The sequence below is a fragment of the Molossus molossus genome, unplaced genomic scaffold (assembly GCF_014108415.1).
Source record: "Molossus molossus isolate mMolMol1 unplaced genomic scaffold, mMolMol1.p scaffold_m16_p_21, whole genome shotgun sequence".
Classification (NCBI taxonomy): Eukaryota; Metazoa; Chordata; class Mammalia; order Chiroptera; family Molossidae; genus Molossus; species Molossus molossus.
Window position 1 is genome coordinate 14,758,236 of NW_023425357.1, and position 245,934 is coordinate 15,004,169.

Sequence of the window (245,934 nt, forward strand, 5' to 3'; positions counted from 1 at the left end):
GGTTGCCACCCACACGACTCCGACAGGGGCCAGGGACAAACTGCAACTGAGGTACGTGCCCTTAGCGGAACTGAACCCAGGACTCTCTGGTCCACAGGCCTACACTCTAACCGCTGAGCCAAACTGGCCAGGGCTAAAGGTCTTTCTATATTAATAACTTTCATGTGTTCATGACTAACAACATTCTCACAATTATGACATCATAAGGATTTGTTTTTAATAGGAATTATCCAGTTGAATGATTGCTAAAGACTTTTCTCCACACTGATTACAATCGGAGCTGTTACTCTCCAGAGTGAATCATTTCATGATGAGAAAGGTCAGAGATGTTTGGCAGTATCTAGCATAAGCTGGAAAAGGTTATCTACACCCTTGGGTGGAGTAATTCCAGTCTTAGTATAAAATCGACAGAAAGCCCTGGCCAGTTTGACTCAGTGATTAGAGTGTCGGCCTGAGGTTTAGAGACGGGGTTCAGTTTCCGCTAGGGGCATGTATCTCAGTTGCAGTCTGTCCCCGGCCCTAGTTGGTTATGTGGGTGGCAGCCACTCCATGTGTCCCTTTCACGTCGATATTTCTCTCTTTCTCTTCCTCTCACTCTATCTGAACAAAAAAATGGAAAAATGTCCTTAGGTGACAATAAAAAAAAAAAAATCAACAGAAATACATACACAAATGCACAAAGAAATATACCAGAATATTTATAGCAATATCTTTATTACAACACAAAATTATAAAAAATACAAATAACCATCAAGAGGATAAACAGCAATATATTCTTAAAAATTGAATACCATACAAAGCGAATATGAAAACACTACCACCACATACAATAATATATGAATTTTCAGAATGCTGACTGAAAAAAGAAAAGAATTCATGAGGTGTGATAAAAATATATAAAGACATGCAAAAACTGCATGATATTACAAGCCAAGGATGTGATAATCTTTGGGGAAGTAACAACTATTTTATTTCACTGAATGCAATGAGAAATACAGTTCATATTTCATTTCTTTTATGGAGACTAATGCTTGTAATCATTTTAAAATCTTGCCTCTCCATGTATGCTTCTAAAAAAGAAACTGTCAACAGAACTTGAAAACAAAAAATTAGATTCACTGCTGATAGAGTTCAGTAACAATGACCACATCCATTTTTATGTGAGCAAACAGTAAAACAGTTATGCTGTATGGTGTTTTAAATTAATAACTATTATTACATTTGTGATTAAAATTACCTTATTAACATGCTTTTAAAAAAAACTAAAGTTTTACAATAACTTGGGAAGGTTGGTTTCCCAAAGAAATCATATCTTACTGCATTTCCATTTTTTCTCCCTTGTGAGTTCTCTGATGGACAATGAGGTTTCTCTTATAACTGAAGGATTTACCACACTCATTACAAATATAAGGTTTCTCCCCTGTATGAGTTCTCTGATGTACAATGAGATTTGTCTTTTGGCGGAAGCACTTCCCACATTCATTACATTTGTATGGTTTCTCTCCTGTATGAGTTCTTTGATGATGAATGAGATATGACTTCCTGCTAAAGGCTTTTCCACATTGAGAACATTCATAGGATTTCTGACCTGTATGTATTTTCTGATGTACAGTGAGGGTTGCTTTCTGGCGAAAGGACTTCCCACATTCATTACAAATATAGGGTTTTTCCCCGGTATGAATTCTCTGATGTAGATTGAGATTTGTCTTCTGACTGAAGGATTTTCCACATTCATTACATTCATATGGTTTCTCTCCCGTGTGAGTTCTGTGATGATCAATGAGGTATGACTTCATTCTAAAGGCCTTCCCACAGTGAGGACATTCGTAAGATTTTTCCCCAGTATGTGTCCTCTGATGTGCTACAAGGGTTGTCTTCTGGCGGAAGGACTTTCCACATTCATTACAAATATAGGGTTTCTCCTTATTGTGAGTTTTCTCATGAAGAGCAAGGGTTGTCTTCTGGGAGAAGGATTTCCCACATTCATTACAAATATAAGGCTTTTCCCCTGTATGAGTTCTCTGATGTACAGTAAGGTTTGCCTTCTGGTGAAAGGACTTCCCACATTCTATACAAATGTAGGGCTTCTCTCCAGTATGAATTCTCTGATGTAGAGAAAGTGTTGTCTTCTGGCGGAAAGACTTCCCACAGTCATTACACTCATATGGTTTCTCTCCTGTATGAGTTCTTTGATGACGAATGAGGTGTGATTTCAATCTGAAGGCATTCCTACACTGTGGACACTCATATGATTTCTCCCCTGTATGTGTTCTCTGATGATCAGTGAGGGCTGTCTTTAGGCGGAAGGACTTACCACATTCATTACAAACAAAGGGTTTTTCTCCTGTGTGTGTTCTCTGATGATCAATGAGATAGGACTTTCTTCTAAATGAATTTCCACACTGATGACATTGATAGGGTTTTTCCTCTGTGTGAATTCCCTGATGCAGAATCAATACTGACTTCCTGCAGAAGGACTTCCCACATTCAGTGCATATATGTTTTTTTTCAATATTGGTTGTTGTTCTCCTTTTATTATATTCAGATGGGTTTTCATTTCTGTAAGCCCTATGATATGTAAGTAAGCCTCCTTTTTTAAGCAGTAATTTCTCACAGTCATTATATCCAAATGACTGTGCTGGTGTTTCCATCTTATGACACTGCATAAGCATTTCATTATGACTGATAGCCCTACCATGTTGATTATGGGATTTGACTCCATGGTGAGCTGTCTCTGGTTTAGCACTGAAGAGTGATTTCTCATATCCATTATACTCACTATGCCTCTTTCTTGTAGGATTCAGATTACTGATGATTAATTCTGATACATTTTTAAAAATCTTTCCATGATGGTCATATTCAGAAATTAGATTTTTTGAATGTATCGGGGTTTTGCTTAAAGTACATGTCTTGTCGTATGCATTATTATTCTCCTTAATCAGTTTTTTATGACTTATGAATACAACTGATCTAGAATATTTATCTTGGTGTTCTTTGAATTTCACTAAAAAGTCTTCAGTTTTCCAGTTTTTTTCTAGAAGATATAATTAATAAAAACTTGTGAATGTTCACACATTTTCTATGAAAAGGAACTGAACTAGGGTTCATTATATGAGATAAAAAAGACCCCAGATAAATTACTCCTGCATGGGACAAAAAAGTTAAATAAAATACTTGCTTCAGTGTGGGGAAAAAAAAGTAATGAATGCTAATAACTTTTTCTCTTTGCACCAGAACTTCATATACCAAAGTTGACTGAACACAAGAACAGTGAAGAGAAGACAAAAATTGTAGAAGAGGTATTCATGTTTGGATAGGTAGATTTAGAGGCAATAAAGTAAAACTATCAAGGGCTTTTAAGCTTTAAGTAGGATGGACAAGACTAGTAAAAAAGCTTACTCAGGGAAAATATTAGAGAAGGGATTACTTCTGGAGGACACAGATCAGAGTCTATACTTTTATTTATCATTCCTAGATTGTAAGGTAAAACACTTCCAGTTGTTCCACCACTCCCATCCACGTAGCCATTAATGGTTAATTAATTATTCCAAGCATGAATTCCTTAGTGTTTAGAAAAATTATCCTATAGTCTAGGTCTAATTCTCCATATAGCTGGGAATCATTTTCTCTTCTGACAAAAAACACAACAGAAAATTTAAAACAGACTAGGGGTACATTCACTGGTGTATCCAGATTGCTGTTACTATCAATTCTTTCAGAATTGTGTTCAATACAGAAAAACACTCATGACCATCAATTGTAACTATTCCTCTTTTCAATTGATGACTTATTTTTTCAGGTTTAAAGACTGTTCAAGAGTTCCCCCAATGCAGTAATGTTCTCCAATTCCATGAGATGGTTCATTCTAGTTCTAGATTATTCCTTAACTTTAACCTTCATTTCCCTTACAAGTTTATAGCTATATTTGACCTGTTACTTTGCAACCACCCAAATCTAGTGGAACAGTGCTAAATCTAGGCTCAAAAATATTTTTCTGCCTAGAAGTCCATTACCACCAATACTAACATATAAGGAATTTATCCTGTAAACAAAACTTTACCTCCCCTAGAATCACTCTTTATATTCAAACAAATTTTAAGGGTTGTTCCCATATCTGACAAATGTAAGCCATAAAAAGTTTACATTAGCCCTGGCCGGTTTGGCTCAGCGGTTAGAGCGTTGGCCTGCGGTCCGGAGAGACCCGGGTTCGGTTCCCGCTAAGGGCACGTACTTCGGTTGCAGTTTGTCCCCGGCCCTGGTTGGTCGTGCGGGTGGCAGCCACTCGATGTGTCCCTTCACGTCGATGTTTCTCACTCTCTCTCCCTTCCTCTCTCTCCCTCCCATTCTATCTGTACAAAAAATGGAAAAATATCCTCGGGTGAGGATTAAAAAAAAAAAAGTTTACATTAATACTGTGAATCATATGTAGTATCTGGTAGAAACCAAACATTTCAATTAGAATGTATACTGACATGGCCTAAACAGGTATATCTGAAAGGAACTTATAAGTACATGCTTTCTGAATGAGGGAAATGAGATATATCTCCCCTGTATAGCTTCACAAACATTTCAGGAAGCAACTACTAAATACCTAACAAGTTATATACTACAGCAAAGACTGAAACAGGGGATCTTATCTTTGAGGCAAAGAATCCTTAAGCATAAACCATGTACAATCAGGCATTACTTTAGATAATCATATCCAAGTACTGTGTATGTTACAATTCGTAAGTAGCAAAGGAATTCACAGAAAAAACAAACAAAAAACAGTGTATATAATGAGGAGTGGTCAAGCAGTAAGTAGTTCACTGACAGGAAATCTCAAGACTCAACCATAAGATACACAGTTTGTGGAAGGAAGAACACAATGAAAAATATATGACAAATCCTACATCTTTGGAGAAAAGTTAGTAGACTGGATCAAGTGGAAATTAGCAAGAGTTTCCCACAAGAGAGAGAAATAAATTTGAAAAGACTAGATTAAAACTTAGTATGTTAGTCCTTAAATAATAAAGAATTTCAATTTCATATAAAAAATAAGTAACAGGCAACAAGTAACAGATATATCTTGACAGAAAAGTAAAAATGTAAATTTTAAAACGTAGAAAAAATTATAGCAAAGCTGAACTGCAACAACAATAATCAACACATGAAATAAGATAGTTGTTATTTTGTATAAAGTCAGTAAGAAATGTAAATATGGAAAGAAGTAAATATATTTTACAGGCTGATAAGCATAACACAAATTGTGAAGAGAACCATAAGAGATGATGACAGAAACAGAAGAATCAAGCTAGTATGAGGTGGGAAAAAATAAGTTAGAAATAGATAAAAGAATTTAAGAGCTAGGAGTATTAGTGATTTTCATGTCCAACACATTATCATGAAATAGGTAAGACATAAGATTGTAGAATTCCTAAAGGACTAGAGAGAAGGTGAGAGAAATATGCTGAGTATATCTGCTTAGAGGCATTGACAAAGAACAAAGAGCTTAAGTCCTGAGAATGGATGAAATTATAATCCAAAGGCTTATCCCTTGAGGACAAATCAGACAAATAAGAAACAATATATGTTAAAAATAAATAAATCTGTGTGACTACTACATGCCAGGCACTGTTTCAGGCGATATGGCCACAGTAGTGAAATAAACAGACCAAGCTGGAAATAGTAACTCAGAAAATCATAAGAATGAGTTAGTGTTTTACTCAAACAAAGGATTAACTTAAAGAATGATGATCAGCCCTGGCCGGTTTGGCTCAGCGGTTAGAGCATCGGCCTGCAGTCCGGAGAGACCTGGGTTCGGTTCCTGCTAAGGGCATGTGCCTCGGTTGTAGTTTGTCCCCGGCCCTGGTTGGTCGTGCGGGTGGCAGCCACTCGATGTGTCCCTTTCACATTGATGTTTCTCTCTCTCTCTCTTCCTCTCTCTCCCTCCCACTCTATCTGTGCAAAAAATGGAAAAAAACGTCCTCGGGTGAGGATAGAAAAAAAAAAGAATGATGATCAGCCATATAAAATGAATCACAACATTTAGTGGAAGAAAATGCTAGCTATGAAATATTCAGCCTGGACCAAGCCATGGAAGTTTTCAAATTAAGTTATGTTTATGGTGAGAATGGGAACTTAGACTTAGCATAAAAAATATGAGGTAACGCCCTGGCCTGTTTGGCTCAGCAGTTGGAGCGTCGGCCTGCGGTACAGAGAGACCCGGGTTCGGTTCCCGCTAAGGGCACGTACCACGGTTGCAGTTTGTCCCCGGCCCTGGTTGGACGTGCGGGTGGCAGCCACTCGATGTGTCCCTTCACGTCGATGTTTCTCTCTCTCTCTTTTCCTCTCTCTCCCTCCCGCTCTATCTGAACAAAAAATGGAAAAAATGTCCTCGGGTGAGGATAAAAAAAAAATATATGAGGTAAGAAAGGGAAAGAAAATAGTAAGCAAATGAGAAGAAAAACATTAACCAAGAATTTTTTTCCTTTTTAAAGACAGATTTAAGAATTCCTAAAAGGAAGAAATCTATAAAAGAAAGAAAAAGGGCAATGAGAGAAGGGACTTAGAATGCTAGAAAAAGGCAAAAAAAAAAAAAGATCTAGCCCTGGCCAGTTGGGCTCAGCGGTTAAAGCATTGGCCCTCAGACTAAAAGGTCTCAAGGGCACATACCTGGGTTGCAGATCTGATCCCTAGCCCCAGTCAAGATCGTGTGGGAGGCAACCAGTTGAAATGTCTCTTTCACATTGATGTGTGTTGTTTTTTTTTTTGTTTCCCTCCATCCCTTCTACTCTATCTAAAAAATCAATGGAAAAATGTCCTTGGGTGGGAATTAACCAAAAACAAAAAAAGCTCTAAAAGAAGGAAGACTTATAGTACATTTTGATTAGGTTAGGTCAAGAGTGGCAACTATCTTTGATAACACCAAACTAGGAAAGAATATTATATAGGGACAGTAATATTAGAAAGTTTGCAGGTACATGGTCATTCCAAAGGTTAAGAGCCTTTAAAAAGAAACTCCCAAAATATTTCAAAGTTGTCGCCAACCTCATAACCACTTAAAATTTTATTTTCTACTAGTTTCATCTGCCTGAAAGTCAGAAACTCACCATAGCAGGTGTGACCTGTCAATGATGTCCATGGCTCTTCTCCTCGTTCCAACTTCAGGATCACATCAGGTTTGGTCATGTGACACCCTGATAAGGCAAGATTTGGATTAAGTTGCTTAGGGTTCAATATACTCGAAAAAATTAATAAGGTACATTTTCAGTACGGCATAGTAAGATACACCTTTGCATAACAGTAAACTTAACATGCTGTACTGGGCAAGTGAAAGTTGCAGTCATTCATTCTGATAACCAAAAAGAATGCATCACCTCTTTTTCCTGAAATTCAAGATCACACATACTTTAGGTACTTTGAAGGAAAATACATGCTACTGAAAGTTTCAAACAGGTTTTCTTACCCACAGAAATGAGGTGGCAATAGTTTTCCAACATCACATCCATGTATAGAGTCTTCTGAGCAGGATCCAGGTGCTGCCATTCCTCCCGTGTGAAGTCCACAGTCACATCATTGAATGACACTGATCCCTGCAATGGATAGGAACTGTGATCACAGCAAGCTGACTAGATATTAGGGACAAGTTTTTATCCTGTTTCTTTGTGGCATTCATAAGAAAAAACGTGTAAAGAAAGCCTATCATTTTTCTTGTTTTGTGATTTACATTATGAGGAAAACAAAATCAAAATACAAGTATCTGCCACCAAATTTATTTAATAACTCATTCTAAAACTACTTACTGGGACGTCACTTTGTACCCCAATACTGCATTCATTCACTGGGATACCACACTGCACACTGTCCCTGCTCACAAGAAGTTACAGCCTCAAAACCTGTAACACATACCTTCAATAAAGTATGTGTAAACACAAACTGGCAAAGTGTTACAGGTAGCACAACAGAAATATGAACAAGATGCAGTATATCACAACACAGCAATTTTCTCAGCCTTCACTAAAGAGGTTAACTTTTTCCTCTTCAAGATTATTGTGATGTGCAAGTAGAATATGGTTTTAAAATGCATGGGAGTGATTTTTCCCATGAAAAGTGATCATAGAGTGAACTGGCCAGGAAAACAACCTATCAGATAATAATTATAAAATCTGAATACAATATATAATAACCAACTAATAGATGGCACTGACAAGCACCCAAAACAAGCAGAAATATCCTTACCCAACTGCAGTGGGTAAGACTGTTAAGTTTGTGGCTTTTTTGCATGAAATACTGTACCCCAAACCCCATAGTTCTTAAGGTAGGAAACCACAGCATACTTCGTCAAACATGGTATAGAACAGAAATGAATGGTAGACGAGCTGGAGATTTAGGGATAAATTCTGAAAGTGAGAACTACAGAACAGATGAGACCTAAAATCTGAGTATAAACTGCCAGAACTCCAGACTGAGAGTTAAACTAAGCAGTTGTTAAAGAGATCACAGAGGGCTTAGGAAAAAGCAGACAGAAAAATATCAGAAAAGAGTTTTGAAAAACAGAAGTGCTCCTAGTGAGATTGAAGTTTCTGCATTGCTGATTATAATCCACAACCTGCTGATAGCTCAAGCAGAAGAAAACAAAAGCAAACCTGAAAAAAATAAAAGATGGGGAGGTCAGGAAACAGATCTATAATGTTGTAAGATTGATGTATATTCTTTAAATAATTCAGTATTATCTCTTAAGTAAATCATAGTAAGTTAAAGATGAGTGTTGTAATCCCTAAAGCAACCACAAAATAATACAGAGATCACTAAAATGTCAATGAAGTAATAAAGATATATTATCAAAGTGTATTTGATGGACACAAATAAAACAGGATTAGGAAGAAACAAAAACCTGGTAGAAGGAACCTTAATGAATATTACGAAGTGTTAGCTGCCAATCATACATACTTTATGATCCCAACTATACAACATTCTGGAAAAGACAAATTTATGGAGATGGTAAAAAGATCAGAAGATGCCAGAAATTAGAGAAGAAGGGATGAAAAGGTAGACCACAGATTTTTAGAACAGTAAAACTATTTTGTATAATACTATAATGGTGGATATATATCATTATACATTTCTCAACATCCATAGAACACACAACACCAAGAATGAACACTAATGTAAACTATGAACTTTGAGTGATAATGAAGTGTTAATGTAGGTTCCTTGACTGCAACAAATGTACCACTCTGGTGTGCAAGATGTTGATAGTGGGGGAGGATATGCATGTGTGGGGTAGGGGGTAAACTGAGACTCTGTACTTTCAACTCAATTGTCCTGTGAACCTAAAACTGCCCTATAATATAAAGCCAATTTAAATGGATTAAAAGAAAACAGATTAGGCATACAAAAAACAAATACCAAAATAGCAACCCTAACTCCAACTCTACCTTTAATTGTATTAGATGTAAATGGACTAAACACTGCAATAAAAAGTCCAAAATTATTACAATGTATAAAAAGCAACATTCAAATATGTTCAATCTACAAAGAAATATTTTAAATAACAAGGACACCAATATGCTAAAAGAAAAAGAATGGAAAAAACATATAAATACTAACTGTAGTAAAGCTGATTTGGCTATAGTAAAAGCAAAAAACGTTTGTCAAATGGAAGAGTATTACTACTACAAAGAACATTTCATAATGATAAGAGTAAATACACAGACAACTAACTGTGAGGTGATGGCCAGGGGGGAGGGGTAGTAGGGGCAGGGTGAGGGTGGGCCAAGGGGGCTAAGTGGGGGACTTCTGTTATAGCATCAATAATAAAAATAAAGTAAAAAAGTAAATAAATAATAAACTTAATATAGAGGTATTCACCAAAAAAAAGTCCCAAATCAGGGTTGATGTTAATGTTTGTCAGTAACCAAAAGAAGTAGACCAAAAGAATGGATGGGGCAGACACCTGTAAAGATTCAGAATCTCAAAGAATACTGACAAACAACTAACTCACATATTTATAGAACACCATTTCAATAATTTCACAATACATTTATTTTTTCAAGAGAAAACAGACTATGCATAGACAAATCTTACAGAGCATGTCCTCTTACCACAAAGGAACTAAATTAAGTATCAATAAAAATAACGTATCTAGACAAGCCCCAAGTGTTTAAAAATTAGACAATATATTTCCATGTAACCAATTTTGGATCAAAGAATAATAAAAAAGAAAATGTTCATAAAATATATTGAACTAAATAAGAATAGATCAAAATCTGAACATGCAATCAAAGGAGGCTAAGAGAGAAACTTGTAAGCTTAAATGCTTATATTAGAAAATAAGAAAGATCTAATATTAATAATTTAAACCATTATCTTAAAGAAAGAGCAAAGTAAACACACAGCAAGTAGAAGAAAATTTTAAAGATAAAAACAAAATCAGTAGACTCGAAAATGAATAATTGGGAAAAAACAAATTAATGAAACCTGAAGCCAAATTCTTGAAAATATCTATAAAATTAACAAACCTCCAGTTAGGTGGATTAAGCTCTAAAGAGGGATGTCACATATAGCTACTAGCAGATAATATCCTACAGATATTAAATAGGTAACAAGAGTAAATTACAAATAAATTCAAGGCAATAAATTAGACAATGTATATGAAAGGACAAATATTTTCCCTTAAAAATATGTTACCAAAAGAAAAATAAAATCTAAAAAACCTAACCTATTAAAGATACTGATTATGCAATTTAGAAGGTTCTTAAAAACATTTTTCCAGGACTAAGAGTATTATGCTCAGTGAAATAAGCCAGCCAGAGAAAGACATATGATTTTACTTATATGTGGAATCGAATACACAAAATAAACTAACAAAGTGGAGATGGACCCATGGATACAGAGAACAGATTGACAGAGGGGAGGGTATTGGGAGCCAGATGAGATGGGTGAAGAGATTAAGCAGAGAAAACAAAAGCTCATGGACACAAACAACAGTATTGATTGCCAGAGAGAAGGGGAAAGTGGGGGGAGGTAGAAGAGGGTAAAGGGGGGATAAATGGTGATGGAAGGAGATTTGACTCCGGGTAGTAAACACATAATAGAATATACAGATGAGGTACTGTAGAACTGTATACCTGAAACTTATTTTATTAACCAAGGTCACCCCAATAAATTTAATTTAAAAATACAATAAAAATAAAAAAACAAACAAAAGTTCCTAAGCCTCTTGCTTCATAAGACACCTGGAAAGCTTTGTGAAAAAAGAAAATTTTTTTCAAGCCCAGACGATTCAAGGTAAATTTTATCAAACTTTTAAGAGTTAATGAACACATGCACCAACTTCTTCTTTTCCTGCTGGAACCATGGAGGCTGCAGAAGAAAAGAAGAAGGTTCCTGCTATGCCAGAAACCCTTAAGAAAAAGTGAAGGAATTTCGTAGAGCTGAAGATCAAGCGCCTGAGAGAGAAGTTTGCCCAAAAGATGCTTTGAAAGGTAAGGAGAAAGTTTATCTATAAAAATGTGTTAATAGACAGATGTACAGAACTGAGATTCAAATAGCTAGGATGACAATAAAAGCTGGTAACTTCTATGTACCTGCGGAACTCAAATTGGCATTTGTCCTCAGGATCAGAGGTATCAATGGTGTGAGCCCCAATGTCCAAAAGGTGCTGCAGCTTCTTTGCCATCGCCAGACCTTCAATGGCACCTCTGTTAAGCTCAACAAGGCTTCGATTAACTTGCTGAGGATGTAGAACCAAATATTACATGAGGTACCCAAACCTGAAGTTAGGAAATGAATTTATCTACAAGCATGGTTTATGGCAAAATCAATAAAAAACAAATTGCCCTGCTCCACAGTGATTGCTCCATCTCTTGGTAAATATGTCATCAACTGCATGGAGAATCTGAATCACGAGATCTTTACTGTTGGAAAACGCTTCAAAAAAGCAAACAACTTCCTGTGGCCCTTCAAATTATCTTCTCCATGAGGTGAACTGAAGGAAAAGACCATCCATTTTGTAGAAGGTGGAGATGCTTGCTGGTAACAGGGAAGACCAGATCAACAGGCTTAGTAGAAGGATGAATTAAGGTATGTACTATGGTTATTTTTGTAATCTGTTCAGTTAAAAAACAGCGACTCCTTTAAAATTGAAAAAAAAAAAAGAGTTAATGAGAGCTCTTTTGCTCAGGCCTGTTGCATTGGCAGGATGGGCATGTGCTGTGGTCTTCATACTGCCAACAAGCTCCAGAGCTACTGACAAGATCAGAAGTGACATGATAAACAGTACCAGAAAGCCCATTTGGGCACAGCCCTAAAGCCCAACCATTTTGGAGGTGCTTCCCATGCAAAAGAAATTGTGCTGGAAAAAGTAGGAGGTTTACACCAAACAGCTAACAGCTGACATCAGGAAGTGGGTCAGGATCTAGCTGATCAAGAATGGCAAAAAAGAAAATCACAGCCTTTATACTCAATGATGGTTGTTTGAATTTTATTAAGGAAAATGATGAAGTTCGGGTTGCTGAATCCAGTTTTTAAGTTTGTTAAAATAGTCAATGTCTCTCTTTTGGCTTATACAAAGGCAAAAAGAAAAGATCAAGATCATAAGATTTGATGGTGAAAACACAGTAATAAAAAATGTTAATTTGCCAAAAATAAAAAAGGTTTAATGAGAATATTTTACTAAATCTTTATAAAAATCAGAGTACTTTCTAATTTATTTTATAAAGTGACTAATACACTCTTACCAAAACCAGAAAAATACATTAAAAGAATATTACACAGAGCAGTATCCTTGGTAAAATCTGATTTAGAAAAAATTAACAGAATATTAGCAAATTGAGTAAAATGATATATAAAAAGCATTACACATTATGACCAAGTGGTGCTTATCCCTGGAATGCAAAGTTGGTATAACATCTGAAAACCAATAACATAATCATTATAATATCAGAATAAAGTAAGAAAACCATAGATTATTTCAAATGAAGAAAAATAATTAGATAAAATTTAAAATCTACATATATTTGCTCTCACCAATTCTATCAATGTTATAGATATTGCATAATGAATGAGAAAAAAATATGAGGCATACAAGACTGAAGAGAGAGAAGACAAACTGTTTACAGATTACATGATCAGGTATGCAGAAAGGACTAAAGAATCTACAAAAAAGGGTACTAGAAATAAGTAAATTTAGCAAGGTCACAGGATACAAATATCAAAATACATAAATCAATTCTGTATTTATATACTAACAATAATTGAAAATGAATTAAAGAATAAAATTAACAAAACATCTGTAAGACCTGTACACTGAAAACTATAAAAAACTGCTGAAACTTTAAAAAACCTAAATAGCCCGGCCAGTGTGGCTCACTGGTTGAGCATTGTCCCATGTACCAAGAGGTCGCCAGTTCAATTCTTGGTCAGGGTACATGCCCAGGTTGTGGGCCCAATCCCTAGTGGGGGACATGCAGGAGGCAGCCAATCGATGTTTCTCTCTCCCTCTCCCTTTCTCTCTAAAAAATCAATAAAGAAAAATAAATAAATAAATAGACCTAAATAAACATGCAGATACAAAAGATGCATGGATTAGAAGATGTTATCATGCCAATTACATCTCCAACCAATCCACAATGTCTTCAAAAAACACAATCATAGTCAAAGTAGACTGTTTATAGAGATCAGTAAGTTGAGTCTAAAATTTACATGGAAATGTAAAACTCCTAGCATATCTAAAACAAATTTTTAAAAAGTAGAGATGGAAGATTCACATTACCTGATTTCAGGACTTAATACGGCTGTGTTACACTGGCAAAAGAATACATATATAAATCAATGAAATACACTACAGAAGCACACCTACACACATATATATATGGTCAAATGACTGTCAACAAAGGTTCCAGGATAATTTAGAAGAAAAAGGGTGTGTTTCCACGGACTCTGGAAAAACATGATATCCATTCAAATTAAAAAAAAAAAAAGAGGAACTTCAATTCTACCTTACAGTATACAAAAGAATTAAGTTGAAATGGATTATTCACTTAAAAACCATACGTGAAAATCTCAAACAAAGAATAAAATATGCACAGCCCCGGAGTATGCAAAAACTTCTGAGATAGGACACAAAAGTCATGGATCATAAAATTTAAAAACCTGATAAGCCAGATTTCCTTAAAATTTTAAAAAGTCAGCTCTGAAAGACATCATTAAAAAAATAAAAAATCAAGGCATAGACTAAGAAAAGATATTTATTGTACTTTTATCAGACAAAAGACCAGTATAAAGAACTCTAATAACATCAGAATAAGAAAACAACCAGTCCTCTCAAAAGTTGGCAAAAGGACTAAACTCAGAAGATTATATAAATGACAAATAGCAAAAGGAAAAATGCCCACCATTTTTCATATCAGGGAAATGAAAGTTAAAACAATAATGAAATACCATTACACACTTGCAAGAATGACTAAAATTATAAAGCACCCATACCAAGTGCTGGTGAGGCTATGAAGCTATTGTAAATGTCAATATTACTGATGGAAATGTAAAATGGCATAACTTTGCATAACAATTTGGAAGTTCCTTATAAAGATAAACATACATTTTTCATACAACTCACTGATTCCACAACTAGGTATTTATCCAAAAGAAATGAAAATATAGTTCATGCAGATATTTCATCTGCAAAAGTCCACAGAAGTGTTATTCATTATAGTAAAAAGTGGGGAAGAAATGTCTATCAAAAAGTAAGTGGATAAACAAACTGAGGTATATTATTCATTCATATACTAGAATTCAACACTACAAGGAATGCTCTCATATATACAACAACATGAATGAATTTCAAAAACATAATGTTGAGTTAAATAGGCAAATCCCTCGAAAAACACATATGCTATTATCCCATTTATATGAAATTCTAGAAAAGTCAAAACTAATTTATGACAGAAGCAGATATGATTACTGAAGCCTTGGGGTGGCAGTGGAGCAACTGGATGTATTGGGGCATGAGGGAACCTCTTAGAGTAATGGAAATTTTGTAATCTTGATTGTTGTAATGATTACAGAGACCTATGTAATTATTTAATTTTTTTTATCCTCACCTGAGGACATTTTTCCATTTTTTGTTCAGATAGAGTGGGAGGGAGAGAGAGAGAGAGAGAGAGAGGGAGAGAGAAATATCGACATGAAAGGGACACATCGAGTGGTTGCCACCTGCACAACCCAACCAGGGCCGGGGACAAACTGCAACCAAGGTATGTGCCCTTAGTAGGAACCGAACCCAGGTCTCTCTGGACCGCAGGCCCATGATCCAACCGCTGAGCCAAACCAGCCAGGACCTACATACTTATTTCAAAGTTCATGAACTCTACACTTAAAATGGTGCTTTCTATTGTATGTAAAGTATACCTCAATAAAGTTGATTTAAAAAATAAGGGTGGGTGTCCAGTTCTGCTTGAAAAAGTGCAGAACAGCTCTCATTTGACTGTTACTGTAGATAAACTATAAACTCCAGTTAAAATATGAAAACATTTAACATCCGATTGACATCAATAAATAGATCTTCCAGACAATCAACAAGGAAACAGATGGCCTTAAATGACACAATAGATAACATAGATTTGACATTTTTATTATTATTTAATTCATTTATTTATTTATTTTTCAGAGTCCTTCCCTGAGTCAGGAGGAAGGAAGCTTTCTTTTTCTTTTTTTCTTTTAAATCTTTATTGTTGAATGTATTACAGATGTTCCTCATTTTTCCCCATTGACCCCCACCTCCCCACACCCGCCCCCTCCCACCTTTTCCCACACTGTTGTCTGTGTCCACTGGTTATGCCTATAAGTTCTTTGGCTTATTTCTTCCCATCCCCCAACCCCTTTCCCTTTGAGGTTTGTCAGTCTAGCCATGAATTTGTAATTTTTAATTCCTTCACCTTTTTCACCCATTTCCCCAACCCCCCTCCCATCTAGCAACCAACAAAATGTTCTCTGTATCTATGAGAATGTTTCTGTTCTGCCCGTTCATTTTGTTTGTAGATTCCATTGTCGATAGATATGTATTCATTGCCATTTTGTTTGTTCATATATTTTATGTTTTTCTTCAAAAAGACCCTTCAGCATTTCATATAATAATGGTTTGGTGGTGATGAACTCCTTTAACTTTTTCTTGTCTGGGAAAGTCTTTATATGGCCATCGATTCTAAATGACAGCTTTGCAGGATAGAGTAATCTTGGTTGTAGGTTCTTGCTTTTCATCACTCTGAGTATTTCTTGCCACTCCCTTCTGGCCTGCAAAGTTTCTTTTGAGAAATCAGCTGACAGCCTTATGGGAACTCCCTTGTAGATAACTAACTGCTTTTCTCTTGCTGCTTTTAAGATTCTGTCTTTGTCTTGAACCTTTTGCATTTTGATGATGTGTCTTAGTGTGGGCCTCTTGGGGTTCATCTGGTTTGGGACTCTCTGTGCTTCCTGGACTTGTATGTCTGTTTCCTTCACCAAGTTAGGAAGTTTTCTACCATTATTGTTTCAAAGAGGTTTTCAATTTCTTGTTCTCTCTCTTCTCCTTCTGGCACCCCCAAGATGCGAATGTTGGCACGCATGAAGTCGTCCCAGAGGCTCCTTACACTCTCATTTTTTTGGATTCTTTTTTCTTTTTGCTCTTCTGATTGGGTGTTTTTTGCTTCCTAATATTCCAAATCAATGTTTTGCTTCTTGGATTTACGTACTCTACTATTGAATCTGTGTACATTATTTATTTCAGTTAATGCCTCCTTCATTTCTGACTGTGCACCCATCATTTCTGACTGGTCCTTTTTTATGCTCTTGAGGCCCTCACTAAGTTCACTGAGGTTCTCACTAAGTTCATTGAGCATCCTTATAAGCAGTATATTGAACTCAGCATCTGTTAGGTTGCTTATCTCCATTTCACTTAGTTCTTTTCTTGGGGTTTTGTTCTGTTCATTATTTGGGACCTGTTTCTTTGTCTCCTCATTTGGGCTGCCTCCCTGTGTTTGTTTCTATGTATTACTTAACGAGAGGTATGGGGCTATCTGAGACCAGATGCTGCTTGTTTGAAAGAATTTAGGAAAACCTGAAGCAGGATCCAAGACAGGCCAATCCTATGGTTAAGCAAGTGGCAACAGCTTGTGTGGGCCTGAAAGTGGGATGGGGCGGGGCCTCAGGGAATCACCAGGGCGGGGCTACCAATGTGAGCCAGGCTGCTGGAATCCCAGATATGGCAGCTGTCTGCGGGCCCAAGGAATGGCTCACCAAAGGAACAAAGGCCTCTTACAGCACGTTTGTCCCAGAGAAAGCCCCCTCTCCAGCCCTCACTCCAGTGCCAAACAGCTCAGTTCTTCCCTGTATGTCTCTGGTGCCCCTCGAGCTGCCTCCCCTCCAAGCTTAAAGGGAGTGAGTCCGATAAGTCTGTGCGCCGGCCCTTTAAGGAGCTGCCTGGGGATCCAGCCGCGTCAGCTTCCCTGAGACGCAGTTACCGCTGGTTTTTCCAGCCAGAAGTTATGGGGACTTCTCTTCCTGACACTGGAACTCTGAGCGGGACGCCTGGTGAGAGACGGGGACCCCTCAGTCCTCAGGGAGGACCTTCCCAGCCAAGGTATCCTCCTGATTTTTATCCCCTACACGTGGGTATGGGACCAGCCCGACGCACCACCACCCCTCCTACCAGTCTGGATGTGGCTGCTGCTTTAATTCCATAGTTGTAGGACTTCCATTCAGCTTGATTTCAGGCAGTTTTGAATGATGGTTGTTCTGTAGTTTAGTTGTAACTTTGATGTGGTTGTGGGAGGACGCGATACCGCGTTAACTATGCCGCCATCTTGACCGGAAGTCCCCAGATTTGACATTTTTAGAGCATTTCACCCCAAAGCAGCAGAATGCACATTCTTTTCAAGTGAACATGGAACATTTTCCAGCATAGACCACATACTAGGCCACAAAACAAGTATCAATAGATTTAAGAACACTGAAATCATATAAAGTATCCTCTCTGACTACAGTGGTATTAAACTAGCAATCAACTATAACAAAAACAAAAAGCACACTAACACATGGAGGCTAAATAACATGCTACTAAACAACAAATGGGTTAACAATGAGATCAAGGAAGAAATTAAAAGATACCTTGAGACAACTGTAAATGAAAACACAAACACCCCAAACCTCTGTGACACTGGTAAAGCAATCCTATGAGGGAAATTCATAGCAATACAGTGATACCTCGGTTCTCGAACATAATTCGTTCCAGGAGGACGGTCGAGAACCAAATTGTTCGAGAACCGAAGCAATGAAACCCAATAGGAAATAATGGAAACTGGATTAATTCGTTCCAAGCCCCAGAAAATGCCTATTTACTGGCCTAATTTGTATATAATATGTAGAAAAACATAAGTCTCAACAAGAAATAAAAGTGTACAGTATGTCTAAGGGTTAAATTCAGTGTAAAGCGTGACTCTCTCCACAAAGCGTGACTCTCTCCACAAAGTGTGACTCTCTCTCTGCACTCACACTGATGACGCAAGCAAGGCGCGCTGGGCCGAATGAACGCCATTCGGCTCAACTCGGCTCATCTCGGAAGTTCGAGTTCCAAATATTTGTTCGGATTCCAAGACAAAAGTTTCTCGAATCTCCTGGTCGAATACCGATTTGGTCGAAATCCGAGGCGTTCGAGAACCAAGGTATCACTGTACAGGCCTATCTCAAGAAACATGAAACATCTCAAATAAATAATCTAACCTTACACCTAAAAGAAATAGAAAAAGAACAACAAACAAGGTCCAGCGTATAAGGAAGGAAATAATAAAGATCAGAGTGGAAATAAAATAATTATAAATAAAATACAAAAGATCAATGAAAACAATAGCTGGTTCTTTGAAAAGATCAACAAGACTAATAAACCTTTAACCAGACTCATCAAGACAAAAAGAAGAGTCTTGCATTTATAACCCAATGCATAAAATCAAAGATGAAAGAGGAGAAGTGACAACCGAAACACAGAAATACAAAGGATTGTAAGAAAATACTATGAACAATTAATTATATGCCAGCAAACTATACAATCTGGAAGAAATGGGTAAGTTCCTAGAAACATACAATCTTTCAAGACTGAAGAAACAGATAATCTGAACAGACTGATTCTGACCAACAAAATTGAATCAGCAATCAAAAAAATCCCAAACATTCAAAGGAGAAGTAATACTTACCATTCTCAAGGTATTCCAAAAAATTCATAAAGAGAAAAAGTTCCCAAGCTCATTTTATGAGGCTAGTGTTACCCTGATTCCAAAACCAGACAAAGACATAACAAGGAAAAAAAAGACAGAAAAGATAATTACAGGCCAATATCCCTGATGAACATAAATGCAAAAATCCTCAAAATATCAGCAATACATTAAAAAGATCACAGAGCATGATCAATTGATATTTATTCTGGGGATTCAAGGATGGTTCAAAATCTGCAAATCAGTTAATGTGATAAACCACATGAATAGAATAAAGGATAAAAATCATGATCCTATCAATAGATGCAGAAAAATAATTTGATAAAACCCAGCATCCATTTCTGATAAAAACTCTCAGCAAAGTGGGAAGAGTTAACATATCTCAAAATAATAAATGCCACATATGACAAATCCACAGCTAACATTATACTCAACAGGGAAATTAGAGCTAAAAGCATTTCCCTTAAGATCAAGAACAAGACAGGGATATCCACTTTCACCACTCTTATTCAACATAGTATTAGAAGTCCCAACTACAGCAGTGAGGCCAAAAAAATAAGAAATAAAAACATCCAAATTAGAAAAGACATAAAACTATCATCATTTGCAGATAACAAGATATTATAGAGAGAAAACCCTACAGATTCCACTATAAAACTACTAGAACTGATAAATGAATTCAGTAAAGTATCAGGATACAAAATTAATACTCAGAAATCAATTGCATTTTTATATACCAATTATAAACTACCAGAAAGAGAAATTCAGAAAACAATCCCATTTACACTTGCATCAAAAAAATAAAATACCTAGGAATAAATTTAACAAGGAGGTAAAAGACCTGAATTTGGAAAATTATAAGACATTGACAAAAGAAAATGCAGAAGATACACATAAATGGAAGCATCTACTGTGTTCATGGATAGGAAAAAGTAACATGGGTAAAATGTCCATACTACCCAAAGCAACCTATAGATTCAATGCAATCCCTATGAAAATACCCATGCATTTTTCACAGAACTAGAACAAATAGTCCTAAAATTCATATGGAACCAAAAAAGACCCCTCAGCAATCTTGAGAAACAAGAACAAAGCTGGAGGTATCATGCTACCTGACGCAAACTATACAACAAGGCTATAGTGATAAAAATGGCATGGTACTGGCATAAAACCAGACACATAAATCAATGGAACAGAATACAGAGTTCAGAAATAAACCCACACCTATATGGTCAATTAAGCTATGACAAAAAAGTTTAGAGTATACAATTGGAGTCAAGACAGTCCCTTCAATAAGTGATTTATAATAATTATGTAGGGTGCCAAATGGTTACTTGAATTATTAGGGAGATCACTTCACAAATTGTATAATTGCCTAAGCATTACACTGTACACTTGGAACTAATATAAAATAATAGTGAATGTCAACTGTAATTGGCAAAATTATATTTTAAAAAAAGTTCTGGAAATAGTGATGCTGGTTATACATCAATGTGAATGTACTTAATGGCACTGAATTATACACTTAAGAATGATTAAAATGGTAAATTTTTGTTATGTATATTTTACCACAATTTTTTTAAGTTAAAAAGTGTGAGAAACACAGAGATTCACGAGTACTGGGATGAGTGCGTAAAGGATGGGAAAAGAAGTAAATGTGTTAAATGGGAAGACAAGTGACTGCTATAAAAAAAGACACCCAAACAAAGATGATGTCAGTGGTGATGAAGGGATCTGTGGTATAAGGAGTAAGATTCAACACTAAATGGTTGTGCAGTGGAAGAGAGACATCTAACTCAAGTCAGCTGTATTAGCAGGTGGGCTGGGGCCACAAGCAGACTGGGGAAAAAAAAAAGAATAGGACTGGCAGGTGTTGATGAGGTAAGTCAGTCTAGGCATGTGCCTGCAGTATCTATGGAACATACAGGTGATGCTGATATCTATTTGGAAGTTGGATATGGTTTTGACACAGAATAGCAGTTTACGATTTAAATTATTTGAGCATCTTTTTAAAAAATTTACCTTTATTGAAAGTATTAGATGCTCCCCTTTTATCCCCCATTGACCCTCCCCAGCCTGTTGCCACAACCCCCCTACCCAGGCCTTCACAGCCCTATTGGCTGAATAAAATAATTTGAGCATCATTAGAATAACAGTGGTAGATTGTGAATAAGAACAGAAGACTGGCCCTGGCCGGTGTAGCTCAGCGGTTAGAGCGTTGGCCTGCGGTCCAGAGAGACCCGAGTTCGGTTCCCGCTAAGGGCACGTACCTCAGTTGCAGTTTGTCCCTGGCCCTGGTTGGGTTGTGCAGGTGGCAACCACTTGATGTGTCCCTTTCACGTCAATGTTTCTCTCTCTCTCTTTCTCTCTCCCACTCTATCTCAACAAAAAAATGGAAAAATGTCCTCAGATGAGGATTAAAAAAAAAAAAAAGAACAGAAGACTGTAAAGAGAAGAGAACCAATACAAAAATCTGGATAACACCAGTATTTACCAGCTCCACATAAAGATAAATGTTCTGAAAGAAAACACCAAGAAAAATAGCTTTGAAACCAAGAGCAGAATATTTCAAGAGTTACAATCCTCGTTCAGTGGTTTACCTAAGCATATACAATTACTTCTCCTGCATCTGCATATAAAATTAGAGAAAAAATTTATTTATTTATTTTAATATATATATTTTTTCTTTATTGATTTCTGGAGAGAGAGGAGAGGGAGAGATAAAAACATCAATGAGAGAGAACATCCACTGGCTACCTCCTGCATGCACCCCCACTGGGGATCAGGCCCACAATCTGGGCATGTGCCCCCGACCGGGAATCGAACCAGCGACCTCTTGGTGCATGGGTCAACGCTCAACCACTGAACCATACCAGCCGGGAGAGAAAAGTTTTAAATAGAAATAAATCTATAACACCATCAGCATACTGGTGAAGTGTTCTTAGCAAGCCACAGAGTTTAGGAATTGTTAGCTGCCGCGAGCAAAATTTAAGAATCAAACACGACAAATACAGGAGTCTCAGTTCTGTGTATAATCTGTCAAGCACAGTTCTAGTCTCAAAGCCTCAAGATAGGACTTCCTGTCACTTAATAATCAGTCAATTCCATCTCCACCTTGACTGTTTTTATCTATGCAAGACAAGTTCATGCAGTAATATATATTCTCATTTAATTTGAGGAAATGCATTTTTGTTCTAGCATTGCTTCTGGGAGCAGACAGAGAAAGATGATGAATGATATACCCACTTACTGTGTAAACAGTGATTAAAATTAGGAGCATTTGTGGAAGATAAAGGCTTAACTGGCCAATGTGGGAAGAAATGCGGACCACTTCTCTGAAGGGAAAGATAGAAGGATTTAAAACAAAGAACACAAAGGCTCAAGTATCCTGTAAAATAAAATGAGAGAGAAACCATCACCTCACCTGAGCCATGGTTTTGAGATTTGCAAGAGATGACCAGTCTTCCTTTGGGATCCTCTTTGCAAGGGGTTCCTAAGAAGGCAAAGCCAAGATGAAAAGATGCCATAGAACACCACACACATGCCTTGCAGGTCTCTTATGATTCAAATTAAATTGCCTCCATTTCCCTTGTTTTGGCCCTTGTCAACTCAGAACATCCCACCTAAATAATATAGGGGGGAGAATGAAGCTAAACAAATCTTATTTTATTCCCAAAATCAGAGACACAGGCTCTTGGGGCAACAGGTTAAATTTTGGGAAAGCGCCCCTCCTGTCTAGCACCATCTTTTCTTGCCTAAGCAGCCTACCGATATTAACTACTTCCAAGCTGCTCTCCATTAAGGCTCTACCATTTATACTTTCACCAGCAATATATGAGAATAGCTATCACCCTTGATGAGTACTGCTGATATGAACTTCTTGATGCTTGCCTAACTAATGGGTATAAATTGTTTCTAGTTTTTATTTTTCTTATTATGAGAGAAGAGAAGATTCTTTTTGTAAGTTTAAAAACCATCTTTAGTTCCTTGTCTCTTACAATTCTTTCACTTTTCTATTAGGTTATTTTTATTTTCTAGATTGATATTAGATCTTTTTTAAAGGAAGGAAATTAATAATTTGCTTTAAATAATTTTTGATACTTTCTCACTTGACTGTGTGTTTTTCCCACACAAAAATAACTTTAAAAAAGACTATGAACCATCTGGTTATACAATAATCTATTTCCTCCACTCACCAAAACTGCCATCTTTATCATATATTTTATTGCCTTTGTTATTTGACTAGATCTGGACTTTTTATTTAGTTCCACTGATGTGTTCATAATTGCCAAGATCACTCTAATTATTACAGTTTTAAAACACATTTTAATATCAGGTAGGGCTACTTCTCCCTTCATTACTTTTCTCTCAGAATATCTGCCTTGTTCATTTTCTCCTAAGAACTTTAGAAAGTTCAAAAATTTTACTGAAATTTTAATGGAACTGCATGAAATGTTTGAGAGTTTGGGCATTTTATCATGCGTCTTCTTGTTCTTTTGTCTTACTTTTGAATCATTTAGGAATATTTTTTAAAAATTTGAACACATCATGCAATCCTTTGTATCATATATATAATTTTTTTTTTTTTAGGGAGAGTGGAAGGGAGGGAGGAAGGGGGAGGAGGAGGGAAAGGGGGGGGGGGAGAGGGAGAGAGAGAGAGAGGGAGGGGGAGAGAGAGAGAGAGAGAAACATCAATGTGAGATACACTGATCGGCTGCCTCCTGCACACCCCCCAGTGGAGATCCAGCCCACAACCTAGGCATGTGCCCTGACTGGGAATCAAACTGGGATCTCTAAGTGCATGGGACAACGCTCAATCCACTGAGTCACACCAGCCAGGCTATATATCATATATTTTAATATACTTTTATTGGTTTTAGAGAGAGAGGGAGAGGGAGAGAGAGAGAGAGAAACATCAATGAGAGAGAAACATCAACATCGATTAGCTGCCCTCCTGCATACCCTCTGCTGGGGATGGAGCACACAACCTGGGCAGTGCCCTGACCAGGAATCGAACCAACAACCTCTTGGTCCATGGGTTGATGCTCATCCACTGAGCCACACTGGCTGGGTAGTATATCATATTTTTGATGGCTACTGGTCATTTTCATGTTTTCTGAGATATATATATATACCCATATTGATATCTGTATGTAGATTTATAAACTCACATACAGACACATCTGTGCCTTGCTAATTTCCCCCCCCAGAAACCTCTGAGTTTTCTAATTGTTATCATTGTTCTTTTTTTTTTTATCCTCACCCAGGGACATTTTTGCTTTTTGCATTTATCTTCAGGTAGAGCAGGAGGGAGAGAGGGGGGAAGAGAGAGAGAGAAACATCAACGTGAGAGAGACACAATGGCTGGTTGCCACCCACACAACCCCAACTGGGACTGGAGACAAACTGCAACCGAGGTACGTGCCTTTAGCGGAAACCGAACCCAGGATTCTGGTCCGCAGGCTGACGCTCCAACCGCTGAGCCAAACCGGCCAGGGCTATCATTGTTCATTTTTAACAGGATGGTACTTAGGAATCTTTCTGCCTCAGTCTCAGCAGATGTCCCAAAGATGGTAAGCGAAACAAGCTTCTAAGTATCCCTCATTCAAAAATACAGTCTTGTAAAACAGCTGACTGTAAAGTTTTTCTACAGTTAATTTAACTCCTACTTCAAGAGGCTGGAGAGGCTGGGAGAAGGGAGTGTCTCTTTAAGGGAGTAAATTATTTTTTGAACAATGTTTTCCAGGGGGAAGAAAAGTGAGTGTTTCTCCCTTACTTATAACATACAGGGGGCCCCTCACACCCTAATGCCACTAGAAACCAAAGTGATGAGAAAAATTTGTGGGACAATTGTACATGTTTTAAGGACTTGGGAGGGCAAAATGACTAAAATAGCTAATTCACACCTGGGCGCTAGATGGGGAACCCATGTACAGAGCCTCCTGTCCAAGAAGACTAACTGAGACAACACAGGCCATCAGACCAGAGGGGCCACTGCATATCTAGAGGAAGTACTGGGGAGGCAGCTGAAGAAGTAAGTGGCTGTGTCATGAGAAGAAAAGTGTATCTAGAAGTTCCCAGCAGTGGTTCTCTTAGAAGGTGAGATGACTTACACTAAATTATAATGGTACCAGTCATGTTAGCCTCTTCCTGTCCCTGACTTCTGACTTCTCTTCCCTTTTTCAGCTCCCAATCCATTCTAGCTGGAGGCTACCCACCTAGAGGGAGTAAAGAGAAGACAAAATAGAGGTTGAGGAATTAGAGAAGAAATTGGAGGCTTCCAGCAGAAGGGAGACTTTTTCTGCTTTTAAAACAAGTTTGAAGTACTGGTTTCTACAATGAATATTTTATTTAACTAAATGACTATTATAAGATGGGATTTATCTTGTGTTTAAATGTCCAACAGATTTTTTTTTATTGTCTTCAGAACGACTGAAGAAATTATTAAATCTGCCCAGGAATTCATCCAGCAGCAGCAAAAGCAGCTGCAACAAGGGGGTAGGGGCGGGGGCGATAACCCAAATAGAAATTTTGAGAATTTCAACTTTGGGTTCTACTCATTTCAAAATATTGGTCATTAGCCGATATGAGGTCTCCCAATATAAATATTATTTTAATTTTACCTAATCCTCTCCATTTTAAAAATCTCTCTCGCTCTTTATTTTTTTACTTGAGTCAAATTCTACAAGCATATAAAATAACCAATATTCGGATAACTTAATACATATTTAACTAATCAATTCTCAACCTCAATTACACAATGAGCCACATTCACAGTTGTCACGACCTGTGCAAACAAAAATACTTCAAAAATTAGACATATGTACAGTTACAGCACCCACTACACAATCACAATCCCACAGGCACACGTCATGCATAATCTCACGGAGCCCATCACAATACTTCTTCACAAAGTAGCAAAATCTCACTCACCCTTTACTGTTGCCTCCCCAAAGTTGCATACAGTCTCAAACGCAAATCGACTCGCACCTATTTCAAAATACACACAGAAACCCTATCAGTTTCACAACCAATCGGTGTCACAACGTCACACGGAGTAACACGTGCGCAAACACACACAAGGACAGGCACAAAAAACTACACAAACGGAACGCCGTGTGTTCTGTTCAGACAGCTGGGGTTTCCCTGTGGGCGGAGGGCAAACGAAATCCCTGCCCAAGCCGAGCTCAGACCCGCCTCGGGCTTCCAGGTCCCTCTGCGGTTCCCTCCAGCCTGGACCGCCGCCGGCCGGGCTCCCTGTTCCCTCCTCGGCGTTGCCGGCCTTGGCTCCCGGTTCCCGGCTCCTTCATCTGCCTAGGTTCTCGCTCATATCGTCGCTTTCTTTAGGGCCAGGACTCGCGCTTTCCTCCCCGGCCTTCTCAGCCTAGGTTCCCTCTTCCTTTCTCGCTTTCCCCAGCCCAGGTTCCGGCCCCCGTCCTCAGCATTACCCCTGGGTCTGGCCATCAGCCGCCGCCTCCTAGCTCGCAAGACACGCCAGCCTCCCCTCCGACCACTAGCCAGCCGTCTGCGCCTGCGTACTCCGCGCCGGCTCAACCGCCCAAGAGTCTCCGCGGCTCCGTCGCCGCGGCCTCGGCACGCCTCCCGCACTTCGGGTCTTTGTGGCTTTGAACTACAGTTCCCACCGTTCTTCCCCCTTCCCCCCCTCCCCGGATGCTTTGGAAAAGAACTTTGATCTCTGTTCATTTCAGGTCCCCCTCCACCCAGTAATCTTCAAATTGCTCAGGCCCTAGTGGTAACCTAGGAGTCTGGGCCCGGCAGGCGCTCACGGTGAGGAAGCCCGCAGCCAGCCCTGCGGGCGCAGACAGGGCTGTGGACCCGGAGCTCAGGCCTGGGTGCTGTGTATAAGAGAGTGTAAGCATTTGTGTGTGTGCGCGCCAGGAAAGCTGCGTGATTGTTTTTTGTCTCTGCTCCCATGCCGGACTTTTTGAATGACCGTGGTTGGCTGTCACGTGGAGTATGCGCCCCGTGGGGTTTGAGACCGCCTATCACAAGACAGTGCTGTCGCTACCTAGTGCCATGCAAGAAGTTTTTAACTAATCGGTTAGGAGTTTTGGTTGTCACCAGGGTGGAGCTTCATTTCTGCAGTTCTAGGGTTTAGCAGTTGGGACTGAGGTTCAGCTAAAGATCGCCCTGAGAGTATATCTGCGCCTGAAAATGAGGATGCCTGGGTTAAACAGAGTTGTCCTGCACTGAAGCCTGGCTTGAGCTGCCTTCGTCATGGCATCCCCACCTCCGGTGCCCAGCCTCCTGCTTAAGGCAGAGGAGTGTGTCAATAGAGTGTCCCCTCCCAGGGACCAATTTTAGGTCCTCTCCTTTGTTAGGATCTGTATTCCGGGGTTTCCTGCTGCTTCCTTTTCTCCCACTTTTCCCAGCATATTGAGTTAATTAATGCTTTTTGTTTTAAGCCACAAACTTTTGGGATGGTTACACATCAATCGATAACTGAAATCGCTGTTTAACTCTCTAATCTTTTTTCTATCACATTATATTGATATAGTTATATTGGTCAACCTGTTTTGTAAAATGATTTCTCTGCTGATATTACATCTTAAAAGTATTTCATAAGCTTTATTATTTTCTACAACTTTACATTTGTCTTAGTATTGTATTACAAGGATATTTTGTAATTTATTTAACCAATAACTTTCCTGGGCAACTCCTCTTTGCTGTCCAGCTTCAATGTATTCACCAAACTTTACATTCCCTTCCAGGACTTTATGGGGGGGGGGGGTATGGGTTCCTGTCATTTAAGGGGTCAGTAAACTCCAGAGTGTGGCATTGACTTCTGCTGAGTGGAGTATAAATGACTCACCCCACTCAGATGAATTTGTTCAAGAGTGTGTAATATAGGACCTATACACATCTTTTTAAAAACTAATCCATTGGATCGCTTCTTGACCTTTTGGCTAAGATCAAGTGTAGTATCTGTTCCTATCAGTTTAAAAACTAATCCATTGGGTCTTAGATTTAATTTGCATTCCCATGACCAATGATGCTGCAAACATCAGTTCCTATGAACAGTGGAATAATTCCTTTGGCCACAGAGCTGGAATGAACAAAATTGAAATAAATGATGTTTCACAAAAAAAGTAAGTGCAATGCTTGCCATAAAACCCAGAAACTGTAGTCTTGGCCATTTATCCCAGAGAAATGAAAACTTATGTTTACACAAATGCCTGTAGACGAATGTTCATTGCAGCTTTATTTGTAATAACCAAAAACTGGTAATAACCTATCCTTTAACAGGTAAATGGTTAAATGAAGTAGGATATATTACACGATGGAAAAATACTCAGCAATAAAAAGGAATGAACCATTGAAACACAACAACTTACGTGGATCTCAAGGGAATTATGCTGAGTGAGAAAAAGCAAAATTCATAAAGTGAGAAACTGTGTGATTCCATTTATATAACGTTCTTTTTTTTTTTTTTTTAATCCTCACCCGAGGACATTTTTTTTTTTTTGCATTTTTTCTTCAGACAGAGCGGGAGGGAGAGAGAGAGAAAAACATCGATGTGAAGGGACACATCGAGTGGTTGCCACCCGCACGACCAACCAGGGCCGGGGACAAACTGCAACCGAGGTACGTGCCCTTAGCGGGAACCGAACCCGGGTCTCTCTGTACCGCAGGCCGACGCTTTAACCACTGAGCCAAACTGGCCAGGGCGCATTTATATAACGTTCTTAAAATGACAAAAACAGAGCCTGGCCAGTGTGGCTCAGTGGTTGAGTGTTGACCCATGCACCAAGAGGTCGCTAGTTCAATTCCTGGTCAGGGCACATGCCCAGGTTGTGGGCCAAGTCCCCAGAATGCGGCATGCAGAAGATGGCCAATTGATGTTCTCATTATGTTTCTATGTCTCCCTCCCTCTCGTTTCCTCTCTCTCTAAAATCAATAAAGAAAAAAAATTTTTTTAAATGACAAAAACAGAGATGGAGAACAGATTAGGGGCTGCCAGGCATTGGTGGAGAGGGGGTGGAGAGGCGGTGTGACTATAAAAGGGTAGCACAAGGGATCTTTGTGACTCATGTTCATGGCAGAGACAGATATAACAAAGGAAAAGAAGTGATGGAGGTGGTCACATGACTACACATGTGATAAAACTTTAGAACTAAATATACACAGATATACACAAATGGGTGCATATAAAAGTGGCAAAATGTGAATAAGTTCTGTGGATTGTATCAATATCAATGTCTTAGGTCATAATATTGTACTATAATTTTACAAGAAGTTACCATTGAGGGAAACTGGATGAAGGTGATATGGGAATCTCACTATACTATTTCTTTCAATGGCATAGATATTTACAATGACCTCAAAATAAAAAGTGAAAATATAAGCATTTAGATGGCAAAAGTGGTTTGGTATTTGGAAGAAAATAAAATTATATCCAGAACTCATCACACCACAAGAGTAAACTCCAAATTGATCATAGATATAAACACAAAAAATGAAACTATATAGAAAGTCATGGAAGGATTTCTGTTTAAGCTCAGTATAAGGAAGAACTTTCTAACTATGACTCAGAAAACAGATGCCATAAAAGAAAATATGGAAAAATCTGATATATTCAAAGATTTGACTACATTAATAAAAGAAAGTAAAAGACAACTTACAAATTGGGAGAAAATATTTGCAAGATATATCACAGATAAAGGGCTAATATTCCTGTATTAGTTTGCTAGGACTGCTATAACAAAAATACCATAGACTGGGTGGTTTAAACAACAGAAATTAATTTTCTCACAGCTCTCAGAAGCTAGAAGTCCAAGATCAAGGCACTGGCAGGTGTGTCTCTCCCTGTAGGTCCTAATCTCCTTTAATAAGGACAAGAACTTAGATTGAAAAAGGCCCACCTTAACAACCTCATTTTAACTTAATTACCCCTTTAAAGGGCCTATCTCCAAATATAGTCATTCTAAGGTACTGAGCTTTAACATGTGAATTTGGGGAGTGGGGGGACATAATTCAGCTCATAGAATTTCTAATATTAAAAAGGACCTTTTCGCCCTGGCCGGTTTGGCTCAGCGGTTAGAGCGTCGGCCTGCGGTACAGAGAGACCCGGGTTCGGTTCCCGCTAAGGGCACGTACCTCAGTTGCAGTTTGTCCCCGGCCCTGGTTGGTCGTGCGGGTGGCAACCACTCGATGTGTCCCTTCACATCGATGTTTCTCTCTCTCTCTCTTCCTCTCTCTCCCTCCCACTCTGTCTGAACAAAAAATGCAAAAATGTCCTCGGGTGAGGATAAAATAAAAAAATAAAAAAAATAAAAAGGACCTTTTCATTTCATCATATATACAAATATTCAATCACTATGTTGTACTTCTGAAACTCATATAATGTTATATTTCAATTACACCTCAATTAAAATAAAAAACTCTCTTAAAATTGACAGAAAGACCAAAAGAACCTTGACAGAGCCCTGGCCGGTTTGGCTCAGCGGTTAGAGCGTCAGCCTGCGGTCCCGAGAGAACCTGGTTCGGTTCCCGCTAAGGGCATGTACCTCAGTTGCAGTGTGTCCCCGGCCCTGGTTGGGTTGTGTGGGTGGCAGTTACTCGATGTGTCCCTTTCACGTCGATGTTTCTCTCTCTCTCTCCCTCCCACTCTATCTGAACAAAATATCAAAAAATGTCCTCGGGTGAGGATACAAAAAAAAAAAAAAGAACCTTGACAGAAAAACATGGATAAAAGAAATGAACAGTGTTGTCTGGTTTGGCTCAGCAGTTATAGTGTCGGCCCGTGGACTGGAGAGTCCTAGGTTCAGTTCCCACTGAGGGCACGTACTTGGTTATGGTTTGTCCCCGGCCCCAGTTGGGGTCATGTGGGTGGCGACCACTCGGTGTGTCTCTCTCACATCAATGTTTCTCTCTTTCTCTTTCTTCCTCTCTCCCTCCCACTCTATCTGAAGATAAATGCAAAAATGTCCTCGGGTGAGGATTAAAAATAAATAATAATAAAAGAACAGACGAGTCAAAAAAATATGTAAAAGTAACCCTTAAATGTATGAAAAGAGAAATGCAAATTTAAATGATTCTGAGACTGTTTTCACCTATCAGAATGGCAAAAATTTTAAAGTACAACATTCTGTTGGTAAGACAGAGTGCAATGGGCAGGATGGTAACATCCAAAAAGATATGTATGCATCCTAATCTCTGGAAATTGTGAATGGTACTTTGTGAAAACAGTCTTTGTTAATATAATTAAGGATCCAGAGGTGAGGAGTTCATCCTGGATTGTCTGGGTGGGCTCTAAATCCAATGACAGGTGTCCTTATAAGAGTGAGACAGAGAGAGATTTGACTAAGGAAAAAGAGGCAATGTCACCATGGAGGCAGAAATTGGAGTCATGGGACCTGGCTGGGTAGCTCAGTTGGTTAGGGCATTGTCCCAAACCACCAAAGTTTCAGGTTCGATCCCTGGTCCAGGGCACATACAAGAATCAACCAATGAATGCACGAGTGGGTGGAATAACAAGTTGATGTCTTTGTCCGTCTGTCTCTCTCTCTCTAAAAATCAATTTTTAAAAAATTTCATGCTAAATCATGATATTAAAAAAAAAGAATTGGTATCATGGGGGCCACCGTTCAAGGAATACCTATAGTCACGAGGAGCTGGAAGAGAGTCTCCCCTAGAGTCAGGGAAGTCTGGCCCTGCTGACACCTTGATTTTGGACTTCTGGCCCCAGAACTGTGAAAGAGAATAAATATCTATTGTTTTAAACATCCCAGTTTCAGGGGAAGACCTGAAATGTGCTCTGGGAAGATGAAGAAAGCTCGAGTTTATAAAGGCAAAACCCAAATTTTCCTGTTGTTTATCCAGCTAAGTGTGATGACTAATTCAAAAAGGATTAGTTAGGTCCCTGTGGTGAGACTCTGAGGTAAGCCTCTGCATGACAGGGAGGCAAGTTCCTGGATGGACGTCTACAGCAAGCACAAAAGTCCAGTCCTCATCTGAGTGTGGATGTGCCTAAGCCTGACTTTCCTAATGGTGTCCTGACTCCAAGTTAGAGTCCCTTGATGCTGTTGACTCCATTTTCAAATGATTTTGTTCAGAATGGGGACAAGTCTTTGGGAACTCAGACTCAGGGGACCTCAGTTCTCTCCTCTGGCCTCTGAGAAGAACGCTTCTCAAACATCTTAAACTTGTGACTCTCCACACCAGCTGAACTGCAATGGCTTTCCTCTTCTTGGAGCTTGTTTAGTCATTGTTCTCTCCATTATTCAGAGCGGTCTCCTTTCCTGCAATGAGGAAATCACATGTGGCTTAGAGACATAAAGTCCTGTATATAGGTGAAATTGTCACTGGGCTAACTTCGAGAAAACCCTACTCTTCCTGAATATCTAAACTATGTTGCAAGCTATGCTTGCTTACAGGAACTAAGGTGAACTGGTGACTGTTAACCACAGCACCTACAGACAATTCAGCTGCAGAACTAGCTGAAACCAGATCATCTGAAGATGGTGTTCAAGAACCCACCCCACACCTTCAGTGACCTCCAGTGACCTCCAGTGAACTTGTCTTATTAACATACTAAAAATAACACCTAGGGGTAAGAAATGCACAAGGGAACCATGGGGAGTGTACATACCCCAGCTCTCCTGATCCTGACTACTCAACCAGTTAATCCCCCCAAACCCTAACTATAGAGAGAAGGTACCTTTCCAACAAGAGCTCATCCTGCTTCATTCTTTGACCAAAGAAAAAAGTTTCTGCTCTGCTTTACTGAACTCGGTCTTCTTCTATTAGCATGAATGGCATTTGGCATAAGGACCTTGGTTTGGGGTCCTGACCCAAAAGGGTCGGCAAAAAATGAGATTGGGATCTGCTGTGGTGATGTCAATCAGGGAAGAGGAATAAAAGGGCCAGAGGAAGATAAGGTCACCTATAAATGTCAAGCAAATGAAGCCTAAGTAATGTCAACCAATGGTCTTTGGCGCCAATTCAAAGCCAACAAGAATCTCCAATTTGGGGTGCAGCAAAGAAGGAAACTTTATTCAGTGCAAAACAGCTCAATTGTGATACAGCATGGCTGTGAAAAATGCACCACCGTAGAATAGCTCTGGGGGCAGGTCCCTTTGGCTAGACAGCTCAGATCTGCTCCATGCTGGTCTGCTGTGTTAGTCTGCTTTGTTTGTGACAGTCAGTTTTGCTCTGCTCCACTCAGTTCTGATGAGACATCTTGGTGTTTCAGCTCAGCCAGGGGGATGCAGTCTTTATTCTTGAGTGGAAAGGGAAAGTGTGCTCCCCAGCCAGAGTGGAGCTGGCTTGAAAGAAGTTCCTGCCCCTGGTCCCTGACTGGTTTGTTCTCATTCAAATGAGGACTCCAAATTCTCAGTTTGATTGGTCCAAAGGCACTGTCCTGGTTAGTCAGAATAGGGCTGTTGTAATTGGTAGGAGCTGCTCAGCTTTGATCAGATGGGGAAACCCTCAGTCCTATTGGTCGAAATAGGGTTCCAGGAACTCCTTTATACAGGCTGGCTCAGATGGCAGGAACACAGTGCAAGCAGGCAGTCCAGCAGCAGGTGCAGGTAGTTTAGTGCAGGGACTTCTCCTTGAAGTGCAGTTTGCGACAGAGGCCCCTGGGCAGAAATGGCTGCTAGACTCTGTTTTTAAAAAATTGATGCCAAGGCACAGGTAACCAAAGCAAAAATAAGCAAATGGGAGTATATGAAACTTAGTAACTTCTTTTCATTAAAGGATACAATCAACACAAACTGCCCTGCGAGGTGAAGGGAATACATTTTTTAAATGTTATAAAGATATTTTTAATCTAATATTAGATCAAGAACAGATGAATAGATGTTCTAATAGAATAGTTAAGATTGAGTAGAAATTGGGTAAATTAAAGCAAATTACTACATTGAGGAGGTAGAGATGGCAGAGGCTGGGAAGAAAGGAGGTCGTCTAGGAAAGTGTAGGGTCCTGGAGATCCATTCTATAGGTTAGAAGTCTTTGATGGGTCTGTGACTCATCATAATGCTCCAGAATTTCGAGAAAGTGTATTTCTGTGGTTTTAAGCCACCTAATTTATGATACTTTGTTACATTGACTCCAAAAATAAAAAATTATACTCTTAATTATGGTCTTTTCATTTAGAGATGTGATTCTTTTATCATTTTTTGATGCTTGCTGCCTTTCCTTTTGTATGGGTGTGGTGGTTTCTTTTTAAAAACTTTTTATTTAGGCTCCCCAAGATGGCTGCAGCTTGACCAGAAGCTGAGGGCCCTTCCTCTCAGCCAGGGACCAGATTTATAGCTAAAATACCTCATAATCAACTTGAAAAACCAGGTGAAATGCAGCTGATTGGACATATTATAACTAAGGGGCACTGAAGAAACCACAAAGAGACTGGTAAGAGGAGGGAAGTTGGGGAAAAGAGGAGCTCACCTGGAGCAGCCCCAGTGATATCATCTGTAAAGCTCCCTCCCCTTGGGAATGTGGGGTCTCAGCTCCACCCAGGGACCCCAAACCCAGAGAAGCAGAGATGGGAAGAAGAGTCCACATAGTATCCGGCAGAGGTAACCAGGGGAAATCTGCCTGCCTGGGAGACTGGGACTGTACCTTTCCAGTGAAGGAGCGCTTCTATTGTTAGCAGCCCCAGCCAGAGAAGTTTGCGCAGATTCTGACTGTTGGAAAGGCTGTGCACTGTGGTGTTTGGGTCCAGGGGAGAGGCCCTTGGGCTACACCCAGCAGTAACTTTAAGGGACCCTCTTCTTCTTGTAAAGCATCGGGCAGAACCCCCGGAAGTGACTAAACTGTCTGGTGTGGGGAAAGGGGAAAGGGGAAAGGACCCACCTTGAGTGCGGGGTCAGAACCCCTTCCCCCACCTGTGGAGCCTCCCAGACTGATCCCTTCCCCTGGTAGGCAGCAGCACAGGGTAGCAGCACAGGTCGGGTATATTTGGCAAGTGGAGCTGGGAATTTCGGCCCCTGCTTAGTTGAGACCAGCTGCATAGACAGAACACAATCCTGGGCCAAGCTAATTTTTTAACCACTCCCACTTGGGATGTGTGAGGGCTTCAGTTCTGCGCAGTGCTTGGATTGTTGGACTGTATCTCCTGGGGAGGCTTCTATCAGGGAGACTGCCAGGAGAGTGCTGGGCTCTGATTGCATGGTGGGGAGGCTAAACAGACCTCACTGTGAGTTCTGCTCCGCAGCCCGGAGGAGAGGTGGAGCCTGTCTCCCACTTCTGCAGGCAGTAAATACACCCCCAGCAAAAGACTGATTGGTTCAGCTGTGAAGTCTTGGCTATCCCTGCTAGGTGCAGTTCTTTGGGGAACCAAAGAGCCGCTCAGAGCAGGGCATTCCAAGCTTTGAGAGCCTTATTGTCTTGTGTTTGTTTGTTTTAGTTTTTGGTGTCAAGTCTAGGAACCCTCCACCTAGTCCTAGGTCCCAAAGATTTTCTCTTATGTTTATTTTCTAGAAGATTTGCAGTTTTACATTATTCATTTAAGCCTGTGATTTCATTTCTGTAGAAGATGTGAAACTTTAAGTCTAGGTTCTTTTTTTTTTTTTTTATGCATGTCCAGTTGCTCCATCACCATTTATTTCAAATGTTATCCCTCCATCACTGAATGGCTTTTTCACCCTTGTCAGAAATTAGTTGGGCACATTTGTCTGGCTGTATTTCTGAGTTTTCTATTCTATCCATTGATCTTTATTACTATCCCTGCCAGTACCATACTTACTGCAGTTATATAGTAAGCCTTAATATTGGAGTAATGCTTTCCACTTCATTATTTTTCTTTCTTTTTTTTTCTTGGCTATCCTTGGGGCCCTTTTTTTGAACATAAATTTTAGAACAAGATTGTTTGTGTCTACAAAATGCTTGCTGAGATTTTAATAGGAATTATATTAAACCTATAGATGAAGTTAGAGAATATACATCTTTAAACAGAGCATGTTCCTCCAGGTATTTTTCTTTGTTTTATTAGCATTTTATAATTTTCATCATATAGAATCTGTGTTTTGTTAATTTTTTAACTAAGTATTTCTTTGGGGGAGAGGCATTTATAAATAATATTTCATTTTTATTTTGGTTTCCACTTGCCTGTTGTCAGTATATAGAAATTCAGTTGACTTCGTATGTTGATCTTGTATTCTGTGACCTTACTCAACTCACTTAAAGACTTAAATATAAGACCTGAAACCATAAAACTCCAAGAAGAAAACATAGGCAGTAAGCTCTCTGACATCACTCTTAGTAGTGCTTTTTTAAAAATATGTCTCCCTGGGCAAGAGAAAAAAGAAAGGAAGGAAAGGAATAGGACTACATCAAACTCAAAAGTTTTGCACAGCAAAATGAAAGGACAACCTAGTGAATGTGAGAAGATATTCCCAATGATACATTTGAATAGGGGTTAATATCCAAAGAATATAAAGAACTCTTACAACTGAACACCAAAAACAAAACAAAAACAAAAAACAACAAGATTAAAAATGGGCAGAAGAACTTTATAGGACCTTTGGACATTTTTCCAAAGAGGACATACAGATGGCCAATAGACATATGAAAAGATGTTCAACATCACTAATCATCAGAGAAATGCAAATTAAAAGCACAATGAGATATCAGTTCACACCTGTCAGAATGGCTATCATGAATACAAACCAACAAGTGTGGGAGAAGATGTAGATGGAGAAAAGGGAAGCCTCATGCATTGTTGGTGGGAATGCAAATTGGAAGTGCTATGGAAAACATTATGGAGGTTCCACAAAAAGTTAAAAATAGAACTTTCATATTACCCAGCAATTCCAATTTTGGGTATTTATCTGAAGAAATCCAAAACATTAATTTAAAAAATATATGCATCCCTTGTTCACTGTAGTATCATTTACAATAGCCAAGAAATGGAAGCATTCCAAGTGTTCACCAACAGACGAATAGATAAAGAAGATGTTATATATGTATATATATATACACACAACGTAATATTACTTGGCTTTTAAAAGAGACTGAAATCTTACTATTTGTGACAACATGGATGGACCTAGAGGGTGTTAGGCTTAGTGAAATAAGTCAGACAGAGAAAAACAAATACCACATGATTTCATATGTGCAATCTAAAAAACAAAAAATTAACAAACAAAACAGAAACAAACTCAGATACAAAGACTCAGATACAAAGAACAAACTGATGGTTGCCAGATGTGAGGAGGTTAAAGGGCTGGGTGAAAAAGGTGAAGGGATTATGAAGTACAAATTGGTAATTACAAAATAGTCATATGGATGGAAGTACAGCATAGGGAATATAGTCAGTAATTTTATATTAACTATGTATGGTGTCAGGTAGGCATTACACTTAATTGGGGTAATTGCTTTGTGGTGTATTTATTTTATTTTAACTATATTATTAATTAATTAATTTTTGTTGTTGTTGTACATACCCTTAGCGGGAACCAAACCCTGGATTCTCTGGTCCGCAGGCCAACACTCCAACCACTAAGTCAAACCGGCCAGGGCTGGGGTAATTGCTTTGTAATTTATATAAATGTCTAATCACTATGTTGTATACCTGAAACTAATATGGAATGTCAACTGTAATTAAATAATTTTTTTTTTTTTTCCATTTTTTGTTCAGGTAGAGTGAGGGAGAGAGAGAGGAACAGAGAGAGAGAGAGAAACATCGATGTGAAAGGGACACATTGAGTGGCTGCCACCCGCACAACCGACCAGGGCCGGGGACAAACTGCAACCTAGGTACATGCCCTTAGCGGGAACCGAACCCGGGTCTCTCAGGACCGCAGGCCGATGCTCTAACCGCTGAGCCAAACCGGCCAGGGCTTAAATAATTTTTTTTAAACTGATACTGCCAAATCTTCAATAAGAACTGTTGGTGCAACATAAACCTCCTAATGTATACCCTCAGAAATAAATTCCTACCCTCTTGACAGAGGTACTCTATACCCAAAATACTCTTACTCCTAAAGGACTCCAAAACAGAAGACTTCTTTACTGAAATCAATCAAACCATCTCCTGCCTTGCCATTTTTCCATTCATGGCTCTGAAGAATACCTACGGTATCTAATATATAATTCTATCTAAGCACTGGTCTCTTCCCTAACAAATTACCAGGTAAGAGTATTACTTCTGCATCATGAGAATGCTTAGACCAAAAGAGCACAAGGGGAGGTGTTGCCAAGTGATTATATGAACATTAAATGTAGGAAGGGCATTTGATGAAGCACTGGGAAAGAAGGGGATCCATCCTCATTGTACCATCATTAACTGGGATGAGAAGGCCAGGGTAAATGGGTAAGTCACTATGTGGCAGAGCATTTCAGATGAAGTTATGTTATATCCTAAAAAACAAAAATTAATTTCATAAAACAAAGAAAAAGCTCAAAATGAACTCTAGCTTGGCTTTCAGAAGAGCAACTGTAACACTTTTCCCCTCTCATGGCTCATCTTTTTTTTTTTTTAATCCTCACCCGAAGACATTTTTCCATTTTTTGTTCAGATAAAGTGGGAGAGAGAGAGAGAGAAACATCGATGTGAAAGGGACACGTCGAGTGGTTGCCACCCACAGGACCAACCAGGGCCGGGGACAAACTACAACCAAGGCATGCGCCCCTAGCAGAACCAAACCTGAGTCTCTCTGGACCGCAGGCCGACACTCTAAGCAGGCTGACGCTCTAACCGCTGAGCCAAACTGGCCAGGGCATGGCTCATCTTTTGTAGTACAGCAAAACTTGTAAGGGAAAGGGAACCATGACATTCGGGCCTTTCTTAAGAGGCCAGACAGACTAAAATTAAGAACACATTCTTCATTACTAGTGCAAACAATAATAAAACGGAGACAGTTTAAAATGGAAGCTGCCATGCCAGAGGAACTGCCTTGTAAGCCTTATTTCTCAAACCTTGGAATGTTAAAACAGGGCAAAATAACTTTTGGACTAGAGCATAAGGCAACATTGTGTCCCAAACAACTGTTTGCAAAGATAACAGTAAAGCAGTTATTATTATGACTACTGGACTGAAAATTAAAACTACTGTATAGTGCCCTCGCCAGTTTGGCTCAGCGGTTGGAGTGTCAGCCCACAGACCAAAGGGTCGTGGGTTCAATTCTGGTCAAGGGCATGAATGTGCAGTTCGATACCAGCCCTAGTAGGGGTTGTACGGCAGGCAACCAAGCAGTGTGTTTCTCTCTCACATCAATGTCTCTTTTTCTCTCCCACCCTCCCACTGTATCTGAAAATCAATGGGAAAATGTCCTCGGGTGAGGATTAAAAAAACAAACAAAAAATCATTGTATTAGTATCAGCGTCATTATGTTATCTGCACCAACAGAAATGATGTAATTGTTTTCCTTTATTTTCTCATAAATACTCAAAATTGCCTATTTCCTAATTGGAACATTATTTGGGCTTCTGCCTGAATTACTGACCCTGGAATAGCTATTCTTATTTATCTCAAATAAATGCTTTTTGCCTCTCACTTCAACAGGCCTTTTATTTTTAGGGTAGCACTAGCAAGCCTCCATTATCTATATTAAACATACCAAGATGGAAGTATGAGAAAGACTGGAATACTGTGATCCTTCCTTCGGTCATAAAGAAAAGTCAGGTGCATTGAAGCTTGGGACTGGAATCTGTTTCCATGTTCTCAAGTCTTCTGTTAACAGAGCTATGAAAATGCTGTGGATTTGCATGCAGTTGGCCCCTACAGAATTTTGAAAAGGAACCTTAAGAAGAAAGAATTTTGCTTTTGGTGCCTACCTATCATGTTTTTCCTGCCTCGGGGGAAATTCCAGCTCTAAATTGCCATAATAAACAAAGGGTTGTGCTTTTTCCGATGGTACCATCATTCTAGATGTCATATTCAACTTCCCTTTCACATTCATTTTTTGTGCAGCTAGCGTTTCTGTGCAGTGTGGCTATAAGGTGAAATGACAGTGAAAACAAAAACAAAAAACCAGGGCAACAGATTCCAAGAAACCATGGAACTTACAATTGATTCCAGAATAGGCTACACTTAATGTAAGGCATACCTACTGTGTATTAACAGTACTAGGTTGGACAGTGGATAAAAGGTGCACTGAAGGCAACAGAGGCCATCCTTTAGAACAGGAGCCTCTGTGGTTAACAAGGGCTTCGGAGTCTTTGACAGGCACAGACTAAGTCACATAGGGATTTTGTCCATAGACTCCTCAGCCCCAGAACAGCAAAACTGAAGCTCTACCCTCCTAAAAGTAATAAAAGTTAAACTAGGATAATTTTTCTTTAAACGAGGACAGTTTTGAGCTGTCTCCAGTCAGTCACCATACCGCTTTTACGGGATCACTCGGTCGCAGTATAGCGCACCTTACAGTCACAGCCGACCACGGTCATTAAAAAGGCTCCACCCCCCTCACAGTTCTAGGAGCCTAATCAGGGCCAATCAAGGCCTCCCTACCATGCACACATCCTGCGCACGATACACACACGCGCACACAACACACAAACACACTCTCATAATCACATCCCATGCTGACGCACACATCCATGCACACACCCACGATCACCTTCCCCCGCAGGTGATGCACACAGAACCGAGGCTCCTGCCTCCACTGACTGCACCCGCATCTGCAAAACTCCGGGTCTCCTGCAACCCCAACCCCGCATCACCTCAACTCACCACACAAATAATGGTGAGTGCAAAGCTAGCGTAAAATGAGCCAGAGTTCGAAGTTCATTAGCTCCCCCAGGGGCTGTGAGAAACGTAATCCAAGCCACAAAAGCGCAGACGTTGATACAAGACTACCTGAGGCGCCACAGCTGGGATCTCCGCTGCTCCTTTCGGGACGCCCCATGGACTCCTGGGAGCGCGAGCTCACGCGGGAGTGCGCAGGCGCAGACTACTGACCCTCGGCGGGGGGTGAGGCTTGTGGGTCTTAGGGGCTCTGGAAGAGGAGGGACCTGGAAGCTCAGGGCGGGGAGGTCAGACTAGGGAAGCGGGGCCCAGCGGGGAGGCCAGGAGGGAACTAGGAGTCAAACCCGGGCCTGGTTATTCTGAGGAGGGAACCGGAACTGGTCCCGCGGTAACCATACACTCAGATCTGTGTGAGTGGGGCCCCGGGCGTGGTCTGTGGGCGTGACCGTGAGAGTGATAATCGAGTGTGACCTGGAACGAGCTCGGTGGGGGGTTGGGGGTGGGTTTTGTCTGTTTTGACTGAAGAAACGCCATCGCAGCGAACAGGGCCTTACGGAGGGCGGTGTGTGTGTGTGTGTGTGTGTGTGTGTGCGCGCGCGCGCGCGCATAAAGCGGGCCTCCTGTCCCAAATAGCTGCATTTTGGGTGCATGCTACTCCGGGAGAGGTTAGGGAGGATTGCGTGTGAAAAGTGGACGGGGTAGTGTTGCTGCTTGGGTTTCTTCTGCCTTTGTCTATTTTTAGATTAGGTGTGAGTCGTGTTCGACACTGTTGGTGATGATGGAGAAGCGAAAGTGATTTGTAATGTGACTTTCTGACTTTGCTTGGAATTATATAATGAATGTGCTGTCTGAGGTTGTGAATGATATGTGGGGGCTATGGGATGCTGTGAAGTCTGATTGAATGTAAACTATGCATGTGTTTGTAACCTACTGTTACTTTTTGTGATGGAGAGACTGCATGACCATTGTCTAGTTGGGTATGTAAGATTTGATTATCTGAATATCATTCATTACGTGTGCCTCCAAAATTGTAACTCAGTAGCAATTTAGCAAATAAAATAGTGGTGTAAGTATTGGAAAGGAAGAAGTAACAGTTTTATAATTCCTAGATGGTAGATTCATTGCAGGGAAACACCATATGAACTAAAACTAATGTGTTAAAATGAACAGTGTTCCATAATTAATGCTTTCAACACTGATATATGTGAGGTTTCTTGCTTCCGGATGAAATTGGTGGCAAGGTTAATAGCTTCTTCAGAAATTCTAAGAATAAAGAGTATTTGGTACACTTTTAAACACAAGGCCAGTCTTGTTTTAGTAACTGAAATAGTTATTTTGTGAATTAAAATATTCACTATATCAGTCAATACTTCAGACTTAGCAAAATATTATCCTTTCTGCCTAGAAACCTACAAAGTGGAGATCAATTTCTTTTCTATTTCCATACCTATACTACTAAAAAGTGTTGCTTACTAGTTAATATTTAAGTTAACTATTTGGAAATTAATAATGAATAGTTTTCAAAAATTAACTGTGCTTACTAAGTAGTGTGAAACAGATGAATCAATAAAGAGATGAAGTAGAGGAATAGAAAGTCCAGATATTCTCAAGCAGATAAGGATATGTAATATATGATAGAGGTGGCATTTTATATCAATTGAGAAAGTATGGATTATATGTTATGTAGTATTGCTAAACAATAAGACACTGGAAAAAATCTTCACAAAACAAAGACATTTTAATACTCATATAAATATTATATGAAATTTTTGCAACTTTAAGTAGGTAAAGGGTTAATTTACTAAATTTCAAAAACAAATATCTCCCAGCTGGTGTGGCTCAGTGGTTGAGTGTCCACCCATGCACCAAGAGGTTGCTAGTTTGATTCCTGGTCAGGCACATGCCCAGGTTGTGGGCCAAATCCCCACTGGGGGGCATGCAAGAGGCAGCCAATCCATGTTCTCTCTCGTCAGTGTTTCTATCTTTCTCTTTCTCTCCCTCTCTCTCTAAAATCAATAAAGAAAAAAAAATTTTTTTTAAATGATATCAACCAATGAGGAAGTAAAAATCCATAAAAAAAGAGACATACTATAAGAAGATGCCATCACATAAAATAAAAACTTCTTTAAACTTATTTTTTTAATTTTTATTATTGATTAGAGAGAAGCAGGGGAGAGAAAGAAACTGATTTGTTGTTCCACCTATTTATGAATTTATGGTTATTTTATGTGCCCTGACTGGGGATCAAACCCTCAACCCCTTGGTGTATTGGGATGATGCTCTAACCAACTGAGCTACTCAGCCAGGGCCTTCTATAAACTTATGAAAAGGAGCTTATTCTCACTCATAATAAGGAATGTGTAAATTAGAATTATATCAATAACAGATATTGAAAATTATTGTCAGCTAGCAGTATTCATCAAGGTGTAGGGAGGTATTCTTGCTGGTGGCAGTATAAATTGCTAGAAAGCCCATGAAGAATAATTTGGAAATATATAATAAACCTATCATCTATGGGAGATGAAGATCTGTAGAGAGAAACACACAATGTTCCCTCTCTCCAACCATAACAGATTCCTCAGAATTTATTCTACCCCACATAATGGTTTCTGGTGTTGGTGAGGGAGCAGGATTTGTCCAATTAATCTGTCTCCTGCAGTTGCGTGGGATACACAGAGTGGGAAAATGCTAAAACAGTGAAAATTGATGTGGATTTAACTGAGTTATTCTGGGAGTTCTAAGTCAAATATGGTTTCACATAGTTCCTTCTATCTTCCCATCTCTGCCTTCTCAGAACTCTTCCCTTTCCAAAAGAAGAGCTCAAAAGAGAAGGTTCATCTCTTGCAGATCTCACAGCTATGCCTCAGGTGAGATGATGTTTCCTCTCTTTCTGAAATAATTTGTTTTCAGGTTATATGAACATTTATTTCACTATTCTTAAATTTCCTGGATGGGAATTTGCTTCTATGAAACTAGTCTCCAGTAGGGCCCAGATAAGGTGAGGCAAGCAAGTGGCCTAGATACAAAATTTAAGGAGTACTCTCAGAGCTGTACATCCCTAAATTTTGCACCATAGGTGCCTTGCCTGCCTCACCCTAGTTGAAGCCCTGTTCCCAGTTTCTCTTATTCCAACCAGATAAATTTAACCTTCCCCAAGTGCACCTTCCAGTTGGTGCCAATGTTCACATATAGATTGGGTATATTATCATAATTTCCTTTCTGTCTTCTCACAAAAAGTACTGCTGGAACACAAATGTATTATCTTGATTTAAATGGGAATATATTACTTGAATGAATCTAGTCTAAACATTGATTTGAGATCTAAGTTGTGAGGAATAAAGGTGCAGACATGGAAGAGGCTGGATCATCCCTACTGACCTAGGTCTTGCCGTTCTGGATCGCATTATTAGTTTGTTGTAAGATGTCCTGTTTTGTGAGGTTTTCAGGATAGAGATTTACTTGTAAGCTTGTCAGAAAACTGAGATTTGGCATTTCTCCCCTTTAATCCTCCTATTGCCCATGTCTGCCAGCAATTTCTACAAACTGTGGCCTGCCAGTGAAAACCTTTCCAGTATTCCAATGCTGTTATAGATTAATTATATTAATTATATTTTTAGTTTCTTCAGTGTTCTTATGTGTGGGTGCAAAAGAAGGAAATGCATATGCTAGCCCACTCTTGAAATAGTCTACTCTTGAATCAAAGGTGGTACATTGTTCTATTTTAATATTTTTCTTTAAAAAAATTTATCTTCATCAACCAAGCTTTTAAAATATTGGTTTTCCAAAGATGCTAATTAGTTCTCTTCACCATCTCTTTTTCTGTATTCACAGTAAAATTGCTCTAAAGATTATACTGATCTGATTCTAGTGATTCTCAAATACCTAGACCTTTATCCAGAGTGTCAGAACCATATATCCAACCTCCAACAGCTATCACCACCTAAATGTTCTATGGTCACTTAAAGTACATTTTCAAAGCTGCCCTCATTACCTTCTTTGGTCCAGCTTATTGTACTTTCTTCTGTTTCCCATTTCCATGTTCTAGTCCCAGCAGTTATACAGATAACTAAAGAGCTATGCCTCTCTTTTTCCACTCTACAACCAATTTATGACCAATTGTGTTACAACTCATAATAGCAACCGGCAGTCCCCTGTCTAAACCAATAATAACACCTTAATCTAGGAGACATCTCTAACGGTGGTTACTTAATTGTTTTTCTCACCTAATATATCTCAAGCCTTCTCTAGACTTCAAGAGTATTGCCTCTAAAGTACAAAATGTAGTATATAACATATGTGTTGACTTAATGTTTCTTCATTTTCTTTATACTCCATAAAGCAGCAACCCAAAGTGGAGTTTGTGTTACAGTGGAATGTATAAGACTTGTTGAAAGGGAGGAAAATACTACAGTTTACCTTCAAGAACAGTAGTCATTAACTATGTGGATTGCCATTAATGCCTACTGGTAATTTATAAATAAAGACTAATCTGTTGTGAGTGTGCTCAGCACGTTTTTAGGACCACTGCTCTATAGGAAAAAATCCAGTATTATTCCATAAATATACCCACTGCCTACCTCCATGTACCTTTTCCTTCTTAGAGCTCAAAGACTCTTTCTTAACAAACTGTCTTTTGTATTTCCTGAACTTACTAACTGGTTTTCTCTATTGATGAATTTTAAAAGCCAATGCCCTGTATTCCTTCAAAACAAATTCATTGTGAATTCAAAAATTTAAAAAAAAAATGTTTTTTCCTTTTATTGATTGTAGCGAGAAAGGTAGGGAGGGGGAGGGGGAGAGGGGGAGAGGGAGAGGGAGAGGGAGAGGGAAACATCAATGAGAGAGAACATCGACCAGCTGCCTCCTGCATGCCCCCCACTGGGGATCAAGCTCACAATCTGGGCATGTGCCCTGACCAAGAATCGAACTGGTGACCTCTTGGTGCATTGGTCAGTGCTCAACCACTAAGCCACACCGGCCAGGCATGAATTCAAAATTTTTATGTCCCTAGTGAAACCTTGAAATATAAAATGACATTTTTCTTCATTTTTGTAGCACTTTTCCTCATTCATATTTCTGTCATTGCATATGCTCCCTCTTAGCCTGCAACTTCTCATTATTGCCATCAGAATTTTATTGATTTTGGTCCATTCAGCAACCAATTACATTCAAGGCAAATAGTATGTTCTCATATATTTTTTGTATGAGATAAGTAAATACAGATGAATGTATTTTCAGAAAGAATGTTCTGCAGTATAAAACAAGTTAAGAAAACTAATATGACCACTGAATATGGTCAAAACTAGGTCTCCAATATCTAGTTTTCACTAGTTGCAGTCACTTTAGGATGAACTAGAGTATGACCTTACAGGGATCAGTGTCATTCAAGGATGTGACTGTGGACTTCACCCAGGAGGAGTGGCAGCAACTGGACGCTGATCAGAAGGCCCTCTACAAGGATGTCATGTTGGAAAACTATTGCCACCTCATCTCTGTGGGTAAGGAGAACTCCTTGAATCTTTCAGTGTCCTGCATCTCCTTTCAAGAGTTTCTGAAACTTAATGGAACTTTGAATTTTAGGGAACAGAGGTGATGAATCCCTTTTTGTTAGCAGAAAGTATGGTTATGTTCTCACTTGCTTAGTTCAAGGTGTTAACTTTGGTAAGATGTTAATGTATACCTTGTCTGCTGCCTTGAAGCTATATCTTTCCCTTCCTTCAGTAGTTTCGAAGCCCAAAAAGATTAGATTAAGTCTCATTTATTTTTTAAAAATTTTATTGAATGCATTGGGATGACATTGGTTAATAAAATTATGTAAGTTTCAGGTATACAATTCTGTAATACTTCATCTGTATATTGTATTGTTTGTTCACCACGCCAAGTTAAGTCTCCTTCCATCACCATTTAATCTCCCCTTTACCTTCTCCTCCCACCCCACTTTCCCTCTTGTAATCACCATACTGTTGTCTATATCGCTGAGTTTTCTTCTTTGCTTAATCCCTTCACTTTTTTCACCCAGCCCCTAACACCCTTCCCCTCCGACAGCTGTCAGTCTGTTCTCCATAACTATAACTCTGTTTCTATTTTGTTTGTTAGTTTATTTTGGTCATTAGATTCCACATATAAGTGAAATCATATGGTACTTGTCTTTCTCTGACTAGCTTATCTCACTTAGTATAATGCTCTTCAGGTCTATCCATGCTGTTGCAAAAGGTAAAATTTCCTTCTTTTTTACAGCTGAGTATTATTCCATGTGTAAATGGACCACAGCTTTTTTATCCACTTATCTACTAATGAGCACTTGGGCTGCTTCCAAATCTTGGCTATTGTAAATAGTGCTGCTATGAACATAGGGGTGCATATATTCTTTTGAATTAGTGTTCCAGGCTTCTTTGGATATATTCCCAGAAGTGGAATTGCTGGATCATAAGGCAGGAATCACGCTGCCTGATAACAAACTCTACTATAAGGACATAGTACTCAAAACAGCATGGTACTGGCATATAAACAGACATATAGATTAATGGAACAGAATAAAGAGCCTGGAAATAAGCCTCATTTTTTATTATCAGGGTTCCATATGACTAAACCTGATATGATCCGCAAGTTGGAAGAAGGAGAAGAACTATGGACAACAGAGAGAATTTTTTCAAGTAAAAGTTATTTAGGTGAGTCTGTACAGATAAAGGCCAGTGAGTGGACTCAAGTAGTTGACACCTTTGAGTGTTTTTAGGGCTATATATGTTTTTTGTTTGTGGTAAAATACATATAACATAAAATTTACCATCTTAACTATTTTTAAGCATATAGTTCAGTGGTGGCATTAAGTACATGTATATTGTTGTGCAACTATTACCACCACTCATCTCCAGAACTCTTTTCATCTTGCAGAACTGAAACTCTGTACTCATTAAATAATAACTCCCATTACACCCTCTCTTTTTCCCTTGGCAACCACTATTCTTTCTGACTCTGTGGATCTGACTACTTATAGATACCTCCTGTAAGTGGAATCATATGGTATTTGTCCTTTTTTTATGACTGGCTTATTTAACTTGACATAATGTCCTCAAGGTTCACCCATGTTGTAGTACGTATTTCCTGCCTTTTTAAGGCTGAAAAATATTCCATTGTATGTATATATATATATACCACATTTTGCTTATCCATTCATCTGTAACTTGGGTGGCTCCCACCTTTTAGCTTCTGTGAATAATGCTGCTACAAATGTGGGTGTACAAATATCTATTTGAGTCATTGCCTTCAGTTCTCTTGGGTATATAACCAGAAGTAGAATTGCTGGGTTATACAGTAATTCTGTTTAATTTTTTGAGGAACTGCTATACTGTTTTCCATAGTGACTGCACAATAGGATTAAACATTGCCACCAACAATGTATCCAGGTTCCAGTTTCTCCACATCCTCACCCACATATATTATATTTTGGTGTTTTTTGATAGTAGCCATCTTATTAAAGGCCTGAGATCTTGAAGAGCCTATACATGATTGACTTCTATGCCTCTAAAGTCTAAATTTAGTTTGAATATCATTCCCCATGTAAGTCCTTTCTTTGTTGCCCGAGATATTACTTGCTATTTCCTTACCAAGAATTCACTCCATGTTTTGTAGGTATAATGTGCAGAGATCTTAAGTGTAAAATTATTTGAGTTCTGACAGAAATATAAAGCCATGTATCTCATGCTCCAGTCAAAATAAAGGACACTTCTATTAATCTATTAAGTTCTATCAAGCCTCTTCTAAGTCAGTCCCTCCCACTACAACAACCACAGTAGTGATTTCTACCAGTATAGATTAGTTATGTCTATCCTAGACCTTTTTCATGTCAACTTTCTTTCACTTAGCTTAACGTCTGAGAGATGTTGTTAATCCTCACCTGAGAATCTTTTTCCATTGATTTTTTTGTTAGATAGAGTGGAAGGGAGGGAGGGAGAGAGAGAGAGAGAAATACGGATTGGTTGCCTCCTACATGACCCTAGCTGGGGCTGGGGATCAAACCTGCAACCCAGATACATGCTCTTGACCTGGAATCAAACCTGTGACCCCTTGGTCTGCAGGCCAACACCCTACCCTCTGAGCCAAACTGGCCAGGGCAATGTCTGAGAGATTTATACATGTTTTTGCATATATAAGCAGTTTACTTTAATAGCAGAATAGTATTCAGTTATATGAATACACCAGTTTATTTATGCCTCTCCTATTGATAGACATTTGAAATGTTCCAGTTTGGGGCTATTGCGAATAAAGCTGCTGTGAACATATTCTGATGTCTTTTTATGGACATGTTTTTACTTCTCCTCAATAGAAAACTAGCAGTTGATATCATTCATTCAAAGGGCAGTATATAGTTCACTTTTTAAGAAACAACCAGTTTTTACAAGTTACTAAACCATTTTAAACTTTTTCAGCAATGTATGAGAATTTTGGTTGTTACCAGTATTTTCACTTTGGTCATTCTGAAGGGTATGGAATTATATTTTTGCACTTTTAGTTTATATTTCTCTTATAACTAATGATGTTGAAAACCTTTTCAAGTGTTTTTTTATATCTTCTTCAGAGGTGCCTGTTTAAATGGTTTACCCATTTCTTATTGGGTAATATTTTTTCCTTGAGTAATAGGAATTTTTTATGTATTCTAGATAGAAGTGTTATGTTTGTTGTGGTGTTGCAAATATTCCCTAGTCTGGTTTAGTGGTCTCTTTCAATGAGCACAAGTCTTTAACTTTGATGAAGTCCAGTGTATCATCATTTCATCCATAATTATTTCTTTGATCTCTGAAACAAATATTTGCCTTCTCCGGAGTTGTGAAGATAGTTCCCTGTATTTTTATTTTTTTTTAATCCTCACCCAAGGACACTTTTCCATTTTTTGTTCAGATGGGGGGGGGGGGGAAATATCGACGTGAAAGGGACAGACACATTGAGTGGTTGCCACCTACAAGACCCAACCAGGGCCGGGGACAAACTGCAACCGAGGTACATGCCCTTAGCGGGAACCGAACCTGGGTCTCTCTGGACCGCAGGCCAATGCTCTAACCACTGAGCCAAACTGGCCAGGGCCCCTGTATTTTTTTCTTAAAATGTTAGTTCTGTGGCCCATCTCATGTTAAGAGGTGTTTATAATGTAAGGTAAGGGTAGAAGATCTGTTTTCTTCCATATGGATATCAATTTATCTCATCACTTCTTCAATTGATTAATTGTTCTGTTGATCTTATCAAAAATCGATTGATTGTGTTTGTGTCAGTCTGTTTTTAGACTGTTCTTTCCTTTGATATGTTTTAAATCCTATTACCAATACCACCTGGTCTTTGATTATTTCAACTTTATAATAAGTCTTGAACTCAGAGTAAGTCCTCTAACTTTCTTCTTTTTAAAAATTGTTTTGGCTAGTCCAGGTCATTTTCTTATATAAATACATTTTAGAATCAATTTCTAGATTTCTTTAAATAAATGTGCTGAGATTCTTATTGGTGAAAACTAACATCGTAACAATATTGTCTTCCAGCCCATGATTATACTTTCCATTTGAGTTAGCTTCTCTAATTCTTGTAAGCAGTGTTTTATTATTTTTGGTATATTGGTTTTGCATTTTTATTAAGTTTATCTCAAAGCTTTTAATATTTTTTAAATTTTTTATTTATTTTTCAATTACAGTTGACATACAATATTATATTAGTTTCAGGTGTACAAGATAAGACATTTATGTAACTTACAAAGGGATCACCCTGTTAAGTCTAGTACCCATTTGACATAATATATAATTATTACAATAGTATTTATTTTTAAAGCAAAAAATTTTTTTTATTAATTTTTTTATTTTTAAATTATACTTGACATTCAATATTACATTAGTTTCAGGTGTACAAGATAGTGATTAGACATTTATGTAACTTACAAAGTGATCACTCCAATAGATCTAGTACCCATCTGACACCATACATAGTTATTACAGAATTATTGACTATATTATACCCTATGCTATACTGTATATCATCATGACTATTTTGTAACTACCAACTTGTACTTCTTAATTCCTTCCCCTTTTTTACCCATCCACCAACTCCCCTTCCCTCTGGCAACCATCAGTCTGTTCTCTGTGTCTATGAGTCTGTTTCTGTTTTGTTTATTCATTTGTTTTTTTTTGTTTGTTTGTTTGTTTTTCATCCTCACCTGAGGACATTTTTCTATTTTTTGTTCAGATAGAGTGGGAGGGAGAGAGGAAGAGAGAGAGAGAGAAACATCGATGTGAAGGTACACATTGAGTGGCTGCCACCCGCACAACCAACCAGGGCCGGGGACAAACTGCAACTGAGGTACGTGCCCTTAGCGGGAACCGAACCCTGGTCTCTCTGTACCGCAGGCTGATGCTCCAACCGCTGAGCCAAACTGGCCAGGGCTATTCATTTGTTTTTTAAAATATACATATAAATGAAGTCATATGGTATTTGTCTTTCTCTGTTTGACTTATTCAGATAGCATCATATCCTCTAGGTCCATCCATGTTATTCCAGATGACAAGACTTTATTCTTTTTTTATGGCAGAAAAATATTTCATTAAATATACGTACCACTTATTTTTAATTCATTTATCTACTGATGGACACTTAGGTTGCTTCCATATCTTGGCTATTGTAAATTATGCTGCAGTGAACATATGCTTGCATACATCTTTTTGAAATAATATTTTGGGTTTCTTGGGGTAAATGCCCAGAAGTGGAATTGCTGGGAATAGCCTTTGTTTTAAAGTTTAATTTATCACATATCAATATTGCTATCCCAGCTTTTTAAAAAAAAAAGCTGAAATAGCCCTGGCCGGTTTGGCTCAGCGGTTGGAGCGTCGGCCTGCGGTCTGGAGAGACCCGGGTTCGGTTCCCGCTAAGGGCACGTACCTCGGTTGCAGTTTGTCCCCGGCCCTGGTTGGGGTTGTGCGGGTGGCAGCCACTCGATGTGTTCCTTTCACATCGATGTTTCTCTCTCTCTCTCTGTCCTCTCCCCCCCCCCCCCCGCACTCTACCTGAACAAAAAAAAATGGAAAAATGTCCTCGGGTGAGGAAAAAATAAAAAATAAAAAAAATAAAAAATAAAAAAAGCTGAAATATCTTTTAGCATCCCTTTGCTTTTAGTCTGTGTGTATCTTTCTTTCTGAGGCAGGTCTCTTGTAGACTGCATAAATATGAATCTTGCTTTCTCATCCATTCAGCTACCCTATGTCTTTTGATTGGAGCATTTAAGCTATTTATATTTAGAGTGATTACTGATAGGTATGTATTTATTGCCATTTTATTCTTTTAACTATATTCCTATGTTTTTCTCCTTCTTCTTCCTCATCCATTTTTTTAAATGTCTTATTGATTTTTCAGAGAGAGAGAGAAACATCGATGTGAGAGAGAAACATTGATCAGCTGCTTCCTGCACACCCCCAACTAGGGATGGAGCCCACAACCCAGGCATGTGTGGTGACTGGGAATTGAACCAGAACTCCTCAGTCCATGGGACGATGTTCAATCCACTCAGCCACACTGGTTGGGCTTCATCCATTTATTCCTATCCTTCGTCCTTCTTTTCTTAAACCAAGCCCCTTATCATTTCTTGTAATATTGGTTTGGTGGTAACAAACTCCTGTGGCTTTTTCTTGTCTGGGAAGCTCTTCATTTCTCCTTCAATTTTAAATGATAGCCTTGCTGGGGAAAGTAGTCTTGCTTTCTATCAGGCCTTCTGGCCTGAAATGTTTTTGTATAGAAATCAGCTGACATCGTAGGGTAGCTCCCTTGTAGGTAATTAACTGTCTTTCTCTTACAGTTGTTAAGATTCTCTTTGTCTTTTACCTTTGCCATTTTAATTATCATGTGTCTTGGTGTGGGCCTCTTTGGGTCCATCTTGTTTGGGACTTTGAGTTTCCTGGACTTGGGTGTCTTTCTTTTTTTTTTTTTTTCCCACCACATTAGGGAAGTTTTCAGTCATTATTTCTTTATATAGATTCTCAATGCCTTGCTCTCTTTCTTCTCCTTCCAGTATTCCAATGATGTGGATTTTGTTACACTTCATGTTGTCCCAAAGGTCCCTTAAACTATTCTCATTTTTTAATTGTTTTTCTTTTTGCTGCTCTGATTGTGTGTTTTATTCTATGTTGTCTTCCAAATCGCTGATTCAGTCCTCTGCTTCATCTAACGTACTGTTTATTTTTTCCAGCATATTCTTTATTTCAGATATTGTATTCTTCATTTCTGACTGTTCCTTTTTTTATGGTTTCTATGTCCCTATTCATGCTGTTGAGCATCCCTATAATCATTACTTTGAATTCTATGTCTGATAAATTGCTTACCTTTATTTCATTTAGCTTTTTCTCTGAAGATTTTTCCTGTTGTGTCATTTGGGGCCTGTTTTTTGTCTCCCCATTTTGGTTCCTTATTTGTGTTTGTTTCTATGTGTTAGATAGATCTGCTGTGACTCCCAGTATTCTGAGGTGGCCTTACATGATAGGTATCTTATGGGGTCCAGTGGTGCAGTCTCCTTGATCATCTGAGCTGAGTACTCCAGAAATGTCCCTTGTGTGTTAAGTGGACCCTTCTGTTGTAATTGAGTCTTGATTGTTATTGGCCCATTTGTGTATGGGATTGATCCTCAGGCTGGCTGACTGTGAGGCTCAGCCCCGACCAAGGCATACACGTTGCTGTGCAGGTACTGACCACATGAAGCAGAATTTGCCTTCGCAGGGTTTGATGCCTGCTGAGATTCCCCTTTGGATATGCTGCCTTGTGTAGCTTATTGGATCCTGTTCTGATGTTTTCTGAAGCTGGCCACTGAGTGTGTTGGTTCTGGGCCTCTTTGAAAGGACTCTGGTACAGGCCAGTATAAGACTGCCTATGAGCCCTGGCCGGTTTGGCTCAGCGGTTAGAGTGTCCGCCTGCGGTCCGGAGAGGCCCGGGTTCGGTTCCCGCTAAGGGCATGTACCTCGGTTGCAGTTTGTCCCCGTCCTGGTTGGTCGTGCGGGTGGCAGCCACTCGATGTGTCCCTTTCACATCGATGTTTCCCTCTCTCTCTCTTCCACTCTCTCCCTCCCACTCTGTCTGTACAAAAAATGGAAAAATGTCCTCGGATGAGGATTAAAAAAAAAAAAGACTGCCTATGACTGGTCTCGGAACACTGTTGGGAGCTACAAGTGATCCACAGTTTGTGGCTGCCTCTCCTGGTCCTGAATGCACATGGGAAGGACCAAAATGTACACCCATTCCAGCTTTTATCAACCTGGGGGCAGGTTAGCAAAAGTCCCAAGGTACCCTGAGATCTACTTCTGCTGGCTTCCACCTGCCTATAAGGCTCAGTCACTGAAAGAGCCTCTGGCTGTACCCCTCAGCAGGGTGTAAGCTCCACAGGGCAGCATGAGAGGGAGTCTAGTGGGTGGGGCTGTTGCTTTTCCCCAGGTGGATGCCACAAAGAGGGGAGTACTCCACCCAAGATAGAGGGCACCTGCTGTATGGGAGAATGACTCAGCACAGAGATCCTGGAACTTTCCCTTCAGCTCCCTCCCTCAGAGCCACAAACCTCAGTCTCTCCTCATATTGACTCTAGTCCAGCCCGCCCTCCCTCCACCAGGGTGAGTGGCTGCAAAATAAATGTGTGTTGGCCCTTTCAGAGGGTGCCTTTGTCTTTAGCAGACTCTCATCTCTTTCTGCCAGACAGAAACCCATCAGCTTTTCACCTGTCAGCTTTTTACTGATGTTATGTGGCTACCTCTTCCAGGTTCTCATGCTCTGGGCTAGAGCATCCAGCTTGGGGTTGAGACCCCCACACTTCTCAGTGGGTACCCCCTGCAGATCAGATATCCCTCTGTAACCTTACCAGCTGCCCAAGGGAGTGGGGCCAGCCCTTTTTGCATCTTTGCCCTTTCTGACAGTCTTGATGTAGCTTCTTCTGTAAATCCTTGGTTATAAGACTCCTCTTCAGCTAGTTTTCAGTTGGTTATTCAGGATGATTGTTCTATAATTTAGTTGTATTTCCAGTTTGGTCCTGGGAGGAGCTGTGTGTAGCTTCCACCTACTCCCCACCATCTCGAGTCTCTGTAAAAGTGCTCTTTATTCAATTCCCAAGTTCTCTCCTTTTCCTACTTTCCTGACAGTTTTATAATGAATGGCTATTGATATTAACATATGCTTTTTATGCATCTGTTAAGATGATCATATAATATTTCTTATTTCATCTGTTTCTCTATGTATCACATTGATTAATTTTAATTTTAAACCAACTTCGGGCTCCTGAATTGAACTCCAGTTTCTTACATTGGTTGGTAATATTTTAATAAGATTTTATACATGATTTTACCTAGGAAAGTGGTCTGTAGTTTTCTTGAAATGTCCTTGAAAAGTTTTCATGTCAGAATTGTTGTCAGCCATATCAAACAAACGGGATGTTTAATCTTCACCTGTTTTCTTACGGAATTTGTGTAAGATTGATACTATTACTTCCTTAAATGTTTCATGAAAATCATTATTAAGCTATTTGGGCCTTGCCTTCATTTTTATAATTCAAGACTTCTGCTTCTAGCCCTGAGGAAGTAACAGAGGCTAGAATTATACTTCCATAGGAAGCAACCAGAAAACTGGACAAATCTATTTTCAGATATTGAACAATAGGCAGCATAGACCTGGATTCTGGAGAGAATAGAGACAAATGAGATGAGCTCTACTTCATTCCAGGATTTCATCCAAAGGCCTATTTCAGATGGCAATGCAGAGAGGTGAATCCAAAAAGAACCTAGCATTTTACTACTTGAGGAGACCAACATTGTCATTCGAGGAGAGTGAGGTGGCTAAAATATATAAGTCACACTTTCCAAAGAAGGGAGCTATGCAGAGAGTTTCCCAAATCTGGAAAAGGTTCCTCTTGAGTCTTTAGCTAAATAAAGGTCTGTACCTATGTAGGTAAAACCCCATGAAACTAGACAAGGACATGTTCTAAGGAAAACATAATTATCATAGTGTTGTTAGACAAACAATTCCCATAGCTTATTGCACAAGAAATAATTTTGTTTTCCTCCAGCCTGAGTGGAAAGAACTTGTTAATATACAGGACATTAAATAGACACGATAGAAAGGCCACACTTAATAAATGAGGCTAGATTTGCTATAGATTAAAGACTTCACAAGATTTGCTATAAAGAAGCTTTTTTTAAAAAGCATTGAAAGGGTTAAGCCAATCCAAATATAACTGCTGTGTGTCCGTTGGGTTCCTCCAGGATGGAAAAGCTGAGATGGAGTTAAGAGTATAATAGATTTCTTTACTTTATTATTTTTTAAAATCCTCACCCGAGGATATTTTTGTTTTTCTTCAGATAGAGAGAGCAGGAGAGAAAGGGAGAGAGAGAGAAATATCAACGTGAGAGGGACACATCAACTGGTTGCCTCCCGCATGAGGGCCAGGGACGAACTGCAACCAAGGTACATGCCCTTGGCCAGAAATGAACCCATGACTCATTGGTCTACAGGCTGACACTCTACTGCTGGGCCAAACCAGCCAGGGCTGTAATAGATTTCTTAAAGGTGACATCTGTGAAAGATAAAAGAAGAAAGTAAGATTGAACATAGAAATCTATCAGACCATGATACAGATCTGATACCTGTGGAAAGAAAGGCAGATGCTAACAGGATTGGGCAGGGAGAGCCTCAGACCCTTATGCAAATCTGACCAACCTAACAGAGCAGTTTGAAGCAAAGATTGTCCATCAGAGGTATCCTACATGGGCAGGAACAGCCCATCCCCTCAGTATTCAGACATTGGATGGTGATTCCCTGGGGAGACCCTGATTTGGTTCAAAATACAAAGAGCAACCTGAAGATGCTAACAATTGGAGGCTGTCAGGTAATTACACTTCATGCACATAAATGGCAAGTTTTTCTATTTTGCAGGGAGGTCCTACTGGTGCAGAGCTATTCTTTTAGTTTGGGTAATTTCTGTTAACCAGACTTCCAATTTTCTAATTGTCTTGTGTTCATTTGCTGTTAAACCCATCCAGGGAATTTTATATTTCAAATATTGGGTTTTTCTAGTTAGCATTTTCTTATTTCTTCTGAATAATCCATCTCTTCACCAATATTTCTGTCTTATTGTAGATGTGTAAATAAATTTATCATCATTACTTTAAATTTATTATTTTCTAATTTCAATGTAGGAGACATCTATTGGTTTTTTTCTGTTGACTGTTTTTTATCTTCTCTGTTGATCACATTTGCCTCTTTCTTCTCAGGAAAAACTTGTAGATAATATATTGTAAAGATGTTGGGTCCTGTCTTGCCAGTGTGATTCAGTGGATTGAGTGTCGTCCCATGGACTGAGAGGTCCTGGTTTGATTCCGGGTCAGGGCACATGCTCAGGTTGCAGGCTCTATCCCCAGTAGGGGGCATGCAGGAGGCAGCCAATCGATGTTTCTATCTATCCCTTCTTCTCTCTCTAAAAAAATCAATAAAAACTTATTTAAAAAATAAAAATAGTTCCACCAGATGTGGGTCTTAGTAAGGTAATAGTAATCAGATATAGCCAAGAATTTATAAGAAAAATAATAGATAAGGTCAATCATTGCTATGCATATACATTGAAGAATCTAGTCCTTCACAGTCCCAATAGGGAATAGCAGAGTTTAAGGTATATTACTACATTGGGAGGAAAACTTGAACCCGTCCTTCTCTAACACTGAAAAAGTAATTCAGCAAATTTAAAGGAGGAAAAATTAGATGGTCAGGAGAACTTAGTTACTGACCATCCCTCTGGAAGAATAAATTGAGGTAATAGCAATCAGTGATTATGTTCATGTTGAAAGTATGTTTTGTCCTCTGGTTCATTTTATAATTCCTAGTGAAAATTTTTTCCTAATTCTTCCCTTTTAAGAGATAGGCTAAATGAAAGTGAAAAAGAAACAAATGGAAATATTTTATAACACTTATTTAAGCATGAGGAAATAAATATGTTGGCTTTTATCTCCATTGAATGATTTTCCTTGCTTACTGTTTAGTACTCTTGATAGTCTCACTTCATTACCTCTAAAATTGCCCATTCCAAGAATAATGCCACTTTTACCATTCTTTACTTAGTTGTCCTTGTGTTTATTAGACCTGATCAATGTAGCTTATATTTATAACTTGCCAAAGATATGAGTATTCTTTGCTTATGCCAATTTTTCCTCATTGTAACAGTATAGCAGGATTTGTGTTTATGTTCTATGGATTTCCTCTAACAAGAGGCCATTTATTTAGGCCTTTCTATAGATCTCAATAGTGAGACAGACAGTACCACAAAGGGTTCTTTGTATATACATCTAATTCATAACATTTATGTGAAGACTTACAGTGTTGTTTGTTGTATTCTTTTCTAGAAGAAGATGGGAAAGCTGAAGATGTTGTAATGAAGTTTAAAGAATACCAAGATAGGCATTTTAGATCAGTTGTATTCATCAACCACAAAAGATTAATTAAGGAAAGAAGTAATATTTGGGGGAAAACACTTACAGTAGGCAAGAACTATATTATTTCAAAAACGACACTACATGAATATAAACCTAATGGAAAGGTTTTAAAAAATATTTCAGAATTAGTCATTAGAAATATAAGCCCTGTAAGAGAGAAGTTTGGTGAGAGTAATGGATGGGGGAAATCACTCGTCAGTACAAAGCATGAAAAAATTCATACTGCAGCAACTCTCTATAAAAAAACAGAAAGGAGTCTGAGTGATAAACAAGAGCTTATTAAACATCAGAAGATTCAAACTCCAGAGCAATCATTTGAACATAATGAGTGTGAAAATTCCTTCCTTATGAAAGGAATGTTATTTACACATACTAGAACTCACAAAGGAGAAAGACTCTTTGAATACAATAAAGATGGAATGCCTTTCATCGAAAAGTCAAATCCCAGTGTCCATCCACAAAATCTTATGGAGGAGAAGCCCCATGCATATAGCAAATATGGAAAGTTCCTCTGTAGAAAGTCCATTTTTATTATACATCAAAGATCTCAAACAGAAGAGAAACCCTTTCATTGTTCTTACTGTGGGAACAGCTTTAGAAGGAAGTCATATCTCATTGAACATCAGCGAATTCACACGGGTGAGAAACCTTATGTTTGCAGTCAGTGTGGAAAAGCGTTCCGTCAAAAGACAGCCCTCACTCTTCATGAGAAAACACATATAGAGGGAAAGCCCTACATTTGTATGGATTGTGGGAAGTCCTTCCGCCAGAAGGCAACCCTCACCAGACATCACAAAATACACACAGGGGAGAAAGCCTATGACTGTACTCAATGTGGAAGTGCTTTTAGAAAAAAGTCATACCTCATTGATCATCAGAGAACTCACACAGGAGAGAAACCATATCAATGTAATGAATGTGGGAAGGCATTTATCCAGAAGACAACCCTCACTGTACACCAAAGAACTCACACAGGAGAAAAACCCTATATTTGTAATGAATGTGGGAAGTCCTTCTGCCAAAAGACAACCCTCACTCTCCATCAGAGAATTCATACCGGGGAAAAACCCTATATTTGTAATGAATGTGGGAAGTCCTTTCGCCAGAAAGCAATCCTCACTGTTCATCAGAGAATACATACAGGAGAGAAATCCAATGGATGTCCTCAGTGTGGGAAAGCCTTTAGTAGGAAATCAAACCTCATTCGCCATCAGAAAACTCACACAGGAGAGAAACCATATGAATGTAAAGAATGTGGTAAGTTCTTCAGTTGTAAGTCAAACCTCATTGTCCATCAGAAAACTCACAAGGTAGAAACCATGGGAATATAGTAAAGGATGTGACTTTTATTTTGTAAAAAATTTTAAAGTTATAATAAACCTCGTACATGATGTTGCTTGCAAGTATAATAATATTCAACAAGTTAAAGGTACTATACCACATATTTACTTACTGTTCGCTAGCCTGTAAAATACACAAAAAAGAATTACTAGACAAATTAAGTGACAAAAGTCATTGAAAATACAAGCCCCAATTTTTTTATTATTAGATTCATCAGACACAAACTTTCTCTTTTAAGTTGCTACACACATTTAAAATTGCTTATTTCAGCGCTGGCCGGTTTGGCTTAGCAGTTAGAGCATCAGCCCATGGATCGGAGAGTTCCGGGTTCGGTTCCCACTAAGGGCACGTACCTTGGTTGCAGTTTGTCCCCAGCCCCAGCTGGGGTCGTGTGGGTTGCAGTCACTTGATGTGTCTCTCTCACATCGATGTTTCTCCCTCCCTCTCTCTCCCCCTACCGCTCTATCTGAAGATAAATGCAAAAAAAAAAAAAAAATTGCTTATTTCAATATCAATACCTACCTTGTTGTAAAACAAATATACAGTTGGTAAATAAACTACACTGTGAACAAAGGACTTTTAAAAAGAAAGAAGATGTGAACTGTATTTCTCATTGCTGATATGTAATAAAAATTAGTTGTTACCTCCTCAGAGTTAACCACAGTTCTAACTTCTAATATTATAGTTTTTGATTCTAAGTTTTAATCTAAATTGGATTATATGTCATGTATTTTTGCATATTTGGCTTATTTCATTCATCATATGTCTCTAAAACTCATCATTAGTGCATGTGGCAGAAATTCATGTATTTTTATTCTGTATAGAATTTTATTATGTGAGTATATCACAATTTAGCCATCTATTGTTGGTGGATTTTTTCTTTGTTTACAGCTTAGGGTCATAATAAATAATGCTTCTGTGAATATATTTGTGTTTAGATGTACATATATTTATTTCCTTCGTGTATAAATTTAGGAGTGGAATTTCTGGGTCCTGAGGCAAACATAGGTTGGCTTTGGTAGAGAGTACCAAACAACTCAGAACTTTCACAGGATGATGTAATTTATTCTGAAGAGGAACAACTGAATATTATCAGTATAGTAAACTCATGGTAGAGGGCAACTATGAATGTTGTGAAAACTAGGAATCTGAATATAATGCGTGTACAAAGGCTTTAGCCACAGCCTAAATCTTAACATAACACCAGACAAATGTAATAAATGTGAAATCACCTTTAGCCACAATAATGCCTTATTTGAAATCAGAAAGTTTTACTAGAGAAAGGGAAGCATCTAACATCTTCCTTGTTCAACATTAGAGAATACTAACTGGAGAAAAACTGAATAAAATGAAGGTTGTAGGGGATAACCTTTACTTATGGCCTATATCTTAATGGTCATATCAAAATGATGAATATGGAAAAGTTAGCCATAGCTCAAATATTACACATCAGGAAATTCACATTAGATGGGAACTTTTCAAATGAAATTTTTATAACAGTCACTTTAGCTATACCTCACTTCTTATACAACACCAAACAGTTCATACTAAAGTAAAGCAAATTGCCCTGGCCAGTTTTGCTCAGTGGTTAGAGTGACAGCCCACAGACCAGTCAGGGGTTCAATTCTGGTCGAGGGCACGAACCTCAGTTGCAGTTCGATCCCCAGCCCTATTTGGGGTTGTGGGGGAGGCAACCAGTCTGTGTTTCTCTCACATTGAAGTTTCACTCTCTCTCTCTCCCCACCCCCCACCCCCACTCTATCTGAAAATCAGTGGAAAAATATCCTTGGGTGAGGATTAAAAAAAGAAAGGCAAATTAAAAGTGGAACAAATGAGGCTTTTAACTCTAACTATAGGGAATGCTGCTTCCATAAAAGAAGTCCAGCCATGCTGAGAACATAACGCTAGAGTCTGTGTGTAGTCACCCTGGTCATTAGCCCCAGGTAAGCTCCCAGTAATCACCCAACTCTTTTTTTTTTATATTTTTTTATTTTTTATTTATTTATTCAGATAGAGTGGGAGAGAGAGAGGGAGAAACATCGATGTGAAAGGGACACATCGAGTGGCTGCCACCCGCAAGGCCCAACCAGGCACGACCCAACCAGGGCCGGGGACAAACTGCAACCGAAGTACATGCCCTCAGCGGGAACCGAACCCAGGTCTCCCCGGACCTCAGGCCAACGCTCCAACAGCTGAGCCAAACCAGCCAGGGCAATCACCCAACTCTTAAGATGGCTAGAGCCTACTGGCATCCAACAGGAACCACATGACAGACCCCAAGCAGTAACTGCTCAGCTGAGGCCTTCTCAAATTCCCAACCCATAAAATGGTTACATCTTTTGAATTAAATTTGATAGATTAAAAGAATGATTATCTTGTTATCAGTATTTACATTACAAAAATAAAAGTATAAACATTTGGATTCTAGAGTCAATGAGCAAATGTGTGTTGACTAATAGGTGATTTTGGCATGAACAAAAACTGGCCCTGAAATTACATACCTAAAGAACAGCTCAATGAAGGGCCCGTATATGTTTATTCTTTCTCATTTTCTGGAAGTAACTTAGACTTATCAACTTGGTTAGCTTACCTGTACAAATGCATACTTCCCAGTTTTTCAGAAAATGAGAATAGCCCCAAACTTGGTGGCTCAGATGGTAACACAGAAGGACCTTAATTTTGAGGTCACAATTCTAGATATAGCAACCACAGAAAGAAAAAGAAAAAGCTTTTAAATGCAAGCAGAAAATGGAATGTGCCCTGGCCACTTTGTCTCAGCAGTTAGAGCGTTGGCCTGCAGACCAGAGTCCCCAGTTTGATTCTGGCCAAGGGCATGTACCTCGGTTGCAGTTCCTCCCCAGCCCTGGTTGGGGTCATGTGGGTAGCAACCAATCGATGTGTCACTCTCACATGAATGTTTCTCTATCTGAAGATAAATGTAAAAATATCCTCCGGTGAGGGTTAAAAAAAAAAAAGAAAGTGGAATGACATATGGAATAGTCTTATTTGTTTAGACATGTTACATCCAAATTTCTTTAGAGTATTTATCTGGAAGTGTCTAGTCAAAACAATCAGACTTTGAGTTCCACAAAATCCTCTTGAAGTTCTGCCAGTAAGGACTGAACATTAGTGTGAAACATAAGTTTATTCTTGTGTATGGTGTAAGTTGGTGGTCTACTTTCATTTTTTTTGCATGTGCCTGTCCAATTTTCCCAACAGCATTTATTGAATAAATTATCTTTATACCAATGTATGCTCTTTTCTCCTTTGTCAAATATTAATTTACCATATTGGCATGGGATGATTTCTGGGGTCTCTTCTATTCCATTGGTCCATGTGCCTGTTCTTATGCCAGTATTAGACTGTTTTGATTATAGTGGCTTTGTAGTATAGTTTGATATTTGGTATTGTGACCCCTCCAACTTTGTTTTGCTTTCTCAAGATTGCTGAGGCTATTCAGGATCTTTCTGGTTCCATATAAATTTTTGGAATATTTTTTCTAGATCTGTGAAATATGCCATTGATATTTTAATAGGGGTTGTGTTGAATCTATAGATTTCTTTGGGTAGTATGGACATTTAAATGATGTAAACTCTTCCAATTCATGAACGCAGTATATGCTTTCAATTATTTGTATCTTCCTCTATTTCTTTTTCCAATGTCCTATAGTTTTCTGAGTACACGTCTTTTACATCCTTGGTTAAATGTATTCCCAGGTATCATTTTTTTGTAGTTAGTGCAATGGTAAATGGGATTGTTTTCTTAGTTTCTCTTTCTGAGAGTTCATTATTGGTGTATAAACATCCATCAACTTCTCTATGTTAATTTTGTATCCTGCTACTTGGCTGAATTCATTTATTAAATCTAGAGTTTTTTGATGGAGTCTGTAGAATTTTCTATGTACAATATCATCTCATCTGCAAACAGTGACGGTTTTACTTCCTCCTTTCCAATTTGGATGCCTTATTTTTTTTTCTTCTTGTCTGACCACTGTAGCTAGGATTTCTAGTACTATGTTGAATAAGAATAGTGAAAGCAGACGTCCCTATCTTGTTCCTGATCTTAAGAGAAACACTTTGTTTTTTGCCCAATGAGTTTGAAGTTAGCTGTAGGTTTGTCATATATGGTGTTGAGGTATGATTCCCCTATTCTCACTTTGCTGAGAGTTTTTATCATAAATGCATGCTGGATTTTGTCCAATGCTTTTTCTGCGTCTATTGATATGTGATTTTTTAAATGTTTTCACTGATTTTTTAGAGAGAAAGGAAGGGAGAGAGAAAAAAACATTGATGTGAAAGAGATACATCCATCAGCTGCCTCCTGCATGCCTCCTTCTGGGGATTGAGCCCACAACCCAGGCATGTGCTCTGACTGGGAACTGAACTGGGACTTCTGAGGTCATGGGATATTGCTCAATCCATTGAGCCACAGCAGCAGGGATGATCATATTACTTTTATCCTTCATTTTGTTTATGTGATGTATCACATTTATTGTTTGTGAATATTGTACCAGCCTTGCTTCCCTAGAATAAATCCCCGTTGGTCATGGTGTATGATCTTTTAATATATTGCTGGGTCCGAATTTACTAATATTTTGCTGAGGATTTTAGCTTCTGTGTTCATCAGGGATACTGGCCTTTAATTTTCTTTCTTTGTAGTGTCTTTATCTGGTTTTGGAATTAGGATAATGGTGGCCTCCTAAGAAAGAGCTTGGAAGTCTTCCCTCTGCTTGAATTTTTTGGACTATTTTGAGACGGATTTGTGTTAGTTCTTCTTTCAATGTTTGTTAAATGTCACCTGTGTAGCCCTCTGATCCAGGACTTTTTTTGCTGGGAGCTTTTTAATTACAGCTTCAATTTCATTAGTTGCTATCAGCCCATTCAGATTTTCTGATTCTTCCTGATTGAGATTTGGAAGATTGTATTTTTTTAGGAATCTGTCCATTTTGCTCAGGTTGTCCAGTTTGTTGGTATATAGCTGTTAGTATTTTCTTACAATCCTTTGTATTTCTCTGATGTCAGTTGTTCGCCTCTTCCATTTCTGATTTTATTTATTTTGGTTCTCTCTCTTTGTTTCTTGATAAGTCTGACTAAAGGTTCATCAATCTTGTTTATCTTTTCAAAGAATCAGCTCTCAGTTTCATTAATCTTTTCTATTGTTTCATTAGTCTCTATGCCATTTATTTCCACTCTGATATTCCCCAATAGGCTCTGGTGTCTTCTGGGATCTCCCTTTGGGTTTTCCACTTGTGTGGCATTTGGATTGTGTTCTGGTGTTGTGTGAAGCTTGCCACTGGTTGTGTTGGTTTTGGGTCCACTTGGGAGGGGTTCCAATGCAGGTTGTTGTCCCACTGCCTGTAATTGGCCTTGGGCTACTTGTCTGGAACTACCAAGGCACTGACTGTTTTGGCTGCCTCTATTGGGCTATGTGGGGGGGGATGGGCCAAATTGTATACAAAGGTCAGCTTCTTCCAGCTCTGAGCCCAGAGACAGATCAGTAAAAGGCCGAAAGCACCCCAAGATCTGCATCCACCTGTCACTGTTCCACCACTTCCTGAGGCTGCCTTATCTTCCTCTACAGCCTTCTGAAGAAAGTCCATAGAGTGGGCCCAGGTTGGTTGCAACCTACCATCTCTTCCACAGTGTACGAGTTCAACAGGGAAGGGCGATATGTTGGTGTGCTTAATGGTATTCAGCATTTCTCTGAGGATCTGTTCATTTTTCTTTTGTTTTTATTTTTCTTTGTTCTTCAGATTGCATGTTCTCTATTAGTCGATCTTTAAGTTTTCTAGTAATTTCTTCTTTCACTTTAAATGTACTGTTAGGTTACTCTAGTGAAATTTCCATTTCAGTTATTATATTTTTCAACTTCAGAATTCCTATCTGGTTATATTAAATACCTTCTATCTCTTTATGATATTCTTTACTTGATACAACAGTGATCATAATACCTTTGTTTACTCTAAGCATGGGTTCCTTTGTTTATTTGAACATATTTATAATTGCTCTTTTGAGGTCTTTGTTATAACTGTTTGCTGTCACAGGCATTTTCTGCTTTGTTTCTTGGCTTATGGGTCATATTTTCCTATTCTTTTGTCTCCTAATTGTGAAAATTAGGCATTTAGATAATTGTTGCAATTCTGCTACTTTTGTCTGTGCCATTCCCCAACCCACACAGGTTAGTTATTGTTATTTGCTTGCTTGTTCATTTAGTAACTGGCTAGATTAATTAAGTGAAGTCTATCTTCTCCCATAGTGTAAATCTCTGATATTGCTTTTTAAAAAATACAGCCTTAACTGTTACTAGTCTCTTTACCTGACCATATCTAACTTTTAAGCTCCACTAATTATGAGTTATAGCACTATTGTTTTCAACAACGCCATGGGGTGTATATTGATTTACAGAATAATTCAATCAAGTCAGTGTTTGAGACTTGTGCTCACAACAGGAGGGGCTCCCCAAGTGTATTTTTTTATTCTTTCTAGCAGATTGGCCTGCCCACAGTTTAGCATTTATCTCCAGTGAATCTTTCAATTTTCTCCCAATAGCCTTTCATCAAAACAAAGTGTTTTTCACTTAAACTTTCACACTCTGTTGCAAATTAGGTCAGTTCCTTTGGAGACAGGTATGGAGTTCTCTATTCTATGACCTGCTTTTCCCTCCTGGACAAAATCTCAACCATGGCTCTGGCTCTAGTGCTTGGGGTAGGAAGAATGGCATACACTCAGCTCCTAAAGCAAAGAATCACAGCTCTGCTTTAGGAGCGCAGCATTTGGTAAATAGGGGGAGGTGCCACAGCCCCAGGTCTCAGCTTGCCTCTCATCATGGAACTCCTGCCACAGAAGTCAAGGGAAAGAGTTGGAACACCAGTATTCTCAGTAGTGAAATACTCAAGGCACAGCCTACATTTTGTGTGTTGACTGCTAGGCAGAAGAAAATCCCCATCTCTTGGCTGCCTTTGCCTGAATAACAGGGAGCTAGGGACAGGATGAAAAATGCTGATGTTCTACTCCTGTCAGGAAGACAGCCATCTGAATGGGAGCAGGGGTTGCTTGAGGAGTGATGAGGAAGCCTTTGTCCTTGGCTATACCAGTCTGGAATGGAGTCTTTTATATTGCTAAGATGGACAAGAAAGGGTACAGGTTTGGGTCAAATACTGCAGACTCTCACAGTTCTAAGTTTTAGTAGATTTTCTTGAACAAATGTTTCTTCATTTGCTGTATGTTTTTATATATAATTTTCATCAGTTTTGATGGGGAGCGTGTTCATGGAGTGACTCACTCTGTTGTACCAGAAGTGGAATTCCCTGACCATTTCTTTATAATTCTAACCATGGACCGTGTAAGTTGTGATTTCACTTTTGTGAACATTTCCTTTCTCTGAAGCTTCCCACCAAAAAGCTCTGTTAAGAAGCCTGCTCACATTCCCAGTTTTTCACTTTCTAGTGAGGACTGGACCCAAATAACACAGTGTACCTCCTGGATACCTAACTAATCTACAAATAATGTTCAACACTCCTATGTGTTCAGTCTTTTGTCAAGAATAGCTGTAGAATATAAATGGGATCCATAGATGGAGGCATTTACCATCCCTTTTTCATATTCTTGGATAGAGTAAAAGAGCAGATGGATTCATCTGATGATGTATGGGCAAACTCTGTACTTTTATTGAACAGATTTGAGTTTCCAGGTACAATGGATTTGATGTTGACTGATCTCATTAATATATAAATAGTAGATGATTGTATTTCTCCAGAACTGGAGAAGACCTTATCCAACCTAAATGTTTAAATATAATTAAAACTGATATATTTCCAGCAAGTAGACTACTCTGTAGCCACCAAAGGACACGTACTAGATATATTGTCATTAGAAGTAATAATTCTTATTATAAACTGTGAAATAATGATACTTCATAGAGTGATGAACTTGGAGCTAGAAGAAATTTTAAAATATTGTTCATATCCCATTTTTTAAGTTAGATATTTTTCTGTACAGAGGAGTAAGAATGTAGAAACTCATCTTTATTGATAATTATGCAGCAGGCAGGCATATAACATGCAATGTGCATGTATATGCTATTTCTTTTCATTTGTTAATTGATTATTTTAGCCCTGGCTGATTTGGCTCAGCAGTTAGAGCTTCTGCCTGCGGACCAGAGAGTTCCGGGTTCGGTTCCTGCTAAGGACACGTGCCTGGGTTGCAGTTTGTCCCTAGCCCTGGTTGGGGTCGTGTGGGAGGCAGCCACTCGATGTGTCTCTCTCACATCGGTGTTTCTCTCTCTCTTCCCCCCTCTCTACCTCTCGCTCTATCTGAAGATAAATGCAAAAATGTCCTTGGGTGAGGATTAAAAAATAATAATAATAATAATAATAATAATAAATTGATTATTTTATTTCCAGACATGCTTAGCTAATTAAGAAATTCAATAGTAGGCAGGAATATTTCTCAAAATCAAGTAGATTCTTTGAAAACATGTACGTAGTCTGTTTTAGAAGCACTAATTTCCTTACTTCCATGTCATAGACCTCTATCCCAGGCTTACGTGTTTACTATTTAGTCCTCTTTCTGTAATGCAATTTATTATTTCTTCTCTTTTTCTTAAAAGTATTTCCTTCAGCCCTGGCCAGTTTGGCTCAGCGGTTAGAGCATAGGCCTGCGGTCCCGAGAGACCCGGGTTCGGTTCCCGCTAAGGGCATGTACTTCGGTTGTAGTTTGTCCCCGGCCCTGGTTGGTCGTGCGGGTGGCGGCCACTCGATGTGTCCCTTCACATCGATGTTTCTCACTCTCTCTCCCTTCCTCTCTCTCCCTCCCACTCTATCTGTACAAAAAATGGAAAAATATCCTCGGGTGAGGATTAAAAAAAAAAAAAAAAAAGTATTTCCTTCAGTTTCACATATATGTGGTTTGTTGTTTTAGGAAGTAGTGACATTCAGAGATGCGGTCATCAACTTCTCGCAGGAGGAATGGGAATACTATCTTGATTCTGCCCAGAGGGACTTGTACTAGGAAGTGATGGAAAACTACAGCAACTTGGTCTCACTGGGTAAATTTATGTGTTTCACATAATTTAGAATATGCTCTATAAAATATCAGTTGATAATCAGCTATCTTGCAGGCTCTATCCCAGTGGGGGTGTGTGCAAGAGGCAGCGATCAGTGTTTTTTTCTCACATCAATAATTCTCTCTCTCCCTTCCTCTTTCTCTAAAAAATCAATAAAAACATATAAAAAGTATCTTAAAAGCCATTTTTAAGAAAGTAGTTATTTCCATAGGCAATGGATTAAGCATTGTGTTGGAGATGACACCTCCATTAAGCATCTTCATCATTCTTCATGATGTCCATACTTCCTCAGTCCCTTCATATAACTTCTTAATTTTCTTACTACCCAGCTAGTTGGTCTGACTCATAGGACACATACAGCATATCCTTTGAAATATCTATTCTGTTTCAGCTCAGACTTGCTATAAATGTTTTATGTTATTTTCTTACCCACCTTCTGGGAGAACAGCTAAGAAACTGTCTTGATTGTTATGATTATTAAAAGAATCTATAATTTATATGCTGTTAGACTGATAAACAGAATTAACATCCACTGCCTGCCACAAATATTGTCTTATACCTGCTTTGTGGTTAAAAAACTTTGCATTTAACATTAAGTCAGTATTCTGGCAAGGACCTTTTATTGTTGTAGAAAGCAAATTACTTTCTTTTTCTTTTTTTGGTTCAGATAGAGTGGGAGGGAGAGAGAGAGAAAAACATACATGTGAAAGGGACACATTAAGTGGCTGCCTCCCACACGCACAACCCAACCAGGGCCGGGGACAAACTGCAACCAAGATTTGTGCCCTTAGTGGGTACTGAACCCAGGTCTCTCTGGACTGCAGGCCTACCGCTGAGCCAAACCAGCCAGGGCAACTTGCTTTCTTTTCAACTCACATAGTTCTTGCCTTGTACCAGGCCATGTTCTAAGAATTTTTAATATATTGAAATATTTAATTACTTAATAACCTTATGACATAAATGCTACTTGTATTATTGTGTTTAGAAGAGATTGTTAAAACAGAATATTTAGATAGTTTTCCCCAGGTTACACAGCCAATTAATGTCAGAAGCATATTTTCTACCTAAGTAATCTGGCACTAAAGCTGATGTTCTTAACTGTTATAAAGTACTGCCTCCCAAGACAGAGCTGGCATGGGCTTAAATAAAGTAAGACATTCTTTACCTCTCTGGTCCTTTTATACTTTATAATTCTGTAGTCACATGAGGGTGAACATTCTTTAAATCTCCTCAAATTTCTCTTCTCTAACTCTATAAATAGATCAGCTTCATTTATTAAAAACTTAACCAATTCTCAAAAGTGTTTTTCAGAATTTGTTATAACTCTTATTTCTTTTTTATATGTTATGTTTCTTTGTTGTAAGCAGAGTGTTCCATTTCTAAGCCAGTTGTGATCACTTTACTGGAGGAAGGGAAGTTGCTCTGGAGGGTCGTGAGGGATGTGACAAGAACACAGGGCCTAGTGAGTGAGAATGGATGAGGCAGGCAAAGCCATCACCAGAATAAAATAAATAAATAAATAAAACCAGTTGGTCCCACAGAAGGTGGGCCCCAGTGATGTTTTTGAGAAACTCTCTTCAAAGCTCTGTGGAAACACTATTTCTAGCTAATACTAAATACTAGAGACTGCATTTACCTTCTTGCCTAACATTTTAAACACACAAGATAAAATATAAGAAACAATGGTTTTCATTGGACAGGTACATGCAAAAAAATGAAACTAGACCACAAACTTATAATATACACAAAGATAAACTCAAAATGGATAAAAGACTTAAATGTAAGTCGTGCAACCATAAAAATCCTGAAAGAAAATGTAGCCAGCAAAATCTAAACATCTCAGGTAGCAGAATTTTCACTGATACATCACCTAGGGCAAGAGAAACAAAGGAAAAAATAAACAAATGTGACTACATCAAACTAAAAAGCTCTGCACAGCAAAAGAAACCAGCATCGAAATGAAAAGGGAACCCACTACATGGGAGAACGTATTTGCCACTGATATATCTGATAAGGGGTTAATTTCCAAAATATATAAAGTATTCACAACTCAACAAAAGAAAAACAATCCAATTTAAAAATGGGCAGAGGACCTGAACAGACATTTCTCCAAAGAGTACTTATAAATGGCCAAGAGACATATGAAAAAATGTTCAACATCACTAATCATCAGAGAGATGCAAATTAAAATGACAATGAGGTATACCTCACACCTGCCAGAATGGCTACCATCAACAAATCAACAAATGACAAGTGCTGGCAAGGATGTGGAGAAAAAGGAACCCTAGCACACTGCTGGTGGGAATGCAGACTTGGTGCAACCAGTATGGAGTTTCCTCAAAAAATTAACTGCCATGTGACCCAATGATCCCACCACTAGGAACATATCCTAAGAATCTTAAAACACTGATCAGAAAGAATTATGCACCCCTATGTTCACAGCAGTGCTATTCACAATAGCTAAGATCTGGAAACAGCCCAAGAGCCCATTAGTAGATGAGTGGATAAAGCAGTGGTACCTTTACACAATGGAATATTATGCAGCTGTAAAAAAGGGATCGTTTACCCTTTGAGACAGCATGGAGGGACCTAGAGATTATTATGCTAAGCGAAATAATACAGAAAAAGACAAGTATCACATGATCTCACTTATGTGTGGAATCTAATGAACAAAATAAACTGACAAATGGATAAACAACTGTTATACATCTATATAATGGATTATTCGGTGATTAAAAACAAATGAGCTATTAAGCCACAAAACACATGGAGGAGTCTTAAGTGCATATTGCTTAATAAAATAAGTGCCTTTTTATTTTATGTATTTCTGATTATTTGATGTCTGGGGCCTTGCTTACTCCAAAGAGAATGTGCCTCTCAGGATAGCCAATTCTTAGAGATAGTACAGGTGTACCTCAGAGATACTGCAGGTTCGGTTCCAGACCACTGCAATAAAGCCAGTATCACAATGAAGCATGACTTTGGTTTCCCACTGCATATAAAAGTAATGTTTACACTATACCGTTGGCTAAGTGTGCAATAAACTTTATATCTAAGAAAACAATGCAATGTCGTAATTTAAAAAACATTATTGCTTAAAAATGCTAACCATCATCTGAGCTTTCAAGAGTCATAATCTATTTGCTGGTGAAGGGTCTTGCCTTGATGTTGATGACTACTCACTGATCAGGGTGGTTGCTGAAGGTTGGGTAGGCTGTGGCAATTTCTTAAAATAATAAAACAATAAAATTTGCCATATTGACTGAGTTTTTCACAAATGATTTATCTGTAACAGTCATACTGTGGGGATTCACAGCCACATCAAAGCTCCTTGCCTCCGCGTACACAGTCAAAATCACAAACACACCACTGGGACACACAATCACATACTTTCACAATCACACCTTTTCAGCCCGTTCCGCTCAAACAAACTTTATAGTCACCGTCCCCGCGCCTTGTACTTTTCGCCTTGAGTCTCTCGGGAATCGCGTCAGCGACCAGCCCAAACCTCTCAAGGACCAATCGCATCAGCGACCAGCCTAAACCTCTCAAGGACCAATCGCGTCAGCGACCAGCCCAAACCTCTCAAGGACCAGTACGCTGGTCCAGCACAGCTCTGCTCAGGACACTCCACCTCCCGTTGGGTACCAGCGGCAGGCGCTGCGCCCTCTGGGAAATGTAGTTCAGCGAAGCCCTCGCGATAAACTAGGTGGTGCCGGGCTTGAACCCGGCCCCAAATATCACACAACTGGAGGCTTCTGGCGCGCCTGGCGTAGCCTAGTACTGTGGCTCCTACGGAGTCAGCCCAGCGTGCTTGAACTGAGCTTCTACACGCCAAGGCACACACACCACTGCTCTCTCCCAGAGGCGGAGTTAACACAGTGTTATCTGAGTTCTGAGACTCGACCCACTGAAACTTCTGGGAAATGTAGTCCACGGTGAGAACAGTGGAAGACCGGGCGCATCGTCTGAATCCATCTGGTGCTGAGCCCGGGCTTGGCGGAGCACCGGAGACCTCTGGGAGTGCTGGCCAGCCCGGAAGCGCAGGCGCAGACTTCCTGGCTCGCCATCGGAGTCTTTGTTTGCTGGTGAGTTTGGTTTGGGTTCGGCCGAGCGCGAATCTGGCTGTGGGCCCCGCGTTTCTGGGCTCAGTATTTGGCTGGGAGGCGGTAGAGGAGCGTTCGCGGTGTCTGCGACCTGACCGGGAAGGCTGAAGGGGAAGGATTGCCTGCTGTGACGTGAAGTGGCCAAAGCATATCTGGAGGGGCAAGGGTACAAGAGGAAACGGGGGCGAGTTCGCGGGTGGGTGACCGAGGGTGTGAGAGGGTCGTAGAGTTACAGCTCGTGTGAGACAGCGTGTGGTTCCAAGTTTGCGCGGATGAATGGCACGTGAGTTTTGTGGGGTAGTAACCGCTAAACCTCACTGTTCCCATTTCTAAAATAATGATTGTAATTAGAATGCATCTTTCTGGAGCATCCGTTTTGTCAGAAAGATAAGAAAAGGCTAAACAATTGAGCGATAGGTAATTTTTAAAGCGATTTTGCATAAAAGCAGGCTGGCTGTGGTGTAGAAACGAAATCAACATTAATTTTTTTTTTTTTTTTTAAGAGGAAAGATTCCCAAAGAACTTTTTATTGGGTGTCTGGAGTCTCCCGTAGTTACTTTTCTTAATTCTTTGAAGGTACTTTGATGAGGCTGCTTTGAGAAGCCCTGGACTAAGGAATAGCTTTAAGAGGTAATTTCCACTTGTGCACACAGCACAGAATTAGGAAGCAAGCTGTCCTGTCTTTGGTGCAGAGTCTGACTAGTTTGTAAATAAGCATGAAAAATCTGACTCCTAATTTGGCCCAGACCAAATGGCCTTTGTAAATGTAGTGAAACAAATTTTCATCCATCTACACAAAGACTCTTTCAGTGTTTTATCACACAACATATTTTTCAATAACATTTTAAAAGTACCAGAGTACAAAAAACTTAATACAAAAACAATAGCTTTGATATATAAAAAAAAATCATTTCTAGAAAAGATGTACTTTATTTACAAAAGCAACAAATCAGATAAAACACCTAGGGATAAATATGTTTAAAGCCTATATTAAGATTGTTTTTAAATTTTAATGAAAGACCCTAAAGAAGACATGAGCAACGGGAAGTAAATATCATATTTTAAATAGATTTTAAAAGTCTACGTGGTATTGTTATGTGAAGAAAGCAAGGTACACAATGTTTGGTGTAATATACTATGCCATTTTTTGAGTAAATGAAGAAACTTTGGAGGTTTACAGGAAAATAAAACAATTGTTGGGGAGGGAGATGCAGCTATTTTTTGCTTTAGTGTTTTGTATATTTCTATTTTTACCCAGGGTGGAGGAATTAGATTTCTTTGTTCATTTAATTGCTGTTTAGATGTTTATCATTGCCTCTTTCTTGAATGTTTCCTTGACTTCCATGATACTACTCATTTTTATAATTCCAATCAAAATCAAGGAGCAAACCCTCCCTGCCTCAACTCCATTAGTGACTTATATTTCTGTTTGTCTTTTAACTATTAGTATTACTGGTTTCTAACTTTGATCGTCTTTTTTCACCCTGAAGAACTCTCTGAGCAATAGCATTCCATTTTTTTAATTCCAAATTTTAAGAACTCTGAGACATGAATAATACCAAAATGACTTCTTGACCCGTCAGCAACAAGGACTCTAGAGTGAGGATGAGGAGGGACAAGGCAGGGTTCTGATCAAGTCTCCTTTTTTCAGGGGAAATTCACACAATATATAGGGCAAGAAAAACAGGAAGCACCTGTTGCCAAGCACCACTTTGCCGGAAGCAATTCCAGGAAATACCACAGAAGGAACAAAAGGTCAGCAAAGACTGGCTGGTTGAGTAAATGGTTACTTAAAGGAATGCAGAATGCAGAGATATCCTGCCTTGGGGCAGGAGATGGCAGAGCAGATTTTAACAAAATGGATGCCATGCAAAAAGTCTCCCACAACTTCCTTTATATTTTATTCATATCACTCAAGGTTCTTGACTTCACATTTATGAGAAAAGTGTTGTTACAGGAGAAAATTATATTTAAAACTATGATTGTTCAATCAGGAGCAAGGCCACAAATGACACCTACTTAATAGTACCTGGGTTGTGATTCTGGAGAACTCTGGCAAGTCAAGTCTCATCGATTTTCTGTATAACCTAAATTTTAGAATTAAAATTTCTCTGTCCCATTTCTGAAATGTGTGCAGCCTTTAAATTGTATGATTGATTTGGCCTGAGATGCAAAGTACAAATATTTTTATCTATGACTCATATATATGTGTGTACTCCAGCTTTTAAGCCAAAGGGTCATCATTACATTTTCCTTATTCATAGGTCAGCTTCCATGTGCATCCCAAGGAGCTGCACTTTCCTTATCCTTTAAAACCTCTGACAGTCGTCAAGGCTCAGCCTGCAATCTGGGACACTGCTTTGACCCTCAACAATACCTTCCAGGTTCCTTTCTCAGTCACCTAACAGTTATGTGGTGAGTAGTCAATTGCATGGTAGCTTTGGTCTTTGTGTTCCTTTAAGGATCCATATTTCTTGCAAGTTGTCTCTTTATTATTTAGTTGTGGTTGGAGCTAGAACAACAATACCTTAGTTCCAATCAGGTATTGGAGGAAGAAATCACCACTCTAGGGCAAGGGTCAGTAAACTTCTGTAAAAAAGCCAGATAGTAAATATTTTGGACTTTGTAGGCCATAGGATCTTTATTGTAACTACTCAATTTAGGGATTACAGCACAAAAGCAATTTCCTTGACATTAGAGCATTTTGATTTATATTTTGAAAATACTTTTTAAACCATAAGATAAATCTATTAAAATGACCTTTTTACCTGGTATTTAGATGATGTTGCCTAGTTCAGTTCAGGACTGTCATTTTATAGTATGGAAAATTCATTTGTGATAAGTATATCTGAAGGATGTTGATGTAAATCCTATAAAAGTACAAGGGGTTTCAATTACGAAGCAGATGTAATTTTTGTTTTCTTTTGGCTTCTTAGGAATTTAGCTTAAGTCCCTATCTGTTGTATATCATGCTTTTGCAAATTTAATGAATTAAAGAATCAGTTGTGCCCTGGCCGGTTTGGCTCAGCGGTTAGAGCGTTGGCCTGCAATCCAGAGGGACCCGGGTTCAATTCCCGCTAAGGGCATGTACCTCGGTTGCAGTTTGTCCCCGGCCCTGGTTGGGTCCTGTGGGTGGCAGCCACTCGATGTATCCCTTTCACATAGATGTTTCTCTCTCTCTCTCTCTCCCTCTCTCCCCCTCCCACTCTATCTGAATGGAAAAATGTCCTCGGGTGAGGATAAAAAAAAAAGAATCAGTTGGAAATTTTTAAATAAATTACCGTAGTTTGTTAAAAGTTTAGTAAAATCCACATGCTAAGCCATCTGTGCTCTGGGCTTTGGGATGATGAAACATCTTAACAGTTGTTTCTATTGTTTTCCTATGTTTATTTTCTATTTAGTTTTTGTCTTCTGGTTTCAGTTTTCATAGGCTGTATTTGCTAGGTTTTTAAATTTTTTTGCATAGGTTTGAGCAAAATAATCTCTACCTTATTTTCTTCTTATTAAAATGATTATTTTCAAATAGTCATTTTTTATTTTTATAATTTTGTTTTTATTCTGTTAGCTTTTTCCTAAGAATCAACTCATGAATTTATTATTTCATATTTTTTTGTAATATATTAATTTATTTTCTTATCTTTGTTAATATTTCTGTTTTTATTATGTTTTCTTTTTTGTAATTCATTTGAATGCTTACTTTATTATTTTACTTCTTTTAAAAATAATGTAAACATTAATGCTAACTCTTCTATAAGCTTTTTTTTCAAAAGTGTTCTATGGGTTCTGATATACATTGTTTAAAAATATGATATAGCCCTGGCTGGTTTGGCTCAGCGGTTAGAGTGTCGGCCTGCAGTCCGGAGAGATCCGAGTTCAGTTCCCGCTAAGGCGTGTACCTCGGTTGCAGTTTGTCCCCGGCCCTGGTTGGGTCGTGCGGGTGGCAACCACTCGATGTGTCCCTTTCACGTCAATGTTTCTCCTTCTCTCTCTCCCACTCTATCTGAACAAAAAATGGAAAAATGTCCTCAGGTGAGGATAAAAAAAAAAAGATACAGAACAGTTCCATTATCAGTTCTTTGGGTCCTTTTGCAGTTGAACCAAACCCCCTCCCCCATCCCTGAGGCTAATCTGCTTTATATCACTATAGCTTTGCCTTTTCTAGAATTTAATATAAATATAGTCATACAGTGCATAATCTTTTGCATTTAATTTCTTTGATTCATTTTACATTTTGAGATTAATTCATGTTGTATATTTTAATATTTCATCTCTTTATTGTTGATTAGTATTTCATAGTATGGACATAATTTGTCTATTCACCAGTTGATAGACATTTGGATTTTATTTTTGACTATTATGAACAATTCTGTTGTGAATATTCACATATTAATCTTTGTGAACATATGTAGTATTTATTTTTCATGAATAAGGCCTAGGAATGGGATTGCTGGGTAGAACAGTAAATGTATATTTAACTTTATAAAATATTCTCAAATAGTTTTCCAGAGTGGCTGTACAATTTTTCTTTCCCACCAAAAATTATGCTAGTTAAGTGGCTTCACGCTATCATACTTGGATTGGCAGTTCTTTTAACGTTGGCTATTTTAAAGGGTGTGTAGTATATCTCATTGGGATATTAATATGCATTTTCCTGTTTACTAGTAAAGATAAACTTTTCAAATATGCTTATTGGCCATTCATATATCTTATTTTGTGAATGTGTATTCTAATCCTTTTCCCCATTTTAAAAATTAGGTTGTTTATCTTTTTATTATTGTGTTTCAAGGGTTCTATATATTTGGGATACAAGCCCCTTATGAGTTTCTCCCAGTCAGTGGCATTCCCTTTTGTTTTCTTAATTGTGTTTTTTTAAAGGCATTAGTTTTTAATTTTGGGAAAGTCTGTTTTACCGTTTTTTTCTTTTATTTTAATAGTTTCAACACTTATATGAGTGTTTTTCCTAATTATGGAAATTGTAGCATTGATATGAGTGACAGCAGGGTCAATTTTTGTAATGATTTATAAGAAAATGAGGATAGCCCAGCCGGTGTGGCTTAGTGGTTGAACATTGACCCATGCACCAAGAGGTCGCAGGTTCGATTCCCGGTCAAGGCACATGCCCAGGTTGTGGGCCCAATCCCCAGTGGGGGCATGCAGGAGGCAGCCAGTTGATGTTCTCTCTCATTGATGTTTCTATCACTCTATCCCTCACTCTTCCTTTCTGTCTAAAATCATTAAAGAAAAAATATTTTTAAAAAAAGAAAATGAGGATAAAATTTTGAGAGGTATAGATCAGGATAAAGTTTATATTTTCCAGCTAGAGGATGGAAAACAATTAAAGAAGAAAGGATTCAGAGAGAGACCACAAAAAGGGCTCTTTATAAGATAAGAGCTCGGGTGCCAGTATATCAGGCATAATCAATGAAGAAAAATAAAGTGAAAACTGAAATTGATGGCAGTAACAGCTTTTGTATCCAGAAACGATGCTATCAGTAATCAAAATACTACAGTATGATAGAGAAGCAAAGATGGATGTTTTCTGGCCTATTTTCTTTTTTTGTATTAAGTGTACGTGTGCTTTGCGTTTTAGCCCAAGTGAAAATCAGTTGCAACTAGATAAAAAGAGCACTGTCTATAGTTATTTCACAGTTATAGATTGGTTTAAGTTAAAGGCTCAAGTTGACTTGGCTAGGTAGCTCAGTTGGTTGGAATGTTGTCCTTATGCACAGAGGTTGCAGGTATGATCCTTGGTTGGGGCACAGACAAGAATCAACCAATGAATGCCTAACTAGGTAGAGCAAGGAGTCAATATTTCTCTCTCTCTCTCTCTCTGTTTTCATCTCTCTAAGACCAATAAGTACAATTTATTTATTTTTATTTTATTTTATTTTATTATCCTCACCCGAGGATTTTTTCTTTTTTTTTTTTGATATTTTGTTCAGATAGAGTGGGAGGGAGGGAGAGGAAGAGAGAGAGAGAGAAAAACATCGACGTAAAAGGACACATCGAGTGGTTGCCACCCGCACGACCCAACCAGGGCCTGGGACAAACCGTATCCGAGGTACACACCCCTAGCTGGAACTGAACCCAGGTCTCTGGACCGCAGGCTGACGCTGAGCCAAACCGGCCAGGGCATAAGTACAATTTTTTTAAAAGGCTCAAGTCATCAAAGTCATCTCTATAGGTATAATGAATAGAGGCTTTAAAATTTTTAAAGGTCAAATAAGATTATAGCTATTCTTTTTTTTTTTATCCTCACCCGAGGATATTTTTCCATTTTTTGTACAGATAGAGTGAGAGGGAGAGAGAGAGAGAAACATCGACGTGAAGGGACACATCGAGTGGCTGCCACCCGCACGACCAACCAGGGCCGGGGACAAACTGCAACCGAAGTACATGCCCTTAGCGGGAACCGAACCCGGGTCTCTCCAGACCGCAGGCCGACGCTCTAACCGCTGAGCCAAACTGGCCAGGGCAGATTATAGCTATTCTTGCTCCATCTTTCCTCACCCATGTTTCCTACACTACAGAGGTAACTTCTTACACTCATTTAACTGTGTTTACTGGTGTTTATTCTCACATTTTATATGACTATTGTACCTATTTTTTATTTAATTAATTTTAAACATTATTAACATGTTATCATGAAAAATGTGGGTCATGCCCTGGCCAGTTTTGCTCAGTGGTTAGAGCGTCGGCCTGTGGACCAGAGATACCCACCAGTTGCAGTTTGTCCCCAGCCCCAGTTGGGGTAGTGTGGTGGCAACCAGTCGATGTTTCTCTCTCACATCGATGTTTCTCTCTCTCTCTCTTCCTCCCTCTCCCCCTCCTGCTCTATCTGAAGATAAATGAAAAATGTCCTCAGGTGAGGATAAAAAAAAGAAAAGAAAAGAAAAATGTGGGCCATGAACCTTCCTGCATTTATTTTTTTCTTCATATTTTCTCTGGAACTCCTTTAGTAGATGTTGAAACTCTTGTCCTCCAATAGTACATTAATTTTTCAGTCATTGTTCCCTTTTTTTGTTCATTTCTCCCCTCCTTCATCTGTTCTTCCTTTTTTTATTCTAGGAAATTTCCTGGAACTTTTTTCCTGAATCTATTGAATTTTTAAGGTCAACAGCGTATTATTTCCAAAAGCACTTCTTAACAGAACTCTGTTAATATTTCATTGCTATATAATCTCTTAGTTTTTGTGATACTAATTCTAGTATTGTATTATTTGTATGTGTATGTTCTGTTTCTTGCCTTGTTTTTTTGTTTTGTTTTGTTTTGATTTACCTTTCATGTTAGGGCTTTCATCAAATTTTTGTGATCTTCAGACTTACAGTAAGGTAAACATTAGGACCAGAAAGATTATTGTAATCTCTGTGTGTATGAGTGGGGTTTGTGAAATAGTGGGCTTCACTGTATAGCATCAAGTCAGTATCTAGAAGTTTCCTTTATGTGATTCCAAACGTCAGTATCTGTAGGTGTTCTCAAGGTCTAATTTTTTCAGAAAAGACATTTCTGGCCCTGGCCGGTTTGGCTCAGCGGTTAGAGCATCGGCCTGCGGTACAGAGAGACCCAGGTTCGGTTCCCGCTAAGGGCATGTACCTCGGTTGCAGTTTGTCCCCGGCCCTGGTTGGTCGTGCGGGTGGCAGCCACTCGATGTGTCCCTTCACATCGATGTTTCTCTCTCTCTCTCTTCCTCTCTCTCCCTCCCGCTCTATCTGAACAAAAAAATGGAAAAATGTCCTCGGGTGAGGATAAAAAAAAGACAAAAGAAAAAAAAGAAAAGACATTTCTGTCATATGACACTTGGCAACTATCTGCAGTTCGGTAGTAGAAAGGAATTGGACCCTCTTCTGTATATAAACTTATTCATCCCCTTTTTTTCTGTTTGGTACCCTCATCTACTTTGCCTGTCATTACTAAATTTGGAGACTCCATTATACTTTGTCTGGATAATAAATTCCTATTTCATTCTAGCTAGAAGAGTTGGGCACATCAATTGCTCTTTTTTTTTAATGTTTTTATTGATTTTTTTTAAAAAGAGACAAACATCAATGTGAGAGAGAACATTGATTGGCTGGCTCCTGCATGCCCCCTACTGGGGATCGAGGTCGCAACCTGAGCATGTGCCCTGATCAGGGAATCGAACTGGGACCTCTCAGACCATTGGACGATGCTCAATCTCCTGAGCCACACCGGTCAGGTTCAACTGCTCTTTTTATAATCATTTTATTTAAGCTTCACCTTTCATTCTCACTCACATAGCCTTTCTCTTGACAGCTTTATTACAAATAACCTTGCTTTTAGGTGTCATCCTCCCCTGCTGGCATTTTATTTAAGCCACTGAGTTCTAAAGTTAATTTACAGCCTTTTATTTTTTTCCTTTTCAAAATTTTCTAAAGTTTTTCATCTCCTGACGTTTCCTCAACCTTTTCGTTTTGAACATGTGCTCCCTTTCACCCCCTTACTGTCAATTTAATGGAGTAGAATGACGAGGTGGAAATAAATATAGTTATGCACCACTTAAGATGGAGATAAATTCTGAGAAATGCTTCAGGCGATTTCATCATTGTGCGAACATCATAGAGCGTACTTACACAAACCTGCATGGCATAGCCCATTAGACACCTAGGTTATATAGATAACCTATGGGTCCACTGTCACATATGCAATCCATCATTGATCAAAACGTGCAGTGCATAGCTGTATCTTACTTAACCATACACCCTCTTTAACGATACTTCTGTTCATTTCATTTTCTAATCCTTTCACCCTAGGCTCTCCCAATTTTATGTTTGTCCTTTCATCCTGTCACCTGCCACATAAAGATGTTTTCTCTGCCCGGCCGGTGTGGTTCAGTGGTTGAGCAGCATCCCATGCACCAAGAGGTCTCTGGTTCCATTTCCATTCAAGGCACATGCCCAGGTTGTGGGCCCAATCCCCAGTGGGGGGCATGCAGGAGGCAGCCAGTTTATGTTCTTATTAATGTTTCTATCTCTTAAATATGTTTCTATTTAGAGAGAAGCTAAGAAAAATCCGCTAATAATATAATGAGAATGCTGTATTTCATTCTGTTTTGCCTACTCTCAGGATAATCAGTGCGAAAAGATTTCCACCAGAAATTCAACTTTGTTAGATACCCGAGAATTGATACTGGAAAGAAACCATGTGAATTTAGTGAATGTGGAAAACCTTTCATCTATGTGACTCGTCAAGAGATACTCAAGAAGTCTTGAAGAAAATACCTGCATGATAACAATGTTGAAGAGCCTTCAGACTGAATCAGATCTCCTTCAACATGATCAAATTCATGCTAGAGAGAAACCTTGTGAGTGTAATGAATGTGGAAAAACCTTTAGCCTGAAGCAAAACCTCATAGAGCATAAGAAAATGCATACAGGAGAGAAATCACATGAATGTCATGAATGTGGTAAAGTATTCTCTCGAGTCTCATCCCTTACTCTACATTTGAGAAGTCATACAGGAAAGAAACCATATAAATGCAATAAATGTGAAAAGGCCTTTAGCCAGAAAGGAAACTTCCTGTCTCATCAGAAACATCATACTGAAGAGAAACCTTATGAATGTGGGAGAGTGTCTATTCAGATGCCAGGTCTTATTAAGCACCAGAGAAATCATACTGGAAACAAATCGTATGCCTGTAAGGAATGTGGGAAAGCCTTCAATGGCAAATCCTATCTCACTGAGCATGAGAAAATTCATACAGGGGAGAAACCATTTGAATGTAATCAATGTGGAAGAGCCTTCAGCCAGAAACAGTACCTCATTAAACATCAGAATATTCATAGTGGAAAGAAACCCTTTAAATGTAATGAGTGTGGAAAAGCCTTTAGCCAGAAGGAAAACCTCATTATCCATCAAAGAATACATACTGGAGAGAAACCTTACGAATGTAAAGGGTGTGGGAAAGCTTTCATTCAGAAATCAAGCCTCATTAGACACCAGAGAAGTCATACAGGAGAAAAACCCTATATATGTAAGGAGTGTGGGAAAGCCTTCAGTGGCAAATCAAATCTCACTGAGCATGAGAAAATTCATATTGGAGAGAAACCCTATAAATGTAATGAATGTGGAACAATCTTTAGGCAGAAGCAATACCTCATTAAACATCACAATATTCACACAGGAGAGAAACCCTATGAATGTAATAAATGTGGAAAAGCCTTCTCTCGAATTACATCACTTATTGTACATGTGAGAATTCATACAGGTGATAAGCCTTATGAATGTAAAATATGTGGGAAAGCCTTCTGTCAAAGCTCATCTCTTACTGTGCATATGAGAAGCCATACAGGTGAGAAGCCCTATGGATGTAATGAATGTGGGAAAGCCTTCTCTCAGTTCTCAACTCTTGCTCTACACATGAGAATCCATACTGGAGAAAAGCCTTATCGGTGTACTGAATGTGGGAAAGCTTTCAGCCAGAAGTCACATCACATTAGACACCAGAGAATCCATACTCATTAAAGTTCTATGAATGCCTTGAATATAAGAAAACCTTCAACAGAATTCATACTTTGTAGTGTATCAGAAAATCCATCTCACAATAAAGTGACATGAATGTGGAAAATCCTTCAGCATTCAAAACTTACTGAGATGTTAAATAAAAAGTATAGTGTTATGAAAACATGCCTTCGGAACCCACATAACGAACATTGTTAATGCTGTCCTTCTTAGAAGAATTCTCATTGAAATAAAGATCCTCATGGACACCAATCACTATGGTTCTGGAAGGCCTACCTGTTGCATTAAAACAAAAATATGAGAGGTATAAAGATTTATAATTAAGAGAAAATTGTCATTTGTGTTATATGTTTTGGTATATGCGTAACCATCAATTACTTGCTCTTGATTCAGTCATTAAGTATCAGATTGTGACAGACTATTGTATCTTAAAACATGCATGCCTTTATGAGGAATTAGTAATTGACAGCTGTGGTATCACAAGTTGGTAGGGAAATCCTGCATGAGTCAAAAAAATTGTCTCAGGGTAATTGATTCTTCATATGGAAAAATATTAGATATTTGCTGTCATACATTAAAATATTTATTATTAAATCCAGTAATATTGAAGACTAGAATGCAAAATGGGAAACATAAGAATTGTATAGGAGAATGTTTTTAAAACCTTGAAATAGGAAAGAATTTCTAAAATTAATTCCAATATACTCACTCTTGAGTATATATTGATAACATGTACCCAGGGAGTCATGTACCTTTATGTTCATTGGAGCATGAGTTATATTAGTAAAATATTGAGAACAAATATGTGTCTCTTATGAAATGGTTGCATAAAATATAATATAGTCACACAGTAGAATATTCTCTAGTAGTTAAGTACAAGTTAAATATATTAACAAGGAAAACATGTAGAGTGAAGAAAAATGAAAGTGATGAATATATTATACCTGTGTGATTCTGAATTAAGTCACCACTAACCAACACCAGTATTAAGCATTGGTTATAGATGAACATTTTGATGTAAAACTGAAGAATGTGTTGCAAAGATACATACTCAGTTCCCAAAAGTGGTTGCCTCCAGAAAGGTAGTGGAACGGAAATGGAATCAAGCATGGTAGTTAAAGGATACTTCAGTTTTGTATCCAAATATCTATCTCCTACTAAAAAGAAAACTTCCAGGTAACCATAATAAAATGTTAGTTAATTCTGGGTTGTGGCAATATACGTGTTTATTTTATTTTATTGTGCTGTTTCTTTTAAACTTCTGAAAATTAAAAAAGATAGAGATAGGAATAGGGAAGCTGTACATGAAGTACATGTTAAAAAGGACTCACATTCCCAATCAGATGCTAATTTTTTATTTAAAATAGTTCTAAAATTATATCTTTGAAATATGAAAAAAATTTTAATTGTGATGGTAGCTTAACAGATCCATTTATTTAAATTTACATGACACATCACTGCATGGTTTCTGTTCAGAAGTTACATGATTTTGCAACAGATGGGTTGAATCACATACCTTTAAGGATCATATTTAATGATAGGTGCATAGACCTGGTAGAGAGAAATAATTCATTTTCACTGAAACATTTATCAGAAATTTTAATATCCCATATAACTAGTATTGGCAATGGGAATTAGACCATTTTAAAATGAGGAAACCATGTTATGCTTAAATTTTTCAAGATGCCTCTGAGTAAAACATCCACTCTTGCATTTTAGCCTCAATTTTAAACTCAGACTAATTTTTTCTCTATTCTGCCAGACATAATCAATGAATATCTCCACTCCCCATTTGTTTTTGTGGGGGAAATGGTACTGAAAGAGAAATAGATCTAAATAGTATTTTATTTGCGGCAAGTCTATTTTTAGAATTTTTGAAAGGGTTATTTGATCCCTCTTCACAACAACTTGACATATAGAAAGCTGTTAATGCTGTTTCTTAATAGTGATAAAAGTGAGTATGCGGCATTTGAACCTTAGGTTGATTTCACATATGTCAATTCCTTTTAAACTCAAAATAACAAGATCCTAATATAACTATAGCACTGCACTTCTTGTTATTAGCATTTTTGAAGGCTGGCCTTGAGATAAGATTATAAATACCAATGGTTGATTTTCTGAGGTAATGTACCCAAAGAATATACATGTTCAGGGATGGGGAACCTTTTTTCTGCCAAGGGCCATTTGGATATTTATAACATCATTCTTGGCCCATACAAAATTATCAACTTTAAAGTTAGCCTGCTATATTTGCTAATTGATTTCACTGGCCTTCTGCAGCTTGAATGAATCCAAGTTCTCTTCTATTTCATTCTTCAATAAACATTCTCTCATATTCCTTAAGCGTTTTGCCCTTGTGCTTGTGCACCTTTGAAGTCGCCAGAACTAGGAACTCTTAAGTCAGGCCAAACTAGAAGACTACCGAAAGGTAGTCGCTGCCTATAAGTGGCCAGTGCCAAGATCCCAGAACAAGAATAATTACACTGTACATATAAGATGAACAATTGCTGCACAGTATTTGTGATATTGTGTACTGTAAATTTATTCAGGCATCTCCCTATTCATTCATCTTATTGCTAGTTATTGCCACCACAAAGCACCAGAGTAAACACCCTTGTAATTGGCCCTTACATTTAGTTTTGTTTTTGTTTTTGTTTTTTGCTGGGGAGTTGATTATAGACAAGAAGTTGCTAGATATATTGGAGGATGTGTACTGATTTTAAATTTTAATAGATAATGTCCATTTTAAAAAGACAAAATATGTATATATATATGCAATGGAATACTACTCAGCCATAAGAAAAGATGAAATACTGCCATTTGTGACAACATGGATGGATCTGAGAATATCTGTTAAGCGAAAGTCAGACAAAAAGTCAAGAACCTTATAATTTCACTCATGTAGGGTATAAAAGTGAAAGTAACAAATGAACAGACAACAGTATGGTGGTTATACCAGAGGGAAGGAGGATTAGGGGAGTAGTAAAGGGGGTCAAATATATGGTGACCGAATATATGACTTTGGGGGTGGGCACACAATGCATGATACAGATCATGTATCAAATAATTGTACACTTGAAACCTATATAATTTTATTAACCAATGTCACCCCAATAAACTTAAAAAAAATAAAGACATCTAGTCCTGCAGTAGATGGATGGTATTAAATTACTCAAATTCATGCTTGTCTGATGAGTATAAATCTCACCTGCTCCTAGATTTGCTTCATAAATTTTGATATTGTTAACCCATTTTCCTGAAGTATTATGTATCTTTTTTTTTCAACTTTGAAGACCTCTTCATATATTAGATATTAGGAATTTGTCTAATTTTTGTTATTAAAAGTGACTCCATTAAAATATTTTAAGTTTCTATGTAATCAAATTATGTATTAATTTTCTCTAAGTTTATGAATTAGGAAGATATTTTTTGGAGTGGGTGGAGGTGGAAGAGGGCATAGAGGGGATAAATAGTGATAAATAAAATTAAAAGATTTTAATCTCTAGATTGTATGTATTATTTCTTAGGTTGCCTTGCAAGTTGGTTTTCTTAATATGTAAATATTTAATCCATGTAGAATTTAATGTCTTATAAAATGAGGTTCATTATTATTTTCTTGCAGATGGATTTCTGTTGTACAAGCACAATTCATTAAAACAGTTTATATGTTCAACAGCCAGTCGCACAGCTTTGACGCCAGCAGCAGTCACAGATTCGAACTGGCAATCAAATAAACAGAATAGGCTTTAACTCTAAAGTAGTTTTCTTGGCAGCTTTATCCTGATAAGAAAACACCTTCACAATCCTGCAACTGCCCAAGCAAGCACAGCTTCTGGGAAACATTACCATTCTCATCCAGGACAATTTACAATAATCCACAAGTGCATTTGCATGATGGGGCACACTCAGTTGTAAGACTGATACCTACTTACGCATAGGGAAGCCACTCCACTACCTTGGTTTTCCCAAGAGTTACAGTGCTCTAGTCACATAGGCTGTCAGTGTCTAGGTGCCAATTCACAGTTCTCCCCATTGAGGTAAAGGCTACAAATGGGATTTACAATGTTATTTTCTTCAAGGAAGCTGTGTTAGAAAGGTAAATCTAAGATCATCTTTCCAGACATGGGTCAGTGGGAAAGACTTGTTCTTAATCCTTTACTGATACCATTCCTTTTTCTATTCAACTGAAATTTTGCTATGTAATCATTTACCCATATGATCTTTCCCTCATTCAACTGAAACTACCTTGTATTTTCATTTATACCAAGACATTTCATCTTGTTTCACTAATCTACTTTTCTATTCCTATACTAATATCTAATATACTAATATCTAAACTAATGTTAGTTTAACATTAGCATTATTGCATTTTGATACTACATAATAAGATTAAGTTCCCCTTGCTCTTTTCTGTTTCAATGCCTACTCTTAGTTTTACTTCTACATAAATGAAGAGTTTTCTCAAATTACAAACACCTTTTGGTATTCTAATTAGTATTGCATTAAATTTATACATTTTGGGAGAAGCAACATTTATAATATTATCATTCTTGCCCCAAACATAGTATGCCTTTGCATTTATTCAAATTGTGATACATGTCCTTCAGCATAAGGATTCTGAACAAAGTAATTTGAAGCCCATCTTTGCTTAATACCATTATATTCAAGAAAGGTTTAATATTTGGGGGAATAACAAAATTCCCTGTTATGGACTGACTGTTTCCATCTCCCAGAGTTCATATGTTGAAGTCCTAATTGCCAGTGTGATAGTATTTGGAGGGGAGGCCTTAGGAAGGTAATTGGGTTTAGATGAGGTCATAAGAGTAGAGCACTCACGATGGGAACAATACCCTTATAAGGAAGAGAGAAAGAGGTATCTCTCCTTATGTATGCAACCAAGGAAAGGCTATGTGAGCACAAAATTAGAAGGCTGCTGTCTCCAAGCCAGAAAGTGGAACTTCACCAGGAACCCAATCTGCCAACACTTTGATCTTCGTATTTTGCACCTTCCAGAACTGTGAGAAATAAATGAATGTTGTTTAAGTCACTTAATTTGTTATAGGAGCTCAAGCTAAGACAACCCCATTTCCTGCTTAATTCTACCCCCCACTGGTTACATGTGAGGTAAGTGGATGCTTAAATGTGCTCCTAATATATGGTAAGACAAAAACACTTCATTAGGAGAGTATAATCCCAACTTCATTAACAAGTTCTGTAATTTTGTGGATCGTATAAAACTTCCCTAAGCCCCAATTTCTTCATTTTAAAATAAGAATCATTGAAACAGGAAATATGTGACATATAATTCCTGGAATGACATCACCAAAATGTTGAACTAAAAAGTTCCAGTTTTTTGTTTCCCCACAAACTGAATAAAACAGCACCTTTCTGAAATAACTTTGTAGTACCCCTGGAAAATAGTCAGAGGTTTATAGGAACAAGCAAATACCTATCTTCTGCTCAGCTGGTGTGGTTCAGTTGGTTGAGTGTTGTCCCCTGGACTAGGAGGTCGCCAGTTCTATTCCGTTGGGGCACATGCCCGGGTTGCAGGCTTGGTCCCCAATAAGGGGTGTGCAGGAGGCAGCCAATCGATGTTTCTCTCTCATCAATGTTTCTATCTCTCCTCCTCCCTTTGTGAAATCAATAAAAACTTTCTTTTTTAAAGAAAAAGACATCTTCAAATGTCAGTACTGTGGCATTTTCACACTGCCCCACAACTCCCTAGCATGGCAGTAATCTTGGTCTTGAGCAGGCAGCAACCCAACTTCCCCTCAAACTGGAGAGAACAAAGCAGATCATGCATACAAATTATTGTATACATCTTTTCTAACCTTTCTTGAGGATACATGAAGGATTGATGATACAAGGCACTTACTATTTTGCATGTATCAAAATGCAGGTGGGAAAATGAGCAGGCACTACTCAAAAGCTGCAAGGTGGACTACAAACCCATAGGTAACTGGCTCAAGAGATTTGTTGGTGGAGACACAATAGATAGATAGCCTATGGCCTGGAGGAGAATCTGGAGTAATTTTAGTTTGTAACTCCACCTCTTCTTTTCTATAGAATTGATAAGACATGCATAAAAATAATTCTAAATCTTTGTTATTGGACACAAACTATAAAGATGCAACATTTTGACATTAGTAACAAAGAGAACAGTTATAGTACTTTTTTTTTTTATCCTTACCTGAGGACGTTTTTCCATTTTTTGTTCAGATAGAGTGGGAGGGAGAGAGAGGAAGAGAGAGAGAAACATCGACGTGAAAGGGACACATTGGGTGGCTGCCACCTGCCCGACCCAACCAGGGCCGGGGACAAACTGCAACCAAGCTATGTGCCCTTAGCGGGAACCGAACCCAGGTCTCTCTGGACCGCAGGCTGACACTCTAACCGCTGAGCCAAACCGGCCAGGGCTATAGTAGAATTTTTTTTTTTTTTTTTTTTTTTTTTTTTAATCCTCACCCGAGGATATTTTTCCATTTTTTGTACAGATAGAGTGGGAGGGAGAGAGAGGAAGGGAGAGAGAGACAGAAACATCGATGTGAAGGGACACATCGAGTGGCTGCCACCCGCACGACCAACCAGGGCCGGGGACAAACTGCAACCGAAGTATGCCCTTAGCGGGAACCGAACCCGGATCTCTCCGGACCGCAGGCTGACGCTCTAACCGCTGAGCCAAACCGGCCAGGGCTATAGTAGAATTTTTTTATGTGATGGTAGGTAAGTTGGTATTTAGATTGTTATAACAGGATATTATATGTAAACCCCATGGTAACTAATACAGATATATCCATAGGACATACACAAAATAAAATTGGAAGAGAATCAAAATATGTCACAAATATAAACACAAATGAGGGCAGTAATGGAGAAAATGAGGGGACAGTGCTGTGAAAACATACAGAAAACAGCAAAATAGCAGTTCTTCCTTTTCAGTAACTAAATGTATATTGACTCAACTCTTCAATCAAAATGCAGATATTGCCAGAATAGATTTTATAAAATGATCCAACTATGCTGTCTACAAGATACTTTTTTTTTTTTTTTTTTTTAATCCTCACCCGAGGATATTTTTTTCCATTTTTTGTACAGATAGAGTGGGAGGGAGAGAGAGAGAAACATCAACGTGAAGGGACACATCGAGTGGCTGCCACCCGCACGACCGACCAGGGCCGGGGACAAACTGCAACCGAGGTACGTGCCCTTAGTGGGAACCGAACCCAGGTCTCTCCGGACCGCAGACCGACGCTCTAACCGCTGAGCCAAACTGGCAAGGGCAAGATACTTTAGATCTAACAAAAAACATTTAAAAAAAATATAGTCCGTGCAAATGGTAAACAAAAGGGAGCAAGAGTAGTGTTAGAAAAAAGTAACACAGAGTAAAAAAACAGAAAAGGGTATATCAACCAAGAAATATAGGAATTATAAACATGCACCAGACATCAGAGCCCCAAGATATATGAAGCAATCTGATAGGACTGAAGGGAGAAATACTTCTATAATAATAGTTGGATATTTCAATACAGTTATAATCCACATAACGCTGATTTGGTCAGCAATGGACCACATATATGACAGTGGTCCATAAGATTATAATGGGGCTAAAAAATTCTTACCACCTAGTGACACTAGTTATAATGGAGTGGAGTGCATAGTTGAAGAAAAGGCAAGAGAAAATAAACTAGAAGAACCTGAAAAAATTCACAGTAGAGAGTGATTAGTAGATTTTGCAGACCTCAATAAGCTTCTTAAAATATTAGAAAGCATGGACCCCAACACCAAAAGGTGTTCTTTAATAGAAAGGAATGTTTATGGTGCATTGTCTGCTTACAAGCAAATCTATGATGAAATAAAAAGCAAGCTACCATGGACATATTTTTGAAAAGAGTGACACTTCAACAAAAGCCTCGGCCAGGTACTTCCTGACATTCAAGAAGAAGGCATTGTTATCACAGGAAATGTTAAAAGTTTTTTGTACATTTTAATGTTTAACAAAAATGTTAAACATTTTAGTTAATAAAAAGAAAATAACATATACAATAAGGATATAAAGAAAAAATACTTTTGTACAGCTGTACAATGTTTTAAGCTAAGTATTATTACCAAGGAAAAAGTTAAAATTTTTAAAGTTTATAAAGCAAAAAAGTTACAGTAAGCTCATGTTAATTTATTGACAAAATGTAAATAAATTTAGTGTAGCTTAAGTATGCAGTATTTTAAAGTTTATAGTAGTGTATGATAATGTCCTAGGCCTTCACTTGGCAGCACTAATTCAACTCACCCAGAGCAACTTCCAGACTTAAGCTCCATTATTGGTAAGGTGTGCCACATTTTATCTGTTGTTTTTTTTTTAAGTTGTTTTGCTGATTTTAGAGAAAGAGGAAGGGAGAGGGAAAGGGAGAGAAACATCAATGTGAGAGAAATATCAATTGGTTGCCTCCCATATGCATCCTAACCAGGGCCTGAACCTGCAACCTGGGCATGTGCCCTGATCGGAAATTGAACTGGAAACCTTTCAGTGCACAGGATGATAACCAACTGAGCCACACAAGCCAGGGCTATGCTATGTTTTTCTTGTACCTTTTTGATGTTTAGATACATCAATACCATTGTGTTCTATTTGCCTACTGTATGCTGTACAGGTTTGTAGCCTAGGAACAACAGGGTATATTACATAGCCTAGGTGTATAGTAAGCTATATCATCTAGGTTTGTGTAGTATGGCATACCTCAGATATACTGTGGGCTCATTTCCAGACCACCACAATAAAGCAAATATTGCAATGAAGTGAGTCACATGAATTTTGTTTCCTATTGTATATACATATTTGCACTGTAGTCTATTAAGTGTGTAAAAGCATTATGTCTAAAACATGTATATACCATAATTTTAAAATACTTTATTGCTGCCCTGGCCGGTTTGGCTCAGCGGTTAGAGCGTCCGCCTGCGGTCCAGAGAGACCCGGGTTCGGTTCCCGCTAAGGGCATGTACCTTGGTTGCAGTTTGTCCCCGGCCCTGGTTGGTCGTGCGGGTGGCAGCCACTCGATGTGTCCCTTTCACGTCGATGTTTCCCTCTCTCTCTCCCTTCCTCTCTCTCCCTCCCACTCTGTCTGTACAAAAAATGGAAAAATGTCCTCGGATGAGGATTAAAAAAAAAAAAATACTTTATTGCTGAAAATGCTAACCATCATCTGAGCCTACTATAAAATGACACCAATAGACTTGCTCAACACAGAGTTGCTACAAACCTTTAATCGATAAAGAACATGGTATCTGTGAAGTGCAATAAAATAAGGTATGCCTGTATACTGTATGATGTTCACATAATGATGAAATTACCTAACTGTATTCTACTTCCAATAATAGGTAGAACAGGAAAATTAATAAGGACACAGAAGACTTAAAAATAGTATAAATAGTTTAAACCTAACAGAAAGAAAAGACTGCACCTAGCAATAGCAGCATGAAATTTTTTCTCAAGTTCATCTAGAACGTTTTGCAGAACAGATAATGTGAGGTCACAAAACAAGTCTTGATAAATTTTAAAAGGTTGAGTAATACAAAGTGTAATTTCCAATTATATGTAATTGAATGAAACTAGGCATCAGTAACAGCAGAAAAAGTGGAAAATTACAGATACGTAGAAATTAAACATTACACCCTTAAACAAGGTGTCGAAGAAATCACAAACATTTAAAAATACTTTGAAAGAAGTGAAAGTGAAAAATGAACATATCAAAACTTAGGGGATACAGCAAAAGCAGTGCTAAGAATAAAATGTAAAGTTGTAAAAACAGAGAATTTGAATCAACTACTAAGTTTACAGCTTAACAAACTAGAAAAACAGGAGCACACTAAACCCTGGACTAGAAAAGGGAAGAAAATAGCCCTGGCTGGGTTTGCTCAGTGGTTAGAGCGTTGGCCTGCGGTCCAGAGATACCCGGGTTCGGTTCCCGCTAAGGGCACGTATCTCGGTTGCAGTTTGTCCCTGGCCCTGGTTGGGTTGTGTGGGTGGCGACCACTCGATGTGTCCCTTTCACGTCGATGTTTCTCTCTCTCTCTCCCACTCTATCTGAACAAAATATAAAAAATGTCCTTGGGTGAGGATAAAAAAAAAAAAGGAAGAAAATAAAGATTGGGACAGAGACAAATAAAGCAATAGAAAAACAATTTAATGAAACCAAAAGTTAATGGAAAGAAAATGATAACATTGACTAAGAAAAACAGACTCAAATTACTAAAATTGAAAAATGGGGACATTACTACCAATTTTACAGACACAACAAGGATTATTAGAGAATACTATGAACAATTGTGTAACAACAAATGGATAACCTATATATATAAATTCCTGGAAACACACAACTTGCCCAAACTGAATCATGACTAGAAAATCTGGGCAACCTATAACTAGCAAAGAAATTGAAGCAGTGATCAAACCTCCCAAGAAATGCCTGGACCAGATGGCTTCACTACTCAATTCTATTAAACATTTAAAGAAGCATCAACATTTACCTGTCTCAAATTCTTCCAAAACATTAAAGAGGAAGGAACATGTTCTAACTTATTTTACAAGGTCAGCATTACTCTGATACCAAAGTGAGACAAAGACACTACTCCATTCTTTTTTTTTCCAGAAAGGCTTGCCCCTTACTACCTTTCTTGAAAAGTCCATCTTTCCCAATTAATGTGAAATGCCTCATTCACCATACACTAAAATCCTTTATTTGGTTCTATTTTGGAATTCTCTCCTCTGTTCCACTGGTCTGTCCAGTCAGATGAAAGTCCCATACTTACATTTTTGAAGTTGAAGGGTATGGTTTGTTCTCTGGTAAGACTAGCCCCAACTGCCCCATAATCCCCGTCCCCATACACTGTCTATTTTTACCTTTGTTTTTTCCACTTGAACTTTTAAAAAATCCCTATTTAGAAAAATATATTATTTAATTTAGTTTTGTTAATCCTCACCGGAAGATATTTTTCCATTGATTTTTAGAGTGGAAGGGAGTGAGGGAGAGAGGGAGAGAGATCAATGTGAGAGAGACACATTGACTGGTTGCCACCCACACTATCCCAAGGCTGGGGATAAATTGCAACCTAGGTATGTGCCCCTAGTGGGAGCCGAACTTGGGTCTCTCTGGTCCAGGGGCCGATGCTCTAACCACTGAGCTAAATGGCCAGGGTGCTCAGGTTACTCTTAAGCATTTAATCCTATTGCAAGGTTTTGTTTATATATATGAAGTTTATTTACACAATTTTATACCCACTACCTAACTTTCTCCCTTTATTTAAAACGATGTTAGCCCTGGCCATGGCCCAGTTGCTTAGAGTGCCCTCCTGATAGACCAAGGTTGCAGGTTCATTCCCATCAGAGCACAGACAAGAATCAACCAATGAGGCCCTGCTCAGGGTAGCTCAGCTGGTTAGAGTCCTCCTCATACTCCAAGATTGCCCATTCCATCTCTGGGTCAGGACACATACAAATATCAACCAATGAATGCATAAATAAGGAAATCCATGTTTCTCTCTCTCCACTTCCTCTCTCTAAAATCAATTTTTTTAATTATGTTAAAAGTAACTACAATAGCCCTGGCCGGTTTGGCTCAGCGGTTAAAGCATCAGCCTGTGGTCCAGAGAGACCCAGGTTCAGTTCCCTCTAAGGGCACATACCTTGGTTGCAGTTTGTCCCCAGCCCAGGTTGGGTCGTGAGGGAGGCAGCCACTTGATGTGTTCCTTTCACGGCAATGTTTCTCTCTCTCTCTTCCTCTCTTTCCCTCCCACTTTATCTGAACAAAAAATGGAAAAATGTCCTCAGGTAAGGATAAAAACTAAATAAATAAAATAACTGCAATAGCCAGGCCAGTGTGGCTCAGTGGTTGAGCATCAAGTCATGCACCATGAGGTCACCAGTTCAATTCCTGGTCAGGGCACATGCCCAGCTTGTGGGCCCAATTCCCAGTGGGGGGCATGCAGGAGGCGGCCAGTCGATATTCTCTGCATTGATGTTTCTCCTCTCCCTTCCTATCTCTCTAAAAATCAATAAAGAAAAAAAATTTTTTTTAAAGTAACTGCAATAAAATATTTGGAGAAACCATCTTTGCAGTTAGAAAAAATTTATTTTTATACCTAAAAAAATCCATCTGGCCTGGAAGTAACCAGAGGGAATTAGTAAATCAGTTGATCTGAAGAGTCTCCTTGAGGAACTTTAAATTTACATTCCTTGATCTCTGTAAACAACGTTTTTTCCTTCAAAAAATGAGAATAACACTGCCTAATTCACTTATTTTTTATTTGCAATGGTCTATGCTATCCTTCAAACTTTAAAGTTGTTACTTAGTCCAGGACTTCAGACTTATATCCCTTGGACATACTCTTCAACCAGGACTCAAAAAGAACCCATAAGACTGAAAGCCTATGTCTTCAGGGTCTGAACTCTAAGCAAGAGCAAGCACCCCATTTTTAAAACTCCCTTTGAATCTGGCTTTCTTTTTATTTTTTTATATTTTATTTTTACTGTTGACACTACTGCAGATGTCCCCATTCTCTCCTCCTTTCCCCGCTCCACCCAGCCCCTGGCTTTCTTTTTCAAGAAAATAACATTTTTTATTTCTATTCCATAACAGATATTTCTGGTTTTACTTAAAAGTCAAGTTTTGGGTCATTTATGTAACCTCTCATCAAATTAAAAAAAAAAAATCCCCGTGATACATATAATGATACTCATTTAAACTTTCAATTATACACACATCCACACACAAAATCCTGAATCCAGTTTCCCCCCGTCTCTACCACCCGGAACACCTAGCCACAGACCCTCAGCCTCTCAGTTACCCCCTCCCCCCGCAAAGCCTGCCTCACCGCCGCCGTATTCATACAAAAGTCCGTAGCTCAGAACACCAGCCCCTTTCGCAATTTCGGAAACTCCTCCCCAACCCCACTTCACGTTTAGCGATTCCTCCCCACCAGACTCCCAATCCCTTGGCAGGTTCCACGTCTCCTCCTCTTCAGCCCCCGGACCGGCTCTGGGACGCACAAGCTTAGGTCCCCAAACTCCTCCGCTCTGAAGAACCCCAAGCCAAAGTCACGCCGGAACAAGGGCCCACACTCCTTGGGCGCAGTGACACTCGCAGAAATTTCCGGGGTGTAGCTAAGTGCAGGCTGTGAAGAAGCAAAGCGACCTTCGAACGATGCGTCCACTGCGTTCCCTGCCCCAGCAACGTCTCCCAGAAGGGTCGGCGGTGCGTTCCATCTTCCCTTGCAAACTACCCTCTTCCTGAGCCTGTCCAGCTGCTGGGGCTAGTGCGGCAGATAAGGGAACGACGCCCCTGGAACGCGCCACGGCCCGAGGCTGAGCCGCGCTCCACGAGGCCTCCGGGGCGCCGTTCAGTGAGGGGGCGCAATCGTTTGGCTGGGCCTCGGTTAACTCCGACAGGAATCCGGACAGGAAACCTGACGCTAGAGAAGCTTCTTGTCCACCTTAGGTACGTCTCAGACTGCATTTCCCAGAGGACGCCTCGGCGTAACGTGATTCTCGCGGTAATTCAGCCTGAAAGTCACGCGCTGGCGGGACCCTTAGGTCTACGCCAGCAACTGTTACAGCGCCGTGGAGGAGCGGGCTGCCGCTTCCGGAGCTCCGAAGGCCTGAGGTGAGGAACCCGAGGAGGGGGCGGGGCCGGGGCCGGAGCCTCGGCTTTGTACCGCGGAGGTTTGATTCAAATTGTGATTTGTTTTCCTGTGGTGGTATGTGTTGACCGATCGTGTGGTTGTGACTTGCTGTTCCAGTGATTACCGTGTGCAGCACAGTCTGGGAGCCTTGACTGCTGATGTGACTGGACAGTACCGTGTCTGTGTGTGTGTGTGTGTGTGTGTGTGTGTGTGTGTGTGGTGAGGAACCCGAGGAGGGGGCGGGGCCGGGGCCGGAGCCTCGGCTTTGTACCGCGGAGGTTTGATTCAAATTGTGATTTCTTTTCCTGTGGTGGTATGTGTTGACTGATCGTGTGGTTGTGACTTGCTGTTCCAGTGATTACCGTGTGCAGCACAGTCTGGGAGCCTTGACTGCTGATGTGACTGGACAGTACCGTGTCTGTGTGTGTGTGTGTGTGTGTGTGTGTGGTTAGGGCCCACGTGTGCGGCTTTGTATGTGCTGGTGTGGGGAGCTTTAGTGGATGTGATACAGTGATACCACGGTTCTCGAACGCCTTGACTTTCGACCAAATCGGTATTCGACCAGGAGATTCGAGAAACTTTTGTCTTGGAATCCGAACAGATATTTGGAACTCGAACTTCCGAGATGAGCCGAGTTGAGCCGAATAGCATTCATTCGGCCCAGCGCACCTTGCTTGCGTCATCAGTGTGAGTGCAGAGAGTCACGCTTTGTGGAGAGAGTCACGCTTTGTGGAGAGAGTCACGCTTTACACTGAATTTAACCCTTAGACATGGGTCCAAAGAAAGCCAGAAGTGGTAATGCAGACAAAGGTAAGCGGAAAGCTGTGAGAACAACTATTGAGCTGAAGAAAGAAATCATTGCCAAATATGAACAGGGCACACGTGTTTCGGATCTGTCTGCTGAGTATGGCGTGCCAAAATCAACCATCTCTACTTTCCTTAAGAATAAAGCTGTTATAAAGGCTGCCAATGTTGCCAAAGGTATAACGCTGATAACTAAGCAAAGGCCTCAGATAATGGAGGAAATGGAGAAGCTGCTCCTTATTTTCATTAAAGAAAAAGAGTTAGCAGGTGACAGCATCAATGAGGTCGTTATTTGTGAGAAAGCACTACAAATATTCAGTGATCTGAACAAAGAAACACCTGGTACAAGTGGTGAAGGTGCTTTCACGTTTAAAGCCAGCAGAGGTTGGTTTGAGAATTTCAGACGTAGAAGTGGCATACATTGCGTCACTAGGCATGGGGAAGCAGCTTGTGCAAACCAGGAGGCTGCTAATAACTTCATTAAAGAATTTAGTGACTATGTCAAGGCAGAAGGGTTTGTTCCTGAGCAGGTGTTCAACTGCGATGAGACCGGATTATTCTGGAAAAAAATGCCAGCCAACACCTACATAACCAAAGAGGAGAAAGCGCTACCAGGGCACAAGCCTATGAAAGATAGGCTTACTCTTTTGTTTTGTGCAAATGCAAGTGGTGATTGCAAGGTAAAACCCTTGCTTGTCTACCATTCAGACAATCCCAGGCCATTCAAAAGGCACAATGTAATGAAGAGTAAATTGGCTGTGATGTGGTGGTCTAACACCAAAGCTTGGGTTACCAGACAATTCTTTACAGAGTGGGTGCGTGAAGTTTTTGCACCTCGAGTGAAGGAATACCTGGCAGAAAAAAAATTGCCTTTAAAATGTCTATTAGTGATGGACAATGCTCCTGCTCACCCCCCAGCTTTAGAGGAAGATCTAGTTGATGACTATAGCTTCATCAAAGTAAAATTCTTACCCCCCAACACAACCCCTATTCTGCAACCCATGGACCAACAGGTCATATCCAATTTCAAGAAATTGTACACAAAGGCCCTCTTCCGGAAGTGCTTTGAAGTGACAAATGACACACAGTTAACTCTGAGGGAATTTTGGAAAGAACACTTCAACATCCTAAATTGTGTAAACTTGATTGACACTGCTTGGAGTAATGTCACTCATCGCACATTGTATGCGGCATGGCGAAAACTATGGCCTGAAAGGGACGGTGAGGGTTTAGAAGCTGAGTCAGCTCCTGTCGTTGATGAAGATGTTGCTGTAGTTGATGATATTGTGGCCATAGGAAAGACCATGGGCCTTGACATTCAACAAGATGACATCAACGAACTTGTGGAAGGTCACGCTGCTGAGTTAACCACCGAGGAACTGATGCACCTACAACAACAGCAGCAGAAGGATATGGTGGAAGAAATTTCTTCTGAGGAAGAGGAGAGAGTGGAGGATATTTCTAGTGGCCTTATTCATGAAATGTGTGCAAAATGGGCAGAAATCGCAAACTTTGTTGAACAACATCACCCTGATAAAGTGGTAGCAAATAGAGCAGTTAACATTTTTAATGACAATGTTATGTCCACTTTCCGCAAAATTTCTGAAAGGAGAAAAAAACAGCAAACAATTGAAAAATTCTTCCGTAAAGAAATCAGACAAGTAACTGCAGAGAAAGATTCTGATTCTCCTCAGCAAAAGATACTGTACAGAGAACAGAAACACCCGAAGAGCAGTTACCCTCTGTTTTTATTGAAGAGGACTCCCCTTCAAGACAATAAAGGTTGGTACAGGTACAGTAAATGAAACACAATTTACTGTACTTTACAGTACATTTTATTTTATTTTTTTTAATACATACTGTACACTTTTATTTCTTGTTGAGACTTATGTTTTTCTACATATTATATACAAATTAGGCCAGTAAATAGGCATTTTCTGGGGCTTGGAACGAATTAATCCAGTTTCCATTATTTCCTATTGGGTTTCATTGCTTCGGTTCTCGAACAATTTGGTTCTCGAACGTCCTCCTGGAACGAATTATGTTCGAGAACCGAGGTATCACTGTATAGGGTTTGTCCCCGTAGGGATGTGTGATTGTGTGGCCGTGTGCTGTAGAGTGCATGTGGGGGTACCTGCTAATACTGTGTGGTTTTTATCTGTGGTTAGTGTGATTGTGACTGTGCGACCACGTACAGGTACTTTTGACCGTGCGATACTTGTGACCCGGTGAGGCCCTGGGTATGCGGCGCTCTTAGTCTGGTTGTGAGTTACCTCTAGCTTTATGTTCCCATAGCGGTGATGTGATTTGCAGGACTGGATAAATGTATGAGGTGTTTTTCACTTATGTATAACCCTGTAAGCAGTATACTGTAGTTTTCTCTGGTTTCTAAACTTTATATGAATGTTGTCCTTTATCTTTTATTTTAGCTTATTTGTACAACTATGTTTATGAGAATCTGCCATGTTAGATATAATAGAGGTTCCTTTTTCTTTGCTATATTGTATTCCTCCTTTGATCCACTATTACTAATCCTTTCTAGTAATGATGAACATTTATCTCTAGTTTGTTTGTTTTACTCTATAAACAGTGCTGTGCAAGCATTCTTTTGCATAAGGTATCCGTGCATGAGTTTATCTATCTACCAATGGGATTGCTGGGTTGTATGATATCTTCCATTTTATTAAATAATGCCAAAATATTTACCAAAGTGGGTGCACAAATTTATACTTGCACAGCAGTGTTTGAAGCATTTCGTTGCTCTATATCCCCCAAACATGGTTCTGATAAGTTTTTAAAACATTTTTATGAGTTATAGCATATATATATAGTAAAGTGCACAAAAGTTGAGTATACAGGTGTATAACAATTTCCTAGATCAATATAAAGAACTTTGCCAGCATGCCCAGAAGATTCTCTCATACCCCTTCCCAGTTATTTTTCTAATCAGAAACCTATCCCTATTATTTAGTTTTATTATATAGCATGTACTTTTTTATGCCTGGCTTCTTTTGTTCTACCTTATGTCTGAGATTCATTCATGTTGTTGAGTGTAATCATACTTAGTGCTCATTATATTTGGAGATATATTGCAATTTAGTAATTGATTACATTGTTGATGGACATTTGATAGTTTCCAGATTTGGGCTATTACAAATTAATTAGTGGCGGGTACCAGATTTCTCCTAGGTAAAATTACTGTTTTTCCCTTTTTAATTAGTAATTTGTGGGTAGATGCTTTGAGACTATTCAAAAATATTTCTCATCAGACTTTCACCCATTAAATTTAACATTCATTGGTAATTCTTGTCTGTAATAATTATTACTGTGATGTTTGCCTAGTGGTGATTTTCTCTTTCCCTCATTCCTTCTACATTTATTAATTTAAGTTCTACTGTAAGGAAGAACTGTTCCTTATTTCTCATGTGTTTATTTGATTATTTATTTATGAACTTGTGGACATTTATTTTCTTCTATGGGTGTTAATTCATTATTGTTATATATTTTATTGCTAAATTGTCCCAGGTTTGGCCATTAAAAACTCCTTCAAGTTGACTCCTCTGTCCTTTCAACATGCCATCAGTCTTTGAGCACTTTCTTACTTTCTGGCACTAAGATGTTCCAGGCTTACTTGTATTTTTCCTTCCAGCAGCCCTGGATTCAGCAATTTTCAAAGGAGCCCTGGTTTCTTTTATTGCAGAATAGATTTTTACTTATTTATTTTTCTTTATTGATTTTAGAGAGAAAGGAAGGGAGAGGAAGAGAAAGATAGAAACATCGATGAAAGAGAACATCGATTGGCCACCTCCTACATGCCCCCCACTGGGGATTTGGCCCACAACCTAGGCATGTGCCCTGACTAGGAATCGAACCATCAATCTCTTGGTGCATGGCTCAACCCCTGAGCCACACCGGCCGGATGCAAAATAGATTTTTAAACCAAGCTCTGGGCACTAGGTATGGTGGCAACCTGGGTGTAATTGCTGTAGTGTTTGTCAGTGGACAGAGCCAGAAAGTATACAATTGTGTATATGCACATCTGTATCTATCTATCTATCTATCTATCTATCTATCTATCTATCTACCTACCTATATACATTAAAAAGCCACTAGTTTATACTTTCACTTCTAACCCAGTACCATAGGATTCTGTCAAGAACTATGAAATGTAGGAGATTTTACCCTTCCTATAATTTAACAAGTTAGCTTGCCAGTTTCACCAATGCTGGCAGGAGACATGTGACTTCCAGGTCAGAAATGAAAGACAGTTATTGCTCATAGCAGTAGCCAGAGTATCAACATTTTCTTGCACTGGCTCACTTGCACCTCTAGGGTGATGCAAATATATAGGTATTTGTGTGCTATCATGAATTTAGAGAACCTGAATCTTATGTAATGGGCAGTGAACATACCTGCCCTTTGTTCTGAAGAGGGAATATCTCTGTCTTTCAAGGCTATTCACTACATAAACATCTTGGAGAAATAGAAAAAAATATATAGCACTTAATACTTCTGATGGCAAGATATGCAGAAACATGCAAGACCGAAGGAGAATTGTTTCCCATCAAATCTGGCCATTTCCTTATATGCAACTCCTTTCTCCAACATTGAGAAACCTGTTTATAGTGTCAGTCTTTTTAAAATCCTACCCTAGAATACATGTAAAGTAGTTTCAGAATTGCTAACTCATATAAAAATACAAATTTACTAACTATAGTAAAATATTTGTGTGCAACTTTTTTTTTTTTTTTATCCTCACCCAAGGACATTTTTCCATTTTTTGTTCAGATAGAGTGGGAGGGAGGGAGAGAGAGAGAGAAACATCGATGTGAAAGGGACACATCGAGTGGCTGCCACCCGTACAACCCAACCAGGGCCGGGGGACAAACTGCAACAGAGATATATGCCCTTAGCGGGAACCGAACCCGGGTCTCTCTGGACTGCAGGCTGACGCTTTAACCGCTGAGCCAAACCGGCAACTTTTTTCTTTTAACCTTACAGTATATAGTCAAAAACTGTTTCCAGTTTTGTTCTTTTCTTTGCCACCCTCTTCAGTGTAGTTTTGTTGATCATTTTTCATACGTTTAGCTTTGTGTGCGTTGCACTTTGAGTTCCCCCACATCCTGGTTGATTGTTGCATGTCACAATATTTTGCGTATGAAAACATTAATGTTGTTCCTGCCTACTCCCTGTACATAATCAACCTCATTAGTTTCTGCTTTATCCTTCTGCTATTTCTTTTGCACAAACGAACAGGGACATGTATTCTTTTGAATGACTGTTTTGTTTTTGTTTTTGTTTTTTTTTAATCCTCACCCGAGGACATTTTTCCATTTTCCATTTTTGTTCAGGTAGAGTGGAAAGGAGAGAGAGGAAGAAAGAGAGAGAGAGAGAAACATCAACGTGAAAGGGACACATCGAGTGGCTGCCTCCCACACAACCCCAACCCGGGTCGGGGACAAACTGCAATTGAGACACATGCCCTCAGTGGGAGCTAAACCCGGGACCACAGGCCAACGTTCTAACCGCTGAGCCAAACTGGCCAGGGCTAGAACTGTTTTTGTTTTTTTGTTTTTTTTAAATTAAATCTTCACTGAAGATATTTTTCCATTTATCTTCAGATAGAGTGAGAGGGTAAGAAAGAGAGAAAGTTTGATGTGAGAGAGGGACATCGACCGGCTGCCTCCCGCACAACCCCAACCAGGGCTGGGGACCGAATCACAACTGAGGTACGTGCCCTTGACCTGAATTGAACCCGAGACTCTGGTCTGCAGGCTGATGCTCTAACCGGCCAGGGCCAGAACTTTTTATTGAAAACACCGTCCTTGCCCATCTGAATTACAAGGAGCTTTTATCATAAATCAGATGATATTATATATGTGGCTCTTTTCAGACTGTATTCTATTTTATTATTTGTTCTTTGTTAGTGCCACTGTCTTAAAATCTGTGGTATTAATTCTCCAACTTTTTTCCTACTTTTTCAACACAGTCTTGGCTTTCAATTTCCTATAATGTTAGAATTAACTTGTCAATTCTCACCAAAGAAGCATAGTATAACTATTCTTGCTGGAATTTTGTTTGTGAATCTATATTAATTTGGGGAGAACTGACATTTTATTGATATTTAATCTTTCAACTAAGAAATGTGATACACGTCTACATTTGTTAAGGTCTTTAATTTCAACAATTTCTAGTTTTCATATGTATGCCTGGGTATTTGATACTTATTGTTGAAACTGTAAATGGTATTTAATATTTATAATCTTCCAATTGTTTACTGCTGGAAGTATAGTTGCTTTTTATGTATTATCCTTATATCTAGCATCTATAAAACACGTACAGATGTTATTTATCAAGTTGAGGAAGTTATTTTTCATTAGGGATGAATTTAGACAAATGTATTTTCTGTTCTATCAAGAGGATCATATGATTTTCTTCTATTAAATATATCAGTATGGTAAACTATGTTGATTTTCAAATGTCAAACCAACCTTTCCTTCCTAAAGTAAATCCTGCTTGGCCATAGTATATTAAACTTTTTTATTTTTATTTTATTGGGTTAAATTTGCTAATACCACATAGAATTTCTGTTGTGTATGTTCATGAGAAATAGTGGCCCATATTTTCTTTTATTCTAATGTCTTTGTTAAGTTTTTTGGTGTCAGGCTTCTGTTAGTCTCATGTAATGAGTTGGGATGAATTCCCTGTGTTTCTCTATTTACTACACGTAAGAATAAAGTTATTCCTTAAATTTGGAAGAATTCACTGGTGAAGTTATCTGGGCCTAAAATGTTCTTGATGAGAATATTTTAAATTATGGAATCAATTTAACTTTTTAGATATTTTGTTGTTTTTTTGTTTGTTTTGTCAGTTTGAGCATGTTTTAAGGAATTTGTCTATTTTATCTAAGCTTTCACACTTAACATAAAATTATTAGTATTCTCTTATTATCTTTTTTAGTGTCTATGGCATCTATAGTGATGTTACCTTTTTCATTCCTGATATTGTTCATTTGTGTAGTAACCCTCTCTTTTTTCCATCAGTACTCTTGGGAATGTTTTTTTCCTTCCTTTGGATACTTTCAAGATTTTTTTGTTTCTCTTTAGTTTTCAACAATTTGGCTATACTTGGTTGTGGATTTTTTTGTTTGTTTTGTGTGTTTGTTTTACTTTCCATTTAATTATTTTTTGTTGTTTGTTTCTTTATTGATTTGAGAGAGAGGAAGTGAGAGGGAGAGAGATAGAACCATCGATGACAGACAACACTGATTGGCCGCCTCCTTCATGCTCCCCACTGAGGATCAGGCCCACAACCTGGGCATGTGCCCTAACTGGGAATCGAACCTGCGATCGATTGGTGCATGGGTCGATGCTCATCCACTGAGCCACACCAGCTGGGTGCTTTCCATTTTATTTATTATTATTCAGATTTGCTGTGCTTCTTGAAACTCCTGTTGAAACGTTTGATTATTTAATTTATTAAATATTAATTCCTCTCCAATCTCTTTTCTCCTTCCGAAATGCCATTTACATGTATGGTAACTCTTTTGACTGTGTCTCATATGTCTTTTATATTAATTTCTGTTCTTTTTTTTTTTTTTGTCTGCACTTCATGTGGATATATTTTATTACTTGTTCTTGAGTTCAGTAATCCTTTTTTCTATGTGTCTGGTTTCAGATTAAAACTATGCAATGACTTTTTAATTTCTTAATCTGCTGATCTAAATAGTTAATTTGATTCTTTTTTTTATAGATTTCCATTCTATTTAATTTCTTCATCTTATACATTTTCCTATCATTTTTCCTTGGTTGTCTTTAACATTTAATTATAGCTATTTTAAATTATTTGTTAGCCAACTCCAATATCTGAATTGTCTGTGGTTCTGCTCCAATTTTCTGTTTTTAATCTTCTTGCATTTAATTGTATGATAGATATTGTATCTAAAACAACTGTGGGGGCCAAGGCCAGCCACTATCTACTTTTAGCCTTCTCATTAGAAAAGAAAAATTAAACTGCTTTACAGGTCTGTGTTAGTAACAGACAGATACAGTTCCTAGTATATGGGAAATTTTCAGGTTAATGTAGGAAATAATTTAAAACATACTGTAAGAGAAGTAATAATCTTTTTATTAATAAACCTAAGTTAGTTACTCGGTTTCAAGGGACATGCTTCTCTGTAGTGATATCTTTTTAAAAAAATTTTTTATATGTTTTTATTGATTTTTTAGAAAGAGAGGAAGGGAGGGAGAGCTAGAAACATCAGTGTGAGAGAAACATCTATTTGCCGCCTCCTGCACACCCCTTTCTGGGTGTCAAGCCCATAACCTGGGCACGTGCTCCAACTGGGGATCGAACCGGGACCTCTCGGTCCATGGGTTGACACTCAATCCACTGAGCCACAGCGACCGAGCTGTAGTGGTATCTTTTTATAATGCTCCATGCCCCAGGTGTGATCATTTTGCAAGCATATTATATTATCTTGGCCACAGAGATGTTTGGCTTTAAAAAGGAAAAGCAAATCCCCCAGATGCAAGAATTCAGCCTGTGAGGATACCCCATAGGGGCAAAGATAAAGAGGTTTAGGAATGTGACAAAGGTAGAAGGAGGTATTGAAGTAAGAATGTTTCCTGCTCATTCCACTTGGAAGGTACAGCACTCAAGGATATCCCTTTAGCCCTGGCCGGTTTGGCTCAGCGGTTAAAGCGTCGGCCTGCGGTCCTGAGAGACCCGGGTTCGGTTCCCGCTAAGGGCGCATACCTCGGTTGCAGTTTGTCCCCGGCCCTGGTCGGTCGTGCGGGTGGCAGCCACTCGATGTGTTCCTTTCACATCGATGTTTCTCTCTCTCTCTGTTCCTCTCTCTCCCTCCCACTCTACCTGAACAAAAAATGGAAAAATGTCCTCGGGTGAGGATAAAAAAAAAAAAAAAAAGGATATCCCTTTAACCAGGGAAAGGTTAGGAGGAGAGACCAGAAAGGGAGATATAAAGTGAGGAGTATGGGAGAAAGAAGTTTGTTTCCAAATCTTTCTGGATTACTATTGATTCTTTATATTTAGTACAATGCCTGGTATACAGGCTATGTGGTTGGTAAAAGAATACTAGGGGCTTAATAAATAGTAATGATAATATTAAAAGGAGTGCTTTCAGATTTTAGGGAAAAGACATGGATTCTTTTGGTTTTAATTTCCTGGAATATGTATATACCCGGGGGAATACAGTGAGTAGCCATTAAATAATTGATGGCATGGTACTACTTCCTAGGTGTTTAGTTTTACATAAAATTATTGATAAATTGTTTAATGATCAAGGAGCTTTGCGCATAGAGAGAAATACTCACTGCCCTTTATTCTTTTATAATGCTCTGTTTATTATATTTCTACATCTAATAAGCAAAAAAAAATTTTTTTCCTTAAGAGCTTAAAAATAAATCACAAATCAGTTACTGTTTTGTTTTGTTGTTTTAATTGATTTTTAGAGAGAGAGGAAGGGAGAGGGAGAGAGAGATAGAAACATTGATGAGAGAGAACATTGATTGGACGCCTCCTGTATGCCCCACACTGGGGATCAGGCCCACAACCTAGGCATGTCCCCTGACTGGGAATCGAACCGGCAACCTCTAGGTGCATGGATCGATGCTGAACCACTGAGCCACACCAGCTGGGCCAGTTATTCTTCTTAAACAATTTAGACTTATATTAGTATTTTAGTATAACTATTCTTTTGGACATTTTAAACATCTTTGTTGTTATTAATCCTCTCCCAAGGATGTTTTTCCACTAATTTTTAGATAGAGTGGAAAGAAGGGAGGGGAAGAGAGAGAAACATGGACCTGAGAAAGACACATCAATTGGTTGCCTATCACATGACCCTGACTGGGGCCAGGGATCGAACCTGCAACCCAGGTACGTGTCCTTGACCGGGAATCAAACCTGTGACCCTTCGGTCCATGGGCCAATGCTCCAACCACTGAGCCAGACTGGCCAGGGCTATTTTAAACATCTTAAGAAGCACATAGAATATATATACATGATTATTAAAATTATTATTTCATCTATATAAAGTCAGAAGCTATACTAAAGCATCAGCGATGTGGGTGTAGTCAGTTTCTACATAATTTCTATATTCTTCCTTCCTGTTATTATGCTAATTTTAATATCTTGCTAAAATTTCAATAATATTACCTCTCTTTTCCCTGGATTTCAGTTATCTTAAGGCAAGACTCTTAAGGCAGGAATAGAGGATCTGGTTTATCAATCAGTTGTTTCTTCCTCAGGACCTGGGACCTGATTATACACCCCAAGGTCATTGAAACCTAGTTTGACCAATATACATCCAAGCCAAAATGATTGTGACCAACTTTTAGGAATTAATCATTCAAAATTCATATGTTGGTAAAAAGATATGTTCAGAGATTTTTTTTTCTTTCTTTTTTTTTTTTTTGTGGTATATGCCCCTAGCGGGAACCGAACCTGAGACTCTCTGGTCCGCAGGCCAACACTCAACCGCTGAGCCAAACTGGCAAGGGCTGTACAGAGATCTTTAGGACAACATTATTATAGTGAAAGACTGGAAACAACCCAAATGATTATCAGTAGCAGATTGGTGAAAATATATCCATTGAATGATATACAGTTTAGCTAAGATAATTATGTAACTTAGTATGTACTAGTTGGGATCCAGTCCAAGATACATTAAGTTAAAATAGCAAATATGTATAACTATATATAGTATTTAATGATTATTAAATATTAAATATGCTACAATTTATTTAAAGAAGTGATATCTTTGGGTGTATGTGTAAATATATTCTCCAAACCATATCAGGCTGTTCAGATCTATCCTGCTCTAGTCAAAGCCTGAGGTTTCTGGAGTTGGGGATAATTAAATAGTTATCCCATATTTCTCACTAATAACCCCTCAAGTGTTTGTGTGGAGTGAACAGAGGGGAAATGATCATTTTTGAAACAATAAGGCAAGTGAGATCTTATGTAGCTTCTTTTGCCTCCCCCAGCTCTTGTCTTTTTCCAAAAGAGAAGTCCAGAGGACAACTGGTCCTTTTCTGCGAATATCAAAGCCATGGCTCAGGTGAGATGCTGTGTTGTTTTTGTTTTTTGCTCAAATGAAGTAATTTTTATCCCTAGTACATGTAAATATTTGCTTTCCTTATCTTGATGCTTTTTGGTGTTTAAAAAACAAAAACAAAAAACTTTCAGACAGTTTAGTTATAAGCAATAACAAAGTTCTTTTACCTTTGCTCTAAAGAAAAAGATCTCTAATAAGCCAATTCAAATATTTCTTTTTTTTAGATAGTTATAGAAAAAAGAAGTGGTTCAGTAATCATTGTTGGAAAAAAGAAAAGAATGTCTTTACACTTTTGCAGATAAGTATTAGAGGGACAATGGTTGGATAACAAGTTTCTCTGAAGAGGTGTCAATTAGATGAAAGTTTATCAGAAAATTCCTTATGAATTTCATCAAGAAGCCTTACTTGTTTCCACAAAGAGATTATGAATTATATAATGTAAAAAAGGTCTGACTGAGACCAAGTTTGGAAAAAAAAAAAGTTTTACACTGGTTAACATGGTCCCCCTTCAGGAAACTGACCCCTATTTTCTAAACAATCAAGTGCCCCCCCTCCAACCAGTTCTCCCTTCTTTTAGACAATGTTTACAAACTCCTTTTGTAAGTACTTCAGCATCTTCTATCTTAGACTTCTGCCAGAAATCTTGATTCATTTGTTAATGAGTCTAATTTGCTTGGACAGTGATTTAAAAGAACGAAAATGAGTAGTTAAGGACACCTCATAGAGAAAAGCCCTGATCATTTCCTAGGTTTTCCAATGAGAAAATATGTGGAATAAGGTTTTGTTTGATTCTAGTTTTAATAATGGAATGATCTCCTCCATCAATTTCCTGTAGTTGAACAGTGGGTGGGGTTATAAGTAAGATTGGGCTAATGTTGGGGAGATCTTTAAAGATCACCTATAGTCTCAATGTCTGAAAGCAAAAGAAAAGTTATTATTTATATCCATATAACAGAATATTATTCAGTGGAAAACATGCTTATGAAAAGAATTTGTTATAACAAGGAATAGCTCTTATTATATAATAGTGTGACATTAGAATGGCTCAGTCTTGAATTATATGCAAATTTAATTTTCTAAGGTAAAATATTTTTAAAAGTCATTGTACATATGTATACAAGTGAAATAGTAGTACTCCAGTCTTATCACCAAGTCCCACTCCTAAAAGGTGGCTGCCTTTTTAAATTAAATTTAAATTTAAATTTAATTTTTTTAAATACAGTTGATTTTCAATGTTATTTTATATTAGTTTCAGGTGTACAGCAAAGTGGTTAGACAATCATATAATTTACATAGTGATCCCCCATGGTATTTCAGATGCCCACCTGGCACCATACATAGTTATTATAATATTATTGACTATATTCCCTATACTGTATTTTACATCCCTGTGACTTTTGTAATTGCCAATTTGTACTTCTTAATCCCTTCATCTTTTTTAAAAATATATTTTTATTGATTTTTTTTTTAGAGAGAGAGAAAAAACATTGATATGAGAGAGAAACATCGATTGGCTGCCTCCTGCTGGGGATCAAGCCCGCAACCCAGGTGTGTACCCTGACTGGGAATTGAGCAGGGACCTCTCAGTCCATGTGATGATGCTCAATCCACTGAGCCACACCAGCTGGGCTTAATCCCTTCATCTTTTTCACCCAGCCCGTCAACTTCTTTCCTTCCTCAACTCTTGAATGTGGTTTAATTGCTATCTTTTGATTAATCAATTTTACTTATTATCTCTTGACTTACTGCAGAGTGAAAGGGATATTGTCCTCTTGTATTGCACCTTTCATTTCCTCTGATTCTGTTATTAATTATATTATAATTTTTGGTTAACTTAATAGTGTATGGAATATTAGTACTGTAAATATCACTCACTGCTGAGCTAGTGCAGATTTATTCTATTACAGCTTTTCATTTTTCCTGAGGTTAATTTTTTCCACACATTTGCTTAGTTATCCATGTATTTTTATCTAAAATCTCCGGAATCACTGTCACATGCCAATTAATATATTTTCCATCTGATCAAACACATTCCTTTTGAACATGGAGACTTTCATCTCTGTTCCCTTATTAGTCCTGCTTTCTTCTAGTCTGGTTTCTCTCTAGGCCTGCTGCAGTTTTCCCGGGACTGCCCTTTTCCTGTTTCCTGGGATTTCCTTCACTTTTTCTGTGTTAATTTACCTGTTTCTTGAATCTCATGTCCTCCTCTTTTCTGGTTTACTCCTTATTTTGGTGGAACACATCATCTGGTAGTTTTCTAAGAAATTGTGCTTGTGTCCTTTTTTGTTTAGGAATGTCTTTTTTCAATCCTTACAACAGAATGACAGTTTGGTTATAGACTTCATGGTCAGAATTTCTTTTTTCCATAAGAATATTGAAGACTTGTTCTTATTTCTTATTTTTCATAGTGTTGTAAAGAACCCCATTGCCTCTCTGATTATTGATGTCTTTTATAAGATCTACTCTTCTCTGGATGCTTTTAATATCTTCTCTTTATTCCTTCTTCTGAAATTTTACTTTTAGTATTTGGAAAAAGAAGAGAGAGAAAGCACATTTGTATTGCATGACAAGTATTGTGTAAAGCATTTGTATATACTATTTCTTTTAATTAGGAAACTCCTCTTACTAGACTTTATACCTTCCCAGACTTATGTAGATAGTGGAAGTATCCCAGTATACACAGGCAGTTTTGTCTGGAGGAAACATAATGGCATAGAAGCTCATTGATTCAGTCATGCTTTTTGTTTACAGTCCTCTACTTGTATCCCAGACATTCAGCCCCTCTCTATATGCTTGCTATTTTTTACTTCTTCTACCTTTATTTATTTTCTTCTCTCTTTCCTTCACAAAATCACTTTAAAAAAAATTAATCAAGTCATATACATGATTGTTGTTCCAGGAGTCAGTGATGTTCAGTGATGTGTCCATAGACTTCTCTCAGGAGGAGTGGGAATGCCTGAATGATGATCAGAGAGATTTATACAGAGATGTGATGTTGGAGAATTACAACAACCTGGTTTCAATGGGTAAGGACTTCTGTCCATATTAATTCAGATTCTGCCCTCAGATGGTCTGCTTCCTTCAGGGTGAAATACTCACCTACCTTTCAAGTAACCAGTTAGATTTCTAATCCAGTTCCCAGAGGAATGTTTTTAATATTATAAAGTGAGAAAGAAGAAGCTGTGTTGAGCTATGGAGAAAGTTTCAAATCCTCAGTATGTTTCATAAATCTGATATACTTTTCTTTAATTCTTTCCTAATGAAGGAACTGGATTTGAATTCTGGGACATTCTTATAAACATGTCTCGTTACTTCTTTTATAAGCAGGACATTCTATTTCTAAACCAGATGTGATCTCCTTCTTGGAGCAGGGGAAGGAGCCCTGGTTGGTTGACAGAGAAGTAACAGGAGGCCAGTGTCCAGGTAAGTGAGGCATGGCAGTATTGACCCAGTTGTTCAGTGGAGAGGCTGTACCTTTGAGATGCTCTCTGGGAAGTTTCTCATAAAAGCTTTAGGCCTGTTGTATAAAAGTAAGCCTTTTCAGTATGAACTTTCAAGTGACCTCACCTTTTTGCCTTACTGAACACACTGCCTGTTCTTTTCCTTTTACACTTCTCTTCTAATTTTAACCAGCTGGTGCCCTCTTCCACCCTCTCTAATGACATTATTTTATGTCCATATTTTGGGTCTAGTTTCTTATCAGCTTCTCATCCTCTTTTGTATTAGCCTTTTAAAAAAGCATCACTGTCTCCTGAAATATATTCTTTTCTACATAGCCAAAAACTTAGAGGTTTTTAGATATAGTAGTTCATATACTTATTGATTCAGTCATACTTTTCATGAACACTTACTGATTTTCTAATTTACTCTCTAGGTGCTGGAGATAATTAAAAAAGAAATAAGCAGTTATAGAATTTATAGCATAGTAGGGGTTTTAGAACATGTCTATATATAACTTTTACAAAGTAGAACCACGGAAAGAGGATAAAATAGGGAGCTCAGCAGAAAGTGAGGGCTAAAGATGTAGAAGAAGAGTTGATCCATATAGAAGTTATAGGAGATTTAAGCATGCATGTCTTTAGATAGAATATTGGAAATAAAGGGTCTGTGCCTCCATTGAGAACTTAGAGCTGGCAAAAATAAAGAAATTTGGTATGAAGGAGGAAAAATAGGATAGCACATCATTCAGTATATGTTTGTTGAGTACCCATTGTACACCCAGCACTGTTCTTAACACTGAGGTTAGAGTAGTGAATAGAACATGCAAAAACTTTATTCTCAGAGCTTACCCTCCAGGGCAGGGATAGACACACAAATAAATGAATATATAATATATCAAGTAATAGTAAGTGCTAAAAAGAAAAGCAAAGTGGAGAGAGGGAATAGAGGATGCTATTTTATGTGACATGGTAAAAGACACTTTTTCCATTAAGGTGACATTTGTGCAGAGACCTGAAGAAGTACAGCAGTACTTCCGGTGTATTTTTCAATCTGAGGACTCATCTTTTTTTGGTGATAGGAAGTCCTTAGCAGTCATCTCCTCAAATATTATCTTGCTACCATTTCCTTTTTCTCTCAAGCTCCTGTTAAACAGACATTAGAACATCTGGATCATCTCCAGAGTCTTTTATTCTTCATCTGTTTTTCCATTTATACTGTTTTACATAGAATTCCATGGCTTAATTTGTGTTGATTCACTAATATAATCTTTAATTATGAGTTTTTGGCTCTTCAGCCTATCCATTAAGTTTTTTATTTAAAAAAATAATAGTATAGTTATTTATAAAATCTAGTTACAAACACAGTAGGATACATATAACATAATTAACATAAAATTATAAGATAACATGAAAATCTCTAGGTTTGCACATATAATAGATTTGTTAGGAAATACACCTAGGAATATAATCACTGGGTCTTGGCATACATGCTCATTCAGCTTTACTAGATAATGCCAAACTATTTTTCAAGTGTTTGTCTCACCTTATCTTCCTGTACTGTAAGATTCTTTTCATTTTCTTAACAATCTGATTGATTAGTATAAAATCTTATTTCACTACTTTAAATGACTTGTAGGTATTACTTCTTATATATATTCTGGATACTAATTTTTGGTCAGTGACATGTCTTATAGACATCTTTAGTTGTAGCTTCTTTATTTACTTTCTTTATGATATCTTTTGATGAATAGTAATTCTCTATTACTATGGTTAAATTATATATTTAGTAAATTATATATAGTTTATAAAAAATTATACTTTTTTTCTATGTGCTTCACACCTTTGGGGGTCTTAAGAAACCTTTCCCTAGCCCAATTTTCTTGTCTTTAATATTTTGACTTTCTTATTAAAGTCCTATTAATGTAACTAGAATTAATTTTTATGAAAAGCGTGAAATAGAGATCAGTTGTAATTGTTTCCTATATAGAAAACAAATTATCTATGCCCCACTGAATAAAAAGTCTGTTTTTCACTGATCCACTGTGTTTCTTCTGTCATATATTAAAATTCTATGTGTACATAGTTCTCTCGTTCACTTGGCTTTTTTTTTATCTATTCCTGTTCTAATTACTCTTGCTTTTATAAAACATTCTGATCTCTGGTAGGACAGATCCCTCCACCTTTCTCTTCAGAGTTGTGTGGTTATACTTCTCTTTTTGGTCTTCCATATGAACTTTAAAATGACGTGAAGTAAAGTTTCATAAAAAATACTGAATTTTTAAAATATCCATTCATCATAAAATCTGTCAACAAAGTGGGTATATAGGAAACATACCTCAACATAATAAAGGCCACATATGGCAAGCCCACAGCTAACATTATACTCAATGGCAAAAGCTGAAAGCTATTTCCTAAGATGAGGAACAAGACAAGGATTCTTGCCATTTTTGTTTAATATAGTACTGGAAGTCTTAACCAGAACAATTAGGCAAGAAAAAGAAATGAAAGGCATCCAAATTGAAAAGGAAGTAGTAAAACTGTTTCTGTTGACTGATGACATGATATTGTATGTAGAAAACCCTAAAGATTTCTACCAAAACAACCCAAACTAGTAGAAGTAATAAATGAGTTCAGTAAAATTACAGGATAAAAAAATCAATATACAAAAAATCAGTTGTATTTTTATACACTCACAACAAACACTCAGAGAAATTTCAAAATAATTTCATTTACAATTGCATCAAAAAGAATAAAATACCTAGGAATAAATATAACCACTGAAAACTGTAAGACACTGATGACAGAAATGGAAGAATTCACAAAGAAATGGAAAGATGTTTTGTGCTCATGGATTGGAAGAATTAGTATTGTTAAAATGTCCATACTACCCAAACCAATCTACAGATTCAGTGTAATCCCTATCAGAATTCCAGTGGCAACTTTGAGAGAAATAGAAACAATCCTAAAATTTGTATGAAACCACAAATGACTGAATAGCCAAAACAGTTCTGAGAAAGAAGAAGGAGACATCATGCTTTCTGATTTCAAGTTACAGTGGACTTTTGAACAATATGTTTGAACTGCATGGGTTCACTTAAAGGTTTAAGTGCACCCATTTAGTTCAAACCCATGCTGTTCAAAGGTCAATTGCATTTCTGAACCATGTTTCGGAATTCACATAGGTGAAGGGCTGACATAAATTATATGCAGATTTTTAACTTTTCGGGTGGTCAGCACCCCTAACCCCTGTGTTGTTCAGGGCTCAACTGTATATTACAAAACTAGAGTAATCAAAACAGTATGGTATTGGAATAAAAACACATAAATAGTTAATACATTTATTAAAAAGGAGCCAAGAGCCCTGGCCGGTTTGGCTCAGCGGTTGGAGCGTCGGCCTGCGGTACAGAGAGACCCGGGTTCGGTTCCCGCTAAGGGCATGTACCTCGGTTGCAGTTTGTCCCCGGCCCTGGTTGGTCGTGCGGGTGGCAGCCACTCGATGTGTCCCTTCACATCGATGTTTCTCTCTCTCTCTCTTCCTCTCTCTCCCTCCCGCTCTGTCTGAACAAAAAATGGGAAAATGTCCTCGGGTGAGGATAAAAAATAAATAAATAAAATAAAATAAAATAAAATAAAAAGGAGCCAAGAATATACACTGGAGAAAGGACAGTCTTCTTAATAAATGGTGTTGGGAAAACTTCACTAACATGCAAAAGAATGAAACTGGACCACTATCTTACATCATACATAGAAAATCAACTCAAAATCGATTAAATACTTAAACAAAAGATCTAAAACCATAAAACTCCTAGAAGAAAATATAGGCATAAGCTCCTTGACAGCCTTGGATTTTTTGGATTTGACGCCAAAAGCAAAGGCAACAAGTGGGACTAAAAAGCAAGCTAAAAATCATCTGCACAGCAAAGGAAACTCAAGAAGATGAAAAGGCAATCTATGGAATGGGAGAAAATATTTGCAAATCATATATCTGATAATATATAAAATATATATATCTAAAAAATATGTACAAACCCCATATAACTCAATAGCAGAAAATCAATACAATTAAAAGACAGACGACATAAAAAAAATAAATGGAAACTTTAGAACTGAAAAATACAATGGCCAAAATTTTAATAAATTACTCACTGGATAGACTCAATAGGAGATTGGAGATAATGGAGGGAAACTAGTGAACTTAAAGGTAGATCAGAATTAATTAGCCAACTTGAATAACAGAACAAAAGAATCAGAACATAAAAAGAATACAATTTCAAGGACATGTGGGACAGTAACAAAGGTTTAACATTTTTGTTATTAAAGTCCCAGAAGGAGAGGAGAAAGTTCAGGACTGAAAAAACTATTTGAAGAAATAGTAGTTTACCAAAATTGGTGAAAGATATACCAATTCAAGAAGCTCAACCACTCTAAACAGAATAAACCCAAAGGAACTATGCCCAGACATCTCATAATCAAATTACTGAAATGGATGATGATTAAGAGCCACAGAAAAATAATACATTCATTATAGGAAACAGATTTGAATGGATTTCACTTCATAAATCATGTAGGCCAGAAGAAAGTGGAACAGTATTTTATTGTACAGAAGAACTATCAACCCAGAATTCTATATCCAGCAAAAATTTGTCAGGAATGAAGGTGAAAACAAGGAAAGCAATATTACAGATGTACATGGCAACTGTCTCCAGCCTACAGTTCATGTAGAGCTAGCCAGTAGTTAGGACAGTGACTAATGAGAGACGCTATACCCTGTCTCAAAGGGGTAAGCTGAACATTGTTTACAAGCAGTGTCTCTTGGATTTAAATATGGAGACTCTTGGATTATAGATATGTAACATTTATTTTGTCAGTGAAATTACTAGTGTTTTTCCAACATATGGTCTATTTTCTAAAACTTGTTAAAAATAACTGAATTAATTACAAAAACAGTCCTATTAATTATAAGCAAATTTTGGTTAAAAGTATTTAAAAATTAACAGAGTGTTCATTTGCACGTATGATATACAGAACAGAAATTTTGTTGATTAAATCTAAAGTCCTTTAAATTGAGGTCTGCAAAATCAAGGTTTACTCTAATAAAATAAGCTTGGCTGCAAGATTCTGGGAGTTTACTGGATGGATATAGTAGGCTGGGGAATCAGCCTACTGTATGAGGTAGGTTTGAGAATCTGAGGTCTGCCTATTTTGCTCAGAGTTTCAAGTAATCTCCCTGCTTGCAGCCCCTCATGCATCTTACTTTTCAAAGGTACCTAATGATTACAACTCTTGAAAATATCTGGGATTCTATAGTAGGACCAGTCTGCACCATCGGTTTCAGTTTTTTTTGTTTGTTACATCATTTATTACTATTCCATCTACTCTCTAGCTTCCAAAATCTTTTTGCTGCTCCTTCTCCTGTTCTCTTTGTCCTGATGGAGTTTCTTCTTTCTTTTTTCTTTTTTAATCCTCACCCGAGGACATTTTTTGATATTTTGTTCAGATAGAGTGGGAGAGAGAGAGAGAGAGAAACATCGACGTGAAAGGGACACATCAAGTGGTTGCCACCCACACGACCCAACCAGGGCCGGGGACAGACTGCAACTGAGGTACGTGCCCTTAGCGGGAACTGAACCCGGGTCTCTCCGGACCACAGGCCAACACTCTAACCACTGAGCAAAACCGGCCAGGGCATGGAGTTTCTTCTTACATTTAATTTTATTATTATCACTTATTTTGATTTCATGAAGGAGAAGTAACAAATGCGTATATTCAATGTGTCATGTTTGAAAAGAGTATGTCCTTTTTTTTTCTAGAGGAATTTTTAATATTTTTTTTATTATTAGGGAGTATACATGCTAATTGAATCAGTCAATAAATATTTGTTGATCTTCTAATATGTTCAAGAGACTGTGCTCAGCGTTAAATACACATTGATGAAGATAGACATTTTTCTTGCCTTCATAAAACTTAAGACTTATTGAGGGGGAAAGATATTAAATGAACCTAAAGAAGTATATAATTACAAATTATGAAAATCCTGTTAAGGAAGAGAACAGAGAGCTAAAACAGTAATTACAAGGAAGGTATAATTTGGTATTGGGATCAGGGAAGATCTAAAAAAAAAGTATGACCTTTAAGAAGAGATTTGGAAGATGAGCAATAGTGATCAAGGCCAACAGTGAAAGAAAATACCTTCTTGATATGAGGAACAGTACCTGGAAAGACTTTAAGAGGAACTAAGAGCTGGGAGTATTTGAAGAATTGCAAAATAAGGCCAGTGTGAATGGAGCTTAGAAACCAAAAGGGAGCATAGTATGAGATTTGGTTGAAAAGGCAGGCAAGAACCAGATCATTCAGAACTTTTTAGACCATGTTCAGAAGCTCAGCTTTTATTGTAAAAGCAATATCAAGGGAATCCACTGAAGAATTTCAAGCAGAGCAGTGGCAGGCAATGCCGTTCTAATGATGTAGATTCAAGATTGTACTCCTCAAGTGGGAAAACTAGGTAGGGAGCTATTTCAGTAATTCGAGGTAGAGAAATTTCATATTAGGTAATAAAGGTAGAGGGAAGAGTTTCAAACTACATTTAGGAGCAAAATTAGACAGTATTTGCTGAGTCATTATATGAGGGGAAGAGGAAGATGATGGTACTAGAATGATTTTCAATTCTCTGGTTTGAGGTTTCCTTCTGGGCCCATATATGCTCTTCAAAATACTTCACTTGCCTAACATTCTCATGTTTGTATAGAAACTATTTCATAATATTATCTTTCAAATACAAAACAGTTATTTTATACTAAATACTTGTCTATATTATTCCCAATCCTCACAGTGATTGTAATCGTTAGTTATCATTCCTATGTTATAGACAGAGAACTGGGGGCTCAGAAAGATGAACTAATTTGCCTATGAAACCGATGCTTATAATTAACAGAGTTTGAGTTTAAAACTTATATAACTAACTCTTATACCTCTGATCTTTCAATAGTAATACACTACCTTCCATTATCTTCTCTTTTCTTCTCTTTGAACCTACAAATGCCCTTCCTGTCAGTTGGTCAGCATCACTACAGTGCTTGTACATATGTTAAGTCCTTCTAAGATCAGCATCACAGAATTCCAAGGCAAATCATGTTTTCATCAAACCCCATATTATCTAGCCCCAAAAGAATTCTTCCTATCTACCACTCATGTGAGATTCATTCAACAGTTGACTTTTCTTAAGCTGTTCTCCCATTTGGATTGTTTCTTTATCATTTCTTTATCATTGTTAAAGAGACCCTGGGTCTCCAGTTACTGAATCTAGAAAGGCATTATTAAATAGGACTTTCAGCAATGATGGAAATGTTCTATATTTATGATTTCCTGCATGGTAGCCACTAGCATCATTTAGCTATTGAACACTGGAGACGTGAACAGTGCCAACTGAATTCGAATTTTTGTTTAATTTTAATTATGTTCAATTTAAATAGATAATATGCTAGTAGGTACTGTAATGGACAACACAGATCTAACCAGGGGCTAGCAAACTTTTTCTTAAGGGGTCAGATTGTAAATATTTTAGGCTTGCCATCAATGTGTTTTCTGTTGCAACTACTCCTGCCATTGTAGCTCAGAAGTAGCCATAGACAATACATAAATAAATAGTGTGGCTGTGTTCCAGTAAAACTTTACTCATAAAAATTATTACAGTGCTACAGGCATAGATTGCCAACCCCTTAGAATTTTTCCTTTGACATATTAATTTAATCCTCTCAACTCTAAGTAGATATGATTATTTCCCTTACTTTATACTTTATGCTGTGTCATGCTCTTATATGTATATGTGGTGTGTGTGTGTGTGTGTGTGTGTTTAGAGTCATCCTATAATAAAGGAGATAGGACTAGTTATCTGTATATTTAGCAAGCTCCCCTACATAATTCCAATCTTTAGCAGTGTTTGGGAACCAATGGCTTACTTTCTGCCCTCATCTTACCATGTGATGTCTCCTCACTTTTCTTGTCCATTTTTTAAAACTGTGGTTTAATTCTTCCATTTAAATTGAAGTTTTATTTCTTTCAAACAAGAAAAATGTGAGTGATTCCTTTCATATTTTCTTTCAGTCCTGGGATCAAGATGTGAAACCAAGAAATTATTTCTGAAGAAGGAAATTAATGAAATAGAGTCAGCCCAGTGGGAAATAATGGGAAGACTTACAAGACATGACCTTCAGTGCTCTAGTTTCAGAGATGATTGGGAATGTAATGACCACTTTGAGAAACAACATGGCTCTCAGGAGGGACATTTCAATAAACCAGAATACACCCATGAAGGCGTGCCCACTTTTAGTCAGCATCCATCTTTTACATTACAGCAAATCAGTCATAATAAAGAGAAATACTGTACACCTAAGGATTATAGGAAAACCTTTAGACATGATTCACAGCTTACTACACATCAGATCATTCATACAGTTGAAAAACCCTATGAATGTAAAGAATGTGGAAAGTCTTTTAGACATCCTTCAAGACTCCGTCATCATCAGAAAATTTATACTGGCAAGAAACCCTTTGAATGTAAGGAATGTGGAAAAACCTTTATTTATGGCTCAGACCTTACTCGACATCAGAGAATTCACACAGGTGAGAAGCCCTATGAATGTAAGGAATGTGGAAAGGCCTTCAGTAGTGGCTCAAACTTCACTAGACATCAGAGAATTCACACTGGTGAGAAGCCCTATGAATGTAAAGAATGTGGGAAGGCCTTTAGTAGTGGCTCAAACTTTACTCAACATCAGAGAATTCATACGGGAGAGAAACCCTATGAATGTAAGGAATGTGGCAATGCCTTTAGTCAGAGCTCACAACTTATTAAACATCAGAGAATCCATACAGGTGAGAAACCCTATGAATGCAAGGAATGTGAAAAGGCTTTTCGTTCTGGTTCAGACCTTACTCGACACCAGAGAATCCATACTGGCGAGAAACCCTATGAATGTAAGATATGTGGGAAAGCCTATTCTCAGAGTTCACAACTTATTGGTCATCACAGAATTCATACTGGTGAGAAACCCTATGAATATAGGGAATGTGGGAAGACCTTTAATTATGGCTCACAACTTATTCACCATCAAAATTTGTACTGGTGATAAACCATAGAATATATGAAATGTGTGGGAAGCCTTTTAATTACAACTCAAAACTATTCAACATCAGAAAATTATCTTGATGATAATCTTTCTAAATACAGTAATGTATAAACATGTTATTTGTTGACTATAGTTTACTCCACCCAAGAAAAATGTAGGAAAAACACCCCACAAATAAAATACATTTTGGAAGCTCTTCAGTAAAATTTGTATTTCTCTTGACATCAGATCTTTCAAACTAGGAAATATTGACAATGACAGAACTTTTGACACCTTTATAACCTTAAACATCAAGAATTCGTGCTGAAATGTAATCCTGTGATTTTCATTTTCTCCCTCCCCTCCCCAATTTGTCTATAGTTGCTATATTCTTAATCTTTTAATTCATCTTAAATTTATATGACTGTAAGGACCATTTGTACACATCATGGTTTGTAAAATACCTTCATTTTTAAAATACCTTTAATACAGAAGTGACCTCTTATTTTTGAAAATACATTTTGCTCTTTATAAAATTTAGGCTTTCTTACTGTAAAAACATTCATGAACAACTTTGCACTCAGTAAATAGAGATCTTTTAATGGCTTAATTAACGGTGTTTTCTTGTGTTGCTGTAATACCATGTTATTAAATCCCTTTTTTATAGACATCATTTCTTCCAGAGTTTTTGCCATTATACACAGTGCCCTGATGGACATTATCCCTTTGCATATCTTTTATCGTGTCTTTTCTTTTAACTGCAGAAATAATGCATGATATATTTTCCTTATAAAGATTTAAACATTACAAATAAGACAAACATACCCTTGACCACTATCCTTGTACCCATTTTTCTTCCCAAAGAATAGTTATCTGTTTAGTATTTATCCTTCCTGGGAAGTTTTTGTTTGTTTGTTTTTTTATACATGTCTCAGTAGAAATTACAAAATGGCGAAAATTATAATACCTACCTCATAATTTTGTGTAAGTATCAAGACAAAGTGTTTAGAATGGTGCATGTCATAATAAATAGATACTGAATGTTAGCCACTGTTATTTATATTCATTGTTGTCATTAATATTATTTGTTGAAAGACAACTGTTTCTGAAGACCTTACTCAACATCAGGCAAGATATGTAATTGAAGGATGACCCATTGAGAGTAATGAATTAAGAACATTTTCTGTCATTTATTTCTTATAGAGCATATAAAATAATCTTGGGATTTGGTGGGGAAAGTAATGTGTGTAATGTGTGGGAAGGACCTTATTCAGACTGGCATCCTTTTTTTTTTTTCCTCTTTTTATCCTCACCCAAGGACATTTTTCCATATTTTGTTCAGAGTGGGAGGGGGAGAGAGAGAGAAACATTAACGCGAAAGGGACACATCAAGTGGTTGCCACCCACAGGACCCAACCAGGGTCGGGGACAAACTGCAACCGAGGTACGTGCCCTTAGTGGGAACCAAACCCAGGTCTCTCCAGACTGCAGGCTGACGCTCTAACTGCTGAGCCAAACCGCCCAGGGCAGACTGGCATCCTTTTAACTACTTATAACACCTAATATTAAAACAAACAAGAGCCCTGGCCGGTTTGGTTCAGTGGTTAGAGCGTCGGCCTGCGGTCCAGAAAGACCCAGGTTCGGTTTCCGCTAAGGGCGTGTACTTCGGCTGCGGTTTGTCCCCAGCCCTGGTTGGTCGTGCAGGACTCGATGTGTCCATTTCACGTCGATGTTTCTCTCTCTTCCTCTCACTCTCCCTCCCACTCTATCTGAACAAAAAATGAAAAAATGTCCTCGGGTGAGGATAAAAAACAAACAAACAACAATATAGACAAAACATTGGTGACACTTAAGAAAAAGTGTGAAGACAAACAGCATTAGGTTTGAAAAATGGATAAATATATGTACATATAGATATTGAAACCTTAAGAGTTACTGATTTAAATCCTGTGCTGAATACTATGCTGCTTTCTGATACATTTGAAAACCTAAACAGAATTATTTTTTAGGAAGATAAAAATTACCAGTATTGATCTAAAGAATATCAGAACTCTTGGAAGACTCTCCTACAAACACAGGAAAAGGGAAATTTTACGTGACTACAGTAGATGTTCATTGACAGAGCACCAAACCCAATTTTTTTTTTCAGGCAAAATGTTACTAAGTGTTCAAGGAGTTTTTATATAGTAGACATGTCATAACAAACTTTAATAATCTTGATGTTAGAAGTGCATTAGGAGGACAAAAAAGGAAGCCATTTTCAGTATCATACATGAAGTTGTTGCAAGCATACTAAAGAACTTAGCAAACTGTATGTATCAAAAGAATTAAATGAATCTGGTTGGGACAGTAGTTAAAAAGGATGCCCAGTGGCTAGTTCCAGCTAATTAATGCTGTGAGGAAAATCAGGCCTCGTTTGCCAGCTCTTCTGACTTCCAGAAAACTCAGAAATCTACATTTTTTAAGTGTGTGATGGCTCTTGATTTTAAAATGGCAGCTCAGATTTAAGATGAAATAAACCATGAGGACAGACAAAGACCTATCAACTCTGCAAGTAGCAAGTGGCCTATGGGTTACTTTTCTGGACACTGGAGCAGTAGGTGTGCTAAAGGCTTGCAGGAGGAGTTTTTTTGTTTTTGTTTTTTTTTTTTATCCTCACCCGAGGACATTTTTCCATTTCTTGTTCAAGTAGAGTGGGAGGGAGAGAGAGGAAGAGAGAGAGAGAAACATCGATGTGAAAGGGACACATCGAGTGGCTGCCACCCGCACGACCAACCAGGGCCGGGGACAAACTGCAACCGAGGCACATGCCCTTAGCGGGAACCGAACCCGGGTCTCTCCGGACCGCAGGCCGACGCTCTAACTGCTGAGCCAAACCAGCCAGGGCAGGAGGAGTTTTTAATAGTGAAACCCCTTGGTGCTATGGAAATATAAGGAAGAAATACAATACAAGATAATTTACCCAGAATTGCTTAGGTGTGAACAGTTTCAGATGAAAAATACAGAAATAAAATAACCTCCAAGTACAAATTCTTAAAAAAAAAAAAAAAAAGACTTGATTCAGCATCAGTATTTTCTACATTTAAAAAAATTTATTCTAAGCATTATGTCAGTTGAATAGTATAGTCATGCGCCACTTAACCATAGGGATGTGTTCTGAGAAACCATTGGACAATTTTATTGTTGCGTGAATATCATAAAGTGTACTTACATAAACGTACTTCCTACCGCACATCTAAGGCACTGTTGTATATGCAGTCAGTTGTTGACTGAAACATCATTATGCAGGACATAACTGTATTTTATGTTTTTTATAACTTTGTTAAGCTATCTATGTATACACACACAACTGAAAAAAAAAAAAAAAGAGATAAACTCTCAAGAGAAAAAATAGCCAATTTTGCACTGGAATTATGTATTGTGTTCTAAACCAAGGGTCAGCAGACTTTTCATAAAGGGCCAGATAGTATATATTTTAGCTTTTGTGAGCCATAATTTTTAAATTAAAAATAACTATCCCACAGGTGAGCTTTGTTTAGGCTTCAGTTAGTGTTTTGAGATGGACCTTTCTTTCCTGTGCTTCAGTTTTCATGCTCATCAAGCAGCTGCCTACACTGCATGGATGCCATTCTGTGAAAAAATCACATGTCCAGAGTTATTATAGGTCTGTCCTTTCATTCCCTGCTACCTCTTTTCTTAAATATCATGTTAAAAGGTTTTGTTTGTTTTAATAGTGAGTTACTTTATTTGCAAACATTTTATAATCAATTTGAGAAAAGTAGAGTAAAAAAAATACCTGCAAATGGGAGAATTATTAAACCATATTTCATTCTAAAGTTTTACATTACTATCAAAATGATAATTTCTAAATGGAATTTTATATTCTTTGTTAGTATATTTTAAGTCATTTATTAAGTTCTTCATTTAAAATTACAGAGGTAATACATTTGCACCCAAACCTATAAACAATGCCAATAAATTTTTTAAAATGAACATCTCCAGTCCCTCCATTTCCTTTGAGCAATGTTTAAACCTTGTGTATATCCCCTATATATTTCTTTGTCCTTAAACATTAACAAGTAAATTATTTTAGTATATTTTGCAAAAATAAATGATATGTTACATATTTATCAGTAATTTACTTTTTTAACATTCATCTGTACACTTTGGATTTTCCTTTAAGGCAATCGATGATTTGATGGTTACAGTATATTTCAAAATATGTTTGTACCAATACTTATTCTATTCCCCAATTGTGATGTTTGTTTCCTCCTTGAAATTTAAAAGTAGTGCTGCAATAAAAATTCTTATATTTTTATCTATTTTATTTCTGTAAAATAGGTTTCCCAAACCATTTCCAGGGCTTTCTGTTTCTTAGGAAGGCGTTGCTTATAGAAAAATTTAGAGGGCAAGTGGATAAAGGAAAAGAGTGTGCAGTTTTTCATGTGTGCTTATGTGGGTATGTAATACACACAGAGATTTAACATTTTAAGCCATTTGGAATTAATTATATGGTGTGATACAGGATTCAGCTTTATTTAATCCAGAAATAAAGCCAATTGTTTCAGAACCAATGATTAAATTATTCATCTTTCTTCTACTGAATAAAAATAGTATTTATTGTATATTAAATGGTCATCTTCAGATCTATTTCTGTGCTCTATTTTCCAGCAGTCTTTGAATTACAATTATCAGTAAGTTATTACTTAGAAATAAATATTTAGCTCTGGCCGGTTTGGCTCAGCGGTTAGAGCGCTGGCCTGCAGTCCGGAGAGACCTGGGTTCAGTTCCCGCTAAGGGCGTGTACCTCAGTTGCAGTTTGTCCAGGCCCTGGTTGGGTCGTGCGGGTGGCAGTCACTTGATGTGTCCCTTTCACATCGATGTTTCTCTCTGTCTCCCTCCCTCTCTATCTGAAGATGAATGCAAAAAAAAGTCTTCAGGTGAGGACAAAAAAAAAGGTTCCCATTTCCCCGGTAGCCTGTATCTGCTGGATGGAGGGAATGCACTTTAGTGAGCTCTACTAGAGAGCTCCAAAAAGCCAGATGGAGAGTTTTCATATTAGATCTTCTATTCTTTCCTGCAAAGAATGGGGCATAAACAACCTCCAGATACAGGTTATCAGGTGCCAATTTAAATAGTTAGGCTAACCCAGCCAGTGTGGCTCAGTGGTTGAGCATCGACCAGTGTGGCTCAGTGGTTGAACTGTGCACCAAGAGGTTGCCGGTTCGATTCCCAGTCAGGGCACATGCCCAGGTTGTGGGCCAAATCCCCAGTGGAGGGCATGCAGGAGGCAGCCAATTGATGTTCTCTCTCATCAATGTTTCTAACTCTCCCTCTTCCTTCCTTTCTCTCTAAAATTTTTTTTTTTTTTAAAAGAGGCTAGTGATGTTCCCTACAATGTCATAGGGCACAGGTAAGGATAGGAGGTTCTATTTTTGTCCTGGAAAGCAATTTCTATCTAATTGTGTTTCAAACCTAGTGACAAATATAACAATAGCAGCAAAGAGGCAAGCAAGAGTGTAGATCAAGCAGTGTAGTTGGGCAGGTGAGGGGTATTAATAAGAATGCTTGGATGCTAGGATTCTATGTTAAGGCTGTGGGTTTGGGGGAGTCATGATTGTGAGTGGAATTCTTGGGGATCAATATGGTGGGTCAACTCAGGGTTACTTTCATTTTCTGCTCGCAGGCAGTCACCCTGTTTTAACTAGAATTACTGCCGCACCCTCCTGATCCTGGACAAGAAGGAAAAGTAAAGCCCCTTCTTCAGCCTCATGGCTGAAGGACTTATGGTTTGTGATGTCTGAGTCGTGGCACCAAAGATACTACCAGTGAGAGGAGGAGACCTCGGTTCTTATCTTCTTGAAGGAAGAGTCCAATCATGAGACAAAGCGTAGCCCTGGCTGGTTTGGCTCAGCGGTTAGAGCGTCGGCCTGTGGTCCACAGAGACCAGGGTTCAGTTCCCGCTAAGGGCATGTACCTCGGTTGCAGTTTGTCCCCGGCCCTGGTTGGGTTGTGTGGGTGGCAGCCACTCAATGTGTACCTTTCACGTTGATGTTTCTCTCTCTTCCTCTCTCTCCTTCCCGCTCTATCTGAACAAAAAATGAGACAATGTCCTCGGGTGAGGATTAAAAAAAAAGAGAGAGAGACAAAGTGTAAAAAAGAAAGCAAGACTTTATTGGCTGCAGCAAAAACACAATTAGGGCAGTGAAATTAGGGGGACTTGGAGACAGGTTCAGGAGATTAGCCCAGGACGAGCTACCACTGCCCATTGCTCCCCTGGTTGCAAGTCTTCTGGGTCCCTTGGAGTTTGAGATACACACCCATGGGGTAAGGAGACAGACAGGGAAAGGGAATGGAGGGAGAGTGCCCAGAAGAGCCTGGGCTGGGCTGCTTTGGCTCACTGTGAAGTGAGAGAAAAGGGAGCCTTGGAGACAGGTTCAGGAGGTTAGTTTGAATGACCTGCTGCTTCCCATTGCTGTCCTGGTTACAAGCCTCATGGGGTCCCTTAGAGTTTAGGAGATGCATGCCTGTGGAAAAAGACCATGTCTGTGGAGAAAGACCATGTCTGTGGAGAAAGAAGGAAAGGGGGGGTGGTACAGGCATGATCCTGGGAAGGAGAGCGCACTGGGACCTTTGTTCTTAGAGGTTTTAAAGGCTGGGTATTTAGGAGAGACCTTAGGGGAGGATCAATAGAATATTCATCAGCTTTATGTGAATGTACCAAAATGAGATTTATTGTCTTAATTTGTCCTTGGGTGTGGTTGGCAAATGCCACTAATTGGATTACTGTTATCTGTTTCCCTGAGTAGGGTCATTTAAGCTATTTGCCCTCTGCTTGGGGAAGAGAAGTACAAACCATTTACACCTGAGTGTCCCTGGTTTAGGGAAGATAGGATTCATTAGGTGGCTGCAAAATGCTGTTTAACTATCTGTCTTAGGTTTTCCTATTCTGCTTGTCCTAAAATTTTCCTATCTTCTTAATATCTTATAACAATTTCAGTTATATCTATTTATTATGTCTTAGCAACACTATCAGATTTTATTTTTATTTTTTTTTGTACGTGCCCCTAGTGGGAACTGAACCTGGGACTCTCTGGTCTGCAAGCTAAAGCTCCAACCACTGAGCCAAACCGGCTGGGGCGATTTTAAAGTCAATTATTACCCAAGGCATTTTCTTGGCAAATTTTGTAACAGGGATAAATATGACCTTAACAACTTTTAGGAGGCTGGAGAAAAGGCAGCCTGCCACAAGCAGCTGGGGCCCCCAGCCAAGTGGGATATGCCCCCATCTTTAAACAAATTAAGCCAAGCAACAAAGAGACACAAAATACCTGGCCGGTGTGGCTCAGTGGTTGAGCATCGACCCATACACCAAGAGGTCGCCGGTTTGATTCTCAGTCAGAGTACATCCCTGGGTTGTGGACCCGATCCCCAGTGGGGGGCATGTAGGAGGCGGCCAGTCGATGTTCTGTCTCATCAATGTTTCTATCTCTCCCTCGTCCTTCCTCTCTCTCTAAAAATCTATAAAGAAAAAAAAGAGACATAAAACAACAATAAACAGAGGCACTCTTATGTACAATATTTACAGGTGCACACAACCCACAGAAAAGAGCTTTACACCATGTTCCTTATCTGTCCAGCCACAAAAAAACTCAGAATGCCCTGTGTTTAAAAACAGAACAAAACCTCACTGAAGCAGAGCAATGTCACCTCCCAGAGTGGATCAGGCTTAGATTTCTGAGACTAGGCAAGGACCTGGGAGGTCTCTAACACCCTGAGCTGATGAGGCTCGACCAGACAAGAGGCAGTAAATGCCTCCTGTGCCATACAAAGAAGCCTGATGGGAGGCAGCAAATGCTTCTCATGTCATACAAAGAAATTCTTGGTTCAACTTAAGTGAAATGATGGGAACTGCCAAAGCTAAGTAGAACTCTAAAGGAAAATTCCTGGCAGCGCCACAATTTTTCAAAAAGTGTCTCGATTTTAGCCCAGGGAACACCCAATCCAGGCAGCCAGCGGGATCTCTGGTACTTACCGGGAAAGAAATCCTGCTTGGGGTCTTGGCAGAGTTGCCAAAATTGAAACCAGACACAACGGGTCTGAGGCCACCTGTCACTACTTGAGCCAAATTAAGCAGACAGGGTTGAGTCATATATAAGTGTTTATTCCAATAATGCCAGCAGTATGGAAAGAGCAGCAGGTCATCAAATAAATTCTGCTCTAACATCCCCTATTAGTTGGCTGATTATCTAGGGGTAAGTAAGAAAGGGGCTGCATGCAAAGGGGTGAAGGGGGGCAGAGTAAGGGCTGCAGGGTCTATAGTCCATGATATCCTGCCAGGATCTTGAAGTCCAGTACCAAGGTAGTTAATTTTCTATGGTGTTAAAACAGGCCCGCCTGTTCCTGGGACAGGAGAATGGTTAGCATTTCTAAAGCAAACTCCTGCAGGAGGTCAGGGTCCAGACACAGCAATTAAATCAAAGTGTGTCCTGTCCTTTGTTTGTTCTCAAAAGTATTTTCTTTTCTGAGTACAGACGTCCCTCACCACCTCACGCTTCGACTTTCGCGGCTTCACTCTATCGCGGTTTTTTCAAATATATTCATTAAAAAGTTGATCGAGACAGTCAAAGTGATACAGTGCACACTCGGTTGTCTGAGTCAATTATACACCCCTGTATTACAATTAAAATTACTGTATATATGGACTGTAGGCCTATGTATTCAAGCACCCCAGGAATCCTTCAACGCCAGGTGCAACTGCTAGAGTCTGGAAAGAATTAACCACAATAAACAAGGGACGACTGTAAAGGACCCATCCAAGCTTTGAGGCATCTTATCTTTTTACAGCCCTGTTTGTCTCCTTGCAGCATAGCCTTGTTTCCCAGGGTCTGTAAGAAAACCTCTTGTCTATAGTCAGTAAGGTGAATAATCATTAAACAACTGTGGCTCTATTCCTGTGGCTCTATTGCCCTCCCCCCTATCACTTTAAGGAAAAAGAGTGCCTGATCTAGAACCCAAGTTATTTGACTCCCTTGATCCTGCACTGTCTGCTCTAGCCATACCACTTCCCTTTATGTAAAGACTTTTTTTCTCTTAGTCTAGACTCTAGGGCTTCTTAAATCTTCCGGATAAAATCCCCCTTAATACTAAGAAAGAGGGAAAGCCCACTAATGGGAATCTGGGGCAGAAGAACATCAACTACTCCATAGCAGGAATTCCCTCTGAAAACTTCCTTTTAAAGCCATGCTTATTCACATTTTTCTCCACAATAAACCTGTTATTAAATGTAAAACAAATACATAATTATCCAGAAAAATCAGGGTGTTTTTTTTTCCCCACCAAAATCCTTCAGTCAAGTTTATGCTTCTAGATGTAACATTCTTTTCTCTATTTGTGGAGCGTGAGTCTTTGGGTCACATCCATCATCCAGATAGCCACCCTGTCACAGTCCCTCAAAAACACACCAGAAGAATACATGCTTTTCACAGTCAGGTGGGCTGTCTTTCAGACACACACCACGGGATTGACATGCATGGTCTGCAGAGAAAAACAAATCTCTCAAAACTGTGCCACTTAGCCCTGGCCAGTTTGGCTCAGCGGTTAGAGCGTCAGCCTGCGGTCCGGAGAGACCCGGGTTCGGTTCCCGCTAAGGGCACGTATTTCGGTTGTTTGTCCCCGGCCCTGGTTGGTCGTGCGGGTGGCAGCCACTCGATGTGTCCCTTCACATCGATGTTTCTCTCTCTCTCTCTCCCTTCCTCTCTCTCCCTCCCACTCTATCTGTACAAAAAATGGAAAAATATCCTCGGGTGAGGATAAAAACAAACAAACAAACAAAAAAACTGTGCCACTTAAATGTTCAGAGTCAAATCACACGATTACAGAAACACAATCTCCTGCACTCACAGTCAGTCCCATTATTTCACAAGCCCCTCCCCACCAACATTGTGTTCTACATAGCCAGACACACAATTGCAGCCATACAATCGAACCACGTTCCCGTGGAGGCAGAAGCAACCTCTCAAACACAAACCAGCTCATCTGTGAAAAGAAAAAAGAAAAAAGAAAAAAAAACTCGCACCCCGAACCACCGCACAGACAGGCACAGAGCGCCGTCCCTGATCACTCACAAAACTCCCCAGCTGGCCCCACCGAGAGTCAAGTCTACGCACGATCGCGTTTAAAGAACCGCCGCAACTTCGGACGAGAGCCGGGAACCGTCCTCGCTGGGGCGCTACAGGACCTCTGGTTCGCGTAACCAGGCGGGCCACGCCTGCGCACTGCGTGTGTGCCGCCGAAGCTCCCGGCGACCCCTGCGTGCGGCCCATTAGGCTGTCGCGCCCTCGCATCTGCTGGGCATCCCTGTGGAACGGCTCGGAGCCCCAGGTGAGCAGTCCTGGCACGGAGCGTTAGTTCCCCTCATCCTTAGGAAAGGCGTTGCGGCCGAGGGTGAGGAAAGGGAAGATGCTGCGTCGCCGCAGAGCGTTGTGAGCCCCGCACGTCCGGCCCAAGTGCGCGTGAGAACCGCGGCGGTGTAACTGTTCGAGGGGAGAGCGGGGGCGGAGCCAAGTGTGGCACCCGGACTGTGTGCGGTTGTGGGGCCGTGACTGGTGGATGATGGGGTTTGTGTGACTGAATTGGGGGAAGCTTCTGTGTGACGGAAGGCGGCGGTGGTCTGTATGACTGGGACCCTCAGTGTCACAGCTGAATCTCTGCCCGCTAGCCGCGCGAACCCAGCCCCCCAGGAAGCTACCTGAGCGCCCGGGAAATGATTTCCAGCAAAAGGACCCGATCTCGGGATAAGAATGCGGGAACTGAACGGGCCCCGAGGCTGGCCCTGGGCGTAATGCCACCGCACTCCATGTCGGGTGCGAGCGCGTGCGGACACACACGCACTCGCACATTTGGAGCCCTGAGGGGTCCAACGGCAGGTTTCGGGACCACGGAGTTCCCTCCAGGAAACTGCTATGAAGTTTCCAGTCTCGCACATCCGTGACCCAGCCTTTCTCTAAGGGTCAACAGCACTCACCCTCTTCACTCTGAATTTGTGTGGATGGTGGTTGGTGGGGACCGGTGTGGTTGTGATACGCCCTGATTTAGCCGGGCTGGGCTCCAAGAAAAAGACTGTTTTACGATTACCTACTTCCCTAGTCCTATGAAATTCGAAGAAAAGGGCTCTGAGGAGGAGGAGGAATGAATTTCTATTAACCATTTAAAAGTCAAGATCAAACCCAGCCGGTTGTGGCTCAGTGGTTGAGCATGGACCCATGCATCAAGAGGTAGCCAGTTCCATTACCCGTCAGGGCACATGCCCAGGTTTTGGGCCAAATCCCCAGTGGGGGGCATGCAGGAGGCAGCCAATCCATGTTCCCTCATAGGTGTTTCCAGCTCTCCCTCCCTCTCTAAAATCAATAAAGAAAAAACTATTTTCAGCCCTGGCCGGTTTGGCTGAGAGGTTGGAGCGTTTCCTGCTAAGGGCAGGTACCTCTGTTGCAGTTTGTTCCCAGCGGAGTTGGGGTTGTGTGGGTGGCAACCAGTTGATGTCTCTCTCTCTCACATGGATGTTTCTCTCTCTCTCTCTTCCCCCCTCTCTCCCTCCTGCTGTATCTGAAGATAAATGCAAAAAATGTCCTTGGGTGAGGATTTAAAAACGGAAAAAATATATTATTAAAAAGGGTCAAGTTCAAAGCTAGTGGGTATTTCCTCTTGTTCTATGAAATGCATTTTTATTTTATAGGACATGGGAATATTTGCTTCCTTTTCCTTAAATAACCTGTCCATTGAATTGATACCTAGGCCCCCTCCATAGTGCCTTATATGCACCTATTCATTTGGCAGATAATTCCCATTACTTTCTTTATATAACTCTTTGTAAAGCTCTTAGAACAGTGCCTGATACCTCATAAGTACTTAATAAACATTAGCTATTTGTTGTTATGTGATCATTTGGGCAGTTCTCTATCCTCTCAAACAGATCTGGAAAAATGAAAATATCAAGCTAATTGTGTTGGGTATTTCCTAGTTTATAAAAAAATTAGATGCTAAAATGGTCTAGAACAAGAATTCTTTTTTTTAAAAATATTTTTTCTTTCTTGATTTTTACAGAGAGGAAAGGAGAGAGAGAGAGAGAGAGAGAGAAACATCGATGAGAGAAGAGAGAATATCAGTTAGATGCCTCCTGCATGCCCCGGACTGGGGATGGGGCCCATAGCCTGGACATGTGCCCTGACCGGGAATTGAACCAGCATCCTCTTGGTGCATGGGTAAACGTTCAACCACTGAGCCACACCGGCCAGGCAGTTGGGGTTGTGTGGGTGGCAACCACTCAGTGTGTCTCTCTCACATCGATGTTTCTTTCTCTTTCTTCCCCCTTCTCCCTCCTGCTCTATCTGAAGATAAATGCAAAACATATATAAAAAAAAAAAAAGGAATTCTTAACCAGAGGTCATTTAAATCTGCTTGGGGCTTTCAGGGAACCAGAAACCTCTTGAAATTGTTTGTAAAGTTGTTGTATATATTTGTTAATGTGCCATTTTTCTGGGAGGAAGTCTATAATTTTTTTTTTTTATCCTCACCCGAGGACATTTTTTTGTTCAGATAGAGAGGGAGGAAGAAAGAGAGAGAGAAACATCGACGTGAAGGGACACATCGAGTGGCTGCCACCCGCACGACCAACCAGGGCCGGGGACAAACTGCAACCCAGGTACGTGCCCTTAGCGGGAACCGAACCCGGGTCTCTCGGGACCGCAGGCCGACGCTCTAACCGCTGAGCCAAACCGGCCAGGACGGAAGTCTATAATTTAATGAGGTCATCAAATATGACCCAGAAAGTTTCAGATACACTGGTCTAGAATCAAAGACTAATGATATCTAAGAATGTTCTTTGAGATAGTCTTATATAAATTAGTGTCTAACAATGGGAAATTATTGAATAAATCATACTCCATGTCACAGGCCTATAGATTCACATTTCTCTTAATAACTAGAAGGTACTCCCTCTCCCAACTCTGTTTTTTATTTTATTTGTATGGAAATAGTTTATTTTTTGTTTCTGATGATAAAATTAATGCAAATTTATTATAGAAAGAAAAAATACAGTGACCTAAGAACTTACAAAGAACATTTAAATTGCCCGTAATCCCACCATCCAGAGTTAATAAATATTACTATTTTGAAGGTTGTTTTTCCAAATATTTTTTTGTGCACTTGTGTACATGTTTACTTTGCAAAATAGAATCACAAAAATGAATTATTTAAGAAAATACTCTCTAATGCTTTGAAAAAGAAATCCAGTGCAGTCATAAAATTTATTATATTTCTATGCCTGTATAGAGTAAAAAGAAGTGCAGTGGTTCCCCTCTAATTTGAAAAGTCTTTCAAGAATTTACACCTTGGGGCAACAAATTATCAAGTAAGATAGCCCTTCAAAGTTAGGGACTTCTTTTAGTGGTTCAAGTTTATTTCTAAATACAGATTTACAATAATGGGGGAAAAACTGATACTAATGATAAATATTCAGACATGTTATACAGAAGTACTTGGTCAAACATTTTTGTGTTCAGCACAACACTTAATTAAATCAGATTTCTTGAGTTTTCTGATGCCAAATGCTGTCTCTTGGAGATGCTAGGGATGGAGAACAAGAGGGGCATTGCTCTGTTTCCTGATTTTTGTGCATCTTTTTTGCTAATGTTAATAATTAAGAAAAATTACATTCTTTTTTTTTTTTTTTTTTTTTTATCCTTACCCGAGGACATTTTTTGTTCAGGTAGAGTGGGAGGGAGAGAGAGGAACAGAGAGAGAGAGAAACATCAATGTGAAAGGAACACATCGAGTGGCTGCCACCCGCACGACCGACCAGGGCCGGGGACAAACTGCAACTGAGGTACGTGCCCTTAGCGGGAACTGAACCCGGGTCTCTCTGGACCGCAGGCCGATGCTCTAACCGCTGAGCCAAACCAGCCAGGGCGAAAAATTACATTCTTAAACCTAGGTTAAAATTTGTTGTTTGTAAAAAAACAGTCTTGACAATTTAAAAAAGTTTATTATAAGAAAAAAAGAGATGGGTATCCTAGTATTAAAATTACTAAAGAAAATGATTAAAGATAACATCAAATTTAAAATTATTAAAGATAATTTTCTGTAATAAAGAGAATAAGGGGCATGTAATTTTTTTTATTTTATTAAGTGCTATAATAAACCATTTTAAGTATATGTGTTTTATTTTTACTTTTTTATTTTAAAAAAATGATTTGAGAGAGAGAGAGAGAAACACATTTGTTGTTCTACTTATTTATGCATTTATTGGTTGATTCTGGTACGTGCCCTGACCAGGGATAGAACTTGGAACCTTGGCTTATCAGGACAACACTCTAACCAACAGCTATATGTATATGCAAGGGCTATATGTATTTTATATGTATTATATTACTTAACATTCACAACATCCCTATAAGATGGATACTGTTATTATTTTCCCAGTAGTTTATCTAGGTGGAAACAGAGGCATTGAAAATTAAGTAACATGTCCAAAGTGAGACATGCCAGTAAACCAGGACAAGCAGAGTAGGGAAACTGACACAGACAGATGCTTGCAGCCATCTAGAAAATCTAGATGCCAAGCAGTGTGCAGCTATCTAGTAAATCCTATCTTCCCTAAACCAGGGACATTTTAGAGTAGTTTGCATTTTTCCCCAGCTAGAAGGTAAATAGCTTAAATCACCCTACTCAGTGAGACTGATAGCAGAAATCCAATTAGTGCCATTTGCAAATCATAGCCAAGAACAGATGAAATGAGGAGAATAAACCTCATTTTGGTACATCAGCATAAAGCTGATGAATATTCTATTGAGATCTTCCCCATAAAAACCCAGCCTTTAAAACCCCTCAAAAGCCCCTCCCCAAGTTCCTAGCATGCCTTTTCCTTCTCAGGAGCATGCCTGCATTCCCCCTCCCCTTTTTCTCCACAGGCATGCATCTCCTAAACTCTAAGGGACCCCACAAGGTTTGCAACCAGGGCAGCAATGCACAGTAGCAGTTCATCCTGGGCAAATGCCCCTGAACCTGTCCCCAAGACCCCATTTTCTCTGACTTCTTAGTGAGCCAAAGCAGACCAGCCTAGGCTCATTTCCCCAGCCCTTCCTGGTTTCACTGTCCCCAGCTTTAATAAATGTCCTCCAAAATTCACCTGGACTTGTGTTGTGATGTTTTTCTTGCACAAAGTCAAGAACCTACATACTACCTGCTGGCCCTAGCAGACCTGTTCAGGGCCATGTCCCCTTTCTGGTAACAAGGGTCTCCTAGTTGATAATTGTCAGCTTAGATCCATGCCCTGGATTCTGACAGCAGAGTCTGTGTTCTTCATATATGAGAGTCAGCCACTTCCAACATTGTGCATATTTTTAGTCTGCCTGTTGTACTTGGCAATTTATTGTGGATATTTTCCTTCATTACTATGAACCAGAATCATCATTATTAATATTTCATAGTATGCCATCTTATAGAGGAACATTGTTTATGTTTGTTGCCTATATTAGGTATTCTGACTTTTGGTTATAAATTATTATTTGATGAACTTCCTTACATATATCTCTTTGTGTACTTTTACAAATATTTCCTGAGGGTAAATTCCCAAAAATGGAATTTCTGGATTCAATTATCAGACATGTATAAAGTATAACATGCCAGATCCTGTGCTAGTACTTGGGGAAAATACAGCGACTTAAGTGACATGGTTGCTATCCTTCTATGTTTGTTTGTTTTTTTTTTTCCTTGTTTTTTTTTTTTTTCTTCAGATAGAGTGGGAAGGAGAGAGAGAGAGAGAGAAACATCGACATGAAAGGGGACACATCGAGTCGTTGCCACCCGCACAACCCAACCAGGGCTGGGGACAAACTGCCCTTAGTGGGAACTGAACCCGGGTCTCTCAGGACCGCAGGCCGACGCTCTAACCGCTGAGCCAAACCGACCAGGGCATGGTTGCTATCCTTAAGTTGCTTACTATTTATCAAGGTGGATAAACCTCTACAGGCATAAGACTAATAAGTGTGATAAAGGTCACTGAAGAAGTCAGGGGAAGGGAGACTGATTCCAGCCAAAGCCCCTGCTGGCTTTGATTCACTCCTTCAACTTAACTGCCTGGAACTACTTGGAGAACCTAGTGGCTGAGAAACAGAAACTCTTCCAGGCAGACAATGACTTGGTGCGTTTGAAGGGCGGAGGAACAGCAACATTCTGTACTAACTGACCATGGCGCTGTTTGGGGAGCACTGTTTACCGCCTATATTGCCTTGGCTGGGCTTCCTTCCTCCACAAGAAGTGAAATCATGAAGAGTGCAGGACGTGAGGGACTTGAACAAGCATTAATAAATGTGCTGGCTTCTTGGGAAAAACAAAAAAAAGTCAGATGGCATGGCTTGGAAGTTTTTGAGGTGATATCATCTGATTGTAGTATGCACTGTCATATTGTGACTAAATAATACCAAACCCAAGGGGGGGGGGGGCTGGGTGAACAACTGAAGGGATTAAAGAAGTACAAATCGGTACAGCATAGGGAATATAGTCAATAATGCTGTACTAACTATGTATGGTGCCAGGTGGAAAACTAGACTTACTGGGGGTATAACTTAGTAAGTTATATAAATGTCTAACAATCATGCTGTATACCTGAAATTAATATGAAATAATATTGAATGTCAATTGTAACTGAAAAATAAAGTTATAATAATTTTCTTACAAAGACACACACACACACCCCCATGGGATTTCTGTGGAGGTCAATGGATTTTATACAATAAGCTTTATGCCTCACAGTTTTTCTTCTCATGATGTTGATGCAAAGTGAGACCAACAGAATAAGAAGATTCAATAGCTCTTTGGAAGGTATCATGGCTAAAATTAATAGTTCAGAAGCAAGATCAAGAAGCTATGAGAGGTGCCCCAGCCAGGTGGCTCAGTTGGTTGTAGCGTCATCCAATACACCAAAAAGGTTGCAGGTTCCATGCCTGGTTGGGTGCATACAGGAGGCAACTAATCGTAGTTTCTTTCTCACATTGATGTTTCTCTCTCTCCTCCCTCCCTCCCTCCCTCCCTCCCTCCCTCCCTCTCTAAAGTTAATAAATATATCCTTGGGTGAAGATATTTTTTTGTTGTTGCATCTTTATCTTCAGATAGAGCAGGAGGGAGAGAGGGGGGGAAAGAGAGAGAGAAACGTTGATGTGAGAGAGACACATTGACTGGTTGCCACCCACAGGACCCCAACCGGGGCTGGGGACACACTGCAACCTAGGTATGTGCCCTTAGCGGGAACCGAACCCAGGACTCTCTGGTCCACAGGCCGAAGCTCTAACCGCTGAGCCAAACTGGCCAGGGCTGTTTTTACTACTTTTAGTGTAAATTTTCTGATCTGCATAGATAGGATATTATTTTGCATAGCATTCCTGAGGAGAGCTAATATATATAAAAAACCAATCACCTGAAAGTTCTTGATAAATAGATATTATCTATCTGTTGGGAGTATGAATCCATAACTCTTACCTACATTGTAAGAAAGAGAATGGCAAATGAAATCATGCAGGAAAGCAGTGTGAATGATTCTAACTCAAAATAGTGAGGGAGTCCAGAAGATTCTGGAAGTTAATGTTCTGGCAGCAGGCAGGCAGGGCTGCCGATACAACAGTTTGATAGTGGTAATGGCTGCCAGGATTGGTCCTTATGAGTTTCTCTTTGTATCAAATGAATCCAAATAGGCCTGCAAGGCTTTGAAAGAGATTCTGCTTTCAGCCCTGGAATTTATGAGTAGGGATTAAATTTGTCCAGGCTCCTTCAAATGTGTGTGTGTGTGTGTGTGTGTGTGTGATGGGGAGGGGAAGGTAAAGGACATATTAACTTGAGTCATTTAGGAAATTCTGAAGTTTATCTGATCTCATGGCCTCCTTTTCCTTTTCCTCCTCCTAGCTCTGGCTTCTATGAACTCTGGTTCTCCAGGCAAGTAAACCCCAAGGAGTACTGACCAGTTCTTGAATTTCTAAACTATGGCCCATGTAAGTTACGTTTTCTTTCTCTTTCTGGAAATGCCAAGGTCATATTAAAGTCGTACAAATAATTATTTATCGAGAAACTCCCTACCTATCTAAGAACCTTCTGGTTCCTCTCAATCCAGTGAGGGATTAGGCTAAATAATGTAATGCCTATCTTATGAGTCCTCTTTTTTCCAGTTATCATTCATGCATTCATTGAACAAATCATTCAGCGTCACCTGTATGTGCTCAGTCTCCTGCTAAGAGATGCAATGGAGCTGAAATGAAATCCCTTGAGGGAGATGTTTGACCATCTCCAGTAAGTTGATGAGAGAAGATAAGCACATTTGACTACACTTTGGAAAACGGAACTTTTCCATACTTGAGTTTTTCAAGTATATGAGATGAGATTTGCTAATGGTTGGCTTCAGCCTCTCTATATCATGAGATCTCATACTTTGTGAGGCTTTTAGTACTGGGTAGGAATGTGGTTGGGTCTTGCATGCAGAGATCATGAATCTTCTCTGGGAATCTCTGAAAGTTGTATACCAGGAACAGGATTCCATTTGTAGTCGAACAGGATGTGCTTGTCTAGAAAGACATCTTTGTGATTCTGGATCACCAGTATCTAGAATCTATGTCAGTATCCTCTAACCCAGGAACAAAGAATGTGCATACAATGAGGGATGAACAATGATAGCAGGTAAGAAGATCATGTAGATACATAAATAGCTGTAGATTCTCAGAATTGAGGAGGACCTTGAATATTTTTTTTTTTTTTTTATCCTCACCCGAGGATATTTTTCCATTTTTTGTACAGATAGAGTGGGAGGGAGAGAAAGGAAGGGAGAGAGAGAGAGAGAGAGAAACATCGACGTGAAGGGACACATCGAGTGGCTGCCACCCGCACGACCAACCAGGGCCGGGGACAAACTGCAACCGAGGTACGTGCCCTTAGCGGGAACCGAACCCGGGTCTCTCCGGACCGCAGGCTGACGCTCTAACCCCTGAGCCAAACTGGCCAGGGCTTGAATATTTTGTGTAGACAAAAAATATTTAAGCAGGGAAGAATTATTAAGTCTCATATATCCATTGCATAGACTATTACACAACCAATTTTATTAAAAAATTTTTTTATCCTCACCTGAGGACATTTTTGCATTTATCTTCAGATAGAGCGGGAGGGAAAGAGGGAGAAAGAGAGGAAGAGAAACATCGATGTGAGAGATACACATCAACTGGTTGCCACCCACACCACCCCAGCCAGGGCTGGGGACGAACTGCAACTGAGGTACGTGCCCTTAGCCGGAACCAAACCCAGTACTCTCTGGTTCCGCTGGCTGACACTCTAACCGCTGAACCAAACTGGCCAGGGCTTTATTTTAAACTTATTAAAGAATTTGTCATTAATGGCAAAATGCTTATGATATAATCAGATTCAACAATGAACTTGGAATACATTATTTAATTGTGTTTAGATCCTTTTCTAACAGATTGTAAGGAAACTTTTTTTTTTTAAGTCTGTTCTTAAGGAAAAAAGGTAGGATTCACATTTCCTGAGAAGTCATGAGTGGAACATGTAGCAGGCAGAAGGCTTATACACAATATTTCATTTCATTTCATTGGAAAACTGTTCTTTTTTCTTTCCCAGACATGTTTGAATAATAAAAGTATGTCAGAGTATATAAGAAGTTATATCGCCTTGGCTGGTTTGGCTCAGCAGTTAGAGCATCAGCCTGTGTTCCAGAGAGACTCAGGTTTGGTTCCCGCTAAGGGCGCGTACCTCGGTTGCAGTTTGTCCCCGGCCCTGGTTGATCGTGCGGGTAGCAGCCACTTGATGTGTCCCTTTCACGTCGATGTTTCTCTCTCTCTCTCTCTCTCTTCCTCTCTCTCCCTCCCACTCTTCCCGAACAAAAAATGAAAAATGTCCTCGAGTGAGGATTAAAAAAAAAAGTTATATCTATAGCAACAGAATCTTTCAAGAACACAGGCGAGCTGCCTCAGCACAGTCATTTTCTAACTCATTATGTTACAGGCTTTCAGCTCAAACCTATTTACTTGCTTGGTTCATTACCTACAGTATCGCTTCCATCTTTTCTCCTTCCACCTTAAAACAAATTTCTTTAATTTTAATTGTATTATATGGTTTGCCATTTGTATTATATTTTTTGTCATTTCAGGGATCAGTGATATTCAATGATGTGTCCATAGTCTTCTCTAAGGAGGAATGGGAATACCTAGACTTGGAACAGAGGAATCTATACAGAGATGTGATGTTGGAGAACTACAGCAACTTAATCTCATTGGGTAAGGTTATCTGCCTCTAGTAATACAGACTCTGTTCTCTATAAAGTCAGCTTTCTTTTTTGGAAATTTCAGCAATATTTTAAAAGAAATTATTTCCATTTCTGTTCCCTGTTCTCAAGGGAATGGTTTGAGTTTTACTTGTTTGGAAGTGAGCACCTTCATTAAGTATATTAATCTTTCCCATCCTTAAGTGGTCTTCTAGCCTTCCTTAATGATGAAGGGGCTGGATTTAAAATCTGGGTGATTTATAGCCTTATCAGTGTCAAAGAAATCAATTTTCACCTTGTATTTGAATTTAGAATTGCTATCTATATTTTGTTATTTGTTGGTATGCCCATCAGGAAAATAGCTACACCTTGATTCTTGTTTTTTTTTCTGGCTATCAAAAAAACACATACTTTTTGTAGTGGTAAGTTGGATCAATTTATAATGTTTTATAATTCAAGAGAATGCATTCCTTTTGTTATTAAACAAACATATTCACTTTTACCTACTTTTATGACTAAAAGTTAAATATCCAAGAACTTTGCACATAACATTGTATGAATATCCTAAGAAATAACAATGAATGCCTCAAGAAGCAGCTTGTTTTTCTCTCAAAAAATAGTAATAACAATAAATAATAGCTAATAAAATAGATATAGCACTTAGTATATATATTGTAGGCAATGTTTAGATATAGATATAAATTAATATAACCTTCACAACAATCTTGTAAGACAGATACTATTACTGTCCCTATTTTATAGATGATGAAAATAAAGCAGGTAACTTGTCCAAAGTCACACAACTGGGATGTGGCAGAGGCAGGATTTGAACCCAGGCATTCTGTGCTCTCAAGTACTATAGACTCTTAAGTATTTGTATGAAATATAAATTAAAATAAGACCTTTTCCTTCTATTTACGATGTAACCTTAATATGAATGTTTTTATCTATTTATATTTTTATTTTTATTGTTGATACTATTATAGATGTTCCCCATCCTCCTCACCCCCTTGCCCCATCACACGCCTGCACCACATTATTGTTTGTGTCCATGGGTTATGTATATATCTTCTTTGGTGGATCTCTTCCTGTTCCTATTACTCCCCTCCCCTCTGCCATCTGTCAGTCTGTTCCATGTATCCATGCCTCTGGACCTATTTTGTTCATCAGTTTATTTTGTTCATTGGATTCTACATATCAGTGAAATCATGTGCTATCTGTCTTTCTCTGCCTGTTTTATTTTGCTTAGCATAATAATATAATGGACATTTAAATGATGTTAATTCTTCCAAACCATGAAGTGGTATATGCTTCTACTTGTTTGTATCTTCCTTTACTTATTTTTTCAATGTCCTATAGTTTTCCAAGTACAGGTGTTTTACTTTCTTGGTTAAGTCTATTCCTAGGTACATTTTTTAATTTTTGTTTTTTACAATGGTAAATGGATTTATTTTTTAGTTTCTCTTTCTGAGAGTTCATTATTGGTGTATAAAATGCCATCGATTTCTTGATGTTGATTTTTGTATTCTGCTACTTTGCTGAATTCATTGAGTAAATCTGGTAGTTTTTTGGTGGAGTATTTAGGGTTTTCTATGTACAGTATCATGTCATCTGTGAATAATGACAATTTTACTTCCTCCTTTCTAAAGTGGATGCCTTTTATTTCTTCTTCTTATCTCGTTGCTGTGACTACGACTTCCGTTATACTATGTTGAATAAGACTGGTGAAAGTAGACATAATCTGTCTTGATCCTGATCTTAAGGGAAATGCTTTTAGTTTTTGCGAATTGAGTTTGATGTTGGCTGTATCATATATAGCCTTCATTATATTGTGTTATGATCCCTCTATTCCCACTTTGCTGTGAGTTTTTATCATAAATGGGTGCTGGATTTTATTGAATGCTTTTTCTGCATCTTTGATATGATCATATGCTTTTTATCCTACATTTTGTTTGTGATGTATCACATTTATTGATTTGCAAATATTGTACCAGCCTTGCATCCCTGGACTAAAGCTCACTTGGTCATTGTGTATGATCTAATTAATGTATTTCTGCATTCAGTTTGCTAACATTTTGTTGAGTACTTTAGCATCTATGTTCATCAGGGATATTGGCCTATAATAATCTTTCTGTGTAGTGTCTTTTTCTGATTTAGGTATTAGGATAATGCAAGTCTCATAAAAAGAGCTTCCTAGCTTTTGAATTATTTGGAATATTTTGAGGCACATAGATATTAATTCTTCTTTCAGTGTTTGGTAAAACTATCCTATGAAACCATCCAGTCCAAGATTTTTGTTTGCAGTGAGTGTTTTTTTATTACTACTTCAATTTCATTAGTTGTTATCAGTCTGTTCTGGTTTTCTGATTCTTCTTGATTCAGTTTTGGAAGACTGTATGTTTCTAGGAATTTGTCCATTTTACCAGCTTGTCCAATTTGTTAGTATATAATTGTTCATAGTATTTTATTTTCTTTTTATTTTTTTATTACTTTATTTTTGTTACAGATGTTTCTCCTTTTTCCCCCATTGACTCTCTACTCCCATCACCCCCTAGCATTGCTGTCTATGTCCATTGGTTATGCATAAGTTTTTTGGTTTATCTCTTCCCTCCCACCAGCCCCCTTCCTCTGAGGTTTGTCAGTCTGAACCCTACTTCTATGTCTCTGGGTCTATTTTGTTCATCAACTTATTTTATTCATTATATTCTACAAATAAATGAGATCATGTGACACTTGTCTTTCTCTGACTGACTTATTTGGCTTAGCATAATACTCTCCAGGTCCCTCCATGTCATCTCAAAGGATAAAAGATCTTTCTTTCTTACAGCTGCATAGTATTCCATGGTATATATGTACCACAGCTTTTTTATCCACTCATCTATTGATGGACACTGGGCTGTTTCTTGATCTCAGCAATTGTACATAGTGCAGCTATGTTAATAGTATTTTCTAACAATTCTTTGATGTCAGTTATTACTTTGCCTCTTTCATTTCTGATTTTATTTATTTAGGTTCTCTTTGTTTCTTGATGAGTCTGGCTAAAGGTTCATCAATCTTTTTTATCTTTTCAAAAGAACCAGCTCTTGGTTTCATTGATCTTTTGGTCTTTTTTTTTTTTTTTTTTAATCCTTACCTAAGGATATTTCTCCATTTATCTTCAGATAGAGTGGGAGTGAGAGAGAGAGAGAGAGAGAAACACTGATGTGAGAGAGACATATTGATTGGTCACCTCCCACACCATCTGGATCAGTGCCAGAGACTGAACTACAACCAAGGTACGTGCCCTTGACTGGAATCAAACCTGCGACTCTTTGGTCCACAGGCTGATGCTCTAACTGCTGAGACAAACTGGCCAGGGTGATTTTTTGGTCTTTATGTCATTTATTTCTTCTGTGATCTTTATTTTCTTCTACTTTCTCTGAGCTTTCTTGTTCTTTTTCTAGTGTTGTTTTTTTGTTGTAGTGTTAGATTGTTTATTGGAGATATTTCTTGTTTCTTGAGGTAGGCCTGTAATGCTATGAACTTCCCTCTCAGGATGGCTTTCACTGTATCCCATAGATTTTGGATTGTGTTATTTTCATTTGTTTATAGGAAGTTTTTCATTTCTTTCTTGACCACTTTGGTAACCCATTCATTCGCTTTAGCCTCCAGATGTTTTAATGTTTTTGATTTTTTAAATTGTAGTTGATTTCTAGTTTTATGCCATTGTGATCCAAGAAGATGCTTGACATTACTTCAGTCTTCTATAACTTGTTAAGACTTATTTTGTGTCCTAACATGTGCACGTGGTCTTTCTTTGAGAATGTTTCATGTGCACTTGAGAAGAATATATATTCTGCAGCTTTGGCATGAAATGTTCTATAAATATCAATTAAATCCATCTGATCTAGTGTGTCATTTAAGATCGCTATTTTGGCCCTGGCTGGTTTGGCTCAGCGGTTGGAGCATCGACCTGCGGTCCAGAGAGACCCAGGTTCGGTTCCCTCTTAGGGCACATACCTCGGTTACAGTTTGTTCCTGGCCCTGGTTGGGTCATGCAGGTGGCAGCCACTTGATGTGTCCCTTTTCATGTCGATGTTTCTCTCTCTCTCTCTATTCCTCTCTCTCCCTCCCACTCTATCTGAACAAAAAATGGAAAAATGTCCTCGAGTGAGGATAAAATAAAAATTGCTATTTTGTTGTTGATTTTTGTCTGGAAGATTTATGCAATGATGTCAGTGGGGTGTTAAAGTCCCCTACTAGGACTGTAGTGCTGTTGATCTCTCCCTTAAAGTCCTCCAAGAGATTTTTTTACATATTTAAGTGCTCCTATGTTGGATGCAAAAATGTTTACCGTGTTACATCCTCTTGTTGGATTGATCCTTTTATTATTATGTAGTGATCTTCTTTGTCTCTTGCTATAGTCTTTGTTTTGAAGTCTATTTTGTCATATATGCTATTGCTACCCCAGCTTTTTGTTTGTTTGTTTAAATTTGCATGGAGTATTTTTTTCCTCCCTTCACTTTCATCCTGTGTGAGTCTTTCATTCTGAGGTGCACCTTTTGTAGACAACATATATATGGGTCATATTTACTTATTCATTTGGCTGTCCTGTCTCTAACCACTGAGCAAAACCAACCAAGCTGTAATAACCCTTTAGATCTGCTATTTGTGGAGCTTGCTGGATTTTGCTCTTATGTTGTGCAAATCTAGCCACTTGGTGTGCTGGTCCTTGGCCTCCTGGGAAGTTCTCTGGTACAAACCAGTGTCAGTCACCATCCCTACCTGGCCCTTGGCAACCTGACTGTAGCTCAGCAGTGTAGAGCCTCAAGTAGTCTTGTATGCAGGGCCTTTGTAGCCCAGAAGCTGGGTCTGCCTTGGGTCTTGCACCTTGAATGTCCCTGCTCTGAGCTGCGTTCCCTTCTCCCATGGAACTGCACTCTGTGGAGTTATCCAGGACGTGGCTGAGTTGGCTTAAACAGATTTGCATTGGGGGTGTGCCCATAGCTTGTAGCAAGGTGGGGCAGGCTCTTCCTCTCCTTCCCAGGGCTACGCTGGTTGAACTCACTGGAAGTTTGGTTCTGGTTACCCGTAAAGCAGCTGAAGGGCCCAGCCCATGCCTGTCTGTCTCCCAGACTAAAGCCCACCCCAGAGACCTAGTTATTATACCTGACTCCTTGGCTCCCCCTTGCCACTCCACCAAGTAGGTGGGGATAAAATAAATGTAAAAAGCTTTCTTGGCATTCCAATCTTTCTGCACTGCTGGTCCCTGCTGGGTGGGACCTCCTCCCAGACTCCAACCATACGAAATGTTTGAGTCCTCTGCATAGTCAGACTAAGCATTACAGGGTGGAAACTTCCGGTCCAGCATTGCTACCCTTGTTTCATGTCACAGCAGGACAGGGCAGACCCAGCAGTTCTGCAGGTGGGGGGAGGGGCGCTGCCTGTGCACTCAAGGTAGGCAAGACTGATCCACTTTCTCAAGCCCCACTGTTCAGCCCCATCTGGCTCCGCCCAAAGTTCTTCAGTTAATAATAAAGGGCCCCTAGGAGTCACTGGGTGTACCGATCAAATCCCCCTAATGGCCCTGAGCTTTGCTGTGTGACCCCTTTCGCAAATATAGATCAGAACAAACTTCCCAGGCTGGTGTTGTACCAAAGGAATAGCTCTTTCCCTGGGTTGGAGTGGGCTGCGTTTCCCAGTTGCACTGTATTCCAATTGATTCCCACTGCCCAATGCTACGTGGGCTCCCTTTCCCTTCTTTGTTGCTCTGGATTCAGGATCCCTACTTGGGGCTGAGACCCCTCAGGCTCCCAGGCGGAGGGTACTCTGCTGCTGCAAAATCCCTCTGGCTTCCCAGCCATAGGAGTTGACTCACTCTCTCCGAGTCTCCTCCTATACTTCCTCTGCACTCCCTGCTCTCAATATTTCAGATCAGCTACATTTCAAAAAGTTTTCAAGCCAGTTGCCCTGCAGTTTAGCCACAAATCCAATCTGGTGTTGCAGGCAAGCAAATTAAGCCTCTGGCTACTCTGCAGCCATCTTGGAATCCTCCCCAATGTGAATGTTTTTGAAACATGTTGCCCCTCTTTGTTCTAAAGTCTTTATCAATTGCTGTGTGACTTATAATCAAATTTAAGGCTAAGTCAAAGTAATTTTGAATTTATTTTTTATTTTAATATCACCTTACAAATTTTTTTTTCTAACCAGGATGCTTCATTTCTAAACCAGTTGTGATTTCCTTATTGGAGCAAGGGAAAGAGCCCTGGAAAGTTGTGAGGAAAGGAAGAACACTATATCCAGGTGAGTAATAACCAATCTCGCAGGGGAAGCCATCACCAGAAGAAACTGCTCAACTATTTAGGGAAGAGGCACACCCTTCTGATGTTGTTTAGAAAGTCCTCTTTGAAGGTCCATAACCTGAGAGAAAAAGTCTGAGACCTGGGGGGCAAACTAAATTCTAGCTGGGGGTACTAATAGAACTACTTTTTTTTATCTCATTTACTACTCTTCCTTTCCCTTTTTTGTTGTTGTTGTCTCCAATTTTCCTCCCCTTTGAAAAGGGGATGAGGGATAGAGAGGTGCTCTCTTTGTTTTCTGTTGTCAACCATTCTATATATATTTTGATTCTGTTGCTTTCTTCTTTTGCATAGATAGATAGATAGATAGATAGATAGATAGATAGATAGATAGATAGATAGATAGATAGATGATAGATATATAGACAGACTGAACTCTTTACTGGGCACTCTGCTAGACACTATTGATACAGTGGTAAACAAAACTAGTAGAGTCCCTGTCTCCATGGAATTTACCTTGTAATAAGAGAAACATAGTAACTGTAAAGAAATAAGAAATATGTCAGGTAATAAGAGAGTGCTATGAAGATAAGTAAGCAGAGTAAGGGGAAAGAGGATGGTGTGGAATGGGAAGACCATTTTAGTTATGGTGAGGGAAGTCTTTTTTTTCTTACCTTTTCTCATAAGTTTTAAAATGGGAGATAAAAGACTACAAAGAAGCATATGCTTGACATTGCATTACTATATGTTTTATTAGCAACTAAAGTTTCATATGAGTTCACTCTTGTATAAAATAATTTAAACGGAGCCGCTTCAAAATGGTGTCAGAGCTGCCATCCCAGAGGAATTGCCTTGGACTTACTCCTCAAACCTTTGGAATGTTAAAGCTGAGCAAGATAACCTTTGGGCTGTGCCTAAAGCAGCATTGCATTCCAAACAACTGTTTGCAAAGCTAACAAAGAAACGAACATTATGACTACTGAAAATTAAAGACCTTTATATTTAGCATCACTGTGGTAGCTTATCTGCACCTATAGAAATTCCTTCCTTCTATTGATGTAATTGTTCCCTACCCTTTCTCATAAATATCCCTTGCCTTTACACTATTTGGGTTTCTGCCTGAATCAGTGTATCCCACATAGCTATTTTTTGGATCTTTAATAAATGGTTGTAGCTTCTTTCTTTGGCCTTTTATTTTCAAGTTAACACTCTAGAAGATGGATCCATAGATCACGATATATTATTCTTTTATTTTTCTTTCTTTTTTTTTTTTTTTTAATCCTTAGCTGAGGATATTTTTACATTAATCTTTAGATAGAGCTGGAGGGAGAGAGGGAGGAAGAGAGAGAAACATCAATGTGAGAGAGACACATCGATTGGTTGCCACCTGCACAACCCCAACCAGGGCCCGGGACAAACCACAACTGAGGTATGTGCCCTTGGCCGGAATCGAACCCAGACTCTTTGGTCCATGGGCAATGCTCTTACTGCTGAGCCATACTGGCCAGGGCTCTTTTATTTTTATTTTTAAATATTTTTATTGATTTTTAGAAAAAGAGGAAGGGAGAGCTAAAAAGAGTAACATCAATGTGAGAGCACAACATTGATTGGCTGCTTCTTGCACGCCCACTACTGGGGATTGAGCCCACAACCTGGGCTTGTGTTCTGACTGGGAATTGAACCAGCAACCTTTTGGTACATGGGATGATGCCCAACCAACTGAGCCACACTGGCCAGGGCAACAGAGTATGTCGTTCTTATTTGCCTTTTTCTATATGTATATATCTACCTATACATCAGGAAGAAACATGAATGTGATAGACTATAGGGAGAATGATCCCATGGTGTAGCTTCTACCTCTATTTTCATCTCTCTTTGAACCTCTTGTTTAAAAAATATCCTTAGATTCCTTTAAGTAAAAACATATATATGTTGTCATTTTGTATTTTGCCCTCTGTATTCAGGTCTAGCTGAGGAAACTCATTTTAGGTTAAAAGTTCTTAATTTGTAACAATTGGGCCATTAACTGCAGGGTGGGGTGACAGGGAGTTCAGAAGGTGGTGGGGCTATGGCATTCCTCCAGGCTGATGCCATAAGGAGAGGAATGCTCCACCCAAAAAGATGGCATCTGCGGTGTGGGAGAGGGACTCGGCACAGGGGTCCTGGCGCTGTCCCTTCATGTCTTTCCAGAGCCACAAACCCCAGTCCCTTCTCACACGACTCTACTTTACTCTGCCTTTTTCCTACTGGAGCCTAGGGTGGATGGCTGCAAACGAGATTTTGTGTGTTGGCCCTTTAGAAGGGTGCCTATGTTTCTAGCAGACTCTTACCTCTTTCTAGCAGACTGTATCCCTGCTGACTTTCACAGCCAGATGTTATGTGGTTGCCTCTTCCTGGCTCTGATGCTCTGGGCTGGGGAGTCTGGTACAAGGTTTAGACCCCATGCTTTTCAGGGAGAACTTTTGCAGCTGAGAGATCCCTACAGGATCTCAGCCGTGGTCTGTGAGAGCAGGGCCAGCCCTTTTGCATCTCTGCCTTTTCTACCAGTCTCAATTTGGCTTCTTTAAATCCTTGATTATAAGAATTCTGTTCAACTAGTCTTCGATTGGTTATTCAGGTTGATTGTTCTGTAGTTTAGTTGTGATTCCGGTTTGGTCCTGGGAGGTGGTGAATATAGCTTCCACATACTCTGCCACCATTTTATTTCCTAAATTCTTTTACCTCTGATTTTTTTCTGATATTAAGTGTGTTGATTTTTAAAGCTGCCTTCTAGATAAGACAATATATATGATCATTTTAGGGAAGTAATCATTCCTGTTTTATTGAGCTTTGTTTTTTTTTTAAAAAAATCAGGAGTAGTTCTTTAGTCAGTGGCCTTTTCAACATCTTTGGAATAGATCATGTGATGTTTTCCCCTCATCAGCTCTATTAATATACTGAATTATCTTAATAGATTTCCCCATATGGGACCACTTTAACATTCTTTAAATAAACAACACTGGGTCTTTCAGTGTGCTCTTTTTTTAGATGTTTAGAATTTTTACATTAGTTTTCAGAAAATTGGTATGTAGTTTTCTTTTCATGATTGGTCTTTATTTAGTATGGTATCACCTCATGAAAATAGTTTTGAAGTACTTTTTTTTAGTTCTTACTATAAATAGAATTTGGGTGACCTATTTTTTAAAGCTTTAGTAACCTTTTTAGTACTGTTTTCCTAGGAGATGGATGGACATGGTAAGTCTGACCATATTCTCTATTTGTTATATAGAAATTAATCTGTTTTGTTGTTTTTTAAATATTTTTTCTTTATTGATTTTAGAGAGAAATGAAAGGAGAGAGAGAGAAACATTTATGAGAGAGCACATTGATTGGCTGCCTCCTGCATGCTCCTTACTGGGGATCGGGCCCACAACCTGGGCATGTGCCCTGACCGGGAATCGAACCGGTGACCTCTTGATGCATGGGTCGACACTCAACCAGTGAACTACACTAACCAGGCGAAATTAATGTTTTAACATTATATCTCTTCGGTGTTCAGTTTTGATAGAGTATATATTTTTAGAAATATTAATTTTAGCTATGTTTTAAAATTTATTGGTGAAATTACCCTTTTTTCAAATATCCACTGTTTGTATTCATGATTATTTTCACTGCCATTTCTTATTTCAATGTCTGTGCTTTCTGTTTTCATTATATGAACTAGTGGTTTATCTTATTTCCTTATTTGTTTTTGCTTTATATATTAGTTTTTTTTTTCCTTTTCTAACTCATCTAATTCTGTTTTTATATAGTTAGTGACTTTCTTGCCTTGCATTCATTTATTATTATTCTAATTTTTTTGAGTATTTAAAATTATTTTTTATTTTTATTGCTGTAAGTATTTTTTATTATTCTTTTTTTTTTTATCCTCACCTGAGGACATTTTTGCATTTTCTTCAGATCGAGCAGGAGAGAGGGAGGGAGGAAGCCAGGGCTTGTTATATTTTATAGATACAAAGATATTGTAGGTTTTTTATTATTACTATTGTTTTTTTTTAATCCTCATCCGAGGATATTTTTCCATTTTTTGTTCAGATAGAGTGGGAGGGAGGGAGAGAGAGGAAGAGAGAGAGAGAGAGAAACATCGACGTGAAAGGGACACGAGTGGCTGCCACCCACACGACCAACCGGGGCCGGGGACAAACTGCAACCGAGGTACGCGCCCCTAGCGGAACCGAACCCGGGTCTCTCGGGACCGCAGGTCGATGCTCCAACCGCTGAGCCAAACCAGCCAGGGCCTATTACCATTGTTTTTTAAAGACAAAAATGCTATATTGGATCTTATTTCCCTATTAATCTAAGAGTTATTTAATATAGACTTCTAAAATATCAAGTGGATTTACTATTTTAAATTCTGTTATTTCTCGTTTTAGTAGAAAATGTCTGTAGGATTTCAACTTTTTTATATAGAGCACATTATCAGAACTGAAAACGTCATCCTTTTTCTGTCACACACAACTCATTCAGCACTGAAATTTTCCTATGGCTTTTTCTCCTCTTGGCTTAGCATATACTGGTCTATCTTCAACTTGACCTTTGTTAGCAAGTTCTTTACACTCCAGTCACTGCAAGATCCTTTGTCCCTATCAGTGAATTCCTGACATATCATATCCCTTTTTTTCTTTTGCTAAGGATTTTATAAGAACTTCAGTAAGATATAAACATTTATCTCTGTCTGAAAAATCATTGGTATACATTTCAAGGAAATGCATGAATGCATTTCCTCCAAGGGAATGGAAGAAGAAGACCTGAGCTAGGAGATGAAGGAACAAAACCAGTTGAGCATTTATAAAATGCAGAGTAATAGAATAGGCTTAAAGGAAGATTAAGTAAGTAGAACTCCTCAGTACCGTTTTTGTATGTGGAGACCATGAAAAAGTAACTCATTGCTATAAGAAGGAAGGAATGAGCTCTGTAGAGAATACTGCATCATTAAAGGTATAAGCAATGGTAGGATATATAGAGGATACAACCACCATTTTCCATTTATATATTGATGCACAATAAAACGAGGCATGCTCGTACTTAATATCCAATCTTACGTGAACTCTCATTTTTTTCTGGTGTTCCCTTATGCTTTCTTTTTTATAATAGTTTTATAAGTTGGCTGGGCATTACTTTGGTTATCTTTTATTTTTACTGTAGAAATTTTACTACTTTTAGAAAAAAGAACTGCATGTTTATTCTCTTGTTTTCTTTTAGATTTGGAGACCAGGTATGAGACTAAGAGGTCATCTTCAGAAAATGACATTAATGAAATAAACTTATTCCAGTGCAAGATAATGGAAAGAATGAACACCAATGGCCTTAAGAATCTAATTTTAAAAAATAACTGGGAGTCCAAAAGGAAATTTGAAGGACAAGAGGGATATTTTGGTCAAGTGAAAATTACATCTCAAAAAGCGTCCTCTTACCAGAAACCTACATCTCTTACTCCACATCAGAGAATTCATTTTGTTGAGAAACCCTATGAATGTAAAGAATGTGGGAAGGCCTTTAGAGTACGCCAACAACTTACTTTTCATCATAGAATTCATACTGGTGAAAAACCTTATGAATGCAAGGAATGTGGGATGGCCTTTAGACAGACTGCCCACCTTACTCGACATCAGAGACTTCATTCTGTTGAAAAACTCTATGAATGTAAGGAATGTGGAGAATCTTTCATATATGGCCCAGACCTTAGAGCACATCAGAAAATGCATATTGGTGAGAAGCCCTATGAGTGTAAGGAATGTGGGAAGGCCTTCAGAGTGCGTGGACAACTTACTCTCCATCAGAGAATTCATACTGGTGAGAAACCCTATGTATGTACAGAATGTGGAAAGGCCTTTAGACAGTATGCACACCTTACTCGACATCAGAAGCTTAATATCGCTGACAAACTTTATGAATGTAAAGAATGTGGGAAGGCCTTTTTGTGTGGTTCTGGCCTTAGAGTACATCACAAACTTCATACTGGTGAGAAACCTTATGAATGTAAAGAATGTGGAAAGGCCTTTAGAGTGCGACAACAACTAACACTCCACCAGAGAATTCATACTGGTGAGAAACCCTATGAATGTAAGGAATGTGGAAAGACCTTTAGTCGTGGTTATCATCTTATTCTTCATCACAGAATTCATACTGGTGAGAAACCGTATGAATGTAAAGAATGTTGGAAGGCTTTTAGCCGTTATTCACAACTTATTTCACATCAAAGCATTCATATTGGTGTTAAACCCTATGACTGTAAGGAATGTGGGAAGGCCTTTAGACTACTCTCACAACTTACACAACATCAGAGTATTCATATTGGTGAGAAACCTTATAAGTGTAAGGAATGTGGGAAGTCCTTTAGATTGCGCCAAAAACTTACTTTACATCAGAGCATTCATACTGGTGAAAAACCCTTTGAATGTAAGGAATGTAGGAAAGCCTTTAGACTTAATTCATCCCTTATTCAACATCTGAGAATTCATTCTGGTGAGAAACCCTATGAATGCAAGGAATGTAAAAAGGCTTTTAGACAACATTCACACCTTACCCATCATCTGAAAATTCATAATGTAAAACTATAAGAAAGTCTTTTCAGTCTTGTGTTGTAGAACACTATGAATATAGTAATTCCTTTTGCTTCATACAAACAACTGACTTGGCATCAGAAGTTTTTACATAATTTTTTTTTCAAGTGTGGTAATTTATTCTACCATTACTCAAACCCGATAAACACCACATTCATTCTAAAAACTAATCTTATTAATATAACAAATGTGGGAACACTTAACTCTATCTCATCACTTTCCTACTTGTTTTATATTGAACAAGATGCCTAACTGCTCTGTTACAATTTATTCTTTTGTAAAATGGTAATATAGTCAGAGTAAAATTACTGCAAATTCAAAGATATTTGTCCCACCAAGAGGTGGAAGTTACATCCTTTCCTTTTGCATCTATCTGGCCCAGACCTTAGACCAAAATGCATATTGGTGAGAAGCCCTATATTCTACTTTGACCAGTAGAATATAGTAGAAGTACTGCTGTGCCAGTTTCTGGATCCAGATTTTACTGGTACATTTTACTTCATCTTTTGGCATGCTCTCTCAAGTTCAGACCCTGAACTGTAATATTAAAAAGTCTGGCTACGCCCTGGCCGGTTTGGCTCAGCGGTTAGAGCATCAGCCTGCGGTCCCGAGAGACCCGGGTTCGGTTCCCACTAAGGGGCACGTACCTTGGTTGCAGTTTGTCCCCGGCCCTGGTCAGTCGTGTGGGTGGCAGCCACTCGATGTGTCCCTTTCACATCGATGTTTCTCTCTCTCTCCCTCCCACTGTACCTAAACAAAAAAAAAAAATGTCCTCGGGTGAGGATAAAAAAAAAAAGTCTGGCTACTCGGTTGAAGAGAACACATGGAGAGGTCCTGAGAACACACAGGGAAAAGAACCCAGTTCTTCTAGACATGCCCATCAAGACACCAGACACTTGAGTGAAATAATTTTGGATCCTTTAGATCAGCCACCAGCAGAATGCCATCAAATGACCTGAGTTATTACTATATAGAACAGAAGAATTGATCAACTGAGCTTCTGCCCAAATTCCTAACCCACAAAATCATGAGATACATTAAAATGGTTGTTGTGTTAAGCCTAAGTAATCAAAGTTGACTTAAAATAATATATTTTTAAAAACCTGAATAGATCTATAAACAAAGGAAAAATTTTAAATATAGTTATGATCTTGTATTTTTTAAAATCAGCATCAATAATTTTGCAGGCAATAAGAATTTTTAAAGAATAAATAACCTCTAACAAAATTTTGCCAGGTCATTCTATACCACACTATCTTTTTTTTTTTTTTTTTTTAAATCCTCACCCGAGGACATTTTTCCATTTTTTGTACAGATAGAGTGGGAGGGAGAGAGAGAGAGAGAAACATCGACGTGAAGGGACACATCAAGTGGCTGCCACCCGCACAACCAACCAGGGCCGGGGACAAACTGCAACCGAAGTACGTGCGGGAACCGAACCCGGGTCCCTCTGGACCGCAGGCCGACGCTCTAACCGCTGAGCCAAACTGGCCAGGGCTATACCACACTATCTTAATAGATGAGGATAGCGTCTAAAAAGTAAAATCTGGACCAGTATTAATTAAGTTGCATGTAAGCATTTCAATAGCGTTTAATACATTGAACTCAGTAGTCTATTAAAATGATTATAAAACATAAAATGATCTAGTCCTGGCCAGTTTGGCTCAGCAGTTGAGCGTCGGCCTGCGGACCAGAAAGTCCCGGGTTCAGTTCCCACTAGGGGCACATACCAAAAAAAAAAAACATAAAATGATCTACCAGGAATATCCAGGGGCCTGAGCTGTTGTGGTTTAATTAGGTATCCAGATTTTAGGTTTTGTAACTTGAGCAATGTAACAGTGTTGGGAAAAGTGACATGATTCAACTCCAATATCTTATAGATTGTTTCTCTTATTCTTGTTTGTCTTCATCAGCTTAAAAAAGGGGGGGGATGAACAATAGATATTAAAAACAGGCATTCAACACTTTAAAAACTTCCATAAGTAAAAATGAGTATTGCCACATACTTTATTTTGAACCAAACCTCTGTAATGTTCCTGTAGTCAAATAATACATTAAGACTTGTACCTAAGAGTCCATTTTGCTCAGAATGGGCAGATGTCATGGAATAATCATTCACTAGACTAATACATATTACCCACTTATGATTTCAAAAATTTTTTAAATTTGTAAACATTATACACAACGTTTACACAAAAATGTAATGCCGAAAAGAGTATTATAAGTGCTATAATAAAATTAAGTTTTGCTAATAAGATAATGTCTTTCTCCATGGTTACATTTTTATGTTAGAGATCTTCTGGAAACAGTACATTAACTCAAAATTCCTGAAAGTATGTTCCACAAAACAATAGTATTTAATAGTACTTGAAAATGATTTTGTGGTCAAACAAGCATGGGAGCTCTATATACTATATTTCTTAGGGGAAAATCACATTAAGCGTCTATCAAAAGACTATCAGAAATGTTTCATTTTATCTAACCCTGTGTATCTCAGACTTCCGTTCCCAATACCTACTGCAGATGTGATTCCACTTTGGTAGATGTTACTGTAATCAAAAAGGGTAGCTTCAAGGATGGGAATATCAGCATTATGACAGGTGTGTGGTTATCTGTATAGTGAAGAAAGCAACTCATCATGCTATCCAACTAGCTAATTCGTTCTTAAAATTTTTTGTTAAATAGGACTTTTTTTTTTTTTTTTTTTGTTCAGATAGAGTGGGAGAGAGAGAGAGAGAGAGAAACATCGACGTGAAAGGGACACATCGAAGTGGCTGCCACCCACACGACCCAACCAGGGCCGGGGACAAACTGCAACCGAGGTACGTGCCCTTAGCGGGAACCGAACCCCGGTCTCTCTGGACCGCAGGCCGATGCTCTAACCACTGAGCCAAACTGGCCAGGGCTAAATAAGACTTTTTTATAGAATAGAAAACCCCTGGCCCTATTATTTAGATAAATACACCATATGTATTTAGGCCCTTTATTGGTAATTTTTAGGTTATATACAATTTCTCACTGAATATCTTACTGAATATGTGTGTGTGTCTTCCTATACATAAGCAAGAGTTTCTCTGAGGTATTTATCAAAAAGTGAGATTTATCAAAAAGTAAATATAACACAGGTTATATTTACTTTCAACCTCACTAGATATTCCTGGAGAAGTAGAGGACATTATGGTGCTAATTTACAACCCTTTCAACATGATAAAATATTTCCTTATATCACCACTTCTGGCATGTGCTTTAATATGCTCCTGGTTAATAGTGAGCATCTTCTCACAGCTGTTTATTGGTAAACACTGTAATTTGCTAATTCATGCTTTTTGCCCATACAGTTGTCCCTCGCCACTTAGTGCTTTGACTTTAGGGATTTCACTCTATTGTGGTTTTCAAATAGTTGAAAAACTGCAATAGAGTGAAGCCCCGAAAGGTGAAGTGCGAAGTGGCGACAGACAACTGTACAGTGGTTTCAGAATAGTTTACCCATACGCCTATGTAAAACAACTTTATTAATTAGAGTACAGAGTTGATATACATTTGTCTCTGGACTTCCAGTTTCTACTTATTTCCAAAGTTAGGTCAGCTCCACCCCCTCCCCATATTCTTCAGTGAGATTTATAATACATCCTTTTTTTTAATCCTCACCCAAGGATATTTTTCTATTTATCTTCAGATAGAGTAGGAGGGAGAGAGAGGGAGAAAAAGGGAGAGAGAGAGAAACATCAACATGAGAGGGACACATCAACTGGCTGCCTCCCACATGACGGGCCAGGGATGGGGACTGAACCGCAACGGAGGTACATGCCCTTGGCCGGAATCAAACCCATGACTCATTGATCTGCGGGCGGACACTCTACCACTGAGCCAAACTGGCCAGGGCTATAATACATCTTTTTATTTTTATCCTCACCCGAGGACATTTTTCCATTTTTTGTTCAGATTGAGTAGGAGGAAGAGAGAGAGAAACATCGATGTGAAAGGGACACACCAACTGGTTGCCACCCGCACGACCCAACCAGGGAAGAACATTATATGTTTGTCCCATAGGGGCAACATGATCTGTCTTCCATTTTAAAAGACTCACTTTATATTCTAGGAGTTAAGTAAGGGAGGAAGCAAAGAGATTGTTTAGGAAGATGCTAATATACCCAAATGAAGGATAGTGATAACTTGAAGCATAGTTATGATGGAGGAGTGAGAACTTTAATTTGGGGCATTTTAAGCTTGACACTGACAAAGCATCTAAGTAGTGATACAAATATGCTCTGGCCGGTTTGGCTCAGCGGTTAGAGCGTCAGCCTGCAGTCCAGAGAGACCCGGGTTCAGTTCCCGCTAAGGGCACGTACCTCGGTTGCAGTTTGTCCCCGGCCCTGGTTGGTCCTGTGGGTGGCAGGCACTCAATGTGTCCCTTTCATGTCGATGTTTCTCTCTCTCGCTTTCTCTCCCTCCCTCCCACTCTATCTGAGCAAAAAATAGAAAAATGCCCTCGGGTGAGGATAAAAAAAAAAAAAGCAAATCTGAGGAAATCGTATCAGGGGATTGGGTCTTGAAATCTTCAGCTTCTAGATGATATTCTAAGTCATAAAACTGGATGAGATCATCTAGGGAATGACTGTGAAGAGAGGAAATAAGACATCTAAGGATTAAACCCTGAAGTAATTCTCTATTTAGAGGTCAGGGAGATGAAGAGGAACCAAGGAAACAGACACATAAATGGTATCCAGGAAAGTGGAAAGAAGACCAGGTAAGTGTTAGTGTCTCATATTTACTTCTTTGACTTCTTTAAAACTTGCTATTTAATTGCTGGATCATATGGTGAGACTATGTTTAGTTCTATAAGAAATTACTAACCTATATTTTCAAAGTAGCTGTATCATTTTGCATTCCCTTCAGAAATAAATGAGATTAATTCCTGATGTTCTATATCCTTACCAGCAATTGGAATTATGTATTATTTTTATTTTTGTCATTCTAATTAGGTGGGTTGTTATGGACTGAATGTTTATTTTCCCATAAAATTCGTATGTTGAAAGCCAATGTAATAATACTATTAGAAGGTGGGGCCTTTGGGAAGTAACTAGATCATGAGGGTTACTTCAGTCTTTTAGACTGATGACTGGGGCATCATCGGTCTTATAGATCTCCCAATTCAGTCACTATAAAAAGACTTTTTTGGCCCTGGCCGGTTTGGGTCAGCGGTTAGAGCGTCGGCCTGCGGTCCCGAGAGACCCGGGTTCGGTTCCCGCTAGGGACATGTACCTCGGTTACAGTTTGTCCCCGGCCCTGGTTGGTCGTGCGGGTGGCAGCCACTCGATGTGTCCCTTCACGTCGATGTTTCTCTCTCTCTCTCTCTCTTCCTCTCCCTCCCTCTCTATCTGAACAAAAAAGTGTCCTCGGGTGAGGATGAAAAAAAAAAAAGACTTTTTTGGTTGCTAAAACACATATCACCTCACTTAGTAGCTGACACGAATGGAATTAGTGCTCTTATAAGGAGAAATAGGAGAATGTGCTTCCACTCCCTCTGCTCTTACCAGTGAAGGCAAAACAAGATGACCACCTGAAAACCAGGAAGCAAGCTCTTCACCAGACACTGAATCTGCCAGTGTTTTGATCTTGCCCTGTTGACAAGACTCCAGAACTGTGAGAAACAAATCTTGTTTACACAGTTTATGACTATTTGTTATAGCTGCCCAAACTAAGACACTTAGTGATATCGCATCCATTTTAATTTGCAATTGCCTAATGACAGCTGAGGTTGAGCATATTTTCATACGCTTATTTGCCATTTGTATATCTTCTTTGGTGAGGTGGGTGCTCAAAGCCTTAGCTCATTTCTCAAATGGTTGATTTTCTTATTGTTGAGTTTTAAGAGTTCTTTATATGTTCTGAATATAAATCATTGTATTTGTAAATATTTTCTTCTAATCTATGGTTTGTCGTTTCATTCTCTTAACTGTCATTTACACAGAAAAAGTTTTGTTTTTTTTTATCCTCACCCGAAGACACTTTCCCATTTTTTGTTCAGCTAGAGTGGTAAGGAGTGGGGGGGAGAGAGAAAGAGAGACAGACAGACAGACAGACATTGACGTGAAAGGGACACATTGAGTGGCTGCCTCTCACACGACCCAATCAGGGCTGGGGACAAACTGCAACCAAGGTATGTGCCCTTAGCGGGAACTGAACCCCGGGTCTCTTTGGACCGCAGGCCGACACTCTAACCACTGAGCCAAACCGGCCAGGGCCACAGCAAAAGTTTTTAAGTTTTAATAAAGTTTTAACTTTTTTTTTTTAATGGATTATACTTTTGGTGTTGTATCTAAAAACTCATTCACAGCCCTGGCCAGGTGGCTCAGTTCCTTGGAGCATCCACCCATATACCAAAATGTCATGGTTTATTTCCTATCAGGGCACATACCTAAGTTGTGAGTTGGATCCTCTTTCATGGTGCATTTGGGAGGCAAATCAATGTCTCTCTCTCTCTCTCTCTCTCAAAAAAAAAAAAAAATCAATAAAAACATTTAAAAAAATAATATTTATAAAATTAAAACTCATTCACAGGCCTAAGGTCACACAGATTTTCTCTATAAGTTTTATAGCTATATGTTACATATTTAAGGCTAGGATCCATTTTGATTATTTTTGGTTTTAAGATGTAAGGTCTGTGTGCCTAGCACAAATCATATATTAGGTACCTGCTGAAGCCAAGACTTCTTTCTAAAAACCCTGGCAGGTTTCCTCAGCGAGGAACACAACCCTGAGCTTGCGGAGGGTACCTAGCTCAGCCCGGGCCAACCTTGAACCCCTCTCTCCTCAACCATCTTCAAGACCCGCACTGCCCTGGCCGGTTTGGCTCAGCGGTTAGAGCATCGGCCTGCGGTCCGGAGAGACCCGGGTTCGGTTCCCGCTAAGGGCATGTACCTTGGTTGCAGTTTTCCCCGGCCCTGGTTGGTTGTGTGGGTGGCGACCACTCGATGTGTCCCTTTCACATCGATGTTTCTCTCTCTCTCTTCCTCTCTCTCCTTCCCACTCTACCTGAACAAAAAATGGAAAAATGTCCTCGGGTGAGGATGATAAAAAAAAAAAAAAAAAAAAAGACCCGCACTAAGCTCCGCGATAGGCCGCGGCTAGGCCCCGCGCTAAGCTCCGCCCATCGCGCTCCCGGCACCCTTTGGGGCGGATACCAGGCCCTGCCCACCACGGACTAAATTTCCTACAATCCTCTGCACGCAGTTTTCTGAGGGCTTCCTTGCTGGTGTCACCTGGAGAGGTGAGTTGGATGGAGACGTTGAGGAAACGGGTGCGGGGGCGACCCCGGCGTGGCGGGGGACGGCGCGGGCCTCTGTGTGAACCTGGCTGCGCGATCGTGGAGTTTGTGACCTGGGCTCGGTGCCCTGATGCGTCCCCTGAACTTCCACTTCAGGGCCGCCCCATCCAGCGGCCCAGAATGAATCCCAGAGGGAAGGCTGTCCACAAAAAGACGCAGCCCCGAGAACAACTGCAGATCACAAAACCACGGCTTAACTGCTGCCCCCTCCCCAGGAAAGTACCCTGAGCTCGGAGAAAGATTCCAGCCCTGGCGGCTGTACCCTGCCCTTTCTCTCTGATACTGGGTAGGGTGGCGTTTACCCCAGGCTCCCAGATTTCCCACCGGTGTATGTGTGGTGTTGGGCGTGAGGCTGTGACCTGAGTTAGCCTGCCGGGCTGAGCTCCAAGAAAGGCTCAATGTCCCAAGGCTCCGGGCTCCTTCCCCAAACCTGCTGATGTTAGGAGTGAGCGGGACAACCAGAGACGCACAGCCCAGTTATAAATGAAAGGAGCACTTTATTCACTGGGGGCTGTGGGAGGCATAGTCTCCCAAATCCACAACCACGAGCCTCGTTTGTTGCCTGCTTATATAGGCTCAAACTACATTCTCTTGGCACCGCTTTTGGTACCCTTAAGGGAGGAAGGGATACCAGGAAGGCTGTTACTGAGGTCAGGGCAAGGGAGGGAGGAGCTGGTACAAGAGGAAGCGACAGGAGCTGCTACAGGGGTCAGGGGAAGGGCAATAATTAATCTCTTTTTTATGGTCCCTCTGAGTTTCCCAAGGCCGTCATTATCCCCTTATCTTTATGGGGATACCCCTTATCCTCTGGGTGTCAGTCCCAGGTATTTTTGAAACCGCTTTGGTGTGTACCTGCTAGAACAATTGATCAGAATGGAGTCAAGTAGCCTAGCTCATTGCCCACTGGTTTTATAAGTCAACTCACTGACTCAGTGAAGTCATTGATTCTTTTTCCTCTGGGTCAGGGCTATATTGTCCCTTAATTACAAGGAGTCTCACAGAATTTATTCTCCTTTGTATAGTTTTTATGAGGTTGTTCATTATACATGGCCCAAGGATAGGAGTAAGCATAATATGGCCTGAGGACTGGCAATGGCTGATATAAAGTTGTTAGCCATGGAGACCAGTTAAATATTTGTTGGAACCCCCCTGGCCGGTTTGGTTCAGCGGTTAGAGCGTCGACCTGAGGTCCAGAGAGACCTGGGTTCGGATCCCGCTAAGGGCACGTACCTTGGTTGCAGTTTGTTCCCTGTCCTGGTTGGTCATGCAGGTGGCAGCCACTTGATGTGTCCTTTTCATGCCGATGTTTCTCTCTTTCTCTCACCCACTCTATCTGAACAAAAAATGGAAAAATGTCCTCGAGTGAGGATAACAAAACCAAATTTGTTGGAACCAGTTCTCAGATCCTGGTCTCTTTTTCCTCGATATTTCTTCTTACTAAAGATAAGCTCTCTTGTATAACCCCTGAGTTGTTAGCATAGAAGCAACAGGCTTCTCCTAATACGATGCATAATCCTCCCTCTTTGAGAAACAGCAAATCTAATCCCCTTCTGTTTTGTAAAACTATTTCCGCTAGGGAATCTACTTGGCTCTCTAGTTGGGAAATAGAGTTTTCTAGATGACTTAGGTCAGTATCTATCTGGAGACTGAGATCTTTTAAATTCTGGTCATTTTTTATGATACCGGTCGGTGGTCCCTACTACTGTGGATCCCATTAATCCTAGTCCAATAAGGAGGGGAATTAGAATGGGTGCTCTTTTTTGGATGCCAGCTAGGGAAAGAGATGAAAATAAATTAGTGCGTCCCTCTTCCCTGTTATATAGATATACCTGAGGTAGAATATAGACTAGAATACAGAGTAACAGGTCCTGGTTGAATTTGTCAGAAGAAATGCAATTTGTTAATCTGTTTGAGCATGCAAATCGTGGGAGGGTCCAAACTGCATGCCTGACAATGTGCTGAAGGAGGAAAGGTTACCCTTGTGGGTGAGGTCCTTGTTTTCCCAGTTTGCCTATTGCTAGGCATCTGGGGCTTTTTGCACCTGGCCTATTGTGTCCTTATTCTGCTCATGTCTGTCTAACTGCCTACCACATCCTCTGGCCATGCAGCAGTTCTTAAATGCCATGATGACTTTCTCTTTGAGAGATTACAGCTTTCTTACCAAGAAAGTGTTCCAGACCTACTTTACTATTTTTATTTCATTACTGGTAGCCAATTGCTAAACTACTCTGGCTTTATAGTCATGCTCAACCTCTAATTAATCCCTGCCTCCTACTCTCACCTCAGAAACAGCAAACATTCCAGAATTGTTTCCCTTCCTCAGAATCCTTCAGTTGGTACCCAACCCTTTATACAAGAGCCTCTCTTTCAATCTCTCTCTCTCTCTCTCTCTCTCTCTCACACACACACACACACACACACACACACATCCATTACACTTTAACTGTTCCTGTGGAATTTCTCTCTCCCTGTCTTGAGAAAATAAATCTGACCAAATAGGCTTGTGCCATGTAGTCTTTAGCTGGTAAGGCTTTAACACCTGAACTATCTACTGACCTGGATCTTTGCTCTTCCTACTCAGTGAATGATGGAGATGGTGTAGGTGGGCATCCCATCCCTCCTAGTGGGTATTCAATGAATATTTGCCAGTCATTTAATTCCTCCTGGGAGCTCCTTCTTTTGAAACCCTCAAGTGGTCTGCAAGGAAGGCTAACAGCAGAGCTTTATTTTAGGCTGAGATTTGTTGAGATTAGTTTAGTTGGACTCATAGGAGGTGGCTTTGATCTCCACTGCCCTGAGGTCAAAGCAGGGAAAGGTAGATGGTCTGATCTGTGACAGGGTCTTCTGCTTTTGAGGCTTTTAAGGAGTGGTGATTTGGTAGGGTTGTTATTTTTAACAGAGATCTGCCTTAATAAGGGAAGGGATTATTAGTAGAAGAAAAGCAAAGACATCAGTAGAAATTTGAGAAGATGCTTGAAGTTTTTGACAGCATGAGTTTGTTTCAGGCAAAATATTTGTGTGATTTTAAGAGAGGCAGTTTAGTGTAGTGGCAACGGTTTGGGCAATGGAACTAAATTACCAGAGTTCTAAATTCTAAAACTGTCACTTAGAACTGGGTGAACTTGGGGCAATTTATTTCATCTCTTTGGACCATAGTTCCTTCATCTGTAAAAGGGGCATAATGACAGAACCTGCTATATAGGATTGCTGTCAATAGATGAAGTAATGTATGTGAAGTTCTCAGATAGTGCTCAGTATGTTTAGTTCGTACTATTATGTTGTAATTCCATGTTTTTTCTTATCACCCAAATCCAAAAATTGTGAGGATTTTGCCTCATTTACTTTATCCATTCACATCCCCCCCCTCCCCTGCCCCTTTTGTAAATTGTTAATCAGAAGGAATTATCAACACAATGCTTTGAAACCTAATAGTGTTATAAGAAAGAGCTGGGCTGAGAAGCTCATTTTTTTAAGAAAAAATAATTTTCTTTAATAATTACGGGAAGGAAAGTATATAGCATTCTTCATTTGTAGCTGCTTTTCATTAAATTTCTCTGCTACTTTAAGTGCTTTTATATGTCGTGTCTTATTTAATCCTCATAACAACCCTTTGATATAGAACTATAATTATCACTATTTTACATAGGAAGAAACTAAGGCTGAAAAATTAAGTAACATGTTCAAGATCACACAGTTAATAACTGTCAGAGCTGAGATTTATATTCTGGAAATAATAGTCATTACAAAAGTATATCAAGTCTCATCATTATGTGTACTTAAAAATTCTTCCTGCCTTAGTAATCCATCATAATGGAGGGAGGACACATTAAATTTTTTTTTTTTTATCCTCACCCTAGGACATTTTTCAATATTTTGTTCGGATAGAGTGGGAGGGGGAGAGAGAGAGAGAGAAACATGGATGTGAAAGGGACACATCGAGTGGTTGCCACCCACATGACCCAACAAGGGCCGGGGACAAAGTGCAACCGAGGTATGCGCCCTAGCAGGAACCGAACCCAGGACTCTCCAGACTGTAGGCCAACGCTCTAACTGCTGAGCCAAACCAGCCAGGGAAGGACACATTAATTTGATGTCAGCAAGCACTGTTCAGTTATGTCCAGGTTTTCCTGAGACCTTGGAGTCTCTGTAGAGGGAAATGCATTTCATACAATAAGATTTATGCATTACAATTTTCGTTTTAGTGATGTTCTATGCAAAATGAGACTAGTAGGACAAGAAGATCCAGCATCTGTTGAAGGCTTCAAAGGCATCTTAGTAAATAAAGTATTGGTTCAGAAGCAAAATAAAGTCATTTGTCAGGAAGATGTGAAAGGAGGCAGCCATGAGACTGCAATCAGTGCTCTTTAAAAGACATCAGTCACTGCCTTGGCTGGTTTGGCTCAGTGGTTAGAGCTTCGGCCCGTGGACCAAGGAGTCTCGGGTTCGATTCCGGTGAAGGGCATGTAACTCCTTTGTGGTTCGTCCCAGCCCTGTTGGGGTCATGCGGGAGGCAACCAGTCGATATGTCTCTTTCACATCGATGTTTCTCTCTCTCTCTTCCTCCCACTCTATCTGGAAGATAAATAAAAAAAATCCTCAGATGTGGATTAAAAAAAAAATAGACATCAGTCAGGGACTTTTTGCCATGTTTTTCTCGATATTACTCCAACATACATGAACACATTAAATCTTACAGTTGGTTCATGAATTATAAGTTGAAATTAATAAGTCACTCAAAAAAAAATAGCTTTTTTAAAAGTATTTTATGCTCTTAGTTTAACAGAAGATGTGAAGAAAACGTTGAACTTCTTTGGAGTATTTGTGATCTTTAGTTCACACTATATTTAATATGGTGATGAATATCACTGGCTGTCACTGTAAACATTTCAACTGGTCCTTCAAGGCATACATGTGCTTTTTTTTCTGCCAAAATAGTTTCATACCACACGTGCTTTTTTTGTTTTGTTTTTTATATATGTTTTTTATTGATTTTTTTAGAGCGAGAGGAAGGGAGAGATAGAAAAACATCGATGTGAGAAACATTGATCGGCTGCCTCCTGCCCCCCACTGGGGATCGAGCCCGCAGCCTGGGCATGTGCCCTGACTGGGAATCGAACTGGGACCTCTCAGTCCATAGGACAATGCTCAATACACTGAGCCACTCCAGCTGGGCTGTTTTTGTTTTTTTTAAATCAGCAGCTTCAACCATTTTATCAAAACTGTGGCAACATCATCACTTTTTTATATTTGTATGGTTTTCAGTTGTTAAACCATTTCTCCCATTAGATTCTTTTCAGCTTTTATTTATGAAAAACCATATCTATCAGCATACCTATGCAAATATCTTTATGTACAGTGGTTAGAGCATCGCCCGCAGACTGGAGAGTCCTGGGTTCGGTTTCTGCTAAGGGCATGTGCCTCAGTTGCAGTTTGTTCTCAGCCCTAGTTGGGGTTGTGTGGGTGGCAACCAGTCGATGTGTGTCTCTCACATCGATGTTTTTCTCTCTCTCTCTTATCCCCTCTCTCCCTCTCGCTCTGTCTAAAGATATATGCAAAACTTTGCAGGCCAGAAGGGAGTGGCAAGAAATATTCAGAGTGATCAAAAGCAAGAACCTACAACCAAGATTATTCTATCCTGCAAAGCTGTCATTTAGAATCAATGGCCATATAAAGAGTTTCCCAGACAAGAAAAAGTTAAAGGAGTTCATCACCACCAAACCGTTATTATATGAAATGATGAAGGGTCTTTTTGAAGAAAAACATAAAATATATGAACAAATAAAATGGCAATGAATACATATCTATCAACAATGGAATCTACAAACAAAATGAACAGGTAGAACAGAAACATTCTCATAGATACCGGGAACATTTTGTTGGTTGCCAGATGGGAGGGGCGTTGGGGGAATGGGTGAAAAAGGTGAAGAGATTAAGAAGTACAAATTTATTGCTAGACTGACAAACCTCAAAGGGAAAGGGGTTGGGGGTGTGGGAAGAAATAAACCAAAGAACTTATATGCATAACCAATGGACACAGACAAAAGTGTGGGAAAAGGCGGGAGGGGGCGGAAGTGGGGAGGAGGGGGTCAATGGGGGGAAATGTGGACCATCTGTAATACATTCTATATTCAACAATAAAGATTTAAAAAATAATAATAATAAATAAAGATAAATGCAAAAATGTCCTCAGGTGTGGATAAAAAAAAGCAAAAAACAAAAACAGAAAAACTCAGTTAAATGTTTAAATGTATTCTGTTTCCTATACCAGACATTTAATTCTACCACTTTGTAATTGAAAGTTAAAAATCTAAGCACTTTCCCTTGTAACATTGAATGAATATTCTAGAACGGGTATGAGAATGTCACAGGAAGTCTCTTATTCTTTCAGGAAAATTATAATAATAAAAGTTAATACTAGAATACACATGTTATGTGTATATTTACGTGTGTGTGTGTGTGTGTGTGTGTGTGTGTGTGTACTGACTTGCTCCTATCACTTTGTCCTGATTAAAGAAACAAAAGGCCAACTATGAAGCTTTCAGAGGCAAACTGAAGAAGTACCAGCTGGCAGGTACTCCTCTAAATGAATTTGTCCTCAAAGAAATTTGTTAGTTTTTAGAACTTAGAAACTAGAATGAATAGCAGGATAGGTGTATGCTGACCCAGTTCACCCAGTTCCCTTTCGACTCAGCTCCCTCCCACCTCCGTTCCCTCCTGCTTATCGCTAACTGCCTCAGCTTCTGTACTTGCTTGCTTGCTCTTCCCAAGGCCAACAAGAAAGGCCAGTTGCAGAAGTTTGTAACAAACTCCCTATAAAATAAAAAATTAGCTGAAAGTCGAGGCTGATCTCCGAGAACTGGGGATCAGTCGCCGGCCGGCTTTGCTCTCTGTTTGGCTTTAATTTGGCTCAGGTGTCTCTCCATTCTCTCCTACCACAACATCTATTCGAAATATTGTACATAATAATTAATCCTCACACCAACTCTATGAGAAATATACTATTTTTGTCCTCATTTCAGATGAGAAAACTTAGGCACAAGAGGTAACACAGCTACAAAGGCAGTATTTGAACCCAAGCAGTCTGGATCCAGGTTTTGTTTTCTCAACCACTATACAAGAATGACTCAACAGAGCTTGTATGAGTTTAAATTATACTAAGGCCTGTTCTTAACTCTCTGGTGTCTATTCCTTGTGGTCCTGAGGTTACTATGAGTGTTCTTCAACTCCTTCATTTCTTTGCTCTTAGACTTTATAAAATCATATTTTAATCTAGAGTGCATTATAAATTTAACCAAATCTGAATCTAAGGGCTTTGGGCTTATCATTTCTTGTCACATTTTTCTATTAAACAGGACCTTCCATTTCTAAACTAGATGTGATCACATTATTGGATGAAGGGAAGGAGCCCTGGATGGTTGTGAGGGGAAGGACCAGAAGAGACTGCCCTGGTGAGTGAGGCTTGGCAGGCGCGGGAAGTCATTTCTGCAGGTAATAGCCAAGCTGGTTAAGGTAAAGGCACAGTTGTTGAGGATCTCGCTTCAAAAGCCCATGGCCTGTAGAGGAGAGGCCTGAGACCCAGGAAGCAATTTAAAATCTTTTTTTTGTTAGTTTGTTAATCCTTACCGGAGGATATTTTTCCACTGATTTTTAGAGAGAGTGCAAGGGAGGGAGGGAGGAAAGGAGAAACATCTATGTGAGAGAGACACATCGATTGGTTGCCTCCCTCACGTGCCCTATGCAGGACCAGGGATGAACCTGCAACCCAGGTACATGCCCTTGACCAGGAATCGAACTCACAACGCTCCAGTGCTTGGACCGATGCTCTAACCACTGAGCAATACTGGCCACGGCCTGATTTGTTATATATATATATTATTTATAGTTGAATTCTGGACATTCTGTTTGAAAAATTTTAGAGGCTCTCAATGATGCTGGTTCTGAATAATATGTTATCTTCAGAGACCATTTAATTTGCTTCTGACAGACCTATAGAGCATGGCTGATCACCTTCATCTGTGCCAGAACAGTCTGTTTACTGTTTGTTCGTAGTCCTGGGTATAGCCCTTCTGGGATCTCAGCTGAAATCTGGGCTGATTATCAAGACCCTTCCTCTGTAGGGACATCTGAACTCTAACATCTATTTCTGCAGCACTTTGAGGCTGCCAAAATCTGTGCTTGGATGCTTAGCCTTTTAGAAGTTACTTTGTGCTTAATTTCTTGGCCATAATAGATATTCACTCTGGTCAGTAAATGCATCAGGGGAAATTCCATGTAGACTATTGGCTTAAATCAACATGTTGCTTTCAATCTAGGACCTTGGCTCTCTAGTCTTGGCTGCTTTGGTTGTTCATTAATATCATCAAACAGTTTTTATTTTCATTAAACTTCTAGTTGTTTTCAGTGGGTTAATTGTGATACCAGGTTTTCCATCCTAACTAGAAACAGATGTCTCCTTTCTCCTCTTCTGTTGTAGTATTTCTATATTTTAGAGCAAATAACATATATATTATGTTTTTTAATCCTAATTTTCATATTAACAACACAGTGTATTAATATATATATATTTTTTTTATCCTCATCTGAGGACATTTTTTCATTTTTTGTACAGACAGAGTGGGAGGGAGAGAGAGGAAGAGAGAGAGAGAGAAACATCGATGTGAAAGGGACACATCGAGTGGCTGCCACCCGCATGACCAACCAGGGCCGGGGACAAACTGCAACCGAGGTACATGCCCTTAGCAGGAACCGAACCCAGGTCTCTCCGGACCGCAGGCGGACGCTCTAACCGCTGAGCCAAACCGGCCAGGGCCAGTGTATTAATATTAGCCATAGACTTAAAATATTCAATGCTCAGCCCTGGCCGGTTTGGCTCAGCAGTTAGAGCGTTGGCCTGCAGTCCAGAGATACCCAGGTTCGGTTCCCGCTAAGGGCATGTACCTCGGTTGCAGTTTGTCCCTGGCCCTGTTTGGGTCATGCGGGTGCCAACCACTCGATGTGTCCCTTTCACGTCGATGTTTCTCTCTCTCTTTTTTTCTCTCCCTCCCTCTCTATCTGAAAAAAAATGAAAAAATGTCCTCGGGTGAGGATAAAAAAAGAAAAAAAGACTCAATGCTCATACCAGTCCTTATGACTTAGTTTTCTTTTACTTTCTTTCCATGTCTCTCTTGCTTTTCTTTAGTTTATTCTTTATTGCATTCCTCTAGAAAGGCTCATAGGTCCTAGTGAAATTTAAACACAAATTTACTTTATTCAAATACACATGCCCACACATATTTAAATTTTAGAATAACAGTACCAGTATAGTTATCAACAATATGTTTACTGAAATTTTTTAAATGTTTAGTGGGGTTTTTTTACATTAATATCATACTATTTTACTTATTGAAATTATTTTTGGTTTATTTTTCCATATGGATTTATTTTATTTTATTTTTTTTATTTTTTATCCTCACCCGAGGACATTTTTCCATTTTTTTGTACAGATAGAGTGGGAGGGAGAGAGAGGAAGAGAGAGAGAGAGAGGGAAACATCGATGCGAAAGGGACACATCGAGTGGCTGCCACCCGCACGACCAACCAGGGCCGGGGACAAACTGCAACCGAGGTACGTGCCCTTAGCGGGAACGGAACCCAGGTCTCTCCGGACCGCAGGCGGACGCTCCAACCGCTGAGCCAAACCGGCCAGGGCTCCATATGGATTTTTCAATCAACATGTCTAATTCTAGGGAAAATATATCGGTATTTTTTATTTGTATCACATTTTTTTGTTCAACCTCTCTTGTATAATATGCATCTGTTGGATCTTACAACATGATAGCATTTCTGAGGGGCATTTAAGAAACCAATCATTAGCAGGCATATTATTCTAAAAAAATGCTAATATTCTAGTTCAATAAGAGGAAAATAAGTGATGTTCTTCCTCTTCTTCTTAAGCAGAATTCTCCCCTAAGGTACAGAATCATAGAGTATTGATGAAAAAAATATAAGGCAGTTTATGGCTACCCGTCTTATGCCTTTGGGATCTCTCTGGGTGGAACCACTTGGTGGTGTTTCTTATGAAAGTTGCTTAACCCAAAGCAGGGGCAGCACTTCCTGGAGGTGGTGGGGGTGTCTCAAATGTTGCAGCATAGGTGCAGTTGTATCTTAATCTCTTTGGCTGTCCTGCTGAGATGTTCTCCAGACCTTCTGTATAATGGGGTTATCTGGTGTTACCCTAATAATTAGGGGTATGCAGTCTTATGAAAGCTGACCTGGATTTAGGGTTTCACCTACTCAAAATCATCAATGATAGCTTTATATATTTGTGACTAGAAAATCCCAAAGAAAAATATCTCCCTAATCTTTTTATTTTTAATATGTTTTTGTTGATTTGTTAGAGAGAAAGGAAGGGGAGAGAGAGAGAGAAACATCAATGTGAGAGAGAAACATGGATCGGCTGCCTCCCGCATGACCCCCACTGGGAATCAAGTCTGCAACTTGGACATTGGCCCTGACCGGGAATGGAACTGGGACCTCACAGTCCATGGATTGATGCTCAATCCACTGAGCCACACTGGCCGAGCTCTCCCTAATCTTCTAAAGGACATACTAAAAATCCAATTATACAAATGTACTTAAAAAATAGTGTTTATGCTTAATTCAGTCACTGTAGTAATATTACATTGCATCAGGTCACTTATACTACTGACCGACAGGCTTTTTCTGTTCTCGGTGTTAATCTGGTGACTAAAGAAAGCCATTACAAATTGATTTCTGAATGAGGGTACAGTCAAAAAGAAAAACTGCCTTGAGCTCTTTACTAAGTATTTCAGAACAATAAAAAATAGAATATGGGTGACTCAGGGCAAAAAACATTTTACTTCTTTATGGAAATACACTTAATTTTTCAGCAGTTTCAGGTTCACAGCAAAATTGAGTGGAAGGTACAGAGAATTTTCATGTACTCCCTGAGAAATGCATTATTTTTATTAATTAGTGGGAATCTAAATTTTTTTACTTTTTTATATTTAGTTTATTGATGAATATATAATTAACATACATCAAAACTCACTCGTTTTTGTTCAGTTTTAGGAATTTTAAGAAATACATACAGTTGTATAAATACCACCACAATCAAGTTTTAAAACAGTCCTGAAGCTTCCTCATATGACCGATGTTTCCTCATTTAAGTTAAATCTAGCTTTTGGGCTAAGAAATATATATATGTTTTGTTAATCCTCACTGAAGGATAGTTTTCCCATTGACTTTTTTTTTTTTAGAGAGAATGGAAGGGAATGAGAGAGGGAGAGGGAGAAAGACACATCGATGTAAGAGAGACACCTCGATTGGTTGCCTCTCCCAAGAGCCTGACCAGGGCCAGGTATCGAACCTGCAAGTCAGGTACGTGCCTTTGACTGGGGATCGAACCCTTGACCCTGTGGTCCCTGAGCCGATGCTCTAACAACTGAGCCCAACCGGCCAGGGCTGAAGATGTGATTTTTTTTTTATATGAGATCTCAGGATGAAAGGAAGCCAACCATGCCAAGTCAGAGGATTTCTCCTAACCTGTGAATAGTGCCATTGAATGGAAACAGTTGTAGTTTATTTAGTTCATGTGGTGCTGAAAAGGAGCCTTTATGGCATGAACAGAGAGAGTAAATGGGAAAGGAGTTGATGCTGAAGCCTTGTTATTCCTGCTAAGTTACTTATATTTCATTCTAATTGCAAAGAGAAATCATTGAAAACAATTAAGTAGAGAGACCCAAACATTGGTCAGCATCAGAATCATTTGCTGGAGAATATAAATAAGAACAAAGCAGAAACATGCCCAGGACCTAGATTTTATTTTATTCGGTTAAAAATACCTCTGTAGCCCTGGCTAGTTTGGCTCAGTGGTTGAATGTCAGCCTGTGGATCAGACAGTCCGAGGTTCAGTTTCCACTAGGGGCATGTACCACCAAAAAAAAAAAAAAATACCTCTGTGTAAAAAAGTTCTACTGTGTTTTAATTTTTATATACAAATATGATAATTAACACATTGTAAGAATATAAACCTTTGCTTTTTTTTTTTTTTTATCCTCACCTGAGGACATTTTTCCATTTTTTGAACAGATAGAGTGGAAGGGAGAGAGAGGAAGAGAGAGAGAGAAACATCGACGTGAAAGGGACACATCGAGTGGCTGCCACCCGCACGACCAACCAGGGCCAGGGACAAACTGCAACCGAAGTACATGCCCTTAGCGGGAACTGAACCTGGGTCTCTCTGGACCGCAGGCCGACGCTCTAACCACTGAGCCAAACCGGCCAGGGCTAAACCTTTGCTTTTTAAAGCTTATTTTTACTATTTCTTTTTTTTTTTTATCCTCACCCGAGGACATTTTTCCATTTTTTGTTCAGATAGAGCGGGAGGGAGAGAGAGAGAGAGAGAAACATCGACGTGAAGGGACACATCGAGTGGCTGCCACCTGCACGACCAACCAGGGCCGGGGACAAACTGCAACCGAGGTACATGCCCCTAGCGGGAACCGAACCCGGGCCTCTGTACCGCAGGCCGACGCTCCAACCGCTGAGCCAAACCGGCCAGGGCTACTATTTCTTTATCACTGTTTATTGTCTCACCATTGGTTTCATAATGTTAATAGTATATATTGAACAAATTAAATGTAAAATTTTGTATTACCATAGTTTGTGTTAATAGGGTGGGTTTCGGGTGTCTAGAGGTTTTTTGGTTAACATTCAATGTCACAGTAATAGATGGTTGAATTTTAAGGGATTCCCCAATATGAATACTATCTTTTTATCTGCAGTAATGAATGAACTATGATTTTGAAAGTGCCTGAATCAGAAAAACAATTTTTTTAATATATAAAAGTACCTCTCATAGTTTTCACAAATCAGGTGATGCTTATTCACACTTAGGTCCAGCCTTCACTGATTTCACTTGCTTCCCCAATCACTAGGTTCACCTCCTTTCCTGGATTTATTCTCTGTTTCCTTTGCCCTTTTTTCTTTTTTATTATTTAATTATTTTTCTTTATTGATTTTAGAGAGAGAGGAAGGGAGAGGGAGAGAAAGATAGAAACATCGATGACACAGAACATGTATTGGCTGCCTCCTGCATGCTCCCACTGGGGATCGGTCCCACAACCTGGGCATGTGCCCTGACCGGGAATCGAACCGGTGACCTTTTGGAGCATGGGTTGATGCTAAACCACTGAGCCACATTGGCCAGGCCTTTTTTTTTAATGTTTGAGTCTGTTTCATAATATAATTAATAATCCATAATGCAAATTCGCTTAATAGTGATACAAAGTAGGGAATGATATTAGTATAATGTGGAAGTTAGTTGGTTCACAGGCAGTTTTCTTAGTTGAATGGAGCCAGAATAGTAGTAAATTTGTAACATCAAAAAGGAAAGATGAAAGCCTTCAATTTCTTTTTAATATATATTTTTTAACTTTTTAAAAATTTCTCACCCGAGGATATTTTTCTACTTATTATCAGATAGAGTGGGAGGAAGGGAGAGAGAGAGAGAGAGAAACATTGATGTGATAGAGCCACACTGACTGGTTGCCAACCGCACGACCCCACCAGGGCCAGGGATGAACTGCAACCGAGGTTTGTGCCCTTGACCGGAATTGAACCCATGACTCATTGGTGTGCGGGCCGATGCTCTAACCGCTGAGCCAAACCAGCCAGGGCTTAAAAATTATTTTTATTGGTTTTTTTAGGGACAGAGGTTGAAACATTGATGTGAGATAGAAGCATCGATCGGCTGCCTCCTGTACACTCCCAGCGGGGATTGAGCCTGCAACCCGGGCATGTGGCCTGACCTGGAATCAAACTGGGACCTCTCAGTCCATGAAATGACACTCAATCTACTGAGCCACACTGGCCGGAGGAAAGCCTTCAATTTGGTTATTTTAGGGGTCCTTCTATCCCTATATGAAGAAAATTAATAATAGATTGTACCCAGGGATTCCTCCTTAGAGACTTACACCATCAACCTTGCATAGCTTCTAACTAGACACATTGCCCTTCACCCAATTCCCACCTTAATGATAGCCTCACTGGCTCAGAGCTTTATTTCATGTGCAATGAGTGTCTCAGCACCTGAAATCCAGCATTTCTACTTAATTTTTGTGCATTTCAATCCGCATGTAATGGCGTTCAGCCATGCTGAGCTGCCTTTGGGTTTCCTTTAGAACCTATTATATTAATTAGTGCTCTGCTGATACAGTTGCATAGATTTGAGTGGTCTTTCCAGCGCTACTTTCTTCATAAACCCTACTTTTTGGTGTGTAATTTTGCAGAAGATAGGTTTTTTAGGTATACATGTGGTATTGTAGCACAAATGCCTATATTCTAGAGATGTTTAATTCATTCACTTGTAATAGGCAGTATTTTAGGTGCATTTTGTTTCTCTGTAGAAATTGTCTTTCTTCTGGAACAGAAAAACAGCATGTATTTGCTTTCTTGTTTTCTTTCAGATTTGGAGTCCAGATACAGGAACAATACTTTATCTACAGAAAAGAATATTTATGAAATATATTCATTCCAATGGGAGGTAATGGAAAGAATTAAAAGCTATTGCCTTCAGGACTCCATTTTTAGAAATGATTAGGAATTCAAAAATGAGATTGAATGGCAAACAGAACCACAGGAAGGATATTTGAAGCAAGTGAAAATTACTTCTGAAAAAATGACCACTTACAAAAAGCATAATTTTCTTGCTGAATATCAAGAGAGATCCCAATGGAGAAAAGTTATATGAATGTAAGGAATGTCGCTCAACACTTAGTCAACACCTGAGAATTCATACTGTGAGAAGCCTTATAAATGTAAGGAATGTGGGCAGGCCTTCAGACAGTGCGCACACCTTATTCGACATCACAAACTTCATACTGGTGAGAAACCCTATGCATGTAAGGAGTGTGGGAAGGCCTTCAGAGTGCATCAGCATCTTGTCCAACATCAGAGAATTCACATTGGTGACAAACCCTATGAATGTAAGGCATGTGGGAAGACCTTCAGGCAGTGTACACACCTGATTCGACATCAGAGACTTCATACTGCTGAGAAGCTCAATGAATGTAAGGAATAAGGGAAAGCCTTCATTTGTAGTCCAAACCTTATAGTCCATCAAAAAATTTATTTTGGTGAGAAGCCCTATTAATGTAAGGAATGTGAAAAGGCTTTTAGGATATGTCAGCAATTTACTGTCCATCAGATTATTCATACTGGTGAGAAACCTTATGAATGTAAAGAACGTGGAAACTGCCCTGGTCGGTTTGGCTCAATGGTTAGAGTGTCAGCCCATGGACTAGAGTCCCGGATTCAGTTCCTGCTAAGGGCACATACCTTGGTTGCAGTTTGTCCCCAACCCCAGTTGGGGTCATGTTGGTAGCAACCAGTCGATGTGTCTCTTTCACATCGATGTTTCTCTCTCTCTCTCTCTTCCTCCCTCTCTCTCTTCTCAGTCTGAAGATAAGTGCAAAAATGTCCTCACCCAAGGATAAAAAACAACAACAAAAGAATGTGGAAATTCTTTTAGGATATGTCAACAACTTACTGTTTATCAGAGTATTCATACTGGTGAGAAACCCTATGAATGTAAGGAATGTGGAAAGAATTAGATTAAGATGACAACTGGTTTGCCACCAGGGAATTCACACTCATGAGAAACCCTATGAATGTATGGAATGTTGGAAGACCTTCATTAGTTAACAACTTATTTCACATCAGAGTATTCATACTGGTGAGAAACCTTATGAATGCAAGGAATGTGGTAAGGCTTTTAGACTTTATTTCTTTCTTTCTCAACACCAGAGAATTCAAACAGGTAAGAAACTCTACAAATGTAAGGAATGTAAGAAGGCCTTTAGACAGCATTCACACCTTACTCAACATCAGAAAATTCATAATGGAATTTAGTACAAGAAAGTCTTGAAATGTACATTGTGTTACAGAATATCAGAACATTCATTTTGAGAATTTTTTTCATGCTCACATCTAAGCATAAGAAATTTTATATTACAGGGAAAAAAATGTTGCTTTAAAAGCCTTCCTTCACCAGTCAAACATTGTTTTTACCAAATGTATGTCAGAGAATAATACAATTAATGTAAGAAAATCGTTAGCTTTATTTATTTTTATCTCCTCACCACTTTATTACCAGTGTGTTACTGGACAATGTACTTAAACTTCTGTGCCTCAACTTGTTCGTTTGTAAAATGTGATAATAGAACCTATGTACATTATTTACTGCTGTGTAATAAATTACCACAACTTAGTGGCTTAATATAATACATATATATTATTTCACAGTTTCACTGGGTCACGACTCTGGGTATAACTTAGTTCGGTCTTCTGCTTCAGGGTCTCTCACAAAGCTAAAATCAAGGTATTAGCTGGGGCTGGGTCTCATCTGAAGGCTCAGCTGGGGAAGGGATGCACTTCCAACCTCATATGGTTGTTGGCTGAATTTATTTTCTTGAGGGCTGTTGCACTGAGTTCCTTAGCGTCTAACAGTTGGCTGAAAGCTGACTTCAGTTCTTTGCCACATGAACCTCTTCAACATGGCTGCTTGCTTCATCAACATGTGCAAGCCACAAAGGCAATAGTCTGATAGAATCAGATTTTATAATCTTGTGGAGTCTTATCACTGAAGTAATATTTTATCACTTTTACTGTCTTCTACTGGCTACAAGCAAATTTCTAGGTTGCCCACACTCAAAGAGGATTGTGCAAGAGTATGAATACCAGAAGGTAGGGACCACTGGGGCCAGTTCAGAGTCAGCCTGTGTGCACTGTGTAGTAGAATTGTAAGGATTAAATAGTTAATACTTAGAAAAGTAGCAGCCACATAGCATGTGTTCTGTAAATATTATCTGTAATTATCATCAGTGAATTCATATGAAAGAAATATTCTGTACAAGTCAAAAAATGGAGAAATGCCTCCTATCACTGCTCAGCATGTATTTAATTTATTCTGGATAAAATCTAGGAGGTTATAGTGAATGAGCAGGTGTCCATCACTTATGCTGCATCAGGAATTTCATGCTGAAAAGAAAGCCTTAAGAATTTCATGAATAGGCCTAGCCAGTGTGGCTCAGTGGATTGAGCATCATCCCACAGACCGAGAGGTCCTGGTTCCATTTCCGAGCAGGGCACTTGCCCAGATTGCAGGCTCGATCTTCAGTGAGGGGCATGCAGAAGGCAGCTGATTGATGTTTCTCTGTCACATAGATGTTTCTATCCCTCTCTCTCTCTAAAAGAAAATCAAGAAAAACATTTAAAAAAAGAATTTCATGAATAGGAGATAGTTAAGAGTACAATTATTGAAGAATCAAAGAGAACCATGAAATTATTCCCCATAATAAATTTCCAAAAGTAAATGTGTTATAATCTCTACTATCTGAGCACCATTCAAAGTTAATTAGAAACTATCAAAAAGATGGCAAAAAAAATGTTTTAATCCTCACCCGAGGATATTTTTTCCATTTATCTTCAGATAGAGTGGGAGGGGGAGAGAGAGAGAGAAACTCCGATGTGAGAGAGACACATTGGTTGCCTCCTGCATGACCCCAACCAGGACCGGGGACCGAACCACAACTAGGGTACCTGCCCTTGACCGGAATTGCATTCGCCGGCTAACACTCTAACTGCTGAGCCAAACCAGCCAGGGCACCGCTTGGAAATTTAATATTGTGTGTGCATATTCATGTGTGTGTGTAAAACACTTGTATAGAAGAAAGAAGACATTTAATTACAGTCAATATAACTTTTGGTGCTCAAATCGTCCCATCTTCAACCAGTGGAAGTTGGGTCTTTTGAGATGATCCCACTAGTAGTTTACTGGGCTCTGGCTGTACAGTTTGGTCAGCTGTGGATGATGCTTGGGCACCAACTCATCATTCTGAAAATTGATGAAGGAAAAGAATTCATTTTGCTTTTCCCAAGTTTCACAACCATCCAAAGCTCACCAAATTAAAGGTTTTTTTTATCTAGTAAATACAGAGATTCATAGGATCAGAAAAATCACTTTCTAGTTTCCTAATGGAATAATGGACTCAGAAAATGATCAGTGGATGTTACAGCTATTAAATGGAAGATTTTATAGTAAGAATACTAGAATGGATTTATCAAGCTGACCACCTCTGAATCATCAATTTTAACCTGTATAAAACTGAGACTCTCAGACTGTTCACCTCCTGAAATACAGCGATAGGAAGTACACAACACTACTTACAAAACCTTATTGCCAAAATCATGAACTGAAAAAATTAAACCTTTAAGTCATTTCTTTTAAAGAAAGAATTTGGGGAATAGATGAACAAAGTAAATGGCAACACAAGGAAGCAGTCAGGCAGTCCAGAAGGTGTAAAATTCTATAATACAACCTGCTTTCTTTAATTAATGAGTGGCATAGAAAAGAAAAGGCAACTGCTAACAGATTGAAAGAGACAAGAGACATATCAACAAAATTCAGTCTGTGGGCATTACTTGGACCTACTTTGAAGAAAATGTAAAAAGATTTTGGAGATAGTGGGGGAAATGTGGACATGTACCTAATAGTAGATGATATTTAGAAATAATTTTGTTAGGGATAATAATGTCAATGTGGTTATTAAGAAATAGTGCTCCTGTGTGTTAGAGATACATGCTTACATGTTCATGAAATGATAAGATGTCCAGATTTACATTAAAATACTCCAGCAACAGAAAGAGAATGCAAAAGAACTGGAAAGGAGATTAACAAAATGTTGGTAATTACTGAAGTGGGTGGTTTGTATTTGGGGGTTCATAATTCTGTTTGTGTTTTTAAATGTTTCAATAAAAATGTTTAATAGCAAAACACGTTATAGACTACTTAGAAATCATTGTTAATGACATGCCTGCATATCTATACTTGTCAGATATCACCAAAGTTCTATTCAGGAAGAAATAGACGTCCTTTAATAAGTCAAGGAAACTGGCACAGTCTTGACCTTCACTTACCATACCAGTCAAGTCTGGGTCTGTCACATACTTAAATGTGTTTAAAGAATGAAGAAGCATTTATGTCAAGACGTCAGAAACAGAACAAAATAAAGCCAATACAAAGAAGTAACGTACAATTAAAAGGAATTTAGCCCAGGTGGCTCAGTAGTTGAGCGTTAACCCATGCACCATGTCACCGGTTTGGTTCCCGGGCAGGGCACATGCCCAGGTTGTGGGCAAAATCCCCAGTGGGAGGCATGCAGAAGGCAGTCAGTCGATGTTCTCTCTCATTAGTGTTTCTATTTCTCCCTTTCCTTTCTCTCTCTCTAAAAAATCAATAAAGAAAAAAAAAGGAAATCCAGCTGGTGTGGCTCAGTGGATTGAGCCTCGACCCATGGACTGAGAGGTCCCAGTTTGATTCCAGATCAGGGTACATGCCTGGGTTGCAGGCTCGATCCCCAGTGGGGGGTGTGCAGGAGGCAGCCAATTTGATGTTTCTTTTTTAAAAAATGTTTTTATTGATTTTTAGAAAAGAGAAGGAGAGATAGAAACATCAATGAGAGAGCAACATGATGGGCTGTTTCCTGCACACCCCCCACTGGGGATAGAGCCACAATCTGGGCATGTGCCCTGACTGGGAATTGAACCAGTGACCTCCTGGTGCATGGGTCAATGCTCAACCACTGAGCCACACCAGCGAGGCTCTCACATCCATGTTTCTATCTCTCCTTTCCTCTCTAAAAAAATCAATGAAAACATATTTTACAAAATAGAAATTAAGAAACTAGATAAGAGTTTTAATTCTCTTAATTAGATGTTTTTAAATTTTTTCAATTGCAGTTGATATTCACTATTATATTAGTTTCAGGTGTACAGCTCTGAGGGTTAGTAACTGCAGAGTCTTGAATAAAGGCACAAATCTTATTTTCATTTATTTTGTTTATTTCATTAATTCTCCTATGCTTAATCAAATCTGACTTACTATTGAAGGCTCTCCTACATTCTCCACATTGAGAGCTTTTCTCCTTATTTTGCCCACTTTCCTGTTGAAGGTGGGATGACTGGTACCTGACAGCTGCCCCACAGTCCCTGCATTCACAGGGTTTCACTGCAGGATGAATTACCCGAGGTGCTCTAGTGCCTGTGCACTGAACAGCGGCAGGCCTTCCTTCAGAGGTTATGACCATCGTGTGGTTTGTCCAAGTAGCACTTGATTTGTTTTTTGTTTGTTTGTTTTTGTATTTTTAATTAATTAATTAATTTTTAACTTATCTTTATTATTATTATTTTTATCCTCACCTGAGGACATTTTTCTATTTTTTTGTTCAGGTAGAGTGGGAGGGGGAGAGAGGGAGAGAGAGAAACATCGACATGAAAGGGACACATCGAGTGGCTGCCACCCGCACGACCAACCAGGGCCGGGGACAAACTGCAACCGAGGTACATGCCCTTAGCGGGAACCGAACCCGGGTCTCTCGGGACCGCAGGCCGACGCTCTAACCGCTGAGCCAAACCGGCCAGGGCCTTATCTTTATTATTGAATGTATTACAGATGTTCCTCCTTTTTCTCCAATTGACCCCCTCCTCCCCACTCCCACCCCCCTCCTGCCTTTCCCCACACTGTTGTCTGTGTCCATTGGTTATGGACATAAGTTCTTTGGTTTATTTCTTCCCACCTCCTACCCCCCTTCCCTTTGAGGTCTGTCAGTGTAACAACCAATGTGTACTTCTTTAACCCTTCACCTTTTTCACCCATTCCTCCAACCCCCTTCCCAACTGGCAACCAACAAAATATTCTCTGTATCTATGAGAATGCTTCTCTTCTGCTTGTTCATTTTGTTTGTAGATTCAATTGTCGATAGATATGTATTTATTGGCATTTTGTATGTTCATATTTTTTATCTTTTTCTTCAAGAAGACCCTTCAACATTTTATATAATACTGGTTTGGTGGTGATGAACTCCTTTAGCTTTTTCTTGTCTGGGAAACTTTATATGGCCATTGATTCTAAATGACAGTTTTGCAGGATAGAGTAATTTTGGTTGTAGGTTCTTGCTTTCCATCACTATGAATACTTCTTGCCACTCCCTTCTGGCCTGCAAAGTTTCTTTTGAGAAATCAGCTGACAGCCTTATGGGAACTCCCTTGTAGGTAACTAACTGCTTTTCTCTTGCTGCTTTTAAGATTCTCTTTTTGTCTTGAACCTTTTGAATTTTGATGTTGATGTGTCTTGGTGTGGGTCTCTTGGGGTTCATCTTGTTTGGAACTCTCTGTGCTTGCTGGAATTATATGTCTGTTTCCTTCACCAAATTAGGGAAGTTTTCTGTCATTGTTTCAAATAGGTTTTTAATTTCTTGTTCTCTCTCTTCTCCTTGAACTTTGTCCCAGAGGCTCCTTACACTATCCTCATTTTTAAATTCTTTTTTCTTTTTGCTGTTCTGATTGGGTGTTTTTTGCTTCCTTATATTCCAAATCAATGATTTGCTTCTTGGCTTTACCTACTCTACTATTGAATCTGTGTAAATTATTCTTTATTTCAGTTAGTGCCTCCTTCATTTCTGACTGGTCCTTTTTAATGCTCTTCAGGCCCTCACTAAGTTTTCTGAAGTTCTCACTAAGTTCATTGAGCATCCTTATAAGCAGTGTTTTGAACTCTGCATCTGTTAGGTTGCTTATCTCCTTTTCGCTTAGTTCTTTTCCTTGAGTTTTGTTCTGTTCTTTCATTTGGGACCTGTTTCTTTGTCTCCTCATTTTGGCTTTCTCCCTGTGTTTGTTTCTATGTATTAGGTAGAGTTGCTATGTCTCTTGTGCTTCCTAGGGTTGCCTTTTGTAATAGGTGTCCTGTAGGGTCCAGTGGCACAGCCTCCCTGATCTCCCAGCTGGGACCTCGAGGTGCACCCCTTGTGTGGACTTTACACCTTTCTGTTGTAATTGTCTCTTGACTGCTGTTGGCACATCAATGAAAGGGTTTTACTCAGGCTGATCAGCTGCAAGGATTTGCTGTGCCCACTATCCACCAACCTCTGCCTACCTTGGATGATCAGTTGTGCAGGGGCCACCATACAGAGCAAGACTTACTTCAGCAGGGCTTTGGTACCCACTGAGTCCACTCCTTGAGTGTGTCATTTGTGGAGGTGGTTGGGTGGTGGTGCTTCACAGTGTTCTGAAGCTATCCACTGGGTGTGCTGGCTCTGGGGCCAGGACAGCCACTTCCAGCCTATGTTCTACCCAGGGTAACCAGGCATAAGCTACACAGCGGTCTGCAGATGGCTGCTGCTTATGCTTGGATTATAGGTGCCCAGGCAAAGCCAAGTTGTGAACCAGGGCTGGCTGCTCCTAGTGCCAGGCCTGGAGACACTTAACAAGAGGTGTGGGGCTTGCTGAGACCAGATGCTGCTTGTTTGAAAGAATTTAGGAAAACCTGAAGCAGGATCCAAGACCGGCCAATCCTATGGTAAAGCAACTGGCAGCAGCTTGGGTGGGCCTGAAAGTTGGGTGGGGCGGGGCCTCAGGGAGTCAGCAGGGCGGACCAAACAGTGTGAGCCACGTTGCTGGAGTCCCAGATATGGCAGCAGTCTGCCGCCCCAGGGAAGGGCTCACCAAAGGAACGAAGGCCTCTGACAGCACATCTGTCCAGGAGAAGGCTGCCTCTTCAGCCCTTGCCCCAGTGCTAAACAACTCAGTTCTTCCCCATTCATCTCTGGTGCCTTTCAAGCTGCCTCCCCCACGCTGGAGCCTGGAGGGTGTGAGTCCGATAAGTCCGTGCGCAGGCCCTTTAAGAGGAGCTGCCTGGGGCTCTAGAAGCCTCAGCCTCCCTCAGCCTCAGTTCCTGCTGGTTTTCCGGCCAGAAGTGATGAGGACTTATCTCCTGGCACTGGAACCCTGAGCGGGGCACCTGGTGTGGGACAGGGACCCCTCACTCCTCAGGGAGGACCTTCCCAGCCGAGGTGTCCTCCTGATTTTTATCCGCCACACGTGGGTGTGGGACCAGCCGGTCTGCGCCTCCGCCCCTCCTACCAGTCTGGATGTGACTTCTTTAATTTTGTAGTTGTAGGACTTCCATTCAGCTTGATTTCAGGCAGTTTTGAGTGATGGTTGTTCTATAGTTTAGTTGTAACTTTGATGTGGTTGTGGGAGGACGCGATACCGCATTTGCCATCCTGACCGGAAGTCCACACTTGATTTGACTGTCAGTGCACACAGGTTAGAGCTTATAGGTTTTTTTGTTATCTCTGGTTGCAATTATTTAATTTCATAACTGTCCTCTGGAGATAAACCATTAGTTTTTCTTCTGGACTCCCAATGTGTAAGATAACAAGAAAGAAAATAGGGTTTTTTGTTTTTGTTTTTTTCATGTTGCAGGAAAAAGGAAAGTTCTAAGGTAGAAAGGACAAACTAAAAATAGCAAATAAATAGCTGTTAACATTGCATGGCAATGAGAAACAATAATGGTGAGGGGGAGAGACTAGAAAAAATGAGGGGAACTTATCAAAGAAGTGGTTCTCAGGTTAATCAGCTGAGGCACTTGTAAAATACAACCTTGAGGAGCCACCTAAGAGCAACTAAACGAGAATCTTAAGGGACAGGGCATTCTGGTCGGTGTGGCTCAGTGGTTGAGCGTCGACCCATGCACCAAGAGGTCACCTGTTCTACTCCCGGTCAGGGCACAAGCCTAGGTTGTGGACCTGATCCTCAGTGGGGGGCATGCAGGAGGCAGCCAATCGATGTTCCCTCTCATCAGTGTTTCTGTCTCTCCCCCCCTCTCCCTTCCTGTCTCTCTAAAATCAATAAAGAAAAAAAAATTTTTTAAAGGGGCAGGCATTACAACTAACAGCAAGTCCTCTCAGTTCTAGCCTCAAAATATATCCAGATTATGATGACTTCTCTCTGTCAATATCTCCGCCACGCGTCCAAAGCCATCCCATACCAAGATTAACACACTCTCCTAACGGGTCTCCCTGCTTCCACTGTTGCCTTCCTGACATCCCATACCCGACACTGTAGTCAGATCCTGTCCTTCTGCTCAAAAACCTCCAATAAGTTTCTCTCTCAGGAAGAGCTGCAGTCCTATGGGGTCCACAGGCGTTCCCCGAGCTCCTGCACTCCTCTTGCTGACTCCATGACCTGTCTCCTCCCTTTAGCTGACTCTGCTCTTGCTCTTGACCAACCAGATGGTCTTCAAACTTGCCAAGTATACCCTTCTTCAGAATCTCCATCTGCAAATATCTTCCCTAAAATCTCAAAATGACTGCTTCAACTACTTCATTCTAACCTCTAATCAAATGCCAGCTTATGAGATCACTCTTTGTAAACCAGGATCCTCATGACTCCACTTCCTCTATTTTTTTTTTTACTATCATCACATGCCATGAGTTTATTTACCCAACATTATAATGAAAACTTTCAAACAGCAAAAACATTACAAGAATTAGACCATGAATGCACATACTCCCACTACCTAAATTTTAAAATAAACATTTGGCTCTATTTGCCTTATCAACTATTTATCCCTCCATTAATCCATCTTGGAAATATCAGTATTCACTTCTAACTCAATATATTATATTATACTATACTGAATGTCTTTACTTCTGTATTGTCTGTCTGCCCTTCCTGATACCTGCACAGAGTACATACTCAGTAACTATTTATTTGATGAATGAATGGTCATCGGTATTTTCATTCATCTCCATCAGTGATTCTGAGGCAAATCAAAGAGTGAGACTCACTGTTTAAATATAATGCATGCCTCCTGCCCTTACAATAAAATACAAAACTCCCGCCCTGGCTGGTTTTGCTCAGTGGTTAGCACATTGGCCTATGGACCAATGAGTCACGGGTTTGATTCTGGTCAAGGGCATGTATCTCAGTTGTGGTTTGTCCCCAGCCCTGGTCGGGTCGTGTGGGAGGCAACCAGGGGACGTGACTCTACCACATCGATGTTTTCTCTCTGCCTCTCTCTCTCCCTCCCTCCCACTCTATCTGATAATAAATAGAAAAATATCCTCGGGTGAGGAATAAAAAAAAAAAAAAATACAAAACTGCCCACTAGATTTGCAAAACTGCATTATCTGGACTTGCTTCCTAGTCACCTTCATTTTAAGGTACTCCCTTCACTTACCGAGTCCACTATACTGGCCTCCATTTGACTCCTATACCATTCTAACCACTTGCTCATTTTAGGCCCTTTCAGGAAGTGTTTCATCTCCCGTGGATGTGCTCTGCTCCAGGACCAGGGCATGATCCCGCTTCTTTCATCCTAAATATCTTAATTTTCTGTCACATACCCTGTTCTTTGCCCTCATAATCCTTTTCTCAATTCTGCATTACATATTTGTCCATCAGTCTATCTACCAGTATAATTTCTCCCAATGCGTCCTGGAACTAGCATAATATGTATTTCACACACCATGATACAAGCAATCACCAACACACAGTTCCAGTAATGTTAAGTAATTAAGGGTATTCCAGTGGAAACATACTCAAGATAATGAAATTAGGAGTGACTTGGGAATCAAAATAATCATGCTTTTGCTATTTAAAATAGTGATGAAGATGTTACCTCCTAACTTCAATGTGCTCTCCCTCCACCACTTTGCATGTACTGAAGTAGGCTGCTTAACTTATGTAAACTCCATTCTGACCAGCTGTTCCTGCACACACCTGGTGGTTTCTAAAAAAAACCTGGGACTAAAACCCAGAGGAACCATAAAGATAAGGGGATTAATGATGGCCTTGGGAAACCTGGAGGAACCATAAAAAGAAAGAGATTAATGGTTGCCTTGCCCAGACCTTGGTAACAGCTTCTATGGTATCAGTTCCTCCCTTGCCCGGACCTCTGTAACAGCTCCTATTGTACTAGTTCCTCCCTTAACAGCACCAAAAGCAGTGCCAAGGGAATGTAACTTTAGTCTTTATAAGCGGACTGCAAGAATGCTCGCTGCTGTTAATTTGGGAAATTTATGCCCTGCAGCCTGCCTATGAATAAAGTGCTCTTCTCATTTACAACTCTGATTGTCTCACTGGCTCATCGTAACATTTGGAGGCCCCAGCAAGACCCTTGGAGCTTTATGACACCAAGGCCTAGACGCCTAGGACCGGCAGCCTCTCCTGGTCCGGCTGCCAGACACCTAGAGGTCTTTAGGGGAGGCACCACCAGAGATGTTCCAGGGGCCCAAAGAGCAGCCAGGAGATGCCAAGATGTCCCCAAATGATTTTAGGAGCCCTGGTAAGAAAGCCTCCACAGGTAAGATCTGTTTGGATGACCGGTCTTTCTGGATGAGAGGGAGAGGGCTGGCCACGGTGCAGCCTCTCCTCTCCGTGGATCTCAAGATGTTAGGGCAATTCAAATCTGGCAAATTCTATTCCCTCCAGCCCACCTCTAAGGCAGAAGGGGAGTTTGATCACCTCCCAAGTGGCATAGACGCTGCTCAGGGTAGGGAATTTCTGAATGGAAATTTGAATTGTGTGCTTGTGTATGTGAATGACAGTTATGGAGCCTCTGTGAGTTCCAACCTGCACTCCGCGAGTGGACCGGCCAGGCGGACAAAACGAAAGTTTGTTTCACGTGTCCTCCCTTGTTTTTGTCCTTGTCTACCTCCTACTGTGTCTCCCTCAACTTTGTTACGGTTAGTCTAATACTAGTAATGGCTCCCAAACTGGGCCCCAAGAAAAACCTGAGGACAGGACCCCCATCCTTCCACCCCCCGCCCCCAGAGGAGGCGACTCTCTCCCATCCTTATAATCCTGGGGCCGCTGCGCGCCTGGGCCCAGTGTGCAAGCGCCCTGGCAGCTGCACCGAACAGGGGGAGCAACACCACTGCATAGCCTCCAGGAGCCTGCCACCACCGCCGGACCTCCAGCCTCCCACCCACCCTGGGGAGGCAACAAGGGGCGCAGGCAACCAGGCATGCGGCAGGGACAGCACGTGGCAGACGGGCACGTGGGTGACCCGGCCCGCAGGTCGATCAACGAGGACTCTAGAGGGGGAGTGAGGATGAGGTGGGACAAGAGACACGAGAAATGGAGACAAGACAGGATTCTGATCAAGTCTCGTTTATTCAGGGGGAGTTCACATTATATATAGGGGGAAAACAGGTGAAACAGTTAATGAGTATCCCACCTGAAGCCAATTCCAGTAAATACCCCAGGTGGAACAAATGATAAGCAAAGAATGGAGTAAACAATTATCTAGAGGAATGCAGGCACGGCCCGGGAGAGGCACGGCCCGCGGAGAGGCCCGGCCCGCGGAGAGGCCCGGCCCGCGGAGAGGCCCGGCCCGCGGAGAGGCCCGGCCCGCGGAGAGGCACGGCCCTGGGGCCGGAGACAGCAGAGCAGACTTTAACAAGATGGATACCATGCAAACGGTCTCCCACACGTGGGCACTCACCTGGAGGCTGCAGGTGCCACGGGGTCCCCTGGGGAATGCGTCCGGCCACAGAAGCGTGCCAGTCCGACAACCCATCCGCCACCCCGGGTTTGGCGGCAGTGGATGCAATAACACAAGTTTCCCTGGGGCTCTTAACTTTGGGGAATTGAAGGTAGAGAGCCCAGGCATGGACGCGAGGTGCTCTTAGAATTGGAAAACACTCTGCCCCGTGTAAACATGCACGCTAGGATGTCGCTTCCCTTTCCTGTTTCCTTTTAGAAATCTGGGGTTAGAGGAAAGGTGCGGGCAGGGTGGATGGAGACAAGGGAGGAGAGGGCCCCCTGCTCGCCACCCTATACCGAGCGGGCTCTGAGTGGGGGGAGGGGCAGAGGGGACTCCTCCGGGAAAGGCCATCTTGCCTCTGAGGGAAATTCCCCTAGCAGATAAGAATCTGGGGGCAGTGAGGGTACCATTCACAGTCTATGTCCCATTCACCTGTGATCCTTATAACTAGAGAGCTCAGAACACCCCCTTCTCGGAAAAGCCGCAGGCCCTCATCGGCCTCCTAAAAACAATCTTTCACACCCATCAGCCAAATTGGGATGATTGCCAGCCGCTCTTGGCAACCATCTTTCCCTCAGAAGAGAGGGACAGAATTAAACTAGAGGCCAGAAAGGCAGTTTGGGGCCCTGATAAAGGTTCACTCGAGGATCGAGACCAAGTAGAGGACATTTTCCCATCCCTTCGCCCACCATGGGACCCAAGTACTGCAGGGGGAGGGCTTCACTGGACACTTTTCACCAGTACTTATTAAAGAGATTAAAGGCGGCTGTTAGAAAGCCTAATAGCAAAGGTAATAATAGCAGCCTTAAGGGAAACAGGGCCCATGGAGAAGGATCACCCTAGGAATGGAAACATGAGGAAGGGTCAGGATGGCAGGACTAAGTCCCAATTAGAGATAGGAAAGACAAGAACAAAGTCAGGTTTAGAGCAAAGGAAATCTTGGGAAGTAGCCAGAAATAATGAGAAGGTGGTAACAGGTGTTGTACAGGGAACTAAAGGATTGAGAACAAGAAGGGAAGTCTGTAAGTAGCTGAAAGGGTCGTACGGCAGAAAAGAAGGTCAGAATAAATGAAGGAAAGATGAGGTACAGCTAGATCAAAGGGTTAAGAGAGGACAGTTGATAGAAATGAATAGAGGAACAAAGTATAAAACCATCTTTAACTTAGAAAAATGACGAGACCAGGGCTCCTTTCAACTCAGCCTCTGGGAGCCCAGGATCATTGCACAGGAGGCGGGCAGACCAGTTAATTTTTCAATAGATACAGAGGCTACACATTCAATCCTAATTGAGCCTCTGGGTCCACTAACAACCGAGAAGACCTCAATTCAAGGAATGACAGGTCAGACTGCCCTCTATCCTTGGACAACTAACAGGACAGTGAATCTTGGAAAGGGCACAGTTACACACTCCTTAGTCATGCCTGAATGTCTGTATCCTCTGTTGGGACATGATCTCTTCTGAAAGTTACAGGCTAAAATAATCATTTATTGGAGAAGAAATACACCTTACTGTAAACCCAGGACATCAGGACCAACTCCCATTTTCCTCTTCAAAAATACTTGTAACCTGCCCTTTGTCAGAGGAATATCTTTTACAGGAAGGAACCCCAGGCCCTCCGGAAATGGACCCTGAGATATTGGCTTACATGAAGGAATTGCAACATCTCTTCCCTTCCGTCTGAGCTGAAAACAACCCTCCCAGACTAGCTGGCCACCAGCCACCAATTGTGGTTCAACTGCTTGCCACGGTGACTCCAGTAAGGGTAAGACAATACCCCATGAGCCACGAAACAAAGAAGGGCATTGCCTCTCATATTTGTTGGCTACGGGAGGCTGGGATTCTGAATCCCTGACAATCATCCTTGCTTCCATTTTTTTAGACCTGGCACCAAAAACTTTCGGCTGATGCAAAATTTGAGGGAAATAAACAAACGAGTCAAGACCATACACCCAACAATCCCAAGCCCCTATACTCTATTGAGCCTACTTCCAACGAAACACCAGTTCTATACAGTTCTGGGCTTAAAGGATGCCTTCTTGAGCATCCCGTTAGCCCCTGCCAGCCTATCTTTGCATTTGAGTGGAAAGACCCTGAGGAGGGATTTTCGGGACAGTTAACCTGGACAAGACTACCCCAAAGCTTTAAGAACTCTCCTACTCTATTTGATGCGTCTCTCAGTCTGACTTGCAGGCCTTTGGACAAGAGCACCCTGAATGTACCCTACTCCAATATGTAGATGACCTTCTCCTAGCAGCAGAGGACAAGGAGAATTACCAGAGAGGTACAGAGCACCTCCTAGGCACCTTACAAACATTAGGGTACTGGGTCTCGGCCAAAAAGGCTCAATTGTGTTCCCCGGAAGTCACATTCCTGAGATATAAGATTAATGAAGGGCAGTGGACCTTTTCCCTGAGCCGCGTAGAGGCCATCCTGTGAATTCCCATCCCAAAAACTAAGAAGCAAGTCAGAGAATTCCTAGGGGCACTAGGATACTGCTACTTATGGATCCCGGGATTCACAGCCATTGCAAAACCTCTCTCTATGAGCACTGGGGGAACACAGCCTTTAGTCTGGACTGAGACAGAACAAGAGGCTTTTGAAACCATGAGAAAGGCCCTGGTGTCAGCACCAGCTCTTGCCCTGCCTGACATTACAGTCCTTCCATTTATATGTAGGCAAGGCAAGAGGAATAGAGAAGGGAGTCCTCACTCAAGACTTGGGACCCTGGAAGAGACCAATAGCCTACTTATCCAAAAGACTAGATCCAGTAGCAATCGGATGGCCTGCCTGCCTCACAGCAATAGCAGCTGCTGCACTCCTAGTAAAGGAGGCAGACAAGTTAACTTTAGGGCAAGAGTTAGCTTTAACTGCACCCCATGCTGTTGAAGCCCTCCTCCAGAGTGCTCTGGAATGCTGGATGCCAAACACCTGAGTCACCCAGCTCCAGGCACTCCTCCTGGATCAACCCCACCTCAAATTCCACAAAACGTTGGCCATTGGTCCTGCTAACCTGCTCCCCTATGATGACCCAAAGAACCTCTACACAACTGCCTGGAGGTAATTGACACAGTGCAGACAGCCTGCCCAGACCTCAAGGATGTCCTACTGCCATCATCAGATGAGGTATTGTTCACAGACGGGAGCAGCTATATCCAAGAAGGAATCAGGTATGCTGGGGTGGCAGTAGTAACTCTGGACCATGTCCATGTCATTTGGTCTCAGTCATTAAATAGGGGAACTTCAGCCCAAAGAGCTAACTCATAGCCCTAATGAAGGCCCTACGCTGGGGAAAGGATAAATCAATAACCATCTATATAGACAATAGGTATGCCTTTGCCACAGTACACGTGCATAGTGCCATTTATCGGGAACGAGGACTTCTGACCTCAGCCGGGAAGGGTATTAAAAATAGGGAAGAAATTCTTGCCTTATTAGACGCGATTTTGTTACCAAAGGCCATAGCTATAGTACATTGTAAAGGACATCAAAAAGGGAACTCCACAGAGGCACAGGGAAATCATGCTGCAGATCAGGAAGCTCAAGAGGCAACCCTAAAACCAGTGGGGCCTCTCCAGATATTAGTTGCCATGCCAAACCCAAGTTTGCCTTTGACTCCTACTTACCCTGGATCAGAAAATGACTTAGCCAAACAGAAACGAACCACAAAGGAAAGCAATGGATGTGGATACTGTTTGCTGGGCGGTTGTTGGTCCCAGAGGCTCTAGGGAGGACTTTAGTTAATCAGCTGCACCAAACCACTCACTTAGGCCACACCAAGCTTACTGAACTCCTGAGAGGCAGGTACTTCATACCCAATTTAGGCAATATAATGGATAGTACTGTATCCAGGTGCACAACCTGTGCCCAGGTTAATGCTAAGCAGGGTAGAAAAGCTCCCCTGGGAATCTGGGCCGGGAGCCTCCCCAGGGGAAAATTGGGAAATAGATTTTACAGAAATTAAGCCCCCAGTGTCAGGATATAAATACCTCCTGTTTTACTTAGACACTTTCTCTGGGTGGATTGAGGCTTACCCTACTAAAACAGAGACAGCCACCATTGTAGAAATCATTGTAGACAGCCACTCCAAGAAATCATTCCTAGATTTGGGTTACCTGTGACCCTAGGATCAGACAATGGCCCTGCCTTCATATTAAGAATATCACAGGACATAGCCAAGGCCCTGAATATTGATTGGAAACTCCATTGTGCCTACCGACCCCAAAGCTCAGGGCAGGCAGAGCACATAAATAGGATCTTAAAGAAAACCTTAGCCAAATGTACTTTAGAAACCAGTGAAAACTGGACCACTCTGCTCCCCCTCGCCCTATTGTACCCCATACTGGGATGGATTCTCCCCTTATGAAATTATGTATGGTAGACCTCTCATTCTTCCCCAGCTGAGGGAAGAATTGAAGGCTGAAATTCACAACTGCTCCTTACTCAAGTTCTTACAGGCTCTGCAGTCTGCCCTGAAGGCTGTCCATAAACAGATCCGCAACTCCCTGCCTGTGCCCACCTCGGACCCTGTGCACCCCTTCCAGCCTGGAGACTCGATGTGGGTAAAGAAGTTCACCACCCAGGGACTAACTCCAGCCTGGAAGAGAACATACACTGTCATCCTGACTACACCAACGGCTGTCAAGGTCAGCGGCATCCCGACATGACTGCACCATTCCCGGCTGAAGGCAGAAAAAAACAATATGGACGGTCCAGGCCTCTCCAGATCCCTTAAAGATGAGACTCTTGCGTTTATTGGGACCTTAATCTTTCTGGTCATGACCCTTCAGGGGAATCCATATAGACTTGGGACCCAGTGGAACTGGGAACTTAGAAATGGAATATCGGGGGAGATTTAAGAAATGTCACCACATCTAGAAACAACCCAAGCGTCCATCAGTAGATGAGTGGATTAAAAAGCTGTGGTACATCATGTACACAATGGAATACTATGCAGCTGTAAGAAAAAAAGATCTCTTATCCTTTGAGATGGCATGGAAGGACCTGGAGAGTATTATGCTAAGTGAAACAAGCCAAGCAGAGAAAGACAAATATCACATGATCTCACTTATTTGTGAAATATAATGAACTAAACAAACTGCTGAACAAAATTAACCCAGAGACATAGAGGTGGGGGTACAGACTGACAAGCCTCAGAGGAGGAGGGTTTTGGGAGGGAAGAGATAAACCACAGAACTTATATGCATGTATGCATGACCAAGGAACATAGACAACAAAGCTGAGGGTGGAGTGAGGCGGGGGGAGGAGGGTGTCAATGGGGGAAAAATGAGAAACATCTGTAACAAAAACAAATTAAGACAAAAATGTCACCACAAAGGGGATTGAAAACAACATAGGTACAAAAGATATTACTAAAGAGGATTCAGAAGATATAGAAGGACCCCTACCCTGGGGTTATAGGACATCTAGGAGGGAATAGGGGCTACAATGATTAGAAATCTATATATGCCTAGGGAGAGGTACAGTCACCGCAAGTTGCTTGAATCCAAATGAATACTTCTGTCCATCTTGGGATTGTGAAACCATATCTACTATTAAGGGCTATCTAAGAAGCAGGGACCCTCATATAGATTTTAAAAGGTTAACCAAGCCCTGGGGTCTCTGTATAGGGAAATCTAACCCCATCCAGATTGATGTCACTAGGCAGCCAAACCTTTATTGGGCCACAGGAAGGACATGGGGACTGAGGCTATATACATAACTGATAAAGACCCTGGAATTCTATTCACCATTCACAGGAAAGTTTCAGAAAAACAAAAACAAATAACCCCCATTTATCCATTAGCAGAGTTAACTCTCCCTATGCAGGTCTGGGTCCCACCCAAACCCACTCTGAGACCCGAACACTGCCCTGGCCAGTTTGGCTCAGAGGTTGGAGCATCGGCCTGCAGACCAGAGTGTACCGTGTTCAGTTCCTGCTAGGGGCACATACCAAAAAAAAAAAAAAAAAAAAAAAAAAAGACCCAAACACTTTCCTATAGGAACCTCTACCTCTTCCTCAGATGAACAAATTAATCCACCCAAGGAAACTCCTTCAGGCTCATCTCTCCTTACTATGTTAAAATCAGTGTGTAAATATCTAAATTTATCACAACCAGCACTGGGGGCTGACTGTTGGTTATGTCTAAATGCTAGGCCACCTTATTACATGGGTGTTGGAATCTCAGATAATCATAATCCTATACAGGCTACAAATGAGGATAACTGTACCTGGGATAGGCCAAGAATCACATTAAGAGACATCGAGGGATTAAGTACATGTCTACACTCTTCTAACTACAACCTCCAACACTCCCCCTTCTCTCAAGCATGCAACCAAACTAGAATAATTACTAAGAGCCCTCCAGTGTTCTTCCAGGCCCCTGAACAAACCTGGTTTGCATGCTCAAACGGATTAACAAAATGCATTTCTTCTGAGCACTTCGACCAGGACCCGTTACTTTGTACTCTGGTCTGTATTTTACCTCAGTACCTCTATATAGACTTAGCCTTTATAAACGGGCTGCAAGAATGCTCGCGGCTGCAGATTTTGGTAAACTATCCTTCCCACTGCAGCTTGCCAGTGAATAAAGCGCTCCTTTCATTTACAATTCGCTGTGCGTCTCTGGTTGTCTCGCAGTAATACCAAGACTTCTTTCTAAACCCTGGCAGGTTTCCGCGGCGAGGAACACAACCCCGAGCTTGCGGAGGGCACCTAGCTCAGCCAGAGACAGCCTTGATCACCTCTCCCCTTGCCCATCTTGGAGCCCCTGCGCTAGGCCCCGCCCCGGCGCGCTCCCGGCAGCCCTTTGGGGCGGATACCAGGCCCTGCCCACCGCGGACTACATTTCCCAGAGGCCTCTGCACACGGTTTTCTGAGGGCTTCCTTGCTGGTGCCGCCTGGAGAGGTGAGTAGGCTGCACACGTTGAGGAAACGGGCGCGGGGGCGGCAGCACGGGGGCGGCGCGGGCTCCTGTGTGAACCCGCTGCAGGACTGTGGAGTTTGTGATGGTAACTGGGCTCTGCGTGCCCTGATTCGTCCCCTGCACTTCCGCTTCAGGGCCGCCCCATCCAGCGGCCCAGAACGGCCCGAGTAAATGTATGAACCCCAGAGTGAAGGCCGTCCACAAAAAGACGCAGCCCCGAGAACAACTGCTTAACCGCTGCCACCCCCCGAAAGTACCCTGAGCTCGGAGAAAGATTCCAGCCCTGGTGGCTGTACCCTGCCCTTTCTCTCTGATACTGGGTAGGGTGGCGTTTACCCCAGGCTCCCAGATTTCCCTCCGGTGTATGTGTGGTGTTGGGCGTGAGGCTGTGACCTGAGTTAGCCAGCCGGGCTGAGCTCCAAGAAAGGCTCAATGTCCCAAGGCTCCGGGCTCCTTCCCCAAACCTGCTGATCCTTAGGAAAGGAGAGAGAAAGGAGGATATGTATCTATTATAAATATAATTATATATGTTCTAACAGTATATGTCGATATATACATACCTATCTCAAGATGAGTTTCTGTTTCCCCTTTGTTCCCAGAAATACAATTTTTATTTTTCCAGACATGGGGATATTGCATCTGTGAAAGAGGGAAAATCAGGTAGGACTCAAAAGAAATAAAGGAACGCTGTCATTAATCAGGCTGGGAGAAGACAGATAAAGTCAGCTACAAAATTAGGAAACATTGTTTCTCCTTGTTATGGGGGAGAACAGCACCAGCACCAGGCGTTAGAGGGTGGAGTCGGGCCTGACCTTGGTTCAGCCACCTGGTACTTGAGTTCTGGCTAAGAAAGAATTCAAAGCCAAGACTCAAACTATAAGAGACAGTTTATTTAGAAAGTCACAGAGATAGAGGAAGCGAACTACTGTATAGATGTGGGCTCAGGAAACAAGTTACAGAGGCACAATAAGGGCCCTTGGAGCTTAACAGAAAGAGAGAGACAAGGAAAATGCAGGTGGGGAAAGGCACAGGTGTGCTCCATAGAGAGCGCCACATGGGTCCTCCCCCTGGAGGGCATTTATCTGGAGGTTCACAAGAGGGTCCCAGTAGAATATTCAGCAGTTTTCCAGGTGTGTACTTTCAGGGTCGTAGTCTCTGTTGATTGCTTGGTGCCTGGGCAGGGGGTCATTAGTCAGTGCAGCTGGTCGTGATGTCAGCCATGGCATTGCTTCTCTGGTTTTGCTGTTTTTCTGGGCTTGGAGCTGAAACACAACTGGGTCAGAGCCGCATTGTCCTGAGGGCTTAATGCTTAAGGGCTATTCTCCAGCCCCTTTGTTGGTTCCCCCTCTAAGGGGGTCCAAACTGCATGACCAGCGATATGCTAAAGGAGGAAAGGTTACCCTTGTGGGTGAGGTCCTTGTTTTCCCGGTTTGCCTATTGCTAGGCACCTGGGGCTTTTTGCACTTGGCCCGCTGTGTCCTTATTCTGCTCACGTCTGTCTGCCTACCACATCCTCTGGCCATGCAGCAGTTGTTAAATGCCATGATGACTTTCTCTTTGAGAGATTTCAGCTTTCTTACCAAGAAAGTGTTCCAGACCTACTTTACTATGTTTATTTCATTACTGGGGATAGCCAATTGCTAAACTACTCTGGCTTTATAGTAGTGCTCAACCTCTAATTAATCCCTGCCTCCTACTCTCACCTCAGAAACAGCAAACATTCCACAATTGTTTCCCTTCCTCAGAATCCTTCAGTCGGTACCCAACCCTTTATACAAGAGCCTCTCTTTCAATCTCTCTCTCTCTCTCTCTCTCTCTCTCTCTCTCTCTCTCTCTCTCTCACACACACACACACACACACACATCCATTACACTCCAACCGTTCCTGTGGAATTTCTCTCTCCCTGTCTTGAGAAAATAAATCTGACCAGATAGGCTTGTGCCATGTAGTCTTTAGCTGGTAAGGCTCTAACACCTGAACTATCTACTGACCTGGATCTTTGCCCTTCCTACTCAGTGAATGATGGAGATGGTGTAGGTGGGCATCCCATCCCTCCTAGTGGGTATTCAATGAACATTTGCCAGTCATTTAATTCCTCCTGGGAGCTGCTTCTTTTGAAACCCTCAAGTGGTCTGCAAGGAAGGCTAACAACAGAGCTTTATTTTAGGCTGTGATTTGTTGAGATTAGTTTAGTTGGACTCATAGGAGGTGGCTTTGATCTCCACTGCCCTGAGGTCAAAGCAGGGAAAGGTAGATGGTCTGATCTGTGACAGGGTCTTCTGCTTTTGAGGCTTTTAAGGAGTGGTGATTTGGTAGGGTTGTTGTTTTTAACAGAGATCTGCGTTAACAAGGGAAGGGATTATTAGTAGAAGAAAAGCAGACATTAGTAGAAATTTGAGAAGATGCTTGAAGTTTTTGACAGCATGAGTTTGTTTCAGGCAAAATATTTGTGTGATTTTAAGAGAGGCAGTTTAGAGTAGTGACAATGGTATGGGCAATGGAACTAAATTACCAGAGTTCTAAATTCTAAACCTGTCACTTAGAATTGGGTGAACTTGCCCTGGCCGGTTTGGCTCAGCGGTTGGAGCATCGGCCTGCAGTCCTGAGAGACCCAGGTTCGGTTCCCGCTAAGGGCATGTACCTTGGTTGCAGTTTGTCCCCGGCCCTGGTTGGTTGTGTGGGTGGCAGCCACTCGATGTGTTCCTTTCACGTCGATGTTTCTCTCTCTCTCTCTGTTCCTCTCTCTCCCTCCCATTCTACCTGGACAAAAAATGGAGGGATGTCCTCGGGTGAGGATAAAAAATAAATAAAATAAAAAAAAAAAAAAAAAAGAATTGGGTGAACTTGGGGCAATTTATTTCATCTCTTTGTACCATAGTCCCTTCATCTGTAAAAGGAGCATAATGACAGAACCTGCTATATAGGATTGCTGTCAATAGATGAAGTAATGTATGTGAAGTTCTCAGATAGTGCTCAGTATGTTTAGTTCGTACTATTATGTTGTAATTCCATGTTTTTTCTTATCACCCAAATCCAAAAATTGTGAGGATTTTTGCTTCATTTACTTCATCCATTCACATCCCCCCTCCCCCACTCCTGCCCCTTTTGTAAATTGTTAATCAGGAGGAATTATCAACACAACGCTTTGAAACCTAATAATAGTTAGTGTTATAAGAAAGACCTGGACTGAGAAGCTCGTTTTTTTAGGAAAAAATAATTTTCTTTAATAATTACAGGAAGAAGAGTATATAGTATTCTTCATTTGTAGCTGCTTTTCATTAAATTTTTCTTTGCTACTTTAAGTGCTTTTATATGTCGTGTCTTATTTAATCCTCATAACAACCCTTTGATATAGAACTATAATTATTTTACATAGGAAGAAACTAAGGCTGAAAAATTAAGTAACATGTTCAAGATCATACAGTTAATAACTATCAGAGCTGAGATTTATAGTCTAGAAATCTGACAGCAAAGCCTATATTAGTCATTACAAAAGTATACCAAGTCTCATCATTATGTGTACTTAAAAATTCTTCCTGCCTTAGTAATCCATCATAATGGAGGGAGCACACATTAATTTGATGTCAGCAAGCACTGTTCAGTTATGTCCAGGTTTTCCTAAGACCTTGGAGTCTCTGTGGAGGGAAATGCATTTCATACAATAAGATTTATGCATTACAATTTTCATTTTAGTGATGTTCTATGCAGAATGAGACTAGTAGGACAAGAAGATCCAGCATCCGTTGTAGGGCTTCAAAAGCATCTTAGCCCAAAGTATTGGTTCAGAAGCAAAATAAAGTCATTTGTCAGGAAGATGTGAAAGGAGGCAGCCATGAGACTGCAATCAGTACTTTAAAAGACATCAGTCACTGCCCTGGCTGGTTTGGCTCAGTGGTTGGAGCATCAGCCTGCAGACCAAGGAGTCATGGGTTCAATTCCGGTCAAGGGCACTTACCTCAGTTGCAGTTTGTTGAAGTTCATCCCCGGCCCTGGTTGGGGTCGTGCGGGAGACAACCAATTGATGTCTCTTTCACATTGATGTTTCCCTCTCTCTCTGTCTTCCTTCCACTCTATTTGAAGATAAATAAAAGAATATCCTCAGATGTGAATAAAAAAAAAAAATACATCAGTCAGGGACTTTTTGCCATTTTTTTCTAAATAGTACTCCAACATACATGAACACATTAAATCTTAGAGTTGGTTCATGAATTAGAAGCTGAAATTAATAAGTTGTTCAAAACAATAGCAGCTGTTTTTAGAGTATTTTACACTCTTAGTTTAACAGAAGATGTGAAGAAAAGCTTGAATTTCTTTGGAGTATTTGTGATCTTTAGTTCACACTATATTTAATATGGTGATGAATATCACTGGCTGTCACTGTAAACATTTCAACTGGTCCTTCAAGGCATACATGTGCTTTTCTTTCTGTCAAAATAGTTTAATACCACACATGGTTTTTAAAATATGTTTTTATTGATTTTTTTAGAGAGAGAAAGTGAGAGAGAGATAGAAACATCAATGTGAGAAAGAAACATTGATTGGCTGCCTCCTGCACGCCTCCCCACAAAGGGTCGAGCCCGCAACCTGGGCATGTGCCCTGACCGGGAATCAAACCAGGACCTCTCAGTCCATGGGATGACGCTCAATCCACTGAGCCACACCAGCTGGGCTGTTTTTGGTTTTTTTTTCCCTCACCCGAGGACATTTTTTCCATTTTTTTGTTCAGATAGAGTGGAGGGAGAGCAAGGAAGAGAGAGAGAGAGAGAAACATCGATGTGAAGGGAACACATCGAGTGGTTGACACCCGCACGACCCAACCAGGGCCAGGGACAAACTGCAACTGAGGTACATGCCCTTAGTGGGAACCGAACCCGGGTCTCTGAAACGTAGGCTGATGCTCTAACCACTGAACAAACCGGCCAGGGCTGTTTTTGTTTTTTTTAAACACAGCAGCTTCAACCATTTTATCAAACCTGTGGCAACAACATCACTTTTTTATATTTGCATGGCTTTCAGTTGTTAAACCATTTCTCCCATTAGATTCTTTTCAGCTTTTATTCACAAAAAAACACATCTGTCAGCATACCTATGCAAATATCTTTATGTACCTGTACAAATAGCGCCTTTAGTCCCAGCAGTGGAGTTTCTGGTTCACAGGGTATTCAGGGTTACAGAGTTTAAATGATGCTTCACAAATTTGGACCAACCTAGCGTCCATTTCCCCATGACCTCACTATTATGGAGCATCATCAGTGTTTGAGATCTCCCAATTCAGTTTCTATAAAAAGATCTTTTCCTGGTTGCTTTAATATACATCACCATAATTAATAGTGACGTTTAGTATTTTTTGAAAGGTTATTTCTATTGTTTTAACTTTTTCTTTTCTTTATTGATTTTAGAGAGAGGAAGGGAGGGGGAGAGAGAGAGAAACATCGATTGGCGGCCTCCTGCATGCCCCCAACTGGGGATTTTTTTTTAATATTCACCTGAGGACACTTTTTGCATTTATAGAGCAAGAGGGAGAGAGGGAGGAAGAGAGAGAGAAACATCGATGTGAGAGAGACACATCGAGTAGTTGCCACCCACACAACCCCAACTGGGGCTGGGGACAAATTGCAACCAAGGTACATGCCCTTAGCGGGAACCGAACCTGGGTTTCTCCAGACCGCGAGCCAACACTCCAACCACTGAGCAAAACTGGCCAGGGCCCAACTGGGGATTTTGGCCCACAACCTGGGCATGCGCCCTGACCAAGAATCGAACCAGTGACCTCTTGGTGCATGGGTCGATGCTCGACCACTGAGCCACACCGACCAAGTGAAAGGTTATTTCTATTTTATAGTTAATTCCTCTTGCTTAGATTTTTCTCAGTGAAGTAGAAATCTTAGCCTTCAGAGGCAAAAATCAAAGATGAAAGATGGCTTTTTGGATAGAGAAATGTGGAATCAAAACAAAACAAAGCTCTGGCGTCTAATCACTGAAACTGAGCAAATGACTTGACCCCTGAGCATCATTTTCCTGTTGAAAGGAGAGGAGAACTGCATTGCAGAACAGTGCTGAGGATCAACGGGTGGTGTGTGTACAGCATCCATCACATCCAAGTTCTCGGGGTCTGTTTGTCTTGGACTGACTGCAGCTGTCATGAATCCCCTCCTCCCTAGTTTCGACACTGAAACAGGGAGTGGCAAAGGGTGTCACGGCATGAGGGGTCCTGACTGGGAAACAGAACAGTGAGTTGCCCTGGTTGGGGAACAGCCAGTGCAGCTTTATAGTGTCAGGAGCTGCCCAGCTCAGTCTGTGTGGCTTTTAGTCTGTGTTCAGGAAGTTCAGGCAGAATCTCGGGGGCTCAAAAGAGGTTCTGTTTGGTTGGTGTGCCTCTTTCTTGGCCCAGAAAAGTTGTACTAGAGGGAGGAGGAACTGCTCAGGACACGTCTAATAATCTAATGTTAGTACCATGTTGCCAGGTGGGAAACTAGTCAGAGTTCCTGCAGAAATATCTGGTCCTCCACATCAAGTCCTGCATTGGTCATTGGGTTTCATCAGGGCTTGGATGTCTTCAGACTCCCCAAACTCTCCTCCAGTTTGTGTGGGTATGGGATCAGTGTGGGTGTAGTGATGCAGAACAGGTTGGAAGCAGGAGTCGCGGGACAAAAATAAAAGCTCATATTAACATAAGTAATTTTGGAGGCTCTGAGTAACATCTGGTTTTATGACTTCTTTGTCTTCTTCCAGATCTGGTTTATGTGGACTTCACAGTTCTCCAGCAGAAATCTTGAGAAGGACTGACCGGTTCAGAACCATGGCCCTTGTAAGTGGATGTTTCTTTTTCCCCTTTTTACAATATTGTCATTTCTTATTCTGAAATTTCCTGTTTAGCAGAACCCCAACCAAGAACCTGGACTATTTTCTCTTGTTCCCATGAGGGGTGGAGACAAATAGCCCAGTGTCCTCTTCATGTACTCTTCCTTTTTTTCCCCACTAATATGGACTGTCTCCTATCTACAAAATATGCCGAGACCTGTGACAGAAAAAAAAGCTTGATAAAAAAACGCAGGCGCCCTAGCCAGTTTGGCTCAGCAGTTAGAGCGTCGGCCTGCGGTCCAGAGAGACCCGGGTTTGGTTCCCGCTAAGGGCATGTACCTCGGTTGCAGTTTGTCCCTGGCCCTGGTTGGGTCGTGTGGGTGGCAGCCACTCGATGTGTCCCTTTCACTTCGAAGTTTCTCTCTCTCTCTCTTCCTCTTTCTCCCTCCTGCTCTATCTGAACAAAAAATGGAAAAATGTCCTCAGGTGAGTATTAAAAAACAAAAACAAAAAAACACAGGCATTCTCTGCAGAATATCCCCCCTATTAACATTTTCCAACAGAACAAGCTGTTGATTTTAATATTTGAACTTCAGAGTAACTATATTTCTCTGAGTACAAAAGGATCTCATTTTTAGTCTGGTTTTATGAAGGAAAAATTTATATTTCCAATACACGATTTGACATGTTAAAGGTTTTTAAACTTTTTTATTAACATATAGTGTACATAGAGAAAAGTGCACAAGTTACAAGTGTACAGCTATATAAAGTAAAAAAAAATTTTTTTTCTTTATTGATTTTAAGGAGAGAGAGATAGAAACATCGATGAGAGAGAACATCGATTGGCCGCCTCCTGCATGCCCCTCACTGAGGATTGGGCCAAATGTAGTGCTAGAATGTTTTATTTGGGGGGGGGGGGTGAATTGTTGATGGTAAGCAAGAGAACCCAGTTTTGAACTGTCCTTGAAGATCTGTGGTTTGATGAAAGGGAATTTGATTCTATTTGACTGCTATAAGGAAAACTCCAGACTTCTCCACATGAGATTATTATTGGCTGGTCTTGGTCTCTGTATGTGTTGAGATCTTACAGTATGTAAGGCTTTTACGATTGGGTAGATTAAGTAGGGATGTGATTGGGGGCCTTATGTTACAGGGCCTAACATTTCTTATACTGTCTTGATATCTTTGTCAAGGCTCCAGAGGCCTAACCAAGAGTTCTCCTGCCCTCATCAGCAATGCCTGCCATCCAGCAGAAAGAGTCCCTACCTGGTCAGTTCCCCTGTCCACCACACCAGCACCCTTCCTGATCCTTGATGTATGGCTTTTACTCCCCTGCCAGCCTGCAGAATTATCCAGACAAGGCCATCATATCCTCCCGTGGGAACCAGAGCACACCTCCCCCTCTTTTTACTACAAGGCCTGCCTCCCACAGGCCCTGCTTATTCACTCTATTCCTGGCGCAGCCCCTGCATGGTCCTGCATGATGTTTGGTGTCCTCTGCTGGGCTGTTGAGTATATGTGACTAATAAACTACTGGCAGTCTCATCAATCTGGTGTCAGGCATTCATCCATCTCATGCTCTCTGGGTGAGGGATTCTTCCCTCCCTAATGAGTGAATAGGAGATGATCAGAACAGGACTGCAAAGAGAAAGATTAAGAATCATCTTTGGGAAATCCTGAGGGAAGAATACCAGAAGCAAGTATGTTGTGTAGTTGTATGGGATGTGCTGGTCTAGAGCAGATATCTCAACCTTGGGACTATTCATATTTTAAGCCAGAAAATATTTTATTGTGAGGGATTGCCCTCTGCATTGTAGGATGTCTAAAGGTGTCCCTGGCTTCTACCAGTTAGATGCCTGTAACAGTTACACCTCCTCCCCGACTTGTCACAATCAAAATTATCTGCAGACGTGGCCAACTGTCTTCTGAAGAGTAAAATCACTCATTGAAAACCACTGGTCCAGAATGATATCTTCACAATTCTGTATTCTCTAACTCAGGAGTGAGAAAAGGTGGTCAGTAATGGGTAACGGATGATAAAGAGTAAGAAGGGCATCCAGATGCATAAGTAAGTATTAGATAATATGAACTGTGATATTTGAGGAAGACTTTTGAGATTGTGTTATATTAAAACATCTAAATGGAGCCCGGGCCGGTTTTCTCAGTGGTTAGAACCTCGACCCGCAGACCAGTGAGTTGCAGATTCGATTCTGGTCAAGGGCACGTACCTCGGTTGCAGTTCGTTCCCAGCCCTGATTGGGGTCGTGCTGGAGGCAACTAGTGGATGTGTCTATCTCACGTCGATGGTTCTCTCTCACCCTCACTGTCTCTCTCTCTCCCTCCCACTCTATCTGAAGATAAATAGAAAAATATCCTCAGGTGGGGTTTAAAAAAAATCTAAATGGAGAAAAAAAGTTGAATCTCATATATTTAAAGTGTGGAGCCCTGGCCCGTTTGGCTCAGCGGTTAGAGCATTGGCCTGCAGTCTAGAGAGACTCAGGTTCGGTTCCTGCTAAGGGCACGTACCTCGGTTGAGGGTTGTCCCCAGCCCTGGTTGGGTCGTATGGGTGGCAGCCACTCGATGTGTTCCTTTCACGCCGATGTTTCTCTCTCTCTCTCTTCCTCTCTCTCCTTCCCGCTCTATCTGAACAAAGGATGGAAGAATGTCCTCTGGTGAGGATAAAAAAAAATGTGGATTACTATGTAACAAAGTTTTGAAAATTTACTAAAAATTTGGTAATAACAGGGAAAATGTTTATAATAAAATCTGACTGTATGATGAACTTGAGTCTGTTTTCTTAGAGATTTTATAGTATATTCAGGAGAAATTATTATCAATATTTTTTATGATCATCCACAGGAAAAGAAGGTAGAAAACCTCATCTTAAGAATTTGTGGAGATACAGCTTACAGAAGGCTGTGTGTGCACTGTTTTGTTTTATTGGGACTATTTGGGTTATTTTATTCATTTCCAGATATGTGTGGGTAAAATTTAATCTTACCTCCAGCCACAGGACTGTTCAGGAGATGTAGTAACTCTGCTTCAGGGATACTCATTTTCTTACTGTCCACTATGCATGTCGTAGGTTTGCAGCCCTACCTGTTTGCTGCTGTGTGGCTCATTCTCTGCAGTACAATCATTGATCTCCAATCTTTCCATTTTAAAAGTATTTCATTTATTTTCACAAGTGATACCTGAGTGTGTTTCTTTTAGGGTTCAGTGACATTCAGGGATGTGGCCATAGACTTCTCACCGGAAGAATGGGAATTCCTGGACTCAGCTCAGAGGGACTTATATAGGGATGTGATGTGGGAGAATTATAGCCACTTCATTTCACTAGGTAAGGCTCTTTCTTCCAAATTATATTGGCTTTCTCTACTGTCAATTTCAGGACTGTGTTTTGAGAAACTAGATACATTTTGTCTCTCTGTTCCCAAGGAATGGTTGGAGCTTTCTTAGGTTGGAAATAGGACCCTCCATTTCACACTTCATCACTCCCATACTGCTAGGTCCTTCAGACTTTCTTCAGGCTCTGTACTTCCTTGTTTCCTTGATATCCAAGGGGCTGAATTCTGGGTTGCTTACAACAGAAGCATTGTCCAAGAAACCAGATTTCACATTGTATTGGAGCTCTGAGTTGATGGAGATGCTTAGCATTCATTTCTAATCCACCTGCAAGGAGATTACTTAGACTCAGGGATTGTGAGTCTCTCTCAAAATTGGATCCTATAAAATTGATATAAAAGGGGATGGATCCACAAAGTTTATTTAAAACTCAGTTAAAGCCCTGGCCAGTTTGGCTCAGCATTTGGAGCGTTGGCCCATGGACTAGAGAGTCCCGGGTTCGGTTTCCACCAAGGGCACGTGCCTCGGTTGCAGTTTGTCCTCGGCCCTAGTTGGGGTTGTGTGGGTGGCAACCAGTCGATGTGTGACTCTCACATCAATGTTTCTCTCTCTGTCTCCCCCCACCCCCTCTGTCTTAAGATAAATGCAAAAATGTCCTCAGGTGAGGATAAAAAGCAAAAAACAAAAACAAAAAACTCAGTTAAATGTTTAAATGCATTCTGTTTCCTATACCAGACGTTTAATTCTACCACTTTGTAATGAAAGTTAAAAATCTAAGCCCTTTCCCTTGTAACATTGAATGAATATTCTAGAAAGGGTATGAGAATGTCACAGGAAGTCTCTTACTCTCTCAGGAAAATTATAATAATAAAAGTTAATACTAGTTAATACATATGTTAATAGAATATATCTATTCTAAATATTGTACATAATAATTAACCCTCACACCAACTCTATGAGAAATATACTATTTTTATCCTCATTTCAGATGAGAAAACTTAGGCACAAGAGGTAACACAGCTACAAAGGCAGTATTTGAACCCAGGCAGTCTGGATCCAGGTTTTGTTTTCTCAACCACTACACAAGACTGCCTCTCAACAGAGCTTGTGTGAGTTTAAATTATACTAAGGCCTGTTCTTAACTCTCTGGTGTCTATTCCTTGTGGTCCTGAGGTTACCATAATATGAGTATTCTTCAACTTTTCGCATTTCTTTGCTCTTAGACTTTATAAAACCATATTTTGATCTAGAGTGCATTATAAATTTAACCAAATCTGAATCTAAGGACTTTTGGGCTTATCATTTCTTGTCACATTTTTCTATTAAACAGGACCTTCCATTTCTAAACCAGATGTGACCTCATTATTGGATGAAGGGAAGGAGCCCTGGATGGTTGTGAGGGGAAGGACCAGAAGAGACTGCCCTGGTGAGTGAGGCTTGGCAGGCGCGGGAAGTCATTTCTGCAGGTAATAGCCAAGCTGGTTAAGGTAAAGGCACAGTTGTTGAGGATCTCGCTTCAAAAGCCCATGGCCTGTAGAGGAGAGGCCTGAGACCCGGGAAGCAATTTAAAATCTTTTTTTTGTTGGTTTGTTAATCCTTACCGGAGGATATTTTTCCATTGATTTTTAGAGAGAGTGCAAGGGAGGGAGGGAGGAAAGGAGAAACATCTACGTGAGAGAGACACATCGATTGGTTGCCTCCCGCACGTGCCCTATGCAGGACCAGGGATGAACCTGCAACCCAGGTACATGCCCTTGACCAGGAATCGAACTCAAAACGCTCCAGTGCTTGGACTGATGCTCTAACCAGTGGGCAATACTGGCCACGGCCTGATTTGTTATATATATTATTTATAGTTGAATTCTAGACATTCTGTTTGAAAAATTTTAGAGGCTCTCAATGATGCTGGTTCTGAATAATATGTTATCTTCAGAGACCATTTAATTTGCTTCTGACAGACCTATAGAGCATGGCTGATCACCTTCATCTGTGCCAGAACAGTCTGTTTACTGTTTGTTCTTAGTCCTGGGTATAGCCCTTCTGGGATCTCAGCTGAAATCTGGGCTGATTATCAAGACCCTTCCTCTGTAGGGACATCTGAACTCCAACGTCTATTTCTGCTGCACTTTGAGGCTGCCAAAATCTGTACTTGGATGCTTAGCCTTTTAGAAGTTACTTTGTGTTAATTTCTTAGCCATGATAGATATTTACCTCCAGTCAGTAAGTGCCTCAGGGGAAATCCATGTAGACTATTGCTTATATCAACATGTTGCTTTCAATCTAGGACCTTGGCTCTCTAGTCTTGGCTGTTTTGGTTGTTCATTAATATCATCAAACAGTTTTTATTTTCATTAACCTTTCTAGTCATTTTCAGTGGGTTAGTTGTGATACCAGATTTTCCATCATAACCAGAAACAGACGTCTCCTTTCTCCTCCTCTGTTGCAGTATTTCTATATTTTAGAGGAAATAACATATATTACGTTTTTTAACCCTAATTCTCATATTAACACAGTGTGTTAATATTAGCCATAGACTTAAAAGATTCAGTGCTCATACCAATCCTTATGACTTTTCTTTTACTTTCTTTCAATGTCTCTCTTGCTTTTCTTTAGTTTATTCTTTATTTCATTCGTCAAGAAAGGCTCATAGGTCATAGTGAAATTTATATACAAATTTACTTTATTCAAATACACATGCACACACATATTTAAATTTTAGAATAACAGTACCAATATAGTTATCAACAATATATTTACTGAAATTTTTTAAATGTTTAGTTTTTTTTTTTTTTTTAATCTGCCCTTGAGGACATTTTTTTTTTTTTTTGCATTTATCTTGAGATAGATCAGGAGGGAGAGAAGGAGGAAAAGAGAGAGAGAAACATCAACGTGAGAAAGACACATTGAGTGGCTGCCACTCACAGTACCTCAACCGGGGCTGGGGACAAACTACAACCAAGTCATGTGCCCTTAGCGGGAACCAAACCCGAGCCTCTCTAACCGGTGAGCCAAACTGGCCAGGGCTGTTAAGTGTTTGTTTTTTTTTGTTTGTTTTTTGTGTTTTTTTAATCCTCATCTGAGGACACCTTTTCATTTTTTGTTCAGATAGAGTTGGAGGGAGGGAGAGAGAGAGAGAAACATCGACATGAAAGGGACACATCGAGTAGTTGCCACCCGCACGACCAACCAGGGCCGGGGACAAACTGCAACCGAGGTATATGCCCCTAGCGAGAACCGAACCCGGGTCTCTCAGGACCACAGGCTGACGCTCTAGCCGCTGAGCCAAACCGGCCAGGGCTTAAGTGTTTTTTTTTTTTAACATTAATATCATACTACTTTACTTATTGAAATTATTATTTTTGGTTGTTTATTTTTCCATATGGATTTTTCCTTTTTTTTTTTTTAAATCCTCATGAGTGGACATTTTTTCATTTATTTTCAGATAGAGCAGGAGGGAAAGAGGGAGTAAGAGAGAGAAAAACATCGATGTGAGAGAGACACATGGAGTGGTTGCCACCCACATGACCCCAACCAGGGCCGGGGACAAACTGCAGCCAGGGTACATGCCCTTAGTGGGAACTGAACCTGAGTCACTCGAGTTTCAGGCTAACACTCTAACCGCTGAGCCAAACGGGCCAGGGCTCCATATGAATTTCTCTATCAACATGTCTAATTCTAGGGAAAATAAATCCATTGGTGCTTTGTATTTGGATCACATTTTTTTTGTTCCACCTTTTTTTTTTTTTATTCTCACCCAAGGACATTTTTCTACTTTTTTTGTTCAGATAAAGTGGGAGGAAGAGAGAGAGAGAGAGAAACATTGACGTGAAAGGGATACATCGAGTGACTGCCACACGCACAACGAGCCAGGGCTGGGGACAAACTGTAACCGAGGTACCCACCCTTAGCGGGACCCGAACCTGATCTCTCTGGACTGCAGGCCGACGCTCTAACCACTGAGCCAAACTGGCCAGGGCTGTTCCACCTTTTTTTTTTGTATAACATGCATCTATTGGATCTTACGACATGATGGCATTTCTGAGGGGCATTAAAGAAACCAATCATTAGCAGGCACATTATTCTAATAAAATACTAATATTCTAGTTCAATAAGAGGAAAATAAATTCCTCTTCTTCTTGAGTAGAATTCTCCACTAAGGTACAGAATCATAGAGTATTGATTAAAAAATATAAGCCAGTTTATGGCTACCTGTCTTATGCCTTTGGGATCTCTCTGGGTGGAACCACTTGGTGGTGTTTCTTATGAAAGTTGCTTAACCCAAAGCAGGGGCAGCACTTCCTGGAGGCGGTGGGGGTGTCTCAAATGTTGCAGCATAGGTGCAGTTGTATCTTAATCTCTTTGGCTGTCCTGCTGAGATGTTCTCCAGACCTTCTGTATAATGGGGTCATCTGGTGTTACCCTAATAATTAGGGGTATGCAGTCTTATGAAAGCTGACCTGGATTTAGGGTTTCAGCTACTCAAACTCATCAATGGTAGCTTTATATATTTGTGACTAGAAAATCCCAAAGAAAAATATCTCCCTAATCTTTTTATTTTTAATATGTTTTTATTGATTTGTTAGAGAGAAAGGAAGGGAGAGAGAGAGAGAAACATTGATGTGAGAGAGAAACATCAATTGGCTGCCTCCTGCATGCCCCCCACTGGGGATCGAGTCTGCAGCCTGGACATTGGCCCTGACCGGGAATGGAACTGGGACCTCACAGTCCATGGATTGATCCTCAAGCCACTGAGCCACACTGGCTGGGCTCTCCCTAATCTTTTAAAGGACATACTAAATTCCAATTATACAAATGTACTTAATAATGTTTATGCTTAATTCAGTCACTGTACTAATATTACATTACATTAGGTCACTTATACTACTGACCTACAGGTTTTTTCTCTTCTCGGTGCTAATCTGGTGACTAAAGAAAGCCATTACAAATTAATTTCTGAATGAGGGTATAGTCAAAAAGAAAAACTGCTTTGAGTTCTTTCTTAAGTATTTCAGAACAATAAAAAAGAAATAGAATATGGGTGACTCAGGGCAAAAAACATTGTACTTCTTTTTGGAAATACACTTCATTTTTCAGCAGTTCAGGTTTACAGCAAAATTGAGTGGAAGGTACAGAGAATTTTCATGTACTCCCTGAGAATTGCATTATTCTACATTTTTTTACTTTTTTAAGTTTAGTTTATTGATAAATATATAATTAACATACGTAAAAACTCACTCTTTCTGTCCAGTTTTAGGAATTTTAACAAATGCATATAGTTCTATAAATACCACTAGAATGAAGTTTTAGAACAGTCCTGAAGCTTCCTCATATAACCGATGTGTCCTCATTTAAATTAAATCTAGCTTTTGGGCTAAGAAATATATATATATTTTGTTAATCCTCACCGAAGGATACTTTTTCCATTGACCTTTTTTTTTAGAGAGAACGGAAGGGAGTGAGGGAGGGAGAGGGAGAGAGAAACATCGATGTAAGAGAGACACCTCGATTGGTTGCCTCCCCCAAGACCCTGACCAGGGCCAGGTATCGAACCTACAACTCAGGTACGTGCCCTTGACTGGGGATCAAACCCTTGACTCTTTGGTCCCCGAGCCGATGCTCTAACCACTGACCCCAACCGGCCAGGACTGAAGACGTGATTCTTTTAAATTTGAGATCTCAGGATCAAAGGAAGCCAACCATGTAAAGTCAGGATTGCTCAAAGTAGTAACCTGTGAATAGTCCTACTGAATGGAAACAGTTGTAGTCTATTTAGTGCATGTGATGCTGAAAAGGGGCCTTTGTGGCATGAACAGAGAGAATAAATGAGAGAGGAGTTGATGCCAAAGCCTTGTTATCCCTGCTAAGTTACTTATATTTCATTCTAATTGTAAAGAGAAATCATTGAAAATATTTAAGTAGAGAGACCCAAATATTGGTCAACATCAGAATCATTTGCTGGAGAATAAATAGGAACAAATCAGAAACATGCCCAGGACCTAGATTTTATTTTAATCAGTTAAAAATACCTCTGTTCTGCTGTGTTTTAATTTTTATATACAAATACAATAATTAGCACATTGTATGAATTAAACTCTTGCTTTTTAAAGTTTATTTTTACTATCTTTATCACTTTATTGTATCACCATTGGTTTCATAATGTAAATACTATATATTGAACAAATTAAATGTAAAATTTGGGGGGGGTAGTCCCCCTCGTGGGAACCGAACCTGGGACTCTCTGGTCCACAGGCCGATGCTCCAATCGCTGAGCCAAACCAGCCAGGGCTAAATGTAAAATTTTGTATCACCATATTTCATGTTAATAGGGGGGCTTTCAGGTGTCTAGAGGTTTTTTTGGTTAACATTCAATGTCAAAGTAGTAGATGGTTGAATTTTAAGGGATTCCCCAATATGTATGCTATCTTTTTATCTGAAGTAATAAATATGATTTTGAAAGTGCCTAAATCAGAAAAAAAAATTTTATATAAATGAACAAAAATACCTCTGTATAGTTTTCACAAATCAGGTGATTCTTATTCACACTTTAGTCAGCCCTTCACTGATTTCACTTGCTTCCCCAATCACTAGGTTCACCTCCTTTCCTGGATTATTCTCTGTTTCCTTTGCCCTTTTTTTTTTTTTCTTAACTTGTTTTCTTTATTGATTATATAGACAGAGGAAGGGAGAAGGAGGGCGAGTTAGAAACATCGATGAGAGAGAACATCGATTGGCCGCCTCCTGCATGCCCCCACTGGGGATCCGGCCCACAACCTGGCCATGTGGCCTGACCAGGAACCGAACTGGCGACCTCTTGGTTCGTGGGTTGATGCTCAACCACTGAGCCACACTGGCTGGGCCTTTTTTTTTTTTAATATTTCAGAGTACAGTCTGTTTCATAATATAATTAATAATCCATAATACAAAATAGCTTAATAGTGATACAAAATAGGGAATAATTGTAGTATAATGTGGAAATTAGTTGGTTCACAGGCAATTTTCTTAGTTGAATGGAGCCAGAATAGTAGTAAATTAGTAACATTCAGAAAAAAAGTTGAAAGCCTTCAATTTGTTAAAAAAATTTATTTATTGATTTTTTTAGAGAAAGAGATTGAAACATTGATGTGAGAGAGAAACATCAGTCGGCTGCCTCCTGCACACCCCAAGCTGGGAATCGAGCTCACAACCCGGGCGTGTGCCCTGACCAGGAATCAAACCAGGACTTCTCAGTCCATGGGGCGACGCTCCATCCACTGAGCCACATTGGCTGGAGGAAAGCCTTCAATTTGGTGCTTTTTAGGAGCTTTTCTATCCCCATATTAAGAAAATTAATAATAGTTTGCACTATTCTTATTTTCTTTTTTTTGTCCTCACCTGAGGACATTTTTGCATTTTTATCTTGAGATAGGGAGGGAGGGAGAAAGAGAGGAAGAGAGAGAGAAACATTGACATGAGAGAGACACATCGAGTGGCTGCCACCCACATGACCCCAACCGGAGCCTGGGACAAACTGCAACCAGGGTACGTGCCCTTAGCAGGAACCGAACCCTGGACTCTCTGGTCCGCCCGCCAATGCTCCAACCGCTGTGCCAAACCGGCCAGGGCTGTACTATTCTTAATAATAATTCCTCCTCAGAGACTTACACCATCAATCTTGTATAGCTTCTAGCTAGACACATTGCCCTTCACCCGATTCCCACCTTAATGATAGCCTCACTGGCTCAGAGCTTTATTTCAAGTGCAATGAGTGTCTCAGCACCTGAAATCCAGCATTTCTACTTAATTTTTGTGCATTTTAATCCCCATGTAATGGCGTTCAGCCATGCTGAGCTGCCTTTGGGTTTCCTTCAGAACCTATTATATTAATTAGTGCTCTGCTGATACAGTTGCATAGATTTGAGTGGTCTTTCCAGCCTTACTTTCTTCATAAACCCTAATTTTTGGTGTGTAATTTTGCAGAAGATAGGTTTTTTAGGTATACATGAGGTATTGTAGCACAAATGCCTATATTCTAGAGATGTTTAATTCATTCACTTGTAATAGGCATTATTTTAGGTGCCTTTTGTTTCTCTGTAGAAATTGTCTTTCTGCCCTGCTCAATTTGGCTCAGCGGTTGAGCATCGGCCTGTGGACCAGAGAGTCCTGGGTTCAGTTCCCGCTAGGGGCACGTACCACCACACACACACACAAAAAGATGTCTTTCTTCTGGAACAGAAAAACAGCATGTATTTGCTTTCTTGTTTTCTTTCAGATTTGGAGTCCAGTTACAGGAACAATACTTTATCTACAGAAAAGAATATTTATGAAATATATTCATTCCAGTGGGAGGTAATGGAAAGAATTAAAAGCTATTGCCTTCAGGACTCCATTTTTAGAAATGACTGGGAATGCAAAAGTGAGATTGAACGGCACACAGAACCACAGGAAGAATATTTGGAGCAAGGGAAAATTACTTCTGAAAAAATGACCACTTACAAAAAGCATAATTTTCTTGCTGAATATCAGAGAGTTCACAATGGAGAAAAGTTATATGAATGTAAGGAATGTAGGAAGACCTTTATTCGTCGCTCAACACTTAGTCAACACCTGAGAATTCATACTGGTGAGAAGCCTTATAAATGTAAGGAATGTGGGCAGGCCTTTAGACAGCGCGCACACCTTATTCGACATCACAAACTTCATACTGGTGAGAAACCCTATGCATGTAAGGAGTGTGGGAAGGCCTTTACAGTGCTCCAAGAACTTACTCAACATCAGAGACTTCATACTGGTGAAAAGCCCTATGAATGTAAGGAGTGTGGGAAGGCCTTCAGAGTGCATCAGCAACTTGCCCGACATCAGAGAATTCACACTGGTGAGAAACCCTATGAATGTAAGGCATGTGGGAAGACCTTCAGGCAGTGTACACACCTGACTCGACATCAGAGACTTCATACTGCTGAGAAGCTCTATGAATGTAAGGAATGTGGAAAAGCCTTCGTTTGTAGTCCAGACCTTAGAGTCCATCAAAAAATTCATTTTGGTGAAAAGCCCTATGAATGTAAGGAATGTGGGAAGGCTTTTAGGATATGTCAGCAACTTACTGTTCATCAGAGTATTCATACTGGTGAGAAACCCTATGAATGTAAGGAATGTGGGAAGACTTTTAGATTAAGACAACAGCTAGTTCGTCACCAACGAATTCATACTCGTGAGAAACCCTATGAATGTACGGAATGTTGGAAGACCTTTAGTAGTTACTCACAACTTATTTCACATCAGAACATTCATATTGGTGAGAGACCTTATGAATGCGAAGAATGTGGGAAGGCCTTTAGACTGCTCTCGCAACTTACTCAGCACCAGAGTATTCATACTGGTGAGAAACCCTATGAATGTAAGGAATGTAGAAAACCCTTTAGATTGCTCTCTCAACTTACTCAACATCAGAGTATTCATACTGGTGAGAAACCTTATGAATGTAAGGAATGTGGTAAGGCTTTTAGACTTTATTCATTTCTTACTCAACACCAGAGAATTCATACAGGTGAGAAACCCTACAAATGTAAGGAATGTAAGAAGGCCTTTAGACAGCATTCACACCTTACTCAACATCAGAAAATTCATAATGGAATTTAGTACAAGAAAGTCTTGAAATGTACATTGTGTTACAGAATATCAGAACATTCATTTTGAGAATTTTTTTCATGCTCACATCTAAGCATAAGAAATTTTATACTACAGGGAAAAAAATGTTGCTTTAAAAGCCTTCCTTCACCAGTCAAACTTTGTCTTTAGCAAATGTAAGTCAGAGAATAATACAATTAATGTAAGGAAATCGTTAGCTTTATTTATTTTTATCTCCATTTCACCACTTTATTACCAGTGTGTTACTGGACAAGGTACTTAAACTTCTGTGCCTCAACTTGTTCATTTGTAAAATGGTGATAATAGCACCTATGTACATTATTTACTGCTGTGTAATAAATTACCACAACTTAATTAGTAGCTTAAAATAATACCTATATATTATTTCACAGTTTCAGTGGGTCACGACTCTGGGTATAACTTAGTTCGGTCTTCTGCTCAGGGTCTCTCACAAAGCTAAAATCAAGGTATTAGCTGGGGCTGGGTCTCATCTGAAGGCTCAGCTGGGGAAGGGGTCCACTTCCAACCTCATATGGTTGTTGGCTGAATTTATTTTCTTGAGGGCTGTTGCACTGAGTTCCTTAGTGTCTGACTGTTGGCTGAAAGCTTACTTCAGTTATTTGCCACATGAACCTCCTCAACATGGCTACTTGCTTCATCAACATGTGCAAGCCAAGAAGGCAACACTCTGATAGAATCAGAATTTATAATCTTGTGGAGTCTTATCACTGAAGTAATATTTTATCACTTTTGCTGTCTTCTACTGGCTAGAAGCAAATTTCTAGGTTGCCCACACTCAAAGAGGATTGTGCAAGAGTATGAATACCAGGAGGTAGGGACAACTGGGGCCAGTTCAGAGTCAGCCTGTGTGCACTGTGTAGTAGAATTGTAAGGATTAAATAGTTAATACGTAGAAAAGTAGCAGCCACATAGCATGTGTTCTGTAAATATTATCTATAATTATCATCAGTGAATTCATATGAAAGAAATATTCTTTACAAGTCAAAAAATGGAGAAATGCCTCCTATCATTGCTCAGCATTTAATTTATTCTGGATAAAATCTAGGAGGTTATATTGAATGAGCAGGTGTCCATTACTTATCAGGAATTTCATGCTGAAAAGAAAGCCTTAAGAATTTCATCAGTAGGCTCAGCCAGTGTGGCTCAGAGGATTGAGCATCATCCCACAGACCGAGAGGTCCTGGTTCCATTTCCGGGCAGGGCACTTGCCCAGGTTGCAGGTTCGATCTTCAGTGAGGGGCATGCAGAGGGCAGCAGATTGATGTTTGTCTGTCACATAGATGTTTCTATCCCCCTCTCTCTCTCTCTAAAAGAAAATCAAGAAAAACATTTTTAAAAAGAATTTCATGAATAGGAGGTAGTTAAGAGTACAACTATTGGCCCTGGCCAGTTTCACTCAGCGATTAGAGTGTCGGCCTGCGGACCAGAGAGGCCTGGGTTTGGTTCCCACTAAGGGCACGTACTTAAGTTGCAGTTTGTTTCCGGCCCCAGTTGGGGTTGTGTGGGTGGCAACCACTCGATGTGTCTCTCTCACATCGATGTTTCTCTCTCTTCTGCTCTGTCTGGAGATAAATGCAAAAATGTCCTCGGGTGAGGATAAAAAAAGAGTACAACTATTGAAGAATCAAAGAGAACCATGAAATTATTTCCCCATAATAAATTTCCAAAAGTAAATGTGTTATAATCTCTACTAACTGAGCACCAAAGTTAATTAGAAACTATCAAAAAGATGGCAAAAAAAATGTTTTAATCCTCACCCGAGGATATTTTTCCATTTATCTTCAGATAGAAAGGGAGGGGGAGAGAGAGAAAAACACCGATGTGAGAGAGACACATCGATTGGTTGCCTCCCGCATGACCCCAACCAGGGCCGAGGACCGAACCACAACTGGGGTACCAGCCCTTGACCGGAATTGAATCCGCTGGCCAACACTCTAACTGCTGAGCTAAGGCACCACTGGAAATTTAATATTGTATGTCCATATTCATGTGTGTATGTTTGTGTAAAGGAAAGAAAACATTTAATTACAATCAATATAACTTTTGGTGCTCAAATCGTCCCATCTTCAACTAGTGGAAGTTGGATCTCTTGAGATGATCCCACTAGTAGTTTACTTGGCTCTGGCTGTACAGTTTGGTCAGCTGTGGATGATGCTTGGGCACCAACTCATCATCTGAAAACTGATGAAGGAAAATAATTCATTTTGCTTTTCCCAAGTTTCACAGCCATCCAAAGCTCACCAAATTAAAGTGTTTTTTATCTAGAGAGATTCATAGGATTAGAAAAATCACTTTCTAGTTTCCTAATGGAGTAATGGTACAGAAAATGATCAGTGGATATTACAACTATTAAATAAAATATTTTATAGTGAGAATACTAGAATGGATTTATCAAGCTGACACCTCTGAATCATCAATTTTAACTTGTATAAAACTAGGACTGTCAGACTGTTCACCTCCTGAAATACTGCGATAGGAAGTACACAACACTACTTACAAAACCTTACTGCCAAAATCATGAACTAAAGGAATTAAACCTTTAAGTTAAATTCTTTTAAACCAAGAATTTGGGGAATAGATGAACAAAGTAAATGGCAACACAAAGAAGCAGTCACACAGATCCAGAAGGGGCAAATTCTACAAAATAACCTGCTTTCTTCGATTAGTGGCATAAAGAAAGGCAACTGTTAACAGATTAAGAGAGACAAGAGACATATCAATTAAATTCAGTCTGTGGGCATTACGTGGACCTACTTTGAAGAAAATGTAAAAAGATTTTGGAGATAGTGGGGGAAATGTGGACATGTACCTAATAGTAGATGATATTTAGAAATAATTTTGTTAGGGATAATAATGTCAATGTGGTTATTAAGAAATAGTGCTCCTGTGTGTTAGAGATACATGCTTACATGTTCATGAAATGATAAGATGTCCAGATTTACATTAAAATACTCCAGCAATAGAAAGAGAATGCAAGAGAACTGGAAAAGAGATTAACAAAATGTTGGTAATTACTGAAGTGGGGTGGTTTGTATTTGGGGGTTCATAATATTTCTACTGTTTGTGTTTTTAAATGTTTCAATAAAAATGTTTAATAGCAAAACAAGTTCTAGACTACTTAGAAATAATTGTTAATGACATGCCTGCATATCTAAACTTGTCAGATATCACCAAAGTTCTATTCAGGAAGAAAGAAATGTCCTTTAATAAGTCAAGGAAACTGGCACAGTCTTGACTTCACTTACCATAGCAGTCAAGTCTGGGCCTGTCACATACATAAATGTGTTTAAGGAATGAAGAAGCATTTATGTCAAGATATCAGAAACAGAACAAAATAAAACCAATACAAAGTACAATTAAAAATAGGAATTAAGCCCAAGTGGTGTGGCTAAGTGGTTGAGCGTCAACCCATGCACTAGGTCACTGGTTTGATTTCCAATTAGGGCACATGCCCAGATTGTGGGCCAAATCCCCAGTGGGGGGCATGCAGGAGGCAGCCAGTCGATGTTCTCTCTCATTGATGTTTCTATCTATCCCTTTCCTTCCTCTTTCTCTCTAAATAATCAATAAAGAAAAAAAAGGGAATTAAAATCTGGCCGGTGTGGCTTAGTGGATTGAGCTCGACCCATGGACTGACAGAACCCAGTCAATTCCTGATCAGGGCACATGCCTACCTTGCAGGCTCGATCCCCATTGGGGGGCGTGCTGGAGGCAGCCAATTGATGTTTCTTTTAAGAAAAAAATGTTTTGCCCTGGCCAGTTTGGTTCAGCGGTTAGAGCGTCGGCCTGTGGTCCGGAGGGACCCGGGTTCGGTTCCCGCTAAGGGCATGTACTTCGGTTGCGGTTTGTCCCCGGCCCTGGTTGGTCGTGTGGGTGGCAGCCACTCGATGTGAAGGACACATCGATGTTTCTCTCTCTCTCTCTCCCTTCCTCTTTCTCCCTCCCACTCTATAAAAAAAAAAAAAGAAAAAAATGTTTTGCCCTGCTGGTTTGGCTCAGCGGTTAGAGCATCGGCCTGTGGTCCAGAGGGACCTGGGTTCGGTTCCCACTAAGAGCACGTACCTCGGTTGCAGTTTGTCCCTGGTCCTGCTTGGGTCATAGGGGTGGCAGCCACTCGATGTGTCCCTTTCACGTTAATGTTTCTCTCTCTCTCTGTTCCTCCCACTTTATCTGAACAAAAAGATAGAAAAATGTCCTCAGGTAAGGATAAAAAAAAAAAAATGTTTTTATTGCCCTGTCTGGTTTGGCTCAGTGGTTGGAGCAGTGGCCTGCGGTCCAGAGAGACACGGGTTCGGTTCCCGCTAAGGGCACGTACCTTGGTTGCAGTTTATCCCTGGCCCTGGTTGGATTGTGCAGGTGGCAACCACTCGATGTGTCCCTTTCAAGTTGACGTTTTTCTCTCTCTCCCTCCCACTCTATCTGAACAAAAAATGGAAAAATGTCTTTGGGTTGAGGATAAAAAAATATATATATATATTGTTACTGATTTTTAGAAAGAGAGGAGAGGGAGAGATAGAAACATCAATGAGAGAGCAACATGATGGGCTGTTTCCCGCACACCCCCCACTGGGGATAGAGCCACAACCTGGGCATGTGCCCTGACTGGGAATCAAACCAGCAACCTCCTGGTGCATGGGCCAATGCTCAACCACTGAGCCACACCAGCCGGGCTCTCACATCCATGTTTCTCTCTATCTCTCCCTTCCTCTCTAGAAAAATCAATGAAACATTTTACAAAATAGAAATTAAGACACTAGATAATAGTTTCTCTTAATTGAATGTTTTTAAAAGTTTTTCAATCACAGTTGATAGTCACTATTATTAGTTTCAGGTGTACAGCATAGTGGTTAGACATTTATATAACTTAAGTAGTGATTCCTCAATAAATCTTAGTACCCACCTGATGCCACACGTCATGATTACAGTATCACCGACTGTATTCCCTGTGCTGTACTTGACAGCACAGTGACTTTTTGTAACTGCCAGTTTGTACTTCCTTCTTCCCTTCGTGGTTTTCATCCAGCCTCCCATCCACCTCCCGTATGGCAACCATCAGTTCTGTGGTTTTTGGTAAAATATGTTATGTAAATCTGGAATAAAACTTTCAAGCCTTGCAAAGAAAAATATTTGTACATGGGCAAAAAATGAAAAAGAATCATTTCTTAACATTTATTATAACTCAAAAATATTAGAAATTACAATGAAACCAGTACTGTAATCCTAACTTTATTTTATTTTTCAATTACAGTTTACATTCAGTATTATTTTGTATTAGTTTCAGGTGTACAGCATAGTGGTCAATCAAATACTTTACCGAGTGTCCTCCCCAACCTGGTATTTCTAGTACCCACACATAGTTATTACAATATTACTGGCTATATTGCCTATGCTGTATTTCACATTCCCATGACTATTTTGTAACTACGCATCTGTACTTCTGAACCCCTTCATCTTTTTCCCTGAGTCCCAACCCCCTTCTCTCTGGCAACCGTCAATCTGTTCTCTGTGTCTGAGTTTGTTTCAATTTTGTTCATTTCTTTTGTGCTTTAGATTCCATACATAAGTGAAATCATATTTCTCTGACTGACTTCACTTAGTATAATACCCACTAGGTCCATCCAGGCTGTTGCAAATGGTTAGATTTTTTTACGGCCACATAATATTCCATCGTATATCTGCATCACAGCTTTTTTATCCTCATTTATTGATGGTACTTGGATTGCTTCCATATCTTGACTATTGCGAATAATGCTGCAATAAACATAGGGGTGTGTATATTCTTTCAAATTAGTGTTTTGAATTTCTTTGTATACCCAGAAATGGAATTGCTGGGTCATAAGCCAGTTCTTTTTGTTTGAAGGACCTCCTACTGTCCTTCATAGTGGCTGCACCAATCTGCATTCCCATCAACGGTGCATGAGGGATCCCTTTCCTGCACATTCTTACCAACACTAGATGCTTGTGGATTTGCTCATGATAGCCACTGACAGGTGTGAGGTGGTAGCTAATTTACCACACAATACCTACTTACATTGAACTTAATTAAAATATGTATTACTTTCTTTTTTTTTTTTTTTTTTTTAATCCTCACCGGAGGATATTTTTTCCATTTTTTTGTACAGATAGAGTGGGAGGGAGAGAGAGGAAGGGAGAGAGAGAGAGAAACATCGACGTGAAGGGACACATCGAGTGGCTGCTACCCGCACGACCAACCAAGGCCGGGGACAAACTGCAACCAAAGTACGTGCCCTTAGCGGGAACCGAACCCGGGTCTCTCCGGACCGCAGGCCGACGCTCTAACCGCTGAGCCAAACTGGCCAGGGCTAAAATATGTATTACTTTCTAAGGTGTGGTAAAAACATGGAATCCACTAGATGATTATTCCAGATGTTGAGAATGTCTCATGATCAGGAGGCATGTTTAAGTGGACACTGCAGTGATTTCACAGCAGGTGAAATCAGTTTCTTGTTTGCTACTTTTAGTGGGAAGTTATTTTAGTGTCTAGTTTTCAATGTGTAAACACTATATTTACATATTATATTTTGAAACAATTGGACAGGTTAGATCATTTTATTCTGGATAAAAATATCCTATTATTTTTGTAATAGGCTGCTAGATTTCAATATTCATCTACCATGAGTACAGTGGATTCTTTTTTAAAGCTCATGTGGATTTGGATGCTGTCCTTTATCCAAATTTGGTCAAAGGGTTATGCTAGCTTCGTAACTGTGACTCTTTGTATATTGAAGACTGAGAAGAGTTTATCTGTAAGATACTCTGGTAATAGATGAATAACATGGTGTAGTTCTTGAATCGGTTTTTTCTTGGTTCTTTATTCAAGAAAATACTTTTCTAGGATTTCAGACAACTGTAAAAAACTGAATATAAGCAGACACTCTGCAGAAAACTGAGTGTAAATATACTCTATAAACACACATTTCCTACATGTTACCAAGTCACAGTTGAATATGGAAATACGCATATAGGCACATTGTGGTTTGCTTTGTTGCATTTTTAACAAATTGAAGGCAAGACTCTCCAAAAGCAAAAAGAAGACTCACTTTAATGCCTTCCTATACTGTAGTGGTCTCAAACCAAACCTGTAATATACCCGAGGTATGCATGTATATGTTTAAGAAAGTAATGCTTTTCCACAATTGAATATAAACGTCGTCTCACCTTAGCAACATTGAATAAATATTTGTGTATATGTTTATAAAATTATTCTCAGGGCTCAGCTATATTATAAAAAGTTGAATATAAACTTATAACAAATATGCAGTTTCTTATTTCACACAAGTGCAGGAACAAGGCAGTTCTGAATTGTTTCATCAGTTCAACAATGTCAAGGACATGGGTAATCCCAATCCGTGCCCTGTGCCAATCTCAGCCTCTCACCCCTCTGGTTGCAAAATGGCCACAATTCCAGGCATCAGAGAGACAGACAGACATGCATTCTGTATATGAGGACCATTTCCTCCTATTTTGTTAGGAAAGAAATTTTAACTTAAACTCACTTGCAGACTTTTGCTCAGATCTTCTACGGCCAGGATGGTCTACACATGCCCAAATGCAAAGCAAGCTAAGTGAGCAAGCATCTGGCATTTAGACTTAAGCGGGTGGCAGGTAACCCTGGCAAAGGGAGAAATGTTAATACCAATGAATCGGCAAGCAACATCGGCCACAATAATATCGCCTTATTTCTTTATTAATTTTTTAATTGATTTTAGAAAGGGAAAGGAAGAGACAGAAACATCAATGCGAGAAAACACTGATTGGCTCCTCCTGCATGCCCCCACTGGGGACCGGGCCCACAACCGGGGAAATGCCCTGACCCGGAATCAAACTGGCAACCTCTTGGTGCCTGAGTAGATGCTCAACCACTGAGCCACACTGGCCGGGTATGCCTTATTTTTTTAAACCTCCTCCGTTTTTGTAGTTATATATCCTCTCTCATTCATGAGTTTTTTCTTTTTAGGGTACAATGTTTCTTGTTTGTTTTTTTATCCTCACCCGAGGACATTTTTTTTTTTTTTTTGCATTTATCTTTAGATAGAGCAGGAGGGAGAGAGGGAGGGAAAGAGAGAGAGAACATAGATGTGAGAGAGACACATCGAGTGGCTGCCACCGACACAACCCCAACCAGGGCCGGGGACAAACTGCAATCGAGGTACGTGCCCTTAGTGGGAACCGAACCCAGGACTCTCCGGTCTATAGGCTGATGCTCTACCCGCTGAGCGAACTGGCCAGGGCAGTATAATGGTTTTCATTTCAAAATATGTCAAGGTTTTTTCTTTCTTTCTTTTTGGTCTCTACACTTCTTTTGTTTGAACCTTTCAACATACTAGAGTCAAACGCTCATTCATTCACTCTCTCGTTCCTCTGATCCACAGTGTTTATTGGGAACCTACTGGGAATAGGCAGTGCACCAGGTACAGTTAAGTGAGAATGAATCCTGGCCTTAATTTTCCCTATTTTCTACACATATTTAAAGAACTTAATTTTCCGAGTATAGCTTTGCTGTATCCCACAAATTTCAACATGTAGTTTTCTCTTTGTCATTCATTACTAATGATAATTTGCTTTGATTTCCTTTTTAATATAAAAATTATTTATACAGGTATCTTTTTAATGTCCTTACAGAAAGTAATGGATTTTGATTAAGGCTTTGTTATTTTCTAATTCTTCAGAACAGAAGTCAGAGGGTGTGTCCTATGTCATTATTTTTACAGGTTTTACTACATCATCCAGGTCTACATCCTGACCTCACAGCTGCCTACTCATATTCTACTGGGGTTCTTTACACTATGAATCCCCTGATGGGACAAAAAGGCAAGCTATGAGTAAAAGTTTTTTTTTAGCCCTGGCCAATTAGCTCAGCTGTTAGAGTGTTGGCCTGCTGATTGATGGGTCACAGGTTCTATTCTCATCAATACCTGGCACATACCTGGGTTGCAGGTTCAATCCCCGGCCCTGGATGGGATCGTGCAGGAGGCAACCAATTGATGTGTCTCTCATATCGATGTTTCTCTCTCTCTCCCTTCCACTCTTATCTAAAAATCAATGGGAAAATACCATCAGGTGAGGATTAACAACAACAAAAAAGTTTCAGCTTTTAATTTTTCTCTAGAAGGAATCACTTTAACATTCCTTAAAGAAAGACATGATGTAAGGTGTTCATATAGTCATTGAATCCAAAAGGCCTTCCTCTTGTATAATCTCTAATAATACAGTTACAAAAATAAAAAATTAATAATACAAGCAGCTCTTATCTAACACACTTCCAATACAATCCAGACATTGTTCAATGGAATATAACGTAATTATCTAATCTTCACAATGCTACTAAGAAATATGGTGCTAGTATTACTTATAAATTAGAAAATTTAGACATAGTTAAGTAACTTGCCCTATTAACAAATAAAGACTACATTATTGCCCTGGCCAGTTTGGCTCAGCAGTTAGAGCACCAGACTGCAGACCAAGGAGTCGCGGGTTTGATTCCGGTTAAGGGCACATACCTTGGTTGCAGTTCATCCCGGGCCCTGGTCAGGTCGTGCTGGAGGCAGACAGTTGATGTGTGTGGCTCTATCATGTCAATGTCTCTCTCTGATTATCTCTCTCTCTCCCTCCCTCCCTCCCACTCTATCTGATAGTAAGTAGAAAAATATCCTCTGGTGAGGAATTAAAAAAAAAAAAAGAATGACTGCCCTGGCCAATTTTGCTCAGTGGTTAGAGCATCGGCCCATGGACCAGAGAGTCCTGGGTTCAGTTCCCACTAGTGGGACGTACCTCGCTTGCAGTTTGTCCCCAGCCCTGGTTGGGGTCGTGTGGGTGGCAACCACTCGATGTGTCTCTCACATGGATGTTTCTCTCTCTTCCCCACTTACCTCCCGCTCTATCTGGAAAAAAAAGACTGAATATTGATTAAATCCTTTCCCACACTAAGTCAGTTCCAATAATTTTAGAGAATGAGTTTGCAAATATGAACAAGATTTGGCCAGGTCAAACTAATTTTCTATCATTTTAATATTAATATAGCCTTCCTCAAGTATGAATTATCAGATAAATAACTTGTTAGCAAATATATGGCATCTACAGTATAAATCCTCTGATTTCCCTAAGGGCTAATGATCCTGATGTTGAGAAAGGTTTGAATGATTGTCTCTAACACAGTTGCTGCATCCTAAGCCTTCCCACTTTCCTCACATTCATGGAGTCTTTCACCCTTTCACCAACTGAACTCTGATATCTAATGAATTCTGAAACACAAATAAACCCTCCCAATTCCTAACATCTATAAGGTTTCTCACCAGTAACAAATGTTCAGTAAATTCTGGCCTTAAAATAAAGACTTTACACCCACAGTACAAACTCTGATTATTACGCTGTTATCCTCAAATGCTTTTCCTCATTCCTTAGAATCACAGGTGTTTTTGTTTGCTTTCCTCGTATGAACTTCAGACATCAATTACATTCTGAACCTTCCCATGTCTTCATTCATTCCTCCATCCTGTATGAATTTTTTGATGTTGACTAAGGTGTGAGCCACGAATAAAGGCCTTCCCACATTGCTTACATTCATAAGGTTTCTCACCAGTGTGAATTTTCTGGTGTCGACTAAGCTCCGAGCCACGGCCAAAGGCCTTCCCACATTCCTTACACTCGTAGGGTTTTTCACCGTTATGACTTCGCTCGTGATGAGTAAGTTCGGACCTCCGAATAAAAGCCTTCTCGCATTCCTTACATTTATGGGGTCTCTCACCAGTGTGAATTTTTTGGTGTCGAATAAGTTCTGTGCTACAAGTAAAGGCCATTCTACATTCCCTGCATTTATAGGGTTTCTCGCCAGTGTGCGCCCTCTGATGTCGAGTAAGCTCTGAGCCACGACGGAAGGCCTTCCCGCACTCCTTACACGTGTAGGGCTTCTCACCAGTGTGAACGCTCTGATGTCGTGTAAGATGGGAATCAGAGATAAAAGCTTTCCCACATTCTTTACATTTATGAGGCTTCTCGCCAGTATGAATTCTTTGATGCAGACTCAGCTGTGAGGCACAACTGTACGCCTTCCCACACTCCGTACACTCGTAGCGTCTCTCGCCTGTGTGAATTAGTTGGTGAAGACTAAGCTGTGTGTCATAACGAAAAGCTTTCCCACACTCCTTACATTTATGGGGCTTTTCACCAGTATGGATTCTCTGATGTCGAAAAAGGTGCGAGGGACGGGTGAAGGCTTTCCCACACTCCTTACATTCGTAGTATTTCTCATCGGAATGGATTCTCTGATGCAAATTAAGCTGTGAGGTCGATGGAAAGGCCTTCTCACACTCCTCACATTTATAGGGTTTCTCACCAAGATGGATCCTTTGATGTTTTGCAAGTTGGGCGCTAGAATGAAAAGCTTGTCCACATTCCTTACATTTATGAGGTTTTTCACCAGTATTAACGCTCTGAGGGTTAGTAACTGCAGAGTCTTGAATAAAGGCACATTTCTTATTTTCATTACTTTTGTTTCTTTCATGAATTCTCCTATGCTTAGTCAAATCTGACTTACTATTGAAGGCTTTCCCACACTCTCCACATTGAGAGCTTTTCTCCTTATTTTGCCCGCTTTCCTGTTGAAGGTGGGATGACTGGTGCCTGACAGCTGCCCCACAGTCCCTGCATTCACAGGATTTCACTGCAGGATGAATTACCCGAGGCGCTCTAGTGCCTGTGCACTGAACAGCAGCAGGCCTTCCTTCAGAGGTTATGACCACGGGCCTGACATGTCCATCCTGTGCCTTGTCCAAGTAGCACTTGATTTGACTGTCAGTGCACACAGGGTTAGAGCTTATAGGTCTTTTAGTTATCTCTGGTTGCAATGATTTAATTTCATAACTGTCCTCCTCTGGAGAGAAATCCCTGGTTTCTCTTCTGGACTCCCAATCTGTAAGATAATAAGAAAGAAAATAGGTTTTGTTGTTTTTGTCTTTTTTCATGTTGCAGGAGAAAGGAAAGTCCTAAAGTAGAAAGAACAAACTAAAAATAGCAAATAAATAGTTCTTAACATGGATGGCAATTAAAAAAAATAACGGGGGGGGTGAGACTAGAGAAAATGAGGGGAACTTATCAGAGAAGTGGCTCTCAGGTTCATCAGCTGGGGCACTTGTAAAATACAACCTCGAGGAGCCACCTAAGAGCAACTGCATGAGGATCTGCAGGGACAGGCATTACAACTAACAGCAAGTCCTCTCAGGTCTGGCCTCAAAATATACCCAGATTATGACGATTTCTCTCTACCAGTATCTCTGCCACCCGTCCAAAGCCATCCCATACCAAGATTAACACACTCTCCTAACGGGTCTCCCTACTTCCACTGTTACCTTCCTGACATCCCATACCCGACATTTTAGGCCCTTTCAGGAAGTGTTTCATCTCCCGTGGATGTGCTCTGCTCCAGGACCAGGGCATGATCCCGCTTCTTTCATCCTAAATATCTTAATTTTCTGCCACATACCCTGTTCTTTGCCCTCATAATCCCTTTCTCGATTCTGGATTACATATTTGTCCATCAGTCTATCTACCAGTATAATTTCTCCCAATGCGTCCTGGAACTAGCATAATATGTATTCCACACACCATGATACAAGCAATCACCAACACACAGGCCCATTAATGTTTAAGTAAAGTGATTAAGGGTATTCCAGTGGAAACATTTTAAGATGCTCAAAATAATGACATTAGGATTGACTTGGGAATCAAAGTAATCACTGCATGCCTTTACTATTTAAAATAGTGATGAACATATTATCTCCTAACTTCAATGTGCTCTCCCTCCACCACTTTGCATGTACCTGGCAGGAATGTACAAGCAGCCAGCACCATCAGGGTGCATCCGTACGTGTGCCTGTACCAGCCCCTACAATAGTGACAGCCTTACACACCAATGAAAAGTTTACGTAATTCAGCGAGAATTCTAATGAAATGGAGAGTACCATGGCAACCATTTATGAGAGACTGTATGACGTTGTGACAAAGAATACAACTTTCGGGCCAGGAGACCTGAGTGTGAATCCCAGTCTGATGATTTGCTAGCTGTTTGACATCGGACAGTTACATAACTACTCAACAAGACTGATCTGAGATAGAATGATGCTCGTGTAAGACGTCGAAGCTTTATGCGGGCACCCTGCTGCATGGGTCATTTCTCTTTGCTCTTTTTATGGTCCGGGGTCATTGAACCGGCCCAGAACAGGGTGCAGAAAAACAGCTGGCAAATCTAGAGAGATGAATAAGCCTGGCACAATTGCTGGGCAGAGGAGATTCTTCTGTGACTAATATACGGTCTGCATCTGGGACCCAAAGAAAACGCCACTTACACTGGATGCTATACAATTGTCTTTGGGAGAAGGGCACTAAGCAACGTCTATAGAATGACTGTTCAAATGATGTTGTTTGCTTGTTTTTTTTTTTAATCCTCACCCGAGGACACTTTTTGATATTTTGTTCAGGTAGAGTGGGAGGGAGAGAGAGAGAGAGAAACATCGACGTGAAAGGGACACAACGAGTGGTCGCACCCACACAACCCAACCAGGGCCGGGGTCAAATTGCAACCGAGGTACGTGCCCTTAGCGGGAACCAAACCCGGGTCTCTCAGGACCACAGGCCGATGCTCTAACCGCTGAGCCAAACTGGCCAGGGCCAAATGATGTTGTTGTGTTTTTTTTTTATCCACACCTGAGGACATTTTTCCATTTTTTGTTCAGATAGAGTGGGAGGGAGAGAGAGGTAGAGAGAGAGAGAGAAAGAGAGGGAGAGGGAGAGAAACATCGACGTGAATGGGACACATTGAGTGGCTGCCACCCGCACGACCCAACCAGGGCCAGAGACAAACTGCAACCGAGGTACATGCCCTTAGCAGGAACCAAACCTGGGTCTCTCTGGACCGCAGGCCGATGCTCTAACCGCTGAGCCAAACTGGCCAGGGCTGATGTTGGCATTTTATATTGCCTGGGAGGTTCCAGATATCAGATGTCAGATGATGCTATGTTAAATATTTGGAAAAACAATCTGGGTCTAGCCAGTGTGGCTCACTGGTTGAGCGTCGACCCATGCACCAAGAGTCGTCGGTTCAATTCCCGGTCAGGGCACATGCCCAGGATGTGGGCCCTATCCCCAGTGGGGGGCATGCAAGAAGTGGCCAACTGATGTTCTCTCTCAGCAAGGTTTCTATCTCTCTCTCCTTCTTCCTTCCTCTCTCTCTAAAATCAATGAAGAAAAAAAAACTATGGGTGAGAGAGGAATGAGATACCAGACTTGTGACAATACATTATCTAAAATGTTTACTTATATAAGACATACAAAGAAACAAGAAAAATGCCACACACACAAAAAACAAAAAGCAGCCAATAGACAATGTCCCTGAAAGGGCTCAGTTAATGGACTTAATTAGACAAAGACTTTAATTAAGCTATTATAAATATACATTTTGTTCAAAGAACCAAAGAAAGTCATATATAAAGTCTCACTAAATAAAAATATATCAGTAGAAATTATAAGAAGCAACCAAATAGAAATCTGAGTTGAAAAGTACAATAACTGAAATAAAAAATTCTCCAGTAGAGCTCAGCAACAGATTTGAACTGGCAGAAGGAAGGATCAGCAAAAATGAAAATAGGTAAATAGAGAAGACTATCTAGTTTGTAGTACAGAAAGGAACAAAAAGCAAAAACAGAGCCTCACAGACCTGAAGAATATCATCAAGCATAGAAATATATGCACAAAGAGAGAACCTGAATGAGAACAAGAAAGGGATAAAAATACATTTGAAGAAATACTTTCCAACAATTTCCCAAATTTCATGAAAAACATTAATATACACATCTAAGAGGTTCAACAAACTCCAAGTTGAATAAACTTGCTATAAACTTGAAATAAACTTGATCAAAACTAAGAAACTGATAAAAGTCAAAGACAAAATCTTGAAAGCATCAAGAGAGAAGTAACTCATTCCACATAAGGGATCCTCAATAAGAAGGGCAACTGATTTGTTATCAGAAACCATGAGAACAGAAAGCAGTTAAGTGACAAATTTGGTGTAAAAAAAAAAAAGGGCTGTCACTCATGAATTTTACATCCAGCAAAACTATCCTTTATAAATAAAAAAGAAATTAATATATTCTCAAAATATTTTTAAAACAAATAAATTTTATCATCATCAGATCTGCCCTACAAGAAGAATAAAAGAAGTTGTTTAGACTGAAATAAAAGGACAGAAGATAACTTGAACCCACAAAAAATAAAGAGCACCAGTAAAAGGTAACTATGTAGGTAAATATAAGACTACATAAAAGTATTTTTGTTTGTAACAACTCAAATATATTATCTTACAGTTCTGGAGGTCAGGAATCTGAAAGAGGTTTTATTTTATTTTAATTTTTTTTTTCTTTATTGACTTTAGAAAGAGAGAAAGGGAGAGAGAGAGATAGAAACATCGATGAGAAAGAACATCGATTAGCCACCTCCTGCATGCCCCCCCCCCCCCCCGCCGGGAACTTGGCCCACAACCTGGGCATGTGCCCTGACTGGAAATCGAACCAGCAACCTTTTAGTGCATGGGTCGATGCTCAACCACTGAGCCACACTGGCAGGACTGAAAAAGGTTTTAATAGGTTAAAATAAGTGTGACTGTAGCAAGACTGTGTTCCCTTCTGGAGGCTCTAGGGAAGAATCTATTTTTTTGTGTTTTCCAAATCCTAAAGACTGCTCATTCCTTAGTGCATCATGGTCCCCTTCCTCTCACTTTGAAGTCTGCATATTGCATCTCTCTGTACATTTCTTATGTTGTCACACATCTGATTCTTTCAAGGACTCCTGTGATTATATTGAACCCATGTGAATAATCTAGGATAATCTCCCTAATTTAAGGCCAGCTGATTCAAACTTTAATTCCTCTTTGCTTTGTAAGGGCAACATATTCATAGATTCCAGGGATTAGGATGTGGACATCTTTGGGGGAGTCATTATTCTGTTTACTAATATTTCCTTACAATGTATTAAGCTGTAATTTGTATGACAATAATAGTACAAAGAAGAAAAGGAGGGAACAGGGGTATATTAGGACATACTTTTAAAATAAGATTAAAATTAAGGTAGTATTAATACAAACTAAATTGTTTTAAGTTAAGACATAATTAAAATTTTCAGGGAAACCACTGAAAAAATAATATCAAAAATAATATCAGACATAAATCCTACTCTTTCAATAATTAAATTAAATGTAAGCATATATCGCCCTGGCTGGTTTGGCTCAGCGGTTGGAGCGTCAGCCTGCGGTACAGAGAGACCCGGGTTCGGTTCCCGCTAAGGGCACGTACCTCGGTTGCAGTTTGTCCCCGGCCCTGGTTGGTCGTGTGGGTGGCAGCCACTCGATGTGTCCCTTCACATCGATGTTTCTCTCCCTCTCTTCCTCTCTCTCCCTCCCGTTCTATCTGAACAAAAGATGGAAAAATGTCCTCGGGTGAGGATAAAAAAATAAAAATAAAAAAAATAATAATAAATGTAAGCATATTAAATACTCAAACAGATGGCAGATATAGGCAGGATATATTAAAAACACGATCCTAGCCCTGGCCAGTTTGGCTCAGCAGTTGAGCATTGGCCTGCGGACCAGAGAGTCCCAGGTTCGGTTCCCGCTAGGGGCACATACCACAAAAAAACAAACAAAAAAAACCCTAGTATATGCCGTCTACAAGAGACACTAAATTCAAGACACAAAAAGATTAAAAGAATGGAAAAAGATATGCCATGCCATGCAAAGACTAATAAAAAATGAGCTTCAATAGCTATACAATTATCAGACAAAATAGACTTAAGACAAAAACTGTAATAGAGATGAACATTTTATAATAAGTGGGTCAATCTCAGAAACAGTTATAAGCATATATGCACAGAGCCCCCAAATACATGAAGAAAACACTAACAGAAATGAAGAGGAAAACAGACATTCAGCGATGCAATGCTCTACTTTCAATAATGGATAGATAAACTAGCCAGATTAAGAAGAAGAGAGAAAACAGCATACTCTTAAATAACTAATGGGTCAAAGAAGAAATCACAGAGAAATCAGAAAATACTTTTGAGGATAAACATACCAAAACATATGGAATACAGTTAAAACAGATCTTAAAGGGAAATTAACAGCTTAAAATGTCTATATTAAAACAAAACAAAAATCTCAGCCCTGGCCAGTTTGGCTCAGCGGTTAAAGTGTCAGCCAGTGGACCAGAGAGACCTGGGTTCGATTCCTGCTAAGGGCATGTAACTCGGTGGCAGTTTGTCCCCAGCCCCAGTTGGGGTCGTGTGGGTGGCAGCCAGTCGATGTGTCTCTCTCACATCGATGTTTCTCTTTTTCTTCCTCCCTCTCTCCCTCCTGCGCTATCTGAAGATAAATGCAAAAATGTCCTCGGGTGAGGATAAAAAAAAAAGATCTCAAATCAAATAATTACACACCTTAAGGAACTAGATAAAAAAGAGCAAACTAATACCAAAGATACCAGAAAAGAGGAAATAATAAAGATTAGAGGAGAGATTAACAAAATAAAGAAAATTAGAGAAAATCAATGTAACTGTAAATTGATCCTTTGAAAAGGTCAAAACTGACAAACCTTTAGCTAGATTAACCAAAAAAAAAAAGAGAGAAGACTCATACTAATATCAGGAACAAAAAAGGAGATATCACTACCAACCTTACAGAAATAAAAAGGATTAAAAGTAGCCCTGGCTGGTGAAACAGGCCAAACAAAGAAAGACAAGTATCATATGATCACACTTATTTGTGGAATATAATGAACATAACAGTCTGAGGAATGGGGTAGTCCCAGAGACGTGGAAGTGGGGTACAGACTGACAATCCCCAGAAGAGGCGGTGGTGGGGGAGAGATAAACCACAGAACTTATATGCATGTATGCATGAACAATGGACATGGACAACAAAGCTGGGGACAGGGCAGGGAGGGACGGGGAGGGGAGAATCACTGGGAAAAAATGGAGAAACATCTGTAACAAAAATTAATTAATTAATAAAAAAAAAAAGTAGCCCTGGCTGGGTTTGCTCAGCGGTTAGAGCATCAGCCTGCGGTCCAGAGAGACCCGGGTTCAGTTCCCGCTAAGGGCATGTACCTCAGTTGCAGTTTGTCCCTGGCCCTGGTTGGGTCGTGTGGGTAGCAGCCACTCAATGTGTCCCTTTCACATCGATGTTTCTCTCTCTCTCTCTCTCTCTTCCTCTCTCTCCCTTCCACTCTATCTGAACAAAAAAAAAAAAGGAAAAATGTCCTCGGGGGAGGCTAAAAAATAAAAATAAAAAATAAATAAAATAAAATAAAAAATAAATAAATAAAAGTAGATTGGTGGTTGCCAAAATCTGGGTTTGAGTAGTGACTACTTACAGGTATGAGATTTCATTTGAGGTAATGGAAATGTTCTACAGTTAGATTGTTGTCATAATTATAAAACTCTGAATATTCTAAAAATTAATAAACTCTACTTTAAATAAGTGAATTTTAGCCCTGGCCAGTTTGGCTCAGCAGTTAGAGCATCAGCCTACAGACTAGAGAGTGCCGGGTTCGGTTCCCACTAAGGGCACGTACCTTGGTTGTGGTTTGTCCCCGGCCCCAGGTGGGGACGTGTGGGTGGCAACCAGTCGATGTGTCTCTCTCACATCAATGTTTCTCTCTCTCTCCCTCTTGCTCTATCTGAAGATGAATGCAAAAATGTCCTTGAGTGAGGATAAAAATAAATAAATAAATGAATGAATTTTACAGTAAGTGAATTATATCTCAATAGAGCTGCTTTAAAAAGTCAAGATAGTCCTGGCCAGTTGGTTGGAGTGTCACCCTGTGCACTGAAGGGTCACTGGTTTGATTCTGGTCAGGGCACATACCCAGATTGCAAGTTAATCCCCAATCAGGGCACATGACGCAATCAATCGATGTTTCTCTCTCACATTGATCTTTCTGTCTGTCTCTCTCTCTCCCCCTCTCCCTTCCTCTCTCTCTAAAATCAATTTTTAAAAATCCTCAAGTGAGGATTAAAAAAATAATAAAATAAAGTCAGGCCCTGGCCGGTTTGGCTCAGCGGTTAGAGGGTTGCGTTGGCCTGTGGACCACAGGGTCTTGGGTTTGATTCCCAGTCAAGGGCATGTACCTGGGTTGCAGGTTCAATCCCTGGCCCCAGTCAGGGTCATGAGGGAGGCAACCAACCAATGTTTCTCTCTCACATTGATGTTTCTGTCTGTCTGTCTCTCTCTCTCCCCCTCCCTTCCACTCTATCTAAAAATCAATGGAAAAATATCCTCGGGTGAGGATTAACAACACAGAAATTCAGGATAAAACTGGACCCAAGGTACAGGAAAAATGATTGTCTCCTGGGAAGGAAGAAGGCACTTGTTCATGAAATCAGAGAGAAACATGAGGAAGGACAGCAAAAGAGTAATAAGTGAATTAAAACCGAAGGCCTCATGCTGAAACATCCTTACTTTCTTTTCCAGATCTCAGGCCTTTTCAGGGAGCTTTCCTGCCATCGTCTGAGAAGTGCTGCCTTCTTCCGGCCCAGCTGCATGACCCACCTGCCATGGCCTTCTCCATCCAAGTCACCATCACTCACCTGGGCACCATCCTTTTGTCTCCTTCTGTTTAACAATCCAGGGCTCCTTCCCCTGCTCCAATAAGAAGATCACATCTGGCTTAGAATCAGAAAGTCCTGCTCAAGGTAAAAAAAGGGATGACGTTATGTTGTGGGTGTCCCAGAATTAAAATCAGTTCATGATTATCAAGAAAGAGGAGTAGTCTGGCTAGTGTGGCTCAGTGGTTGAGCAGTGACCCATGCACCAAGAGGTTGCCAGTTTGATTCCCGGTCAGGACACATGCCCAGGTTGTGGGCCCGATCCCCAGTGGGGGGCATGTAGGAGGCGGCCAATCGATGTTCTCTCTCATCGATGTTTCTATCTCTCTCTCCCTCTCCTTTCCTCTCTCTCTAAAATCAATCAAGAAAAAAAAGTTTTTTTAAAAAGCAAAGAAAGAGGAGGAAGTAGTTTAAGGGTGAAGGTCAGAGGAACGAAAAAGATAAAACTGTAAACTGAAGCAGCCAACCTTTAACTCCACAAGAAACGACCATTCTTTGGTAAGCAAGAGTCATTAACTCAGCCAGGCACTTGAAAAACCACTCACAAGAAATTAATAACAAGCAACATAAAAATTCCAGAAGGCCCTGGCCAGTTTGGCTCAGCGGTTGAGCGTCGGCCTGAGGACCAGAGAGTCCTGGGTTCGGTTCCTGCTAGGGGCATGTACAACTGAAGAGAAAAAAAAAATTCCAGAAGGCCAATTCTGAATTTTGAGGGCCAGATAAACTTACCCAGGGAGATGAGGTTGTTGTAATTCTCCAACATTATCTCTCGGTACAAATCCCTCTGAGCAGCGTGCAAGCATTCCCACTCCTTCTGAGAGAAGAAAATGGCCACATCTTGGAACGTCAAGCCCTAAAACCACAGAGAAATATACTATTTGTGAAATTAATGGACAAAATCTTTGCAACAGAATAAAAGAAAATGGAGAAAGCAGTTCAGTAAGGGAACACTGTTCAGGAAAACAGGCTATGCTGGACCCTTCAACATGGATGGGTCAGTGTGGGAACATAAGTGATCAGAGCACACATCATTCTTAAACATGCCTGCAACTATAAATGTTACCTCTGGCATTATCCTCTTCCATTTTCCACCCAGGTCTGGGAATAAACAAAGGCCATATAATTGGTGTTTCCCAATGAAACAAGAATGCACACTGAAGTACACAGCATAGCCCACTCTATCTGTTCAACACATACTTGTGATCATCTCCTTCCCATTCTCCCAATAAAGAAGTTTTTTTAAAAAAGTCTGTATCATTCAAAAATATCTTATAAAACGTCTATTTCTGAAAACAGAATTTAAATATAACTTAGTGACTTAATAATATTTTTATTTTTTTATCCTCACCCGAGGACAATTTTTCGATATTTTGTTCAGATAGAGTGGGAGGGAGAGAGAAAGAGAAACATCGACGTGAAAGGGACACAAGTGGTCGCCACCCACACAACCCAACCAGGGCCGGGGACAAACTGCAACCGAGGTACGCGTCCTTAGCAGGAACTGAACCCAGGTCTCTCCGGACTGCAGGCCGATGCTCTAACCCCTGAGCCAAACTGGCCAGGGCGACTTAATAATATTTTTAAAAGTCAGGCTCATAAACATGCCAAAATATTAAATCCTAACCACTTTTCCATGTCATCAAAAATTCTAAAATAGACACCAATTTTACTGGCAGTATGATACCCCATCTTATGTATTCAGTGTTAGTATTTTGGGGCACTAGGTTGGACACGTTCTCCAAGGTTCTTTTGCAGTTATGAGAATTTATTACTCCTCAACAATTTATATATCTGGCTATATTGTCCCTGTTACCATAAACTATCCCTAACTATATTCCCCTTGTTCCTGGGCTACAGAACTGATGGAGGAAGATCCAGATGAACATTGATATAACCCAAGAAGAGCATACACCACGTAAGTTCACAGTGAACTCACCTATTGGTGTCTACCTGGCATCAATTCCTTGGAATATCACCTAACTCCATACACTCAACTTATCATATGTCCCCAAGTCCTAAAAAGCTCAGAGAACACCGTGGCCGGTTTGGCTCAGCGGTTAGAGCGTCGGCCCACGGACCAGAGAGACCCGGGTTCAGTTCCCGCTAAGGGCAGGTACCTTGGTTGCAGTTTGTCCCCAGCCCCGGTTGGTGGCAACCACTCGATTTGTCTCTCTCGCATCGGTGTTTCTCTCTCTCTCTTCCTCCCTCTCTTCCTCCTGCTCTATCTGAAGATACATGCAAAAATGTCCTCGGGTGAGGATTTAAAAAAAAAAAAGCTCAGAGAGCTAGAGATATGGACAAATACTGAGACTGCAACAAATCTACATCAATTACCTTCTTGTCTAATTTGAAAACCCAAGTTCGCAACAAGGGATCCCACTTAATCATTCATCTCCACTTCATCAAATCAGAGCTCTAACAACAGAGATCCATAACTTCCAGCAAGGGTTGGTTTTCCTACTCCATCAGTACTCCTGGTGGAAGGATATGCACTTACGGAATACTAAGTGGTTTGCAAAATGAACACCTAAACACTTGGAGAACAGAGGGATACTTATAGGACAGGAGCCTTTGATAGCATCACTCACTGGAATGGGAAGAACTGGGGAACAAGTTCCTTGAGGGACTCAGGGAAGCAGGAATTTTCAGGAAAAAGAAACCCACTGTCCAAGTTTTCCAAAATAAATGAAGGACAGAAGAAATATCAATTGACATACATAATGGCCTTTAGAGTTGAAAACAGATAATTTATATACTGGGTTCATCCCAGAGAAATGCAGAACTTGAGAAGACAACGGAGAAAGAAGCAAAAGCAGACCTGAGTCACCAGACTGACCTCAGAGTCCCCTAAACGACTGAGAATGATTTTTCCTCTCCCTGTTCCAATCTTTCTGCTTGTGTGTGTGTGTGTGTCTTGATTAGAGAGAGAATAACAAACCTTTACTTCCCCAAACCCCAGGGAATCCAACTGTACCTAGTGTACTGAGAAAAAACAACTTTCTCACTATCAGTAATTGATCTGACAGACGGGTCTGCTCTGACCTGCCCTGGGCCAAGGTGTGCTCTCCAAGCCGGAAGGCACTGACCTCGGCCATCCCAAAGACATCACGCACGTACAACAACATGTAACTGACAAAGGATGATAAACTCCAATATTTAAGAAGTGCCTCAAAGCATTAAAGGGAATGAAAAACTGGAAATATAAAACTCAATAGAAAAATTGGAAAATGACATGAAATAATATTTCAGAGATGAGAAAGTGAGACCGGCGGCACTTCTCTTAAATGGGTGGGAATGCTCTTCCCGGGAAGTGCAAATTCAGGATCAGAGCCCTGGTTTAGGCTCCTGTCCGGTTTAGGAAAACTCTATAAATGTGGTTTCTTTCCTCCTCTCTTCTTTCTTCAAATCACTACAGTAAATCTTTCGGATGGAATCCTGAAATAGGACACTGTTCTGAAAACCAAGAGGCCTTTTCCAAGAAGAAAGTGCCACATACAACTTACCTCCGCCATGACTTTTGATGCGCGGGGGCTCTTCTGTCTTCCTGTTCTGGGTTCTTAGAGAAGAAAAAAGGTGGAAAGAGATGAATAAACTAGGAGACAACAGTCCCTCCCTGGTTCCTGCAAGAGGCCAAGTCAACACAAATCCCTGGACTACCCCTGGCACTAAGAGGGAGTTCAAAGCCAAAGAAGCCTGCAACTCCACTACCCTCTCCCATCATCACAAAGAAGCGCAGGTGACCTTAGGGGACCAGATGGGAGTCCTGGGAGAGAATCCCAGACTGTCTTCCTCCGTAACAGCCTCACTTTGGGTTCTTCCAAACCCAGGATATTACACTGAGCCCAGATCTGTGGCTCCGAGACACAGCCGAAGGGGATCCATCTGCCAGAGACCCCACACCCGTCTTCTAGGCTGGGGGCACCTCTATGGGACTGGAGGCACGAAGACCAGGGTGAAAGAACAAAAGGTATAAGTAGGAGGAGCTCCCAAGCTCTTCAAACCCGCTGGACAACAGAAACAGCCCCAGTGCGGAGGCCATTCAAGTGCTGGAGAGCAAATGGCGGCAGTCTGTCCGTTTCAGCCGGGCTTGAGTGTAACTGGAGCTACAAAGGCCTGAAATGCAGTTGGGGTCTGAGGTGTGGTCTGAGGTGAATGCCCAGAACCCATCCACCGCCCGCCCGCGCCCAGCATTTACCCAGAATGTACAAGGAGGGCACCCTTCCCAGTTCCAGGCCCGAAGGAGGACACGGCACAGCGGCCGCACTGGGTGGTCACACTCAGGGCCGCTTGCAGAGCGCGCTCAACGCCTTCCCGCAGGCACTGCTGTCCGCGGACGTGGCTCCCTCCACCTCTCCACCTCGGGGGACTAGCGCACGGCCTTTCCGCCCACGGGGGACACCAACAGCTGCGAACCGATACCCCTGACCTCCCGAGACCGCAGGCACACGGCCGGTACCTCCCGTACCCGCGTCCTCCCCGATGTCCTTCCTTTCTCCAGCGTGGGCACGCAGCCTAGACATGCCCAGCAGCCACCCCCATTTAAGGCTCCAGACAGACCCCGCCCGCCCGGGTCCTCCACGTCCACTTCGCCGGGATCCCGGCCCTCCCGGCTGATCGAATCCACCACGAGCCGGTGAGCTAGGCCGCCCGAGCGCACCTACCCCTTGCGTCCGGGCTCCTCACACTCCCCACCGGCCGCCACCCCTGGCTGCAAACGCACACGCGCGGAGCCGGCAGGGGAATGTAGACCAGAAGAGGGACGATCCAGCTAGGGCCTGGCGGGCTCAACAGTCTTCTCCGCCGAGTCGCCTTCCAAGCCTTCGGCGAAGCTCAGGGCTGATCCCCTGCGCGCCTGAGCATCCTCCGAGGACCCGGGGAGCAGTCGGCGGCTGTGCACGTGAAGGCTTCTGAGACCTGCAGCCCACAGCTGAGGAAAGGGCGGGGCGGCCCTCCACCAGGACGTCCCGGGACCCCAAGTTTACCCGTCTGCAACAGTCTTCGCCCCAAACTGGGATATGCCCAGAGGCCTCGAAGAACCGACTGTGGTTAAACCCCGGGACCGACTGTCCAGTGTTCTCCCCACAAGGAACCGCGCGCTCAGCGCGGGAGCAGGAGAGGCCGACCCTCCACCACGTCGCGAACTAGGTCCTCCCGGACCTGGGCGGTTCAGCCCCACAATCCTGGTCGTGCTGGGTGCTCACTTTCGGCTGAGAGCGTATTCCCCAGTCCCGGACGCCGCCGGGAAGTGTAGTACTCAGTCAGGACCGCCAGAACGCTGCAGCCAGATGCCCGGGCTTTTCCACACAATTGAAGCGGTGGGGCTGCAGGGACGCCGGGTAACTGCTGGGTCCCCTGGAGGCGGCCGGGAAATGTAGTCCGGGCCTTGGGAGGTGAGGATGTGGCAGAGATTGAAGGTGAGCAGTCTTGAGCTCTGGATGCTGGAACCTGAGAAGGGGCTGGGGGGTGGGAGGAGAACAGCCCTGGGTCCAGAGTACCAATAATGGAGTACCAATAATGGAGTACCAATAATGGAGTACCAAAGCGAAACTGTATATACCATGGAAGGCTGATTTTAAGCTGCTTATAAGTACATAAATATGGATTGAAAGGCACTTGATAAGCTCTCTGGAAAGTTACACTTACACTTGTTAACAATAGTTAATTTCTAGGATGTGTAATTGAGATATTATGTTTACTTTAAGAGTAGTCTATATTTGGCCATTATCATGTCCTTGTTATGAAACCTTACTTACTCATTTTAATAAGTATAGTAGACCCTGCAATTGGGTCTATACTAAACAAAAAGTGGACCAGATTTTTGTATTATTATTATTCTTTATTGATTTTTAGAGAGGGGGAAAGATAGAAACTTCATGAGCGAGAACATTGATTGTCCGCCTTCTGCAAGCCCCTCAATGGGGATTTGGCCCACAACCTGGGCTTGTGCTCTGACTGGGAATCGAACCAGCAACCTCTTGGGTCGATGCTCAAACACTCAGCCACACCAGCTGGGTAAAAAAATGGACCATATTTTTTAAATTCACAATTTGGCCTGGCAAGTGTGGCTCAGTGGATTGAGTGTTGTCCCATGGACTGAGAGGTCCCATTTAGATTCTGGATCAGGGCACAGGCCTGGGTTGTGGGCTTGATGCCCAGTGGGGGACATGCAGGAGCAGCCAATAGATGTTTCTCTCTCAAATCAATGTTTCTCTCTCTCCCTTAAAAATAAAAAATCAATAAAAATATACTGAAAAATATGCCCTGGCCAGTTTGGCTCAGCGGTTGAGCGTCAGCCTTCGGACCAGAGAGTCCCAGGTTCGGTTCCCGCTAGGGGCACATACCACAAAAAAAAAAAATATATATATATATACTGAAAAATAATAATCTTGTCTTTCATCACAGGTAATTTGAGAAGCATTACTTTAAAAAACAAATGATGGCCCAGGCAGTGTGGCTCAGTGCACCAAGAGGTTGCTGGTTCACTTCCCGGTCGGAACGTATGCCCAGGTTGTGGGCCAAATCCTCAGTGGGGGGCATGCAGGAAGCAGCCAATCGATGTTCTCATCTCTCTCTCCCTCTCCCTTCCTCTCTCTCTGAAATCAATAAAGAAAAAAAATGATGGGGTGGAGTATTTACTTGGTCTTCTTTGAGAAAATATCTAAGTGGTTTTCTGTATTTTAAATAATATAACCAAAGACTCCCCCCAAAATAAGATCACATTTACATTCTTAATGAAAATGTCAAGGACTTCCAGTCAAGATGGCAAAGTCGGTAAACTCTATGCTTGCCTCCTCCCACAACCACATCAAAATTACAACTAAATTATAGAACAACCATCATTGAGAAGCACCTGAAAAGTAGCTGAACAGAATTCCTATAACTAAAGACATGCAGAGGAAGTCATGACGAGACTGGTAGAAGGGGCAGAGATGCAGAAAGGACAGGTCCTATACCAATGGTGTTGAGGCAGGATAGTAAGAAGCTAGGAAAATTCCTTGGCAAGTGAACTAGGGAAACTTAAGACAAGATAATTAAACAAAACCAAACAATTTGACCAATAAATCACAAGACCTTATCTTCCCTAACCAAAGCCACTTGAGAGCAAATAGTTTATACCTCTCCTCCCTAACCAGAGAATAAACAGCTTAAATCACCCTGGTCAGGGAGCTAAGAAACAGAGACCCAATTACTGACATTTCTGCAGGCAAACCCAAGGATGAATGAAGTAGGGGAACAAAAAAAAACAACAAATGAGTATTTTTTTTATCCTCACCTGAGGACATTTTTCCATTTTTTTGTTCAGATAGAGTGGGAGGGAGAGGAAGAGAGAGAGAAACATCGACGTGAAAGGGACACATCGAGGGGGCTGCCACTCGTACAACCCAACCAGGGCCGAGGACAAACTGCAAATGAGGTACGTGCCCTTAGCGGGAACTGAACCCAGGTCTCTCTGGACCACAGGCCGACGCTCTAACCGCTGAGCCAAACTGGCCAGGGCAACAAATGAATATTCTGTTAAGACCTAAAACCTCCACTAGGATTCCCACCTGCAGAAGACTGATAAAAACCCTCAAGAAAAAGGATGCCAGCACAGACTCTCTCTGGAGCACACTCATGCCTGTTCTAGGGCATGAACTTTTACTTTCCCCTAAACTCTAAGAGTCCAGCCAGGGGAGTGGCAGGCAGTAGCAGCCTGTCCCAGGCTTACCTCCTGAACCTATCTCTAAGGCCTCCTTTCACTCTGAGTTTCCAGTACACTAACAGCAGCCCTTCCTTGGCTCACTCTGTCACTGTGACTTTTACTGCTCAGTGAGCTAAGAGCAGCTCCACCTTGGCTCACTTCTCTCCTATAACATTTCCAGGGAGCCAAAGCAGAGCACCGCCTAGGCTCTCTCCAGTGGCTTCTTCTACCCTAAACCCTTCCTTGGTTTCACTGTCCCCAGCTTTAATAAATGTACTCTCAAAATCACCTGAACTTGACCTATAAAATCTTTCCTGTATGAAGTTAAGAATTCACACATTAGCCCTGGCCAGTTTGGCTCAGCGGTTAGAGCACCGGCCTGCGGTCCGGAGAGACCTGGGTTTGGTTCCCGCTAAGGGCACGTACTTGAGTTGCAGTTTGTCCCCGACCCGGGTTGGTCGTGCGGTGGCAGCCACTCGATGTGTCCCTTCACATCGATGTTTCTCTCTCTCTGTCTCTTCCTCTCTCTCCCTCCCACTCTATCTGTACAAAAAATGGAAAAATGTCCTCGGGTGAGGATAAAAAAAAAAAAAAGAATTGGGAAGGCTATCTCAGCTGCAGGGGTTGCTCCTGAACAGAAAACAGTGGCCTTAAATAACACATTAGACTAGATGAATTTAATTAATATTTTTAAAACATTTCCTTTAAAATAGCAGAATATACATCTTTTCAAGTGGCAGAATATATGTATTTTTCCACCAAAAAAATTAGAAAAAATGAATATGGTAATGTAACATGATACAACATTAATAAACTGTCCAGCATTAATTTAGCAAAGAAGGTAGAATACCTGTACTCAGAAACCTATAAGACACTGAAGAAATCAAAGAAGACACAAATAAATGGAAGGATATACCATGATCATGGATAGGAAAATTAACATCAAAATGTCCATACTAACCCGCTAGGGCATGTACCTCAGTTGCAGTTTGTCCCCGGCCCTGGTTGGTCGTGTGGGTGGTAGCCACTCTATGTGTCCCTTTCACATCGATGTTTCCCTCTCTCTCTCTTCCTCTCTCTCCCTCCCACTCTGTCTGTACAAAAAATGGAAAAATGTCCTTGGATGAGGATTAAAAAAAAAAAAAAATGTCCATGCTACCAAAAGCAACATAGAGATTCAGTGTAATCCCTATCAAAATACCAGTGACATTTTTCACAGAACTAGGACAAATAATTCTAAAATTTACATGAAACCACAGAAGACCCTGAATAGCCAAAGTAATATTAAGAAAAAAGAACAAAGTTAAAAAGATCATGCTACCTGATATCAAACTATATTACAAGGCTATAATATTCAAAACAGAATGGTACTGGCATAAAAACAGACACATAGATCAATGAACCAGAGAGCCCAAAATAAACCCATACCTATATAGTCAATTAATCTATGACAAAGAAGCCAAGAATATATAATGGGATATAGATAGTCTCTTCAATAATTGGCATGTAAATCAAAATTATACTTATTTTTTTGTAGGACAAAAATATATATTTTTGGTATGCCACTGAACTTTAGTAATTAGTTTCTGTGTGCCATGAGATAAAAAAGGTTGAAAAATCACTGGACTAGATCATTTACTTATACTATATACAAAAATAAATAAAATGGATTAAAGACTTAAATGTAAAACTTAAAACCAAAAAACTCCTACAAGATAACACAGAATGTTAACTCTTTGACATTGCTCTTTATAATATATGTATATTTTGGATATGTCTTCTCAGGTAAGTGAAACAAAAGGGGAAAAATAAACAAATGGGACTACATCAAACTAAAAAATACTTGCACAGCAAAGGAAACCATTAACAAAATAAAAAGACAGCCTATTGAATAGATGAAGATATACACCAATGATACCTACAATAAGGGGTTGATATCTAAAATATGTAAAAAACTCATACAACTTAGAACCAAACATCAAACAACTTGATTATAAAATGGGTACAGAATCTGATTAGGACTTTCTCTGAAGAAGATGGCCAATAGAGATATGAAAAAATGCTCCACATCACTGATCATCAGGGAAATGCAAATTAAAACCACAGTGAGAGTCCAGCCGGTGTGGCTCAGTGGTTGAGAGTCAACCCATGTACCAAGGGATCACCAGTTTGATTCCCAGTCAGGGCACATGCCCAGGTTGTGGGCCCAATCCTCAGTGGGGGGCATACAGGAGGTGGCCAATTGATGTTCTCTCTCATCAATGTTTCTCTCTCTCTCTAAAAATCAATAAAGAAAAAAATGTTTTTAATTAAAAAAAAAGAAGTACACATTGCTAGTTATGAAAGTTGTCAGGGATGTAAAGTACAGCATACGAAAACAGTCAATAATATTGTAATAACTGTGTTAGATGGGTACTAGACTTATCAGGGGATCACTTCAGTTATACAAGTGTCTAATCATTATGTTGTTCAACTGAAATTAATATAGTATTCTATCTCAGTATTTGAAAAAAAAAGGAAAGAATAAATAAAATTTTAAGC

General features: G+C 40.1%; 9 protein-coding genes and 3 pseudogenes across 14 annotated transcripts; 9 read left to right on the forward strand and 3 right to left on the reverse strand.

Annotated features, from left to right (window-relative positions):
• Positions 1-702: 702 nt before the first annotated feature.
• On the reverse strand, positions 703-26,747 carry ZNF567 (zinc finger protein 567). The gene is made up of 6 exons (XM_036274636.1): positions 26,669-26,747; positions 25,334-25,438; positions 22,645-22,713; positions 7,448-7,574; positions 7,092-7,178; positions 703-3,034 (listed from the first exon to the last, which is right to left on the reverse strand). The coding sequence occupies exons 3-6, from the start codon at positions 22,651-22,653 to the stop codon at positions 1,314-1,316; spliced, it is 1,944 nt and encodes a 647-aa protein (XP_036130529.1). The 5' UTR covers positions 22,654-22,713; positions 25,334-25,438; positions 26,669-26,747; the 3' UTR covers positions 703-1,313.
• Positions 11,337-12,065, forward strand: LOC118638668 (annotated as a pseudogene).
• Positions 26,748-28,127: 1,380 nt separating the features above from the next.
• LOC118639698 lies at positions 28,128-28,233 on the forward strand (annotated as a pseudogene).
• A 12,995-nt stretch (positions 28,234-41,228) lies between these two features.
• On the forward strand, positions 41,229-59,727 carry LOC118638611 (zinc finger protein 382). Of its 5 annotated transcripts, none has more exons than XM_036274663.1 (5): positions 41,229-41,285; positions 43,670-43,742; positions 46,265-46,373; positions 47,448-47,543; positions 58,257-59,727. In XM_036274663.1, the coding sequence occupies exons 2-5, from the start codon at positions 43,734-43,736 to the stop codon at positions 59,675-59,677; spliced, it is 1,635 nt and encodes a 544-aa protein (XP_036130556.1). In that variant the 5' UTR covers positions 41,229-41,285; positions 43,670-43,733; the 3' UTR covers positions 59,678-59,727. The 5 variants fall into 5 exon arrangements, with proteins under 5 accessions (XP_036130556.1, XP_036130557.1, XP_036130558.1 ...); XM_036274664.1 differs by having other exon boundaries at positions 46,289-46,373; XM_036274665.1 differs by lacking the exon at positions 47,448-47,543.
• Positions 59,728-72,538: 12,811 nt separating this feature from the next.
• On the forward strand, positions 72,539-84,654 carry ZNF260 (zinc finger protein 260). The gene is made up of 3 exons (XM_036274688.1): positions 72,539-72,838; positions 75,121-75,271; positions 81,938-84,654. The coding sequence occupies exon 3, from the start codon at positions 82,097-82,099 to the stop codon at positions 83,333-83,335; it is 1,239 nt and encodes a 412-aa protein (XP_036130581.1). The 5' UTR covers positions 72,539-72,838; positions 75,121-75,271; positions 81,938-82,096; the 3' UTR covers positions 83,336-84,654.
• An 11,868-nt stretch (positions 84,655-96,522) lies between these two features.
• On the forward strand, positions 96,523-99,609 carry LOC118638951 (tigger transposable element-derived protein 1-like). Its single transcript, XM_036275090.1, has 3 exons — positions 96,523-96,573; positions 96,623-96,981; positions 98,238-99,609. The coding sequence occupies exons 1-3, from the start codon at positions 96,523-96,525 to the stop codon at positions 99,607-99,609; spliced, it is 1,782 nt and encodes a 593-aa protein (XP_036130983.1).
• On the forward strand, positions 96,900-121,858 carry LOC118638622 (zinc finger protein 566). The gene is made up of 5 exons (XM_036274685.1): positions 96,900-96,981; positions 108,814-108,887; positions 111,784-111,910; positions 112,212-112,307; positions 120,425-121,858. The coding sequence occupies exons 2-5, from the start codon at positions 108,879-108,881 to the stop codon at positions 121,447-121,449; spliced, it is 1,257 nt and encodes a 418-aa protein (XP_036130578.1). The 5' UTR covers positions 96,900-96,981; positions 108,814-108,878; the 3' UTR covers positions 121,450-121,858.
• A 9,891-nt stretch (positions 121,859-131,749) lies between these two features.
• On the forward strand, positions 131,750-155,141 carry LOC118638618 (zinc finger protein 82 homolog). The gene is made up of 5 exons (XM_036274675.1): positions 131,750-131,811; positions 139,381-139,466; positions 141,623-141,749; positions 147,926-148,018; positions 153,256-155,141. The coding sequence occupies exons 2-5, from the start codon at positions 139,458-139,460 to the stop codon at positions 154,611-154,613; spliced, it is 1,587 nt and encodes a 528-aa protein (XP_036130568.1). The 5' UTR covers positions 131,750-131,811; positions 139,381-139,457; the 3' UTR covers positions 154,614-155,141.
• Positions 155,142-161,850: 6,709 nt separating this feature from the next.
• Positions 161,851-203,044, forward strand: LOC118638952 (annotated as a pseudogene).
• ZFP14 (ZFP14 zinc finger protein) lies at positions 176,927-216,992 on the forward strand. Of its 2 annotated transcripts, XM_036274673.1 has the most exons (5): positions 196,199-196,239; positions 202,991-203,066; positions 206,274-206,400; positions 207,736-207,831; positions 214,654-216,992. In XM_036274673.1, the coding sequence occupies exons 2-5, from the start codon at positions 203,058-203,060 to the stop codon at positions 216,018-216,020; spliced, it is 1,599 nt and encodes a 532-aa protein (XP_036130566.1). In that variant the 5' UTR covers positions 196,199-196,239; positions 202,991-203,057; the 3' UTR covers positions 216,021-216,992. The 2 variants fall into 2 exon arrangements, with proteins under 2 accessions (XP_036130567.1, XP_036130566.1); XM_036274674.1 differs by lacking the exons at positions 196,199-196,239; positions 202,991-203,066; positions 206,274-206,400; positions 207,736-207,831 and adding an exon at positions 176,927-177,013 and having other exon boundaries at positions 214,654-216,112.
• Positions 216,993-226,546: 9,554 nt separating this feature from the next.
• Positions 226,547-228,440, reverse strand: LOC118638953 (zinc finger protein 568-like). The gene is made up of 2 exons (XM_036275091.1): positions 228,434-228,440; positions 226,547-227,979 (listed from the first exon to the last, which is right to left on the reverse strand). Exons 1-2 carry the CDS (start codon positions 228,438-228,440, stop codon positions 226,547-226,549), a joined length of 1,440 nt encoding a protein of 479 aa, XP_036130984.1.
• A 7,192-nt stretch (positions 228,441-235,632) lies between these two features.
• ZFP82 (ZFP82 zinc finger protein) lies at positions 235,633-239,264 on the reverse strand. Its single transcript, XM_036274752.1, has 3 exons — positions 239,216-239,264; positions 236,442-236,565; positions 235,633-235,790 (listed from the first exon to the last, which is right to left on the reverse strand). Exons 1-3 carry the CDS (start codon positions 239,222-239,224, stop codon positions 235,687-235,689), a joined length of 237 nt encoding a protein of 78 aa, XP_036130645.1. The 5' UTR covers positions 239,225-239,264; the 3' UTR covers positions 235,633-235,686.
• Positions 239,265-245,934: the final 6,670 nt, after the last annotated feature.

Coding starts and splice junctions, on each gene's coding strand:
- ZNF567 (XM_036274636.1), bottom strand. Junction 7,179..7,447: donor TTGCCACCTCATTTCTGTGG/GTAAGAAAACCT, acceptor TTGCCTTATCAG/GGTGTCACATGACCAAACCT. Junction 3,035..7,091: donor GACAGGTCACACCTGCTATG/GTGAGTTTCTGA, acceptor TATATCTTCTAG/AAAAAAACTGGAAAACTGAA.
- LOC118638611 (XM_036274662.1), top strand. CDS start 46,235: ATGACCTTACAGGGATCAGTGTCATTCAAGGATGTGACTGTGGACTTC. Junction 46,374..47,447: donor TTGCCACCTCATCTCTGTGG/GTAAGGAGAACT, acceptor TTTTATTATCAG/GGTTCCATATGACTAAACCT. Junction 47,544..58,256: donor TTCAAGTAAAAGTTATTTAG/GTGAGTCTGTAC, acceptor ATTCTTTTCTAG/AAGAAGATGGGAAAGCTGAA.
- ZNF260 (XM_036274688.1), top strand. CDS start 82,097: ATGATAACAATGTTGAAGAGCCTTCAGACTGAATCAGATCTCCTTCAA.
- LOC118638951 (XM_036275090.1), top strand. CDS start 96,523: ATGCGTCCACTGCGTTCCCTGCCCCAGCAACGTCTCCCAGAAGGGTCG. Junction 96,574..96,622: donor GTCTCCCAGAAGGGTCGGCG/GTGCGTTCCATC, acceptor GAGCCTGTCCAG/CTGCTGGGGCTAGTGCGGCA. Junction 96,982..98,237: donor CGGAGCTCCGAAGGCCTGAG/GTGAGGAACCCG, acceptor TTGCGTCACTAG/GCATGGGGAAGCAGCTTGTG.
- LOC118638622 (XM_036274685.1), top strand. Junction 111,911..112,211: donor CAACAACCTGGTTTCAATGG/GTAAGGACTTCT, acceptor TTTTATAAGCAG/GACATTCTATTTCTAAACCA. Junction 112,308..120,424: donor AACAGGAGGCCAGTGTCCAG/GTAAGTGAGGCA, acceptor ATTTTCTTTCAG/TCCTGGGATCAAGATGTGAA.
- LOC118638618 (XM_036274675.1), top strand. Junction 141,750..147,925: donor CAGCAACTTAATCTCATTGG/GTAAGGTTATCT, acceptor TTTTCTAACCAG/GATGCTTCATTTCTAAACCA. Junction 148,019..153,255: donor AGGAAGAACACTATATCCAG/GTGAGTAATAAC, acceptor GTTTTCTTTTAG/ATTTGGAGACCAGGTATGAG.
- ZFP14 (XM_036274673.1), top strand. Junction 206,401..207,735: donor TAGCCACTTCATTTCACTAG/GTAAGGCTCTTT, acceptor TCTATTAAACAG/GACCTTCCATTTCTAAACCA. Junction 207,832..214,653: donor GACCAGAAGAGACTGCCCTG/GTGAGTGAGGCT, acceptor GTTTTCTTTCAG/ATTTGGAGTCCAGTTACAGG.
- ZFP82 (XM_036274752.1), bottom strand. Junction 235,791..236,441: donor CAACAACCTCATCTCCCTGG/GTAAGTTTATCT, acceptor TACCTTGAGCAG/GACTTTCTGATTCTAAGCCA.